The sequence below is a fragment of the Oryzias latipes genome, chromosome 8 (genome assembly GCF_002234675.1).
Source record: "Oryzias latipes chromosome 8, ASM223467v1".
NCBI classification, from domain to species: domain Eukaryota; kingdom Metazoa; phylum Chordata; class Actinopteri; order Beloniformes; family Adrianichthyidae; genus Oryzias; species Oryzias latipes.
This window is the reverse complement of record NC_019866.2, coordinates 16,204,152-16,492,509: the sequence shown is the minus strand read 5'-3', so window position 1 is coordinate 16,492,509 and position 288,358 is coordinate 16,204,152. Positions and strand designations below refer to the sequence as shown.

At 39.4% G+C, this 288,358-nt stretch overlaps 1 protein-coding gene and 2 long non-coding RNA genes across 4 annotated transcripts; 2 read left to right on the top strand and 1 right to left on the bottom strand.

The window, feature by feature from the left end:
* Positions 1-80,976: 80,976 nt before the first annotated feature.
* On the bottom strand, positions 80,977-277,132 carry grin2a (glutamate ionotropic receptor NMDA type subunit 2A). Its single transcript, XM_004071747.4, has 15 exons — positions 276,436-277,132; positions 267,450-267,920; positions 163,616-163,782; positions 154,829-155,257; positions 135,334-135,448; positions 124,650-124,852; positions 120,433-120,604; positions 118,901-119,054; positions 117,903-118,028; positions 117,551-117,780; positions 112,426-112,586; positions 99,346-99,435; positions 96,971-97,068; positions 89,568-89,806; positions 80,977-87,813 (listed from the first exon to the last, which is right to left on the bottom strand). The coding sequence occupies exons 2-15, from the start codon at positions 267,915-267,917 to the stop codon at positions 85,849-85,851; spliced, it is 4,617 nt and encodes a 1,538-aa protein (XP_004071795.2). The 5' UTR covers positions 267,918-267,920; positions 276,436-277,132; the 3' UTR covers positions 80,977-85,848.
* LOC111947775 lies at positions 102,067-105,919 on the top strand. Of its 2 annotated transcripts, XR_002873701.1 has the most exons (6): positions 102,067-102,641; positions 103,377-103,602; positions 103,731-103,890; positions 104,104-104,184; positions 104,282-104,438; positions 105,449-105,919. It is a non-coding gene; the product is annotated as an uncharacterized LOC111947775 (long non-coding RNA). The 2 variants fall into 2 exon arrangements; XR_002873702.1 differs by lacking the exons at positions 104,104-104,184; positions 104,282-104,438; positions 105,449-105,919 and adding an exon at positions 103,977-104,049 and having other exon boundaries at positions 102,077-102,641.
* On the top strand, positions 190,623-197,195 carry LOC110015500. Its single transcript, XR_002873703.1, has 4 exons — positions 190,623-190,816; positions 191,021-191,067; positions 193,893-193,956; positions 195,482-197,195. It is a non-coding gene; the product is annotated as an uncharacterized LOC110015500 (long non-coding RNA).
* Positions 277,133-288,358: the final 11,226 nt, after the last annotated feature.

Below are 288,358 nucleotides of genomic sequence, written 5' to 3'. Positions count from 1 at the left end.
CCCACATTTTTGGAATAAATGCCCCAAGAACATGTCTGTCTTTAAGCTGGACTGTATGAAACTGATTGACCTGTCCAACTCCATATCCTTATGCAGAGACTGTTTAGCTTAGAGAAGGATCCATGTGAGTCGTTGCTTCATTAAGAAAATAAGAGTGATGTTTCTTGTTGATGTGGGCTGGGCTCTGCTTCAAATACAACCAGTGTGGAATCCTGACCTATAACATTCCAAGTTTCCTAATTGCTCATTCTGGAAAATCCCGGCTCCATCCAACCCCTTGCCTTGGATGGCTTATGAGCAGCATCTGTTTCACTGAGTTTGTTGTCCAGGTGTATGTGGCATGGCCCCCTTGTTTGTGTGTCAGTCGTGCCCATTTTTTTTGTGTGTGATATAATTGCCTGTGACATATTAGGCTGTGGGGAGCTGGCAGGGTCATGATGAGCAACCTCATATGGCATGGAGGTGATGTGACAGATCTCAACACTCACGCAAACACACATGAACACACATGCATGCAGCTGCACACATACAAAGATCTACTGTGTCATAGAACAGTCATAATATCCTGCTTATCTATGCAACTCCTGCACTGCTGCCCCATAAAGTAAAACTATATTTAGAAGCTGTTGATTGTGTTGCACAAACTCTATAAAGTGCACAACAAAGAATATTACTGGAAGACCAAAGTTATCAAAGACCTTCTTTGATTCTGGTTGAGTCTGAATTCCTTGTACACTGTTTAGTGCACTATATAGTGCATTCGCCATTTTATAGTACTGTCCAAATCTACACATCTCAAACTGAGTACCCTAGAATTCTCCCAGAAGTCTCTGTTAATAAACCATCCATTTTTTCATAATCCGAAAAAGATAGGCTATGTCAGAATTCCTTCCCTACTCCCTAACTACTAAAAATAAATAAATAGTGCGGCATTATCTAGTGCCTTGGACTTAAAACGGAATAAGAACACCATGCTCACAATTTTATTTTTAATGGCAAAATTGACATCATTCGAAGAAAAAAAATAATAGATATAAGGGATGTCAAATTATTGCATCAAACATAATTAATAAATTAAAGACAAATTATCATCTTTTAAATTGTGTTAATCTCCATTTTAATCTATAACTACAACACATTCTAAATTATTATGCAAATGTTATTTTTCTATGGTGTTTCTAAATACTCAATGTGACTGACAGTCAGTGATTTTCAAGTCACCAACCATGAAAGTATATATATTTCAAATATTATCAAACAAAACTAAAGATAAAGGTCTTTTCTTTTTAAAACTAAATACCTTCAAATGCACTGTTCCACAATATTACGCACAACATTCCCCATTTTATGGATTCTAAAGGAACTGAAACTGGTCATTTGTTAAATTTGCTGCATTAGTAGGTCATATTTACTGAAATCAAAAGCTATTCTAATCAAAAAAATCTTAAAAGGTCAACTTACATTTTAACATAGGACCCATTATTTTTTAGCATCTTCACAATTCTTGCATCCATTGAACTTGTGAGTATTTTCACAGTTTCTGCATGGCTTTCCTTGCATAATCGCCAAATTGAGATATTTTATTTCTGCAAAGGTCCGAATTACGGTTCCACCGTAAATTAGCCTTTGTGTAAACAGTTAGGATCAATCCCATCAGTATATTGCAATTTTTGCTGATAGGTTATGAGATCTTTGGCCTTTAACTGCTGTTGATATTTCCCAATTTCAAAAGGCATTGGACTGTATTCTGACATTCCCCTCCAGCATTGGCATTCAACATGGCAGGTAGACAGTTACTGATGACGTCATTGCAAACCTTCTAGGTGATGTCATTTCTGCAGTTTGAAGAAGAAAAAAATAAAACTAGTAGTGAGCATTGAGTCTGAATTTCTTTTAGAATCCAGGGCACTAGATAAATCATACTATACAGTTTTTTTATTAGTTAGGCAGTTGAAAGGGAATTTGCACATACCCTCAGTCACTTACTTTCCTGTTTGTTTTTCGATGTCTTCTCTTAGTCAATACTGCAAGACTGCCTTATCATCAGCCTTTTCTCTGTTCTTCCTTGCTGCTTACTGTTGCACTTAAGCTTGCCTGCTCACAAAGATAAAATAAATAAACCACATGAAAATTGTCTTCGTCTGTGCTAGCGAAAAGGAAGATAATTGGAATCAATTTTGTGAAAAATAAAAGGTACTGAAGCGAGCACAGTAAGTGCTAGCTTGTGGTGGGGAAAAAAAACGTTATATGAAACAAAGAGTGGTTGCACCCTCGCTATATGATGATTTCACAGCTTATGGAGTTACTGTTCTTCAGAAGAAGCATTAACCAAGCTTGTGTACTAATTAAATCATTAGAAATCAAACAGTTGGGTTTTGACACCCCTCTTTCTGGAGCACACACTCCAACCTCCTGCTTTGTGCAAAACATTGCTGTTTAATTAGTTTAAAATCAAACAAGACTTAAAACTGGGTGCAGCCGTGTATACAGAGTGGGCCCTTAAAAAGAAACGTAATAGCAGCACCCGAGAGGCAGAGAATTACCACGCTGAAGAAGTATTTCTGCTCTGCAAGGAAAAAGGCTTCGGAAGGAGCGGGGGTATACTGTGTGGATAAGTGTGGCGCCGCAAACATGTGGCTTTGATAAGGGTACTCGACCCTCCCAGTGTGCTATCTGCTGCCCGACAGTTTCTTCTAAGCATGAATTTTGGGACTCTGGAGGAACAGTGTCTGCGGTCTCACTGCATTGGCTGCAGCTTATCCTCAAAGTTGGGTTTCTTTTAGTTGATGGAGATGTGTTGGAGAAAAAAGGAATATATTCAAAGCCTATATGCCTTTCTCAGTACAGCAGGACTACATGCAGCCATACTGTTTTGTTTTAAAATGATTGTGTGTGCTTCTGAAACCTCAAGTACCTCCTCTGCCATCTGTATGTTGTTTGTTTTTTTCAAATTTCGAGCTTTGAGGTGGATATTGAATTGTATGCCAAAGGAAGTGTGGGTTGATTCCTTGCCATCTAAAACAAATTTAAAAAAAATTGGTGTTTTTAAAAAATTGCCAACAGTCAATTATCATCGCCTTGAAATATGTCAATGATTGACATGCATAGTGACCAATCAAACATCCTCTGATACACACGTCACTTCACAGGGTGCAATCTTACGCAGACACATGGAGTATTTCCTCCTTCTAATCTTCAGAAATGTATGAGCATTTAGCGTCAGACTCTTACTGCTACGTTCATACCAGGCATGTCACGTGTGCATTCAAAAAAGCACTAAACACACATTCTTGAATGTGCGTTTAATGGTAACTTATTAACTTAATGGTAGCTTCTCCCACACATGACCCGAGTGTCAAATCTATGAACACAATTTTGGACAAGCCTTGAGCATTGAATTTCAACCACATCAAAAGAGGCAGTGGACAAAAATATGAATCATAAATATTTTCGCCGGGCTTGGCAGTTTTGTTCAGAAGCATTTCCCTTTTCTCACAAAAGTTTGAAATATTCCAGAGCTACCTATATATGTAAGAGAAGAGTGCTACCCATTACACCACCATGCAACCTATCATTTGGTTCCATCTAAAGTGAAAAAAATTAAATCACATTTTGCAAGCTTTTATTTTTTGATTGATCTCACATAAATATCCCTGTTTTTAAAAGGCAGCATTGCCACAAAATGACGTAAATATCCAACTTTTTTTTGTTGGTTCACTGAATTGCACAAGAGTAAAACATTTAAAAATTATTTCATTGTGACTTTTGTGAAAGAACGTGTATTTGCATATCAAAGTTGCTGCTATGATATTTAGCTCTTTTTGATAAAAGTTGCATGAGCTTCAGTTGAATGAGTTGCTTTCTATCCAACCGAACAGCTGATTGGTCAAGTACCCATATTTTCATTTAATTTTTGCCCTTCATTTATGCCTATCTGCACACGTATTAACGTTTCCAAGCATTTTTTTTACTTTTGTTCTCTGAAAGATCTGTTGCTTAATTTAAGAAGCCTTATCATCACATTGCTGCCTTTGATATGGAAAACAGGTCACAACTACAAAAGCCCTTCTTCTCAAAGAAAATGCGCAGGCCCAGAACTGGTAAAACACAAGAAAGCCAAGCAATATGTAACAATTGTCTTCTGTGGAGACAAAGGGTAGGAAAGGTAGGAAAGATTAGGAAAATAGAGGAAACATAGGGCCAGGTGGGACTCTGCTCCCTGAGGAAGAACACAATGAAGATGAATAAAAAAAAAAAGAAAGGGACAATATGTTTTATGGTTTATGAGAACAATCAACAATCATCTTTTTCCTCCAACATACTCCTGATCTTTAATACAAAAATGTCTTATATCAAAGATGAGATGAATAAAAACAAGAAAAATGTACTTCAAACTTTATTCAATCCATTAAGATTAAACCTTTTTTTTCAAGTCCATCCTGTTCACATTCACATAGTTTTACATTCTTACCTGAGCAGATCATGTTCACAGATGTGCCTGTGGCCACTGACCAGCTCAACAGGACCAATGTAGGTCAAGTTCCTTGCTTCAAGGGCAAGTGATGATGCAACAAAGGGGAGCAAATGCTGAAATGAACCAGTCACCCTCCAGTCCATGTTGCTAATCAGTGGGGCAAAAGTGCTATGACCCAACAATAATTTAGTACATGAGGAGGTCAGACGTTTGTTTTTTAGTTATCTTTTGGTATATTTTTGCTTTAAAATCACTGTCCTTTCTGGAACGGTAGATGTTAATGGTATGGGCTGCAGTGGTGACAGTGGTAAAGCACATAAACTTTGTTATTTATCACAGAAAAAAAAAAAGAATCAAAATAGATATGCAAAACAATACTTTTCCAACTTTCTGGTTTATTTTGCCAAATCTTTCAGACTATAAGTCACAGATGCCAAAAAATGCATATAAAGAAAAAAAAAATCATAAAGTGTATAAGTTACATTGATGTATAAGTCACACTTTTAGAACCAACAATCTTCCGGTCACAGGTCAACTGCTCTACCTCTACACCAAAAGGAAAATGAATGATAGTAGAACCAGATTAGTGTAGGAAAACACTGTCGGACAAATGACAGATTTCAAAAGTAGAATGCAATTGCACTCTGACTCCAACTTCTATGGAAACCTAGTGCAGCAAATAAAGAAGAGGTATTTAAAAAAAAATACACCATAAAACTTAGTACTTAGGATTCTGTAACTATTCTCCATCTCCTGATTCGGCTTCTATCTTTCTCACTGTGGAGGCACTGATAGGGACTGTTGTGGTTCACCTCTTCTCGGGACTTGGTTTTTACTCTAACTAATTGAATTCAGCATCAACGCTTCTCTGCACTGCTTACACGGTACACATGCTAAGTACCTCCATTAGAGAGGAAGAGACAGAGAGAGGAAAGGGCAGGCGGTAAAACGAAAGAAAAAAGCTTAAACTGTCTCAAAATGATTTCTTTTTTTTTTACATCTTCCATTATGTATATCTGCTAATTTATGGCAGAAGAGGGAAAAAGTAAAACACTTATCTCCTGCAATATTTCACTCAATAATACATTAGAGACTGTCGCTCAAGGACTTTGCTTTTGTTCATAATGTGGGAAAACACGCAGTTTGGACTCCAAATGTGAAGTGACAAATTATGCATTTTAAAATCATCACACATCTTTAATTGTTTAACTCATACAAAAACAACAAAGTGAAACATTCTGTTTTACACATTAAATTAAAGACACACTCTGATAAAAATTGTGTTTATAAAACGTGATATTTTTCTGATGTTGGAGGACATATTTAAAGAAATTTAAGCTTAGTATTTCTTAATCAAATTTCGGTGAATCTGTAGCAGATGAAAAATTTCAGTTTAAAGAACATCCTATTTGTTATGTAGAGCCACAAGCTTCCTGCTCCTCTCCATTCTGATGCATCCATTTGTAGACGACAAGATCCATGTGCGTCTTTGTTTTCCTTGTCTGAGCTGGCACCTGGCTCTAAACTGTACGGCTACATTGCTCCAAAATGACTAGACATTTTTGTTGCATCGCTAATGTTAGGTGTAAACAGATAGCTCTCAGTAATGGGAAATGTGGTAGGGTTGCCAAGGGTCCAGCCCACAACTCAGAAGTAAATTTCGAATGAACTCCCACTGCTCTGCAGAAAATATGTTTTAGAAAACTACACAGGTTTTTGGATTTTGGCTAAAAACTGCAATTAAAGTTTTTTTTCCGTGTTTTGTGGTTAAAAGTCTGGTCTATTTGGTTGACTTTTTATTTTCCAGCTTACAGTCACCTAACAGTCCACTTTCACATCATTTCACGTGCTTGTTTTTTTTTCTTTGTCCTGCCCAACAGCTTAGCAAAAAGATGAGAGCTGAAGGCCTCTTGGGTTGAACATATTTTACTGTTACAACATGGGGTTATGAATCTTCTGACACACAAGGTGTAAAATTGAATAAACCCTTTTTGTAATTTAGACTAAACTTTATTAATATAAATTACATTCGTAACAGATGTTTGTTGGACCAGACGGAAAAGAAAAGGATGGAAGAAGAGAGAGGGATGTTAGAAGGGTTGGGGTATGGGGGGGGGGGGGGGGGGGGGGGTAAGAACCATTGCAGGGTACCCTACCCCGCAACCCCATTACCCTATTAAGTGATTATATGAGGAAGAGGTTAAGTTGGGGACCATTGCACAGGCTTTTCTAAAATCCAGACATACAAGCATTATTCATTTTATGGCCAAATTATTGTAAACAAACAGCAGGTCTCAATCAACTCATTTGATGAAACAATTTATATTTATACGATGCAACCAGATTGATTTTATGTTGCTTTTCTTTACCGCTGCAATCAGCTAAGCCGGCTAAGCGCCGCACCACAAAACACATGAATCGCTTTTTTTTGGTGTGAAACTAAAACAAGAGGAAAGTACTAAAAACTGATTGAATGTTTATTTCTTTGGGAAGTGACCATGGTATACGCGGGTTAATGGCATGTGTGCACTAAGAGAAATTAACGCACTTCGGATGGTTTAGGCAAACGTTAATTTCTCACTTTTTCAACCATTAACCCTTACATAACGTGAAAACTTCCACGTGCGTTACAGCAGAAAACACACGTGATGGCAGCAAAAGATTACCAATCCTTTATTAGAGTCCAATATGTGGAAAAAATTTGAATTTAGCAAAGACGGGACCATACTGAAATGTTTAGTAATAATGTTTAGTAATAATGAGTAAAAATATTTTTCTTTGTATTATTGTTATGTGAAAAAACAATAGTGGGCTGAACTTTGTGAAACTAAAATGTGACTGGATTTGACATTAATTCTTGATTACTGATTTTTTTTGTACACATAATACATTTATGATTGATTGTCTTACAAGGAATCTGGAAAACTTTAACTGCACTGTTCAGTACCCAAGTACACTGACCAAAAATATAAACGCAACACTTTTGTTATTGCTCCCATTTTTTATGGTATGAACTCAAAGATGTGAAACATTTTCCACATGCACAAAATAACCAGTTCTCTGAAATATTGTTCACAAATCTGTCTAAATCTGTGATAGTGAGCACTTCTCCTTTGCCAAGACAATCCATCCCACCTCACAGGTGTGCCATATCAAGATGCTGATTAGACAGCATGATTATTGCACAGGTGTGCCTTAGAATGGCCACAAAAAAAGGCCACTCTGAAATCTTCAGTTGTATCACACAATGCCACAGATGTCGCAAGTTTTGAGGGAGCGTGCAATTGGCATGCTGATATCAGGAATGTCCACCAGAGCTGTTGCCAGGAAATTGAATGTCCATTTCTCCACCATAAGCTGTCTTCAAAGGTGTTTCCGAGAACTTGGCAGCACATCCAACCGGCCTCACAACCGCAGACCACGTGTAACCACACCAGCCCAAGACCTCCACATCCAGCATGTCCACCTCCAAGATCGCCTGAGATCAGCCTCTTGGACAGCTGCTGTCCAAGAGGCTCTCAGGGAAGCTCATCTGCATGCTCGTCGTCCTCATCGAGGTCTCGACCTCACTCCAGTTCATCCTCGTAACCGACTTGAGTGGCCAAATGCTCACATGCGATGGCGTCTGGCACATTGGAAAGGTGTTCTCTTCACGGATGAATCCCGGTTTACACTGTTCAGGGCAGATGGCAGACAGCTTGTGTGGCGTCGTGTGGGTGAGCGGTTTTCTGATGTCAATGTTGTGGATCGAGTAGCCCATGGTGGTGGGTTATGGTATGGGCAGGCATACAGTATGTTATGGGCGACAAACACAGGTGCATTTCATTGATGGCATTTTGAATGCACAGAGATAGCATGGCGAGATCCTGGGGCCCATTTTAGTGCCGTACATCCAACAACATCACTTCATGTTGCAGCATGATAATGCACGACCCCATGTTGCAAGGATCTGTACACAATTCTTGGAAGCTGAAAACATCCCAGTTCTTGCATGGCCAGCAGACTCACCGGACATGTCACCCATTGAGCATGTTTGGGATGCTCTGGATCGGCGTATACGACAGCGTGTTCCAGTTCCTGCCAATATCCAGCAACTTCGCACAGCCATTGAAGAAGAGTGGACCAACATTCCACAGGCCACAATAGACAACCTGATCAACTCTATGCGAAGGAGATGTGTCACACTTCATGAGGCAAATGGTGGTCACACCAGATACTGACTGCTTGTCTGAGTCCCCTGACCCCCTCAATAAAACAAAACTGAAGATTTCAGAGTGGCCTTTTCTTGTGGCCAGTCTAAGGCAGACCTGTGCATTAATCATGCAGTCTGATCAGCATCTTGATATGGCACACCTCCGAGGTAGGATGGATTGTCTTGGCAAAGGAGAAGTGCTCACTATCACAAATTTTGACAGATTTGTGAACAATATTTCAGAGAACTGTTTATTTTGTGTATGTGGAAAATGTTTCACATCTTTGAGTTCATACCATAAAAAATGGGAGCAATAAAAAAAAGTGTTGCGTTTATATTTTTGGTCAGTGTACTTATCCTTGAGTCTCACTGGTTAAGTTTTTGGCTAAAAGTGTCCTGGATTGATATTAGGTCAAAGAATCATTGGTATAATAAGCCATTGACATTCTAAGGTGGTCAAGAACCGCCATTGAGGCCAAAAAAAAAAAAAAGGTAACAGCAAAAAATAAATAGTGGCTGTGTGCAACAAAAGCGATGCAAACTAAAGAAAAACACAAAGGGAGGGAATCGGGGATTGTTTTGCCATCAGCTAGCAACCCAGGGCTGGGGGATCTCGCTCGCTTGTTACACCCCCAGACATAGAGACATAGATCCGCTGTGGGATGAGAAGGCTTTCTGCTCGGGCATTCTCTGCTTGCCGCCTCTCCAAAAATGTTTTCCTGAGCTTGATGCTGCGGCCTCGTCTGGAAGGAGCTTCCAGCTAATGTTTTTAGACTGATCGCTACATGGAGCTGTGTCTGTGTTTATGTCGTTTAAACACCACCTGCGTCTTTCATGCATTGTAGAGATAAGGTTAATTTATTATTACATCGGTAATCACGTCTCCATTCAGGGTTAATGAGATCATTCAAAGATTCTCCCGGTTTTTGTGCTGCACCATTTTTTTGCTGGTGCTCTTTTTTTTTGCTGGAATGGCTGTAACCCAGCCTCCCTGTTGTGTTTTACAGTTTTTCTAAATTGTTAAGGCACAGTTTCTGAAACAAAATGCATGAAAATAGACCAATTTAGCCAAACGCCAAACACAATTTTCAAAATATAGGCTAAATCTATATAGGCTAAAAACTTTTAAGTCAAAAGCTCACTTTCAGGGCAAAATGAAGTCTGTTGTCAAAACTTACACAGCAAACACAACTCACTACACAGACAAACACCAAACAGGATTATTTTTAAATAAAAACTAAACGTACCAAATAATTGACTCTTCAGTCAAAAGCTCACTTTGATGTCGCAATGAATACTCTGTCATCAAAAATAGCAAGTGCACAGCAAACACAACACACTACATAACACAACACTTGACACTGTTCACAAAATGTTTTATAAAAAAATAGTAACACATCATCCCCCCCATTAGTAATAGTATTTAGGTTTTCTTCTTCTTCTCCTTCTACTGTTAGCCCAGGTTCACATTTATTGCACTTTAACATCTTGTCTCTGTGTTGGCTCAAAATATTCTCTGTCATTTTTTTGTTGATTGTTCATATGAAAGATTTTGATTAATACCTTGAAGATGCTGAGTTAAGGGTTGACCTTTTGACCCACTTCCCTCATGGTTGTTCCATAAACCAACATATGGTCAACAACTATGGCCTGGATAGCAATGTTCAACCTAGCCACACAATAGGAAAAAAAAAAAAGATCTTGTGTCCTGATCCAGCCCTGACAAGACACATAATTTCATCACAAGCCATGTCCATGGCCTGCAATAGGTTTTATGGTAGTGTATGGTTGGTTGTCTCTTGTAAACCTTCCAATGCCAAAGAGAAAAAAAATTTACTGGGTTAATGAATGGAGAACAAGGTGGAAGAAAATGGATACAAATAGGGGATTTATGTTGAACAGCTGTCTGATAAACAAACCAAAGTGAAAACTGACATTGTTCTACAACAAAATCACCTCAGCCATTTTCTTAGATCCCCGTCATGGTCATTCCATAAACCAATATACTGTCAATAATTTAAGCCTGGATCTCATCATAAATTCCTGTCCTCTGTCTGTGTGCAGGTCTTGGCTGGGTCAAGGTTTTGGTATGGTCTGGGTTGGTGAAGGTCTTGCTCTGTTATGCATCTTTCAAAAGCCGCTCAGTTGTTCCAGAACTGTCCTTATATTCCAGTGGCAGACCATGTAAATAACTCAACCCTCAGTGACCATTTTACGATGCAGAAACTACCTTTGCTTCGCCTATTGAAAATTCCTGCAGCACAATGAATTCCTTTAAATAAACAGAATAAACAAACCAATGAACAAATCTCACTTTGCAACCACAGCAAACGAAAAACATTGAAAATAAACACATACATTTGGAATATAATTTATTATATTTATCATTTCACTCACCAAAAACTTGGATTATTTCAATACAAAATCCATCCTCCTCTCTTTCCTCAAAACAGCTTGATCACCCTGTTATGTAGATTTAGATAGGAACACCTTTTCCATTGCCATCAAGGCCAGTGCTGAGAGCCGAGTCTGTCCAGTTGTGTTTTTGCATAGCTTTTAATTCGCTTTAGAACCGAAAATGTCCGCTTGACACGGAAGGTCTGAATACTGTGAAGTTGCCTAACCCTGCTAGAAAGCCCAGCTGACACCAGCTCAAAATCTGATTGGTTGAAAGAAATGAATGACTGACATTGTTTTGCATTAGGGGGCCTTCAAAATGGATGGTGAAGGCCTCTTTAGCTCTGACCCTGCCTGGCAACAAAGGACAACTGAAATGCGATTGGTTAAATTTTCCAATGTGAAAATACATGTCTGTCTGGAAGAAGTATAACAATCATAAACACAATAAAAGAAAAATGACAGACCATTTGGAATGATTTAATGAGTGTGCATGGACAAAATATAATTCTTGTTTTTTTTTCCAATGTTTGCACTCTGAAATAAAAAATCTCCACACAATTTGAAAAACTCTACTCCAAGGAACAAAACACTGCCACAAATTTCTACAACATTACACACAATGTCTGCGCCACTCTTTTTTCAAAATGTAACACAGTGATTTGTGAAACTAAACAAACATTTTGACACCTTAAGGCCTGTTCACACTGGGACGAATTTTGCCCGCGATTTTCGCCGACGTTTAACGCCTCCTGACTAAACAAAGGGCACCAATGTGAGTGTGCACACCGACGTGAAAAACGGCAGGCGTCAAAGCGTCACTTTTTAAAAAACGCCGCGGGTTCGTTTTTTTTGGTTTGACGCGACGCGTCGAAATCTATTCGACCAATGAAAACGGCGCTTTTGCACACGTGTCTGGAGCCTCTGAAGTTACAGTAAAACACAACTTGGGGGCGCTCAAACACAAAACTGCCTTGCTGAGCACACATACCAGCGAAGAAGATAGATGCCGAGTTGCATCTACATTGCCGCGAAGAAATAATGACGGACATTCTAAAATATCCCCGAACCAAGCACCAGCTGGAGCAACTGGTGCTTGAAATATTCATGTTTTCTTTGTATGATTCTGACAAGCGCGTAAATACTTGCTCTCTTCTTCTGAGTGAAAAGCGACTTTAAGAAGCGTAAAGTTGCGCAGCGCCACCTTGTGTACAGGAGTTTTTCTGCTTTACATTAAGCGCCATCTAATGTCAGGGAATGAAATTGCATGTTCGCTCGGCTCATCGTCAGCGAAAATCGCCTGGGTGTGAACACAAAAAATGTGGCGAAAAACGCTGGCGAATAACGCCTGGCGAATATTCGTCCCGGTGTGTACGGCCCTTTAGACACAAATAAGGATTGTGAGGTTACTTCCTTGTCATTACAAAACCCCGGATTACCACTGACCACACAAATGAACGAATTGGATGTTCACATCCACAAGCTAGGGAAGCACACGTGGTAATTTGAAAACGCAATCACCTGCTATCACACAAAATGGGGTCCTCCACCACTATGCAAATCTGGGGCCATTTAATGCAAATCCAATACTTGCATTTTTTGACAGATTGCACAAGAATGTCATAGCCTTAGACCAAATGGACCATATATTGTCGTTCCATCGGGCTGCTCTGGTTAAGAATTGGTTCCATGATCACTCTGACGTCCTCCACCTTCCCCCATACTCCCCCTTCCTGAATCCAATTGAAGAGTCTTTTTCAGCTTGGCAGTGGAAGGTATACGACCTGCAACCCTAAGACCGTTTGCCCCTCATTCAGGCCATGGAGCTGGCATGTGATCAAATCGAAGCAGCTTTTGTGCAAGGGTGGATTTGTCAGTGTATAAGGGATAGTTTTGTCATCGAAATGATCCCTTACATAACAATGTCTGGCCCAATATCTAGCACATGCTATTTCCTAAAATTCGTTTTTTACGGTTTGGCTTTTTACTTATCACAGCATTGATCAATTGTCTGCAATAGTGTCTGATCATTGGGGACTGTGTTGGTTAAATGAAAACTAATGCCATTTTCACAAATATGTGTATGTTTTGACTGAAATGTGTCATTTTGCAAACAATCTAGGAATTCTGAAAATTGAGTGTGCTGTTTGGATAATTCTGATTATATTTTGAAAAATGGAACCCGGTTTTTCGAAATTGTGTGTAAACAATTGAAAAAAACTACAACACATGATTCAGATATTTTTTAGGTCTTCAGAGAAGGCCTTGAAGGCCCTGACGACCCATCACTGTTATATTCACTGCAGTTGATTTGCAACAAATGTCTTCAGTTTTGAACAGTTTTGTGTTTATTGTGACTGTCGTGTTGGAGCCGAGTTTGACTTTTGCTACTGTGTGTTAACTTTTTGCGTGTTGTGAATGTCAACTGTGTTTTCAAAGTGAGAACGTATCATGTGCTCTGCAAAGAATAGATTAGAGTTTCGCAAATTGTGTGTTAACTGCAAACAGTGTCTTAGGTTTAGACCAGGGGTCGGCAACCCAAAATGTTGAAAGAGCCAAATTGGACGAAAAAAACAAAAAACAAATATGTCTGGAGCCGCAAAATGTTAAAAGCCCTATTTAAGCCTTATAATGAAGGCAACCAGTGGCGGTTCTACCCTGAATTACTCCCCGGGCGAGGCCCTCCTCTAGCGCCCCCCCCCCCCCCCCCCATAAGATTCACTTTGACCATTTATTGTAACTGAAAATACAGTTAGGAAATATTTAATAAACACAAACAATCTGAAATAAATATTATAAACTACAAATCACACTAATAATACACTAGAATAAATGTAACTGCAGCACTAAGAACAGAAAACACTAACTAAAACCTAACCTTTGCGGCCTTCCTGATGCAAGCTTGTCAATAACGTCATCATATGAAATCTGCTCCCCCCATGAATGATTGATACTAACAACAGCAGGTTAGTGAGTTGCTCCTGAGACATTGGTGATCTCAGGTATGACTTGATCAACTGGAGTTTTGAAAAGCTAACAGCAGCAGCAGCAGCAGCAGCAGCAGCAGCAGCATCAGCAGCAGCAGCATCAGCAGCAGCAGCAGCATCAGCAGCAGCAGCAGCAGCAGCCTTCTACCATCACAGCTTATTTAACATTATGAACTAATATACAACAATAAAACACAACAAAAACTTTGTGTTACAGCAGAGCAGACAGACACACGAATCATAACTAATGTTACAAGTTAAGACAGAGCAAACATTTAAGAATAAATATCTTAAAAAGGACGTTATTTGTAATATTTGGGCCTACTTCAGTTTTGGTCATGATAGACCAAACAAGAGATTTTTCCTCTGCAACGTTGTTGTTGTTGTAGGGCAGGTAGCATTCGAATTTAGAAAACGTGCATCTAGCTATGCGATAATACCCTTTTCTTTGTCTCTTTTCTCCTCTTCTTCTCTTTTCTTTCTAAATTGGGCACCAGCTTTGACCTTTTTTCTCCATATTTCAGATGTTTTTGCATTTAGCATAAATGTCCTGACATAGGTATCAAGTCTGTCGACTAAACCAACTGTCATCTAAGTGAAGAATTTTTTTTGTTTTCCCATTTTTTTTTTGAAATAACCAAAAAAGCATGATTTTTTTATACCTTTTTTATACCCGCAGCCCCCCCCCCCCCTCCCGTTCGTCAAACATTTCCAGCAGGAGCGCGTGCAGCTGCACCCAGGGGCGCTAATTCGCTACATGGCGGCGCAATTTTTATTTTTATTTTTTCATCAAGCACTGAGCCGCGGCCCGCGACCGCTGCCCCCCTGGAAGAAGATCCAGCCAGGTTTGCGCATGCGTTTTGTGCTCCGTGCTCACCTCAGCCTGCACCCTTCACCCCGCGCCCCCTCCCTTCTCCTTCTTCACCCCGCGCCCCCTCCCTTCTCCTTCTCACACACATTTGCGTCTACTCCTCAAAGACAGCAGGGAGCGCAGCTGCGGGGCGGGGGCGCCGCCAGGTTTCAGGCTGTTACAAACTCTGTGATATAAGTAAACCAATAGTGGTGCATAAAGTATTTTACAAGAGCTGAGCCGCTGGCGCCGCCCCTTCGTCATTTTTCCGCCCCGGGCGATCGCCCGTATGGCCCGTGCCTAAAACCGCTACTGAAGGCAACACATGCAATATGTATCTACATTAGCTATATTAGCCTACTATCAAAATGACTAAGTTGCTACAAATACATAATTATTATTGATTAAATGTTTATTTGCCCTGCAGTACATTCTGCGGAGAACGACGCGTCACGTGTCTGCTCTGTTGTGCAAGTTTAACTTCATTATATCAATGAATTATGTTTCATTGCTTTGATAAAATTAAAGAAATGTAATAAAGAAATCCGATTTTTGATGTCAGTTTTATTTTGAGGATTCGAACAAAAACAATAAAATGGAACGTGCGTGACCCATGACAGTCAGCTTGCGCCCGAATGACAGAACAGCTTCAAGCATTTGCGCTGCAATATTTTCCCGCCACTGGAGACTTTAATTCAGCTCGTTTAGGTGGCTTGTCACAGTCATATCCACTAAAAAGTGCAGCTTTTCGAGCCACAGTATTTTCCAGTTGCGGGTAGTTCAGCAGGTCTTTGCTTTTCAGGAATGTTTTCGCGTGTTCAAAACAGACTACAAAGTGACGCAAAACGTCACCCCTGGACAGCCATCGGACTGTGTTGTGTAGCAGGAGATCAACTTCATCAAGCAATGGACGGAACTGACGGTGGTTCGATTTATATCAGCCACCTGCTTAGCTGTCCGCTAAAAGCTTCCTCCGCTCTGAGACTGTTCGGAGTCGTCCGGTGTATGGGCCACGGACAGTTCTCGAGCGCTGCCAGTTGATTGACAGCTCAACTTTTTGACAGCGTGGCTCCCGTATTTCCCGCTACAAGTGACTTACCTGCTGGGTGTTACAATATTTATTCTACACATTCTTTCAGTATTGGAAAACGTTAAGAATGTTTGTGTCTTGTTTTTCCTCCTACAGAAACCATATTAAAACAAAAAATATATTTCTCTCCCCCATCTTTTACATTTTCAAACATTTTTGAAAATGCTCCAGGGAGCCACTAGGGCAGCGCTAAAGAGCCGCATGTGGCTCCGGAGCCGCGGGTTGCCGACCCCTGATTTAGACCAAAGAGGGATGTTTTTGTGAAAACAGTTAAAGCAGCTGATTGACTGTTTTAGAGAATGTCACTTAGTGTTTTAGAAATTGGGAAAAACTGTATGACTCTAGCGCCTTTGTGTTGTTGCAGTAATGTTTGGTATCTAATCTGGGAGCCTTGGGTGTCCAAATAGACCATTTTAGGTGCATGAAAACATTGTTCCTGTTTTTTTTAGCTTTCAAGGTGAGAAAAAGGAGGTCTAACCAACTGCACATCCAATATTTGACTGTCTTTTCAATGCAAAACAATGGAAGGCTTTTTTTTCAACATGGACATGGCTCGTCAAGCCACTTTAAGAAAATGACACCAAATTGTCACACATATTCAAGTTTTTCTGTGTTCATTTCTTTCTTTCTGATTGAAAACAGGACCTAATAAAGCCCAAATAAAAAACACATTCAAAACACTGTGCTTTGATTGATGTTTAACGTGTTTGCAAGAAGCATGTGCACACTTCTGTGCATCCCCCCGCAGGTGTGTTTTGCATGCCTGCAGGGTATACGCAGACTTGTAGACTCATCACTTGTCATGAGTGTCATGAGTGCTTTTATCATTTTGCAAAGAGAGGCCCTTAATGGTGATTTTTGTCTACAGATTTCCAGAGGAGATCTGAAGACATACAGTCAGGACCATAAATATTTGGACAGACTCATTCTTTCAAATTTTGTTTCTGTACATCACCACAGTGAATTTTAAATAAAACAACTGAGATGCCATTGAAGTGCAGACTGAGATTTTATTCCATGGGTTGAACAAAAAGATTGCATAAAAATGTAAAAAACTAAAGCCTTTTTTAAACACAATCCCTTCATTTAATGGGCTTGTATGTAATTGGACATTTGACTTCCATGCTATTGCATGGGTAGGTGTGGGCAACTCCCTTGTTATATCACTATAAGTGAATCACATAAAATGCCTGGAGTTGATTAGAGGACTTGTGCTTGCATTTTAAAGATTTTGCTGTGAACAGACAACATGCGGTCAAAGGAGCTCTCCATGCAGGTCAAAGGAGCTATCATTAAGCAGAGAAAACAGAAAAAAAAACGTGCAAGAAATTGCTACAGTATTAGGAGAAGCAAAATCCATAGTGTGGTACATCCAGAGAAAGAAAGAAAGCACTGGTGAACTCAGCAACGCAAAAAGACCTAGACGTCCACGGAAGACAACAGTGGTGGATGATCGCAGAAATTTCCAAGGTGAAGAGGAACCCGTGCACAACAGCCAACCAAGTGAACAACACTCTCCAGGAGGTAGGCATATCAATATCCAAGTCTACCATGAAAAGAAGACTGCATGAAAGTAGATACAGAGGGTACACTGCAAGATGCAAGCCACTCATAAGCCTTCAGAATAGGAAGGCTAGATTGGACTTTGCTAAAAAGCATCTAAAAAAGCCAGTACAGTTCTGGAAAAACATTCTTTGGACAGATGAAACCAAAATCAGCCTCTTCCAGAACGATGGCAAGATAAAAGTATGGAAAAGGTGTGACGAAGCTCATGATCCAAAGCACACTAAATCATCAGTAAAACACTGTGGAGGCAGTGTGATGGCATGGTCGTGCATGTCTGCTAGTGGCACTGGGACACTAGTGGTTATTGATGACGTGACACAGGACAGAAGCAGCCGAATGAATTCTGAGGTGTTCAGAGACATACTGTCTGCGCAGATCCAGGTGAATGCAGCCAAACTGATAGGGCGGCGTTTCATAATACAGATGGACAATGACCCAAAACATACAGCCAAAGCAAATCAGGAGTTTATTAAAGCAAAGAAGTGGAATATTCTTGAATGGTCAAGTCAGTCACCTGATCTTAACCCAGTTGAGCATGCATTTCACTTTTTGAAGACTAAACTTCAGACAGAAAGGCCCACAAACAAACAGCAACTGAATGCCGCTGCAGTAAAGGCCTGGCAGAGCATTCAGAAGGAGAAAAACCAGCATTTGGTGATGTCCATGAGTTCAAGACTTCAGGCTGTCATTACCAAAAAATGATTTTCAACCAAATATTAGTAATGACCATTTTGTTTTCAGTTATTTCATTTGTCCAATTACTTACGAGCCCATGAAATGAAGGGATTGTGTTTAAAAAATGCTTTAGTTTTTCACATTTTTATGCAATCTTTTCGTTCAACCCATGGAATAAAAGCTGAAAGTCTGCACTTCATTGGAATCTGAGTTGTTTCATTCAGAACTCAATTCGGTAATGTACAGAAACAAAATTAGAAAGAATATGTCTCTGTTCAAATATTTCTGGCCCTGACTGTAAGTAGATTATACTTTTCTTTTTCACTTATAAAGCACATAATGCATATGTACATTGAGGAGCTGAATTGTTTTGAATCTTGTAAGTGAACAAAAAAGGAAATATATTGCTATCCTGCAGTCATTAAACCTTTCTAAATAGAGAAAATATTAAATTAAAGTGGACGCCATCACTACCAAATCGGAGTCCCTGATTGGTCGAAGTTCCATCTAGTTTACCGTTTTTCTCAGTTGTTTACACACACTTTCTGAAAGCATGCCTTATATTCTCAGAACTCCACACACACACTTGGTTTGGTGTCAGACATACTACAGACAATTCATACATACAAGTCGTAAAAATCAGGTAAGTTGGGTAAAATTTGGAGTTTAGTACAATTTAGTTTAGTACAGTGACAGCTTTTGGAAAAAAGCTGTCCACAAGTCTTGTGTCCCTTTTAATTGCCTTTTGTAGAGTCGAAGTGAAGGGTCTTTTGTAGCTCAGAAATCTGTTTTTATCACTTGTTTTGGCTTTAAGCAACAGCCCTCGGCTTAATGTGGGCGAGGAGTCACTCAAAGCTGCCAATGTTAGCAAGAAAGAGGTGAAAGTTTTAGGTTTATGCAAATATAAGATTTTTTAATTAAAATAGGAACATCCGATTGAGTCTTCGACAAAATAAGGTGCACAGTTTTCTTCAGTTTCTGTATGATGATTAAAAAATGTATATTTCCAGAGACATTTACACATTTTTTATAAACTTTTAACATCTAAATATTAATAAATACCATTTTTAGCAGTTTGGACATCTTGAAAGTCTTAAAGCAGACAATCTAACGGGCTCAGAACAAATAAAAACACTGGTGCTTACATCCCTCAAGAACATTTCTTTTTCTAAAAAACAAAAAAGATAACTGCATTGTAAATTTCGTTTGAGATGTTTGATTCTGTAGACGCATGCGCGGGTTTTTATCTAGCACATAACCTCTGTGTGCCGTTCGCTGTTTGTTCCAATCAGGCTCCTCTTTTTTTTTGTTTAAAGTGATTTATCTACTCTTACTTTTTTTCCTTTTTCCCACATCCTCTCATTAGTTAACCTGATTGTCTTTTTCTGTCTCTGTGATTTGACCATTATTTATTTCCCCTCTTCCTTCTCTCCCCCGTCTTTATCACACAGCAGCTGGTTTACTGTTTTCTGCTTATCTAGAGTCGGATGAAGAAAGACAGAGTTGATTAAAGGAAGAAAGTGAGTGGACAATAAAGGTGAGGGGAGGAGAGCAAAGGTGATTGAAAAGGGTAAGCAAGGATGTAAAAAGGATGAGGGGATGATTGAAAAGAACAATAAATAACAAGAAAACAGATGGATAATTTAATGAATTAGAGGAGAGGTAAAGAAGACAGAGGGCAAAAGGGGGAAGCAATAATCTCCAGCAGTTGGTTTTCTTATAAATGGAGCGACAAAACGACAGAATTAGCTCATCCATCCCATGCTGGGTTTTTTTGTTTTTTTATACTATTCCTCTGGTGCTCTGTGTTGTCATTGTGTTTTTTTTTTTGTAATACTTTTTTTTCTGGGATTCTCCTGAGATCACAGCCATGAGAGAATCTCTGACCTGTGTGCTGGAGGCGAATGCAGCTTTGATGAAAGTCAACATTAGTGACTCTTAAAGAGGTTAGCTGAGATGCTCATAGTGTTAGAACTGCAGACTGTCTTCTTCGGTGAAAGGAGGAAAGCTGGAGGACCCTCCAGGTTGGTGTCACCTTATTGCTTTTTTTGTGACATGACTGGTTATGGGTCCTTCCCTTTGATCTGACAAGTTAGTTATCAGACAGTTAGTCGAGTCATGGAACTTCCTGCCTTTATGGTTTTGGAACACAATATACAGTGGTGGACAAAATTGTTGGTTACCCTCAGTAAAAGAAAGAAAGTCCACAATGCTCACTGAAATGACTTGAAACGTTCAAATGTAAAAATAAATAAAGATTTCTTGAAAATTAAATAATCAAAGTCAGCCATTATTTTTGAGTCGTTGATTAACAGAATTATTTAAAAAAACAAAATAATGAAATAGGGCTGGACAAAAATGATGGTACCCATAACTTAATATTTCAACCTTTTGAAGCAATCACTGCAATTAAACGGTTTCTGTATTTGTCAATGAGCCTTCTGCACCTGTCCACAGGTATTTTGGCCCACTCATCATGAGCAAACTGCTCCAGTTGTCTCAGGTTTGACGGGTGTCTTCTCCAAATGTCATTTTTAAGCTCCTTTCACAGATGTTCAATGGGATTCAGATCTGGGCTCATAGAAGGCCACTTTAGAATAGTCCAACGCTTTTCTCTTACCCATTCTTGGGGGTTTTTGGCTGTGTGTTTTCGATCGTTGTCCTGTTGGAAGACCCATGACCTGCGACTGAGTCCAAGCCTTCTGACACTAGGCAGCACATTTCTATCCAGAATGCCTTGATAATCTTGAGATTTCATTTGACATTGCGCAACTTCAAGACACCCTGTGCCAGATGCAGCAAAGCAGCCCCCAAACAGAACTGAGCCTCCTCCATGTTTCACAGTAGGGACAGTGTTCTTTTCGTTGTATGCTTCATTTTTGAGTCTACGAACACAGAGCTGATGTGCCTTACAAAAAAGCTCCAGTTTTGTCTCATCTGTCCAAAGGACATTTTCCCAGAAGCTTTGTGGCTTGTCAACATGCATTTTTTGCAAATTCCAGCCTTGCTTTTTCATGATTTCCTTTCAACAGTGGTGTCCTCCTTTGTCGTCGCCCATGAATTCCACTCTGGCTCAAACAACGACGAATGGTGCGATCTGACACTGATGTACCTTGATCTAGGAGTTCACCTTTAATGTCTTTGGAGGTTGTTCTGGGCTCTTTGGATATAGTGTGAACTATCCGTCTCCTCAATTTGTCATCAATTTTCCTTTTCCGGCCATGTCCAGGGAGGTTGGCTACTGTCCGATGGGTCTTAAACTTCTGAATAATATGTACCACTGTCGTCACCGGAACTTCAAGCTGCTTAGAGATGGTTTTACTGGTTTTACGATGTTTGTCTATAATTTTGTTTTTAATGTCCTGGGACATTTTCTCCTTCCCTTTCTGTTGTCCTTGTTCATTGTGGTAAACACCTTTTCACCAAACAGCAATGTGACTATTTGTCTCCCTGTATCCCTTGTGCTATCCTAGGCAGTTTAACATTGGGAGTTGGGTCCTCTAGACCCACTAGACAGTTCGGTGAACCTTTTTTCTTTAATGATTTGTGATCTTCACTGGTGTCCATGGATTACATTAAATCTTTCCACCTTTATCCACCTTTGTCATGGTAGGAATAACACGTCAATGTAAGGGTGGGGTCATCTAAGATAGCACAAGGGTTAAATAGGCAGACTGACTGATAATGGGTTTGAAAACAGCTGTGAAGTCATTTAAAGGACATACCTACCCCCTTCCACGTATAACCTCATATTAGGGTGAGGGGGTGGGGGACTTAGCCTGCGATGCGCCTTGGGGGGGGGGGGTCTATTTGGCAGTGGTCCCCCCCCTCCCATGGTTGCTGTGTGGAGTGGGCCCCCCCTCTTTCGGTTTTATTTGCACCTTAGACATGTAGGGCCCTTGGTAGGGGGGGTGCTTGGACATCACTGCCAGCAAGCAGCAGATGTCCTCCAAGCACCCTACCCGCCAATTTTAACCGCACCTTAGACATTTAGGGCCCCTTGGTGGGGAGGGTGAGGGGACATCACTGTGAGTAATCAGGAGATGTCCCCTCAGTGCCCTACCCGCCAATTTTAACTGCACCCCCTTAGTACACACACCCCTCCCCCCTCAAAATATACATTCCAACATAAACACACACATGCACACACAGACCCTCTCGAACACACAAACACGCACACACATTTGCAAGGAAGGTGGGACATAAGACCATCTGTCCCCTACCCCTTCCCTGGTGGGGGGTACGGGGCCCTTGGCAACGGCGGCCGTGTCCCCTGGGTGCCGGTTTCCTGGGCGCGGCGGTGCTCTCTCCACACGGGGGGGGGGGAGGGGTTCACATTACACCTGAGCCGGGGGTGTCCGTGTCCCTGGGGGGTGGGTTCTGGTCCTTGCCCCTGGGTGCTGGGCCCCGCCAAATCTCCAACTCCATATGTTGTTTCCCTTTCGGCTTTTCCCATTAGGGGTCGCCACAGCAAACGAGTCGCATGGTAAACTTGGCAATGTTTTACGCCGGATGCCCTTCCTGACGCAACCCTCTCAAAGCAACCAGGCTTGGGACCGGCACAGAAGTAGAAAAGGAAACAGGGAGCAGCCCGGAGTCGAACCCTGGTTTCACGGACGGAAGGCGCCGCAAACCAGCACGAGCTAAACCGGCTAAATCTCCAACTCCATATGATATTTATTTATCTTCATCTTTTTTTTCAAAGGACATTTTGCAGTTCATTTCTTAAGCTGCATCCACACCGAATACGATTTGCGCATTAAATTTGTAACAGAAGCCTCTTTTTTGACCCACCACGAATTTGTTGATGGACCCCTGCCCAAAAATGTGTTCATAAGCTTGATGCTCCATATTAGTGGTGTCTGCTTATATCTCATTTACAATGCATGGAAGACATGGATGATGTTTAGAGATTAGTTTATAAACAGCCGTGGTGCAGTGGTAGGGCGGTCGAGTAATGATCGTAAAAATACAGGTTTGATTCCCACCTTGTCCGCCCATGTGTCGAAGTGTCCTCGGGCAAGACACTGAATCCCACCTTGCCTCTAGTGGAAGGTTGGCGCCAGTGGTCGGCAGCGGAGCCGTAAAAGGGGCTGTGACTGCAAAGCACTTTGGGCCTTCGAAAGAAGGTAAAAAAGCGCTGTATAAGTATACGCCGTTGACCATTTACCATTAGGTTTATTTATTTCAGGAGATCATTCAGAGACTGTCTCAGTACGGTGAGGTTTACTCCTCTGAATAACTGCTGCTGGAGTTTTTCTTGTCTCTGTGACCACTTTGAGGACTTGCTTTCCAGCTTTAATCAGATAGGGGAAAAAATAAAAATATTAGACACAAGTTGAACAAAGTTAACCCTACTATCAGCCAGGAGCAAGAAGCGGTAGAGATGAAGGCATCCATAGTAACATGTTACATAGTAACATGTTACATCGTACAGTAGTGTGAAAAAGTTTGGGCACCCCTGATAAGTTTCAAGATTTTTCTTCATAAATCATTGGTTGTTTGGATCATCAATGTCAGTTAAATACATCAGATAGCAGATGAACACAGTGATATTTGAGAAGTGTAATGAAGTTTATTGGATTTAAAGAAACTGCGCTATAATTACTTAAACAAAAATAGGCAGGTGCGTAAATTTGGGCACCCCAACAGAAACATGCCATCAATATTTAGTAGATCCTCCTTTTGCAGAAAGACAGCCTCCTATCGTTTCCTATAGCTTCCAATAAGGGCCTGGATTCTGGTTAAAGGTATTTTAGACCATTTCTCTTTGTTTAGGGTCATTGTCTTGTTGAAGTATCCAGCCCCGGCGCAACTTCAACTTTGTCACTTTCTTAAACATTGTTTGTAAGAATCTGTTGATACTGACTGTAATCCATGTGATCTTCAACTTCGACAAGATTTCCAGTACCTGCACTGGCCACACAGCCCCAAAGCATTATGGAACCGCCACCAAATTTGACTGTGGGTAGTAAGTGTTTGTCTTGGAATGCTGTGTTCTTTGTTCACCAAGCACACCGCCCCTTGTTATGTCCAAATAACTCCATTTTAGTTTCATCAGTCAACAGTACCTTATTCCAAAATGAAGCTGGCTTATTCAAATTTGCTTTAGCATACCTCAAGCGTGTGGGTTGTGCGCAAGAAAGGCTTCTTCCGCATTACTCTTCCATACAGCATCTCCTTGTGCAAAGCGCGCTGAATAGTTGAACGATGCATTGTGACACCATGTGCAGCCAGATAACGTTGTAGGTATTTGGAGCTGGTCTGTGGCTTGAGTTTGATTGTTCTCACCATCTTTCGCCTCTGCCTATCAGAGATTTCTTTGGGCCAGCCACTCTGGGCCTTTGCTTGAACTGTGCCTGTGGTCTTCCATTTTCTCACTATATTCCTTACAGTTGAAATTGACAGCTGAACTCTCTTAGCAAGCTTTTTGTATCCTGCACCTAAACTATATCGTTGAACAATCTTTGTTTTCAGATCACCTGACAGCTGTTTTGAGGTCCCCATAGTGACATTCTTCAGAGAAGATGCAAAGAGGAGAAAAACTTGCTCTTGGCCACCTTAAATACCTCTTCTCATGATTGGCTTCACATGTGTATGTAGGTCAGGGTCAATGAGGTTATAATACAAATTTTGTGTTCCAATAATTATTGCTAAAGGTAGTCACATCAAAATAAAAATACACACCTGCCTACTTTTGTTTAGGTAATCATTGCAGTTTCTTTAAATCCAATAAACTTTATTTCACTCCTCAAATATCACTGTGTTCGTCTGCTTTCTGATATATTTAACTGAAATTGATGATCCAAACAACCAATGATTTAGGAAAAAAACTCTTGAAAATCATCATGGGTGCCCAAACTTTCTCATACATCTGTATATTAAAGATCTCATAGTATTTTACCAACTAAACAAAAGACTTCAGTCACAAAATACAGTACTGCTTGTGGTTCCTAGAATTTCTGACCTTTAGCCACCAAGCCCCTGTCTTATGGAATAAGCTCCCAAATCATGTAAGAGAGGCCGACACAGTTTCTACATTCACATCCATTCATTCATTCATTCATTCATTCATTTTCTTAACCGTTTTATCCCTTTCGGGGTCACGGGGCTGCTGGAGCCTATCCCGGCCACTTGTGGGCGAAGGCAGGGGGGACACCCTGAACAAGTCGCCAGTTTGTTGCAGGGTAGAATGTCCTCACTCACACACCCATTCACTCCCGCACTCACACCTATGGTCAATTTAGAGTTGCCAATTAACCTATGAAGCATGTTTTTGGATGGTGGGAGGAAGCCAGAGACCCCGGAGAGAACCCACCCATGCACGGGGAGAACATGCAAACTCCACACAGAAAGGTCCCCCACTGATGTTCTGTTTTTCACGTGCCCCAGCCGGGACTTGAACCTTCTTGCTGTGAGGCAAGAGCGCTAACCACTGCGCCACCGTGCAGCCCTTCTACATTCACAGTTAGACTTAAAACATTCCTCTTTTGACAGGCTTATTACAAGTCTAGCTAGTAATCAGAGACTATTTAACTTATTGCTCCTCTTACCTTACTTACTGTAATGAAGTTTGGGGGAATAAGCACAATTTTCAATACATACATATGTACATTTCCATTATACATATTTCTTTGCAGAGGGAAGATGGCTTCATAAACAAAGCCAGGGCGGCCCATTCCCCTTGCTTAGATTAATACTACTGTATTAAGACTGCTATCCTAAAATGTAAATTTTCCATTATTGTCATTTTTATTACCATCTGCTATAAGTACCATAGTGCATGCAATTTAGAGAGAGATTCAGATTTGCTTTGTTGTCATTGTGCATTGTACAATGAGATTTAAGAATCGGCATCAGTGCAAGAACAGCCGGAAAGGAAAAATAAAAAACATCGTAATACAATAAAATCAAATAAACAAACAAACAGTATGTACAAGTGTGCAAATATAAACTGTAAACTGTAATAAAGAGTGCTGAAATAATTTTGCAAAATTGCGGACGAAATTTGTGTGTAAACGTGTCAGAAGTGCAAGAGGTGGTAATGAGGTATAGAGTTGACACTGTGGACTGAGTAAGTAAACAGGAATATGGATTTTATCTGTGCATTTGGGAATTGAGGATTTGAGGATTACCGTAAATTCCGGACTACAAAGCGCACCCGATTACAAGCCGCACCCACCCATTTTCACGTGTATAATTACTTTTATACATACACTAGCCGCGTCAGAGTACAAGCCGCACATGTGTTAGGCGACGTACAGATCACGTCCTGAATCCCAGAGTGAGTGCAATTCATTAGCACACCGTGGGTGGAATTAGCTTTGACTCAGGCTCATGTATTTGAATATGTCAACATCTGTCAAACAGCACGCACCTCTATTCTGTTCACAAGTTCCTCAGTAATGGTGTTTTTATTTCATTTTTTTTTTTTTTTTACTTATTGACAATCTAGGTATCATACATAAAATTACAAACAGTAACCATATAATCAACATTACATCCCTCAGTTATGATGAGGAAATTTAGATCCGCGATTCCCCATTTCCCATGAGTCTTAGGGGCTAAAGGCGGGGCCAACGCCCGGCTCGCCATACTGTTGTGCGTGTTTAAGAATGACCAAGTATCAGCAGTGCATGGAGGGGTGAACGGGAAAAGCTCTCCTTCCGCTTGTGTCGCGGCAGCGTTATGGGAGTAACAGGGCTGGTTAAAAAAAATACACCAGTAAAATAAAGCAGCGGCGACTGAAAAGCGCGCGCCTCAGCGCGATACGCGCGCCTCAGTGCGGCGCGTGCGTCAGAAGTCAGAAGCCTCTGCGCTCCGCGCTCGCCCCGCGCGCTCCTTGTCTCCCCTTCCTATCTACTCCGACACCTCTGGCCAGGGCGGCTTCAAGGAGGAGCACTTTGTCCCCATTGCGCCGGGGGAAGGAGCAAATCGTGTCTGTGCAAAGCAATTGAACTTAATACTGTACGTTTTATGTATGAGGGGCGGATGCGTTGTTACGTGTGGGAGCCATCAGACTGCCATCGGCCCCACAGCTCTATAAGAGCAGCAGGAGAAGATGTCTCCAGCTCACACGGAGGCTGTGAGCTTTTCAAAGCAAAATTCCGCTCAGTCCTTAAAAAACGTAAAAATGATCACGTCGATTTGTGTTTCCAGTCGTGTCCCGACAAAATAAAGGCTGATGTTATTCCGACATATTTACGTGCAGCCAGCCGAGTCACTATGACTCAGAGGTAAATTCACTCCTGAGCATGCGCTGTTCTCTCCGTCATGCAGCTGACCGGCTTTTCCAAACCCGTTGGTGATGGTGGATTTTTTTACGCTGCTTTTAACGATTGCTTTTAACTTGAAAGCTGCATCATACTGTAATGGCGATCACGTGCACGTTGGGTCTAATGGCACCAAAGGATTCTGGGATGCGGCCGGGCATGCGTGTTTCGTTTTGTTGAACCATGACTGAAGTGTCTAAGACCTGAAGTCAAGTCCATGCTGTTTGGCTGCTAAGAGGTGTGTTGAAAAATAAATGCCTTGTGCTTAGTGTTAGATAGAGAATTCGAACCACTCACTGAGTCCTAAAGTACGTGCACGGCGGGCGCCAATTAAATCCATAAATTAGCCGCGTCGCTGAATAAGCCGCAGGGCTGTAAGCGCAGGAAAAAAGTAGCGGCTTATAGTCCGGAAATTACGGTACTATTTACATGTTTGAATTCAATTTCTATAACAATATCAATAAGTTGCTAGTAGGCTGCTAGTATAGTGGAAAGTATGGTGCACCGAGGTTCTGGCCTCTATTCTCATATACTTCTCTGTTTTTCTCCTCTATACTTGATCATTTATTTATCATTTAGTTCTCCATGCCTCGGTTTGGTACAGTGCGATTTATGTGTTGTCCCTCTATCCCACTCTCCTCCGGGGTAGCAGGAGTGATTCCAGCTTCCAGTTGGCACGTTTGAACTCCTGGTCTTGGCTGTGGACCTCGCCTCTGACTCGTCTGTGCAACTGTCCAGACGAGCACCTGGAGGGTCATAGACAGAAGCAGCTGTATCTTAAGATGAGTACAGGTATATCATGCACTTTCCCTGTTGCCAGATATACGACCACCCAAGGAAGGTAATAAAAATTGGATGACCGATTGTCCTGGGTGTGGTAAGTCTACTATAAAGTATTTCTAAGAAGAAAACCTGTTAGAGTCTGCAAAACACTTGAGACGGGGGCAGGGATTTATCTTTAAATGGGAAAATAACTTGAAACATTATGCCACGTTGCCTGTACTTACCCTTCTGTGTTGTACAAGTGTTTGCCACAATTTTTTGCTCGCAGCATGCACTTAAAACAAATGTGCATTAAAATTTTTACCAAACGGGCTCACCAAACGGTCTACTATCTTGATATTTGCTATGCGCCCCACACAGGTTGGTCGACAGATCGCCCACATTCATCTAAGGGCAGTTTTAACAAGGCTTAAGATGTCAGAGAGAGGGAACAAAACAGGTTCCCTTTTTAGGGTTTTGTGGTCCTTAATTTTCTGGGAAGAAGGTTTTTTACAACTACAGGTACATTATATCAGAATTTGATGTATTCCTGAATTATGCTTCTCTGCAACCATTGCATCATTGCTCTTTGGTATTGTTTCTCAAACAATCACAAACCTACTGTATTCTTTAATGTTGAAAGTATAAAATGTCAAGTTTGTTTCCAGTTTAGTATTTGTGGATGCAATAAATTAATGTCAGCTAATTGTTCGTTGGTCAAAACTCATTGCATTCCTTAACAGTCAGCATTTTCTTGTCCAAGCGTTTTAATAGTTTATTTATAACCAGTGAGCCTGCGAGCTTGTGTGTGTATATGTTGTGGACGCTGATTCATCACTGTTAATTACTAAGATGATGAGGGATGGAGATCCTCAGAGAAGGTGTGAATAAGGCCCGAGGATGCAGCTCCACATATCAGTACGGAGGTGTTCCATGGATGCAATGGGCTGTTAAAAAATGTGTGTGTGTTTAAGCATGAGTGTGAAAGGTCCTGTCAAGATTAGATTAGATTAGATTAGATTCAACTTTATTGTCACTGCACATGTAGGTACAAGGCAACGAAATGCAGTTAGCATCTAACCAGAAGTCTAATAAGCAGTAAGTACAGAATAAAGGTCTATAGTATGTAAAATAACTATACAGGTAAATATTATGGACATAATTTACAGATATTAATACTATAAGTACAATATACAGATAGGTGTACTATGAACAAACTATTCAGATGGGCTATGTAAGAGTGTATGAACACTATAGGCAGAACTATGAACATAATTTACAGTATTGCAATGGACAGTAAAGTGCATAGAAAATATTGCAATGTGCAGATGGATTATACAGTGTTCCCGGATGAACAGACAGTAGTGCAAGTAATAACAAGTTACTGTTTTTGCTTGTTGTGAATAGATAAATAATTCAGAGTGTTGAAGAGGGGGGGAGGAGTCTATGGTGGTGTGGGGGGGTGTTTTAGGGGTGTCAGAGGGAAGAGTTCAGCAAGGAGACAGCTTTAGGGAAAAAGCTGTTCCTGAATCTTGTGGTCCTTGTCCGAAGGCTCCTGAAACGCCTCCCGGAGGGGAGGAGGTTAAACAGTCCGTGGTCAGGGTGAGAGGAGTCATTGAGAATGCTGCGAGCTCGACGTAGACAGCGTTTCCTCTGGATGTCCTCAAGAGCAGGAAGTGGTATCTATATCAATTGCAAAAACTGGAGAGACGCTGAGCCTCGCGATGTGTTCGCGCCGCCATCATCATCATGTGCTCATATTGATCTAGTTGGATTTTCACTGTGTCAATAATCTGAAAGACCCACTCTAATCATCTTTTGATCTATATTCAAAGCGTTTCCAGCGATCGTTTAAGGAGAAAACGTTTTTTTGGCAGAAATCCGAAAAACTGTGTTGTTTTTAGTTTCTGCAGAGCTGCAGGTTTTCATTCACCTCTGACACTACATACACACTGGACATATCACATGCTTTCAAGAACCCGCATTTAGCATACAGTTTTCACACTGGACTGTCTCTACCTGATACTAGCACTTGCACCTGTGAAATGTCAAAATGGTCTGAATCTCAATTGCAACATATTAATTTTACTGCCAAAAGAAAAAGTGAATAAAATTGCACAAAGCCAAGCCTTTAATAGTTAAGACATTAAGAGAGTTAAGTCTTTGTTTCATTATTTTCCTCCTTAAAAATTGAGCCTTCCCTCCCAATCTTATTTAATGATAAATCCTCTTCTTGCCAAAGACTCTTGCTTTTTTCTGTCTTGCACCTTCTGCGTTTTTCCAGTCCATACGCTGTTATTTTCTTCCTTCCTACTTCTCCTTTACCTCACAAACGTGACCTGATTTCCAGCAGTATAGCCAGCAACGACATCTGGTATTTGGCTCTCATTCTAAAGAGGCATTACACCACTACTGATGAGTTTAGCATAAAAACAAATGGAGAATTTATTGTAATCCTTGTGCTATCCTAGGCACTTTAACATTGGGAGTGGAGTCATCTAGACCCCAAAACACAGTGCGCTGAAACTTTTTTCTTCAATGATTTGTGATCTTCATTGGTGTCCATGGATTACATGAAACCATCTTCACCTTTATTCACCTTTGCCATTTTTTAATGTAAGGGTGGGGTCATAGGATAGCACAAGGGTTAAAGGAGAAAGGTGAACAAAAAGTGATGGGATACATTTTGGGATGGTGGAGAAAACTTCTGTTTAGATGCGCAAGAATTGCATTTTTAATTTAGAGAGGGAAAGATATGGAGTAATGTTGACGCATGAACTCGGACCTGAATATTCATTCTTTATTTTTTCATCTTTTAACTTATGCTGTCCAACAACTGAGCAAACAAATAAGAGCTGAAGGCCTTTTGTGTTGACAGGTTTTACTGTTACAATAAGGGATTATGCATCTTCGGATAAACCCCTTTTTGTTTTTGTATTGTTTTTGATTTATTTATTGTATTTTATGTTTTAAATTTATATTTTCTTTTTTTACAGAGGGAAGAGAGAGGGGAAAAGTGTGAAAAAGAAAGAATAAAAAGAGGGGGGGGGGGGTTGAAGAAAAAGACAGAGGGGGAGAAAAGAAGGGGATACAAGTGCCAAGCTGCAAATTTAAGTAGGCTATGATTTCAAGCTTCATAACAATTATTCTAGATCTGCTGGAAAGACAAATCTTCCGAGAGTGAAATTCTGACACTAAGGGAAGGGGAATATATCTGTTGCGTCCATCAATACAATGTGGGTTAGGAGTGAAGGATGAAGCAGACAGGGAGCAGTGTGACAAGCACACAGCCGAAGTGTACCATGTGTTCATTGGGGGCACCAGATTCTCCCTAGCCCGTCCGGCCAGACCAGGAGAAAGGGGGTAGAAGAACCCCAGATCTGGTGCAACCCCCTGGTGCAGAGTAACCACCCTACGGGGGCTCCTCCGGCACCTACACTTTCCTCAACAATTGTAATTAAAGTTCATACAGAAGATATTTGAATTCAAAAATGCATCTAGACAATCTATTAGACAGGATGGTTAATCCTGTCTAATAGATTGTATCTGAAAGTCCCAGGGGATCTTTCATTCTCTACCACTTTCAGACCTGTTTACCATTTTGACCTTAGGGTTTCCAGTCTATATTCTGCACACATGTTCCTGTATTTATTCCAGCCACTTGGTTGTGGCGCCCCATGTATGCTTTTCCTGCCAGCATCTCACACCCTGCAGTTATTTGCTGAATTGGGTCTTGTTGATCTGGCCCTGTCTTGCTCTGTTGCTCAGGGCTTGCCCATGTGCTGCCAAGATGAGTGCTTCTGTCTTGTCCTATAGGCAAGCCCTTTCTAGCCATTGGTAGGATTTCTTGAAATCAGCTATTAACTTGCGTGGTCACAACTGTCCTTACAGGCTATTTCGTGGGCAAAAAATGGGAAAACCTGTAGGGTTGTGCAGGTGGCCCGCACACAATTTTAAGATGGTTCTCAGTGAACCTGTAGAACATTGCATGCACACATTTTTATACAGGCATAATGTGAGAACCAGGTCATAGCAAACAATTAGACGACACTTATCCGTAGGGTGAAGTTATTGAGACACAGGTATTGATTTTTTCTTTTTTTATAATCCCCCAAACCCATTGCTGGTGCAAGTAATAAGTAATAAGTGTCTTTCAATAGGAGGGCGAGAAAAACATTTGACGGCAGCTCCTCCTACATGCGGAAGAAGCGTTGGGTTTCTAAACACACTTTTGGACAAGAGTCCACAAGCAATTTTTACTCTGGTTAAAACAAAAGCAGAGGAAACGACTTTAAAACGCAAATCGGGGTCGATGTGAACGAATAATTGATTTAAATGAAGCGCGGGGGGGGGGGGGGGGGTCAATCCAATCCGCAGCACACATCTATGCAGGACCAGAGTCCATATGTAAACCAGATCATCCGGTCCCCTAGTAGCTTTCCGCGAGATCCGGTCTCAGACCGTGTAAAAGGTAAATAAAATAATGAAGCTCAGAGATGTAAGTCTGTCTGGCGTCAGCACCACTGCTTTTCACTACAACTCCCATGATGCATTGAGTTAATGCGACTGCATCTCTTACTGCGCTGTCATGAAGACAACAAATGCAAACATCTTTTCTAACAGTTTTCAAAACTTCTTGATAAAATCAGGTATCAAAACGGGACAAAACGGGTCGAGAAGATGAAAAAAAAAAACTTCCCTCACTTTTGAAAAACGTTTAAATATAAGTAATAACAAAATTAAAAAACTGCATTGGGGAATTGACCAACAGACATATTTAACAAAAATGAAACAATTAATTTAATAAAAAAAAAAACAACATTTTTGTTAAAGTTTCATTTTTGATGTAGACATAAGCAAAACAATTAAGAGTTTCACTTTTTTACATTTATGGTCGCTGGTGTGCCGTGGGATTTTTGTGAGGGAAAAAGTGTACCTTGACTCAAAAAAGGGTTGAAAAACACTGAACTAAGGTATTGGTTAAAGTATGATAGTACATCACATGCATGGCTTTGTCTTCCCATGATGATCCCTCCTCCAGCACAGCTTCCTCTGCTCAAAATTCCCTGAGGCGTTCACTGACCTCATCATTAGTTGAATCTTTGTGCTTGATGTACACATGGATCTTGGATATTTCCTCCTGAATCCTCAGCCTTCTTTTTTGCGGCTAGCATACCATCACAGGGTGCTGTATATGGAATGTTAAAGAGCTTTTGTGTCTTTAAACAAACACACAAATTAACACATATGTATGTCTTTGTGTGTGAGCTTATGTGTGTGTATGAAAGTGGAAGGATTCATAGATTTTATTCAGTTAGCAAGAAATCTGGGTTTGTATCTCGATTGGAATCACACACAACCTGTAAAAAACTCATCTCTAATCAGAAAGCAGTAATTCTAATGACATTTGAACATCTGGGACTTAAAAAGTTTGAAAATCATTCCAAAAAGCTGCTGAAAATTAGAGTCATCTAAGGGGGGGAAATCGTCCTTCTGTATTAATTTCAGAGCAACATTAAGCAAAGATAGTTTTAATTAATTTTTTTTTTTTTTTTGCGTTCAATGTTAACAGTAAATATTGGTGACTTGTACCAGTGTATTTTCATTTTAGGCCACATTGTTTTCTAAAAAAATTCAATTAGGAATGATAAAACGTACTTGAAGTTTTAGGATTGGTAATAAATAAATAATTGACATTTATAATAATAAAAAAAAATTTGAATTGTAACAATTAATTGTACGATGATTTTTTACCCATGGTACCATATTTACCCTACAGCTACATCCAACCGAGAATGTGACACTAATTTAAGAATTAGTTAGACATATATTTCAGAACACGCTTTTTAGGCCATAGTGTTCACGCTGGACTGTCGCTACCCAATACTAGAGCTTTTCCACCTCTTACAGTTGGAAGAGGCTTGGTGCAAAATATCGAGCTGGTGCAAATCTTTTTAATCTTGCTCCAGTCTTTTTTTTCACAGCTCCATTCCGATATATCAAAGACTTGGGGTCATATCTAAATTTCTAGCCAGGCACAAACCACAAATACTCACTTCTCCTCCATGATCAATTTCTTTAAAAGGTTGGCACTTCGATTAATTAAAAATAAATATTTTACTCCCAAATTCGAGTCCCTGATTGGTCAAAGTTTTTTTGAAGAACCTTTAACGTGCATTCAATGGCCGAGCATTCTGTACGTACAGCTCAAAAATAGAAACTTGCCTAGCTAGCCGTAATCATGAGAGATTTAAACGCGGAATCTCAAAACGCGCATTTGTGTTCATTTACAGTCTTTTTATTGGAAGTGGTTGCTTGATTACCGTAAATTCCGGGTTATAGAGCGCACCCGATTACAAGTCGCACCCATCCATTTTCAAGCCGCACACAACCATTTTCATGTATTAAACTTCTTTTTTACATAAATAAGCCGCATCAGTGTACAAGCCGCATGCATTAAGCAACATCTTCAGCCTGACAAAGCATGTCCTGACTCCCCAACTGAGTACAATTTTTAACCACAATGTGGGAGGAGACAGCATTGCGTCAGCTTATGTGTTTGAATACACTCACATCTGCCAAACAGCATGCACCTCAATTCTGTTCACAAGTTCCTCAGTTATGGTTTTTTTATTTATTTATTTATTTTTAGTTTTTTTACTTATTGACAATTGAGGTATCATACATAAAATTACAAACAGTAACCATATAATCAACATTACATCCCTCAGTTATGATGAGGAAATTTACATCCGCGATTCCCCATTTCCCATGAGTCTTGGTGGCTATGAATGAGCAGGGAGCAGCAGTGGATGGAGGGGCGGACGGGAGAGCATCTCTCCTTCCGCTTGTGTCGCGGCAGCATTATGGTAGTAACAGGGCTGGTTAAAAAAACACACCATTAAAATAAAGCAGCGGCGACTGAAAAGCGCGCGCCTCCACGTGGCGCGTGCGTCGGAAGTTTTCTTCCACAACACTTCTGCTCCGCGGACACCTATGCGCTCCGCGCTCGCCAAGCGGGCTCCTAGTCTCCCCTTCCTATCTTCTCCGACACCCCTGGCCAGGGCGGTTCCAGGGAGGAGCGCTTCGTCCCCATTGCGCCGGTGGACGGAGCGAATCGTGTCTGTGCAAAGCAATCGGACTTAATACTGTACGTTTTGTGGATGAGGGGCGGATGCGTTGTTACCCGTGGGAGCCTTCAGACTGCCATCGGTCCCGCAGCTCATTGTGAACGAGCAGCAGGAGAACATGTCTCCAGCTCACCTGTCAGCTTTGGGGCAGGATGAGCTTTTCAAAGCAAAATCCCGCTCAGTCCTTAGAAACCGTTCAAACCATCATGTCGATTTGAGTTTCCAGTCGTGTCCCGACAAAATAAAGGCTGATGTTATTCCCACATATTTACGTGCAGCCAAGCTGCAGATTGCAGCTTTTCCCGCATGTATTCATGTTCATCCAGGCTAAATGTTGTTAGCGCCTGTTAGCCTTCACCTAACCGTACTTCCGTCTTCATTCTGCCACAAAAAAGCACTGACCACACAGATTAAATATAAAATGATGAGCAAACAGGCGTAATAACCATAACATAACAATAATAAACGTTTGTTTAAAAGATCATGTCGTATATTACGGAGCTGCTAATAGATGGGCTAATAAATAGATGGGCTAGTGTCACTATGACTCTGAGGTAAATTCACTCCTGAGCATGCACTGTTCTCTCCGTCACGCAGCTGACCGGCTTTTCCAAACCCGTTGGTGATGGTGGATTTTTTCACGCTGCTTTTAACGATTGCTTTTAACTTGAAAGCTGAATCATATTGTAGTGACGATCACGTGCACGTTGGATCTAATGGCACCAAAAGATTCTGGGATGCGGCTGGGCATGCGTGTTTCTTTTTGTTGAACCATGACTGAAGTGTCTAAGACCTGAAGCCAAGTCCATGCTGTTTGGCTGCTAAGAGGTGTGTTGAAAAACAAATGACTTGTTGCTTGGAGTTGGATTAAGCATCCAACCCGTACTCTGAGACCGAAAGTACGTTCATGGCAACCGCCAAATAAATCCATGAATTAGCCGCGTCACTGAATAAGCCGCAGGGCTGTGAGTGCAGGACAAAAATAGCGGCTTGTAGTCCGGTAATTACGGTACTCCATGCCGAGGGCGGTGTGAATGTAGCTTAACCATGAAGTATTTTACTTAAGTCAGGACCAGTTAACCCTTTAACACTGGTTATGTTATCGGTAAAATCTAAGTGAAACCTTTTTGACGTCCTCTAACTCCTCAACTGCTTATGCAACCAACGTGAACAAGCCGATTCTGATGCGGAGAAAAGCGGCTTTCATAGTGGCTTTGCACATTAAAGTGTTGTATGATGGCGACAAGTCCCCTTTTTCCTTGGCAACAGAATGAGCTGATTATGTAAATACTTTACCATAGTAAAGTGTTGCATATCAGCAATTATGTTAATTGCGTAAACAACTGAAGAGTTACAGTAGTGGAAAGAATGTCAAAACTGAAGCTAAAGCTCCGGTATTAAAGGTTTAAGAACAGTGTTCAGTTTTTTTTACAACAGCAGGGTATATAAATTCACATTAGATTTTTCTGTTAGATGTGTCCTTAGTCTACATGATATACAATATAGTCTGTCCAACCTTCTAACACACAGTGCCAAACTTCATTCACATCTTTTTTCTTCCCCCCTTGGAGGTTTAACAATTATTTGATTGGTTCTGACCTTGCTGGTAACAGAGCTCATTTGTGATTGATTTAAGGAATCCGATGAGTCTCCCATGGGAGTGAAAAAATAATCATATGAAAAGGTCAGTTTTCTGTTTTCTCAAGGATTTTGCTGTGGACTTTGTTTGTTTTGTTTTTTCTAATGAAAGACACACTTCATTAATGAAATGCAAATGGTGCGGCTCAGCAGATCAGAATTGAGTTGAACTTTTAAGCATGGCACAGACGCACACACACTTCACTTCGTCGTTTTCTTAGATGTGAAAGCCATGAATGCAAAGGTTTAAACCGTGAAAGAGTGATTTAGGGAGAATAAAACCTAATTTTCTACATGTTTTGGATATGATGAGGGAAAAAAACGAAGTAATTTCTGGGGGTAAAATCTGAACGCAGGTCTGCGTAGAAATACAGTCAGGTCCATAAATAGTGGGACAATGACACAATTCCAATATTTTGGTTCTATATACCACCACAATGGATTTTAAATGAAACTTTCAAAATGTGCTTTAACTGCAGACTGTCATCTTTACTTTGAGGTTATTTACATCCAGATCAGGTAATCAAGTGGCCACTTCCTTCAGCTCCTCTGGGGGGACCCCGAGATGATCCCAGGCCAGCTGAGAGACCGTAGTCTCTCCAGCGTGGTCATTGACCTCCTGTCTAGGGTGTCCTGATGCCACGTGTATTGATTGACACCCTTGTGCTCGAACATGGTGTTCGTTATGGACAAACTATAACAAGCACAGATGTCCAACAAAAAAAACATTGCTTGGGTTCAGATCAGGTAGGACATTCCTACCAATCACACCCCTCCAAGTGCCCACGTGGACATTGAAGTCCCCCAGGGGCACAATGGGTCCCCTGTTGGAGCACTTTCCAGTACCCATTTGAGAGATACCAAGAAGGCTGGATAATCCAAACTGCTGTTCGGCAGCAGTTTTGAGTACCCACTGCTTGTTCTTCTCATAAGGGGCTTCTGAACCACTCTTTGTCTGACTCGTCACTCAGGATCTGTCTGCCATGGGAGATCCTACTAAGGGCTTGAGCCCCGGATAGATTAGCTCCTCCTCCATCACGTTAAGGTGGTGGTTCACGGAAGAGATTTATATAGATGAGTGAATGAGGAGGATGTCGTTGATGTTAAAAATAAAGACCAAGAATGTTGAACAGATCAAAACCAATTTCATGTACAGACACGTCTGCCAAGACCTTTATTGGACACCTGTGCCAATGACAAATGACGAATGCAAGAAAAACTTGAATGAATTACATACAGTATATGACACATGTATCACGAAAGACCAAAATTTAATACGTGGACCATGTCCAGATTGTAAATAGCGGCAGTGTGACACAGCCTTGACTTTGAACTGGTGCGGACCAGGGGAATCCGACTGTCTAATTAAAACAAAGCATTGAGAGGGCCCGTGGAAGGTGCTGACCTTGGTGCTGACACAATGTGATTTCTGCTCAGTGCTCTGAATGTCAAAGTGAAGAAAATCAATGAAGCGCGGGTTTACGTGTTCTTTGCGTGCTCTTACGTGCTCTATTCATACTTGTCCTGTGGTTTTAACATGGTTCATTTGCAATACATCTGTCAAAATTTCACGTAAAGAACCACAACTTTTCTCACTTTTTCCACATAAATTCTCATATGACTAGTTTTCATGAGGTGACAATGTGCAAATTGTACTTGGTGGCAGTATGAAACAAGCTTTACAATGACTCATTTCAAAATTACATTTAAAGTATGCACCACCTGCGTGCCCTGTGCAGGTTTGCCCGTTTTTTGCCCGCAATCAGCTCATATCCACAGAGCAGTTAGGACTAGATTCTTATGTGTTCACATTGGTGAATGTGTGTGGTTGTCTAGAGCAGTGGTTCTCAAACTTTCTTCAGTGATGTACCCCCTTAGAAATATATTTTTAGTCAAGTACCCCCTGAAACGGGCAAAACATTTTTGGAAGAAAAAAGAGGTACAATGCTGTAAAGTCAGATTTATTCAAGCCAAACAACAGTGAACCTGACAAAAACATTCATATGGCAAACATTGCATGTACAAACAAAAAAAAAAAAAAACAGAAGACGTTGACCACCAGAAGGTATAAAACCAGTCAAAACTCAAATGTGCAAAATGCTGCTAATAATAAATAAAATAAAAAATATACATGAATAACAAAAATCTGTTCACAGAAATAATTCTATAACTTAATTATAAATAAATAATATTTAGTTTACAAAATAAATGAACTTCATAAATAAAGATTTGCTCACAAATAATAATTATTAATTATTATATTATTATAATTATAACTTTAATGCTGTCGTTCAAAACATCGTGCAACACAGGGCTTGAGGTTATTTACATCCAGATCAGGTAATCAAGTGATGTCGGGATTTTCTTTTTTAATCCGTCCTATGAGGCCTTTCGCGCTGCCCGTCATTGATGCAGCCGCATCTGTGCAGACGCTGCTGCAGGATTTCCAGCTGATAGCGTTTCTGGTGAAAAACATGTTAACGACATTAAAAATGTCCTCTCCGGTTGTTTGCCCCCCATTTCTTTGCAGAATAGAATGTGTTCACAGATGTCGTCCGTGTCAATGTATCTTACAAATGCAACAAGTTGCGCATGTCCACTCACATCTGTGGATTCATCCAGCTGCAGTGAAAATGAGTCGCCAGGTTTCCCCACAACTTGTTCGATAATGTCTGTGCCCATGATATTTATTCTGCGGCAAACGGTGGACAGAGGCACGGTTTTTAATGTATCCGCTGATTTTTTGTCCAGCATAGTTTCGGCCAATACCACAGCGGCGGGGAGCAGTAGGTCTTCCGCTATGGTGAACGGTTTTTTGGCTTTAGCAACAAGCAAAGACACCGCGTAAGAAGCCTCCAGGGCTTTGGCTGATGTAGTGGAGACTTTTCGCATTGTGATTTGGGATCACTTGAAATCAGAAAGTTTTTTTCCTGAAGAACTCTGGTGCCTTACCAATGTGACATCCATGTTTTGTAGTGAGATGCCACTGGAGGTGTGCCGGCTTCATGCTAGCGTTGGCTAACTTCTCCCCGCAAAAAAAACACAGTGCCTGGGGTGGGTCAGAGCTCGTGGACGTAAATCCCATTAAAACATATTCTTCCATGTACTTTCTGGACTTCGTCGCCTCTTGTTTTGTTTTCTTTTTCACTTGTCCATCTGTACTTTCAGCAGCATGGCTGCTGCACTTTAACCACGTCTCCATAGTTACAGTGTTATGGTAACGACAGGTCGTTGATGAGTGCGTGACGTCTGGGGGTCGAAAAAACTTGGTGTGGGGGGGGGGGGGGGGGGGTGTTTTATTTCAAAGGATATTGAAACTAAATACTGAATATAAAGTTCAGTGCATAAACACACATTTATATTTTATCGAACTTTTTACAAAATCATTTTTCTCTATTTATTATTAGGATGAACCTACTGATTTAGATAGATATTTTGAAAAGCGTCACCTACCCCCTGCAGTACCTCCACATACCCCCAAGGGTACGCGTACCCCCATTTGAGAACCACTGGTCTAGAGCATGACTATGTTAGATTGCACTAAAATAAACACATTCGGTAAATGCAACAGTCTCATCAGTACAGAAAAGCCACAGAGGGCAGGCTAAAAGGTTTGTGCAAAGGCTCCCAAGGCGCACTACACCATCGGTAGCACAAATGTTGTCCCGTAACATGGTAGAGTAGGTGCAAAAATGGGTCTTCTTGATTGACAATTCAACAGAGTCAGCATCATCTATTTTAAAGAGTCTTTGCATACATTTCTGCACTTCCCTGTTCCGCAAGGTTCCCTTGATAAAGCAATTATTTTGCACCCTCCTGGTTGTGTCTCTGTGTGAAAAGGCGGGCGTAGGTTTCCCCTGTTACCATCTGTTTTTCTTTGGCTGATGATCATCTATCTCCCCATTAACTGTCAGTCACTCTGTTCTCCGTTGACATCTTGGTCTCTATACTGCATACAGCAACTTCCCCACCATACCTGTGCAGATGTTAAGAACATTATAAGACATGCGATCAGATTTATTCATCTATCCGGTTAGGGCGCATTCCGAATCCCTAACTTTGTAAATTTATGGATAGTTACAGTAGGGCAAAAAAGTATTTATCAGTCACCAAGTTGTTTCACTAACAATAGCGTAGCAGATAACTGAAATCTTTCAACTCTGGAAACAATCACCAAAATTGACAATAATACTCCTTGGGGATTATTCTTATTGTAAAAACAAAAAAAAGTTTGCCAAAAAAAAACTGTGGGGTATAAACATTTGAAGTCCTCCTTCAAAGTCTGAACCTGTTTTTTGAGATTAAAAGTTTTGATTGCTGGAAGACCCAGTAACCATTTTGAAAGTTCCTCCACTACATAGATGTTCTGTTCTGTTTTGTGTCCTTTTAAAAGCAGCTCACCTTTTGAAGCATCCGTGAGTTTTCAGTTTTTGCTGATTCGTACAGCACCTTCCATGGCACGTGCAGCCTCTCATGTGTCTCCCTGTAATACATGCAGTTAGGTATTGCTGTGACACCTGCACCAAGTTTTCTTGGTTTAACTGCAGCCTTTCAACTAACTCTTCAGTGTGCTGTAAGTCAGTTTGATCAGGGAAGAGAAAATCCTCCTCTCCAGCAGCCTCCTACAATTAGGTGAACACTTTTGCCAAATTTTTCTTTCTTGTGACATTTTCTACTGTAACTGTTAACCCTTCTCTTGTACTCTTTTTGTGTATTCCTTCAACATGTGCTGTCCCTTCCTCTTTCCCGCGGACGAGTGTTTGTTTTTGTTTTTTTTTACTGTTGTGCTCTGACTTACCCGCGTCATCGCTTTCTCCAGCATTAACTCTGGGTCTAGGATAGCTTAGCATCTCTAATAACGACTACAATCCAGTTCCTGATAAGGTCTTCTCGCAGAGTACTGAACTGATAGTGTTCTGCTTGCACAGCCTTAATAAAGGACTCCACGCTCTCACTTGGCTCTTAATTTCTTCTATTAATTGATAATAAGAATAATTGATACTTTATTTATCCCTAAATGGGGAAATTCTTCTCTGCATTTGACCCATCCCCTGGGGGAGCGCTGAGCTGCAGCCAAGCCATGCTCGGGAGGCAGTAGCATTAAGGGCCTTGCCCAAGGGCCCTCACTGGGTGATTTTAATTGCTCGCCATTGATATGGTAATTGCCCCATTACCATTGTTCATTCCCCTCCGGAAATCGAACCCTGGCTACCCAGCCACTCCAACCGAGCTACCCAGCCGCAGGCACGTTCGTAAATCAAGTCTCTCTTGCTGAAGCAGTGAGTGGTGAAGCTCTCGTGACTCGTAGGATTTTTTCTGTTCGGTGGTGAGGGATAGCACATCACCCACAGCATACATGAAAGCATTTACCTGGAACTCCTGCGACTGTTGGTCCAGTTTTTTTCAGTACCCTATAGTACTCGAACCTCTTTAGCCACCATGGCCATTCATTGGAGTCAGCAAAGTTGGATGTCCCAACTGTGGAGCGGCAACTCCTTCGTCAGTACTCATCTCGTCTTTTGGAACTTTTCAGTTTTTTTTTCTCCACTCACTTCTTACACGATGTTCTGTTAAGGAACCAAGCAGGCACAGGATGACTCAGGGCACAGGACAGTTTCAGTTCAACTCCAGGGCTATGTCCAAATTCCAACCCCAATCCCTAACTACTAAAAATACTATATAGTGCGGTACTATCTAGTGCAGGGGTGTCAAACTCATTTTGGTTCAGGGGCCACATTTAACCCGTCTGATCCCAAGTGGGCCGGACCAGTAACATAGAAGCAAAAAACAGCAATGTTTTTTTTTTTTTTTTTGGTAGCTAATCATTTATTATTACACATTTATTCACAGAGGCCAGTGGATTTCAAAGAAAATGCATTTCACTTAACACTTAAAAAAATTCAAAGAAAATGCATTTCACTTAAAAAAAATGGTTTATTCAATTTTATACAGACTGAATATTTTACATCTGACACTGAAGCAATCCCGATAATAAACTCAAGAGGGGCTACGGAAAAAAAATGAAACACCTGCCTAAAATGTAAATGTGCAAATCAATGAAAAATTAAACTAAATTAAACTTGCAAACATTTGTGAACATAAGAATTAGGAGTTAACCTCCCTATCTCTCCTGAAACATCACCCAGCCATCAATATCAAGATTCAGATCCTGTGCAGAAACACATTTACTGTCATTCAAGTGTGCAAAACAATGAAAGGTCCAAGAGTCTTTTCTTGGTTTGCTGGGCCATATGTTTGACACCCCTGATCTAGTGTCTTGGATTTTAGAAGCCATTCAGACACCATCCTCTCTGCTTTTCTTGGAAGCAGACTCAAACCAATCACTGCTTGCTTCCTTAAAAAATATAGATATATAAAACAAAAATAAATCTAACATGTTTTTGTGTTTCTTTTATATCTGTCTTTAACATCATACACTCCTTCTATCAGTTTCCATCCCCCCCATCCACCATTTATATTCCCTCACAAAAAATGCATTTGGTTTCGGTAAAATATTTATGACTCAGTCACAGAGCAAGAGCCATGAATCATAGATCTTAAAAAATGACAAGGAAACAGGCAAAGGAAAGCGGAGATGAGGAAAAAGAGCAGGGAGGTATATAGGATACTAATTACAGGAGGAATAGGAAAGAAATGGGCAGTTTTTTAAATCTGATGGGGGTGGGGGGTGGGGCAGAATCCTATACTGGGAGCCACTGTTGAAAAGGGCAGGTATAGACATTGGCAGGTAGGTAAACGGTAAAAAAAGCAAGATTTTGGGAGACTGTTATGGAGACAGCAGAGGGAGGTTGGAGATGTGGGTGGAAAAGTCTGATTTAAAATAAGTTGCACAAAACCTTTTACGTTTATAGCTATATGTAAATGTAAAACAGCTAACTTTACTGACAGCAAGCATTTATAAACTGTTTTGACCAAGACAATGTCATTTAAGATGTTTTTTACATAGCATAGCGAACAACTGATATTTTATTAAAATATATATATGTTTTAATATTGAAAGTAAAAGGATTTTTGTACATATAGGAAAACTTAATTTTTTTATAACATAATTTCAAATAGGCAAATGCAGTTCTTAAAATGTGTGAGATCCCTGTGATTTTTCTTGAGGTCTCACTTGAATAAAAATTACGTTTCTGGTGTTTTTATGCTCTTGTGGCATTTTTCTGATGATGGAGGACATAGATAAAGAAAATTATATCATGCTTTATCATGCAGGTCCTATATCATGCTATTTTTTAAGCCTTTCGGAGTAAACTATATCCATATACATGATAATATATTACCATTGGCACACTAAAGAACAATTTCTTTTAATGAAAAATGAGTTATTTTGGCAGCGAATTTTCCAACCCGGAAGTAAGAAGACTGGCCTCTGAGACACCGGCTTTCTCTCTTTTGTGGGTGCCGCCCATTTTATGATGTCAACCTAGAGTCGGCCTTAGCTGCATGTTTCGCCTACGTAAACAAATAACATTCAAACTTTTGGAAAGATGGATGCGCATATTGTCCATATAAAATAAATACACTGGAAACAGTGTATTTAGGGAGGTGCGAAGGGGTGCGACGTTGTAGTTACTCTGTCCATTCACTTCCCGGGTTCCAGTGCGGCATTGGGGCAGTTCCTAAGCGGCCTCTTGGGAGTCAGAATTATCAGAAATTAAGGAGATGTTAAGACTCCAACAAGAATAGATTCTACATATGTCTCAAGACTTTTGCAGCTTCCTTGGCCATCTCTCTGCTGATCTTCTTGGACTTTACGGCTGCTATGCCTTATATGCTGGGGATTTATCCTGCTGTCTCGCTGCTCTTCATCTGGACAACTTCTCCACAGACTATCTGGATTTTACACAAACTCGTAAATACACTCGCTTTTACGGCCAGTGTTAGCCCAGTGCTAGCTCCAGTCTGCCAGAAGAGCATGTTTCTGCAGCCGTACTCCACCTCTGCTCTCTGTTGGAACAACTGCCGCCCGCTTTTGCATGAAACTGTTCCACATCGTCGTCTTCAACACCGCAGGTCTGGACGTTCATTTTCCTACAGTCTGGCATCCCCTAACAGTATCCCATCTCTCTGGTCATGTCGCCATCCACGGATTTTCCCACTACGTCATCACAACAAAAGGCAAAGGAATCTGGCCAATTCAATTTTCAATTCAATTTTATTTGTATAGCCCAAAATCACAACAACAGTCGTCTCGATGGGCTTCGAAGTAAAACATGAACTCAAAAGGATCACGAATACAAAGAGTTCAATAGGAAAATACTAAAATGAACTAACAAACTGTCTAAGCTATACTGGCATCCTTGCCCTTAGACCCCCCCAGTAAGGAAAAACTCCCAAAAAAAACGGATTCCGGAAAAAACGAAGAAACCTCAGGGGTGCCCACATGACGGAGGGATCCTCCCCCAGGACGGACTGGCGATTTACCAGAACTCTTAGAGAAGAATTAACTTATCTAAATCTACAACTACATATATAAAGTCCAACAGACGAGCTTCATCCAGCTGTGGTTGTGGGGACAGTCAAAGGCGCGAGTCGAGCCGGAGACAGGAACCACAGCCAGGTGTAGGAGCAGGAGCAGAGACGAGGTACTCGGTCAGGTACAGAGCAGAGACGAGCCAGAGATGAGCCAGAGGCAGGATCCACAGCCAGGTGTAGGAGCGGGAGCAAAGGCGAGGTAGACGGTCAGCAACTGGAGCACGGATGAGCCAACAGGAGTCTGGAAGCACTCCCACTCCCCAGGAGGTGAGGGGAAAAGAGGGACAATACATGAATCGCACTGCACCAAACAGAGGCATGGAGAACTAAATGATGAATAATGATCAAGAATGGAGAAGAGAGGAAGGGTAGAAGTAGAAGAGAAAAGAGGACAGAACCCCGGAGCACCATAGTTACCCCAGCTTCAACTTCTAGCAGCCTTTTAAAACAAATAGTTACTATTAAGTTTAGCCAATCTGCGTCCCATTCCTTACCACTCTCAGGCGATCACAAAGCAGCGTTCTGTTAAACTCTGTCTTCTCAACAGCCGCTCCCTAAACAAAAAAGCTGTCATCTTAAATGAACTTATCACGGACAAATAAATTAATTTTCTCTGTTTAACTGTGACAGGTGGGGAGGGCTGGGGAGCATGAAGGACCCAAAATGCAGAGACGGGAGCACACAGTTCCTGGCCTAGGGATTTATTAACTTAACAAAAGGCGCTGCTAAGCAGGGAAACAAAAACCAAAACTCACTCCTTCAGGATACACTTACATTGAAAATGCCCGCACGGATGGCCGTGGGGAGGGGGGTGGGGGGTGTACCGCTGTAATTTATAAAAAGGACATTAAAATTGCTTGCCAACAACAGACTCCTTTGAACATACAGTCTTTAAACTACCTGGCCCCCGCCACCCTTGTCACTGCTGTAATCTATCGACCTCCCAAACCAAACTTCTCTGATCTGACTGATTTTCTGACCCATTCTCTGCCATATCACCATCCATCCTCCTTATTGGTGACTTCAATTTTCATATTGATGACTCACACTCTAAACCTGCTTCAGATTTCTTGTATTTACTGCAGTGTTTCAACATCATTCAAAATGTCGATTTCCCCACTCACATCTATGGTCACATTTCTCATCTGCACAACTGGCATTTCAGTTTAGAATCTTTCCAGTCAAAATCTTCATATATCCGACCACCTAGCCATAAGAGTTTCCTCTCCCTGCACCCATAATCAAGCGTAAAATAACCTTTCATAACCTCAAATGTGTCTCACCTGATGTCAGCCTCCCTTGCTGCTAAGTCCCCCCCCCATCTAACAATCCTACTGAACATGTAAACTACTACAATAGCACACTCTACTCCCGTCTTGACCAGTTGGCTCCCACTAAAACAAAAAATGTCTCCTTCACCCACACAGCACCCTGGTACACCACTGAACTCCACACCATGAAATCCCACAAACGACAGCTTGAGAGACTGCATCACAAAACTGGACTAACTGTTCATCTCCAGATGTACATTGATTTCACTCACCAGTACAAGAATGCCCTCAATACTGTCCGGTCTTTCTATTTTTCCAACGTCATTCATACCAGCTCCAATAATCCAAAAACTTTGTTTTCCACCATAAACAAAATCCTGAAGCCTAATGATAACTCCTCTTCTTCTTTCACCGTGGCAAAGTGCAACCCCTTTCTGTCCCAATTTCAATACAAAATCGACACAATCTACAGCTCCCTCACTCCCAATACAGAGCCCCTCCAGAAACTTCGGCCCTTTCCTCCAGTCTGCAGCTCTCTGAATTCTCTCCAGTCTCCTCTGTGGAACTCACCAAGCAGCTGATAGCTATCATAGCCTCCACCTGCACTCTGGACCCCATTCCCTCCACCCTTGTTAACGATACCAATCGTAAACAGTTTATCAAGGGAAACAACTGCTCATCCTTCACAGCTCCTCTGTTGCAAGATGTTCCCCAAGGTTCGGTGCTTGGCCCACACCTGTTCATCCTTTACCTCATTCCCCTTGGCAACATCATTCGACAACATGGTTTAAATTTTCTCTGTTATGCTGATGACATACAACTATACATCTCCACCAAATCCATCAGCTCCACCACTTACTTCACACTCATCCGCTGTCTAACAGACATCAAAACATGGCTTGAGCACAGTTTTCTGAAACTCAACTGTGACAAGACAGACATAATCATGATTGGCCCCAAAACCATCACAAAATCGATTTCAAATTTTCAGTTAAATTTCAATAACACCACGCTCCCCTGTCGGACCAAGCATCGAAATTGGGGAGACAGAGCCTTCTCCATTGCTGCTCCAACCCTATGGAACACTCTGCCCCAACATCTCAGAGACTGCGCTGACCTCCCAATTTTTAAAAAAAATCACTTAAAACTCATGTTTTAAAAATTGCTTTTAATCTTTAATCTGTTATTTTATGTTTTTGTTTTTATTTTATTAGCTCTTGTTCTTATTAACTGTTTTGCTCACATTTTGTAAAGCGTCTTTGTGTGCCATTTAAAGCGCTATACGAATAAAATGCATTATTATTATAAGGTTAAATTCACCAAATGTGCCTTTTTTTCAAGGCCAGATGCGCTATCTAAAGCATGTGATTTCAGACCAAGGAGTCTCTACAGACCGTGGTAAGGTGAAGGCATTGGCTAACTGGCAGCCTCCTAACTCCTAATTAACGACAGCTTTCCAGCAGCTGTCGTTAATTGGCTTTGCCAGCTACAAAGTTGGCTGCACCCCTACCAAAGTCCACAAAAGGTCAGAATGTGGTGTAAAGAACCACTGGACTCAAGAGTGCCAGAGGGTGTTTTTCGGGATCATTGTGATGACACAGTGTTGCAAATCTTGCTACCTGTCTTGCTAAAAGAGAAGGTGTTGATGGCAGTCTATCAGCAGAATGGTTATCAGAGTGTAGACAGGACCCTTGACCTGCTGAATCAACGGTGTTATTGGCCTGGTATTTTATCTGAAGCGGCGAACTGATGCAGTCATTGTGAGCAGTGCCAAGTAGCCAAGGTAATAGTGCATAGGGATGGGTACCGGTATTGAACGAGCCCCGGGGCAACATTCTTCAAGACCGCAGTATCGGTAAGATCTGACCTCAACGGTTCTGCTATCGGAACTGGAGGAGTCGCATTTTTTTTTTTTGTGGCCCACAAGATGTAAACTAGAGCTGTGACAGTGTGGGATTTTTGATCACCGCGCTGATGAAGCAGCAGGAGTCGCTGCGTCACGGTTAACCGCAACCCCCCACCCTCCCGCCGCCGAATACAAAATCCCCCGGCGGTTGCGTCGCAAACGAATACAATTCATAATTACAATGCAGTATTCTTTATAAACAAATAACAGTAACAACTAAATACTAACTATATAGGTGCTGTACAATGAGTGTGTATGTGTGTCAGCGCGCTGCGTGTGTAAGAGGAAGAAGCGCGTGCTGCGCGTGAGTGAGAACGCGCACAAGTGTGTTGGGGGAGCGCGTTCAATTTTCAATGTGCCTGTCGCAGCTCCTATATATTCACATAACACGACTCCCAGCTGTCTCCTGCCTTTGTATGCATTTTTCCTCTTGCCGCGTATCAAACAAGTGATCCTTTACATAAAAAAAATAAAGATAAAATTTACCTTTTAAAAACACAATTTAAAAGTCATTGTTTGATCAGATTATTTTGAAAAAGTGACTGAAAATGTTTTTGACAGACAGAGGGAATACAGTCACAACATGTGCATGTCACAGCATGCAACTTGACTGTATGGGAGAACTGAACTGAGTGACCCTCCCCCCTCAGATTCCAAAAAGGAAGTACCAAATGGTACCAAGACACCAAAATCCTACAGACTTCTATTGAGAAATAAACAGCTATTCAATCTATTTGTCAGAATAACCATTTTTGCTCTGATATTTTTAACATGTTCTTGATGATCCTGGCTGAAAAATATTTGACATACTGGGCTCCAATCCAGTTAGACAGTTTTATGTTTTCTGTTGTACAATGATTTTCAAACATAAAAAAAAGCAAATAAGTCATTTTCTTAACCCTATCAGCAGAGAGTTGCTTCCAAAACATTTCTATTATCTAGCATTTTCAGGTCTATCTCTAAACAATAAGTGATCTATGAATGCACTTAGAAAAAGCTGCTGCGGTTATTTTTCATTTTCATAACATGAAAAAAAAACAAAAAACAACAGCTTTCAAATTGGGAATATAAATCACTTGATGGAAAATGTCATGCATTGAAGAGGAAGGTTGGAGAGAAAAAAAATACCATCCAGATGACACATTCAGCATCCCAAACAGCAGAAAGATTGAGCCAGCGTTTTCTGTTTTCAGAGAAAATTTGTTCCCGATAAAAAATTCAGCACAGGAGTAAAGCGTTGGCTAAGTGACAGCGAAAAGTAATCCAGCAGGAGCAAGTAGTTCTCAATGGTTGCAAAAGACCAGCGTAAGGTCTTTTGATGCCGAGAAGGCAGGGAAAGAGGGCTGCAGAGAGGATGCCAGGTGAGACAGGGTTTTTATTGAAGACAGATCAGAAACACAGCTAAGTACTGAGCATATCTATTTCAAGAGGATATGGAAGCATTTGCGTCTAATAATTCAAAAGAAAAGTCAATACCCAAAATGTTTTTTCCTCTTCACAATGTAACTGCATCAATTGACTCAAAAATTAAATGAAAAATCAATCATCATACTCTGACATATTAAAGCGATAATGCATAGAGGGACTTGCATTTTTGTTTTCCACATCCACTATCAAAAAGTGTTGCATAATTCAATCCAGTCAGCAGTTCCAGGGGGGAGGTGGGGGTTGACGTCAGTGCTCACTCTTCCTCTGTCATTACTGCGCGCATTTGCCATAGGTGCAAAAATACAAGTGTGGACCAAGAGGTTGGGAAGTTTTGTCAGAAGCTGGAAAGTTCAGCATGGCAAAATCTGTGCTAGAACTGTTGAGGGAGGCTGCAGCCGTCCTCGAACATAAAAGCCAGTGAAAAACAGCCGGGCACGATCTTCTAAAATATTATTTTTTAAAAATCTATTCAGCCAGTGCTTTATTATCGGCCGAACGGACCCGAAAGAAGGGTTAGGATGTCTGGACATGATTGGAAACACAAGTTCAGATGATTGTTTACACGGTTTTCTCAGGACTGTGCCGAGCAGCATTTCTGCGTTCAACAGCCACTTCCACCAGCTCACACACCTTCCCAAAACCTTCAACAAACACAAATCCCCAATTTGTATTTGTTTTTTTCCATCTTGTTTCCCATTTCTTAACCCAATTAAAGAATGTCCTTTACTTGGAATTGCAAGGTATACGAGTGACAACCATGCACTCGAGAAAATCTGTTGCACATTTATGGACATGGCTTCTTATAACATTTCATTTATGTCTCGTCAAGGCTGGATCCGGCACACAAGATCATTTTTTTCTCCTGTTGTGTGGCTGGGGTGAAGTTTGCCTGTGATGTGGATGAAGTCCTCCGGTCTGACTTGGCACAGAGACAAGATGGGGAAGTGCAATAAATATGTACCGTATTTTCACGACCATAGGGCACACTGTGTTATAGGGCGCGGTCTCAGTTCTGGGTAATTTATTGGTATTTGACACATACAAAGGCGCACCGGGTGTTAAAGCTCGGGCACGTTAACACAACATACCAGTAAAACATGCATGCTAGTGTTGAACCTTTCCTCCAATGACGTTTCTGACCGCAGGGGAGATCCTCTCCAGGGCCGACAGCAGATCTTCCTTCCTTCCCCGTTCAGACCCTCAGAGTCTCCAGAGTGGGTTAATAATAGAACCAGTCTCTGTTTTTTTGGAGGAAAACTTTTTTTTACATTACTGTTCTTCCTAACTGAGTAACACAAACTGAATGCACGCTCACACACTCACTTGGCTGAGTGTCTGCCCCCTCCTTTTGCAAAGGGAGGCGCGCAGCACGCGGGAACTCAGCACACACACATTTCAGCACACACACATACACACAAAAGCAGCAGGAGAAAAACTGAGTTCTCATGCCATCTTCTACAACTCCTCTGCTGAATTCCCACAGATGGAGATTAGGTGCACCGCCCCATAGGGCGCCATCTACAGTTTGGAGAAAATTTAAAACTTTTAAGTGCGCCTTATAGTTGTGAAAACACAGTACTTGCGTGTGTGTGTAAGTTTTGACAACACAGTCCTCATTTTGACCATAAAGTGAGTTTTTGACTTAAGAGTCAATATACTAAACTCTTAGTCAATATTTTGAAATTTATGTTTGGTGCTTTGTTAAATTGGTCTAATGTTTCAGATTTTTTTTTTTTTAGCAATTGGGAAAAACTGCAGATGTTTAAGCGTCTGTCACCAAGCCTGGTCTCCTGCCTTTTGGATCCTCCAAGCGATAAACTAAATGCAAGTTTTTCAGCAAATTCGGCCGCTGGCTATGCAGCGACATTTGTAATTGGGAGGCGGCAGTTATATATATATTTTTTTGCAAATATCTTTTTATTGTTTTTAAACACAAGAACAAAGTTATAAGCATTGAAACAGCATATATTTAACAATAAACCAAAGAAAATGAAAAATTAGTACAAGAAGGTACGTAGAGTTGTCAGGTTGAAATTATCCTCCTATCCAGGATACTGATCACAGAGTTAACAATTTGTCATGACCTTTTCTTGTTTTGTACATAAACCATTTTTCCCAGTCCTTCAGAAATTTGTCTTCTATTGTTTGGATTTCTTCCACAATATACATCCATTGCTTGTGTGTTGGGGCAGTTATATTTTTACACACCGCGCAGTGGCAGCAGAGGTTTTATGAAAAAGTTAACATTTTACGGCGAGTAGGCAATTTTTTTACATCAGTCTGTGGCTGCCCTGGCACATTTGGTTACGTGGTCGCAGTCCAGTGGCAGGCGGGTGGCATTCATATGAAGGTAAAAATGCTCCAAAAAGAACGCACTTGTAGATTTGATGTGAGAACTTGTAATATAGAATGTGAAATCTTGCACACCAAAAATGTGCATCTGTGTGTAAAAATCTTCTGCTGTGAACTGACAAATATCCATTTGCATGTGTTCATTCAGAGTTACAACTTCAAATCTGTGATTACAACTGCTCAAATGTGCTTCTGCGTGTGCTCGAATCTGCTAGCGCAAATCACAAGTGCGCTACAACTGCGCTCTGAATTCTGACACATGCCTTGCAAGAAACTTGTGTCAAAACTGATCTGTGTCTGAAAATGGAACGGTGGGGGGGGGGGGGGTAAATTTAGAAAGGTCTTCACAGATTCGTACTTCCTGCTTCAAAAACTCTTATGATAAAAGTTCAAATGTGACAGCAAGTCATTCAATCATTTTGTATTAACACAGAGAGTGAACTAAAAATGCATTGCAGAAGATTTTTACACACAGATGCAGATTTTCGATGCACAAGTATTCACATTCTATATTACAAGTTCTCAAATCAGATCTACAAGTGCATTCTCTTTGGAGCATTTTTACCTTCATACATTCAATATATAATATTTCAATATTTATTAATTTTTATAAATTTCACCTGGGAGCATGATCCCCCTTGACACATTTAGTCTGGTGCACTCGTGGTGGATGGATGCACTTTCTAAATGAATCCTTTGCATGGATTTTTTAAACTATAAAGAAAACTATTGAGCTACACTGACAACTGCAAAACCTTAGTTAGTCGCAACTGCCTTTACGAGTGGATACGGGCTGTCCGCGGGCAAAAGATGGGCAAACTTGTATGGGGCATACAGATGGCCCGCACAAAATTTTAAGATCATTGAGCCCATAAAGCCAAAATATTTGTGTATATTTTTTTCTAAAGACACACTGCAGGCGACAGATCATAGCGAATTCTTATACAACATGTAAGGGGGAAGTAGGTGAGATGCAGACAGGTCTTTGTATTTTTAAACTCCCTTCTTTAAACCCAGAGGTGCGGTTTCACCGAATTTTCCAAAGATCAAAGTTGTTGCTATTGCTGTTGTACTGAGACAATTTTTGGTTGGCATATGAAGAGCCTCAGAACCACCACGTCTGACTCTCCATGTCTTCTCTGAAATGCCTTTAATCCCACAGCTGTCTTTGGAAGGCCCAATCAAAAAGTCATCCCATCCGGGTCATTCTGTTTTTGAACTTTTTGCCTTGAGGCAGATGCTTTGGAAGACTAAAAGCTTCAACTAATGGACTTAAAAGCAGCTTTTATGTACAAACCATAACATCACTAAATAAATAAAAATATCGGAAATGCCTTGGGCAACATTTTTCTGACCATATAAATCATGCAAGACATGTGAAATGTGTATTTATGTAATTTCTTTAACTCATTAGCTGATTTACTTATTCTTTAATTTTAATAAAATGGCTTCAAATTACATTCTATCATTCACAATATAAGGTGAAATTATTCCATAAATATTGTAATGAATTATAATACAAAACCTATTTAAAAATCACTAATGATAGACTAATATCCCTATAAAGTGACCTATTTGCTGCTTTCTAAACAGTGATATTTAGACAAAATCATAACATAACATATTCATTGATAAAACCTCAAACAACACAAGGTAAATTTTAACTGTGATACATTACTTCGGTAATAAGTTACTTCAAATATTAGCACTCTCTCAGCTAAAAAATGTCAAAGTAAAAAAAAAGTATGCAAGAGCAATTTACTGACAAAAGGGCACAGCGTAATTAAAAGTGGCTTCGCCCTTTAAGCTGTGAGAGTCCTGCCAAGTTCAGCCCCTTCCAGTTGAACTGTAAAAGTTTTGCGCAGAGTAAGCACCCTAAGGATGATCAATATGTTAAATCATTTTACTTTTTTTCTTTCTGAGAAGATTAAGCCAAGGTAACTGCTTGCATGCACTTAGCAATATTGTACATCTGGGATTCAGTCTGGACAAGACAAAATTTAAGCAAGATCCATTCAAGCTCACAGGAAGGGCTTTTAAAAATTAGTGATTTATGTTGTTTAACTTAGAATGATGATGAACTACAGGACAGAAAACATGGACCAAGGTTTATTCAACGGGTTTTTAAGGAAAGTTTGGATCATACTAATGCGATCAGGATCTCAGAAATGCTTGTTTCAAATAAGATACAAATGGTTATTTAAGGTCAAATGTAATTAATTGAGCCATGGCTTTTTATACCTTCAAAAGTTACTGATCATTAGACTTAAATAGGACCTTTGTTTTAGGCATCAAAGATGATGTTGGAAGTGGGCCAGAAGGAGATCAAATGTCCATTAAAATCTGAATAATAATAATAAAAACTATACTGGCTGAGTTTCTCAAGAATAAAAATTGATTCCTTTTCTTCTGAACAATGCAATTACAATTACAATAAGGCTCATGTTCTGCTAAGATCTAAAATAAAAGGTATTCTTTCTTTTATAAGGAAATAACATTGTAGAAACCTGTATTAAAATTATGCCAGATGTGATCTTTTTTACCTTTTTTTATTACTGCAAAACAAAACAGTGTTTTATCGCATCAGGCAGACGAGTAAGTAGTGTTAGTAGCATGAGTAAGATCAGTGTGTGGACTGCCCACATCCAATTTTTGTCTGCCCACATCCTTGACTTGAACTTCCCCTCTGTTCCTTTTTTCCTTCTATTTTGTATGGATTGTCTACACTACCCTGAGCAGGCACTATCCAACAAATCTTCTGCAAGACTTTTCCATAAGAAAAGGTTAAACAATATCATTGCACAGACACAGACATCCTGGGGCATACTTGACCATATACACACATCCAAGCGACAGTCCAAAGGTGACATCACTGTGAGGCAGGCCTGACTCGGGGCACTGTGGGAATGCTACGTAACATCGCTTTCCAAGCATGGATAAGCCCTTTCAAGTGCACTGCAACTTCATGACTAGAAATCATTCTGTGGATTCATTTGTCTGGGGAATTGTCATAAAATGTATTGCCCAGATAGCATTCATGACTTCTAGATTAGAAAACAAATGCACATTTCCCTGAACACTTAAATCTTAAGTATAACTCATAAATTGTCGAGTTAGGAACTCTTTTGGGAAAATGAAGGCCTGCACAGACAGAACGTATTAAAGACTATAAAATAATTTAACGTTTTGCTGCTTTTAATGACATTTTATGTCAAAATTATTAGAATAGAAGTAAACTGCAATCATGAAAGATTTAAGGACAAATTAGAAACTTGTTTCACATTGCTGAAAATCTATCCTCTTCTTGAAGTTTGAAGAAGAAAATGAGGGTGCGTCTGCTGTAAGAGCTTTAAGATGTGGGAAGAGTCAATAGCAGCAACGGCTGCGTATTGAGAAGACTAAAAACACTGTTCTGTCCAGTGGAGCAGCTACAATTCTCCATTACTTTAAGTTAAATAAAAAAAAAAACTGTTTAAAGTCCAACTCCAAACATCTATTGATCTATTGTAAAATCATCCCCAGTGATCTTTTAATTGTAATTATGCAGTTTTTTCCAAAACAAAAAAAACAAAAAAACACCTGTGTCGTTCTTTAGAACATAGTTTCTGCAAAGCGGCAGTTGTTCATTAGAAATTCACCAAAAAGACCATTTTCATTGTAGTGGGTCTTTAAAGATAGAACATTATATTCACTGCAATTACGGAAAGCAATTGGGTTCACTGAAACTGGAAATTGGAAACTTTGCAAAGACTTACACTTCATCTGTTATAATTATTTTTTCTTTTTGTCATTTTGTGTTGATGTGCTGATGTAGGAAGCAAATATAATAGGACAATTTTTTTCTGTTTGACACCTTTTGTTCTTTATATTGAAATATCTTGTATGCATGGCTAAGTTGGCATGAGATAAATAAAAAATAGGTAAGATTAATATTTATTACATTTCTTAATAGTTATTGGAGCAGTCTGAAAACTTGTTAGACAGAAATAAAGCAGCTAAGTTGGAAAATGATTAGCAAGAGCAACACAAGACGTTCGTACCACTAATTTACACTGGTCTGTCGGCGGTGCATCTCTGTTACGCTGCTTAGGGCAGTGTTTTTCAACCTTTTTTGAGCCACGGCACACTTTAACCCTGACAAAAATCCCTAGGCACACCAGCATCCAAAAAAAAAAAAGCAGAAATTCCTGTATTGATCGACAGCCCCCCCCACAATCTCACGTGGATTTTTGTGATAATTGTGGCAGAAAAAGCAGGAAGTTGCGGCTGTTTTTTTCTAAGAGATGTTAGAACTGAGCGACTTTATCAGCAGAATTAAGAACAAGGAAGTGAAGACTTTAACCACTTCTGATTGGTCAGACTGATGACATGTGATTAAGCCTTCAAGAATGATTGGTGGAGACAGTTAAAGGGGCGGGACATTTCCTTACACAGTTATAGCTGCAGCTAAATCGCGGTACCGTGATTCTTATCAAAATGTCTTTAATAGAATTAAATAAACATAAAGAAAAAGTAATTTTAAGATCTTTTATATTCCTAACTACTCAGTGTTTTATCAGGGCCTGTTTGGATGAACAAAGAGCTGATATCCTGGAGATGGAAAATATTGTTAGATCAGTTAATGAGGGCAATTTCTCCACGGCGCACTTGACCATCTCCCACGGCACACTAGTGTGCCACGGCACACTGGTTGAAAAACACTGGCTTAGGGAATCCATCTCCCGACAGTCACTTGGTTTACATGGTTTCCATAGTATTTCCGGTCTGTACGCCCTGACTCCCTGAGGAGGGGTTTGTCTTCATATGGATCTAAAACTTTGTTAATCGGGCCCCATGCCCTCTCCTTTCTTACCGAGTCCTTGTAAAATGCTTGTTTTGTGTCATAAATTGTGTTTTTTGAAATTCCGAAATTAAATTTGACAGCGTTATTCATTTGTTATTGTGTGGCCACAAGACCTTTAATAATAAAATAAAATTGTATAAAGTTTTATTCTGAAAGTACAAAGGAAGTTTTTATTTTGAATACAAGATCTGTTTTCGGTTCCCCAGCTTTTTGTCGTAACATTGACACGTCAACGGGATAGAAATAGAACGCCTGTGTAAAGCTTGCGTTGCTGTGTGGAGAGATGGATGTCAGACGCGATGTAAACTATGGTGTCAATTCAGCGCCTAATGTATTGCGCATCAAAACCGTAAACCCGCTAATCAAAACCCCAAATTCACAAATCAAAATGCATAAATTGAGAACCAAAACCCATAATTTGCAATCAAAAGATACAGTCCAAAGCACAACCATATTTCTCAGCTGCAGATTTGTTTTCTCACCATTCTGAAATCGTCGTTTTGAGTTGCGCTTTTATTCTAAAATTGTCTTTTTGAGTTGCGCATTCATTTTTTGCGGTTTTGGTTGTAAAACCTGTCGACACGTAAAATCAGTAACACGTCAGTCAAGGGGAGGAGAGGCGAAACATCTTCGACATCCAGTAGCTCATTGGCGACCGAATAACTCTGAGTCTTATGTCAACATACCAGTTTCAAAAGGTGAGTTTTTCATGTTTTTCAAATCTTTCATCACATTAAACGATCATACGTGTACTTTATGTAACAGCAGGATGCCAGTACAGTCAGATGAGCTCCACCAGTAGCTGCTAGTGAAAAAAGATGTTAGAAAGTAAGATGTTGCATGAAAAACTATCGCCATTAATTGTAAACAATATTCTCCTGTGCTAGCTAGCTAGCTCAATGGAAGCGGGGTTTCCGGATCAATTCGTGACTTTTACGGATTAAACAAAGTCAATTTTTTACGACAGTGCCAGGATCAGTCTTGTCATACCTGGGCATAATTGCCAGTGAATTGTCACTAAGATTAATTAAATATTTTCAAGAAGTGCTTTCAAGTGTTTTCAAGAAGTGTTTTCGAGTGTTTCGAGTTTCAGGTAGGTCTAGCCTGCTCAGCAGTGGTTTTTGGTTTTTAGTTTGTTTTGAGTATTAAAGATCAGTTTAAATCTGGAACCACCTGCCTCCTCCTCCTCCAAGTACTCCCGCCGTGACATTATGGACCAGCCTAACCCAAAATAGAGGAACATGTGGCCCACGGAAGCGTTCTTATAGGAGGCAGGGTGGACCAGGTTTCAGTGGTCCCCTGATTGTTCCCAGTTCCCCTCCTCGTAATTCAACGGGAGTCGTCTGGCCGTGAGAGGGGGCAGTCGTCACCACCGCCGCCCTCATCGTAAGTCCTCTCCTGTTCCCGTGGTGGAGCCAGACGCTCTCCGGCAACAATCCTTCCTGGACCCACTGGACCAGGACATATGGCTAAGACACGGCTGGCAGAGAGACTTGCAGGTGGTCGTACAGACAAGCAGGACTTTGTGGAAGGAATTGTACAAGTTACAGTTCAGTATCTCTTTGATGCAATTGAATGTTTAGAAGCCAATGACTACTACCACAAAGTGAACAATAATCTGGTGCTGGCTGGAGGTCCTCCTCAAGAACAAGTCCTTGATGGCCAGCAGGTGTGGGGAGGGTATGAATGAGCAGCAGGTGTTATGCCCCAAGAGGAGACACGCCCAACAGAACCACAACAGTACTCTGTTCTTCTGGGAGATCTTGACCAAGGCGCATCTTTTTCTTCTTTTTAGAAAAGTTGATAGCTACCATGACGTGTAATGTGTCATTGTCTACATCATAACTGTGGCAAAGGGCTTGTTCTCATCCTCGCTCGTTTGGTTGGGTAAAATCATTGCCTTGGGCACCTTCTTTACATCCATTTCTCTTTCTATGTTTTGACCAGATATTACCCAAGGCTTGAGGTGGAACCTGCCAGCTTTAAGGATGTTCTCCACATTTGTTGTGATTGTGTATAACTCACTCAGATCATTGTGGGAGGTTAGTATATCATCTACATAGGTGTCCTCTTGAAGGATACGTCGTTCTTCTTCAAAATGATTGAACATAGGGAGGTTAGCTGTTTCTGTCATGGCCAGCTGAGCAATATAACCTGCTGGTTTGTCACCAATGTTGACCCGTGTAACTGCATATGCCTTGATTTTTTTTTTCCTTAGCCACGCCAGAGGAAATGATGCAAGTGTTTTTCTCTTTCTTCAAACCAGACTGACTTATAAATCTTTTCTATATCACCAAGAGCAGCAAACTTCCCGCTTCTGAATCGAAGAAGTACACCACGGATTGGATTCAACACATCCGGGCCTTTCATTAGTAGGTCATTCAAACTTAAACCTCTAAATTTCTGATTGCTGTTCCATACAAGCCTCACTGGAGTTTTTACAGAATGTGGATTTGGAGCAATCAGGTGACTTTTGCCACACAGGACAAGACCAGGAAAGGCTTTCATCATTTAATTTGACTGCAGCTCTTCGGGCAAACGTTTCATGAACTTGGTCTCTGTAGGTAGCTTTCCATTTTGGCTCTTTAGGCTACATTCACACATTGGAACGTAGCCTTGCACATTGGAAAAATCAGATTTTTTTGCTAGCCTGTTCACATTTCCAATTTAATGTGAACTTTTGTGATCTCCTGTGTGACCGTGAAATGACCCAGAAGTGACCCGCATGCGCAGAAGAGTACTTAACGGTGAACGACGTCACTCGTTGTTTGTGGAAGTAGCTAACGTTAACAATGGATGTCAACAACAGTGTTGTCAACAGCAGAGCTCTTTTTGCATTATTAAATTTATCTTCACATAGGAGCCAGCACAATTACAATCTTCTCATTTTACCCACTGTTGTGGAATGGGGATGTGAATGTGCTGGGGCCACGCACGTGTGTGTGTAAGAGCGAGGAGAGAGCGCGTGCAGCGCAGTACAGAATAAGATGGGCTTTTTGACATGTGGGTTTTCAATGTGAGTTCTTCAAACAGTTCAGGGTGGGTGCCAGCAACAGTCTACCCTAAAGGGCCATCCCATAGTACTATGTCACCAATTGAATCCTTTGGGGGTCGAGCCTGCCTTCTTTATGACTGATGAGTAAGTCTATCCTTCTAGGTCTTTTGAGTTCATCCAGTTTGACCTTTGGAAAAAAAAATTAAAGTTGTCTTGCTCAGACATGTTGTTCTGTGTCTGCAATAGTTTGAAGTCCATAACACATGAGCTGGTGGGATTTGAAGGCATCTTGTGATGTACAAATTCTGACTTTTAACTAGTATCTTTTTGTTTCTACCGCGATATTTATTCCACTAACTCTATGTACAACAAGGGTAACATTTTCACTCCTCTGATTTAATCGTTGTGCTGCTGCATGGGTGATGTGATTGGTATGAGATGCTAGATCAATAAGTGTACCAATTCTGTCCATTGTTTGTTATCACTCTCAAAATCATCATGATGACTGGCACATCTTCCAGGCATCTATCATCTTGTAAACTTGCTTTGTTTGTTGTAGTATTCATTGTTTCGGATACAACGTTGCAGAAGGCATTTTTACATTGTTGAGTGAGGCTTGGAAAAATGTTACATTCCGGTTTCCCACACAGAAATTCAGAGATAGACAAGAAGCTTTGGCCATGCACTTCTGAACACCTACTGCAAGCTCCAACTCTATTTACTGCCTTTTCCCAGTCTGTGGAATTCATAAACTTGAACTTCTTGCATAGATAAAGTTTTAGAGCATGTCTTGGATCACCCCACAATTGGGCATACTGTTGGCCACTCTTGTTCTGGCTTGTCTCGACTCTGGTTTGATGTCGTCCCCTTGAAGTTGTTCCAATTGTTCCTAAATGTTCTCTTGTCCTTTCAAGAACCGTAACAAAGAAATTAAAGCAATTTTGAGATGTTTCATCATTGTATTTATCAGCAACGTACAATATCCACTCCTTTTTCAAGTCTGGTAACTTGCTTTCAATGGCCTTTGTCATCAGGGGATTTTTCAATGCTCCAGTGTCACCAAGATCTTAAAAGTCAGTCAAGGATTTTTCAACAGTCTGGATCAAGTTAATCATCTCCCTTGGCTCTTCGCCCCTGATGGGTGACTATTTTTGAACCTCTTTCACGATTTCCATGGCAATGGTTGCACGGTTGCCAAAACAGTTCTTTAGAACACGGAAGATGTCATCTTGGGGGTATTCCAGAAAGCAGGTTATGCTAGCTCCCACGGTAAGTTTGAGGCTAAGGAAGTTGATTACCTCAACTTTCGGTTCCAGAAATGGAGGTATGTTTCAGGATATGTCAAGTTGCCATAGCAACTCATGCTCTGAATATATCCTGGTCTGGAGCAGGTTTAGTTCGAAGCTCAGTTTGTTTTCAGAGAGGTGAAGCAGCATGGCGTGTCCATTTGAAGATGATGTAGCGGATGAATAAGCTCAAATAATACTTTTTCCACCATGAGAGGGTGAAAAGACCACATATGGATGTTGGAAAGATAAACTTTTTGACTTTGATCTAACTTGATTATTTGCTTCAGTTAAGATAAATTGTTTTTTTTGTCAAGTCAGCTTAAAAATAACACGTAGTTTTCAGACAGTTATTTTACTTTAATTCAAAGTAATTCAATTAAGTATGTGTAACTTAGGTGCTGCTGTTAGATCGTCACCGCATGGGATTGTGGGATACCATTCCCTTTGCCTGTCTGGACGGATTTGGGTTCAAGCGTGGGTTTTTGACCAAATGTGTTTAGTTGTTTAGCTGTTTTACTGTGTTTTGCCAAGTTATTTTGTCATACTATGCTTACATCTCTGCACCATGAGTGAGAGTAAAGGAGAGGATGATGAGTTTATATAGCACCCCTACCATTTCTCACTGTAATGACAACGATGGAAAATTCTTTAATTAATTTATGCACGCCGCACATTTTTTCCCCTTCCTTTTTATTGTTATAAAAATGAGTATATCTGCCGGCTCAAACTTAGACATATGAGAGTTCAAGAAATATGATTAATAAAGATGGAAAAAGTACTAATTGAATTGGAGTAATATGACATTTAGTTAGATAACTACGTAAATTTGAGTTGTATAAACAATTATTGAGCTTTATAGACGTAAGAAATTAGGTTGAATAAATTTAACTCAATTACTTGTTACCAATAGAAGTAATTCATTTAAGTTGGCAAAATTGGATAAGTTATATACATATGCGTCACAAGGAAAATGGAAACAAGATCAGAAACTCGTGGGTTTACTTTGTCTGTTCTTCTGCTACAAGCAGAAACTCTTTCTTTTGATGATGCAGCCGTGTTACTTTTTGATGGACGTATAATCTTCATTCGCCGTCATTAAAATCTCAGACTCCATCTCACTGAAGTATAGCGCTTTTTTTTTTCACCACACGTGTCATGGTGACTCCAGATAATAAATAATAAATACATAATAAATTAATAAAGAACAATTCTTAAAGAATTGTTCTTTATTAAGAACAATTCATAAACAATTCATAAAGAACAATTCTTTCATCTATGCTGTCAAGTAGCTGAAACTTACAAATCTCCTCCCAATCTTTCCACCAACAATAAAAGTCCAGTTTGTTTCCTGAAAACTTTGGCAAAGACATAGGCGTCAACTTGATAAGCAGTGTTGTAAATGACAGAGCTTGAGTGACTGTTTTTCCCAGGTCAGCTCTTTTGGTCAGGAGTTGACCTTGGGTCTTTATTGCATTCAGCTTCTGCAAGCCATACTGCTCCAATATCATTGGTGTCTATCAATTTATTAGCATCTGAAATCAATTTGAAGTAGAAATCTTACAATTTTTCCGCTGTCAATTTAGTCTTGGTAAATTTTCTTTTTGCTGTGGTTCTGATCACTTTTAGTTGCTCTATAGAGAATGACTGCCATTTTAAGTAGAGCTGAAGGCAGGACTGGAGTTTAGGTGCAAACTGCTTGCATGGTGAAGTGTTGGTTTTTCACTGTCAAGTGCTCCAGACCCCTGCACTTGAAAGGGGTTCTACCTTGCTTTTAGAAAGATGAAGCAGGATTCCACTCAGATTGTCTTTTCTTTTCTCTTTTATTTTTGAAGTCATGTGAACAACCAGGTGAAAAAACTAGGGATGGCCCGTTTGACACGGCGCTTCGGCGCACGGTTCACCTTCATGAAACAGAGTGTTTCGGCACAATGTTTCGGGGCGTGTGTCAACTAGCGCAGATCACGTGGTGGATGACGTATGGGGCGCCAAATGCTTCGTTTGGTCGAACCACGCTTCAGATGTCACTTGTGTTTTGACCAGTTGGGGGCGCTATTCTCTAGAAATGCGAAATGAATACTGAACGTTTCCAGACCAGTTCCATTGTTTCCCCTGTATTGGAATCAGCGTCAGTTCATTGCACTTTACCATGGCTCCTATTAAAAACGTTCTGTGATGCAGGATCATTTCAACTCAGTTTTTCCTAATAAAACACTACATCATGAATGTTGTGTATAAAAAAAAAAAAAAAAAAAACTGCAATGAATCTATAATGGCATGCTGTTTTCTAGTGATTAGAAATAGCTCAGTGGAATAGTTAATGGCATAAACAATCAGAGGTTCTAGGTTCAAGTGTGGCATTATACATATTCTTTCTGCGTGTATTTTTTTTCTTCATGGGATATGCATTTTGCTGTGTCAAGCACTTCTCACATAAAGCGTCACATGTGTGGTTTTACATTTTTTTTAAAATCATCATTAACAAAAAAATTTCTGTTTTACGTTTTGTCATCATTATTTCCACATTGAAGCGTTACAAGGAGCTTTGTTGAAACATATGTCGATATACATCCAGTCCGCCACCAGATGCCGCTGTTCTGTGTGGTTTTGAACCCCTGAATGGGTGGTTCATTTTTCCGGCACAATTACATGAACCCCAATGAGGCTTCATAGGCCTCTATTCCCATCCCTAGAAAAAAAACTTTAAACATGATTACCATGACAATAACCACAATTAATACAATTTTTAAAGCATCAACATAAAGAGCAAATTATTCTAGTCAAACAATTCTTCACTACCACAGCCAAAATACATGTCTGACTCTTACCAGCTGCATCTTCACAGGCAAGCTGTTTTCTCACAGAACAATACAAAGCTTCTGCTTCTCTTTCTGGTCCAATGTTTCTAAGCACTTTTATATGCTCCTACTGCCTACATTCAGTTGCTTTGCTTGTTATCTCAATTGCTCTCACCTGGTGTGTTAAGTGCCCGTGGAACAGATCCGCAAAACCAAACAGGTCCCTCAATTTAACAATCCCACCATCCTTAGAAACTTTCAATCTTTCTCCAATCGGCCCTTCATTTCAAAAGTACTTGAGAAAATAGTCGCCCCTTAACTTCATCAGCATTCCGACACATAATAGTCTTTTTGAAATCTTTCAAGCGGGTTTCCATCCCACCCACCCACAGCACTGCAACTGCTCTCCTGAAAATCACTAACAGCCTACTCCGGGGTGCTGACTCTGGACTTATCACCATTCTCATCCTCCTTGATCTGAGTGTGGCCTTTGACACTATGTCACATTCAATTCTCCTCAAAAGGCTTTCCTCTATTGGCAATAATCCCCCCTCCCCCACCCCTTTTGGTTCCATTCTTATTTCTAAGGCCGCACTCTGTTCATGCAGCTGAAATCTTTGAATTGTCATTCTTCACCTCTCCGTTTTGGTGTTCCCCAAGACTCTGTCCTTGGTCCTCTTTTACTTATCACTTACCTCCTTCCACTTGGTAACAGTTTCTGCAAATTCAATATTAACTTTCATTAATATGCAGATGACACCCAGCTCTATCTCTCCAGTAAATCCAATTCCTCTCTCCCACCCTCCTCCCTCACCTCCTGTTTACTTGAAATCAAAAACTCGTTCACTCAAAACTTTCTTAAACTCAATAGGGATAAAACAGAACTATTAATTGTTGCCTCTAAATCCACTCTTTCAAAAGTTCCAAACTCCACGCTCTCCACTGATTCTGCTTCGGTTTCCTCCACAGGTAAAGAGTCAGGGTGTCACACTTTATAGTTCACTCTCATTCGAACCCCACAGCCACAACATTACTCGGTCCACCTGTTTTCATCTGCGAAATATAAATTTTCTTCGTCCCTCTCTTACTGTCCATTTTGGTTCATAGTCTGGTTACTTCACACCATGATTTCTGTATGCAATTAAATTCAGAATGCAATTCTGAATTTAATTTCTGGTTCCGGGTTCCAGCAGCTTTCACAACAATCTTCAAGGGACTTAAAGTTGGATTCAATGATCGTCAAGCTACTTAAAAGTTGATTATCTCCAAAAAAGAGAGCCTACCATGGCCCGAAGATAAAACCAAGCAACAAGTGACAACGATGATATTAAAAAAATCCTCAATAACGTCCAAGCTAAGCTAACTCCTCTTATTCCTTGAGGAAGAATCCCGAAGACGAACAAGATAACCGGATTGACATGCTGGAGAAAAGAGTGGAAAACATGGAACAACAAGCAAGGATAAATAATCAAATCAAATTTTATTTACAAAGCACTTTTCATATAAAAGCACAACACAAAGTGCTTTACATTCAAACACAACAAAATAAATAATATAAAAACAAGCATGAAAATTAAAATAATCAAGCACAAAAATGAAAAAATAGGGCCGCCTCCCCGTATCTACACACGGTCCCTCACTCCTTTCACACCTCCCAACCCCAACTGATGGGGAAAGACAATGACAAATAGGCTGAGCACAAAAACAAGATGTTGTAAACACTAATAATTGGAACCTCCCTCTCTGTGAACAGCTGCATAACCAGCCAACTGCAGCATCACAGGCTGGGACAGCTCCACCACGTGTAAGTGGTGAGGCAAGTTCCCATCTAGAGCAGCCGCGGCTGAACAGCAGCCGACCCAGAGGGAGAGGTCCCAACTAAGGAAGCACCGGAAGTAAAAATTAAAATAAAAATGAGAATGAAAAAGTAAAAATATGGATAAAAGAAACAAACAATAAATCATTGAATAAGGTAAATTAAAATAATGCATTAAAAATCTAGTCTATGTTTATAAAACAAGATCAAATGGGTAATTAAATACCAATAAATGAATAACTAACTAACTAAATAAATAAAAAGTAGTAAAAAAAATAATGTTATTCTCCCTGGATTACCTCGAGCAAAGCTAACTGCAGCTGGAGCTAGCATTGCTAGTATTACTAGCCTTGCTAGCATTTCTTCAGAAGCTGGGACCCTCGTGGGTGAGACTCTGAAACACAACAAGTGGAATTATTTCTCACGTCTATAGGGATTTCCCTGGATCTAAATGGAGACCTGCCACCGGCTTCCCAGGAGAAAGGAGACGGATAAACCAGCGATCCTCATCAGGTTTGTAAATCAAAAACACAAGCTAGCACTGACGAATCAAAGGAAAAATTGGAAAGGATTGGCTGTTTATCAGAATGACCATCTGACCAGAAGGAATTTCTGAAATCGCCAAGAGAACTGTTCTTAGCCCATGATCTGTCAGGAACTGGTGGTGTAGGACTCTGACAAAAAGGAAACCAAAAACATGACCAATAACAACATAAAACCAAATTAAACCACAAAATCTTTATATTTTCTATATGTTGAGAACCTCAGAAGTTTTGAAGGACAACAGTGAAGACAAAACATATATGAAGATAAGAGGTACAAAATGCAGAATGGGTGGAAAGCAAAAGTAGAATAGAGCAAGTGTGTGTGTTGGGCAGTCAGGATCGCATCTGAATAGCTGTCCTAGATACCCAAATAAATCCCAAACAATTCTATGTTGCAATTTCTTAAGTCAGCAAGGATGAGGTTCACATGCACAGATGCATTTTGTGCACATGATTACATTCATTTCATCATCTGCTAGTCTCCTATCACTCCCCTCTGCTCCGCCATCACTGACTCAAATGTGGTTAGGTGGAACCGAGTACTAGGATCCACCCATCACAAGGCAAACACACACACAAACCCCTTCCACACTCAGTAAAAGCAACATTATAGAGTTAAAGATTTCCACTGTGTGCCTCATGTTTATGCTGTTCATTTCTGTGCGCCTTTCTGTGGCAGACTGACCCACAGCAGGCACGCTTCTCTTTGTGTTATTTAGCCACCACGATTCTCCCTGGGCTAGCATTTTACACATATTTATACACATAGACTCACCCACACAGTCAATTAGCACCTTTAGTCTCCCTATGGCATCCAGCAATCAAGCTGCACATTTTTAATCAGCCGTGAGTGCTCACACTGCCGCACACCTGGAGTGTTCATATCCCACAGACATGCACAGAGACAGATTGAGAAACTTAAAATCATATGAGCAAATTTAGCGAGCGGATGATTTGCCTGTGTCATTATACCCACTCAACTGTTAGCCTCCAGCCCTGGCATGTTGTTGAACCATCGTTTGAGTGAGCAGTGCTTTTGGATGAAGTGGGGTGTTAATACTGATATGGTCATTTACTCAAGGACATGTTAGGAGTTAAATTTTGAACGGCATTATAAATTAAACTCTTAACTGGAAAATGTTCAAACACCTTAACAGACCTAAAGACATCAGTTGTATCACATTTTTCATTCATAGTTTTCATGAAATGTCTGGTCTTGAGAACCAGAAGAAATGATTGATTGTCTTAAATTACTGCAGCATAAAAGTTTTCCTTATGGAATCATGTGATCATTCAGAGAATCTCCCAGTACAGTCAGCTTCTCTTCTGCTGCATTTAAAAAACGGCCACTTCTGCGGTCTTTTCTATCTCTGCCTGACCGAATTTGACAAATTGCTGTCCTGCATTAACCCAAAAGGAAAAAAAAAAGTATAAAATTAGGGGACCTTTTAAGTATTGTTTCAATGAAAACAACTAAATATCATAAGGTTCAACAAGCCCGAGCAGGCTGCCTCTTCAATGCCGCAGCGGCTCTCTGTCTGGCTGCCAGCTCGCCTCCCGGGACCCGGCATAGCAAGCCCCATGGGCTGGAGTGTTTGCTGTATCCCGAAAGGATAATGCGAAGCAAATTAAAGTTTACAGCATATTTCATTGTAGAACTTTTAAAACATATTGAAATAATTGATGAAACCAGCTTGCCTTATTGCTTTATGCTGCTGTAAAACCAAACCTCCACAATCCATTGTCAAGTTTGAAACAAGAGTCAGAAGTACCAAATGCTGCACTCAGATTACCACTAGAGGGTGGTTTCGGAAGAGAGTTATTTCCCATTGATCCTCTGGAAAAAATTGCAGCATTTTAATGGGCTGAAATGAAGGGAGCTAACAAAAAATGTCACTGCATCACATTCACACTGAAAATAATCTGAATAATGTATGGTTATGAATACATAAGATTTTTTCTTTTCTTTTTTTTTTAAAGGAAGCATTAAAGGTCATTTACTTTTGGAAAGTGGTGAATGAAAAATTTTAAAGAAAAAAAATAATTAAGGAAGCTCCACAGGGATGAGGCAGCAATTATGCACACTAACATTTTGTTCTGTATTATCACTGCTTTCAAAACACCCAAGAAATTAATTTTCTTGCAGGCACATTGTAGACAGCACAATGATTAATGGGGACCTTTAACGATTTACAGCAGTAAAAGGTCAATTTCTGGATACAAAAGAGCCACAAAGAATTATGTTCCAACGGCAAAAACTGATAATTCAAAAGAACCCGTTCATCCCTTTTTTCCATCCTAATGAAAGAAGCATTAATTTAGCTCGTCTTATAGACAGAGCTGAGCTGGAGTTGGCCTTTCTCAAAGTCTTTTTTGAAAGTGGATGTACACAAACAGATGCTAGCCTACTTTGGACTTAGCAACATGCTTGGTTGTTTTTGCCTCTGGGTTTTTCTTCATCCCAAACAGAGAGACAGAGGGAGAGAGAGAGAGAGATGGGGGGGGGGGGGTGATGTTGTTTTTACTTTTTTCTTTTTTCTTTTTACATTATGAATCACATCAGTGGGAGATTTGGCTTTTGAAGAACAAAAATCATTTTAGATCATTTATTCTCACCTTGATATTCATTGACTGTTATTGTTATTGACTGTTGCATACAAGATTGGTAGTAACATATATTGTGAATTTGCTTACAGGACTAATGCTTCCAATATGGCCAACATGCAGTGGTATCAGACTGTTTTACTGTGTTAGTAACAAGGTTGGGAGTTAACATAGCCACAGTAAGGTTTGTTTCATCTGGATCAGTTTGTTTCTTTACGTGCTGCATAAGAAGGTTGGAAGCTGCAGTTATTGTAAATACGCTAATGCAGCTAACATGGCTAAAGTGTAAGATGTTGCAAAGTTTTAGAGTTCTAAAACTAACAATGTTAGGGATTGGTTTCATAAATCTACATTTTGAAAAGCAGATAGTCTAAATAGAAATAAGATAGAATAAATCTTCCTGTTGTACTTTTACACACACACACACATATATATATATATATATATATATATATATATATATATATATATATATATATATATATATATATATATATATATATATATATATATTCCTTTGCAGAAAGATTCTTTAAAAAAATACATTCATTTGAATTTCTATAATTACTAACTTTTGACTTTAATTCACTTTAGCATTCCTCAGTATTTATGGTTCATACTTAATGCCTGCAGCTCTTTGTAACCATTTATTTCACCAGTGCAGAAACAACATAAAGCTAAATTAACCATTAAATTAATTTTCTCCCCCACAGGGAATGCAATTTGTCTCGCTTTCTTTTTCTTCTGCACCTTTTTATGGTGCAACTTATTTTCAACAAGCAACAACTATATTTAGCCATCGACCTAAACTTAGTTTATTTGGTTTATTTAGCACACAAAAAACCTGTTTGTCTTTCATTTTTTGTAATATTACATTTATTTAGCTTAATTTGACCACATTCCTCATTGAAATTGAATAGTTACAAGCTTTGTATTAAAAATTTGGGTGTTGCTGGGAGTTTCCAAATCTTGGCAAATCCTTACAAATATAAAGACAATTAGGTTTTTGACTGGAACTCTACGAAGAGGGATGTTTTAACTTCCTTTATTCAAAAACTGTAGCTTTTCCTACAATGTTGGAAAGAAGACCCCATTCCAATTTTAAGGCTGTGTCAAAGCATGGGATTCCAGACCTTTCATACATTTAAATACCTGGAAAGATTTGATGTTCCTGTTTCCAAGTTTCTCATCATTCAGTTAGATACAAATGCCCCCAGCCCCCTTTAAAAACACAACACCCACACAACATATCTACTCCATGTTATTAAAACACAAATCTCCAAGTCAGCTTTCTCCATCTCCTCTGCGAGGTTCTTTCATATCAAATCAGAGTCTCTGCAATATATTAAAGCTGCAACAATCTGCCGGTGCACAATCACACAGGCGCTGCAAAATTATTTTATGTAAGAGAGAGCAAAGAGCCAATTAACTTTATTACTGATATTGAACTAGGGAATGCTGGGATGGCAGGTTATTTAAGAAAAACGCACACATCCGCATGAGCTCTAATTTAACATTTGAAGCATCCCCTTTTTTTGGAAACAATTATGCATTTACAATGTACCTGCACGCATTTGGTTCATTTTTAAGGTGAGTCAGCAAACGGTAGACCAAACACTGACTAACACATTTACATTAGCTTTAAATAAAATATGATTTAAACTGAACGGTGTTAATTACAAATCATTTCACAACGTGAGTTTATTGACATCGATGACATTCATATTCCCAGAATGGTGACAAGGGTTTTCTGTCAGGATCTGGTGGTGAAGGACCCAAGATGCAGGAGACCAGGCTTGGTGACAGAAAATAGAACATATAATAAACAAACTGCAATGTGACAAAACAATGGGAGCAACAAAAAGGTGTCAACTTGAGTCAGAACACAGACTCATATTCACCTCCGTTTATTGCTGGAGGCAGAAAGGCCGCAGAAAAGGCCTGAAATGTGCTCCATCGAGGTCGATTGCAGCCAGCACAGGGTCAGTTCGCCAGGAGCCGTGGAGGGGTTGCTTTCAATAACCAATGTGCCACAAAGCTCCCTCCACAGCGGTACTACGACTGTACCATTGACCTCCTGCCCAGAGCTATCCCCACCCCAAGGTCTCTGTAACACCCCCTCTGTGTTCAGGCATTTGTCAATGACGTCTTCCGGGACATGCGCTTCGGACAGCGCTTCACCCAGGTGTCCATCCCCCATCACCCGAATCCAGCAAAGCAATTTATCGTTGAGGTGGATGCCTCCAACAGAGGGGTCAGAGCAGTACTCTCTCAACGCCATGGTCAGCCAGCCAAGATGTTCCCGTGCGCCTACTTCTCCTGAAAACTCAACAACGCAGAGCAGAACTATGACGTAGGCGACCGAGAACTCCTGGCAGTGAAGGAGGCGTTCACTGAGTGGAGGCATTGGCTCAAAGGGTCGGCTCAACCCTTCCTGGTCCTAACCAACCAAAAGAACCATGAGTACATTAAATCCCCCAAGCTGTTGAACTCACGACAGGCATGTTTGTCTCGAACTGAAAGGCTGTTGCACTGTCACGTTTTTATGAAACCACGATATAAGGATCAGTCGCACCAGAACCCACTATCATAACCAGCTGACAGGGTGTACGTCCCTCTGTCCCATTGGAAATGGGTTCTCCACCTTTACATGATTTGCCTGCAGCCGGACACCCAGGTATGGCCAGCACAAATCCCTTACTGCAAACTCTTTCTGGTGGCCTACTCTAAAGGCAGATGTAGCCCAGTACGTGATCCAATGTGCATCCTGCCAAATGGCTAAGTTGGTTCAACAACTTTCGGGCCAGCCTCCTGCAACCACTGTCCATACCACAGCGCCCCTTGTCACACATTGCTGCGAACTTCATTGCTGATCTACCCCGTTCGACAGGTAACACCACCATCCTCTTTCCACCTGAAACCTCCTGCTAAGCCTTCCCTGCAAGAAACTGAGTCACAGGTATATGAGTACATGCTCTGTGTCACCCATACCTGGGTGTCTGGCTGCCGGCAAGTCATGCACAAGGTGGAGAACCCATTTCGATGGAATGATGGGACATACACCCTATCAGGCGGGCAATATGGTGGGGGAGCCACAGTAGAATTGAGTTGAGACAACTCAGTCATTGTGTTCCACCGAGCGGAGGACGGGTGTGACTGATCCTTCCGCAGAGGTGTCGTAGAGACGAGACACCGCATCGGCCTTTCCGTTCTTGGAACCAGGGTGATAAGTGATCTGCAACTGAAAGTGTGAAAAGAACAGGGACAAACGTGCCTGCCGTGCCAACCGCTTTGCAGACTTGATATATTCTAGGTTCTTATGGTCAGTTAAAACCGGTCGAGGCCTGACACGAGTTCTCCCAGTGGCGGCGCTTGGAGCCTGGTGTCTGGGCTTGATGGGTGGCTCCCTGGGGTGTGGGGCGGGTCTCCCTTGGGGGGCCCTGGCTTGTGCCTTTGGTTGGGATTGGGGAATGATCAGAACTCCTGGGTGGTGGTGGGATGCTTGTCTAGGGCTGGAAGTGCTCTCCTGGGTAGGGCCCCGCGCTGGGCCCTCCGGACGCGGCAGGGGGGCTACTCTTCCAGTCGGGTTGGAGCTTGCCCTCTTTGTCCCCCTGTTACTCCCTGCTCTCTAACATTGGGAGCCCCTTTGGCGATCCTGCCAGCCCTCGCCTGGGTGGCAGATGTGATTGCCCGGCGGTCGTTTTTTTCCTATCTGCTATACCGTGCGGGTGTTGGGGGGTCCTGGCTACGACTACTGCTTTGGCGGGGGCCTTGGTGTGGGATGACTCAGAACCCTCCCTCTTTCTTTTTACATTCCATCAATCACCCCAGAAGAACATAAACACTCACTCAAGCACAGGTTGTATCTCATCTTTTCACAAATAGTTTGTGTGACTGAATGAAATGTTTGACATGTGTTAGTCTGAATGCATAAGTCTGCGTGTGCGAACTGTAGTTGTGTCATGTCAATGTTGACATGTTTGTATGTGAGCATTATTGGAGCCAACAGGTATGTTTGTAACATTTGAGGGTGTGTGTGTGGACAGGCCCCACCCCTTTTAGATTTATTATAAATCTAAACCTGACAGTAATACTTATAAACTTCCAGCAAACTGTTGCTTCATGATGCTTTATAATTTGACCCCCCACTTGTATAATTAACACCCTCCTGTCCTCCTCTTGTCTAACTTCCCTCTTTCTTCCTCCTCTTCTTCTCCATCCAACCCAAATAAAAATGGTTACGTATATTTAATAAAGTTTAGCCTAAGGAGGGGTTTATTCAAATATAAACTTCGTGTTCAGAAGATTCATAACCCCATGTTGAACAGCAAAATATGTCAAACACAAGAGGCCTTTAGCTCTTATCTGTTTCCTCAGCTGTTGGACAGGACAAGTTTAAATAAATAAATAAATCAATATAATGGCTAGAGGAAGAACAAGGAGAATTAATGGAAAACAGTCAGTGAGGCCCTTTTAACAGGGCCGGTGGCAGGCAGTAGCTAGGGGTTGCTATAGCAACTGCAAGATTTGGCAAAGCAACCTCAAAGTATATTAAAGCCTAAATATGCGTTCACACCAAACACAATCCGTGCATCAGGGACAACCAGTTTCAAATTTAAGTCAATAGTACATACATGATCTGAGGTCCTGTGTGAGATTTGAGTGTCAGGGGCTGCTTGTCAGACTGGCAGCTGCGCGGCCAGGGTTCAAATAACTGAAATTTGCTAATGTCACCTCATCACATCCATTGACTGTAAAATATTGTCTATGGTCGCATCAACCAATCAAGGACTCATCATGGGACATGATGACGTGTTCAGTGACTCGATAAACTTGTCGGATCAACTACGCCAACCCTGGGAGGCTGGCAGGCATGCAGAGACAGAGGAGCAGCTGCAGCATTGGGGAGGCAGCCTCTTATATTTTTCTTATTTTGACCGGGACAATTCTGAAAAAGAAGGTCTTTTAAGTTTATTCATGTTTTTTTTCACCTCTCAGGTTAATGCTGGACAGTAAGTTTTCAAACTTGGTCACAGAGAGATGGAAACACAGCAGAAGCTGCTGTCATTCATATGCAGGTCCTGCAGCAGGAGTGAACCAGGAGAGTCTTTGAATAATCTTATGAACCCAGACATGGGACATGATTCCCAATGCTTTTTGTAAAGTATTTTGAAATACTCCATATTACCAAAAGTATTCGCCCTCCCAATCAAATGATCAGAATCAGGTGTCTTAGTCACTTGACCTGCCCACAGGTGTTTAAAATCAAGCACTCACACATGCACACTGTTTTTACATACATTTGTGAAAGAATGGGCCACTCTCATGAGCTCCGTGAATTCCAGCATGGAACTGTCAGAGGATGCCACCTGTGCAACAAATTCAGTCGTGAAATTTCCCCACTCCTAAATATCCCACAATCAACTGTCAGCTCTATCATAACAAAATGGAAGAGTTTGGGTACAACTGCAACTCAGCCTTGAAGTGGTAGGTCACCTAAACTGACAGAGGGGTATGTGGATGCTTAAGCGCATAGTGCAAAGACTTTCTTCACAGTAAATTGCTACAGAGCTCCAAACTTCATGTGACCTTCAGATTAGCCCAAGTACAGTATGCAGAAAGCTCCATGGAATGGGTTTCCATGGCCGAGCAGCTGCATCCAAGCCACACATCACCAAATGCAATGCAAAGCGTTGGATGCAGTGGTGTATAGCACGGCGCCACTGGACTCTGGAGTAGTGGATACACGTTCTCTGGAGTAATGAATCATGCCTTTCCATCTGCTACTCTGATGGACAATTCTGGGGTTTGGAGGTTGCCAGGAGAGTGGTACATTTCGGACTGCATGGAGCCAAGTGGGAAATTTGTAGGAGGAATTATGGTGTTGGGTTGTTTTTCGGGACAAGGGCTTGGCCCCTTAGTTCTAGTGAAATGAACTCTAAATGCTTCAAATTAACAAAACTATTTGGACAATTCCAAGCTTCAAACCTTGTGGGAACAGTTTGGAGCAGGCCTCTTCCTCTTCCAACATGGCCAGTGCACAGAGCAAAGTCCATAAAGACATGTGTGACAGAGTCTGGTGGGGATGAACTTGACTGGCCTGAATGAAGTCCTGACCTGAGCCCGATAGTCTCTGCTCTAATTCATCCCAAAAGTGTTCTGAGAGCCAGGCCTTTTCATGTGTGTGGTGTGTGATCTCACTAACACACTTTTGGAAGAATGGTCAAAAATTCTATAAACACGCACGTCAACCTTGTGGATAGCCTTCCCAGAATAGTTGAAGCTGTAATAGCTGCGAAAGGTGGACCGACATCCTATTGAACTTTATGGGTTAGCAATGGAATAGCATTTCAGTTCATATGTGAGTCAAGGCAGCAGAGGAAATACTTTTGGTAATGTAGTGTAACTAATTCTGATTTCTAAAGATATACACAGACACCGCTCCATGTACGTCTTTCTGAAGAACTGTTATCTATAAGCCAAAATGAATCCTACATTCATGGAGGGCTGAATAGAAAATATCACAGAGGAAAAAGAAATAAAAGAAAACATTTTATATGACAAAACCATGACATATATTAAAATAACCCTCACATACACACATTCGAAACATGAGGTTTTAGAATAAACTAAATTTAACTTATTAGTTAATGTAGAACCTGCACCCTTGTTATGTTTTCACTTTAAAACATGTAAAAGATACTTTTTCCATTTTGAGGCATGAATTAAAAAGAAGTTGAGATTAACAATGAATTATTCAAAGATAAGTCTATGTATGAGTCCTTTAGGTCGATCCTACAGATGCTGTTGTCCAAAGTAAGATAGATCTATAGCTGGAATTTGGGACAGAGCCAGTCCAATTTTTTTTCCCAGAAATATACATCATACGCACTCACACACGAAGAAAAGATACAGTCATATTACTGGTACAAAACTTTAAAGCCAAATAATAATTAAAATATAAGCATTTATCTCCACCACAGTTGTTGTAAATATATAATTTATTAAAACGGGAAAAACCCATTGGTTTTACCCCAAAATGTATTTGCAATGTTGAATTATTTATTTATTTATTTTTTATTTATCTATCTTTGCACCCTGCCATTTTATAATAAATATAATTTTAAAGAGCAATTTAAATATGTACTGGAAAAAATCATGTTCAGGGAACCAGCAAAACCACCAGTTTACATTATTTTCAAGCACTGACTGACAAAAACTGGTCATTGAATAACTGTTGACGGTCAAATCATGAAGTCAAACAATGAAGCTTTGATCATTCTAAAAATCACTTTTTCATTTCTCTGCCCCTATATCTGCTTTAAAAAAACATTTCCAAGACTGCATTGCTGTATAATTGTGTTTGTAGTGTCAAATCCTCCACAAAAATATCTTTTAGATTCATTTTGAAAATGTAAACAGCGGCTTTTTGTAATTAATCAGTAAAACTGGAGTTCATGGACAAAAACCTGAAGGCTCGCCAATTGTTTGTCTCTCTGAATCAAATGAGAGGTTTTGAGAAGCAATTGAAAAAATAAGGAAAAATGACCAAGTAAACAAGCTCCCTTTTCTCTCCCTTCTCCATTTTTTTTACTTGCCCTTCTGCTGAAGAATAATGATCTGCCACAGCTTTTTTGGCACGCTTACTGACACAACAGCACACACACAAACAAACATTGATTGTCTTTGTCTCGTGCACACACACTCGTTCAGACGCCTCTCCTGGACCTCAACCTGGACCACACTGAGGTCTGTTGATCTGTCAAATGATACCACCATTGCAATTACCACACGTCCACTGTATCTCTTCTTGCCTTAGAAGCTCCTTCTCCTGAATGTTTTCCCATTCTTCCTCTTCCCTTTTCTTTGAATTTCCACAGACTGTCGTTATTAAGTTCTTGTTCTTGCTCTTACAACCTATCGCCCATCACAAACACTCAAGATTTCTTTATGAGTACATTTCTTCTTTGACAATGATGGATCCCCGCTGACCTTGCTGGGTGTAGTACAGTTCCTTACCCAATTTTAGCTATCTGAAGAATCTCCTTAGGGGTTTTCTTTTCTTGGGCGTGCTATAAATGTGATGCTTTTGTAAGATTAAACTTTTCCCGTCGTATTTGTAAAAGATTTGAGTAATTTCTCACCGAATCAGTTGGAGTCTAATAATTGTCCAACAGAAAACCTTTACCTTCAAGCCACAATGATTGCCAAAATTATTCAAACCCAACATATTTGATAACCACATGTAGCTAAAATCAACATATAGAAATCCAACATTACCTTTTGAATTGTTGTTTGACAGGAAAAAGGCCTAGACCAAAAGAAGATTCATGAATGTTGGTCATAGAGGACATGAGGATGGTTGATGTGAAAAAAGAAGATGCAAAGGATTCTCTGTTGAATCTCCTAAAGGGAGCAGTTGGAAGACAGAAATAAGACATAATCATTCAACAAAATAATAATGAAGATGGGTCTGGACAAAAATGGTGGAACTCATCCATCCAGCTTCTGAACCCAATAAATCCCTTTTAGGTTTCAGGAGGTTGCAAGCCGCTATTCTGTCCTTTTTTAAAATTTTGCATTAAAAAAGAAAACACACAAAAAATGCAAAACATTTCACTTCAGGAAGTGAAATAGGGGGCAGTTTAAAGATACAAATTACCTTGAAGCATGACTTTGGACTGTAGGAAGAAGCCGGCCTTCCTGGAGAAAACCGCATGCATGCAGAGAACATACAAAACTACACACAGAAAAGATCCAGCAACTATTTTTATTCTTTGGTATGATCTGATTTTGCATTCAAACTCTCAAGTCTCTATATCATGATGGACCCTCTTCCACCTGGGACATCCAGGTAGTCACATTATCATTTCTTTCTGGGGTGTCATCTTTTTTGACTAAATATTTTTTATAAATCCATCAAGAGACACATTTCTCATTTTTAATGGTTATCTTTTAGAGCCTTTTCATTTACTAATAATTCTATGAGTTTTCACCTGTTTAAGTATTAATAGTAAATGGCGTATACTTTTATATCACTTCTCTATTCTGCTTTAAGGCTTTGAAGTCATGGCCCTATTCACGCACACACATACACATTCACACACTAATGACGGCTCTGCCACCATACATGATGGGAATCTCAACCACCAGGAACAATGTGAGGTTCAGTGTTTTACCCAAAGAAACTTTAGCAAATGGACAAGGAAGGTGGGGACCAAACCTGTGATCCTCCGATAAGAGTTTTTCCTGGTTTTTCAGAGAAACCAAATGTGCTGCTTCTGTACTTTTTTGTATGTCTAATCCTAGTAGTGACATATTTAACCTTTGTGCTGTCTTAGATGACCCCACCCTTACATTGATGTGTTCTCCCTACCATGACAAAGGTGGATAAAGGTGGAAAGATTTAATGTAATCCATGAACACTAGTGAAGATCACAAATCATTGAAGAAAAAAGGGTCAGAGCACTGTCTAGTGGGTCTAGATGACCCAACTCCCAACGTTAAAGTGCCTAGCATAGCACAAGGATTACACTCACTCAGTGTTTAGTAGGGGTGTAACGATGAAATATTCCTTACATAAGAACATTTTCCTGTCATGGATCAGTGAGAAACCTTCCAAAGCAAACTAGCATAAACTTGTCTTTGACCCTTTTAACTCTGAAATACTTGACCTGTCTGCTCCACTTTACAAAAGGAATGATTGATTAAAATATGGACCCCTTGCATCTGCTTTACCATTCTCAATAAACAGTGTAATTATTTACTCACATTTTTAAGGATTTTTATTTACTTATTTATTTTCTTTATCTTCCAAGTTGGTATCTTTAAAAAAACATTGTAAGCAAGAATTTTGTTTTGGATTGGACAAGAACTACTGTAACTTAGGATCAGTGTTGTGCTGAGCTGTGTTTGCTGAAAATATGTTGAAAAGACAATAAAAAAAAGTTTGCACTAATGCACTGACAAAAGCAATTTCTTTTAAGCAAAGTGAGAAAACAACCTGTAGATTTGAACAGGACAGCCAGTCTTGTGAATGGTGAAATTTTATTCTAGTCGCTTTACAGAGAGAGAGAGAGAGAGAGAGCAAGAGAACGATAGAAAGAAAAAGAGAGAGATAAACAGTGCCACTGTACAGAAGAGCTCTTGTGAAATTCACACAAAAAATATTATTTTTACTCTTTATAATTCTCCATGATGATGTATTCCAGTATGAATTTACAAGCGATGTTTACAGGTGTAATTTCTAAATATATTCAAAATAGTTACTTAAAAGTCTCTGAAGAAACATTTTTTTTTCTTTTCTGTTTTTTCTTTTCAGTATTTTTTTTCTAAAAAGCTCTATTGTTACAGCAAACAATAATAATAAGTTGTATCTTTGGAGGGACTCAGAGTAGAGGGTTTTCTTTTTGTTGTCTTCTGTATGCTTGAAGTCCTGACTACACGCAGGGAGGGAAGCAGAGCTGGTGATAGTTATTTTCATCCGTCACTTGGAGGAAGAGCAAGGATGTTGGACCCACCCACCTCCACCACCACCACTAACCTGCCCTCCACTGAGCAGAAAAGTTACCCAGCGAGGAAGCATTGGTCAGAAACTCGCCTTCTTCCCTCCAAAAAAAGCAGCAGCATCTTCATTGTGTTATAAAAAACAAAACAAAACAAAAAAATTGTTTTTCTTTTTGTTGTTCTCTCAGATATGTATATACTCACACCTGGTTACAAAGCATTAGTGATCATATCATAATCAAAACAAACAAACAAAGAGAAACTGAAAAACTGTTACATCTGGGGTTGCATGCCATCACCTCATAGTTCAATAATATATCATTGAATGTATTTAAAATACTTTTTTAAAATAATAATATTAAAAAAAGGTGTCATCACAAGGTCTGGGAGTGTTCGAATAAAAAACACCTGTAGTTTACATGACAATTCTGTAAAGGTGGAACATACTATACACATTGGCATGATGGAAATGCAATGGCGCCATATATATATATATATATATATATATATATATATATATATATATATATATATATATATATATATATATATATATATAATTATTCTTATTTTTTACATGTGCATATTGTTGAATTGAATGCAAGCAGTTTGTAAAATTTGACATTATGACAATAAATAAGCAAAAAAAGATGCAAAATTTGGGGGGAAATTTGTTTTTTTTCTGAAAGTCCCAAAAGTACAAAATAGTGGTATGATTATCATTAAAAAATTTTGAACATGGAGAATGAATTGGAACAGAGTGGCTTCAGCAGGGGATCGCCATTAAAACCATGAAGAAAAAGAGAGGCACCTATTGCAGTGTTCTGTTCAATGGTGGCTTTTTCTAATTTTTGATGTTCAATTGACTCTATAATGATGAAGTAAAGCCGTTCCACATAAAACGCACTCCGCGAGAGTGTGTGCGAGATGTTTCTCTCGCAGAGAAAAACATCTAAGCACCATCCCTTCCTTTCCTCCTGCTTATAACCTTCTTTGACTTCATGGGTTTGAAGCAGAACTGGAAGACTTCGGATTGGTAAACATTTCGGGGAGAAAAGCTCGATTTTGCTTTAGTCTCTAAAAACAACAAAATAAAAGTGTCATTTTTTATTAAAAACATTTGGCACACACGTTTTGTTACTTCTGCCTCCATGCAAAATCATCCTGAGGTATTTTATCTGATAAAAATGTGGTTTTGCCAGTCCAATCGGCAGACCCAAGATGGTTTCATGCTCTTATTTTTTTAAGTGTACAGCTCTATGCTACAAAAATTAGCATTATGTTGGCACAAGTGGAGATGGAGGTGTTTGCATGTGCAATGTTTTTAAGTGCAGTCAAGAAGAACAACAATGTGAATAAATCAACCAAAAAATAAATAAATCATTTTGCACCACTTTAACAAAGCAAATATTTCTTACAAATGGTTTATACATGATGAACAAGGAACACAGCTGTTTAATCTGGATTTTAGTTGGCTTGTTATCCCACTAAAACAATGCTGCAAGGTCCAGGAGCCACCTGTCTCGGATAGCTATTCATGAGCCTGGCTGATTGGACTGAACAAGATACCTATACCCAGTCTTAGAAAAAAAAAAAGTAACAACTATGTTTGTCCATATGCCCAAAATGCATCCAAATGGGATGGTAGCAAGTTTTATATGGAAAAGTAAGCCTGTGAAATGTTTTGAACAATTTCTAAAGTTTTTAACTTTAAACTTTATACCTAAAAATTGTGCAACTGGAACCTGGCTGTGTGCTGACTTACTAAAGCCTTGGTCACATCCACCCCCATATGGGTGCTACTGGTTTTTGGGCTGTGGCCACACCTTAAGGGGAGCCAGGTGTGTCTTGCAGTTCCCTTGAGGCTTATATGTCCACGTCAAAGACGATGATGATCAGCTTTCACTGTTTCGCACAGTTGGTTTGGCAGAGAGTTTTACGCCAGATAGCTACCCTGTTTCGCCTTCCTGACACAACGCTGTATTTTACCCGGGCTGGGGACAGACACAGGGAGATTCAGACTTGGGCCCTGTGGGTACACAGTTAGGCAGTAGTGTGAAGGGTCTTGCCCAAGGATCTACATCGGATGAAGCTCATTGTGCCCGGGGGAAGCAAACCCTGGTATGCCGTGTGCCAGTCCTACATTTAACCAAGTGCTGTCCAGCTGCTGTGCAACCACCTCACGTGGTGTCATGAAAATGGAACAGACGAATGTGGTGCGCGTCGTACCTGTATAGGGAAGTATTCATAAGGCTAATGTAAGTTACACACACTTATGAAGTGTAGGTGATGCTGTCTTCCGGTTCCCCTTAGGAGCCCACGCATGGGAGAGTACTGGGTGCGCACATGATACATAAGTACCTGTATGACACGCAAACAGCACTCTGATTGTCGAATTTCCTAATTTCTAACAGTCAGGCTGCATGCACAGAGTGCGTACAGTACGTACTACGTACTGGGAATAGGACTTAACAGGTTCCTTGCGCAGTCTGCAGGGCTTGTGTCAAAAAAATTGAAAAATCTGTACAACACACCTACGTCTCATCTATATTACCCTTACACGGGGTAAAATGTTATAAAAGTGTTCGCTAAAACCTGTCACTTGCAAAATGAAATAATCTGCAATCGTAAAATTTGGTAAGAGTCCAATTGTGTGCCCTGTGCAAGTTTGGCCATTTTTCGCCCACAGACAACCACCTATAATGGAAGTTGTGATTAACTCTTAAAGTGTTTCCTGTGTCTAAAACAAACTCAATAAAAAAAACAGATGGAGTGTGTCTTTTGTGGAATCCCCGTTGTTAAATGCTTTTTACGTATTATGATAGCCAAGAAAGTTGCAAAAGCACAAGGTGCTTTTACGCATTTTGTGAAACATAATCCAAGTTTATCCAGATTGACTAGTACAGGATTCGATTGAGAAACTTTGTTTTCAAACGGCACAGCGTTGCCTACATTCTTTTACTTTAGTATGGGTTACAAAAGCTTAAAGCTCTAGTGTCTTAGTGACTGGAACAAGATCTCAGTAGTGGGCCAAGAAGCATTTTTAGTGGGACTTCACAAGCTTAATGCCGATCATAGTCAATGGGACTATGGGTCAAATACATTTTTCTCATCCTTTTTTTGTATCGGGTATACACATAGTGTTGTAGTTGAAAAAACTATGAGTTTAGATGTCTCACACAAGTTTGCAATGATATGTACTCAAAGTATTTAGGCTTGCTATTCTAAATGTTTTGCAAGACTTATGATTTCTGAAAGGAGAGACGTGTCAGAAAAGGACATTCTGTGTGCAAACCTGTTGTCCAACACTTATATAAATGGAGCCTGTTTTCGCTGCCTAGAAGTAAATCTTGTACTGTTTGTAAACACGTTTGTTTCCCTTCTAAATGGTGCCACATTTGTAAGGAACATACATTTGTGGGATGAGCAGCAGCAGCTTGCATCCATGAAAAATGCATTAAATCTATTTTTTTTTATTATTGCTTTGGAATATGTCCTATTTTTAGCTTCAATGCAAACATGAACGCAGTCAGTAAGGGTTTGTCTCAATAATTGACATTCCATGTTTAAATGATCTAGAAAAGGCCCTTTGGGACTGCTGGGATTGTGCAAAGTCAATCTGATGCTTCACATCACCAAGTTGCTGCATTGTTTGGAGTTACCCCCAGCATCCATCCATCCATCCATCCCATTCTTAACCATCTGTATCCCTTTCTAGGTCACTGGGCTGCCGTGACCCCAGCAAACCCAAAGCGAAGGTTGGGCGGAGGTAGACCTATTACTGTTACTGTTGGGCAAAGGTGGGGTACACCTTGGACAGGTCGCCAGTCTGTCACAGGGCACACAATCACTTCCACACACTCACACACAGGGACACTTTAGAGTAACCAATTAACCTACAAAGCATTCGGTAGCAGTATTTGGACTGATACCAAATAGTTTTTGGAAGGGCCCAGAGAAAACCTACACATGAAAAGAGAGAATGTGCAAACTCCACACAGAACTCCCCTGCTGGGATTCGAACCAGGGCCTTCTCACTGTGAGGCAAACGTGCTTAACCACAGTTCCACCATGCAAACCCTGTATCATTTACAAATTGAAAATAAGGTTCCATCCAACAGGGGGTATCAGAGACAGGCTGTGAAGATGATCATCCCAAGTTTCTTTACCCTGTCAAGATTTATGCATTGCAGGTTGTCTTCTACTGATTTACAGGGGCAACTGTACGCATATACCTTACAAATGTGGCATTATTTGACAGGGTATTAAACAGCCTTTCCATGAGAGCAAGATTTATTGCTAGAAAGCATAATAACAATAAATAACCCACCAAACATTTTGAGCATGTGGACTTGAGATGGTTTCAAATTAAACTGTCCCTGAATCATACCATACAAAAATTTACCATATTTAAATGATTGCAACTCAGATAAGTAGCAGTGGTGCAATATGATGCTTATAGTCTTATTCTGAAAAATCAGAATTATTTGTTTTGTATTAAGTTTGATCACATTATGACAGCATGGGCTGTGAACCAGCATAGCTGTCATACAACCTCTCATGAGATTGAGTTGGAAAACAGTACATTAGAGTTTTAAATATAATCAAATTTTACCCATATTTCCCCCAAAAAAGTTACACCAGTCTAGTCAACAATTGTTAGACCATCGTCATGTGAAAAAAGAAAGAAAAAGGTTAACATTTGTATACTTTAATACCCTGTTTCTCAGTCAAATGGGGGCTGAAGTCAAATAAAAATCAGTGCACACTTTTTATCTAATCTCAGCTTTGCTCTCCCCTCCTCCATTGTCATCATGTCAATTTTATATGTATCTATGGTGGTATTTGTTTGTATTTCTCTTCTTTGACATTGAAAAAAAAACATGCAAAAAAAAAAGTTTTTGTATGGTATTTTTTCATAACCAACCTTTTTTCAAATGTAAATGTGAAAGGAAGAGTGGAAGGGGGAGTTCAAAACTAATAGCTATTCTGCTACCAAATAAGCAAACACTAAAATCTTACATATTGGAATTCGGAAGTCAGAATCCCTTATAAATCTTATAGCTCAGTAGAATAAAAAAAGCAGTACTTTGCAATCATTTTTCTATGTGCAGCGCAAATGAAATGCCTGTCGATGGTCTCAAGTTTCTCTGCTTTCTAGGAGTCATTTGTCTGAAACCTGTAAACATTACTCATTTAAAGAACGTGCATTTTTCATCTTATCATCGATGTTTTTCGTTACATATCGCACATCACTAAAAAAAGCCCTGGTTGACTTCACATCCCTGCCAAAAGCAAATGGTTGATCCACTCTGTCATTTATACTTTTCTTCTCCCATCAGTCTTTCATCAACAGGTGTAAAGATGTTGCTTGGTAACAAGCAGATTAAAGAAGCCAACCGTAACACCGACTTCATGAGAAGCCTACCAATCTGGTGTTGTGAAAAACATTTTTCCACCTGAACTGCTGAACCCTGATCTCAGCAGTTGCAGTGAATAAAGAAAGGGAAGAAAGGGGCGTGTGATAAAAGGATTTCTCTCATCTTTCCTGTCCTGTCTTCAACAGCATTCTTGTAAATGCCTTTATTCTTCAAACTTATTGATTCTTCTTCCTGTTTGGTGAAACCCAGTTATCAATGCCCATCCATCGTTTTACACCAGGTTGTCAAATGGTAGTGTGTTGGCCAAGTGGCGTGCTTGGTAGTACATTGGAAAGAATAAGCAAAGATGATGTTATTTTCTGGAAAGATAGAAGTAGTAATACCATCAGACCCAAGTGGGCTTAAGTTCCAGTTGAATACAATGTCCAAGAGAAGAAACATCTAGTTTAGCTACTTACATATTTCCAGGGAAAGAAATATGTAGTTTAGCTATGGCATCCCTTAGTGGACAACATGGTTGATAAATTATAATACAAACCCATAGAGGAGTAGGAAGGAGAGAAAACATTTTTTTTCATATTTTAACTAAACATCTGACTCCAGACTGGGAATTTTCTTATACACCCGTCTATTGCTGAACTGGGCTGAGTTTAGGACGCCACGTGAGGCTGGGTATGCACTTGTCTTGTTGGCTGAGTAAGGCATCACATGCTCTTTATTGTACATGTCATTAGCTATTCGCCCGTCCCTTGAGCAGTATGAGGAGGTGGACTTAACTGAAGAGCGAAGATTGTTCGCATCGTTGCGCGTTTTGATGGGGGCTGCTCCTAATGCTCCACCAGGGGAACCCACAGCCAGCTGTTTGTAAATATCAGAGGAGCTTCGTCCGTGTACCAGTCTGCTGCTGCTATCATCCCTCAGCGAATGGCTGAGGAACGGGTTGTCCGAAGCGTGGACCGGGTACAGGGACTTGCTCCTCTTGCTTTCTTCTAGGTTGTGGTTGAAGAGCATAGATTTAGACCCAGTGCCGAACAGTCTGCCGGAGTAGGGACGCATGCCAAAAAGGTTTGCGTATTGCGAATCAGATGTAGATTCCAAGAAGCGGTCCTTCTCCTTAAGGCTGACGCTGCGTGCTGGTCGGCCCAGATCCACGTCCTTTGGCTTTTCAAGCATAATATTGTCAAAAGAATGCTGACGACTTAGCCTCAAACGATTCCGCTTTTGGACGTGAGGTCCGTCTGTTTGTGGCCAGTAGAGGCCAAACATATCGTCTGGCTGCTGCTGCTCTCGATGGTGCATGGTTGGACTAACCAAAGGGTCTGCAAGGAGCTGATCCTCACTGATGTCATACAGATTGGCTGTATGAAGACATGCCTCGCAGCGGTTATAGGGTGAGCGGGTGCCAGAGGCTGACGAAGATCCGGCAGAGACATAAGGACCTCCCTGCTGATAGCTAGAAGATACTTTGGACAAACATGAGCGGCAGTGTGTCTGTTTGTATCGATCAATGGTTTCATGGGGGGATAAGGAAAGGTTTTTCTCTTTCAGGCTGTAGTGTTTAGAGTAAGTTGAGTCCGGCATGAGATCTGTGTCTGCATGATGTAAAGGCGAGGAGTTTAGATGAATGATGGGCTGCTCACACTTTCTGTAGTTGTCACTGTGGTCGGAGTAAATTTCCGGATAATCCATGTCATCTGCAGGAAGACCGTGACTCTCTCGGTAGTGAACGGGGTCAGAATGGAGGCTCAGCTCTCGATCAGAGTCAACGGTGTAGATTTTCTCTCCTCCTCCTCCTCTCCCACTTTGGTTGGTTCCGCTGCTGACCTGCTTAGTTTTTAAGTAGGACAGCTCTACCTCACTGCAGTCCCTTGGGTATTTTGACGTCACCGATCTTTTTTTTAAGTTGTCCTTGGGTTTCAGGTGCTTGTTGTTTTCTGGGTCCTTGTAGGAGGCGGCCCTGCTGGAGCAGTCAGAGATGTCCGAGTGGGCTGTGTCCTCAGGAAGGTAGCGCTGTGTCTTCATTGATATTCGCGGGTCTGGCATGAGCATGTCAGGCATCGGGGCGGGCCCTGGTGGGACAGAACGAAGCGTATCCACAGACTTCTTCCACAGTGTACGTGTTGGCTTGGCGTTTGTCTGCACTGCGTCCGCACTCACCGCTACTTCCACTGTATTTGGATTGGCATCGTTCAGGGTGAGAGGATGTTGGCCACCCTGGAAAATGTAGTTGTTAAGGTGGTCCTTGTGTCGATTGGCGAAATAAGACTGCAAGTCACCGCTATCCCCATAGATCATGTCTTTAGGGGCATAGCTGCGGTTATCAGCATAGATGAAGTTGCCCTTCTCTGCCATCATGTCCATGATCATGGGGCCAGCTGAGTGCATGAATTCACGTTTGGGTGAGTTCATGCGGGACCCACCTAGATTAGACATGTTGGTCATCTGTTTGGCAGACTTAATGAGCTTGAGCATTTTGTCCTGAGGGCTGAAGTCAAGGTCTGTCTTTTTCTTCATGTCAATATGGACTCCATGGATGCAGCTCCATATCCCCTATACAAGACATATGAATGAACACAAACAAAAAAAATGAGAAAAAGGAAAAACAACGAGACAATCATTGTGGTTATTTTCTTATTTTCATCTGTAGGTTTATGTCAAAATTATTTTTGGCAAGTAAGGGAATAGGCCATAGAGAAACCCCATTAATTAACACATTGAAGGCATTCTAAAACAAAAGAAAATAAGTAGAAGTTGCATTTACTTTCATGTTTGAGCAATTTAGATGAATATATATTATTATTATTGACACCATCTTGCAGTTTAGGATTAAAAAATCGGATTTTAAAAGTAAAGGAATGCAAAAAAAAAAAAAAAGGAAAAAATAGCACATTAATTCATCAGGCTGCCACTATTGTAAACTCAAAAAGTATTTTATGCAATAACAATACCAGGAACTATTATGTAATTGTCAAAATACAAGACGAACAGATTATATGCTGTGTGTCTCTCCCTTTCCCGGCCTGTGACGCCGAGACATAATCTATTTGAAGTTCTTTTGTTTTTGTGGTTACTGCAGGCTGTAACAAAAGCCGTATAGCTCACACTAACAACTCTCAATAGCAGCAAAAGAAACGTTTTTTCCTTTACTTCTTTAATTTTCTTTACCTTTATTTAACCAGGTAAGAACATTGTTTTTATTTACAATAATGACCTGGGAAGTAGAGAAGTCAATTTAGTCACTGACTTAACATCGAAGCTTAACACCTTGATGCGCAAATCATGTTTGGAGTAAACACACTTCAACTCAGCCGGAGATTGTACTGATGTTGTTGGTCATAAACAACATTCAAATCACTCATCATCATTTGAAGGAGAAGGTTGGTGTGGCCACAGCTCTGCAGGCGGCTGTAGTTGAGTGATCTTCGGTTGTTGTCAATTTCATCAGTGACCAGATGAGGGGATCAGCCAGTCTACATGGTTATAGAATGATGCAAGAGATGCTGGAAGGACTGCGTATCATGCGGGACTTGGTTTTTTATCATGCGATAAAAACTATTTTTCTCCTGATTACGAGATAGAAGTTGTTATCATGAGAAAACACACAAAAAAGAAATCACAAGTAGGGTCAGCCGTTTTCGGCTTCTATACCTTGGAATTGTGCATTCTAACATTTTCTCTAAGACCTCAATCTTTTCTTTAAAAACATTTTTTTCAGTATACAGTCAGTGCTTTTATGCCTTCATGTCCATGTATTCTGTTCTTCCAAAAAGAATAGACAGCTGACCTTTTAGCAGAATTGGAGAATAAATTGGTTAAGTGTGGGCCACTGTGGTTTCACCCAAAACACGCTGCAATGTCCAAGGCAGCCTTTTAATGCCACCCTTCTCCTGCCTATACGCCCCACTTTTTCTTGAGTCTATGGCAGAAGCTCTATGCACAAACTCCAATGCTTTCTTCTGCTACTGCTAATCGAAAATTGAACTGAGACGGCCCTGTCTGACTTCAGTGGAGCTGAAGTAGCCAATAGCTTAGCTGCAGTGCTTCAATGCACCTTAGAACTTTGATCATGACCACTGCTAACCCACAGGAGTCTCCCAAGGCTTACAACCCAACTGCTTCTTCCTTACATCTTTACATGCTTAATTGTTTATTGCGTTGGATCCCTTGTGGCTCTTTGAGGATGAACCTTATGCAGTCTGTAGGTCATGTACTGCTTTTGTCTAGATGTTAATTAAAAAAAAAATAATAATAACTCAAATACTTATAATTATATATTAATACCAAAAAGAAAAACTAGATCTTACCCTACTAATGGAGAAAAGAAGACCTGGTTTTCCAGAACAGACTCCGGTGAAGCAGTATCTAAGCCTCCAGTAAAAGAGATGCTCAGAGATAAAGGTGATCAGGGACAGTCCCATGGCTGTAGCCAGCATGTAAAAAACCCCCGCCATGTTGTCAACGTCCAGCTGACTTGACATCACCTCATTTTTTTCATTGTGGCAAATTCCAGTGAGCCACTGTGCTTCTAGTTCCTCCATTTCACCTGAAAAAAAATAGCAGACAAACTTAGATTCAGCACTGAATGATACTTAAAGAATGTACACTAAAGAAATGTTTATGCCCTTACAAAATAGCTGTATTCAATGTGTTGTCATAGTATGACTGTTCAATGGACTGCATTTGTTGGGTATACCAATATCAAAGAACATGTTTGGCTTGTTTTCACACTCTTGAAAGGGTAAAAACTAAAACTTTAAAAGAAAAAGTATTTCATGCTACATGGCTACTACATATAAATACTTCACCTTGATTGATTTGATTGATTTCAAGCATTAGTTGTAGTCAATACAATCGAAGAAATCCCACAGATTTAACAAACTCATCACGGAAATGATGAAATGTAAAGACAAAAAAAAAAAAAAACAAGTCACATTTTCTTAAATAAATATAGTGATCATTAACAAAAGTCATGTAGAGCTTGATTTATTGCTTGAAAAGGAGTGGGAAGAAGCAAACCTATATAATCCCACCCCTACTGACTACATTAACTTTATACCTTTAATTAGTTTTCGTAATCCAGTTCTGATCAGATCAAAATTAAAAATTGAATGCAACTTTCAGTATTACAGTGATATCCGGCCATATTTTGTCAGTGCCAGGCGCCAGCAACTGTTTGTGTTAACAATGCACCAGCGGATCGATCCATCCACCCAGAAAGTGGTGGAAAGCAGTCCAGAGAGAGGTAGAAGAAATGCCACCCTACTCATTAGTAGAAAAATGGTCCATGTTTGTCAGGATTGGTTGATTTTACGAGGATAACAAAACAAAAATAGCTAAGTTAACTCAGAGTTAAGGAAGGCTAACTGGCAGCCGGCTGTTGCTGTTGTAAAAGTGATCAGATTAAATAAATAAATAAATGTCAGTAGGATCAGAATACCCAACTTTCCTTCTTTTATTGAATTTTCTTTCTTTGTTTGTTTCTTTTTAACAATTGCTACGGTCAGCCACCAGTTAGCCTTCTGTAGCTCCAAGTAAACACTCTTAAACTTTATTTTCCATCCATTATCTTAACCCACTTTATACCTTTCGGAGTCACAGTGCTGCCGGAGCCTGTCCCAGCTACTGTTGGGCTAAAGCAGGGTAGACAGGGTAGCCACTATCCTGGATAAAACATCCAAGATGCATGAATACTTAAGCTCAATACCCCAACTGACTCAGTGAATGTTTCAGGCAATGGACAGCAGAGGATGTGGTGCTGAAGGACAGATTCTCATGGGAGGTCAAACCCCTGCATGGGATGTACCACTGAATCATAACTAAAGTGGCTGATATTAGGAAATCCTACCAATGGCGAGAAAGGGCTGCCCTAAAGGACAGCACTGAAGCACTCATCCTGGCAGCTCAGGAACAAGCCCTGAGCGCCAGAGCGATAGAGACTGAGGTCCACCACCACACCAGACAAGACCCAAGGTGTAGGCTGTGTAAAGAGGCGCCTGAAACAATCCAGCACATAACTGCAGGGTGTAAGATGCCGGCAGGGAAAGCATACATGGAGCGCCACAATCAAGTGGCTAAAAAATTATATAGGAGCATGTGTGCAGAAAATGAACTGGAAAGTCAAAATGGGAAACAGCTCCAAAAGTTGTAAAGAACGAGAGAAAGGATGGTAATGGCGAACCAACCAATCATTGTAGTGGCGGATAAATAAGAGAGGAAAGTCATTGTGGTGGATGTGGAAGTATCATGTGATGGCAACATCAGGAAGAAGGAACATGAAAACAGGATTAATACCAGGGACTCAGAGAAAAACAGGAAAAAGAATGGAAAGTGAAGATGACAGTGGTGCTTGTGGTAATGTGAGCACTCGGGGCAGTAACCCCCAAGCTGGAGGAGTGGCTACAACAGATCCCTGTTGTCAGAATGAGTTCCTAGCGTAAATTACAAAAAACATGGGCTTTAAAATAAAAAAATATTATGCAATAACCAGAATGACATAACATGCGGAGCTAGCAGTGATCAACTTAACAATTTCATTTGATACGAACAAAATGCACATCCATATTTGCAAAAGTTTGGATGTTTGTTTTTATGGGCAAAATGCTGACATGCTGCTGAGGCCAGCTTATGGTTCACATAATGAAATGAGTTGAAAGTTGGTGCCTCAGAGATTGAGTCGACTTGCTTCCGGGTAGGAAAGTGAGCTGCGAAAAGAACTCATATTTCATTAAAAAATGACTACAAATGGATTACAAATTCTTTCTTTTCTTCTGTTGTGTTTGATAGCAGTTTACGCCCCAAGGTCTGAGGATACAGCGCCACTTACAGACACTTTATGAACTTAGTTAACACAGACACATGATTATTAGCAAAAGCGGCTGCCGCAGCCCGGAACATGTCCTCAGAGTAACATGCGCTCACTTCTCTTTTTTTCTTGTTGCAAACATATAATGATGACTCCAAGCCGTGTGGCTGCCATTTTTCACGGATCATTTGGATTTTCATTGTGATGACAACAATTTACGATTGTACAGTGTTGCATTTAGGCAATGTTCTTTTATTTTTTGTTGTTGAGGAAAGTATAAATTCATGAGATCACAAAGTTATCAGTTGTGTAACCCTTGTGCGATCCTAGGCACTTTAACATTGGGAGTTGGGTCATGTGTTTTTCAACACCCTGGTGTGCCATGGGAGATGGTCCAGTGTGCCGTTGGAAATTGCCCTCATTAACTGATCTAACAATATTTTCCATATCAGCTCTTTGTTCATCCAAACAGTTCCTGATAAAACACTGAGAAATTAGGAATATGAAAGATCATAAAACACTTTATCTTTGTGTTTATTTGATTCTATTAAAGATATTTTTATAAGAATGACGGTACCGCGACTTAGCTGCAACTAAAGCCGTTTTCTGAAAAGTCCCGCCCCTTTAACTGTCTCCACCAATCATTCTTGGGGGATTAATCACATGTCATCAGTCTGACCAATCAGAAGTGGTTAAAGTCTTCACTTCCTTGTCCCGATTTAGCTCATAAAGTCTCTCAGTTTCCCCAAAAATACCAGCTAAAGCTCGTCTTTAGTGGTGTAGCTTTCCATAGAATCCGGTGTCAGACCGTGGAACAAGTGAACAAAACAATGAAGCGCAGAGACGCTTGTCTTTCTGCGTTTGGCGGATTTTTGCACTACATCTCCCATGATGCATTGTGTTAAAGAGACAACTTCTCTGCGCACAACGTCTCTCCTCTTAACGTCTGGAAACAACAACGAACACACATCAAACAGTTTCTAAATATTCTAACTTAACTTTTATTACATCTTTTAGAAAAAACAGCTGCAACTTCCAGCTTTTTCTGCCACAATTGTCACAAAAATGCATGTGAGATTGCGGAGGGGCTGTAGATCGACAATACAGACTATGAGTTTCTCTTTTTTCTTTTTTTTTGGATGCTGGTGTGCCGCGGGATTTTTGTCAAGGTTAAAGTGTGCCGTGGCTCAAAAAAGGTTGAAAAACACTGATCTAGACCCCCTAGACAGTGCGCTGAACCTTTTTTCTTCAATGATTTGTGAACCTCACTGGTGTCCATGGATTACATGAAATCTTTCCACCTTTATCCACCTTTGTCATGGTAGGGAGAACACGTCAATGTAAGGGTGGGGTCATCTAAGATAGCACAAGGGTTAAAAGGAGCTCTCGGGAAATGCTACCAGCAGTTGATCTTTTTAAAACATTTGTTTGTTATAATTTTTTGATAATAAATTATAAGGTTTACAATCTTGAAACAACAAACGTATAAAAATATACAAGTTACAGGAGTAAATAAAAATCCAGTTAATTAACTGTCACAATGTTGGCCACATAGAGGAAATAGCATATTATTTGCGCATGTGCAGACAGATCAGGTAGCCGGTACAGATCGGTTTGCGACATGGCGCTTTCAGCTTCCTACTGGACATGGATTGTCCGAAATGCCAGGGAAATTTAGCTTAAACAATGAGTGGCTTTTCAAGGAGAGGTATGAACTGTGGGAACTAAAAGACGCTAAAATGAATTTTGCACCAAAAATTTGTGCAAAACACAGACTTGCTCCAAGTCCTTCGACATAAGCAGCATAAATGAACCACGTGAAAGGTAATAGACAGTGACAGCTGCCGAACGCTGCAGAAGTCAGACGTCAGAGAACCTTTTAAAACAGGTAATGATCATCTTACTTTGAAAGCGTGTTGCATTCAATGAAACAAAAAAAACACACCCACAGGTGACCTTCATTTAAATCTGTTCTTTGGTTTTCATTCTAATATTTTCAAGAACTACGAAAGCAAGAACTCCAAACATGCTGGGCACTAACTTTATCTGATCATGAAAGCTATAAGATGAGCTGCCATTAAAAGTTGAAAAGCCACAAAGTGCTCATGTCATAAGCATGATACCTTTTGTTTATGTGCTCATCATGATATTCCCAGTCTGTTGTGTTCTTCCTAATTACTTTATCTACTAACATTACAGAGCAAAGCGTTAAATGATAAATTTGATCGTTCTTTTAGAAGTATTAGTCTTTCTTTTCTTTTGTTTGTAAGAGTGCTGTCTGAATGTCACCAGCCACCAGGCTTAAAATTCCCATCCTTGTCGGCAGATAGGTCAAAGGGACTGCTTCTGACGTGTTACTAAGCGAAAGGTAGAGAGCAACAAAGCCCTTATCTTTTCCCATTCGTCTGTCTGTCTGCATACCCTTTCCCGTGTTTCCCCTCCCTCCGTAGCTTCCTCTGTGACATTTGGTGCGCGGCTAATCCAATCTATGTCATTCAGGGCCGGATAACTAAAGCGTCTATGTGAGAAAGACAAATATCATGGTGGTTCTCCGTCGCATGTCTTGGAGGCCAAGACATCTTTAAATGTAGCTGGAAAGCATTTGTCTTGTGCAACATTTCTAAATATATCAAAGGCTAGAGTTCAGTGCACGTCTCCTCATCTTTGGAATTGGGAAGTCTTTCTGTCTGTTGTTTCTCTCAGTGTCTATTTGCAAAGATTCACTGCTGTTAGAGGTCAAGTTTTCTTCTGTACAGTCTAGCAAGTGAAAAGGGCAGCTACAAAAAGACTAAAAAGTTCCATTGACATTGCTAAAATCAAACAGTGAATCAAAATTTCAAATAAAAATAGGACGTTAAATTGTGCTCTGATGCATTTTTGTGATTTTTTTAAGGCCATCATCTATTCCTATTTATCAGTCTCAAGAGTGCCCCTATTTCCAAAAAACCAGGGTTGCAACAAAACTAGTCTACATCCACCGCCCTGCTTGTTTTCCAATTACCTCTACCCTAATATGTTGCTAATTGTCTAGGTCAGGTGTGGTCAATCTGTCAGAACCTGGTTCCACTAGATCCAGCAGTTCCACTAGATCCAGCAGCTGATTTAGTCCATATGTTGCGTTGTGTTGACACATCCACAAAAAAAAGAGCAATCATAGTGTTTACATTCTAATTGATTAATCCATAAAATCTATCAAATAAAATGATCTGATTGCTCTTTAAGCGTTTTGTGGGTTGTTTGTTTCTGGTTATTTTTTAATATTTTTTTATTTTAAACCAAATGTTTTTTGTAATTTACGCTAGGATCAGAAGAAAAGAGAGGGTGGTTGATGTTCATTGCCTATAAAAGGCAGGTCGTGAGTCTATTGTGACAAGAGACCTGCAAGAGGAAATCAGCAATATGTTAGCTGCAAGTCCAACGCATCAGTTTATCTCAATACGATTAGAAAGAATAAAGAGATTTTTACAGAAGGGCCTTTGCTTTATTTGGAAAAATGAAAGCGAGTTGATTTTATTGTATTACATCAACATTGACTTGGAAACATACTGAAAAGAAAAGAATGTATGGTAATAAAAACTCTTGTGAAAATGCAAACACATCTTCCATTAACTCATAAACATGCTGCACTAATAAAGCGTTCCTTGGAGAGGATTTGAAAATGGGTTTACAACTGGATAATGACCGCAAACATTTATTAGAGTTTCTATTACCAGTGCGACAGCAAAACCACAGGAAGAAATGGTAAAATAATGCAACAGAGACTAATTTCTCAATTTCTAATTTCTCAGAGGCCAGCTATAAAAGATGCAGAGAAGCAGGACTAAGAGCTGCTATGGAATTTGGTTTAATCCATTTTTCCTTTTTCAGGGTTTTGTTGTGATGAATTCCTTTGTCAAATAGCGCTATAGAGGTTAAATATTCAACAAATATATATACGTATAAAGCTTTTTTGTTTTTCACTTGATTTGAATGACAGCAAAAAGCAGTCTACTTTGTATGTTGTAAACTTAAAATGTTCTGATTTAGTCTGAAGAAGTATTCATTTTGTATACTTCCTACACTACTCCTACATGGTCTATACCAGGCATGTCTAAAGTCTAGCCAAATTTCCAATGGCCCATAGGCTCCTTTTATAAAATACATAATATTCGGCCCCCAGCACTTTCCTTAAAATTGTGTGTACAATTTCTTGAGACATCTTATCTATGACAAGCTAACAGGGAATGAGCCGTGCGAAAGTGGCCTATAGTATACTTGCTATACTCATACTTATAAGTATAAAGTGGTGTACTACTATTTGCTAAGGAAATGTTTAAAATGTTTAAAAGTTTCATTGAAGTCTGTTTACAGTAGAAAAAAAGTTACTTTTTGTTTTAGTTATTTAGTTATTTTCTAGTCTCGTCTAGTCTTTTTCAAGGATTAGATTGATACAATTATAGTCTTGCTGTGGTTCATTTATTGCACCTCCTTATGGGCTCGTCCTGGTTGAGGTAATCACCGCATCAGACACACCTGAAATAGGAAGTTGATATCCAGAAACAAATTCATATTACACTGGACAAGATTAGTTACATTCGGCATAACTGCAAAACTGGTCATCCTTTACTTAACCACTCAATACCAGTGAATAAGAATCTACAAAAAATGGTCGTGTTGTAAAGACATTTTTTTTTTACTATAGAAAATTGTGTGTAAAAATTTTAGTGGCTGCTGTAATAAATAAATAAAAAATTGCCATTCAGATCAATCTCTGGGCATGTAAACATAAATGTGGCTCTGCAGAAAATCTATTCGAAACTCATACACATTTCCACATGTTGCTCTGCACCAACGAAGTATGAGAATGCGTGTTTGAAACGTATGCGCACGGTTGTGTTTTAGTCTCAGCCTGAATGTGGACCCTACCATCTCCGATGATGGCAAGGATGGCCAGATCCACCTGTCGCTTCCAGTAGGAACCCTTTTGCAGAGCGATGCCATAACCAGTGGTGGCAAAGATGTACCTGCAGATGAGAGTGTCCACAAACACAAAAGTACACATATGTTAACGTTTAGGGGCACATTTTTTTAACCTTTGCTTTTTTTGTCAATGCTGTCACTATGTTTAAACATTTCTTTCAAGCAGATGCCTTGGGGGTGATATTGCACATGAATGTTACCCACTGCAATAACCCCTGACGATGGAAATCAAAATGTCTGTATTAAAAACAGAAAAAAAACCTGTTTGTAGACAACTCCATAATTTGTCATTAACTAATACATTTAATCTTCTCTTCTTTTTGTACATCACAACAATCAAGTAACATTTTATTTCTATAATTTTGCCTTTCCTTTCCATTAGCTGTCCAAACAGCTTAAAACAGTTTACTTTGAGCAACCTAATATACCTAATATATAAAAACTGTCACGGTCGACCTCGATCGGAAGATTGCAGGTTCGATTCCCGCCTTACCCGGACATGAGTTGAAGTGTTCTTGAAGCCCACCTTGCCTCTGGTGGGAAGTTTTGGCAGCGGAGCCACCATCAGTGTGTGAATGTGTGTGTGAATGAGTCTGTGACTGTAAAGCACTTTGGGCCTTCGAGGAAGGTAGAAAGGCGCTAGACAAGTATACGCCATTTACCATTTTACTACAGTGTTCATTCAAGTTGCTTTGTAAACAAATAGTCCTTTTCCTTTATTATTGTTCCCGCAATGTAGTAAATTTAACTTTTATTCTTGGTATGTCTTTATATCTTTTCATTTTAAACACATATAAGCTTTAAACTTTTCTAATCTCTTTTTTTGTTTGTTCTTAACTTGTTTTTTTAGCCCATATGCTTATTTCATACTTCCTGGAGAAGCATGAGCATCCATCCTGCCTACTTAGTGCAAAAGAATGTATGATGTCGACTTTGCAAATTAAAAGTAAAATAAATTATAGTTAGAAAAATGTAAAAAGCAAAGGAAGCAAAAGTGTGTATATTCTATATCGCTCTTTCTAACTAAGGTATTCATTAATTTAATGTAATTTATTAGTTATTTCACTTGTGTCATGTTGTTACCAAATTTGGGTTGTTTGTGGTTTTGCCTTTCATTTTCTTTTTGTGTCTTCACTTCAGAAAATACAAATGATTTAATTGATTCTATGAACCTAAGCTGTTGTTATTTATTTATTTTAATTTCCATACAATTACAAAAAGGAGAGATCTAGTGCTTTGAAAGTAAAATTAAACAGAAAGAAAAACAAAAATTAGAAATAACATAAAGTACAGACCACAAGTTTGGACACACCTTCTCATTCCAAGAGCATTTTTTTATTTTCATTGTCGAATATAAATATATTTTTTTATATATAAAAAGGTACTGTATCTAAACATATACAGTACACATCTGCTATATAGCATATAGATATGCTTGTGTTTTACATCAAAGCATTCAGTATAGAAAACCCCAACACTGGCAGTTTAGATTTGTATTTCAACAATGTTCATTGATTTAATTTTTGTAATAATTTTTTTCTAACATACTTTGTTACACTATAGTCCCTTGTTTTTTATTATAAAATGCACCACTGTTATCTTATTTAAATAATTCTGCGTTTGTTGTTCTTTTGATACAGTTAACATAAAAGTATTGCATGACAGATGTAACTTAAAATTCTAGGAGGGTAAAAACAAAGGGTTTTAATTTTTAGGTACAACTAACAATAACAATTGAAATATGTCTTTTTTTTCTAATAACCTTAAAGATACTGTTGATCAATGACAGCTTTTAGATTTTCTTACAGTTGCAACTCTGTCAATAACTATTTTGAGCCTAATGATCTCATAAATCAGGCCTATGTCAAAACATATCTTCCTTCCTCTTCTTTAGATTGTATTAGACTTCTTGCATAATGCATAAGAGAGAATTCAATTTTGTTTTGTCAGTTCTGTCAAAAGAACCAAATAGTTCCTGTTTTGAAAGATTGTCAGAATATTTTCCAATTATAGTTTTATTATAAGACGGTCTTTGTAGATTTTTGCCTGCCATCCTTTTAAGATGAAAAAAAAACAAAACAGTTTGGTTTATGTTTGTAAAACACCAAATACCATAAATGCTGTAAATAGACTTCAGAAAACCACAAGTAAACCTAAAATTAACTTACCTCATGAATGTGAAATGTGGTCTTTAATTTTCCATTTTAGCTTCATGCTTTTACATTAGCTTTGAAAGTTGAAGATTAATAAAAAACTAACAACATTATATAACATTATATTGCTTTGAAGAGAAAAAGGACAACATTTTTAGCTGATGTTACCCGCTGCCAATGGTCACCAGTTTACATCCTTCATCTCTGCCCGCCATGTAATTCAACACTGCAGCATCATAGATGAAGGCATCCAGTTTGCTGCAAAGAAAAGCAGAGTTAGAAACAACAAACACACAATCTCCTTTTCTGCCGTGTAAGAATTGCATATAATAGAATCATAAAAGACCCTATTAGGATGATATGTCATTCAAATTGATGGTAAAGTGGTAAATCCCGTCTAATAGGATTCCAACCTGAAGGTAAAGCTATGTGTAAGAATGTGCTAAACTTGGGTTACTGAGTGCACATTTAGCCCATGTTGTTCGCACTGTACAAGTAGGGAGGGGCTTTATTTTCATTTTCTGATTTTTACTAGCGCGTGTCCGTCGCCTACAGTTGGAAGAGGAATGTTGAGGCAGAGCAAATCTTGCTTTTTCTTGCACAACTCTATTCCGAGATATGAAAGACTTGGTGTCAAAACATTTTGGAAATATTAACTTCTACTTCATGATCAATTTTTAAACGGTTGGCACGTGAATCAAAAAGGACACTTCCCATACGTCACTACCAAATTTGAGTCCCTGATTGGTCAAAGTTCAACTGATTTAACTTTCAACACACGTTCAATGGCTGCGCGATTTGTACATATCCCGAAAACGGTCTTAAAAATGTGTGTAGTGATTCATGAAGGCAAGAGCTTTGAAGTCCAAAAGATGCATTTACATCTGTTTACATAAACTTTTCATTAAAAGTGGTCGCTTGAACGCGTTGCATTTAGCAGTGTGAACATAACTTAAAGGCTACATTAAGTGCAGCATGCTTCAGCTATGAAAAGATCTTACAATAATCTGACCTTTGACCTGCACAAACATTTGGTTTCAGCTCTGCAGTCCCAGACTGGCATTTTTAGTGTAACTGACACCACTGGCCACATCTTCCTCTGTATTGCAGCATTATCACAAGCTCCCCAAAACACTCAGCGCTCCTGCTAATAGTCCGGTGACTGCCTGGCCTTTACTGAATGTGAGATCCAGCCCTCTAATGGAGGCTCCCAGCACATAGCATACCTTTGTAATTAGCTACGGACACACATACGGGACCATACAAGCTTTTTTCAGCAGAAATAACATTTTTTCCACTCCTTTCATACCTTGATCCAGTGGTTTTTGTGTTTAGTGTGGCAGTCATAGATGGTGCTTTGGAAGAAAAAGCAACTCTCCCTCAATGGCTGAGGGAGCAAAGATAGACATTCTTTATTTATCTATCCATTTTTTGTAGCAGATTAACCCCGTTTAGGGTCGCAGAGCCTATCCAAGCTGTCATCTGGTGTGATGCAAGGTACAACACAGACAGGTCAGCACTCAATCAGAGCACCAACAAACAGAATAAATACAACCGCGTATACTCACTCCTGCAGTACAGTTCAGAATGACTAGTCCAAAAAAAAAAAGACCTGAAAGAATGAAAAGAAGAAGCAACCAATAGACAGAAAGGCTCCAGAGGATATTTGAACAATTTAGCTTTGAGGCTACAGTGTTGACCACAAAATACTGTTTAACCCCTCTGCTAAACATTTTTTTTATTTAACAAATACATGTTTCTATTTTAGCTAGCTACTAGTGTCTGTGTCTTTCATTAAACACAAACTACTTGCAGATTTTTTTTGTGCTAGAAAAGAATATCTATTTTTTAAATTGTAATGGTTGGTTATAGATGAGGTCTCAATAACAGTACATAGACCCTACGGTAAAGTTCAGATTTTAAACAAATTAAAAGAATAATGCACTATAGTGCACTAAAGTCAACAATTATTTCATTCCAAGAGTTTTAGTAAGAAATGTTACTTTCTTCATTCTATGGATTTATAAACATTTTAAATTGTTTTGTGTGGTGATTCTATAACCTACCCCCTTTGGTTACTCCATTTTCTTTTACATTTTTATGAATGGCTCCAGAGTTCACTTATGACCCATAGCAAAGCAAAACTGAAGATGAGATCTCGTTTCTGTCACATTTACGTCTCCTAGACATAAATGAGAACTGTTTGAGACTAAACTGCTTTTCTCATTCTTCTCAAACATTTCTCCTGAGAAATAAGTCTCACAGTGAGCACTGTTTGAGATCTCAAAATTCTCTCACAACTGTCTCTTCTCCAGATCTCAATTGAGAGAAAAATTAGCCATATTATGTTGCGCTCAAGTATGTCTCAATTTGATATCCTTACTTCAAATTCCTATCTCAGTTATGTCTCAGTGAAAGACATCAATGGTTCTGTCTCTCGTTGCTCAATAATTTAGATCTTGTTTTAGCCTTTTTTTTATTGTCTCAGCAAAAAGAAAAATTAGAGTAGTACAAGCCCTAAAATGAGTCTCATGATGACACCATTACAGTTCATCTCTAGAAAATAATATTTTTTATTTTATTTATGTTCAACTTAAAAAAGTTGTTTATTGCTTACATATTTATATAACTTAATTACAATTTCAAGAAAAAAAAGTTAAATCATTAAGACGGTCATGTCCTCAAAAGACATATTTTTGAAACTTTTTAAAAAACATGAAATTTCAAGACAACGTTGCAGTGTCGATTTAATAAACTTTTTTTTTGACTGCTTAGATAAACATAAATGAACAAGAATGTATGTTGGGTTAATGATGCTAGGTTTAGTTAAACACAAACACACGCATGCACTGGCACACATGCATACACACACAAGTGCATATACGCACACTTATATGTTGGTGGGTATAAAACATTTAACACATTGATGTCTGAACTAAATAAAGGAAATTTGGGATCATATTTGGATCACCTTAAAGTGAACAAAAAATAGATTTTACATTTGAAACAAACAAATAAAATACACAAATAAAAATAATCAAATTAATAAATCAACTATAGGGCGGTACAGATTTATGGGGTTCAGTTTGAGTTAATTTATCTTTGTCTTTAAAAATCACCCTTCATGCAGCCTTACAAGCTGAAAATATTTTCTGTTTTCTTGATTTTAGTCTGCATCATATTGAACAAACAGAAGCCTGGAGTAACCCGATTTGAATTTTAAACTGTATCACAGCCTCACTTGACACAGATTTCTGATTGGCTGATCACGGTGGGAGGGAAAACTCTGTGGTTGACGTCACCAACGGGCCGGAATCTGCAAGCGGGAGAAGTGCAGAGAACGAGAGACTTTTGACGACCGTTTGTCGTATTTTTTCTGCGTTTTAACAATCCGTGTGATGAATCTCCAACATTTTTTTTGCTTGTCTGGAAAAGATTCAAGTAAAATCTTTGAAGTTTGCACGGTAAGTTTGCGATTTCTTACCTCCAACTCTGAACTCTGTTGAATGCTAAAGGTGTTTTAAGCTAGCTCCGCCAGTAATGCAGACGTCTGGGCTACTCGCGGTGGCTTTGGCTGTATAAGTAATTATTACTTTTTACAAAGGTTTACTTGTGCTTTTTGTAATAAAAAATAGAGGCATTGAAGAGTTATTTGCAGTGCAGAGTTTACAGAATGAGCCTCGATATTTTTCCAAACGCGTGAGTGCTAAGTAACTGTTGGAAGACATTTTGCTCTTCAGTTAAGGGTCTGCAGGGTTCGTCCCATTCACAGTGTGACGACACCACAGACCATTATTCCAAACTTCAAAATGTGCAGTTTCACTGTATGTTCAATTTTTACGCTGTAAAAAGCTTTTATCTTGTTTAAAAGATCATCTTGCAGACGTTTGGCCTGGCATGCCATCTTTTGAAACTGGTTATGCACATGTGTTTAAAGTAAAGTCATCATTAACTGCTCACATGTCTAGAAAGCATAATCTGAAAATGTAAGTATGCATATTAGGGAAACATGTTCTCAGCCCTCTGTCAGTGGTGGAGATGTTTAGAGAGCACAGATGTAGCTAAGCCAACAAATGTCAACACTGATATGTACGAGGATTTTAGTGAATCATAAATCATATTTAAAAACCTTTCCAGATCTTACTTTGTGCTGTATAAAATGTGTGTACATGATGTTTTTTTCCCCTCTCTGATTAAAGGTGATCTAAATACACGTGAAAATGAGTGAATCAGAACCCATGTTCCTCCACACTGCCATTATGGAGGTCCTACCAGAGCCACAAAAGACATTCTGGAAGAACACTTGCAGTCCATTGGAATAAATGGAGTTGTATGAGGATCTACGATTCATAGAAGAGGCTGACTTGCTGCCAGCTTTGAGACCTGTTCAAGCCCGGAAACGTCTTGCTCTTTGGAAATTGAAATGTGAGTCTCAAACATTACAAATGAGTTTTTGTAATGCACAGAAGTGGATATGAATATGAATGGGTAACACACTGACAGTACAGTGTAAACTTAATACACTTATACTGTTTGTTTGTTTTTTGTTGCAGACCAAACGCCAGAGAACAGCACATCATCATCTGTTGAGACCTCACCAACACAATCATCATCACTTTTGTTATAGTCACCGAGGAGTTCGTCATCCACATCTTCCAGAAGCCGAGGACTGTACATACATTGACTGGGAGGACAGCTTTGAAATTCCATGGAGTAAGTTTTCTGAGGAATTTGTGCAGTCTTTGGAAAGAGACCTGGCCCAAGACTAAGGAAAGAAATGGTTTGCACTCTTGTTGCAGAAATGATGAAAGCAAGACGTTTTTCCAAACTCTAAAAGGCTGCAGATGATGCGGGGAGAGCAGAGTGGCTGCTCAGAAGAGATGAGATGTTAAAGAGATGCTCTTTCTTCTGCTCTGCTACTTTGAGGAGGATGCCATGTTCTTGTAGAAGATGCAGACGAGGTCCTGCTGCAGCAGGTGTCGTTGACTCCAACTGTTATTGTATGTGGTAAGTAAAGTTTCCAGTGTTAAATTATTCTAAAGGTTTTGTCTTTGTACACTGTACATGAGTGACATGTTTACTTCATCCATTGTTCTGTCTTTAGGACAGTCTTTCTTTTCCCCAAGGAGGTTCATGCTGAGTTGGGACCGCTCCATCGTACACAACAACATTGCAGCACTGTGCCTGATGTTCAGAAGCTACTTCTGCTTTAACCGTCATTATCCAACTGAGCTGGCTTCAACCCTGGAGTTTCTGCAAAGGTACATATTTATGAGTGCTGTCATGCGATTCATTTTTGGGTGTGGTTAGTTAATCATGACCTGCAGTTAATTATTCTTATTAATCTTGTATTAATCTAACTCGGGGCTGCCCATCCCTGGTCCTTGAGATCTACCAGCCTGCCTGATTTCCAGCTGATTACCTGGACCAGGTGTGTTCATTCAATCAGTATGTGGAGACATCTGTTGAGCTGATCAACAGCTAGCAGGGCTTGGGGATCTGGAAAACAGTCAGGGTGATGGATCCCAAGGACCAGGAATGAGCAGCCCTGGCTAACCTAAAATTTAGCTTTGAAAATCCTTATTTTGGGGTAATTTGATTTAAATAGTAAGATTGTGTCACATTAAAAGAAATAAAATACAATTTAAAGGGTGGCTTTATGAAGTTTTCTAAGTATAACAGACTTTTTTCCAATCTTTACTTTTGTACCACTAAGGGATAATTCTTCAGTCTCAAACAGAACAAAGACCTAAGCCAAAGTGCTCTCATTTAAAAAACTAATGGAAATATTCTGAACAATCCAAAAAATATTGACCACAAAATTCTTAATGATACCATAATATATATTCGTTGAAATATCTTATTCCACAGTTTGCCGTCTGACACGATCAGCCCTCAGCGTCCCAATTAAGACATGGGTATTATTTTTCCCTTGTTAAGAGCCAACCATGCAAAATGTGACTTGATCATTTCTTAAATGTTTGATCTGGACTGTATCATGAAAAATGAAATGAAACAGATTTGAACCTTATTTGTTAAATAGTTAATGCCCATAGTATGCTGCATTTCAATTCTTTTAACTGAAACAGATGTCCTCTCAAGCGACGTGTGGCTGCTTTTAGGGATGACAGAAACGTAATCTTATGGTAGCATTATGCAGCTGCTTTTATAAAACTACAGTTTGCTTCTAGCTTGAAGTGTTATCTTTGTTTGTTATGTGCGGTCTATTATCAATTTGTTCATGCCAGATTTTAATGTTCTTGTCTTACAGCTTATGTCCTGAGATGTGCCACTCTACCTGGTTGGGAACAAATTGAAGAGGCCAAGCTCAAGAAAGCCGTTGTCAACAAATGTAGGGCAGAGCAGGTTCTAAGGCCACTGCTATGATCTACAGTATGCGGACTGGTTTCTCTTCCATCTTTTTTCTTATTTTTTATCTTAATTTGGTTCTCAAATTGGTCCATGGATTTGGTAGGCTGCAAGTTTAGGAGAATGTTTTTATCAGGTACTTTTTTATGTGGTTACATAATCTTGTTTTTTTCCTTGTACCTCAGCAGTGATGTCAGTGTGTTTGTTGTTTAAAATATGGAAGTTTTCTTTACCATCATGTCAGCCACATTGAGTACGCCACAGTTCATGTACTTAATGCATTTAATATTTTAAAAAGTGTTTAATACTGCTACCACAATTCAAATGCTGTACTGATGATGGTGCTGCCCAAATAAATTGTAAAGCATTTACATTTCTAGTATTGTTTTTACTGTTACTGTATATCAGTGGTCTCCCATCCTGGTCCTTGAAGGTCACTGTTATGGATGTTTTAGCTGTTTTCCTGCTCCAACAGATCTGCTGCAGTGGTTGAATTGCCTCCTCAAGTTCTGCAGGAGGTGGTTAATCACCTGTTGATTCACATCTGGGGAGCAAAGAAACATCTAAACCCTACTGGATGGTGGCCCTTGAGGACCAGGATTGGCTACCACTGCTATAAAAATAACTTCTCTTTTCTTTCTCAAATACATCTCAAATATCATTCTCATTAACGGCTTTGGTAAGACATTTAAGAGAAATGATTAAGACATGAAAGAGACATCAGACAGACAACGATGAGATCTCTTTTAGGACTCATTCTTCTCAGATTTGTCTCATGAACGTCTTAGGTTCGTCTCTCCCACTTCTTAATTATTGCTCTAACAGTTGTCTCAACTCAACCTCATTTGTCTCAGTGATGTCTTTTCTCATTATAGCTTAACTCTTGCTCCTAAGGGACCCTTAGGAGCAAGAGTTAAGAAGCAAATGATCACAGAATGATACGAATATGAGACGCTCAAACTGATCTCAAGAGACGAGATCAAGCAACATATGAGCAACAGATTTTTCCTATGGGGAGTGACCTACAAGCATTTTTGTCAGGGGTTCCAGAGTTCACTTGTTTTGTCTGTACCAAAGTTCAGCTGAGCTGAAAGTTTATCAAACTATAGCTAAATGCCCAAATTCCCTAACTACATGCCACTACTTTCTTTTTTTTAAAAGAGCAAATATGACGTCACCCATTTTCCAAAGTAAAAACCTAAAAAAATATGAACATTTAACAAAGACTATTTATAATCTACTGTGTCCTGTTGATGAAAACTTGACTGACAGATCGGACAAAATTTGCTGTTTCATCTACTGCAGTTCCTGATCTGTCACCTTCTCTGTTACACACAGAAAATGTTACAAACAATTTTTTTTTGAATGACAAATCATTGAAACGCAATGCATTGTAGTTTGTATTCACCAAAGTGGTGATCATTTATGCACATTAGTTTTTTAGGAGACTTCTGGGTAATTTTCAGGGACCTTGATTTTGGAATAGTAGATTCGGACATTCCAAAATAATGGAGAACACCCTACATAGTGCACTAAGTTGGCGAGAAGGAATTCAGACACAACCTAAGATTATCAGAGAAAATAAGCCCTTGTTTGAACAAAACTACAAAATGCAAGTAAGCAGGCAATGTATGCTTACATATATTTTTTGACTCTAAATCTCAAGATAATGACTTATTAACTGGATATCACAAGAAATCAAAATACACTTTTCCTTATTTGGAGATCAAGAGAAAAACATCACTTTGTTGGAATTGTGAACCAAAATGACAAACAAAGGATCAACACCAATAAACGCACTTGTATGTTAACTCTCCACCAACAGCTGTCTCACCTGACATAGACATACCAACCAAACCACAAATAAAATAGCTCTAAAAATGTCACACGAGATCTGATGATCTGAACTCAGTGCACTTGTAATCGCCCGCTTCTCAAAACTGTTAAAAAGGTGCTGCTCTTTATTTTAACAGGAACACATAAAAACAACAAGGCCACACACAAAATGCAAAGATCCTCTGTGGTGACAGGCATCGCACTCCAACATTATTTATTTTAGTCATGATCAAAACTGAGGTGGAAATTGTGCAAGTGTTGTTTAGAGATTTAAGGAAGAAAAGTAGAAACATTTGGAGATCTCCAACAAAAACACATTTGTATCTGTTTTCTCACGATGCCCAGAAAATGAGGTCAGCTCCATTAGCTACCGATTACACCCAGAATTACATAAAAAATACTTCTCCTGACTCTTAAATCCATCCTCAACCTTGGCCCCTCATACCTGTCGGATCTTGTTCATGTCGCCACACCCACCCGTACCCTCAGATCCTCCTCCCTTTATCTGGCTGTCTCCACTGCTGGCGAGCAGAGCATTCGGCTTCCCTGCCCCCCAGCTCTGGAATTCACTACCCCCTGACCTCCGAAACATTGGCTGTCTCTCACAATTCACCAAGAAACTAAAAACTCATCTTTTCCAACTTGCATATTTCCCCCATAACTTGTCATTACTGGCCTGTTTTCTTAATGCATATTTTACTGGACATTTTATGCTTTTATTTTTATTTTCACTATTATGTATGGCGACCTTGGATTCCTAGAAAGGTGCCGAACAAATAAAATGTATTATTATTATTTCTATTATTTATCTCGTAAAAACAGTCGTTACTATTTTGTATATAATGATATCTAAAGATAAATTGAGATAAGAAACGATAATTTTATTTGGTTATCTCAAGATAATGAGCTAAAATAAAATTAAAATAAACTGACATGACAGTTTTGTCTTTTATACAAAATAGCTCAAGGCAAAGGTGACATAATTGTGATATGATTGTCCTAACTTGGATTTTAAAAATAATCAAAAATGTCCAAATCAAGAAAATTTTAGTTTGTGCAGAAAACAGGGAGGAAGTACTCATCACTCCGGTAGTAAAAAGATGTACAAGAACTAATACTGAAAAGTAACTAATGTTTTACTTCCTATGTTTGATGTTCAGAACTAAATTTGTTATCAAGTTTCTGATAAACTCCTAAAAACAATGGAGTTGTTTTCAAGATTTGCTCTCCCGAGTTTGTTTAGATAAAAATAAATTGGAGGCACCTGCATTTCAGTTTTTGTTGACATTCAAAGTTTCTAGCTGTGAGAACTTGTAACATTTGTGAAGGAAAAGCAGAGCACCTTCCTGATGTCTGCAGAAAACAGAAGCAATGCACAAGAAAGCACAACTATCAACATCAGTCTTTTTTATGCTTGGCCCCTAAAGAGTAAAAAAAAAAAAAACACACACATTCTAATAAAAAATAAAAAAATCGTTTTTTTTTTTAACGTAGTATTTATCTTTTAAGTAGTTGATGAGAACTATTTACAATAATGAGACCTTGATGAAGAAAGTTCCCCTGCATGAACCGCCACCTTTAACCCTTGTGCTATCTTGGATGACCCCACCCTTACTTTGAAATGTCATTCCTACCATGACAAAGGTGGATAAAGGTGGAAAGATTTCATGTAATCCATGGACACCAGTGAGGTTCACAAACCATTGAAGAAAAAAGGTTCAGCGCACTGTCTAGTGGGTCTAGATGACCCAACTCCCAATGGTAAAGTGCCTAGGATAGCACAAGGGTTACGAGGTAAGGTGAGGTTGAGAGCTTGATTGGTTCCAAGGGTTAGGGCCCCAGGTAGAGTCTCCCAAGGCAGGCAGGTTGTAGCTAACAATTCATACTAATGATTCAAGATTCAAGCACACTTTATGGATTCCTTAGAATCAAGATCTGCTAGTTTGCTTAGTGTTTCATTTTGGTGACATCCCCAGGATCGGGGTTCGCAGATGAGCACCTGGTGGATGAGATTCCTCCCACAAGAGCTGCTTGCACTCGGCTTGAAAAAGCTACATAGGAACCACCACTTACAGAATGGACCACAAGGGCTCAGTGCTGTGTGATCTGGATGACAGTCAAAAGCCAATCCCTGGAGATGGAATCTAACCATCGGGACATGAAATGTCACCCTACTGAGTGGGAAGTTGACCGAATGTTTCTGGGAGGCTGAGTGGTACAGGCAAAGACTGAGTGGCCATGGCCAAACAGCAGAATAGAGTGCCTGGCCCTCCTGGAGGCTTTAGGAGGGGTAATAGAAAGTACTCCGATTGAGGACTCCATTGTTCTGCCCATGTGGGCAATGACAGTGACAGCCGTAAGGGTGTAATTGGAATGATTGGCCTTGGTCTGGACATAAGTGGTGCTTTGTTAGTGGACATGTGGCCCTGTCAAAGTTTGCTTATAATGAACACCATGTTCGAGCACAAGTGTATCCATCAGTTTGTGTTACACCAGGGGACCCTAGGTAGGAGGTTAATGATTTATTTTGTAGTTGTGTCTTCAGATGTTGTCCTTGTCGTGCATCCTGGACTCTTTAGGGAAGAAGGGGCAGAGCTTGTAACAATTATCACCTGATGATGAGTTGGATTCGATGTTAGAGGAAAAGGGGGGTCAGATTCAACTGGCCCAAACGTACTGAGAATATTTTTTGAAGCATCTGTCAAAGGCTTTAAGTCCCACATCCAGGACCAGCACCGAGGAAGGTAGAAGACATTGAGTCTGTATGTTTTCCACCTCCATTGTTAATCCAGCTGCTTGAAGCTGCAACGGTAAGGTTGCTGGTGCTTCTCTGAGCGGTAATCCACAAACATCGAATGGTCATCGTATGTTTGGGGTGCTGTCATGCTGAAGGAGTCCTATCAAGCCTTGTTGGGTTGTGGAACTAACTCCCATGGTAGAAGACAGGTACCTAAATTCTTGAGCTCACTGACGTGCGGTTGACACCTTCATCTTTCAAGAGAAGATATTGCTCCCTTCTGGGTGAGATTTCCCCCAACAAATTTAGACTTTCCATGTCTAAAAATCGTCCAGACCTGATTCTTTCAAATATACCCTAATGAATGGGTGCATGATTTAAGATCGACCTGCGACTTGAGATAGTCTGCTTTCCTGGAGGAAATACGCCCAAATATTAAAATTAAGGCAAAAAAATTGACCTACCATAATTTTTTTAATTGTTTTTAGTTTAGATAACTGTTTGTGAAACAACATTTTATCTAACATTATCAAATTTAACTAACATTTAATATAATTAAACGCATGTAATGATAGTAATGATTATATTGTCTCTTCTAAATAAAAACCTCTCAGAATACCATGCTAGATGTCTTCATCCACCCAACAGCCTACTTTAATTCTGTCAGGATTTTTTAATTCCCTATTGGCTTTTTGAGTTGATTGTGGGAGAGGTTATTTGGCAAAAAAATAAGTTTCTAACAAAAAAAAATAGTTTAGCCAAAGACTCTACCAGCCTGTTTTTTTGTTATTGCTTCTTCTACCAGCAGCTGTTACTAAAATGCATGAAAGTGACTAAATAACCATCTAATTGTATTTTATGATTTCATGACACACTGTGATTCAGCAGTAATCCCATTTATAGGAGGGATTTAGTACACATTCAGCAAAGTGTCTATTCTGGTTTTTGTTCGCGTAATCAACCTTGTTGCCTGGCTACAAAGTAAAAAAAAAAAAAAAAATGGGGGAGCATTTTGAATAATATTAAAACAATGACATCCTGCCGATTTTGCTGCACACAGCAGGTAATAATCTGTTTATTTTCTAATAAAAAATATCTGCTACTTTGATTTTAAGGCAACTTAAATATTCAAATCAATTTGGGCTCTTTTTTTCATCCACAAAATTTTGGTTCTTATAGCTTTAACAGATTTTGAGCTTAAAGCCTGTCAGCTTTCCATGTGATCAGAGCTAATCCAGCCATCAAGCCTTTAACATCTGAATGTAGCAGTGTTGCTAATACCACAAAGCTGAGATATTGGAGAGGATGCATACATGTCACAGATTTTTAAAGCAAAGTGCCACTTTAGATGCAGAATATGGTTCAAATAGTAGTTATTTGAAGACTTTAAACTTAGTGGTGAGTTTACCAATCACATTTGCGGTAAGTAGGAATGACGCGGACCCAGCATTGTTATTGATTTCATTCAGAATTTAACGTAAAGCATTAAAATCTTTGGTGTAAAACAACCATAACAAGATATATGACACACAGTTGTGATACTCCTTAAAATACATTTTTGGAACATTTAGTTTAGTAGAGCTTTGCATGTTTTTAATACATTTATTCTACATTGTTTTGAACTCGTCCTTGCTTTCTTTGTGCATTTATACATTTGTATTTTGTCTCAACACATTCAATTGTTGTTGTAAAACATAAAAACTATGTAATTTCAATAACTTTTGGACTTTTACAGAAAAAAAATACAAAATTAACTACTTAGTTTAGAGTTTGTTGGACACTTTCAGGTTCATTTTGGACTTATTATGTAATATGATGAAAAATATGTCATAAAATATGAGCTGGGGTTGGACTAAAAAGATGAATATCAAGTATTGCCACTAAAAACAGATTTCAAGATCAAATAATTTAGCAAATTGTTCTTTCATCATTCGTTATACCTGCTATTTAACCTATATTTCTCCAAGTTGGACTTTCCCCCTCTTGGTCTTCACCCCCATGTGATTAAGATTTCCTTTCAGCTTTTTTTTTCTTTATTATAACCGTTTGACATGCTTTTGTTTTTAATAATCCAAAACTGTCAGAAATTACATTTTGATTCATCCTTTGTAAGCTATGTCCAACGATCTGACTGTCACACACATGTCAACACTAGCAGCTTTAAAAGAGCTAATTCTGATAACCAACAACAGATTTAAGAACATAGGAAATATGATACACATTTGTTTTAAAGCTAAATCATTTCACATGATTTAGTGTTAGAGTGCACTCACAACCAGACACTCACACAACACAAGTCTATTTACCCTGTTTTTAGGCTGACCAGAGCGTCCACCACTCCAGTTTGATGATACTTCACCATGTACTGGTGCATGGCGGGGTAGTTCTTTCTGATGTTCCTCTCAGTAGATCCGTTTGGGACTGTCCCAAAGCGGAAGGGGGGTGAGTATGCATGTGGATTCTGAAACTGTTGGGGCATGAAGAACAGTAGTGAGTAGAAAAAATAATGAGAATGGAACAGAAAATAACTGTGAAAGAAGGAGCAACACTGACTTCCCGATTGAAGTAGCATTAAAAATGGTTCACTAAGTAGCAGTAAGGTACCTCATACTTTACAACAGATATTTACCCTCAATTTGAAGGAAATTAATCCATAAATCTAAAACATAAATTGAACTTAAAACATAGTTGCGACTTTTTTTTTAACTGCAGCAACTTTAAGATAAGCTATTGGAGCAGGAATTATCGTGGCTTCTGGCACCAGACTTACCCTCCAATGGATCCTTATTAAAGGATTTAAAGTATACTCATTCCACATACATGGCCTTTAAAAGAGTCTTTTATGGTTTTTTGTCATTATCTCCCTGAGTCGGGAGTGGCTAATTTGCGCGTCTGCTGCTTTCTTTGGATGTGGTACCCATTTCTCAGGCTACTGCTCCAAAATTGAACCCTGATTCCTCGTTACCCGTTGGCACCATGGTAGGGACAGAAGATGCCATCAAACGTTGATAAGGCAGACATTTAAAAGAGAGAGGTAGCGATGATCTCCAGATTTTGTAAAGTCACCAGAGTAGCCGGGGGCGCCCCCAAGAAAAGGTTTTGGGTCTGATAAATGCAACGCTCGTTTGCATGCGTGTAGCTCAAGAAATGTCACAGTGACCCAAGTAACATTTACTCCGCCAGGGCCATGACCAACTCCGGTTGGGCCGATCCGAGGACCTCACTAAACCATCTTGTGAACTGTCTTGTGAATCTGACTACAGGGTTTTTCTTTTACAGCTCTATTCTGATACTCTGACTTGGTGTCAGGGAACAAAATGAAATTCTTAATTTCTCCTCAGTTATCCATTTTCAACAGGTTGGCACTTCCATGAATTAAAAGGAACACAACCCATATGTCACTACCAAATCTGAGTCCTTGATTGGTCAATGTTTGACCTGGTTTAACTGGCAATGTGTGCTCAACACGAAACTCTGTTTATGTGCATTTACATAGAGTTTTCATTGAAAGTAGCCGCTTGAATGTGCGTTGCTAAGGGCTGTGTGAATGTAGCTTTAGAAGTTGGCCGCTGACCGCATGGGGCCGCGTAATTAGTCAACATTCCAGAGTCTTGTTTCTCATTGTAATTAATCAGATAAATTGCTCCACCGACTAAAAATCGCCATGACCACCACACAAGAGGTATCAGTCTATCAGGATTTACTGTGTTTTGCTTTACATGTGATGACTGAATCATTAGCACTAAACTGGGCATGTTTCACTACTTTCTGGCTTGTTACCTGACATCAGGCCTCCATGATGTCACATCCTGTCAAGATGGCAGCAATGGTAGAGCTTGATAGATTGGCTTTATAGTGACGTAATACAAATTCTACACTTTGGTCTAAATTTTTTCATTTAGTTCATTTCATATATACTTTTTATTTACTTTTTTCAAAACCCATATTTTAAAAAAGTTTCTGATAGTTTATATAATCCAACGTCTCCAGATCAAGCACTTTGAGCCAAAACATTTTATTTTCAACTTACCATATCTCCTTCAGCGTATGGTCTGTTTTGCTTTTACATATTCATTTACCACAGATCCGACTCAACATCCAGGCAGTGCACATTAGTGTGTCATTAGCATTTTGAAAGACTCATCCTCGTTTGTTTATTTACCAAAGCCTGTGCTGGTTATGCGACCAGCACTCAACATAAACGCACCAACATATGTAAATATTTCTAGTATTTTACATGATGCGCTTTGCTATAACATGTGCATCTCCGTTGTATAATCAAGTCAGATTGAGAATGTGTTGCCTAATCAGACTCCACCATGCATGTGTGTACAAACGTCCGCAGTGATGTCATGCAGCGTTTGTCACCATAATGAGCAACAGCCCTTGGGAAGCAGCTTTTCCCTCCTTCCCTCGTTTTCCCTCCTTCTTTGTGCCTGTCCCGAGGTTGAGCAGAAGCTTTAAGGTCATAAGAGGGTAAATATGGCAGGGGTGGAGAATCTTCTGGCCCACTGGGGAAATGCAGATGGGGTGTGTGGTGGGGAGAGCTCTTCTCTTGCTGAATAATTACCAATGAAACACTTAAGAGCTGCAGCAGTACCTGCAATAAGAGGCTCACTGCTGAGAGGATGGGGGAAAAAACCCAACAGCCGACACGAAAGAGGTTTTTGTCCCAGGTGGGGAAATGCTCTGCCATCGGTTTGTTCGGCAAATTTAACTGGGACAGATTTTAAGGGTTAAAGAAAGGACATTATTCTGCCATTAAATATAAAAAAAGAAAAGAAAAAATACTGGTAGTATATTTACTGTGGAAAATTACACATAAGCTTTTAATCATACAAAAATACTTCTATATTTTCCACATTTTATGGCGCACTGATCTATAATACGCATTAAGTGAGAGCCATAAGTCTATCAATCAGACTGTATTAACTGCATTAACTCTAGAACTTGTTTGTAACACGTTACACGTTAGCCACGTTAGAAGTGTTAGTAAGACACTTTTAACGTAGTAAGACGTCAAAACAAAAAACGCTGTTGAAAGAAAAAAACATCCCTGTGATTACGCTAACTCCCAACATGTCAAGAAAATGCAGTTGGACACCTCTACACGTCAGCCTCCTTAGTGTATTCACAATAACACCCAAACTTGCTTGCAACTCATTAAAAAAATTGACTGGTACCATTAAAACAAACGTTACTGTGACTACGCTAATGCCCAATCTTGTTAATAACAGGGGAAAAAATACAGTCCAATAACGCTACAAGTTAGCCACGTAAGCGTATTCACAAACACTGGTAAAAAAAAAACTCATAAAAAACACTTGTAAAAGAAAATACAGCCTGACATTTTGTCAGAGCGCCGTGTACCTCGCAAACTCCCTTCAAGGTCAGGAAACACAACAAGAATTTCAAATAATGGGCTCCGAATTATAAGTTGTTTCTTCAAAAATTATGTAAAATACAGTAATTTTAACCTTATCACCTAAGTTCAAAAAGCGAGAATTACATTGCGAAATTGTTTTAAACCAAAATAAAAAAAATTGGCATGTAACAATCAATCAATTAACATTCAACATATATAAGTTAAAGCAATACATTTAATTTCCCTGTTAGCAGATGTTTGATGTTTCAATGCAAATCATTGCTACAAATACATTTGATGATGATAGGGAGTTTTTTTTCGTTTTTTTTTTGCGTTTTTAGTTTTTTAAATTATAGATTTCTAAGTAAACAAATATATTTCTTTAGAAACAAAAATGTTTCTTAAGGTAAAAAATTAATGTCTTAAAAAGGGTGCATAGCAAATTACAAAAATAATAATATTAGCACAAATTACTGCAAATTATGAACAATTATTTTGTTTTCTACCTAAAAATTATCTTGTTTACTTGGATTTACTGAATTAAGTTGGAATTGAACTCTAAACTAGTTTAAATAGTTTTCTGGGATTTTCTGAAATCGTCCCCTAACAAAACTCACTAAAGCCCCATTACAAATCATCTTTGATCTATTTTCAAAGCATTCCCAGTGGTCTTTTAATTATAATTATGTTATTTTTAGCCAAAATATAAAAATCTGTTTTGTTTTCTAAGACATAGTTTCTGCAGTGGCAGGAGTTCATTAGAAATTAGCCTGAGTTCTGGACGGGACAGTTGACGCAGAGTAACCCCACCCACAGTCCCCTTTGCTGAGAGCTCTTTGTTTACACTCTCTCCCTCTAGCTTACATCCTGTCACAACTCCAAGCTAACATTACTGGTGCAACAAAATTGGCGAGCAATGTCGGAGTTATCCAGCTGTTTTAAGCCAGATGCCAGATCAAATGAGGAAAACGAAGACATACTGCACATGGATAGTAGTCCACAGGAGAATGCATTTTCATCCTTTCCGTGTATTTTCTAAATCACAACTACAATCTTTATCAAACTGCATGTTTCATCTGCTCCTGATTCAAAATAAGAAATATTGAGAAATACAATTTTAGGCTTAATTTCTTTTTATATCTCCTCCATCATAAAAAAAAAAACACATTTTGATAGGAGTGGGCCATTCAAAAAAAGATAATTCTGCAATAGAATATTTTGACAAACAAATTTGCATCTAACATCATTATGGTGAAAACTTAAAACACATAAAACATGGTGCTACGTTACTATTACAGCTTGATTCACATTTTGATGACTAACCTAACACATTTTAGTTATTTTTTTATACGTTTCTTTTTAGTTTTTATTTTCTGAAACGGAATAAGTTAAAGCACATTAAAAAATATTAACCATTTTGACCTGATGTCCTGTCTCTGCCACAACATCTGTTTGAATGGCCAGTTACCCTTTCTGCAGTGATTTTCTTTTTTTTTTCGTTTGCACCCTTCGTCTTTCCGGCTCTTTTCCCTTCTCCCCCCTCATTTGTCTCTTTACCTCAGCTGTCTGCTTGGCCCGTGGCTGTCTGCTTGCTGTCTAGTGCCATCTTGTACATCTTGGCCTTTTGCTAGTCCTCAGTCACCCTTCTGCCAGTTAATGTTTCTCTTCCTCCCTTTGTCCCTCCCTGTGTCCTTCTGGATGTTGTCAAAACACTGAATTTCCATCTCTTCCCACTGGAATCTCTCTGTACATCTGTATTTCCATCTCTTACTACTCTCCACTCTTTCTTCTGTTTTTTCTTCCCTAGATTTATAAATGAGGCCTTTTTAGATGTTTTAAGCTGCTTCTCTATCACCAGCTTGTTGACATTTATACTGCACAAACAAATGGAATCTTAAAGAGATGGCTTTCTCAGTTAGAAGAACAACTTGGGAAAGACTGCATCTTTTTGAGATAGCCATATTGCTTGATATATCATAGTTAAGATACATTTTTTTTCATAAATATTTGCTTCTTTTTTTATGAATCAGAAATTCTGATGAAGTTAACCAATCACAGCTGTTTACCTTGTTGTCTGAAAGCCCAGTGACTTGGTCGACAAACTCCTCCTGAATCATGAAGGCAGCCAGGTTAGCAGTGTAGGAAGCCAGGAAGATGACAGCAAAGAAAGCCCACACCGACACAATGAACTTGCTGGTCGTTCCTTTTGGGTTTTGGACCGGCACAGAGTTGTTAAAGACCAGACCCCACAGTAGCCACACGGCTTTCCCCATAGTGAAAGAAGGCCCATGTGGATCTGAAACACAGAACACACAAAAAAGGAAAAAACAGTCGTAAAATATGAAAAACAAATAATAATCACATCTTATTGGATCTTTAATATCCAAAAAGATGCTGCATAAGTAGCATCCTGCTCACCTTTTCCTTGTGCCAGGTTTCTGTTAAAGCCAAGGGGACTGATGTACTCAAACATGAAGACAGCCATTGCAGTCACCAGTAGGAGCATCACAAACATCATCACCCACACTGATGCGCTGAATGGCTCTAAAAGACAGAAAGAGAAATAGGGACACTTAGTACCATAACTTTACAGTACTATTCACGTCTCCGAAACATATAGAAAAATGAAAAAGTCATGGCAATATAAATATATATATATATTTTTTTTTTTTTGAAAAGGACCATAAACTTCTATTTAAGCCCTGACAGAAGCCACCCGCATACACTTACATTTGACGGTATTTGCAAGTGTGGGAAGCTCCGGTGTCAGCAGTCCTGTCCTCCCTCTCAGCTGCAGAGACGAAACTCTACTCTAATGTACGGGGGAGTCCTGCTGGCACAGGGCTGCATAGTATGTGTTTGTGTGTGAACGTTCACGTTGGCATGCAGCCATTACAAGCTTCTCCTGCTAGGATTTTGTAATTGCCATTTTATCAAGACTAACTGTGCTGCATACGTCAGCATGTGTACCTGCAGATGACTCTTTGTATCTACGTGTTCTGCCTTTTACTTCTTTTAGCTTCATGCAGTGCAACGTGTATTACATGCCTGCACAAGCCTAAGGAGATGAGCTGTCATCTAATGCTTGATAAAACTTGGATGAATGGTCAGTAACTTTGCATTAATTGGTATTGCTTGAGTAGACATAAAGTGGGCCTCCACTGTCAAACCTTAAATCCTGTACTTAAGTAGCACAGGTATGAAGCACGGTGGCATTAAAATGTTCAAGTAAAATCCCTCAGGTAAAGGAATACTGAAGCTAGTGAAAACTATACAATAGAACTAAATTATGCTTTCAGCTCTGGATTTCAGGGGTCAAACAAGAATCAAATTGCACTTTACATGGACACAAATGTTCTACTGTACCGTGTCTCCAGATTCAACAACTAGGCAATCGGTGTTTGGTTCTCGCTTACCTAAGAAAGCTGATGGCGAGACAGTTCCATTGCTACGTGAGACCATGACACTGATCCCAGTTTCTACGAACGGGACGGAGAAATCGATGACCTCAGAACGCTCCTCATTGATCGTCAGAGATCCGACGGCCATGACGGCTTTCTTATAGACCACCTTTTCAGAGGCGGAGGAGAAAGAGGAATACAAGGTTTGAGGGGGGATGAAGATGGGTGGAGGATTAGGGATAAGGTAAGAAATAGAGAAAAGAAAATGAAGAGAAAAGGTTTATTCATTGTTTTATTCAAAGCTACACACAAACAATGTAGATATAACATGGAGATGCTGAATCAACCAACAAACCAACTTAAACAACTTACCAGCCAACCAATCAACCAACCATCTAATCAATCAACAAAACAAGTCAACCAACTCTACCACCTAACCAGCCAATGATCATGGTTGCCATTAATTGAAGGAGCGCAACAATAACTGAGCGAGTGTATTCAGGAATTGAGTGAGCGAACCATTCACCTGTGCAAGCGCAATGCTAACCAAGCACGCTTCCTGTACTTTGAGTGGTGTAGAGGCTCTGTCTCGGGCTATCTAAAGTGAACATGTATATTTATATACATATATATTTTATTATAGTTGTAAGATGCGGGGTCGCTCAGTTAGCATTGCGCTTGCGCAGTTGTAAGGTTCGCTCACTCAGTTCCTGAATACACTCGCTCAGTTATTTTTGCGCTCCTTCAATGAATGGCAGCCATGCAACACCATACATTCAACAATTAACCAGCTCTACTATCAAACCAGCCAGTAATCCATTCAACCAGCTCAACCACCTAACCAGCCAACTATATTACAAAACCGTTCCATCAATCAGTCACCAACCAACTCAACTACATAACCAGCCAGCCAACCAACCAAACAAGCACTCTTTGACTGAGTGTGCTTTAAATCAGCATTTTAAAGAAAGAAAAGTAAATTAATTTGTAAATATTGTAGTGTTTTTTGTGTTGTTTACATGTGTAAAGCATGAGTTAATCCATTAATTTAAGACAATAAACCTACTATGAAAAAAAGACAAGATAACCATTCTAGTGAAAATTTACTTAATCTAACTAAATGTTGTTCATGCAAGAACAAAAAAACTGAACGTGATATTTTCCCATGGTTTACTAACCCTGCCAGATGCAGCATTTGCATGATTGCTATCTCTCATAATGAAAGCATTGATCTCAGCCAGATTCTTAATGTATTCATTGTGCATATTGAGCCTGTGTTGAATAGGAACAAGGCCAGATGCAGCTCGGTTCAGTAAAGAATGTCTGACATTAAAGAATATAGGCAGCTATAAAGTTTGCAGCCTTAACAATGAACTTTGGGACCTTCAAGTTGAAACTGGTAAATAAAGATTTATGCAAAACAGTTTTTTCTGCAGGAGCAGTTCAGGTTTGTTCTCTTTTTCCAATTTCAAATTGGGGTTTCAGCATGACAAATGAAAAAAGCCTTCAATTTTTCCCTTCCTGAGTGTTAAAAACTTATAACTTACCTCTCCCACCATCCCATTCCAGACATTGTTGATCTTTTTGCCATGCTTCCCATTGGTAACTAGGTACAGGTCATAGGTAAACTTAACGTATTTTGCAATCTTCTTCAGTATATCAATGCAGAATCCTTTGCAGCACTTTTTGATATATGTCCCTCCAGCCTCTGTTGTGTTGCTACAACAGAAAAAAATAAAAGGAAGAGTGCATTAGTAGGAGTTAGGATGATCACTGGTTGACACAAAAAAACAGACAAATTTGCTTGATTTGAGGAATTTGCCCTCTATTTGACCAAATTGACCTCTGCTTCTGTCCAACTTTGTGTATTCGCTTGACTGCTCCAATGAGAACATTTTGCACTACGGCTTTTTTTAACCTCAAAGTTTAGGTTATTCTGCCCAATAATGACTTGAAATACAAATGTTTACTTTTAGTATCGCTCTGAGTCTCCAGAGAAGGACGATTTGACAGCAAGGCATCTGCAATCCCTGTGCCATCTGCGTTTAGGGGGGTTGAGATAGCGCTTTGTCACACAAGCACACGCTCAATATGTGTGAGCACACTAAAGTGTATCGACTTTCAACCACCTGGGACTCTCATTTAACTTGTAAATGTGTGCTAATTAGAAGACAATAACCTCGTCCTTTGTCCAACAAACTGGACACAAACTTGAAAAAGAACGAATTAAAGACAAAAAGAAAGGTCAGCTAGAAATTGTTGCACTTCTTCTTCAAATAAATTAAGAGAGGAATCACCCTTTTGAGCAGTTCTTCATTGCAAAATGATTGGCCGCAATTTAACCCGAGTGGAGCCTCCAGGTTTTCTTGACTTATCTGACACCAATCTGTCAGAAAATGTCCCACAATGTGCAGTTCCTTTTTATGCCTTGTAATTTAAAATAGTCTGACAGAAAGAAAGCCAGAGTGATAAGGTGTTATACTAACTCAGCAGAGCAATAATCCTTTATTCAAGTTTCAGCCTAAGAAAATAATGTGTGAAGAACAGATGGATCACCTAATTGTCGACTATAAAAATGTTTTTATGAGTTTATTCCTGCTTAAGTCTCGGTCCCCCTGTGCCGGTCCCCAGCCCGGATAAAACACAGAGTTGTGTCGGGTATAGCATAGGGCAGGGGTGTCAAACTCATTTCCACTGAGGGCCACATCAGCATAGTGGTTGTCTTCAAAGGGCCAGATAAAAATTATACATCTAACTAAATGTAATGAATAATAAACATACCTACTTCTTAATGTTAAATCACTCATTTATTTATTTAATTATTATATCTTTTTAAAGTGACAATTGCAATTGCATAGAAAACACATGTTTGGTAGTTACTCTAGCATAAATCCTTTTAAAATTGATTCTGTCAGGTTAGGTTATATGGACAGTGTTTAAGTCCTAATGTATAGTTGCCCAATCTGATATTTTCAAGTCAGATTCCCCCCTAGATATGAATAAATACACACCATTTTTTATTTTAAGAAATATGCTCTCGCGGGCCACATAAAATAACATGGCGGGCCTTGAGTTTGACACATGTGGCATAGGGTGTAAAACTCTCTGCCAAACCAACACTGAAAATCAGTGAAAGTTGATTCTCATGGCAACCAATGAAGGGATACGCCGAAAGGTGAAAAACATTCCTGCAAAAGAAAATTCGTAAAACAGAACAAAAAAATTAACTTTCCTTTTATATTATGTCTGGGTCCAAACTGGCCCATTTTGAAGTATGAAAGTAGGTCAATTTTGCACCAAACACAATTTAAGGGTTACATCCAATTTTCAATTGCTTCAGTTAGATTGTAAATCTACGTACACACTGGGCATGTTATGCGCATTTAAGAAGAAGCTAAATAGGCATTCTTGAATATGCTTTTAGCATATGGTGTTCACAATGGCCTGTTTCTACCTGATATTAGTTCATGTTGGAATAGGCTTGGTGCAAAAAAAAAAAAGCAAGACAAATATCGTGGATCTTGCTCCAGGCTTTTTCTTTCACTCTATTCCAATATATGAAAGACTTGGTGTTATGTAATTCTGGTGAACGAACCTCAAAAATTTAATTCCCCTTCATTTTTCTCCTCATTCACATCACTATCAAAGCTGATTCCTTGGTCAACTTTCAACTGGTTTACCTTTAAATTTGCGTTTAATTGTTTGTAGTAAAGGCCAAAAAAAGATTTAGAAACTTGCATAGCTACAAGTGAATGCGAGAGTTTTAAGCATGGAAGCCTGTAACGCCCAATTGCGTACGTTAACTTAGACTTTTTACTGGAAGTGGTCATTTGAACGAGCATTTCCGAGCCCGGTGTGAATGTAGCATAACAGATTCCAATATTTAAATTAGAATGTTTTAAATTTAATTCAAAACACAACATACCCTCTTAGATGTGAGTTTAGACAGTAAGAGCATGTGATGTCATGGAGACTGCTTGTGAAGTTGCCAAGCAAAGTTGTTACAGAAAACACTACAAGGCCTGAGGGGTCTCCAGAGAGGGCAGTGCAACTTCTGTGAATGATTTTGTGTTAATGTGAGTATGGCTTGTTTTTAGGCCCGGCCCGGATGAGGGAAGCTGTTGTTCTGCATGCATGGATACTCCTCCGACCCCAATCCAGCCCCTGCACTATTCCCTTATCCCTGCCTGTTTCATCCCCTCCATCCATCTCTGTTTCTGCAAATGGACACCACGGATGCTTGAGTGGGAATTGCGCTGTGGGAGGGGGAAACAAAGCTGAACGCAATGGCCTGTGAGTGGACATGTGGCAACAGAGTGTATAAGAGCTTGCAAATGTGTGTTTGTCTTCCTCCTTGGAGATGCTTTATCCTCCGCCCTACTTCACAGTGATTCTGGACGATAATCTATTACAGCCTTTCCCCTGAAACTCTACTAGAGCTTAATCAGCGTTATTTTTGTATGCTCTCCCGCTTATTTGTGTGTACGTTCCTCTGCACACATAAAAAGGGAATAAGTGACACTTGGTTGGGGCAGTGATGGTCACGCCAGTCATTCTCTTCCATCCACCAACGTGAGTTCCTCACTGAAGAGAAAGATTATTCTATTATCTACACAACGCTTATATACTTTAACACAGCACCACCAAACCCCATTAGCATCTAACAGAAATCCGCCAAGTAAGTGTGCATCAGGAGCAAGCAAGACCTCTTTAGGCACAGGAGGGGAAAAAAAGTAATTTGTTCCATTAGCAGTCAGCTCCATTTTCACGGGGAGCAATGGGGCTGATGCAGGTTGAATACCACATCACTCTTTTCACTCGAAATCACAAGAGAAAGTAGCTTTGCAACTGTGTCCTAAATAAAAGAAAATGGACAAAAAAAAACCTTTAACAATTTTTCATTTTATCTGTTGCCAAATAAATTGCTTTACTATCTTTCTTAGAGACATAAAACAGTGTCTTTTCCGTTGGCATATTAAAAAAATTCCCAAATTTTATGTTTGCAGCACCTCATCTGAATGGAAACTCTTAGACAAAGTGACATTCTGGAGCAGCTGAAATAATCTGGTAGGGCAGGCATGCTTTAACTGCACATGTTACAAGAGAGGGAGACAGGATTGGTGCAGAAAGGGTGCAATTTACAATAATTAATTAACGAAAGAGTCATCTGTGGTGATCCCTATAACTGGAAGAAGCTGAAAGGCTAAGGAAAAAGCTTAAAATAGCATGAGCTCTCTGAAGTAATCTTTTGATCTATTCTTAAAGTGTTCCCAGTGGTCTTTAAATATGATTATGCAGTTCTTAGACTAAATTTAAAAAAAATGTCGTTTAGCTAGGATATAGTTTCTGCAGAGCGGTAGGAGTTAATTTGAAATTTGCTACTGAGTTGTGGGTAGGACTGTTGGTCCAGAGCATCCCTTTCTACTCTTTCCCTACCAGTTGTTGAGAGCTTGGAGCAAGAAGCTTGTGGCCCACATCTCAATAAAAAAAATTTAAAACAGCATTGTTTTGATCCGCTCCAGACTCACAGCAATTTGAAAATTTGCAATTTGAAAAAAGAATTTTTTTTAAATCTTTAAATTTAGTCGAGCTAATATTACCCTATGTCTTTCCAATGGGTCCAATTTGAGATTGAAAAGGCTAAATATAGGCTAAACACCTTAATTTCTATAAATTACATATATTATCAGTCTTTATTTTGTTGATAATTTTAATAAACTCTTTAACATTTCGGCCAAAAGAAGTCAAGAAATAGTTGGCTTACTCTTTGATATGCTTCCTGCAGGGCACAGAGTTTCTCATGCAGGTACCGGTGAGTCTTTCCACATCCTCCACAATGACAAAAGGTTTCTCCTCTAAGGTGACAATGGACAGGTGGTTGTCATCGAGCTCAGCATCCCCGAAGGAGTTGAAACGCGGCCACACTGGGTACTTCACTGTCAGGCTGCCATTGTCCAGCTTCCCCATCTGGTGAAGGAAGGAGAAAGCCAAAAAGAAGATTATTGAGAAGGTAACAACAACAATGTTGTTATAAATTAACTACTGGCATTACTATAACCAAACATTTGCAGCTTCACTCTGATCTTATTGTGTATTTTAATTCCTTCACTACTTACTACATAATGCACTATATAGTGCGTTTGCCGTTTTGTAGAGTTGTCCAAATCTACAATTCTAAAATCAAGTGCCCTAGAAACTTCCCAGAAGTCAATGAGAAAAACCAGTGTGCATCAATGCTCACTAAATTGGTGAATATAGACCACAGTGCATTGTAAAAGTGTATTTTAATTACGTTTTTTAACAAACAGACTTTGTGATATCGTAGACATGTTATTTGCCATAAAAATTTAATAGTTAGGAAGTAGGGTGGGAATTTGGACAGAGCCAGCTTTCTGCTGCAGTTTAGTTATTACCAACACTATTTTTGTACCATCTATGTTTTTAAATGTTTATAAAAATAAACCACAAAAGTAATTATTTTAACTTTTTTCTCTTGTTTTTGACTCAGTGCTAGCATGATGAAATGCAGCCTGTTTTAGCTAACGCTAGCTTGTTTACTGTTGTATTTCCCAGGGTGCACTTAAGTTCTACAGTGCAGTACAGCCTAATGAATTCTACAGTTCATTTATTGTTCATGAAGAAAAAAACCAGGATTATGTAACCTCACAGTATTCCACATAAACAGCACAACACTTTGGGGAGCTTTAGCCATATCTGCATTATTGCAGCTTATGAGGGTTTCAGAATGACAAGAGGTTCATTTCTGCAAAACAGTAGGTTGAAAACCCCTTAAAATAAAGAGCTTGTAGGTGCGTCCTTATTTTTTCACAAGGATCACAAATTTTAAAAATATACAATTTGTTGCTTACCCATATACATAGATTTAAAGCATAAGATTGCAACATGAGCACATACACAGTAGTACCATGAAGACAAAGGTATTTAAAAGAGAAGGAGCAGTCTGGCACTACAGCAGAGGTGTAACTGTAAATAATTTAGAAATTGTTCATAGCTGTGATGTCACATATTTCCGTATGGATGCTCAAGACTCATCCACTCCTGTGTGTAAATGTGTGGACATGTGTGGAAGCCTGTTTATTTTATTTTTTTGTCAGACAGCGGATGTTAGACAAGAAGAGGGGAAACAGCAACTGGCACAACAACACTGCTGAACTTTTAATTGTTATTAAAACAGAATCCGGCAAATGGCGAGCTGTCATTCATTCCCGACCTCTTCTGTCTTTCCCCATCCCCACTATATATTGTCTATGGAAGGACATGGCTCACATTGACAGTCACACTGCAGTGAAGAAATCCTGCAACTTCTTTCCAGTTGCAAAAAAATAAATAAAGGTGGAGACATTTTTTTGTTTTTTTGTGTTACTGGTGCAAACAAGAATTAAGCTGTGTTCACACGAACGTGATTTGCGCAGCAGTGGTGGCCATAAGTCAAGGTAATGCAAGGCAATTTGAGCTTTGGGCGCAGTGGTCTAGTGGCATTTTGTTAAATTGTGTCAACATTGTGAAAATGTTGACACAATTTAACAAAATGCCGCTGTTTTTACCAAGTTGAATAACTAAACTTTGGCAAAGAATTTGTGTGGCATCAATCAATTAGGAACTAAGCTTTGGCCCATAACGTGTTGATCATATATTCGGCTGGTGGAGTCCAAAACCAACATAGAGGAGAATCTGATCGTTCTACTCCCCAACTTTATCATATTTTTTAAGTAGGTCACACTATATTAATCATCCTTTGGTAAGACGATTCTTCTGAGGGTATATAGGGGGCGCTCCTTGCAAGATTGGCTGTCGCGGGCAGACAAAGAAAAATACATAATATGAAGAAAAATGGCAGAGGGCAAAAACAAGGAGAATAGCAAGAGCAGCAAGTTAAAAGACGCGCCGGCAGCACTGAAGCTGCATCACCTGGAGTTGTGTGAGAAAGCTGTGGCTGTTGCTGGCCTGAAACCGAGTGCATTAGAGCCTCTCAAGAAAAACATGAACATATAAACATACATCACATGCAGCTTTTCCACGTACCTTTTGTTCACATAGATGCTTACTTTTAGATGCACTTTATCATGTATTTTATCCCTGGTAATTTAATTTGAAAGCAGTTTATGTCATAAATAACTTAAAGGAAAGTTCCTAGCTTTTTTTTTTTTTCTGGGAGAATTTTATTTTTGTTTACACCACATTTGTACGGAGCCCGTGTCCTGACATTCAAAAACTAAAATATATCTCGTTCCCACAGATTAATATCTTGTTCCCACAAATTAACATCTTGTTCTTATTAGATAAAATTCCGTTCCCACAAGATTATTTTCCGTTTCTTCGAAATACTATTTAGTTCCTTCGAAATAATTAATTCGTGCGAACGAAATTAGTTTTTTCGAAGGAACGGAATAATTAATCCCGTCATAAGTCATTCATAAACATGGATATGCTCTCCGTCCGGCCGCAAAAGCCGCTTTCAGCGATAACGTCCGTGTCTGTGTGACCCACATTCGTTCAAGAAAGGAAAAAGAAAAGCAAGAATGATCAATTTATTATTCCCTCAATGAAAATCAGAAAAATATCATAAGATTAGGCTGGCTGCTTCGCCTACCGGACCTAGCTCTTAGCTCCAAACATGCAATATCCTGTCATGCATCACGCATACCCAAGATGCATTTGACCAGCCAATCATTGGTCTTGTTGTTATACTTCAGTTACAGGGACATGGTGATTGGTCGAAATGCATCTTGGGTATGCGTGATGCATGACGGGATATTGCTCACATCCATATTTGTAATGCTAGGAGCTGAGAGCTAGGTCCGGTAGGCGAAGCAGCCAGCCTAATCTTATGATATTTTTCTGATTTTCATCAAGACAAAAATAGATAGGTCATTATTGCTTTTATTTTTACCCCTATTGAATGCTCACAGAGACACGGAAGTAGCGGCAGAAAGCGGCTTTTGCAGCAAGATGGACGGAGAGCATACAACCAGGATGTGAATGAACGTGATTACCGATGCTTTTGTGCTTTTTAAAATAAATAAATCTGATCTCTAAACATCCTCTGTGTCTTCAATGCAATGTAATGAGACACACACAGACAGAAATGTGAAGGTATCTGCTGTAAATCCAACAATTACTCACATCGGTGTATATCAGGGGTCGGGAACCTATGGCTCGCGAGCCATATATGGCTCTTTTGATGGTCACATGTGGCTCGCAGACAAATCCTTAATTATACTTTTTTTTTTTCATTAGACCAGTCCTTCTCGGGCGCGATGCAATGCCAGAGGCGCGCAGTAGTAGCGGTGCTTGGAGAAAAAAATATCAGTTTACTGTTATCTATTATTTCACAGAGTTTGTACCACCCGGAAACCTTTGAATTGCCTCCCTGAGGAAGAGCGCGCAGTTTTGGGGACGGGATGTGTGAGGAAGAAAGCAGAGGGGGTGGGGGGGACCGGCAGCAGGTGAATCGCGCAGAGATGGTAAAAACGTAAACCTGCTGCCCGTCACTCCTGCAGTGTGGGTGTGTGTGTTTGGTTCCATGTCTGTCTCACATCTAAAGAACATTCAGACCTACGATCACGTTTAAAGTCTCACCTGCATGAAGCAGAAACTCACCACGTATCAACCAGACTAGACCATCAGCAAAACCACCACGAGAAATACTCATCATTTATTAGCAACAGCATAACAATGTTATTAAAAAGAATCCACAGACTTATTGGACTTTAAAAATGTTGAAATTACATCAAATGCACACATTCATTTGTATATTTAGTTTTAAACATATTGTCGCGGACTGAGTTTAACTTGGCTGTTGGGCCGCGTTAAAAGTTCTGGAGTTCATGGAACGCATCGTTCAAGCAGAGATCTGATTGGCCCTCAGTTCTGTCGCTCAGCCTGTTGTTAGGGAGTTTGGACCAATGGGGTTCAGCCATGGGCCGAATAAGGAAATGGGAGGGCTGGAGCAGGACGGGGGAATATAAAGTTGGGAGAAGCGCTCTCGTCTCGGCGGGAGAGATTCAGGAGTTGCTGAATTAATTTTACGGCGTTTGTTGCGGTCTACAGTAACCAGAATAAAGAACCCTAAAAGAGGTTAAGTCTCCGTGCCTTAGTGTGGGAAAGGGACACTACATTATTGTATGGCTCTTTCGAAATTACATTTAAAAATATGTGGCGTTTATGGCTCTCCTGGCCAAAAAGGTTCCCGACCCCTGGTGTATATGAATAACAGGATAAATGATCGGCTAGTTAGCATGTAGCCTACTAGCCTTCGAATGTAAAGCGAACTTCTAAAGAGTTTGTTGACCTCCTAGGCACTTTAACATTGGGAGTCGAGATATATTTTAGTTTTTTAATGTCAGGACACGGGCTCAGAACATTTGCACTAAATGTTGTGATTTATTTTTAACAAAGACACTATGATTTGTTCACAGAATTAACATCTGATTTACAGCTATTTTTTTAAATAATGCGATAGCTATGACTTTGTTTGTCAAAAGTTAATACCGATGTTTCTGGCAGCTACTTGACTTAATCATTTTTTATCCTGTTTACAGCAATTTTGTACTAAATAATGGGACTGCTGTTCATGTTCACTTTTGTTTAAACTGAATTTTACAGATATTTCCAAATGAAAATTGTAATTGTTTGTCAAAGACAGAGCATCACTGATTCCAGCAATGTTACACAAAAGTCTGTTATTCATTACACCAAATAGGACACAAGTTGTTCATTATCATTGTGTTTAAAAACTAAAAAATAAATGGGGAAATGTTTTCCAAAAAACAGTTTTTCAAGTTTTTCTTTCTTAAAGTTCGATATATCGTGAGTTCTTAGAGACGATATATATCGATTATCACATCATCGCCATATCGTGATAGTTTCCTTATCATGAGCAATGTATCGCAAATCGTATCGTAAGGTACCCAGTGATTCCCAGCCCTAATTCAGACGCAGCTCCTGCAGTAAATTATGGATTTCACCATAATGGGAGAGTCTCTGAATGATCTCATGAACTCAGACATTAACGACACAGACTCTGCAATATGAAAAAAACTTGATCTCTCAACATCAAGAGCAGTGACTTTGCTGCGCCTCATCCTATAGAAAAAATATAGGCATTTCAATCTGGCACCCCACTCATCCTGAAGTCATGAGCCCTACATTGCAGCCTAGTCACATTCAGACCCTCCTGCATTGTTGCATGCTTGGATAAGTCATTAACAGGCATGCAGAGAAGAATAAGTGAAATTAGCATTTTAATTGTTTTGCTTTGAGTGGTTTTCTACCCTCTGACTGGGATTAGAGTGTCTTTGCTGCTTTTCGACAGGACCGTCAACAGCTCATTCTGCTGCAGCCCCTAAAACAAGTGCGTGTGTTTTTGTGAAGGAAATGAAGCAGGACATTATACTGAGGAGGCATGTGCACAGCTTCACGTGTGTCACCTTCACTCCCCAAGGATTGACCACATTTGGGTATTTTTCTTTAGCCCCAGCTGTTGAGAACTTTTCCGAATGAGCGAGTGCGAGATCTTCTTGGTGTTTTCATTCGAGGTTTTTGACCTGGTAATTTTCTTGTTGCATTCCAAATGCAGTAATATTCTCTGGTTTATTTTCCTTTTTTTGTTGCACAGAAGAAAACTATTTTAGATATCAAAAAATGAAGCAAATGCCTAAATATTCTCAAAACCACCGTTATACAAGTGATGCAGAAAATCTTTTCTACATTTATATAGTGTATATAGTACTTGTTAAATGGCATATACTTGTACAGTGCTTTTCTACCTACCTCAAAGGCCCAAAGTGCTTTACAGTCAGTCCCATTCTACCATTCACATTCACACACTGATGCCAACCTTCCACCAGTGGCAAGGTGGGGTTCAGTGTTTTACACATAGTAGGAAGGTAGGAATTGAACCTGCAATCTTCTGATCATATATATTTTTTTTGTTTGTTGCTGATTAAATTATAGCTAGGACAAACTGGAGCTATTTGCTAGGAATAAACTAATATAATAATCTCTGCTTAGACAATTCAATCAAATTTTACCCCACCATTCTTCATTATCATCCATGAAGACTGTAATATTAGTTAGAAAAAGATGGGTAAAATTTTACTTTAAAGATTTTACACAAAGTAAGAGGACAAGTTAAAAGTGGTGAAACAGGAGGAAGAGGAGGAGGGAGGAAGAAGCTGATTTCAGCAACTCTTGTTCTGCTGCTCTCCTCTTCTCTCTTTTCTGTTGCAGTATTTTCAATCCTCTGATTGCAAAATAAAATGAATTTAATAAAAAAAAAACATAACAACCCAGTGTTATGATACACAATGTCAGATTTTAGCAAAATAACAGATAAAGTTTATACATCAGCACAAAAAAAAAACTTTTCTCTAGGCTTTTACATTAAGCTACATCTCAGTTATGGCAGGTTTGCTTGGAGTTATACTTAAAGGCAAATTGCATTATGGGAGAATGAGTTTTTAATAGCATGGAGAAATGCATTCAGTCATAAAACAGTATCTGTCACTCCTGTCAGACAGAATTATGAGCAGAACGTGGATTCTGCTTTTGCTGTGCCACAGCCTCTCCTTGCTCTGTTTATGCCTACATGTGTCAGGCTGCATGTGTATGCCAAAGTTTGACTGTTTAAAAAAACCATTCAGTCACTGATTTAGCTTTTTGTTTCTTGGAGAAAAAAATTCCTTATTTAAACACTATATGGTAACATCTTGATCGAAAATACATGTGTGCGTTTTAGCTTGTGGTTTTAGAATTCTGAGTCCACACACACACACACACACGTCAGCGTCTGTGTGGGTGTGCCCCTCCATATTGCGATTATTCAAGCATAAATCTCTTGCTGTCTATAATAAGTATTAGGTGAACCGCCGATTAACACCACGGCTCCTCCAAAAGCAATTTACACACTCTGTCAGTTCTGCAGGAATAAAACATACCTTCCTGCCTCTGAACTGTAAATACATGTACATTCTCCTCATTAGAAAGTAAGTAAAAGACAAAGTGGGCGTTTGTAGACGTTGCAGCGGATCCGCTCTGGATACATGGAACTTTGCACAAACAGTATGCATGCAAGAATGATATACGCTGAACAGATGTTTGCTTGTATGCATTTATGTATGTGTGTGAGAGCTGATTTGGATCTATAGTGGCTAAGTGTAAACATGCATGTTTTTTCTTTCTTGTACCCCTGTCCCCCATGTCTACCATCCTACTGTCCCTATTTTCTGTCTTCCGTCCGATCCAAAAAGAAATGGATGTAAAGATAATAAGAAAATCAAGTTTAGTCTCAAATACAAAAGGGGTTTATACAAATGTACCCCTCCTGTGTCCAAAGCCACATAACCCCCTATTGTAACAGTAAAATCTGTCCTACACAAGAGGCCCTCAGCTCCTATCTGCTTCTGAAATGTTCTACACGTATAATATTTTTAAGTCCCAACCTTGTTTGTAACTTGTTAAAAAACAGAATTATATCTCTAAAAAAACATTACTTGGATTGTTTTAACAACCAACCTTGTTAGTAACACGTAAAAACAGCAAAGTCTGACACCGCAGCAGGTTAGCCACGTTAGTGTCGTTAGAATACCTGTAACTCCCAACCTTGTTTGCAACATGGTAAAAACAAACAAAACAAACGTTACTGGGATTCGGCTAACTCCCAACCTTATTAGAAAAACACAGCCTGATACCACTACAAGTTAGCTGCTTTAGCATTTTTACAAGCACCCAGACTTGTACAAAACTCATAAAGCAAATTAGAGGGAAATTTCAACAGAGCACAGTGTAACCAAAATTAATTGGTAAGGCAACTAATAAAGAACCCCTGTAGTTTTTTGGAGAAAAAATAAAATAAAAATGTAAGACTTTAAGTCTTACCATATTTTTTGCACTTTTAAGTGCAAAAAATGTGGTCAAAACCAGAATTACCTTAGCTTTCATGCAGATCATTTTCCTGGACACATGCATACCTTTATGTCTTTGCTCAATAATCCATGTTAAAAGCAGTTCTTCCAATTCGTCACTCACTTTCTTTGCATCTCCAGCAGGAAATCGGTTTGCCTGTTGTGCAGCCGTCTTTTCAATATCATCCATCTGCTTGCGCCATTCTCAGAATTTTTAGGACTCACCCCAAATGTGCAGATTTCTCACCAGAATGTTTCTTTTTTATTGTAACTACTGGAAGATGTACAGTTATAAAACAAATGTTAAATGACCTAGTGATATGTGAATATTCAGGGACTAATTAACTGCATTTCAAATGTAATATTTGTGGATTTTTTTTAAATTATCTTTATTAATAACATACTTCATTATAAATAATAAAAACTAATAACAAATTCAATTGTGTAATACTTACAGCCAACAATACATGCATATCATTTAATCTTTTTTTTCCATTGAGTCATATGCAGACGTATTTGTGTATCCATCTTTTATTTTTTAATTGATTAAGATAATTTGTATTGGGTTTTGACAAGAAGATACAAAGAATTGACAACTTCCAACTAAAAATCCTGTTTTCCTTTGTGTAAATGCTCCAATTTCTAATAACTGTGTAAATCCCTGCTGAAAAAAAACCCACAATTCCAGCTGCTCAACACCTGTAGTAAACAAAACAAAGACAAATCATTTCACATTCTCCTGGCTTCCCTTTGTCCTTTCAACAAGTGGTCTCGGTTTCATCTTTTGATGCCTTTGTTTCTTTATCTGAAAATCATTAGCTTTTTTTATCTCATCCAATCTGCCTCAGCCATCATCTCAGCATAGTTCCACGTTATGCTATTCTAAGTATTTCTTTGCATCTCGTAGCCCAAAAGGGACACATTACGTATTTTGAGTGTGGATTTTTTTTTTTTTTATCATCCTGGCAGTCCCCTAAACTGTCTGCCACCTGATTTCTGGCGCATGGGTGGGACAGTTAAGATGCAGAGACGCTACCAATTATGTTTCCACTTTGGCTTCTGCTTGGCGTCTCTCTTGTTCTCTGACTCCTGTGCACCGCAGTATGGATCAATTTCATGCCCCCTGTACTACATCTCTTCACAACACCAACAAAGAATTGTGTAAATGTAAGCGCGAAATTTATAAAAAAAAAGTTTCCCCCTCAAATACTGGCTGGAAGCAATGCGGATTGCGGCAAAGTCAGCTGCATCCAGTACAAGACATGCTAGGATGTGAACGAAATAATAACTAGACTGATTGCAGCAAAACTCTCTTGAATGCAGTCCATCAATAACCGGTGTTGAAGGGTAAAATTACATGAACACAAACACACACAAGGGTGCGGTGACCCCTCTCTACTCCAATATTAGAGGGCTTGGGTTTTTTGATTGTGCTTTGAAGAACTATCAGAGAGCAAAGCATCACGGAGCACAGATTATCTCTCATGAGAAAAAGACACGAGAAGAAGTGGAAAACATACAAATTTAAGATAAGAACAAAAATACGTTTTCACCTATTTTTAAAGATGTAAGGTTTTCATTAAGGGCATAAAAGACTAAAGAGAAAACATTTTTTTAAGTCTGAAAAATTGAGTAATACAAGAGCTAATGTTTTCATCAGATGATTTAGCCTAATCTACAAATGAAGACAATGTGGGTTTGAGGTTCATGCCAATGACCACATAACACTGTCAACCTGGAATTAAAACAATTTATGAACCTGTATGGGGGTTGATCTGTTTGTGCAGTTGGGCACACGTCACAAATGAAACTACCTGCTCTTTTTTTACCTGTGAAAAGCAGGTAGAAAACTCACGTTCATGCCTGGTGTGTTCGTAGTATAACAGTTACGTTTTTTTCCTGTTTTAGGCTTTATTAAAATTTTTTCATGCAATTCTCAATACTTTTGGATAGGGTTAGGATAAATTGTATTATTTCTGCTTCCGGCCGATGATGTCAGGCACCATTTTGTTTGCAGACAGGTTCCTTTCCATTTTTCGCCCATAGACAGCCCTTATCCACCCCGTTTCCACCTCCAACAGCAGTTCTGACTAAGGCATGAAATACACTTAAAGCCACAGTAGTTTGAGCTAGTTTTACTGGCTGGAGTTTGGAGGGCTGTGTTGCATCTGTTACTGTATATTAGCTTAGTTTTCTTAAAATAATACTACTTGTGCATCTAAGACTAATTAACCAAATTCAAAGACTCAAAAGAGGATTAATTTGAGGACAAAAACCCCCTTTCAATTGAAGGGTTTGGGTTAGTCCATACTACTGCTCTGCAAAAAAGCGACTTTTTATGAACAAACAATTTTTGTTTATAAAAAGTGTTAAGATATATTTGGTTTGTATGTCCCTTAAAAGATCAGTCGAATTAACACACACCTGAAGAGTCCCAAGACCCAACATGTATACACTGCTAAAAGTTCTGGGACACAAAAAGAGGTTTTTGCTGAAATTTAAATGCAAATGTTTGAATCCTACCTTCTCCCACTCTCTTTCCTTGTTGAGAACGATGACCACCAGCTTTGGGTTTTCTTGGTAGCCGTCCTCCGTGAAGGACAAGTCTTTGCCATCCCACGTGACATTCATCATGTACCTGTAAACAAAAGGTTCAGAGAATGAGTGAGGAGAACAAACTTGAAAAATTCAGAGAAAGAAAGGAGACGTTGACTGTATATGAGAAATGAACTGAGTGACTCTACCACCATTTGGCATTCCAAAGAAGTACCTGCTGGCTCCAAGAAACCAAAATCCCATAAACTTCTATTGAGAAAAAAACAGTTATTTCTCAGTCTTTATATTTGTCAGAATAACATCCTTGCTCTACGACCTTTATTAACATGTTCTTGCTAGTCACAACTTTTTTTCCTATTTTTACTTAGTTCAATTTATAATCTGGCCAATCATATGCCTCAACAAAAATATGTGGTGCGCGCTGGCCCTTCTGTTCAACGTTCAAAACGTTTGACAGATTTTCTTGAGCCCACTTTCAGTGGAAGGTGTGACGACTTCCAACAAGCTCACTCATGACTGGCGAGAGTGGTTGCCATAGAATTGATGACTCAGATCAATTCATATCAACTCAAACTCAGTGGTCTAGTGGAAGAATGTCCACCTTGAGACAGGAAGATCGTGGATTCAAACCTATGGTGGAGTCACACAAAAGACTCAATGCCTCCCTGCTTGACACTCAGCATGAAGTGGTTGGATTGTGGGGTTAACCACCAAATGGTTCCCAAGCATGGCTGTTTCACAAATGAAACACATTTTTGAATGGCTCATTAACATGAACAATGGAAATCGAGTCGCGTTTGGCAGAGAACCATTCTTTATTTCTTTGCTTTTTTCCCTCCCTTCCCGAAGTTTTATACGTTCACATAGATGCTCACAGACGCTCATTCTTTTAACAAATGTCACATGAGTTGTGAACACTTGATTCAGGCGAGTACCTCCATGAAAAAAGGAGAAAGCCTCAAGGCCTGTTCACACCGGGACGAATTTCGTCGGCGAAAATCGCCGGCGAAATTCGTGACTAACGAACCAGATTAACGCCTCGTGACTAAACAAAGGGCACCAATGCGAGTGTGCACACCGACGCGAAAAAACGCCACGCGCCAAAGCGTCAAAAAAAAAAAACGCCTCGGGTTCGTTTTTTTTTTTCGACGCCTCGCGTCGAAATCTATTCGACCAATGAGAATGGCGCTTTTGCACACGTATCTGGAGCTTCTGAAGTTACAGTAAAACACAACTTGGGGGCGCTCAAATACAAAACTGCCTTGCTGAGCACACATACCAGCGAAGAAGATAGACGCCAAATAGCGTCTACACTGCCGCAAAGAAATAATGACGGACATTCTAAAATATCCCCTTACCAAGTACCAGTTGGAGCTACTGATGCTTGAAATATTCAGGTTTTCTTTGTATTATTCTGACAAGCGCGTAAATACTTGCTCTCTTCTTCTGAGTGAAAAGCGACTTTAAGAATCGTAAAGTTGCGCAGCGCCACCTTGTGTACAGGAGTATTTCTGTTTACATTAAGCGTCATCTAATGTCAGGGAATGAAATTGCATGTTCGCTCGGCTCATCGTCAGCGAAAATCGCCTGGGTGTGAACACAAAAAACGTGGCGAAAAACGCTGGCGAATAACGCCTGGCGAATATTCGTCCCGGTGTGTACGGGCCTTCAGAGTCACAGCGAGCGAGGCGGAGCTGGGGAGGCATTCAGTCTCATTCTGGAGTTGGAGTCATGTGTGTAAGTTGTTCTGAGCTTCAAACTAGCCTGATTTGTTTCTTATAGTGTATAAAATATTGGTTTGTCAGTTACATTTTGTGACCGTATTAGAGTTTTTTTTTCAAAAGGTGATCTTATAAATAAAATACATTTGTTTCTAACTACTCCTGACATGACAATAAATTAAGAGGCCGTGTGTGCTTTATCAACCCTGCAAAATGCAAATATCAGATGACTGAGTAAAACGATGAACAAATCTATTGTCAGAAATGTTTAATATTCATCAGGGCTTAGTCTCTGTTCAGAAGGAAATTTCCCTAAATGAGAGATTTCCTGTATATAAAGGTCAAGTAAATGTATTGCTTTAGGATGATCTTTTTATTTACACTGAATTTTATTTTGAAAGGAACTTGAACGTGCTGATTTCAGATTAAAATAAATCAAATTTGTTATATAGCTTATTGAAAAATACAACACTTTTATAGTTTAATTATTGTCACCATTTAAAGTTAGATTATAACTAAATGGCCTAATGACTACAAAAAAAGTGTATTTTTATAAAAAAGAGTAGTGAGATTTCGCGGCTCTCACTCGGTCTTGTCAGTGAGAAACTGGACCAAATGGTTCTTTTGGAGGTTGCAGACCCCTGGTTTAGCTGCTGCATTAATAACATTTTTCAAAGTACACATACACACAGACACTGTATATCCTGGCAATGGAATTTTGCAATGAATCTATATAAGACTTTAACATGTTGACCACATGACAAATGAAGCTTTAATAGATAAATGAAAAATAATTCAATGTCAATTTTTGGTGGGAAATCTGAATTTGAAATATTCTGCTCCAGATCTAAAACCATCAATCCTCCCTGTAATTATTTCCAGGATTAAATGAATAAACGCGCATGGCTTCTTGGAAGTAAATAAATGTAAAAAGACTGTTGTCTTTTAAAATGGCTCTTTGAAATGAACTGACCTAAATATTTTGACTCCCCTATAAAGAGCTATAAATCCCGTCACTAGTGGCTGTCTGTAGCTCACAGCTCCTTCAGGGGATGGGTCGAAAGCGGAGAACATATTTCACACACTTTAGTTTGTGACGACTAATGGGACTTTAACTGTGTCAATCACTGCTTACTGACGATGTCTGGCTCCAAAGAATTGCGAAAAATAGTGACTGAATTAATTTCATTTTGTTGGAGTTGAAAGTAAGCCGTTTTTCATGGGTGACATCACACTTGTTCACTCTAGTTCTCTTTTACAGTTAATGGTTGAATGGCATCAGCATGAGAAAAGCCCAACCCACAAAAATCACAGTTGTCAAACAACAAATATTCTTATCTTTTCATATATGTATATATATAGTTTTATAGTAACACTTGAAAAACATGTAATAGAGCAGTAGTCCCCAACCCCTGAGCCGTGGACTAGTATCGGTCTATGTGCCACTTGGTACCTGCACACAAATGGAAAAAAAATGCTTACACTAACATATTATTTCCATTTAGTTTAATTTCTGATACTGACGGAAGTTTCATTTTGGAAAACTACCGGATTCTCTTCACTAGCTCGGTTTTTCTTGAAGCATCACGTGACTTTAAGCAGCTGCTCCGACTCCTAAGTTAGTAGGCTAAAGCTAAAAAGCTAATAAAAACCAATCAATTACACATATTTGGAACGTTTCTTTGGAGAGACAAGACTTAGGGAGGAAACTGAGGAAGAGCCTTTGACTTCAACGAAACATAAAGCTGCTAATTCCAGACAAAACCAGGAGTGGATTCATGTTTATAATTATATTTAGAAAATACCAGTTTACTGCGATTATTTATTTTATTTTGCTTTATTTATCCATCACACCTTAAATGTCAGACGCAGCAAAAGTTTCCGTCCAGTTGTTACTTTGATGTTCAAGGGTAAATCTTCGTCACAAAGTTAAAACCAGCCACAAATATTTTATAGAGAATGAAGATACAATCAAAAAAAGGTTGATGATTTGTGAAAGTTGTTTCTGTTTTGTTTAAACATTTAGGAATTTTCCAACAGCAAGGGTGAATTAGAAAAAAATGTCTGACATTAAACCAGTCCGAGACCTGAAAAAGTTTGGAGACCACCGTAAAAGAGGATTAATTCCTGTCAAAATAAAGACCCCAAACAGTTGGTTGTGACGCATTATACATATAATCAATTTTTAAAAACAGAAAACCTTTATTAAAGGTTTAAATGAACAACAGAGGTGGGTACCCCTATAGTATTGTCCACAGCCTTCACCTTGAATGATATATGGCAAATAGTTGAAGTTGCAATTGAAAAATACCAGTTTACAGAGTTTACACTTTCAATTAGGAATGTCCACGATCCAATCCTGGACCAACCAAATTTATCTTGATCTCACCTGACCAAAGAATGTGCTTCCAACATCCATCAGGCTGGAGCGGCTATGGGACCAATTTCAGACCTGCCAGTTTCACGTCCCAAACCAGCCCACTTTTTATTGGTTTGGAGAAGAGTGGATACATTTGAAATAAAAACATTTGTCACCACTTTGCAACTATTATTTGCAGGATTGGATTTAATAAAGTGAGCAGCTTTCCAAAACGTTGATAAATAGTGTTACACAATTTAGTTTGAAAGCTTCTAAATTTAGAAAAACCTTTTTTGTAAAATCCTGACAATTTGACAAAAAAATTACTTTTGTTATCTAACTATCCATTTAACAGTTTTATAATCTAATATGGCATACAAAAAATATTATTATTATTTTATTTGCACTTGTAGAACACATTGCAAAAACAGGTATTCAAAAAAACAAACAATATGGGCTTATATTAGAGCCTCCACCTGATTAAAGAACGTAAAAATTGACATAAAATTCAATTACACCATGTTATACACTCACAATTGTACACTTAACATAAAAGTATAAATGTACATTTCATAATACAATTATTTTACTATCAGGGATTGTAAAAAGTGTCCAATATGCCATTCACTGCTAGATGGGAAAAATGGCTCTACATTTGAAATGTGGCTCCACATGAAAATTACCATTTCAACGGGTATCATAGTGATGAATCTCGGCATTAGTTTTAAAATAAAATATGAAATGTTTCTATTAAAAACAGTTTTTATCAAACACAACTTTCTTTTTGAAAATCCTCTTGTTGGTATTTTTCTGATGATGGTTAAGGATACATTATACATATATATATATATATATATATATATATATATATATATATATATATATATATATATATATATATATATATATATATATGTATGTATATTAAAAAAAAACGCCCCTCTCACCCTCCGCGGGTGGTTTCTCCTCCAAGCTCGGGTCCTCTACCAGAGGCCTGGGAGCTTGAGGGTCCTGCGCAGTATCTTAGCTGTTCCTAGCACTGCGCTTTTCTGGACTGAGAGGTCTGAGGTCTTTCCAGGTATCCATTGTAGCCACTCCTCCAGCTTGGGGGTTACTGCCCCGAGTGCTCCAATTACCACAGGCACCAATGTCACCTTCACTTTCCAGGCTTTCTCCAGTTCTTCTCTGAGTCCCTGGTATTTCTCCAGTTTCTCATGTTCCTTCTTCCTGATGTTCCCATCGCTTGGCACTGCCACATCCACCACAACGGCTTTCCTCTGTTCTTTATTCACCACTACAATGTCTGGTTGGTTCGCCATTACCATCCTATCAGTCTGGATCTGGAAGTCCCACAGGATCTTTGCCCTCTCATTCTCTACCACCTTCAGAGGTGTTTCCCATTTTGACCTTGGGGTTTCCAGTCCATATTCTGCACACATGTTCCTGTATATTTTTCCAGCCACTTGATTGTGGCGCTCCATGTATGCTTTACCTGCCAGCATCTTACAACCTGCAGTTATGTGCTGGATTGTTTCAGGCGCCTCTTTGCACAGCCTACACCTTGGGTCTTGTCTGGTGTGGTAGATCTGAGCCTCTATCGATCCGGTGCTCAGGGCTTGTTCCTGAGCTGCCAGGATGAGCGCTTCAGTGCTCTCCTGTAGGCCAGCCCTTTTTTAGCCATTGGTAGGACTTCTTGATATCAGCCACTTCAGTTATGGTCCGGTGATACATCGAAACAACTTGAAACCAAAAGCTGTACCAAGCATTGAAACTCAAAATAAACAAAAACACTTTTCAAAGTTTCTGTTTTACATTTCAAAACTCAAATTTTCACTTTCAATTTCTTTAATTTTAAAATTTTTTCAGTTTCAAATTAGAAACCTACAATTTCAACTTTCTGGCATGTGGGGGCAAGGATTAATTGATAGAACCAATCAGAAGGTTGAGGGTGGGAGCTTCAGGCTGGATGCATTCGCTGACAGTTGAAACTTTGATTATTACAACCAGAAAAGTAATTTCGCAGCAGATAGGGGCCAAAAGTTGAAACTGAAGATTTCCTGATATGAAAGTAACAAAAAATTGAAAGTGCCTATTTTTAGTTTTTAAACTTTGAAACAAAAAAATTGGAAACTGAAAACATCAAGGTTATATTCAGCTTTCAGAAAATCCTAGTGGCTAGTGAATAGTGGCTTCGTACTGATATGCAATGTACTAATGCAAAGTGTTGCATTTAAGCCCAAAGTAGCTTTTCTCCACTTCAGAATCCACTGGAATGATGGTAATTGCGTCAAAAAATTAAAAGAACAGACAAAAAACACTGAAGCTAAAGCTCTGGTATAAAAAAGTTAAGATCCTCAGGATTGGAGACAGCCTCCTTGTGCGTACCCAAAGGAAGAAGCTGATGACACACTGTAGAACCAGGTAACATGAAGGGTAAACAATCAATTGACCCAAAATAACCTCCAATGTCATAAAACACATTTCAGAAAATCCTCATTCATTTTTTCAAAGTCTGTTTTTGTTTTTATTTATGTTGCTTTTTCAAAACCTTTGGCCCTGATTTGGCACCAACGATGACAAGCTTCCTGCTTCCACCATTGGAATTACGTTAGCTGCATGAACAGTCAAAGAGTTACAGTACATTTATGGGCATTCAAAGAGTGGGTCATTTCCTGCCGCCGGGGACGGTTCCTGTGTTAGAGGGTTAAGCCATCACGCACGTTCTCCACAGTAGAGCCAATAGCTTCTGCTTCCACAGATCTCTCAAAAGTTGAAAGATCAACCACACCAAAGGAACAGCTACACATCAGAGAAACCGTGTTCAATGGGTCAAGTGATACCACTTGACCACTTTTAATGTCTTTTGGCTGATTTAGATTTTTAAAACAATTGTTGTTAATATGCAGCTCTGATCAGTGCTACACTGCCAAAACACAAAATATCATTAAGTATTATTTTTTACCATTGGCACAAGAAAAAAACTACCTTAAAAAAAGCCCTACTTATTTTAGGAAATCTTACCAAGACAAATTCTTCTACATCCATCGGCAGGTTTTTACACTCATAACAAGTAAAAACATCTTGTATTCAATATTTTTTAACTTGTTTAAAAAGGACATTTTTTCGAGTGTAATAGACAGTTATCTACTTTAGCAACTCTAGAGCTTCAAATAGATTATTTATGGTCCTTTCTTAGTTTAGTGCTGCCTTGAATTTAATAAAATTCTAGGTGGAGTCCATGCAATCTTTCTTAAAAGGTTTAGGTGACTTTAGACTGCAGATTTTGTTGCCACAGTTGGTAAAGATTAGCAAAATAAAGTGTTTTTCTCAATTAGATTTTCCTTCGGAGCAGTTTAAGTCACTATAATTTAGAGGTGATGCAGAATCAGAGCTACATTTGGCCTTTTCATACATATCCCACATGCACAAGCCATAATGGTTGACCCATATGGCAGGTCACATTAGCTAAGATGGAGGGCACTGTGAAGATATTCTTGGGTTCTCGCGGCCTCTGCATTAATCAGGACTGTCCTTTCTCACTCTGTCTCCTTCTGTTTGCGGTCATGTACGACATGGCGGCGACGGCTCCTCTTTTCTTCATGGCCCATTCAGAGCCCGGGCGACAGGGCAAACTTCTAAGTGGAGCAGGAGCCCACGTGACACTGCTGACTGCAGCAGGTGAGGCATTTCAGGTTGCATAGGACATTGTACTGAGTCTTGCTGCAGTATTAAACAGGTCAAGAGAACCACAACTGTTTTTGTGATACTTTGGTTTATGCACAAAAACTATTTTTTTTTTAATTTAAAACATTTTTTATACAAGTGGACAAAACCACAGAAAGGTACTTGTGTCCACTCAAATTGACAAAATGTAATCTTATTAAATGATTGAAAATCCACCAATAAAAGTCAAACATCGGGTTTATTCTTGCTCAAAATTCAAAAAGAAAATAACAAAACAATTCTGGGCAAAAACATTGGTCCTTTGAAGAAGTAAGTAAATGTTTATTACTAGGCACCTTTCCCAGATAAAAATCAAAGTGCTTCACAAAAGTAAAAACACATAAAGTTACAACCAGTCAGACACATACTTCAGACAAACAATAAATAAAAGACTGTAAAAGCAAGGTAAAACAAAATGAAAATTAAAACAAAATTAGATTTCCTAAAGGCTCTTATAAAAAAATGTCTCGACCTCGTTTTTAAACCTTGTGCTATCCTAGGCACTTTGACATTGGGAGTTGGGTCATCTAGACCCACTAGACCAGTGTTTTTCAACCTTTTTTGAGCCACGGCACACTTTAACCTTGACAAAAATCCCGCGGCACACCAGCATCCCAAAAAAAAAAAAAAAAAAGCAGAAACTCATAGTCTGTATTGATCTACAGCCCCCCCCCCCCCCCCCCGGCAATCTGACGTGCATTTTTGTGACAATTGTGGCAGAAAAAGCAGGAAGTTGCAGATGTTTTTTCTAAAAGATGTGATAAAAGTTAAGTTACATACAAACTGTATGTTCGTTGTGTTTTCAAGACGTGTAACAAGGACGACTCATTGTACGCTGAGGCGCTGTCCCTTTCAAGCCAATGCATCATGGGAGATGTAGTGCGAAAACTGTGAAAAAACGGCAGAAAGACTAGCGTCTCTGAGCTTCATGGTTTTGTTCACTTGTTCCACGGTCTGATACCGGATTCCGTGGAAAGCTACACCGCTAAAGACGAGCTTTAGCTGGTGTTTTTGTTGGAACTGAGAGAGTTATGAGCTAAATTGGAACAAGGAAGTGAAGACTTCAAACACTTCTGATTGGTCAGACTGATGACATGTGATTAAGCCTTCAAGAATGATTGGTGGAGTCGTGGAGACAGTAAAAGCTGCGGGACTTTTCAGAAAACAGTTATAGCTGCAGCTAAATCGCGTTACCGTCATTCTTATCAAAATGTCTTTAATAGAATCAAATAAACACAAAGAAAAAAGTATTTTATGATCTTTTATATTCCTAACTACTCAGTGTTTTATCAGGACCTGTTTGGATGAACAAAGAGCTGATTTCCTGGAGATGGTAATTGTTTTGAGATCAGTGAATGAGGGCAATTTTCCACGGCACACTTGACCATCTCCCACGGCACACTAGTGTGCCGCGGCACACTGGTTGAAAAACACTGCACTAGACAGTGCACTGAACCTTTTTTCTTCAATGATTTGTGATCTTCACTGGTGTCCATGGATTACATGAAATCTTTCCACCTTTATCCACCTTTGTCATGGTAGGGAGAACACGTCAATGTAAGGGTGGGGTTATCTAATATAGCACAAGGGTTAAATCACTCAACTCTCAGCGGAGTTGATCTGTTGTACAGACAAAGGAATATCATTCCAAAGACGAAGAGCAACAGCTTAGAAAAGCAAAGTCTTCTCTGGTTTTATAGCGGGTTTTTGGAATTTGTAATAGATTTTGGTTTCAAGACCTCAGGGACCGGACTCAAGAGTAGGGGGTTTTAAGGTCACCAATGTACTTGGGAGTTTGTCCATGCCAGGCTCTGAAAACTAGATGTAAAATTTAAAACCCAATTCTAAATTTAACAGGGAGCCAATGTAAAAAAGACAGTAAAGGAGTGATAAGCACATTAATTGACTCCTGTTAAAAGCCTTGGTGCAGAATTTTGAAAAAATTGCAGATGTTTTAAAGAGCTTTTGTTAAAACAGGTCAAATGTGAATTACAATAAGCTAAAAGTGAAAAAATAAAAGCATTAATAATCCTCTCCAGATCAGGTAGGTATAAGATGTTTTTTACTTTTGCCACATTCCTTAGATAATACATATAATTTTTGACAATTTGTTCAGTGTCCTTCAAAAGACAGATTTTCCAAACAACACACCAAGGTTTCTGACACTCGACAAGACAGAGGAGCTCAGAGAACCAAGGTGCAAAGGCAGGGGCTAGAAAACTGGAAGGTGGAGGGGGAAGACAAAGATTATTATTATGTTGGACTCTTGTTTGTATTTTTTGAAATATGTTAAACTTGTTTTGAAGTATAAGTTCAGTTTGTTTGTTAAAGCTCTAAATTACTAGTAATTACTTCTTTAGTTAATATTTAGGTTTTGAATGTTTTGTATTTGTGATTCCCTCCCTATTGTGTCAGTGGTCTGACCAGCCAGTATAAAATCTCCCTAATGTTTCCTGTTGGTGGGTCAGTTTTGGTTCTGTTGGTTTGAGCTTTTGTTATTGATTCTCTCAATTACATTTTTGTCTAGTTGACCCCAATTTAATTTAGGCCCATGCCATTTTTGTTTTGGGTAAAATAAAAACCCCTTATTTGAAGTTATTACTATTTGAACCCCTTATTTTTTGTCCTGTGGCTCAATCTCTACCTAGCGGACCCTGACAGGTAACCACAATAAAAGACTTTTCTTAAGACTTTGAAAAAAGGAAAATTATAGACAGGCATGTTCAAGGTAAAAGGTTGTACAATCTTTCCGAAGTAGCATGATGTTTCTATGACAACAGTTATATAGTTTTTTTTTAGATGTTGAACTCTTTCACACTGGAGATGTTGCAGACGACACCTAGATAATGCACACTTTGACTTACTGTAAATCTTCAACTGTTTACACCATCAACGTGAATCAGTGCATTCTGATGCGGAGAAAAGCAGCTTTTGATATTGGCTTCGTACTGATATGTACTAAAGTAAAGTGTTGCATTTAAGCCCAAAGTAGCTTTTCTCCACTTCAGAATCCACTGGAATTACGGTAATTGCGTCAAACCCGGAACTTCCGGTTCCGGGTTATACAGCAGGACGCGTGGCGTGCCTCTCTGCGAATACAACTATCTTCAAATTACTTAAAAAGTAGATTTTTCTCCAAAAAAGAGAGCTGACCATGCCCCCGAAGAAACCCCAGGAATACGAAGAGCTCAAAAAGTCTCTTGACATTATTCAAGAAACGCTGAAAAGTTTTATGGATCAAGTGTCGGATAAGCTAACACCACTCTGGGATATGATGGAAGAGTTCCGAAGATTTCGGGCTCAAAACGAGCAGCGAGAAAACCGGGTCGAGATTCTGGAGAAAAGACTGGACGATGTGGAACAGCAAGTAAGGATGAATAATGTCATTCTCACTGGAGTACCAATCAAGCCTCGAGCGAAGCTGAATGCAGCTGGAGCTAGTACTGCTAATACTAGCACTAGCGTAGCTAGCAGTTCTAATACGGAGATGGGTGCAGCGTCGCTGGAACAGCAAATACATTCATTTCTCACATCTAAAGGGATTTCCCTGGATCTCAATACCATCGAGACCTGCCACCTGCTCCCCAGGAGAAAGGAGACGGATAAACCAGCGATCCTCATCAGGTTTGTGAATCACAAACACAAGCTAGCTCTGATGAATCAACGCAAAAATCTCAGAGGATCTGCTGTTTATCTGAACGACCATCTGACCAGAAGGAATGCTGAAATCTCAAAACATGCACGGCTTCTCAGGAAGCGTAAGCAGATTGAGAACACTTGGGTTAAAGGCTGCAGGATTTACGTCAAACCACTCGGTCCAGAGGACCGGGCCAAGGTTCTGGTCGTGAACACCATGAAGGACTTTGAGAAGTGCTTGATTACGGTTGTCTGAAACAACGTGGAGTAATAAATCAAAGAGCCAAATAATTTCAAGAAATATGACACCTGGAATCATCACTTTATCTGTATGTCTGACGTCACCTGAATAACAGCAGAGTTCTGACCTGCAGACAACTTGACCTCAACTTTCACCGCAGCTGATATCAGCTGAAGAAGGATATGGACCTGAATCTAATATCTGCAGACATAACATGGAAGAAAACTATTAACTGTTTAAACCAAGAAAATCGGCTGTTATCAGTAAAAGAAGAAATGCCAACCTTGGACAATTCGACAGTTTATGGACCCTTTTTATTTTTCCCCTACAGCATTACTTTATTATATAAAAAAATAAAATAAAAATACAAAAAAAATATAAAAAGAGTAAAACAAATGATTAATCACTTTTGAAAATTGTTAAATTGATTGACTTTTGATGATATTACTTCACTAGCTCCTAAAATTGATAAATTGATTCAAAAATCTTTCCTAATGTAGCATAATTTTGCACATGTTTTTAACTTTTGATACTTGATGAAATTTTGCCATGAAAATTCCTGTAACAGTGTTGTGTCTATTTTACTAAAATAGTATTATGTTTTAAAGCATATGAATGACTTTTAAAAGTAACATAATTTGCATATATTTCAGATGCTGCATTTGCCATGTTGATTTCCAAAATAGTTATTTTTGACGTAGTACTTAAGTAATTCATCTTTGGCATCTGCTTTATTGATACCTTATGTTTGTTAATTCTGTCTGATAAAACCTAGGAACCGGATATTGATAAATCATGTAATAAAATGGTTATAGTATAACGGGGTGGGATTATATAAGTTTGCTTCCTTCCACTCCCTTTCAAGCAATATTTATTAATTATGTCTAATTATCCTAAGTTTGATTAAAATAAATAAATAAATAAATTTATACTGTATTCATCCCTCAATGGGGAAATTCTTCTCCGCATTTGACCCATCCCCTGGGGGAGCGGTGAGCTGCAGCTGAACCGCGCTCGGGAGGCAGTAGTGTTAAGGGCCTTGCCTAAGGACCCCCACTGGGTGATGTTAACTGCTGGATTCCTGCATGGTATCTTGTCACCTTACCAACCGAGCCACCCAGCCACATTTAGATTAGTTACTGTATGAATGTATAACTGATGATTATATTGCTTTTGTGTATTATTTCTATTTGATTGCTTGAAATAAACCATTTCAAATCAAATCAAAAAATCAAAAATCAAATCAAAAAAATAAAAGAACAGACAAAAAACACTGAAGCTAAAGCTCTGGTATAAAAAAGTTAAGATCCTCAGGATTGGAGACAGCCTCCTTGTGCGTACCCAAAGGAAGAAGCTGATGACACACTGTAACATAAAACAAAGTGCCATTCAAGCGACCAAAGAGGACACCACTTTTAAACACAAACAATGAAAAAAAAACACCAGACTGCAATTTGCCACAATCCGTGTTGACAAACCACAACGCTTCTGGGTGAACTCCCTTTTGGACTGATAGAAGTTTTGGCGCAGCGCACCATCGTCATGTTCCCAGACAAATCGGAAGTGAGCCAAGTTAAGAACACTTTTCCCCATATTAACCTTGGTAGAATTATGGTCTGGGCTGCTTTGCTGCATCTGGCAGAGGGTGTGTTGAGTCTGTGGATGTATATCATTTTTATGGCCACTTTACCTGTTGACATGTGCAGAAATTATTTCACTGCAGTGATTTTATGAAATAACTTATTAAAAAACTATATTAACCCATTGGTAACACATAATTGACCTCTATGGATTTGTCAATTGTTTGTTTTTAATATATATTTATATCTATTATTATGGTGATTTTTTTTAAAGAGACCAATTTTCATTGATTTTCAAGGGGTAATTCTATTCAATTACATTATTTACATGAAACATATACAGAATTTCAACATATCAAAATTATTCTGAATATCATACGGATAAAATACACATAGATACAAGACTTAATTGCTAATCCTATTACTTTTGTGCTTGAGTTGAGATCCTGTGCTTGAGTTTAGTACCAGCTTTTCCTTTATTTAACACTGGAACCAAACAGAGCTATGTCTCTTACGTTGGGCATATGAGCAGGGGCAGTTGTTCAGTTGAAAATCAAATTTCTGGGCAGTTAAACGTAGGAGGAGTTTACCCCCGTAATTATTTTTAATTTGGTTTATTTATTTTTTACCATTTATTTATAGTTACAGTGTTTTTGTTTTCCAGTCAGCTATTATTATTAATATTTTGTGTGTATGTGTGTATAGCACACTGTTATTTGTTTTGTTTTTATTAATTGCTGTAGGGGAAACCCAAGGGGGCTACCACCATGGGAGGGTCCCTTGACTGTTTAAGTTGTGATGTTTTGAAATGTCACTTGAAACCGTTCAATAAAAAAAATAGATAAAAATAAAAAATAAAATAAAAAACACTAAAATCCTTAGGTCTAGGGTTTGCATTCTTTAGATTACGCAAATCAGCTGATTTTGTCATGAAAGAAAAGCAGCTTTGTGTCGTAATCCAAAACTTTATGTTAATAATCTGTTGCATTTTGGTGCAAAGAATGAAGAGAATATGAAAAGAATTTTTTTAACGCATCACAATCAGCTGATTCACATTGATCATGCAATTAGTTAGAGTTATCCCACGTGACATAACCCAAATCAAATCCAGCTACTTTAATATTTTCCGACTAAAGTAGTCTACAGCGCTTCACATAGAAACATTTTCCAATTTTAAAAACCAACAACACAAAAAAGAAAAATATATAAAATGTTTAATGTTTCCAAAGCGAGAAGACTGATTGATGGTGTGGATGAGGGTGATAAGAAACACTTGCACTCCCTTTAGGATGTGGCCTCTCCTGTCTACGACCCTCAATGGGTTTGGACAACCAAAACCCAACCAAACCAAAACCCCGTTGAACACCCCGTACAGGTTCATGTGACCTTACAGCATGTTGAAGACTGTGTGTTATTTAGGTGTCACTGGTGACATCTCCAATGTTAAAGGGTTAAACTGTATTTTGGGTTATCAAAGCCAGAATCCTTACAGTAATTTTAGACGACTTTTCTACCAAACAACATATTACTATGATTTTAATCCTGAGATAGATTAAACTATTTCTCTAATGTCTTTTCTCTGCATTTTATCGTCTAGATCATTATCACTCGGTTCCATTTGCATGGTTCCACCATAAAAATATAAGCAACTAGTGTCTCAGATAATAGGATGTAGACAGAACAGGAAGATTATGTGTGTGTGTGTTTGGGTAAATGCCCATTGAACAGGTGGACTGATAGGGTGTTGCTAGGATACAGACACGGACCAAAGTGTGTAAGCTGCAAAATGACAATATTCAACGCCGGGCGAGTGTCCCTGCAGAGACACACTCAAACTGTTTTGCACACCTCAACAGTTCTTCTGGCTCCATTCTCTTTAGGTTAGAGTCAGGGCCCACAGTGCACAGCTCACTGCCTATTTTTTTTTTTTTTATTGTCCAGCCTTCCTTTTGTCTGTAGCCTAACTATTCATCAGGGGGGAAGGAGGAGGACGCAGAAGGAGGAGAGCCGAGCAGAGATGGAGCACCCATAGAAATGAGAAGGAGTATAAAGATGAATGAGGCTGAAGGGGAGACGTGGAATAAAAGTATGAGGAGAAAAGATAGAGGGCCCTAAGCCAAAAATACCATTGGTGCTATTTTTTTAACCCTTCCATCTAATGTGGAGGAAATAATACAAATTGTGTGGATATTAAGAGAGAAAGAGATAAGATTCTATTAATACTACTAATAATAATAATGATTGATGTACGTCTTCACCAAATTTCTTCAAAAGCCTAGTAAGATAAATTCTTTCAAGCTGCATGAATTTGTCATTCACATTTATCCCTGTTAAGACAAGGACTAGTTAAGGCCCTGATATGCACTGTCAGAGATACTTGTGTGCATGCTTACAAAAGCTGCGTGCCTACGAGGGACAAAGAAAGAAGTCTGAAACAAAGATGGAGGCTACTGCTTATGCTGATTTAGGATTTTTTAAGAGGACCCAGGGGTTAGTCATTATTTGAAATGACAAGCAGCCTCAGGTGGTATTTGTTAAGTAAAGCATGAAGGGTGAGTGTACAGAGAACCATAGATGCTAACTTCTCATTGCCTCTTGCTTAACCCCTTTTGCACGGCTGTGTAAAGTTAGTTTGAGGAGTTGTTTGTTTCAAATTTGGATAGTAGGCTAATTCTAACACCGTATTTTATACACAATTAGGCGCAACAAAATATAAGGCACATTAAGCGAGAAAAAAGAGTCAGAGATAAGTCTGTCAATCAGACTTTAATCACATTAACACAAAACCTTGTTAGAAAACACGCTACACGTTAGCCACAATAGAAGCGTTAGCGTTTTTACAATACCTGTAACTCCCAACCTTGTTTGTAACACGTAAAAAACACAGACAGATACAGCTGAAACAAACATTACACGCTAACTCCCAACTTTGTCAGTAACATGTAAAATGCTATACATCAGCTGCCTTAGCGTATTCGTGATAATGTAAAGCGGTAGCCTAAGTGAGACAGCAGGAGGTGCCATCGTGCGGTATGAGCTCCCTGGTTTGAGGCTTGTTCCCTATTTTACCCTCATGGGACACCGTATTTGGTGGTTTGCTTTTTTACTCTGTGCAACGCAGTGTTTGGTTACGATTTGGATGGTAAGCACTGTGAATTGCACCCTCTGCATCATAGTTAAATAACTTTAAGCAATTATAACGATGTTTATTGTTACAATGTTTATGCAAAAAAAATGTTTATTGAGATGTTTAGTTGGAACCTGAAAAGGTTTTGGGAGTTTGTTTCATTGTTTAATATGAGCGTGCCAGCTTTAACATTGGCTAGGCTTTCATTTGCTTATTGTTTGCTATATAGTTATTTATGCATTTTATTTCTATGCTTAGTAGCTGCTAGAACACAGGAATTAGTTCTCTTTTTTGTTTTGTTTAATGTGTTTATTTTAAATTTGCATCTACGGTTTTGCAGCACAACCAGAATTAATTCATATATAAGGCATCTGGATTATAAGCCACTGTTATCATTCAAAAAAATGAAGGCTTTTATGTGCGCCCTATAGTGCGGAAAGTACAGTACATTCAGGCCAAAGAAGCGCTAGCTTTGGGTAAATCTTTTTTTCAACCATCTAACTTTCTCTTATGAAATATTTTAGCCCAGTATTTTTATTTTCCATCATGTTTGTAAAGCCAACTTGGCAATTCTATTACTTCCAAGCTTTTAGACTTTTTATTTTGTTTGTTTTTCAAGAATTTTGAAGATTCCAAAACCTTTAAATGTCACTATCCAGTACCACTCCCATATACCTGTACCTTTTTGGTCTTCCTGGACTTCTGCACCATTCTCTTCTCTAATAAAGCTAATGATTATCACCTCCTGTTCCTCAATTCTCTACCTTTTCCTGTTCGTAGTAGATTTCTGTGTTTGTTTCTGTCAGTTTATCTACCTTCACACCACTGGATTCACCACTGCAAGGCAAACTATGAGAGCAGTCCTACACACCTATTTGTATGAAAGTGTAACCTCCAAATATCAGCACCAGAAAAAAACAAAACAAAACAGAAATTACCTGTCAGACAAAGTTACCACCATCACTCTATTCCCCCGCACACACTCGCACACTGATAAAGAAGTGCTAAAGTCCTTTAAGGCACAGTTTTCACCACAGCAAGGTGAGGAGTGCACTGTAAATCTGTCATGACAGAATATTCTCTAAAAGGATTGGGGGGGGGGGGGGGTCTGACATCCATGTGCATTCTGTGTCGAGCACTTGCTGCCGTGGCAGTGGCCAGAGCTCTTAGTTGATCATTTGTCCCCAGTTTGTTTTTGATTTTAATTTTCTTCTCCTCTGCAAAACATGGTCTTCTCGGATATGTCACTGTGGATTTATTATCAAAGCCGTCTGGAGGGAAGTCGGTGAAATAAAACTTCAGTTAAAGCTCACAGTGCACGGAATGAGACAATCTTTTCCTCGATTTCTTCTTTGTTCAAATTTGATGTCACCAAAAAATCAAGTTTTACTCCATTCTAATCTATTTCTGAAGTGCAAAACCCGTCTTTTGATTACATCAACATCAAATTACAACTGTCAGATTATCGAAGGCAACAGTGGGAAGCATGTACTGTACATTTGCGTGTACGTACCACCTCTCTGTGGGTTAGCATGCATGCGCCGGGAAGGCGCAGCTGACTGGCTCACTGCCCTGCCCTAACATCGGCCAATCACGTTTCTAATGTGCTGGCCCTGGAGTCCCATTGGCTGAGCCCTCTCACCCACAACATAGCCATCTGTGGGCAATCATCACCTCAATAACCAACGGCAGCAGTAGAGCGTGCTGTGGACATCGTCAGCTGGCTCCTAATATTTGCTTACTCCCCCCAAACGATAGCTGGGTGTGAAAATGAGAAGGATTTCGATGTTGAAAATGATTGAACCCTCCAGATGAAAACTAAGAGCGCCTTGACTCATGGTCATTATATTAACCAAAAGTAAAATGATTCTTTGTTGCTCGCACAACACAAACATTACACATGTGATAAGAGCATATTAGGAATGTGTGTATTTAATAAAAAAAAAAAACCTCCGTTGCTAAGGGAATCCAAAACTTCACTTTTTCTGATTCTTCTAAAAATTACATAAACTTGTTTTTAACCCCCCAGGCTACCAAAAAAAAGTTGTAATGAAGATACACAGAAAAGCCACTATTTTCTGACCAGGGTGGGAAGGCCAAAAGGGGGCATGAGGGCATGTAGCGGTCACTACACTGAGGGTGGGTCAAATGGAGGCGGCGAGGGCGGGGCGCCATACCTGCAAGCCATACAACAATGTTTGCTTTAAATTTATAAAGCAACTTCTTAAAACTCTGTGATCAATCTTCAAAGGCAAAATAGACCTCCAACTTTTGGCACATTTGGCAATTTTAGGATGAGTATTTCTCCTCTTTTGTGTCCAAAAATACCAATCGAACATTTCTTCACAAATATTCAAAGTGAAGCGAAACATACTGACATAACTGGTATCTTTCAAACTAGAAAAATATATTGATATACCTTTTTTTAGGCGATACAAGGAACAAAATCTTCATATCCAAGGCTGCAGTTTTAAGTGACTACTGAGAGAATATATTGTGGATTTCATATTTGTAATGACACCATCAAGTTCTGTCAATTGAACAAGAAAATATTAATTCCACACAAAATCGTTACCAATAAAAACAATATTGGGATGTAAACACGGTTTGTGCGTGTCTGTTCCCCCCATTTGCCAGATGGAAAGCAGACAGAGCTGGCAAGACCTGCAACATCTCCCACTGGCTGCTGCGGCACGAATCCATAACGGGAAGGAGAGCGCAGGAGAGGCGATGAGAGATGAAGGACAAAATGAGAGGGAAAGCAGAAAGACTAATCAAGGAGCTCCTTTGTTTGGGAGAGCACTCGTTTGCAGTGGCCCCATGCTATTATCCCAGTCTGAGTCTGTTTTTTTGCCTCTCAGTGTGCTGCCTTAAAAACTCCCTCATGCGTTTCTTTTTCTTTTTTATCTCAAACACAATCACTCCACCAAGCTTCCATTCAAAATCCAGTGGTGTCTTACCCATAAGTGAACGCAGTTTGTAAATTTTCTTAGTTATATATACAAACATAAAGCGGTGCACTCGAAAAACTTTGAAAAATATTGTTATCTTTACGGAAAATAAATGGTTTCTTACTTATGGAGTGCACTTGGAGGCAACTTGGTGGTCTTCTCCATTTGCCCGTAGCACGATGTCTTGGCTTCAGGGATGTCCCCATACTCTTCCAACATGGCTGCTGCTGCTGACGTTATGATTCCAAGACCATCACGAACTCGAGCCTCCAACGGGTAGTCCCAGTCGTCGTATGACACCGAGATCATTCCAGATGGAAATGCTTCTGGGGTTATTTCCGGGTTCCCTGTAGTGAGCGACGGGACGATCCAGATGTAACCAAATCCAGTTAAGCCCAGGGAGCGAGCCTCGTCCAGGATGTAGACCGCCTCATCTTTGGAGCAGTAGAGCAGAACCACCGGAGACTGGACTTTCTTAAGCATGATCTGGGACCGACTGTCCTCCTCCACTGCATCCAGAGTGATGATGTTCTGCAGATCCCAACCCACAAAACTAAAGCAGGAAGAGACAGAAATATTGAGATATAACGTAAATTAGTTACCGTTGAGGGTGGTTTGAATACATTTATGATCGCTGAACCATTTCTATAGACATTCTTACATTAAATGGTGTAACTCATAGCATTCCTAATCCTGTAGACTGCGCTACAAATGCTAAGAACTAGTTTACACACTACAATACAGTAGGTAGTATGTTTTGTTTTTCTTAGTTTACCATCCACCAATAAATGGAAAGAAGGGCTTGCCACCACTAATGGTGCTGTCTCAACCTCATAATGGTTAATATCATGTGTTTGTATCCATGGTCTGTCTTGTAGAGGACATTTAACTCTTCAACAATGGAGATAGCATCAGCAAGATCTAATTAACATAAAAACGTTCTCTGATATACTGTAAATCTTCGACCGTTAATGGGATCACTGTAAATCAATTGATTCTGACGACTTTTTATATTGGCTTTGCACTGTTATGCAACACTTCACTAAATTTAAGTGCTGCATACCAATGCAAAGCTGCTTTTCTCCACTTCACAATCCCCTGTAAACACATTGTTTGAGTGAGTGGTTGAAGAGTTACAATATTCCAAAGAATGTCAACACTGGAACTAAAACTCCTCTGCTAAAGACTCACTCTAATGAAAATTGGTGTTTTGGGTGTTTTTATGTGTTTTTGTAGCATTTCTTTCTCATGATGGAGGACATATTTAAAGAAAATTGAGATTAAAATAGCATTTCTGAGTGTTTCTTTATTTAAATTGTTATGAATCATCAGTAGACAAACAAAGGCTGTTTGGAAAAGATCCTATTTTTTGATGTTAAAAGTATGCTGGGCGGGCCACAAGCTCCCAGTACGTCTTTGTTTTCCTCAACTGAGCTGGAATCTGGTTCAGAGATGTACAGCTGGATAGCTTCAATATTACTCACCATTTTTGTTGCACTGGTAATGTTATGTTGGGGTTGATAGGAACAACAAAGGGATGGATGATAAGAAATGAAGGCAGGCTGACTTTACACCAAGAGTCCCACCCACAATTCTGAGATTTTTGATGAACTCCTGCCGCTCTGCAGAAACTATGTCCTAGACAATGATAGTTGTTTTTTTTTTAAATTTGGCTATAAATGGCATAATCAAAATGAAAGACGACTGGGAACAGTTACAGTAGATCAAAAGATGATCGGAGCTGGTCTTTAAATGGTTAGAGCAAATTATTTTGTGTATTACTCCAAATAAGTCCACATGTAGTAAAATAAACATATTATTACATACAAAAGACATTTTTATTTACGAACAACCTTTAAACAGAGTACATGACCTTTTGATTGACAGATGACAGTTGAATCGAGAACTCTGAAAAAACTTGTGGAGGGTGTATTTGTTCCACTCTATCAAATTTCTTGAGTTTCATTGACAAAATAGAGCAATACCTGTATAGCTGAAAAAACTGCTTTAAATCCACCCAAGACAAATTATTGGGTGACATCACAAACCACTATCTAATACTAGATTAAGCCAACTCTTTAAGTGGATCATATGGAGGTTTCCTGTCTGAGAACAGAATGTACCAACTACACCTAAAAAGGTGTCACTGTTTTATCGTCGGGAAAAACCAAAAATGTTGAAGGTGGACCTTTCTTTTACATGACATACCAAAAGAAAAGGAAAAGAATAAACAAGCTACGTCTGTTGTCAATGCGCAAATTCAGCAACACATGATAAAACAACGCGTCTGTAACATTTGCCACCAAGGAGGAAAAAAAAATGTTTTACTCCCCTTTATCATCAAAACCACACAGCTGAAGACTCCGTTTTACTAATTGAGAAAGAATAACAAGTTAGAACTAACATAACATAAAACAAGTCCTTATATTTAGATGGCATTTTTATGGCAGTTCTGGTGCCATTTAGCTCAAGAAGATAGACAAGGAAAGTAATAAGTGCTCATTAAAAAAAAGTCAATATATTCTTGTCATACATTGAGACTGGCTGCCCTTTTTCCCACAATGCTCTGAGTGATACTATATCAGGATCCCAGGACAGGGAGCTAAAGAGCAGCATGACTAAAGGTAGTAGCACTTTTCTTGGCAATTAAACACCATCATATGTCATAAACTGCCACAGACTGGCGTCAGGAGTTAGCAGTTAGCAAGAGGCAGGAGAGTGCAGGACCAACGTGAGTATTACAAAGTGTGACAGACATCAGGGAGATAGAGGGGAGCTGTAACCTTCATGTCGGGAATCCAGCAAACGACAAGCAGGGTAACGTGAGACTTGGGACTTGCCGTCATCTTCTTGTTGTCCAAGGGTATGACGGGTCTACATGTCTCAAAAGCCCAAGGCCAATAGTAGCCTAACGATGGCATGTAGCCTCTCACAATTGAGGAAGGAGACTCCATAACAACGACACTATTAATGGCCAGATGTAATTGTGTTTGGATAAAATACTTTGAGATTCAGCTTCCACTGAATGTTGATATTCAAATTAGTACTCCCTGATAACCAAATCAGTACATGACCTGTGTAATCAGTACTGTAGTTTGGCTCATATGCACTCCTAGATTTCAATCTTTGAGGAAAGCTACACAGTTGGAATGCTAAACTCCCGTCCAGACGTGTATTTTTGGTCAGATTAGAGCACCGGCACAGACACAAGGTGCAGAAAAAGCTAGTAAATTAAAGCAATTCCAATCGTCTGGACAAAGTATGTTGTGTCATTTAACCATAATGAACGAAAACATTAATGTGCCTCGGTTCAAATTCACTACACTCTACAAAGCACTTTAATTATTTCCTCAGGCACCTGCAGACTAACCAGTGGTTTTGAGCAAAAGTGTAATAAACACAGAAAAGACCTGCAGTGATGTTATAATGGAAAAAAAGAAAGTGGTTTGCAGTCTAGCATCTGAAAATGTGATTGTTTTCGTATTTTCCCAGTTTATTGAATGTATTGAAAATCTATTGGTGAATCAATCAATATAACTGATGGGAGCTAATTTGTGTTCCGGTTTCAGTAAAGGTTTGACAAAAGTTCACAGTTGCACAGTTTACACCAGAAATCCGCTGATTGTAATCAAGAAGGCCCACTTAATTCATCTAAGTTCCTTAAGATACCTACACACTGGCCGCGTGTGGCGAGTTCAAGAACGTGCTATACGCTGTTTCATGAAGAAGCATCCAGCTGATGACACAAGACAAGCAAGGAGATGCAGACAGGGGCTTTTTCTTTTTATGTTTTTTAACTGATTGCTGGCGTTTTTCCACCACCTACATTTGATAGAGGCTTGATGTTTCCAGAGTGGTGGGCAACTAAGGCAGAGGGAAAAACCGGCATGACTTGGAGAAGCAAATCAATAACTGAGAGGATGGTGGTGTTACCTCTTGAATGAGGTAGATTAGTGATAAAATCCACCGCTATGTGTGACCAGGGCCGTTGTGGTATAGGCAGTTGATGCAGGAGGCTGGCCTGAAGCTGTCGAGGCAACTTAGCCATTTGGCAGGATCCTCATTGTGGTCACGTACTCGGCTACGTACTGGGCTACGTCAGCCTAAGTGGCATTGAGTTCAGACAACTTATGTCCCACTGAACAGGAGCTAGGATCAGTGATGATGCCACAAGGGATTCTGGTGCAACAGGTTCTTTAGACGAGACAGTGCATCAGCCTTTCTGTTCTTGGACCCTGGGCAAAAAGTGATCAGGAAGTGAAAGCATGAAAAAAACAGGGACCACCGTGCCTACCGTGGGTTCAACCGTTTAGCGTACTTCATGTACTCCAGGTTCTTGTGGTTCAACCAGAGAGGGTTGAACCTACCCTTCGAGGAATGCCTCCACTCGGAAAACGCCTCCTTCATGGCAAGCATTTCCTGGTTGCCCACGTCATAGTTCTGTTCCACTTTGTTATGATTCCAGGAAAAGTAGGAGCACTGGAACATCTTGGCTGGCTGACCATTACGCTCTGAGAGCACAGTTCTGACTCCTGTGTTGGAATGCACACACCTCCACAATGAATCGCATGGTCGGATCCAGGTGATGGAGGATGGGCGCCTGGGTAAAGCGCTGTTTCAGCGTCCAGAATGCTTCAACGGGCGCTGGAGTCCAGAGCAGTCGCTCGGGAGCGTACTTCAGGGGAGAGGTGAGAGTAACTGTGCTGAAGTAACGAATGAAACACCGGTAGAAGTTGGCCAACCCGAGAAACTGCTGATGTCCTTTACTGTGTACCCGCAGTGTGGTCTTCCATTTATCCCCTGCTCGAATGCGGATGAGGTTGTAGGCACTCCTCAAATCCAGTTTCGTGAAGAAGTGAGTTGTGCAAAGCTGCTCCAGAGCTGCAGGAACCAGAGACAAGGGATAAACGTACTTAAGAGTCGCATCATTAAGGCTGCAGTAGTCGATACACGGCCTCAGACCGCCATCTATCTTTTTGATAAAGAAAAGCCGGCTGAGGCTGGAAATGTTGAAGGTTGGAGGAAGACCTTTGCTAACTCCTCTCAGATTTAGGCCAGCATGGCCTCCAACTCATGCTGAGAGAGCGTGAACACCCGTCCTCAGATGGGCATAGTTCCCGGCAGAATGGTACAGTCGTACGGCAGGTGTGGAGGGAGCTGTGTGGCATGCTGCTTGTTGAAGGTCCTCGTATTGAGCTGGTAACCCCTCTACCTCCCCTGTCACGCTGATCTCTGCGAGGGTGGTGGCTGCAATCGGCCTTGATGAAGAACAGTTTTCAAACTTTACTGCGACCTGAAGGCAGTGGAGGTGAATATGAGTCCGATCAGTTTATAGTCGGATCGTGCCTCTCCAGGATGACGGACCATCGAAGGGATCGATGGCAAAGTGGCGGAGAAACTAATGATGGTGATCCGATGAGATGACTACGATGTCCTGAGTCAGGAACCGGATCTGGCCCGACCCCAGGGGCCTTCCGTCGAAGGCGGTGACAGCCACCCGGGTGTCGCAATAGAGCAAAGGGACATCATGAGGATGAGCAAAAGCCAGGTCAATGAAATACCCCGCCATCCCAGATACAATCATAGCCTTTGTTTCCACTACGCGGTAATCAAAGCATAGGGAAATTGGAGTAAAGTTGAGAATGGGTTCACTCAGTAATTTTGCAGAGCATCGTGGGAGGCGATTGGTACAAGTGTTGCGAACACGGCCAGGCTGACCGCAGTAGAGGCAGGGGTTCTCCCAGAAACGCCTCGAGAATTTAGACTGGCTGAGACTACATTCTCTCCCTTTAGTTTACAGCCCCTCACACAACATTACAGGTGTAACAAAAATGGTGAGCAATATTGGAGCCATCCAGCTGTACAATTTTGAGCCAGATGCCAGCTCAGATGAGGAAAACAAAGACGTACATGGATTTATTTATCTACAAGTTGTTGCATCAGAATGGAGTAGTAGCTTCGACGTCACACCTTTCCAAGAATTTTTTTGTCTGCTCCTGATTTACAACTGTTTGAATGAAGAAATACTCAGAAATACAACTCTAAGCTTAATTTTCTTAATATTTTTCTTCTATCATGAGAAAACGGCTACAAGAACATGTGTAAAAAACACCAAAAATAAAATTTTGGGTCTTTGGAGTGGCTTTTTTAAAAGAAATTTAAGGTTTAAAAATGTCTTCTTAGTTAACAGGGTTCGTACACTTTTTTTTCAGCACTTTTACAAAACTTTTCCATTATCTTTCATAGAATTTCCCAAACAAAAATGAACACATTTCAGCCAGACTATTGTAGTGGGCACCGCAAAATCAAACCAAGACACATATTAATAAATCCAAGTATGTCTGCCTTGCCAATAAAATTGAAGCCACGTATCAACTGTAAATATACTTTATTCAATTGAAAAAAAAAAAAACATGGATGATATTTGTTTTATATCAATAATGTATTGGATTTATCTGTGCTTTTCCAGATGCTCAAAGCGCTTACAATGTGTCCATTATTCATTTACACTGGGTGATGGTAACTACTAATGTAGCCACAGCTGCCCTGGGGCAGAGGCATGGTTGCCAGTTTGTGCCTACGGCCCCTCTGATCATCACCGGGACATTCATACACATTCACACACCAGTGGAGCCACACTGGAGGCAGCCGACACAACAGTTGGCTGGGGGAAGCAGGGATCGAACCGCCGGCCCTTCAGTCATTGGACAACCTGCTCAACTGCCTGAGCCACTGCCGCTTTTTTTGATATTTTTTGTAATATTTTTAAGAAATCACTGATTCTTGAGAGTCAGGACAAAAGACCTTTAGAAAAACCGAATCTTTTCAAAGTACTGTTCATACTATTCAAATAAATGTTTTGATTTTCATCATATTTATTGTCTTATAAATTTTTAACCCTAATTTTTAATTTGATGTAAATGTTAAAGACATAATGTTTTTCAATGCTGTGACCTAATGCCAAGGAGAAGAGCAATAGCATAGGGCGCCTAATCAGCAGTCTTACATTGGAGCAAATATATCTTAAAAAAAAGTCATTATCTGGACAAAACATAACACCAGTATTCACAATTCCTTTAGATCTAACATAGTGAGTGAGTCAATACATTATAAGTCAATTATTATTATCCATAAAAAAAGACTTTTTATGTGGGACATGTTTTTTCCCAACTCTCAAGAATAGGTGAACTACAAAAGTAAAGAACAATAAACTTCCTAACCTCATCTGCTCATGAAAACTATAAGATGAGCTGCAAATAATAGTTGAAAAGCCACGAAGTGTCTGTGTCAAGGAGATGATCCGTTCTGTTAATGCGCCCGTCACCATATCGCCAGTCAGTTCCTCCTACTTACTTTATCCACTAAAACTACAGAACAAAACATTGGATGTAGTTCTATTGACCAGTATGGACTGTTTGTTCTTGTCTGTGGTGATGGAGAAAACGAGTCACAGCCGGAGTTTGCCTTGATGTGAAGAATGCATGTGAAGCTGCAGCGGCAGGCAGGGGTTGTCATTAAAGGACAGACAACAGTTTCTCAGTAACTCATCCTGTGTAATATCAAATACATCACAATAACTCATTATTGTTAACCCTTGTGCTATCCAATGGGGTCAAGATGACCATTGACATGTTATTCCTACAAAGGTGGATAAAGGTGAAGAGGATATCATGGAAACCAGTGAAGATCACAAATCAAATTTCAGCGCACTGTCTTGTGGGGTCTAGATGACCCAACTCCCAACGTTAAAGTGCTTAGGATATCACAAGGGTTTTAAACAAACGCTACAGAAATCACTGTTGTAGTCCTAAAAAAATATATTAAAGCGAATTCTGAAAGAAATGTGTTAAAAAAATCAGAAAATATTATAGCATAGTTGACGAAATTGACCACACCCAAAACGTTTGCGTCCAGCAGGTCACCCACAGACTTTACTGCTTTGTTTCCAATGTTGTTGCTGGGATTAACTCACAAACAAAATAAATATACAGTTCATACTGGGAAATATTTATTGCCTCCCCAATGTTTTGCTCTGTAATGTTAGTGGATAAAGTAAGTATGAAGAACGGCTTGGCGATATGGTGAAGAGCACATAAACAAAACAGATAATATCTATGACACAGACACTTTGTGGCTTGTCAACTTTTAATTGCAGCTCATCTTAATAATTGAATGCAATATGCTTTCACAGTAACGCCCTCATTGCCTGTTTTAAAAAGTTCTCTGACTAAAGCGCTATGCAAATAAAATGTATTATATTAAATCTGTCTTCTATGTTTTTATTAATTATTTTATTATATTAGCTCTGTTCTTATTAACTGTTTTTGCTCATGTGTTGTAAAGCGTCTTTGTGTGCCATTTAAAGCGCTATACAAATACAATTTATTATTATTATTATTATTTGACTGCCTGACTTCTGCAGCGTTTGGCAGCTGTCGCTGCTCACCAGCCCCGCTTCTCTCATGCTGCTTATGTCGAAAGACTTGGAGCAAAGTCTGCATTTTGCACATTTCTGGTGCAAAATGCATTTCAGGGTCTTTCAGTAGGCACAGTTGATACCTCTCCTTAAGAAGTCACTTGTTAACATTTTGTAGCATTTCACGATAGTAAGGTGAAAGCGCCATGCGTTCAACTGACGACAGCTCAAACTGCTTTACGGCAACATTAATTCCCATCCCCGATCGCGTGAGGTTGAAGTCTTAGCACAATTTAAATAAGAATCTCATGTTAAACTATTTTTTAACAATTTTTTTGCATCTAAAATATAAAATTATCATGTTTTTTCCAAACCTTTACAGATGATGTCGATTTTTACAAACTTTTCAAGGACCTAGAAATTGTATTTTCAATTTCCAAACCTTTTCTAGGTTTTTCATGACTGTACAAACCAAAGACTGAGAAATTTTCCCACCTGTTGTCCACTGTGGTTTTTAGGATGTTTATGAACTCCTGATAGCCGGGAAACTTTGATGTGACAATTGAGAAGATGTGCCAGTCATACTCCTCCATGATGTTCAGCATCAGCAAAGCCTCCTGCTGGATGGAAGCACCAAACTGGAAGAAAGTCGACTTTACATCCTGAAGACAAAAGCAGGAGAGACAAAGAGGGGAGAAGTGAAAAATTAAGAAAGATATTATTATTATTATTGGGTCACAGTTGAAAACCTTTAATTCCATTTTGATACATCTTTAGGCACAGTCACACTCACTCCTTCTCCTTCAGCTCATCTAATAAATTTCAGTTGCAGTAAAATGCATGCACAAGAGCCCCAGAACAATTCAATTAGGAATAAATTGGATCGGAGAGGTACAGACAGGCTGCAGAACTCTTGTTCTGGATTCCACTCCATAAAACCTGAGAATCATTTAACACCTAACTCGGATGTGAGCTCGGATGGTGCAGACAAGCACTTTCATTTATCATTTAAAATGATTTAATGTCATGTCATTAGTTGAAATGGGACAAAATCTACCAGGATGAACTACAGATCAGATTAGCACACCAAAAAAAAAAAAAAAATGGAAATATTAACGCTAATAAATCTGTTTGTCTGCTGGGACCGGTTTTAGCTAATGCAGATACATTAGTAGAAAATGTTTGATGGTGTGTGAAACACGTCTGCAGCGACTCTCTACAGTGTCACTAAAGTGGAAAAAAAGAGCCGTCATGTGTTTGTATGATAAGCCATTTAATGCTTATTTTCTTAGATATTTTAACTAGCTTGCTAGTTCAACTGCAAACTTATTCATTTTTCAGTGGATTTCTAAAATCAAACAACAAACTGCAACTAAACTAAAAGCACAATTATCTAACACAATACAATTTTACTCCAACCCCTTTAATTTAATTAATTTTCTAATATTAATTTCATTAATATATAGAGTTTCTCTTTATATATAGATAAAACAATTTAACCAAAAATCTTTACTGACCAGTTTGCTGTTTCTCACCAAGATTGAAAATGTTTTACTTGCATTTTGGTTGTAATCCATTGATATTTTTAAAAACATGTTGATCACACACCATTCAGAAAGATTTACCACGCTATGGCCACCCCACTGAGATCTACGGCCAATCCCGGTGACCCCGGTAAAAATGTCCCAAGCACGTCGTCACACTCTAAATCTCAGGAGCAGGCCTGCCATGCCACTAGGTGGTAAAAAGCCACATAAATTACATCGGGATGCCTGATTGGTGACTTACAAACTGTGGCCTTCTTGGCAGGAATGTCCTGTTCTTACTGGGCCTGTATGGGTTTTCTATATGGTTTATGGGGGATTTGTATTAGTTTTCAACTTTTAGCAAACAGAACCTTCTGTGCTGAATCAGTGAAACTGTTGGGTCACTTTTCCTAAACTTTGGTTGCATCACGGTATTAGTTGATTAGAACTTACCATAAACATGTAAACTTGTTTAGGCATCCTTTCAGGGAAACCTATTCCTCATCAAAACAGATATGATCTTTTACCCACGGAACTATAAATTATTACATTTATACAGTTTTTCTAAAAAGATCACAAACCTTTTGCCTTAGTCACATGAACCTGTACGGTGGTTGACTCTTATGGGTACTGGGGTTTTTTGGGTTGTCCAGTTGCCCGTGGAAAGTTGTAGATAGGAGTGGCTGCATCTTAAGGGGAGTGAATGTGTGTCTTGTATATTCCTTTATACTCATATGGCCACCTTAAGGGATGTCATGAAAATGGGATAAACCATGGCCGTGTGTGTGGTAAATGTATCGTAAAGTATTTGTAAGGATAATGTAAGTAACACAAACTTAAAACACATGGGCAATGCTTTTGTACAGTGCCCTAACAGCACACTCTGGCTCTTAGTAAGGCGTGTGCACTGACTCTTTACTGGCCACTCTCAAATTCTGCACGCATGGGGTGTGCGGGTGATACCTAAGTGCCCCTTGGATGTCCACACAAACTAAACTCTGACTGTCTAATTTCCTTATTGCTAACACTGCATCCAGTCCAGCTCTGATGGGCGGCTGCATCTTTACGTAACTCAAAAAGTGCGACGTCGGAGCGAGGCTAAATAAATTGCGGGTTATCGCGTGAACCTACGTTAGTTTGGCGACTCAAGAGGTCGGCAGCAGAGCCTGCTGCAGCCGTCCGTCACCAATGTGAGCCATTAGACCGCTCCGGTGGCTGTTCCAGAGCTGGACTGGCTGCAGTGTGGGACCCTCGCACAGTTTTTTTAGAGGGTTGGAAAAATGAAAAATCCGTAACTTCCTGCGTCTCATCTACTTCATCCCCAATTACCCCAACATGTTTTTTCAGTGTCCACTCTGACCCATAGAAAAATATGTGCATGAACATTTTTACTCTATGGGCTCACAGTGGTCAATGATCCCATTTTTTTTCCGCGACCACCTGCATACCCCGTACAGATTTGCCCCCTTTTACAATACAGCCCGTATCCACCCACTAGGGCAGTAATGACTAAGGCATGACTGTGATGGACTGCATTGATACAACACCAAGACACAATGAAACAAACAAAATTAAAGTGTAAAAACAACATCAAAAAACAAGGGCACGCCTGGTAGCTTTCATTGTAGTGAGAAAAATACGTTGTGTGAGCTGCCAATCAAATGATTTATTGATAAGTCACAGTACATCCACAACAGGTTCTATGGCAATTTACTGGCCTGTAGGTATTTGCATTCATAATAGCAATGAATAAATAGGTTAGCAATTATTTTGAAAGGAAAATTGCAGCTCAATGATGTTATATTCATAATTCCATTACATGCTTCCATTTAGCTGATGCTTCAATATCATTTGGCTTTTACCCTTTTAACACTTTTACTTTTTTTAAGGGGGGGGGGGGGGGCATGTGACAAAGGTCAGACAAAGTTGATGCTGATAAAAAAGCTTTAACTTCAGCTGTGAGTTCAGAAGCTCCATAAGTAAAGGAGGAGTGATTTTTTTTTTTACCCTGAGCTTGCTCTCATTATTTCAGATGTAATAAATCATCATTAAGGAGACTTTGAAACTTTAAGGAGGAAGCTTTGCCTCTTGCTCTGCTTTTAACTCTTAATAGTTGCATGCAATTCGCTTTACCTTTTTGTTGTTTTAAATTTTTTTAATCACATGAAAAGCTTCATTGCTCATTGTCTGGCAGGTTTAGGGAGGGACGAGTATATACAGCGAGATCAGCTTTTCCTGTCTTAAAAATCTTTGTAAATTAATTTCCAAGTATGTTATCTGGGAGATTTATTCAGTTTTCTATGGGGCTAAGTGTTCTCCTTAGGCTCCCTCTCGCCGTGCAGCTTTGCGTGTGCGTGAGCGCTCTGATGTGGTCGACGCTGAAGCGATGTTCGAGCATGGTGGGACATGAGGGAGGTCATGCTATAAGACTTGTCATTCCCTGTCTTCGTCACAGCAGCTGCAGATACTCCCACACTTCGCTGCAACACACCAAGAACTGTTCACAAGGCCACTCGCGAAAATATGCAGAATGAGGTCAAACATTTCCTTGTGGCTGTTTATGGAACTCTGCAATTTAGAAGTGCTTCCTGATTTTTTTTTTTTTGACATCAAACTCTCAGATATTGATTACGGTAAAAGAATGTGTTTAGAAAATGTGTTTATATATTATATATATATTATATATATATATATATATATATATATATATATATATATATATATATATATATATATATATATATATATATATATATATATATATAATATATAAACACATTTTCTAAACACATTCTTTTAATCAATACCCAAAAAAAATATGAAAGCATATTTTTTAGGTAAAAGTTATATTTATTTCATAAACAGGGGCATCACTTCGAAATTTGTTTTATTTAAGTGTTTCTTTATATTTGTTGTTTAAAGTTAACATTAAATGAATTTTAAATTAAAAGACATATTTATTTAGATAATTGTTATAATTTATCCATAAACAGGGGCAGACTTTCAAAGTTTTCTTATTTGTTTAAGCTAACCTTATTAAGCAAAGATTGGCTTAACACACAAATGTGTCTTAAAATCACAAAATAAAAAATGTAAACTTATAATTTCTTTTAGATTTTCTTTTCTTTTTAGACAACAGGCAAAGTTTGTCAGTTTGATTAGAATATTATGAATTGGTTTACATTATTGGGTAAAAAAGAATCACTTTAATTCTGAACTACATTTATCCCGCAAGTGCTGTCTATGTGCATCATTTTAACTTTAAAAAACTTTTCTTTTCTCTCTAAAGAAAGTTTCTTTTACTTTACTTTCCAAACGATAAAAGTGTCTACATCTTGTTCTCCCTAAAAGGGGAAAACATTGAATCCATCCCAGGAGAGGAAAGATACAGAATAAAACCTTGGCTCTGATCTTACAGTAATAAGCCATGGCTTCAGAACGATTGGTTTAGTGAATGACAATCGATTGTCTTTGCGCTATGCAGTTTTCTTCTGGAAAACTTTGATTTCTGGTCTTCTTGCCAGTGTTGCTTCGTCCACAGGCCTGAACATTCCAGCAGACTCAGCATTTTTGCAGCTTAAGCACTGCACTCTGTGACAGCAGCCACACCCACTGGAACATTATAATCTTCTGGACTGCAAAGGTTTGGAGTAATGCACAAGATGGAGATGAAACTGGATTAAGGTTCAGTTACATTAAATAACCTTTGTTTCCAGCATTTCCGGATGTTTTTCTAACAAAAGAAATGTAAGAAATCCGCTCTGATAAACATATTTCAGGCTTACATACATTTTTTTTTGGTACAAACTGGACTGAGTTTAATAAATTATTTTTTTCTTGTTTCGTAAATCTTCTGAAATCATAATTTGATGTTATCCTTAAGTGACTGAATTTATTTGGGAATGATGGGCAGAAAGACAACAATGAGTTATGAGCTGCGATGTCAGACAAAAACAATCATGCATTTCACTCTTTGTACGTAGGACATGTTTTCTTTTCATTCACACTTTTAGTCAAAGATGTTTACATATGAAAGCCACATTCTTTGTCTACCCCCCACACCTCCATCATTCTTTGCGAAATGTCCCACGCTGTTGCGTAACTCGCGCACACACACACACACACACCTGCCCCACGAGGCAGGACAGCACGTCTGCACGGAGATCGAGGAGGGGGTTTAAAAATAGCAGTGCTCATATCCTCTGCCTCTGAAAACGTCATGAACTGTCTGATCTGATAACACACTAAACACACACACACAAATAAACACTCACAAATGAGACAGATGAGCCTGTCAGGAGGTGTTAGTTGACTTTTGGTAGAAAAGCAGCAAGTTTATGGCAAAACCTGTCTATAATATCCTGTCACTGCCATGGATTTGCTGTCTGCGGCAGCTTCGCTGACTCCATTGAGAGGAGGAGGAAGAGAAATGACAAAGATTCCTCTGTGGCCAGTTTCTAAATATAAAACAGCAAAGCACCAAAATAGCAGCAGAAAAACAAAAGACTAAGCAATAACTGTGAGAACAAACGGAAAGGAAACACGAGCACAGATGAGAGGCGTCACTATTACCATCGTTTAGGTGTCACAATACAAAATGTCTTTTACAAGAGGGTTCCTTCATATAAGCTCATCAGTCCTTCATAAAACGTTATTATACGACAGTTCAACTGCTTATATGAATTTTTTGGATGACTTTTTAAAAATGTCTGAAAGGTGGGAGCAGAGATGAAAGACAAAATATCATTGGTGAATGAACTGCAAAAGTACTGCTAGTATATATGTATGTATGAAATGTATGACAGTAGGGGTGTCCAATTTCAGGTCTCGAGGGCCGGAGTCCTACATGTATTTTATTGGCCAAACACACCTGATCCAGGCAATCAACGGCAGATAAGGCAGGATTTCTAAAAAACAAACAAAGGGAGGCCGGACTCCGATGCTTTGATTTGGACACCCCTGATGCAGAGAAACATGTCTATCTATTTATCTATCTGTCTGTCTGTCTGTCTGTCTGTCTATATTAATAGCGGAATTAGCTATTAATGGGACAATTGCCATGACAAGACCCTACTCAGCTCTGGCAATTGAGCAGGTCGTCCAATGATCGAAGGGTCAGCGGTTCGATTCTCGCTCTCCACAGTCAACTGTCTTTGCGTCCTTGGGCAAGACGGTTCTTTTTCCTTGCCTCCAGTATTGCTCCACGGATGTGTGGATGCGTATGAATGTCCCGGTGATGGTCAAAAACGTAATTATACAATTAGGTCTCCATTTATTTGTGTAAATAAGAATATTATATAAACACAAACCTTTTTTTGCTACAAAAAAAGATCTGCTGAGTTTATTGTGTGCTAAGAGATGATAAAGTAATCTTAAAGAGATATGCATACATTCCAAATATAAGCCGTATTTGCAGAACTAAAGCCTATTCAGAGAACTAAATAACACAGATGTGAAAAATCAAGTCCGCTCAGTCGCATAATCTCTCAGAATAAATATCATTACTCTGAAAGAGTTGGTGCAGTAATGTCTTTTACTTAAAGCAAATGTCTTCTGCGAAAGTTGATTTAAGCTTCACAAGATTGCTGTGTTTTAGAAGCAATAAAGCGACCTCTAATCTGCGCTCTAGAGGAGAAAAATAAGTGATTTTAAATTGTCTTGTTTTTTATTTTATTTTGCAGAAAGAAACGTACTTTAGTTCCTTTGTTTGTGTTGAATAATGATTATTGGGAGAAGTAGGCTTTAGCTGCTGCAGACGCAGCAGCACTCCGAGACAAAGAGTTCATTAAAAGGAAGGGCTGCCTTTGACGTCAAGCAAGAATATTTTTGGCACAGAAGCAGTCAAATTTAACAGATAAGAGACAGAGGGCGGAAGAGACCTATTCAGAGTTGATACACACCGCAACTGTGTTTTTGTGTGTGTATCTGGATGTGTGTTTGTAATAATACTATAAGGACCCCTTGTTCCTCACTGTTTGTTGTAATATTTGCTCGGAATTCCCTTGAATTTTTGCCAGTTCTCCTTCTGTATTTATCTTTTTGTCACTTCCTGTTTTTATAAGGTCAGCTTTAATCAATGACTTTGGGCCCAAACTTTGATTCAAATGGGGAAAAAAGGCTTAAGTTAGGTGATTTTACGATGAACACAGTGAAAAACCAGATGAACACATTTAAAAAAGGAAGTAATACAAATGTACTTTTAAAGTCCCACTCCAGTCATCTTTTGATCCATTGTAAAGCGTTCCCAGTGGTCTTTTCATTATGATGATGCCGTTTTTAACCAAAATCAAAAAACCTGGGTCAATTTCTAGGGCACAGTTTCTGCAGAGCAGCAGAGTTTCATGAGAAATCCGCCTCTGAATTTTGGTTGGGATCTAGTGCAACCCCCTCCCCATCGTCCCCTTGCATCTGAATGGGGCAGAACAGGGAGCTTGTGGCCGGCACCAGCATGTTTTCTACTTCACTAATACAATCTTTTTTAAACAGCATTTTTTCCTCTGCTCCTAGTTCACAATGATTTGAATAAAGAATAAATATATATATGAATAAAGATACACTCAGAAATGCAATTTTGAACTTAAATTTCTTTATAAATATCCTCCATCATGATAAAAATGTCACCAAAACATATTAAAAACATCAACAACATTTTCAATGGAGCAGGACTTTAAATAACAGTTCATATAGACCATTAATTTAGTCTTTCGTTTGTTTTATGCTTGAATTTATTATACTTTTGTGACTCCTTATAAATCCATTAACAGTCTCTGCGGACATGAAGGGTTTAAGAATCCATCTCAATCTTTTTTCTTTCCTTCTGCAGCTCTTGATATTATCTGTGATGCATTTCAAGCTTTTCAAGTTCTCTTTGAAATGCGATGGTTTTAACATGCAAAGGACCGCTGTCACAAAAGACAGATATAAAGCTTTCCTCTGTGACTACTTTTGCATTTTCTACCATCAGCTTTGTTTTCTTTAAAACTTTCCTATTCGTTCACTTTGTTCTTCCTCTTTTGCCTTAGTTATCCCCTTAAAGATCACATCAATGAAAATCCTGTTTTTGCTGTTCTTATGGCCTTTTTATCATGATGTATATTGACAATAAAGCTTAAAATTGCATTTATAAATATATTTCATTAGTCAAATTACGAAACAAATGCTGTTTGAAAAATATTAAAATTCTGACGTAGAAAATACAGGGCGACACGCTCCATGCTCCGCCCCATTCTGCCACAGACCACTGTATACAAATCTGGATGAATTTTTACACGAACAAGTTGATGCAAGATACTGTGTGTGTGCACACACACAAAGACATGCTTCAAGGGGTAACCCTACACTCTACACTGTGTTGTGCACATTTAGCCCGTACACTCCTCAGAGGTAGGCCACACTTCGGGAAGCCTTTTGTGTCTGTGTGTGTGTGTGTTTGTGAGTGTGTGTCTGCCCCAGGGGGCTATGTATCATGCTGAGCTCATTGCAAAAGACACAAACAGCATAATATAAACTTCAGCTCAAGCAGAGTGAAAGAACACCGACTACATCAGAGAAAAAAACACACACAAAAAAACAAAGAGATCAAAAAAATCCTCAAAGGCCATATTTACACAGAAACAAAACACCTGGATCGACACTTAGAAGAAAAGGGCAGCATGTAGCGCTGAAACAACCTTTCCTAAAAACATTAGAATTCATTGGATTCAGCTTTTAGACACAAACGCAACATAAAACTGCATTTTTTAGGCATAAAAATGCATCTAAATTCAAAATCAAACCAAAAAAAATACTGGTTTTTAAGTAAGTGCATGTTTAAAATCCCCTCATTTAAGGTGGAATTGTGGCCCTCAGTTCCGAAAGTTTCCCCCCTGCAGAAATATGAGGGTCATCACTAACTTAGCTGGCAGTATGAGTGATGGATCACTGTTTCCTCTGAAAGACCTGGAGACCTACTTTGGAAAAGGATATGGAAAAAAAGAATAAAAGAGGGAGGGCAAAGATGGGTGGGATGAATGGCAGGAAGATAGATGAGAGGGCGGGAATGAGGTGGGAATGGATGAGCAAAATAGAAGTAGAAGGAAAAAGACAGGGAGATCTGTGCCGAATGTCCACATTATTGTTCTTTCTGGTCAGTCCTGATAGTCCAGTTAGTCCAAAAGTTGAATGCAGGAAATTCAAATTATGGGGATAAAGGAGGCAGCAAAGCTGCAGGAACAAAAAATAACCCCAGTTCTCTGCTTCTGTTTCTGCTGAGCTGCACACAAATACATCCTCAATGTGGAAGAACACAACTTTCTCTCACAAAAAGCAGTGTAAGAGTGGTGTCCTGAACCCCAATGTAATCACTAAGCTTTCCCATTTCTATGTGATTGACTGCCAGCAAAGCCTACGGCACAATTGGCTGCGCTTCATAAGCTGAGCATACGGACGGCATCCCTGGGAGGAGTCCATCAGATGATATCTGTTAAACGTTGCAGACACACACTAACACACATACAAACCCACAGGTTTTGAGGGGAACTCCCTAATGCCTAATGTACCTTTCGTGATCCCAGATGGATCGCTTAAATGTTGCTCAATAGCAACGGTGAAGGGGCGAATGAAAAAAGACGAGATAAGTAATTCATAGAAAATCAGCTGGTAGTGATTGGAGGGAGGTCAGACATGGAAAGGGAACTGAAATCTGTATCATGAAACCCAAATGAGGAAAACAATAAGTCAAGGGATTAGGAAAACAGGAAAGTTTAGGATTCAATGACCTGCGTGTTCTTACTTCCCAAGCATAGCGTGCTATTAATCACTTCAAAACTTCAAAAATGTCAGTGGGTTTTAAAACGGGAACACTTTATATATTATTTCCTTCTGGTTGTGCTTAGTGATGTTGAAGTACTTTTGAGAGGCGCTCTGTCAAAATGTTGGGTTTTATTGTAAATATGCTAACGCGACTAACATGTAGCGTGTCAGACTGTTTTTTTTTAGTTTACGTGTTACTTACAAGGTTGGAAGTAAGCATATTTGCAGAGACATTTGTTTTAGCGATATCAATCTGTTTTTTTTTTTTTACGTGTTGCAAGCAAGGCGGGGAGTTGGAGTTATTGTGAAGACACTAACACGGCTAACGTATCTTTGTCAGACAGTGTTTGTTTTTGTTTTGTTTTTAACAGCAAATTAAAAGTTTGGAAGATAGCTTAGTCACAGTAACATATGTTTTAGCTGTATTAGTCTGTGTTTTCTTTTACAACTTGTAAACAAGGTTGGAAGTATTGTAAATGCGCTAGCACGGCTAAAATGTACATGTCAGACTGTGTTTTTTTTATGTTACTAACAAGGTTGGGAGTTAGTATAGTTGCAGTAACATTTGTTTCAGTGGAATCACTGTTATTTGTATGTGTTGCAAACAAAGTTGGGAGTTACAGGTATTGTAAAAACGCTAACGCAGCTAATGTGTTGCAGTGTTTGGGTTGTGTCCGAATTCCCACCCTAACCTCTAACTACTAAAAAACGATATAGTGCTGCACTATGTAGTGCCGGGAATTTTAAAAGCAATTTGGACACCATGCTCACAATTTATTTATTTTTATGGCGGATATGACGTCATCGTTTTCACAAAGGTAAAATCTAATTTAAATGAACGTTTTGCAACAATTATTTATGAATCCACTGTCTTCTGAATGTAAAAACGTTGATGGTTTATCAAAAAAATACATTTAAATACATTTTTCTGGTAAAAAAAAGGTCAAGACGCAATGCATTGTGGTCTATATTTGCCAATCTAGCGAGCATCGATGCACACTGCTTTTTCGCAGAGACTTCTAGGAAATGTCCAATAATGCATTGCTCTTGAATGATTTATCATTTGAAAAAAGTATGTACATTTATTTTTTATTAATAATCCCCGTTTTCATCATTAGAACACAGTAAACTCATAAATAGTTTTCGTAAAGTTTTCATATTTTTTGGGTTTTCACTTCAGCAAATGGGTGACATCATATTTGGCGTTATAACAAAATAGTGAGCATGAGTCCAAATTACATTAAAATCCTGGGCCCACACCAATTAGTCTTTTAGCAGTTAGAGAGAAGTGAAAAGTGTTTCATTCAAGCTTTTTTACTAGACTGTGTGCCTTCAGGCTCATTACTGGTGGAACAATATGTTAGCACATTTTTAAAGGACATTAAAAACCAGAGATAAATGTGCAGTTTGGGAGTATTTCACATAGGATTTCTTCCTTTTCTCATCTATGTTTTAGTTTATAGACAAAGGAAGTGGGTGGGCAGCGTTTTCCTAGGGTGACCTTTAACAACCCCCCCCCCCCACACACACACACACTCACACAACTAGAAAGTGTTGCAGTAACCATTTTGACCACTAGGCTATGGTTCCTCTTAAAGTCCCTCTCTGGTGAAAACCATGTCTTTTGAGTTTTTAACATGTACTTGTGGCATATTTCTTATGAAAGAGAACAAATTTAATAAAAAATTGTTTCCTTATTGCATTTCTGAGTATTTCTCCTTTTTGAGCGCTGTCACTCAAAAGCCACTCGGTTTAAATTAATGAGTGTTTTTTATGTCACAATGGCCCAATTGCGCATGAGCACAACATAAGCTCACTGATCTGCCCCATCCAGCGTGCACACACTCAGGTACAAGAAAAGAGAAGACTGAACATTGCTGTGTTGCCCACACGTATTTTAAGTGCGTCCAAGGCTGGATTCTGTTGTTGGCCGCACGTATTTAAAATTAAGTTTAAAGTTAAAGTCCAAAATGTGTTCTACGTGATTTGTGTTCTCGCTCTGACAGAATTTGAATGCTTGCTGTCCTGCATTAACTACAGTGGGTAAAAATAAACACAAAAAATAAAATCAGGGGACCTTTTTTATTATTGCCTCAAGGAAAATAGGAAAAGTTCCGGAGGCCCGAGCAGACTGGCTCACCATCCTGCAGTGGGTCTCTGCCTGGCAGCCAGCTCGCCTCCCGGGAGCCGGCTTAGTGAACAGGATCGCTCCAGCTTCAGTGGCCCTGAGACAGACTGTCCAGGGGGTGCCCGCCTTCAAACGGGTACCAAATCACGCAGCTGCCCGACCTTTGCGCCTTACGCGTCACTCAAATCGCGCCGCTGGACCTCAGATCACGTCTGTACCATTGACTTAATATTGAAACTGGCGGCCTCTACCGCAAATCGCATTTGGTGTGAACGCAGCTTTACCATAACCCCTAATCCTTAAACCTTCCTCTGGGTCCATGCAACCAAGAAAAAAGTTCCGCACTAGGCCCTACTATTTTCAGGTATTTGGAAAATTATTTGTGAATAGTCACTTTCTTTCTGGCATTTCATTTCATTCCTGTGCGAGGTAATTCAACGATTTTCACCGTTTCTGAGACTGTTACCGGTGTCATTTGTGCTCCCCTTTGTGTCATGCTCTTTAACCATGCAAGACTCAACTTGCAAAGAAAGGGGGGGGGGGGGTCGAGGGCGGAGCTATTTAGCTCAACACCAAAGGTCACTCCCATGTAGAGGGGAGGCTTCATATCAACACAAAATATGGCTATTTAAGACATTTAGGTTCTGGGATTTTGGTTAGAAACTTTATAATCATGATTAAAACATCACTGGGAACGTTTTTATAAGAAAAGAAATACTGTCATAGGGGGACTTTAAAGCTTCAGATACAGAATGCAGACTGAAAGTCTGCTTTATTTTGTTCCTTTTTTTGAGATTTAAGGTGTTTAGTTTGTGTTTTTTAACACAAGTTTTCACCAATTTGATATTCATATTTTGCATTCCTTGCCCACTTTTTTATACATTATTGATATTTATTAATTTATAAGTTGTTGTTTCTGACATTTAGGTCCCAGAAATCGTTGGATGAGGAACATCACTGAGATGAGCTAACTGGTGGTATCAGGATAGTTTGAGGCTTTTCGTCTGGTCTTGACCTCAGAGGACAAACATTTTTAACACTTTGGTCATCAACATGTTTCTGCACTGTGTCATCATGATGTACAAGCAAAATGCGATTTGTTTTGGCAACTCAAAAGAAATGTTTCTCCCGCTGCCTGAGTGATAGCAGAGTTAGAAACTGGGCTCGTGGACATCCTGTTCAAGCATTTTGCATCATTTTAGGGTCTTTTCAATGAATGCGTGGGCAGAGAAATAAAGTCTGAGTTCCAAAGTTTGATGAAAATATTGAAAAGGGGATATAAATTATGCTACAGAGAAGCTGACAGTGCTAAACTCCATCGCCTTCACGCAATGGTACCTCATTCAAGGTCAACGGACAGTAATACCATCGGACTTGAGTCGTGAGCTGAGGGGTGCATCTGTGGATCACTGCTCCCCCAACAGAAGGGCAGAGACTCATCTAGGTCACAAACATGTTTGTACAGCAGCCGTGTTTCCGAACAGACAGACACTGATGCTTCCTGTAAATCCTAACTCAGGAATTTGGCTTTTTACTGGTGATGCTGTAGTTTGGAAGAGTAAACACGGGTTTTCAAACCCTGTGAAGGGAGGAGATTAAAGTGGCTTACCTACTTCACAGCACAAACATTTTTACCTTTTATCACACACACACAAAAAAACGTGTTCACACATTTTTTTTAAATATAGCTTGATAAATAACTAAATATAATGTAAAAAGACTTCAATGAAAATTAAATTAGGCTTTTTTGGGAATTGGTTCATTCTAATGGACATATAGGATAAAAATGTAAAGATACACTTAGAAAAAAAATTGTTTTAAGATGATGGTGGATACATATTGAGAAAATTACGCTCAAAATTGCATTTCTGTGTATTTTTTTATTGACATCATTGTGAATCAGAAGCAGATGCCGTTTGAAAAAGATGGTATTTGTTCTGTATTTTCCTCATGCATGCTGGATGAGGAAAAATGGAATATATTGCTCAGCGCTTTTGTTGCACTGGTTATGTTAGGGTTGGGAGAGTGTGTAAAGAGATGGATAACGGGAAGTGGGGACAGGCTTACTCTGTTGCACAACTCAGAGGTAAATCTCTACTGAACTGCTGCAGAACCTATGTCATAGAAAACAACAGTTTTTTATGTATTTTTTTATTTTGCCTAAAAACAGCATAATCATAATTAAAGGACCTCTGGGAACGATTTTGAAATAGATCAAAAGATGATCATTGTGGGATTTTAACAATTAATGACTGTGTTGCAAAAATACAAAAGTTTACATATCAACTACTTTATGGTCATTTATGTTTTTAAATCATTACGCAATGCATTGTTATCATTAAATTATGCATTTTAACTAATGCCCATATGTGCCGAACACACTAAAGATGCATATTACTGACAAACACTGAATTTTCTTTTGTTTTTGAACAAACATACAAACACACTTGTTTTTTTCCCTGCTATAGTTTGCTAGTTTACTTGTTTGACCCCTGAGGACTCCTCTCCTTTCAATTATATAATTTCCTTATATCTGTTTTTACCTTTCTATTTATTTCTCACCATTTCTTTTCTATATGCTTCTGTAGCATTTTGTTGATGTCTTTGATAAGATCTAGCCTGATGAATGTCTTCTCATCTCCTCCCAGTGGACTGCGACATTATTATCGAACATGCATGAATATGCAAACAAATTTATTTTGCACATGGGAACGCGAGAAAGACGACAGATGTTGTGGACGCAAAAAGAGAGAAAGCAGCAGAAAGGAGAGGCGGATAGGGCACAGTGGTGGGGGGAGATAACAGTTGCCCCAATTTACAAATGATTGAGTCACATATTGGCTAATCAGGCAAAGGGGAAATATTGCACTTGTCTGCCTCTTACTTTGTTTTTACCTTCATTTCATTTCACTATTGTTGGAATTGTTTTTACCAACACATATGTTTTCTATTTCCTCTACTTGTATCTGTAAATACATAAGATATTACAATGTTTAATTCAATTACAGTCAAAAAAAGGTATCATCAGCCAGTCCTGATGCATGATGTTGTTGTTTCCCTTTTGGCTTTTCCCATCAGGGGTCGCCACAGCGAACGAGTCACATGGTAAACTTGGCAATGTTTTATGCCGGATGCCCTTCCTGACGCAACCCTCTCAAAGCAACCGGGCTTGGGACCGGCACAGAAGTAGAGAAGGGAACAGGGAGCAGCCCGGAGTCGAACCCTGGTTTCACGGACGGAAGGCACCGCAAACCAGCACAAGCTAAACCGGCTCCCTCTAGTCCTGATGCATGATGGGTAACTCTAAATGAAAACGTGTTTAAATACTTAATATATCTGTCCGTTTCTGTTCACTTCCAGTGCAGGAAATTGCCAAGACAAATCTTCAATATTATCTTTTGGTTATATGGCAAGTCTTGGACAATTGGAGGGGTAAAAGGGGTAGAGCTCTACCAATAACCACCCAATGGTGAATTGAATTCATAAGCTGTATTTCTAGAAGCTGTGGTAGAGCTGTCAAGCCCTGTGCTGCATGTTATTTGGAAGTGGAGAGAATTCCTTAGAGGATCTCCTAGGTCGCACCGGTCCACACACCTTCCGCCGAGAAAGCAGAAGCTGAAGACACAAGAGAGCCAGTCCATCACCCAAAAGTATCCTTGGTGAAAAAATGGATGAGGTCCACCGCAACCTACATTCACACGTTCATACCTCCCTTGGCAACACACATTCAAGTGACCACTTAGTGATGCTGTCTACATGTACGCGCGTATACACCTGTTTCGGGCTTTCGCATTCAAAACACTCGTCACGCATCAGTTTGGAAGTTTTCAAAACATGATGGGGGTTAAAAGTTAAAACAGTTAAACTTTGACCAATCAGGGACAAGGATTTGGTAGTGGCATATACAGTAGGTAGTGTCCATTTTTGATTCTTTGAAAGTTGATCATGAAGGTGAAATTAATATTTACGGTGTGTGCCCAGTCTTTGGTATATTGGAATAGAGCTTTGAAAAAGGAAGCCTTGAGCAAGATTGATGAGATCCACACCGCTTTGACATTTTGCACCTGTAGGTGGCTGACATGTGGTAGTTAACAGTAGAAAAGGACAAACATGAAGACGCCGCTCCTTGCTTGTTCAGTGTGAACACCATTTGAAAGGGCGTTCAAGAAAGCCCATTCTTGACAGGCATTCACATGCCTGTTGTGAACATAGCGTTGGAGGAGCAAGTCGTCTCTTTTGGATGCCACCTGGAGTCCTTGCGGGGGAGGTATTCCAAGCATGTTGCACACGGAGGAGAAAATCCAGAACACTCCGCGAGGGACTACATCTCCCTGTTGACCTCGGGGTCACCCTCAACATAACAAGAGAAATGCAACTCTAGATCTGTAGAAGATGCATCATGGATGAATGGCACCTAAATACAAGCAATGATTAAATTATAAAAAGGATTAGTAAGCATTATTAAAAACATGTGGACTGAACTGCATTAATGAAATCTTGAATTACTTAAATCAAATTGGATTATAACAGCCGTAGTAAATGTATATTTTGCTTGGTTTGATGGATTGTTGGTTTTTTTTTGTTGCGTTTTAAATCCTGCGAAATGGGATTAAAATGACAGGAATCTGCCAATCATGTTCCTGAAAGCTGTAAGAAATGAGACCCATACACAAAAAGCCAAAAAGAAATTCAGCTTTAACAGAAATGGAACTAGTGAAATTGTTGTTCCACTGAAGTCCCACCATATTTTGAAGAAAAAAGTGACAATAAGAGAATTTAGAAAAGAACATTTGTGTTCACTGGTGAACACAAATGTTCATGGATCATGGATCTGAAAAATCCTCCAAAAAATGTTGTAAGTTTACGGTTTTGGTTCTTTTTAAGTTTAGCGTTTAGAAACATTTCAAATAAACAGCAAACTGATATTGGAGGCTGATTACAAGATGTAAGGAGAAGCTGCGGCTTCTTGGGATGTTGTTTTCACAATGCCATAACGTATCAGGGAGAACTAATGCTGCAGAATTTCTGTGCCTGGAGACACAGCGAGACTACTGACAGCTTCTGTTTGGATCACCAAGTACACTGAAAAGAAGTCTAATACCAAATCCAAGAGGAGAACTCAAAAAATATAGTTACATCCTCCCTTTTGTTCCCTTTCCTTTGTTATTCGAACAGCAGACTCATTTTCCCTCTGTAGTACAGTCTTTATTGTTATTACAGCTTCTTTGCTTCATTCAGTTGGAGACATAATGAAAACTGGCAGGACACATTACTTAGCACCCTTTCTGGATTTCTCCTTATTAAAAAAATATATATAAATTCAGTTTTATCTTCTTATAATTTTTGCTAGTGTTTTACTTTTGTGTCACCCCAGCTCCTGTGACATAGATTTCATACCACCTTTCCCACTCAGTCTGGTTTCTCGCAGAGAAACGGCTACAACTTTTTGTTTTTTATTGTTTTTCCCTTTGTGTATTTAATCATTGTAAAAGTGACTTTAAGAAGGATAATTTTTTTTTTTTTTGTCGTGCAGCAATTTGTTTTTGCAACAACTAAAAAATAAAAATTAACTCTTTACCAACATTTTTTAAACTGAAGGTCTTTTTATGCTTCCAAATCACATGCTCAAATAAGTAATAGTTACAGGTTTGTTTGCAAGCGAGTCAAAGCCCCTTGCCTCTGTGTACACCTGGGTTTACTTTTTTAATCATCATTCATTCACACATGAGTTCACGAGGCCTCTCAACGCAATGACCACCCAAGGAAGTAAATAATGGCGTAGACCAATCAGCCTAGTGTGAAACTACACATGCAAGGACAGGCATTGAAGACTTGGTCACCGTTTACTTAAAGTTAAGGAATACCCGCATACCAAAAACCAAATTTTGTTAGAAGTCTTTTGTGTTTTTATACATACCGGTCGGGGTGTTGGAAAAAATCGTTTCGGCAGTTCATTTGGGGATACTTGTATCGATTCAAAAATGCTGTCAGGACGATATTTCTTTAATTATTTCTGAGTGTCCTTCAGTGTCAGACTCTAGTTTTCCACTTCACCCTCCGACCGCTAGTTGGCAGCAAATCACACAGAGCCTCTTTGAGCAGCTCTACCCTCCACAAAAAAACAGGAAGACCCCAGCTAGAGGTAGCTTTTTTCATTGTTAAGAGACATGAACTACTTAGTTTTTACTTGGGATGGGTACCAAACCGGAATTCTGTGCCATCTCTCTCCCAGTAACATATAAAAACGCAGATTCCAGTGCTTTTAAGAGGCTCAGATAAGAACGAGTGAAGCACTGCAGCTTCACAGCTAATGCCTGATTGATCAGACTGATGTGTACAGGAAAGGCCAACATCGTGGCAATGACAGTTACTAGTTTACTTTGGCGTGTGAGAAAGCGTGGCTGCAACGGTGCAGAGCAGATTGATGTAAATAAAGCATCCTTCACCCTATCATGCTGCCTCATCATTACACTATTCCTGGAAAGAATTAGTGTTTTATTCCCCCCTTTACTGTTGAAGTACGATTCAGGCTCCTGAACCGTTTAAAAGTACTGGAGAAGCTACATTAAGCAATTGTAAAAATAAACAGCGCTTTATTTCCTAAATCATACTTTTAGAACCTTATTGGTTAAGACACATTCATTCTATTTTTGTTCTTATAATGAAAAACTTTTTGTTGTGGAAATTTAGACAATGTTGACAGTTCTCTTTCTATATTTTAAGTTACCAAAATAAAAGCACTATGAATTTGCTTGAGTAAAAGCAACTTCTATATGAGATACAGTTGCTGATCATTAAATAAACTGAATTTGACAATTTTATTAGAATGTAAGACGTATTGAAATTCAGGCCTTTTTTAAAAAAAAAAAGAAAGAAAATATGTTCAATATGTGTGTACAATATCGGGATATGTATCGTATTGTGGGGCGCATATCGGGATACGAATCATATCACCGGACTCTTGCTAATAACCACACCTACATACCGGGCTCAGAAACTAGTGTTAAAGTGGCTACTTCAAATGAAAAGTATGTAAACCTGAGTATATGCGTTTTTCAGGCTTTTGCGTTCAAAACTCTTGTGTTCACGCGTCACTACGCAAGTATTTAATTCGGTTTTTGCCTCTATACAAAACTGGCAGGACAAAATAAATCAATTTTACCTTTTTGACACCAAGTCTTTTATTTATCGTAATAGAGCTGTGAAAGGAAAAGCCTGGAGGAGATTGATGAGATTTTCACCGCTTCAACAATTTTCACCAAGCCTCTTCAATTGCGAGTACATGGGCTAGTATCGACAGTCCAGTGTAAACACTGTACACACGTTCAGCTAGTTCTTCTTACCCACAGCATCACTAATCTGGGGCTCATTTGACTATGCATCCTTTTTGCCGTCTTTACCTCACACATGTGCTGCTGATTAATTGCCCCATTAATCTCCCTTGATCTCCCCGCGTTTGGCAGTACCTTTTGTTTGGGTTTCATGCAGAAAGTCATTAAAGTTTGTTGCCCCGTTATTGACGGCCGAGCTGTCTGAGGCACACTTCGCCTTTCGCCTGGACGGGTAATGGATGGATGGAAGTCATTAAAGTTTATTTTTATCCTTCACCTCCAGCACTATTCTCCTTGCTCAATCTTACTGCTACAGTAAGTTATCCTACAAGTAGCTTGTCCGTGAAGATTTTATTTTTGAACCTTTGACAACAGCAGCATGACTCTCCTGGGAGTTGTGTGTATATCTTGTGTAACATTTCAAAGGTAACATATCATCAAATTAACAACAGAGGTTTGTCTCTGTAGTCAAACCAACCAGTGCATTTTCCAGCCCAATAGCTTGGCAGGGGACCAGAGCCGTCCCTCCTGATCTGAAGGGCTTTGAATAAATCAGGAGTTTTACTTTGACGAGTCCACCATTGGGACCTGATGGCCGATTGGAATTCTCCCAAGCAGAGATGGCTCATCTCTTAATCTGTCGCTCCTGTATCCTATTAAAGTATCACCTTCTTTCATACCATACATTCAAAGGATGAGAACAGCTTTTAGTAAGCTCCCACTTCCTTTTAACCTTCTCTCCACCTTGTTAACCACCGTTTTCCCCTCCTATTGCCTCTGTTCTTCATTTCTCCGCTCGCCGTTCTCCTCGCTGCTTCCCTTTTGTTTCTAACCCTTGCAGCTAAAAAAAAAGGCTCAAATTGATTTCAACTGAGAAAGAGAAAATAAGTTATGGCTTCTATTGTCTGCTTTATGTTCATCTGACCAACCCAGACACTTTGGGTAATGTACTCAAGCGCCGTAAAATTCAGCTTCTTTTGAGTTAGATCCTTTTTATGTGAAAATGATGAATCCATAAATCAGAAGTTTCTCCATTGCTCAGCAGTTTGCCTTTTTTTTTATAACTTGTGGCCAGAAGAAAATCAAAAAGAGACTAATTAAAAAAATACTGAATCTTAAAAAAAAGGAATCATTTCTGTCTAAAGAAGTACAAAAAAAATCTCATTTTGTTGTTGAAGGCAGAGAACATTTTGGAACACCTGAAAGAATGTCTCTTAACCCTTTTGCACCCAAGATGTTGTGGGCGACACCTAAATAACACACTCTTTCACGTAGTGTAGCTCTTCAACTATTTATGTGAGCACCATAATCAGCTGATTTTGACTTGGAGAAAAAGCTACTTCTTAAAGCTGCTTTTCTCCTTGACAGAATCAGCTGATTGGATAAACACTTCTCTACTGTAAAGTGTTGCATATCAAGGCTTCTCTTCTGCACTTCAGAATCCGCTGGAACTACATTAATTGCGTAAATGGTTGAAGAAAACGTGAGTAAAAAAAGGTTAAAACTGCAGGTAAACTCCGGTAATAGAGGATTAAGGCTTGAGCTACCTCTGTTGCATATAAACTGTGGAGGTGAACAGGGTTTCCATAATATTTTCTATGATCTTTTTATTATGCATTTAGTGGATTTTAAATATGCATGAATATTGTATTGCAGAAACATGCTTGATTCCTGCCCACAGTAGCAGATAATATGTGCCGAGGTCGCCAGTTTTTTTACTTTTGGTCTCTGTTTTCTTTCTGTACTGGAGTGTTTATGGAGCCACGACACCTGCAATGCAGACTAGACAAAAACACACCAGTCTAATGACGCATTTTGTATGTTTTCATCTTCCCTTACTGTATAACACAAAAGCCTTTTTGCCTTGAGGACAGAGAGAATGGACAGCCACGAAGCCTAACAGGTCGTGTTTTTCCACCTATCCCCTTTTGTAAAAGGTTTGAAAATTCATGCAAACACTTGTTTGTCGTTTTGTTTCCCAACTGCACATTTCAATTTTGGACGTCCTGAACCATCTGAATCTGCAAAGGCCGGACAAGACAGCAACAAAACAACTTTCAATCAAAAATGTTTTTTGTCCAGAATAATTCAGATGTGGAGCTTTTAGCCATCAGACTTCGCCCACTAAACATCCTGGTGCCTTCATCTTCATCGCCGGGGATTTTAATCATGCCTGTCTATCCTTCACTCTCCCTACATTCAATCAGTATGTCCAGTGTACAACAAGGGACTAACTTTGGACTTACTGTATGCTAATGCGACCAATGCATACACATCCACTGGACAACGGGCGGCCGTGGTGCAGCGGTAGGGCGGTCGACCCATGATCATAAGATTGCAGGTTCGACTCCGGCCTTGCACGCCCATGAGTCGAAGTGTCCTTGGGCAAGACACTGAACCCCGCCTTGCCTCTGGTGGTAGGCGGGCGCCTGTGTTTGGCAGCGGAGCCACCACCAGTGTCTGAATGTGTGTGTGACTGTGTGTGTGACTGGGTGAATGGGTCTGTGACTGTAAAGCGCTTTGTCCTTGTAGGAAGAAAGGCGCTATATAAGTATACGCCATTTACCATCCACTGGACAAGCCTACAACCTCATCCCCCTCTCCCTATTATACACCCTGATGGTTAAACAGCAACCAATAACTGTGAAGACTGTTAGAAAATGGTCGGATGGTGCTATGGACTGTCTATGTGATGCCCTGGAAGCCACAGAGTGGTCGGTTCTGTATGAACCTCATGGTGACGACCTGGATGGACTAACAGACTGTTTCTGATTACATCAAGTTCTGCACGGGCAACTCTATCCCCTCCAAGAGGGTACAATGTTACCCAAATGACAAACCCTGGGTTACTAGTGACCTGAATGCCCTTTTAAATTAGAAGAAAAGGGCCTTCATGGCTGGGGACAGCGCAGAGCTCATTAGAGTCCAAGGAGCTGAAGCACAGTCTGAAGGAGTGTAAAGATGCCTATGGGAGGAAGCTGGAGGAGAGACTGGAGAGGAACCAGACCAGGGAGGTGTGGAGTGGGATGAGAACAATCACTGGTTTTCACAGGAAGGGAAGATGTGCAGCTGAAGGAAATGTGAGTGAGCTAATGAGCTGAACCAGTTCTTCAACAGGTTTGATACCAGCTTCTCCTACCCCAGCTGCCCCCCCCAGCTGTCGCTCCTCTGAGTGACAGCTGGACTTCTTCCTATATTCCAGGGCCATTAGCACCTCAGCAATCCCCACCCCTTCCCCATAGTTAACATCACACACTGACGCTACAAGGGCCCCCACCCCCCAAACTGGACAGTTTATTGCATCCATTCAGGTGAGGAGAGAGCTGGAGAGGCTCGACCAGTGAAAGGCTGTTGGACCGGATGGCATCAGTCCTCGGGTACTTAAGAACCTGTACAGCCTGAGCCTTCACTTTCAGAAGAAGTCTTTCCTGCCATCAGCCATCAGACTCTACAGCTCAACTGGTAGCCATGTGTGTACATGTCTATAAGAGTTTTTCTTCCCTGTATATTTCGCATTTATTTTATGGTGCTGCTACTACAACTGAATTTCCCTACGGAGATCAAAAAAGTTGACCTTAATCTTAACAAGTTTTTTTTGGACCATTTTCAGCAATTTATTTGTTTTTATCACCTTATACTGGAAATAACTTGGAAACTAAAATCTTCCAAAACTTTTGACAGGTATTTTATGTGATAAAGCAGAAGAATGTGCTTTCATAAGGAAAAATAAATTACTGAGGTTATTAGTTGATTTTCCAAACAAGTAACTGAGTTAGTTGAAAGCTTTGACATAAGTATCCTAAAGGTTTTAAATGGCTCATTTTCCACTTTTCTTTGGACGTTCAGGTGATGAGGATTAAAATATGTTTTCAGGTGAACACTCCTCTGTGAGAACAACAGCTTACCTCATCATTGCCCAGTCTCAGTCCAAAAAGGATCAAAGCACCTTGTATATGTGCCTGTTTTATTGCGCGAGTAGGCTGTTCAGTGAGGATTTGTTGTTCCCTCATTTGATGTTTCTGTGTTGAATGCAGAGAATGTGACAGAGTGTGGGAGGTGCTGTTGGTCTGTCTCTGTCAGTGTTTTTATTTCTGCCTCTGACTCTTCATGCAGCAACCAGACTGACACCATTATGTCTTCTCTCCCTCCCTCCGCCCCAGTAAGCCAATTCACCTTCATCACTGCCGTTGAGCAGCTTTGGAGCCGCGACTTGGGCTGTGGAGCGGCACATTCTAGTGTTTCTGGTTAGACAAGACTTAAACTCCCCCCCCCCAACTCTTTAGCCTCTTCGGTTACTCATCACTTCTTCAATTTTTGCCAGTGTAATCTTTTAACGCAACCTGGATTTGAACGTTTGGAAAAGCTACAAAAAAAAGGGGAGGAAACAAAAATCTAAAAAAATTAATTATACTGTAATCTTCCACAATATAGGGGAAATGAATGGTCTACTCTTGAACCTATGTCATATATGAGGCGCACCGAACAATAAAATACATCAAAATTAAAGTCCCATTAGCTGTCACCAGCATTGGTAGAAACGGCATTTAAGTATAACAGTGGTAGTAATGGCGTTACAAGGTAAGTAACAAAGTAATCTAATTAATTGCTTTTGTCCCCGCTGCAACACCTTTATAGTTACTTGGCATAAATCGTGGCGGATTACTTCACAGTTCATTGATGTGGTTTAATAAGCCTGGAGCACTTCTTTTTTTTTTTCCTTCGAGGGGTTCACAGCAAGACTTTCTTCTGTGTGACGCGGGGAGAAGGGTGGGAGTCCCATTCAAGATCACGATTGGCTAGGGAGTTGAGTGGGCGGGGGCATGCTGACACTTTCCAAAATGTGCGCGTGCTGCGCAGCCAGTGTGGGTACCAAAACTGTTCCACCTGCAATAAGTGTTTGGGGGCCTGACACTTCTGGACAGGAAATATCGACACGGTTTGACCTAAATTGAAACTAAAGGAACAAATTCACGTTGTGTCCCGATACAAAGACGTTACCGATGTTATTTTATAGCCGTTCAAATCTAACATTAACACATGCTGTTATACATTCACAATGTACATTGATGTACATTGATGACGAGAACACAAAAACTAATATGCAGCTTAAAACGTCATTTCACAGAATACCTGAAATTATTGTTGATATTAAAAACCTTTACTTTTATTTTTATGCAAAGTTTGTTTTCCTGCTCATTTAAAGTTATATTTGTCTGGGACTATTCTAACTCTTAACCTTATTAGTAACATGTAAAAATAAAAGTCTGTCCAACACCGCTACATGTTAGCTGCGTTAGCGTGTTCACAGTAACTCCTAACCTTGTTTGCAACATGTAAAAAAACAAACGTATGCAGCTAAAGCAAACATTACCTTGACAATGCTTATTTAGAACCGTGTTTGTAACACGTAAAAAAACACAGTCCAACACCACTACATGTTAATCCAGTGTTACGCATTTACAATATTACCCAACGTTGTTTGCAACTCGTAAAAAGACAAAAACAGACTTTCTGACAGAGTGCCCTGTACCTCTCAAAATCACATTGACATTGGTAAGCATAACGAGAATTAATCCAAATATAAAAAGCACTCTGATTTACGGGAAGCACTGTCGTTTTCTGAAGAAAAAAAATTAAGTCTTTGAAGTGAAGCCTAAAATGTGGAAAAATTGGTAATTTAAAAACACCTTAAAGAAATTTACCGCATGCTGCTTTAAATAATTATCTGCGTTAGCATCTTCACAGTAACACCCGACCTTATTTGCTACACGTAAAAAAAACAACAGACTGATACTACTAAGTTACTGTGACTACGCAAATTCCCAACCTTGTTATTAACACGTAAAAAAACACAGTTCGACACCGCTACATGTTAGTGTATCCACAACAACACCCAAGCAAACATTTTGAACTTGAAACTGCTGGGGGGAAAAATCATTTTAAAGATTTCTTTTTGCAGCTGAGGTTGACTCAGCTGAGGAGTGGGGAAGCAAAAGTGATGTTCCGCTCCTTTATTTTTTGTTTTCGCTGAGCAATTAAAATCATAGTTGGTTGGAAAATTCTTTTATCTCTGAAGCCGATCATTTATATCCTGGTTCAAGACACAAATTTAATGGGATCATTATGAATTGTGCAAGCCTCCATTCCTGTTACCGTCATCTCTTTCTCCCAGCAGTCCACAGGCCTCTCCACCATCTCTTTACAGCATTTTGGTCTGCATATAGAACTCTGCTTGTGTGTGTGTGTGCGTGTGTGTGTGCATGAGAGGGCCTTGTCAGATTCACTTGCGGCTCAGTGGCAATCGATAAGTTTTTGGGCAATGGCTCAGCATCATTATGGAGGGATACCAAGGGATACAGAGAATCCCTCAGGACACTGTGTGTGTGGGTGTGTGTGTGTGTGTGTGTGTGTGTGTGTGTGTGTGTGTGTGTGTGTGAGTAGACTAGCTATAGAGATATATGGTAAATCTGCCTTTCTCTGCCCCCAATAACACTGACTGCTGCACGATATGAGGAACCTCGCGAATAAGTGATCAATATTGCAACGACAATATGACTTGAACAAATAGCAAACATCATTTCCATTTCACTGCAACAGTTTATTTAAATAAGAGTCAACATAAATCATCCTTCGAATAACCCTAATTTATATAAGAGATGAGGATCTAGCATAAAGGGCTCCATCCGATGGGTCAACAACGTGAAGGCGTCCATCTGATTGGTCAAATGCATAAAGAGATTTATTTGATTTGTTAAATACTTCAAGCTGCTATAAGATTGTGGCTCTCTCGAGGAAAAGTTTTGTCACGCCTCTTAAAGCTCAGAGAAGAAATCCCGTTTTTTTTTGGAGGAGGAAAATATGTATGACATTGCCAACAAGTTTAATGATGGTCTTTCTCAGCGATATTTTTGTAAAGCTGAATGATTCAAATCTTTAGCTTGAAGGCAGAGACACACTTCCCTCACCTGGCAGACAAGAACAGCGCATTCACTCATAAACTGGAGATGTGGAGCAGGTGACTTGATCAAGGAAACACTGATTTCTTTGAGAATCTGAGTGAACTTGGTGAAAAAAAATCCATGTCTCAAAGAGCGCATGTCTTCCCTGCGAGGATTTTTTCTAAAAGATTTCACAGACAACAGTGCTCAATAGATCTATTAACGCAGCAGCACCAGCTGAGCGTGACTTGAGAGTTGCGGTAACAAACCTGCAACCCCGTTTTGAAAAGATGTGTAGCACAAATATGGCACACTGCAGCCATTAACACAACATTTTGTTTCTTTTTGCACATAGCTTCAATGTTATTGATCTAAGAAAGTGATTGATTTTTTTTTATTTAAGTTTTTTTCTAGTTTCTAGCATTAGGAATGTTGAGGATTTTGATATGGTACTAAAGTTGAACATATTTGGCCTATTTTGTCAGTGTTTTTTCGCGGTGGGGGAATGAACGTTTTTCCTCCTCCAAAGGAGGGAACGAGAGATAAAGTTTCAGAACCATGGTATAGTATGTCTTTCAATTATTTTTCTGATTACTTTATGTCCCTGAAACCGTAGTTCCCAACCTTTTTTGGGCAATGTACTGGTTGAATGTCAGACAATATTTTTACAGACAGCTTAAACGCAGAAGTTGCTGTGTAATTTTTTTGAGCTTCCTGTTTCCAGAACATCTAAATCTCAACTAAATGCTTGTAAACAGAATATAGTTTAAAAAAAAAACTTGTCTTTAAGGGTGCCCAAGGCGTACGTTCTTGTTTTTTTTGTTGGAATTTTGGAATTGTTTTCAAACAGATAACGCTAAAACAAACATTACCCTGACAACGCTAGTAACATAAAAAAAAGAACATTAGCTCGGAAAAAGCTGCTGTCGGTATTTATTGATTTTTTTTGTCTCTTTACCAGCTTCCTTGAATTCTGCTGTGAGGTAAAGACTGCAAGCCAAAAAAAGAGACTTCCATGCTAAAAATGTTTTCAGTGGTTCTTTTCAAGCTAAATTATGCTTGTTTGTGATTATCCAGCTTATGGTAAATGTGAAAAATATAACATGACCTCAACCACAAAGTAAATGTATCATTCATTCATTCATCATTCATTCATTCATCTTATAAACCCGTTTTGTCCCTTTCAGGGTCACGGGGCTGCTTCGTGGGCAAAGGCAGCGGACATCCTAGACAGGTTGCCAGTCTGTCGCAGGGCCACAATCACACACCCATGCACAATCACATTCACGTCTATGGACAATTTTGAGTAACCAATTAACCTATGTAGCATGTTTTTGGACGGTGGGAGGATTTATCATTGTTATATATTTTTTATGGATTTATTATTTTAATGAAGGCATTTAAAATGTCAAAATCAAATCAGATGTAAACCTTTTACGCCCTAAAATCTAAAAATAAACCAGGATTAGGGTTGCATCAAAGATGAAGTTTCCCCCAGTTAAGATTTGGATATGACACGTCTCTCCTCTCCAAAACCCCTCCCACCTTCTCTGTTCTCTCTCCTTAATCCTGCATCATCTCATCCTGTCCATCTTTAACCTTCCTCTCATCATTTCACTTAGTCTCCTGGAATAGTTTGCTCCTTCCTTTTTCACACTCCTGTTTTGCTCATGCGTCCATTTTCTTCGTCTTTTGTGGCATTTATGGCTACATTTAAAACAATGTTTTGGGTCCCAAAGGGATTTAGAAAAACACATTTTTAAAAATGTCTTTGAAAAGATGCAAACACCAAAGATGTTTGTTTCTCTGCAACACGGCTCTGGTTTTTCTTCCAAATTGGGTTTGCCAAATTCTGAAAAACTGAGAAAAAAAACTCATTAAAGCAGATGATGATACAGTGAAAAAGCCACGCTACATATGTTTAACCTACAAGCATCCACCTTGTTTTAAATCAATTCTGCTTATTTTGCATAACTATGTTGTAAAACTCTTGTTTTCATAATTTAAAAGCAGCTGTTTAAATTTGCTTTAAATTAAACACCAGTGTTAGCTCAAACAAACAAGGAAATATAGCCCATTTACAGCTATTTTTTTATCAGTGTTGTCAGATTGTGTTTACGATATAGACTCACTTGCTACTATATTAGACACAGCTGCCCAACTGCTCCTTAATGCAAATTTCTAATCAGCTAATCACATGGCAGCAACTTCGGCATGCAGACATGGTAAAGACGATCTGCTGCAGTTCAAACCGACCATCAGAATGGGGAAGAAAAGAGGTTTAAGTGACTTTGGTTGTTGTCAGAGTGTTTCAAAAACGCCTGATCTACTGGGATTTTCAACAACATGAAAGCATGGATCCATCATGCCTTGTATCAACGGTTCAGGCTGCTGGTGGTGGTGTAATGGTGGAGGGGATATTTTCTTGGCACACGTTGGGTCCCTTAGTACTAATTGAGCATGGTTACAACACCACAGCCTACATGAGTATTGTTGCTGACCATGTTCATCCCTTAATGACCACAGTGCACCCATCGTCTGACGGCTACTTCCAGCAGGATGACGCCATGTCATAAAGCTGGAATCATCTCAGACTAGTTTCTTGAACATGAAAATGAGTTCTCTGGACTCACATGGGCTCCACAGTCACCAGATCTCCAACCAACAAGCACTTTAGGAATTTGGTGGAATGGGAAATTGGCATCATGCATGTGCAGCTGACAAAATCAGCGGCAATCATGCTGTCGTGTCAATATGACGAATGTTTTCACTACCTTGTTGAATCTATGCCACCGAGGATCTGAAGGCAAAAGGAGGTCCAACCCTGTGCTAGCAAGGTGTATCTAACAAATTTTCCGTTGAGTATACACTCATTTTGGATTTTTAAAGTGTGATAAGTCACAAGGGCCCACGCAAAGCAGAGTGTTTAATCACACCTACCCTAAACTTTTAGGGTCAGCATCTCTTAAGCCATTATAACAGTGAATAAAGAATTATAAAGACAAGACGTCTCAGTAGAGCCCCTCTGAAGGTGCGCTCTGCTCGTCATCAACCAGGTAACAAATGTAACAAAAATGCATGTTGCTGTCTTTTGTGGAGTAAGATTGGAAATAGATATTAGTTACAAAAGTGTGTTTTGGGGGTCACGATTGAAGTTTGAACCTGAAACGTCGATGTCATGTATCCAGTATCTGCAAAACCTGTTTTTTTTTTGTTGTCGTTCTTGTTGACAACTTAAAATGTTGCCGGTTTTCTCACCTGAATCTTTTAGAAGAAAGTAATGGCTCCACATCATTTTACAAATCCCTCCCTTTGTCTTTTTATCTTCTATTCCAGCTAAGAAAATGCTGCTGACCGTGCAGCAATCGATCTATTTATTCATATAGAATAGTTAGTAGCAGTGCAACAAATTTGGAAAAAAGTAGGACTGCAATGTGAACTGCATAAAGACCTCCAGATCAGGGAGTGATTATGGCAGTTCTTCCACATGAATGTCTGTTTTCTTTCTCCCTTCCTGCCACAGCCAAAAACTTTGCTTTTTCCTATAAAGAAATCTGACAACTGAACTTGTTTAGGTGCTGCTTCAGGGACACAACTTTCTGTACTGAAAGTCAGTTTTTTTTTTTTTCTGAAGCACTGCAGTATTACTGATACAGCTGCATAGGCAGAAGCCAAAGTTCTGCCCTTCAATCTGGGATGGAATGAGCCATTATTTCCATCTGAAAGTCTTTCTCTGCAGTGAGAGTTTTCTTTTTTTTTTGTGGAATGCATTCAAGACAGTTGCCAGTTATAGTTCATGACAGTGAAATGAGAAAAAGGTTGTATCAGCATTGCTTGAACAACATGGATGGCCATGTCTGGGCAAAAAAAGGAACAACATATCACAAACACCTCGGTCGGAAAACTGTCAGGTGCTCTGGGGTCGGCCGATGATTGCAGCTTGTTTTACAGGACCTGTACATCCTGCAACAACTGGATTTTTTAGGAACTGTGCCAAAAAAAAGCCAAAGTGTTGCAATAAATAAAATGTGTTGTTTTTTTTGTTTTTTTTATCTAAAGGAAGACAGCCAGAAAAATCTTTGGAAACTGAATGAAGAAGCACAGACAAATATGACCATAACAGGTAATTAGGATGAATGTGGTAATTATGAGTAAATGCCACATTGTTTGTGATTCGCAGAGAGAAATGTTCCATCAGTAGCCTCAAAAAAGGTCCTGCAGATTTCAATTGGTAATAGAATAAGTCTAAAATTAACTAAAGATTATGAAAACGATACCAAACACTATCTACTATACTATAGTATTCGATTACTCTGGTATTCACAATTAGTTCCAAACAATTCAAGTACATGTACTTGCGAAGTCCAAGAAAGCTGATTTGCGATCTTTATGAATCTAGTAGACTTTAGTAAAATACACTTCAGACAATGTTATTATTGCTCTAAAATGCAGATTTTAAATACATAAACTAAACAAATCAAATGCGGTACTGTCACCAGAAATAAAAAAAATCTTCAAAGTAAAGTGTTTGTGATGCTTCTCCTTCGCAAAGTATAATTGATTTACCGGTACTTCATTATTTACTTTTGATAGATTTAAAATTTTAAACCGCATTGATTTGGATGAAAGAAAAGAGAGTGAATTTCAGTTTACCTAAATAGGTTCTGGAAAATTTTGTTTGAAAAATATTTTTAAAAATAGACTACATAGAGAAGAATAAAAAAAGAGAATAAAAAATATAGTGAATATAAATTTAAGAATATTATAAAATCTTGTGATTAATTTCCTCTAAAGAAGAAATGTGTCATTTTGTAAAACATGTCTGTTGGAAACACTTGTCATTGTACATTAAAGGACTAAATGTTTTCTACTTGTTACCATTCTATGTAGGTGTCGCTGTGTCATTTACTATCTTCTTGGCATCTTCATACTAGAAATGTAGTCAGCAAAACTTTAAGGATAGAAAAACTGTTGGGAACATTTGCAGGATTTGTTTTTAAATGATAGAAAGCAAAATTGACTTTTGTTTGTTGTATACTGCTGAAGTTAACCAGGAAGTTGACTAAAACTTGAGTTTGACATTGTTTAAAGTGATAAAAACCATTTCATTCTTTTTAAATCTTTATATTTTTGATCTGTTTGTTGATTATAAACTCCTGTTTTAATTAAAATTAGTGATTAAATACACAGTATTTCAATTTTCTTTTTTCCAGTAAAAAAAAAACATATAGCAGCAGTTCAGACATATTTAGATTAAATAGTTAGAAACGTGGATCGATTTGTGACCCAAATAATACTTAGTAATGATCCACACATCCACAGTTATTGCACGTTTAAAATCTAAAGTTGATGCTATGATTTATGCATGACATGTGCAAACCCGGAAGCATTTCATATTTACACTTAGCTTTATTTACTCTAATGTATATGAATGTGGTTACAGTTATTGTTGGTTTTGGATGTATCTGGGAGAAAACTGGTACTTTCTTCATTCAAACATCTTTTTTATTGATATTTTTTTATGTGTAGCTAAGCTAAAAACACAACTATGACTGATCGGCTAGATGGACAAATCTTATTTCATGCTTGTTACCCACACACACATGCTCATGCCTAAATGTGAAGACACACTGTCATCTTTTCATCAGCTGCAACGGCTAATTTGGCTTAGGAAGCCTGAAGGAAGAGGAGCGGGGGAGAGAAGGAGGGAGGGGATGAAGAAGAGTCGGAAAGAGGGAGGCCTTCATTATGAAAAGTGTGGATGTTGGAGATAAAGGTTAGTGTTATTGAATCTTGATGCCCCTCTACATCACACCTCTGTGGAGGAAACGGATGGAGATGAAATGGATAAGGAGGGACAAGGATGGAATTGGTAGAGGCGGATGAGATAGGGAAGGAAGGAGGAGATAAACATGGTGTTTGTGTCTTAGGTGTGAGCGTGTCGTGTTTGTGTTTTTTTTTGCTTCAGAACTGAGGACAACAAGCCTGCACGCACTTAATCTCAGTTGGCCCCAATAAGCCCAGTTACTCAAAAACTCCCTGCTTTTCATTTTCCCATCATGTCCTCTTTTTTTCCCCACGCAATTATACTTTTTTTTTTACATTAAACATAAATCTTCTTTTCTTGAGCTCCAGGTCTTTCTCCTGCTATTCTAAGTCTCATTCGTCAGTAGAAAAAGAATCCTTTATAAAAACACTTATCTCCCATATGCAGCAAATGGAGTTTGGGACACAGACCCTTTATGCGTCTGACATTTTTTTTCTCTGCTCTCTTCTCTGACAAACACTTTTCTTTTTAAGGTTTCTAAAAGTGTATCCCCTCATTTTGTCTGCTGGCCTCCGTTCTTTTTCCCCCCTTGTGTATCCATATTTAAAGCCGAAGAATCCATCTATTATCAAACAGAATTCTATGTTTTCTTTATGTTTTACTTTGAAAATCAGCCCCACTTCTGACTTTAACCTAAATAAACAAAGAATGTAATGTTAAGATTTTATTTTGAAGGTTTGGAGTTGTATTTTTAGCACAGTATTTACCACAAAGTCAAGGCCTTTGCCGTATTTTCTACACTGTTAGGCACACTGTCAATGAACAGCCATCCAGTCAGAGATAATTCTGTCAGTCAGACTGCATTAATGGCGTTCAAAGAAATTCTAGGACTTGTTCATAATATGTTACACGTTAGCCGCTTTGGCATATTCACAGTATCTCTAATACCTTGTTTGTAACATATAAAAAATACTATTACAGCTAAAACAAACAATACTGTGACCATGCTAACTCCCAACCTTGTTAGTATGCTGTTAAAAAACACAGACTAACAACACTACACATTTGCTCTGTTTGAAGTGTTAGCCATCTTAGCCACATTAGCGTATTTACAATACCTCGCGTAACACCCAAACTTGTATGCAACAAGTAACAAAATCAGACTGATACAGCTAAAACAAACATTACTGATACTATAGCTAATTCCCAACATTGTTAGTAACACGTAAAAAAAACACATTCCAACACCGCTACACATTAGCCAAGTTAGTCACAATACCCTTAACGCCCAACCTTGTTAGCAACTTGTACAAAAACAGACTGATACTGCCAAAACAATTGTTGTGATTCTGCTAACTTCCAACCTTGTTGTAACACGTAAATAAAACACCGCTTCACATCAGCCGTGTTAGCATATTCACAATACCTCTAACTCTCTACTCTTTGTGTGCAAAATGTAAAAAGTCCATTATACATCTAATGGACGGTTTTGCTCACCGTGGTGTCATTTGCTGCGGTTACATGCGCAAAATATCTTGATCGGATCAATGGTCGGATTAAAATCCAACCGTGTACATGGGATCAGAAAAACCTTTTCCGATTAGAACGAGCATTCACATGGTCACACTTTTGGTCGGAATAAATCATTTGGGCATGCGCAGTAGTGTTGAAAATACCGGAAGAGGACCACTGCAAACAAAATGAGCTGCCACATACATTTATGCAGCACCTCGGTAATATACGAGACGATCTTCTAAACATAATTTTATTACTGTTATGAATATTATGATGCGCCTGTTCACTCATCATTTTATTTTTAATACTTGTGGTTAGTGTTTTTTTGTGGAAAAACGGAGCTGGAAGAAGCCAGGGTTATGAGATGCGCTAACAACATTTAGCCTTTGATGAACATAAAATCCATGTGGGAAATGCTGCAATCTGCATCTTGGCTGCATGTAAACATGTGGGAATAACATCAGCCTTTATTTGTTGGGACATGACTAGAAACAAAAATCCACGTTGATTGTTTGAACGGTTTCTAAGGACTGAGCAACATTTCTGCTTTGAAAAGCTCACACACACCGCTCCAAAGCCGCTGTGTGTGCTGAAAGTCCGAGCTCTGCTCGGACACACGGTTCTCCTGAGTCCGGCAGCCGCGGGACGGGTCGCAGTCCGAATTCTCCCACACATAACAAAACTACAAAACGCACATGTAACAAAGCATCCTCCCTTCCCCTCAAACACAGAGTTATAAATCTGACTGCTCTGCTCAGAGACACAGTTCCACCGGTCCACCAGCACCCGAGCCCGCACCGCGCAGGTTACGGACGTCACGGGGTTCACTTTTCCTAGGTGTGTGCAAATTTTGGGGACTTTTCGCGGGGGTCAAATTTTTGCTGAGACACACGGAAAGAAAAAAGAAATGTGACAAAGAAAAACCATTGCAGAAATATTATAGAAGTGTTTAGAGTTAGGGTTTTGTGTCTCTGAGTGTATTTTTTTGCTATACACTGATGCAAACACTTTTTTTCAAAATGGCGGCTTTTCTGTTGGTTCTGTCTTATGCACCAGTAAGTTTCAAAGAAATCGGCCAAGACAAACGTTTGCATTTCCCTAGCAACAAAGGTTTTTTACCAGCCACGCCCACATTCCTTATAAGTTGATATCCCATGTTAGATCATTTTGTTCAGCTCTCACCAACATTTTCACAGTATTCCTTAAAAAAATCTGTGAATAACAGGAAACCGCCTCTTTTGCCAGATCGCCACACGCACGCCGTTCGAAATGCACAACTAATAGAAATATTTATTCCACAGTAGCTTCCTGATGATGCTCAAGAAGTTAGGAGACGATCACTGAAAATATTCATTCCTTTGTATGTGCCTGTCACTTGTGTATTGGTTTCATTAGGGGATTTTAACATGTTTTCTCAGAAGCCCCATTTTTCTGAGGGTTTTGCCCGGTAGGATGTCATCGCTTGGGGCGGGGGGTGTTATTCACTATGCCCAAAATAGAAGTTCACCTAGTACTGGGTGCGTTTGAATTTTGGTGAATTTTCAAGTATGTGGAGAGGGTCAAATTCTTACCTGAAGAAAATATATTAGCTGAGTCAGCAGAATTTTTTGCGACAAATTTTTGTTTTCCATGCCCACAACTCACCACAGGTATGCCCTTCAAAATGTACAACTTCTGTTTTCAAGATTTTTTCCTACAATACTTCCTCAGTCATGCTCGAGAAGTTAAACAGATGAATAAAAAGGACGAGTTTATGTTTTTAGCTGGTAATAAAGGTTTTTTTCTATTTTCATTCAAGACAGCGCCCTCTTCCTGAGGTCAAAGGTCAACAAAACTCCTGTAGTGGTTGTAGACTTAAGCTAGCAGAATTTGTTTCAAATTTTGTTAAGATCACTCGAACAAACTTTTTTTTTTTTTTCCCATTTTTTTGGACAATTTGAAAATCTGCAAATTTCAGTAGATTGTGTGGCAATCTGATAATAATTTCAAAACTTCCTTTGGATATTACATACATGTGTGTTTGGGTTTTGTACTTCGAAACATTATTTTTTCGGCTGCATGAGCGATTATAGGCGCATTCTTTTTTTTTTAACACTGTGATGTCATCATCTTGGGGGGGTTGTGCGGTTACAAGGTGTGTGCAAAATTTGGCAAGTTTTCGTGTAGGGTCAAATTTAGGTGAAGAAAACAATAATTAAGGGTCATAATTAATCCATATATTAATCCATATATAAGGCACACTGTCATTTTTTGAAAAAAATGAAGACTTTTAAGCACACCTTTTTGTGTGGAAAATATGGTAATTTAAAAGCAACCTAAAGAAAATTTACTGTGGCCTTCTGGTTTTAATAAATAATACACTGATGCAAACAAAAGTGTTTTAAAACTCTTTAAGGCTCTTATGTTAAAATAAAATCCAGAAAAACATCTTTAAACCAGAAAGTAAAACGCAGTTTTCACACATCCGACTTTGTCAACCAAAATGACAAACCCATCGCCACGGTGGCAGGAAAAGAGCCGTTTTTGCAGCAAAAGCATCAACCGTGAGCCACCATGGATGGAACTTGTGCTCTCATTGGTTTGCTGAGTGTTATCAAGCTGCGTGCAGCAACACAGAGGTTTTAATTGGGCAGCAATCACTTTTTGTTGGAACCCCTGGGGCGCTGCTCCCAAACTCTGATTGAAATAACATTCTCCATTTTTGACTTTGCTTTGTTCCACTGTGGAGCAACAGTGTTGCTTTAAAAGTAAAAGTTCAATTAATAGGCAGATCCCAAGAGATTTATTAAGGAAAATCGAACACCTTCTGCTTTGGGAAACTAAGGAGAGTCAGACTTTAAGCTCGGCACCGATTGACAAGTGTAAACCCTGAATATTTACCACCAGGGTTTCCTCCCTGTCTGACACCACTGGCTTTAATTTTAAGTTTAAAAGCTAGCTTTAAAGATGGCGACTGAAAGGAAAACAAGTTATCTTCTTTAAAAAGTCACGACACTGGAGTGTTTTAAGAAAATATTTGTAAGTAGGTTGGGATGTGCACCATGGGGCAGATGACAAAGCCTGGAGACTGTTGGTTTTAAAAGTCATTCTTCAAGCTTCTAACCTTTTCCTCCCAAGAAAAGAAAACTGAAATATTAGAAATGAGTGGAAAAAATATCAGCTTGTCTATCAGCTGCTCCATTGTTAGCTTTAGGCAGCTTCTCACCTGAACCATGTTAAGCGTATTCAGACTGGACACATTTGTTTTACTAAAAGTGAACCAGAGTTTGTTTTGCCTGATGATCCGTAAATAAATTTTATTCTGAATACACCCAAGCAGACCCTGGTCAGGGACCAGGAACCGTTCCCCGACCCATCTTTCGAGGCGGCCTCAATAAGTTTCCAAACGGACTGAGCTTCAGTTCTCTCTGAGATACAATCCATCCTCAGAGCTGAACAACTGAACCACAACGGCCACCGGCTACGGTGGTCATGTGATCTAAACACAGTCAGAATATAGCAATAGGACTTCCATAATTTCTCCCTTTGAGGCTTGTATAACCACTTTGAGGGACATCAAGAAAGTGAAACTTTGAGGGACATCAAGAAAGTGAAACCTACGATTGTTGTGTGTATAGTAAGGGTATCGTGAAGTATTTGTAAGGATGATGTACGTTACATGCACTTTGGACGAATGGGTGTTGCTGGCGTGAGGGGAATAGTCATTAGTAAGTTCTGAAAAATCTGAATATCTGAAATATTTGGTGTAGTTTGTGCCTGGTGAAAAATGATTACTTATTTATCTATTTATACACATTCACAGACAGATCAAAACCCATTGATCGGCGAATCACTAAAATCATAGAATTTTCATGTAAAATATATCAAATAAATAAAACATCATTTCATCATTTCAAATTTTCACAAACCTTTGATTTGTTTCATATACAAATGAAAGAGAGGCAATAAGTAATTACGTACATAAGTAATTCGAGTCCCTGGTTGGTCAAAGTTCAGCATGGGGTTACCGAGTGGTCTAAAACTCTACTATTTTATGTGGGTCACCTGCACATGCACATACAGGTATGCCCATTTTTTTCTAACTTGCATTCAACCCTTATGAGCAGTAGTGACTAAGACTTCAAGTGTCATCAATTGTGCAATAAATTTGCAGTCTTTACTGATATGACATGTTTTTACATTTTCAATAAATTGTAATTTATGTTGCTTATTTGTAAAAATTGCAATAAAAAAGGCAAAACAGTGGATGTTTCAGTTGTTTGGGCAAAAAGGTCCACTGACATAAAGTACAATTTCCTTTTGCTTTGCGATAAAATATTACTCATACTCCTTTGAGTGCCTACAACAGTTATATAAAGGAAATCCTTGTCTCTGCTGTCTTACAGGCAAACACTCATTTGGGCAAAAAGCTTTTACCTGGTTGTTACTGTCAATCCAGGCCAAAACTAGGTTAGTGCTCTCAGTAAAGCACAACTAGATGAGTGCTTAACTCCAGGGAATGTTTCTGTAGTTTAGGATCATCAAAGGACCAAAGCTTTTTATGTGTTGAAATGTCAAGAGAGACTGATGTCGAAGTTGTGCCCGATTGAAGGTAAGAATGCTAATAGAATACAGAGACCTGGACAACCTTTTAACTTTTGGAGATGTGACAAGACCTAAATAATACACAGTCTTTGCTCTAGCGTAAATCTTCGACCGTTTACGGGATCAGCGTGAATCAGCTGATTCAGACGCATAGAAAAGCAGCTTTTCATATAGGCTTTGCTGACCTAAAGTGTTGCATAAAGCCTCTTTACTCTACTCTCTTTACGTCACTTGCACTCAAGAATTACGGTACACAAGACAATGTCAAACACTGGTGCTAAAGCTCCGGTGTTAAAGGGTGTTACGGCCCTAGGCCGTGTGGGTGTGCCCCCCCCACACCCCCATACATTGTAGAAAAAAGTTTGTGTAGATGTTTAGAAGCTGAACTAGCTTGTTTATCCCACTGTTGATACCAATGTAACAAATCCTTAACTGATTCCTATTGTTTCATCAAGACGGTGAACTAAACTGAGAGGAAAAACTTTCTAACTCCAGTTTTTATGATTTTGCTCATCCAGGATGGACTGCCTCATTTACAGCAACCGCAGCAGGACACAGGTCTAACAGGAACCGTACGCCTTGTTCCAACATTCTAATGCAGTTGAAAAGAATTTCTGACGAAAAAAGGCAGCAAAGGTTAAAAAATATGGAATCGCCTCGCAGATCATAATCAGTCATGAACCTAGTGCAGCATGCTCTTTTAGAAATTACAGTGTCTTCTTCTTTTCCTTTCTGCTTTTTCCCTTTAGGAGCTGCCACAGCAAATCAGCTTGAACCCTGGCCTCGACTGATCCGGTGTGGATGTCATGGATCTGATTAACATATTTGGTTTGCCAAAGATTTTACATCGAATTCCCATCCTGACTCAACCCTCTGTATTTATCCAGGATCGGGACCGGCACACCAAACTCTGTCTTGGGCCCCCTGGTGGCTACATTTCAAGAGACACTAAAGTGGAGTGTCTTAAAACTGCTGGCTGTAGATGATTTAAAAAAAAAAAAAAGGATAAAAGACAATAAAAGTTTCAAAAACCAGTTCAAGTACTGACTGCTGGTTTAGGACGGTGCAGGGCTGATCTATGCAAATCCTTATTAAAGCTAAAGTCTGAAAACAGTGTGGAAAATGTCCACTGCAGTAGATCTCTGGCAGCATATGTTATGCATGGATTGCGTTGTCTTATTCATATCTGCTCTGATTCTGTTATCTCTTCACCAGCTTTCTGCAAAAACTAGCTCCACCACAGCTCTTTTCTGAAGCTCATTCTCATTTAACAAATTTATTTTTACATATCTTTGCCTGCACATGACCAGAGGCAGATGGTCAGTGACATTGTTTAAACATAAAAAAAAGAAAGTCATCATTAGTGTGCTATTTTCTGTATTTACATCATGAGATGAGTGTGGTCAGATTTCATTATCATGGATCCTGTTCTGCTGAGCGCAGAGACAGATGCTGCCAACACGCGGTCAGCTCTGCAGCGCTAGCCTCCGCTTTCTGGCATGGACATATGTGGGTTGCCGGGGGCTGCGGCTGTCACAGGCTATAGCTTTTTGTGCAGCGGACTGATGTGAGTGGACGGGCTTGATGTGATTGGTTTGTAAGAACGGGGTGAGGTTTGCGCATGCATGTGGCATCTGCGTGCGGATGGGGGGGGGGGGGGGGTAAGGAGGGGAAGGAAGGAAGGCGGCTGCTGCCTCAACATCTGCAGACACACAGAGGAACTCCGTGTACCGAGCTCTCACACCTATGACCGTGTGAGAGGACATGTGGATGCACTACTGCAGACTGAAAGCAGAGAAGAAAAGACAGATGACAGAAGGCATAACAGTGATGTGACTACGAAGCTGAAGTGAGCAGACGCAGGAGAAGAAAACGCATGAGAATGAGGAAAAGAAGGGAAAGGAAAGGAGATGGGATGGAGGAGGGGTTGGATGAGAGGTTAGCTGGATAAGTGGGGCAGTGCTGCAGCGTGACACATCAGCATTCTGAGCACAGCGGCAGAGAGCAGCGCAACAAACGCAGTTGCACCCATAATCCTTCCCCCCCTCTTCCTCTTCATTCAGCTGAAAAAAAAAGAAAACAAGTTATCTCACGCCACCAAAAAATGTCACAGGCGGAGAAGATCCTGATTAAAAAAAAGAGGGAACCTCTGGGTCACGTCATCTGAGTCCACAGACGCGCAGATCCAGCTCGATGCGATGACAGATCAGTTTGAAACAGAGCACACACAGTGGTGCCGCAGATCCAGGGTGTTCCCTCAAGCAGCCTCTCAGACCACACTGAGAGGACAGTTGGTGCAACGCCACCTCTATTATCTGTGAGATTATCTGTGAGATAATAGAGGTGGCTAAGTACAAATGAGTTATGTGTCCTGATGATCTTGCTATTATTCCATTGTATGATTTCCACCCATAAGTCCAAAGTCACCATTTTTGTTGGTGAGCAGGGCCAACCTCCCGCTGGGTTTTCAGAAATAAGCCATCATCATCATCTGGAGTTGATTACCTGGGTTAGGTGTGTCACATGTAGGATACTGGCACCTCAAGACCTGTGGTGTCCACCATGCCGGGTGGCTTTTCCACTCTAAAAATGCATCCAGGTCAGCTCAGTTGGCTGCAATATTTCCGAAGCATGCAGGACAAACCAAGTCCCATCATGGTACAGATCCTCTAAGTGTCAAAAAAAAAATCACAAAAAACACACACACAAAACACACAATTTAAAGTTCTCCGTTATCAGAGATTCAATCTGGAGTTGATTCCAAAACCTGGAAATCTTTTTAAAACCTGAGGGTAAAATACAATGTTTGAAAGCCTTTTCCGGTGTTCAGATCAGGGTCAGCTTTGGGAGAATATTAGCAGTACTGTACGCTACATAAGGCAATGCCAACAAAAGATGCTCTTTGGGATCGGAAATGACATCACTATGACTGAAGAGTGAGAAATGAAAAAAAAAAATAAAGTTGAAAGTATGAACAGCTGTTAAAAAGAAATAATAATATTCATTAAGTTTCAAATTCACAATTTTATTTTTGAAATTTTCAATATTTCCTATATTTTCAAGTTTAAAACTGTTTTTATTTTTATTTTGGTAATGTACAGTAAAGTTTTCCATTTACTTGAAACTGACTTTACTTTAAAGCGGTAAGTGAATTAGAAGTTGCATCCTTAATAAAATCTTTTTATTATTTGTTAATGATGAAAATAATGCATGTTAAATAATTAAAATTGTCATATTTATATATTTTTTTAATAAATTCTGCCTATACTGTTCTATCAGGATGTTTATTATCTTTACAAACCAAATAGTTGTATCTGAAAATCTTTAAATCAATTTGCAGTTTGCGTCATCAGCAATCATTTCATTCATGCTGAACCATGGAGATCCCGATGAAATCTGGATGCAGCTGAAAGTTTCAATCTAACTGCAGTAGCTGTGTGCAGCCAGCCCCACAAACAAATCCACTTCATCTGTGAGTGATAGAGAGCCTCTAGTGGTCAGAGGCCGTAAACAAACTTCTGCAGACAAAACGTCCTGCAGCCTCCACACACACAGTTTTATGATTCATTTATGGTCCAGCATTAATGTTAATGAGTGCATGAGAAACAGAGATTTTCCCAGACTTTTTATGGCTGTCAGATCCCGGCAGTGCAGACGGAGAATCCAGATCAACAGTGACAGATGCACACAAGCTTGTGATGGCTGGCATCTGTGCTGCTGAGGTTAACTGCGGTGAAACTGCAGTGCTACCTGCCCACTGCAAAAGCGTCCCTGACTTTATGACCTCTGTTTCATCAGAGGGTAGGGGTTGAAGAAAATGTCGTCTTAGAGGTAAAAACTGTTCCTGACTTGAGAAAAAAAGCATCACTAAGAACTTCAATGTCCCCTTAGATAGAAAAGGAAGCCATAGCATCCGCAAGCTCAGGCATCAGACCATTCAAAGAGCCATTCTATTTATCTCAAGCTATTTGAAATAGTGCAGTTTTAGTCAAAAAAAAGAAAAAAAAAGAACAATGTCGTTTTCTAGGACATAGTTTGCTGGAGTTTTTTAGAAATTCACCTGAGTTGTAGGAGGGACTCTTGGCGCAAAATGGCGAGCAATATTGGAGCTATCCAGCTGTACAGTTTTGAACTATATCCCAGTTGAGACAAGGAAAACAAAGACATATATAATTATAGTCTGCAAGTGGCTGCATTGGAAAAGGGCGGAGCAGGGAGCCTGTGCCCCGCCCAGGGTATTTTCTACATCCCAAATACGATCTTTTTCAAATGTAATTTTTATCGTCTGCTCCTGATTTACAACGATTTGCATCAATAAATACTCCAAAATGCAATTTTAAGCTTCCTTTTCTATTTATATGTCTTCCATCATAAGAAAAACACGACAAAAAACATGTTGAGAACACCAAAAACACAATTTATATCAGAGTGGGTCTTTTTAAATCGTTGCAATCCTTCGGTTCTGATCTGACTTTTTACATAAAAATTCCTGCACGTCCCTTTTCATGCGTGGCAAAAGCCCAACAAAGCCTCTCAGCACCAAAGAAGCTCTCATGGCAGAGGTAATAGGAAAATGAGAGGCTCTAACACCGTCTGTGTGTGTGTGTGTGTGTGTCTGAGAGTGCAGAGTTCAGCGTGTCCAACTGGCGACATTCCCTGCAAATTGCCCACTTTGGTGCTTCTGCCACTCATGGATAGAGGCTTCTTCTAGCAATCCTGGAAGAAATGAAGATGATTTATACGGATGCTTTCCTATCAAGTAGAATGGGAAAAAGAACACGGGGTAAAAAAAAAAAAAGCTGAAGCAGTCTAAATTTGCTTTTCAGTGAAGCAATAAAGGTACAGTGTGTGTGTGTGTTTGCTGACCTACTTACTTACTCTCCTCAAACTGCAACTCCTACAGCACTCGCTCCTTTACCAAAGCTTGATTTACACTAAAATACCTGTGCATGCTATATGCATAATTACAGTACATACATGAGAAAAAAAGGTGCGGCTTGAGAGTCTGGGAGCTTGCACCACACTTGTGCAGTTATGCAACACGCAGCATGCTAAGGCTTTCTGTCATTTTGTGCGTTCAGGGAGGCAAGTTGGAGAAATAAACAAGCAAATAAGCGAAACCAAAGCAGAATCTCACTTTCAGAAAGGTTACGCAACACGCATTTGAAAATGAGGTGAGTTTAAGAAATGGAGGTCAGGATCAGGCAAACTGGATTCGCCACTATGGGGCGCAGGTAGAATATCAGAGGGGGAAGTTTGGGTGTGTTGAGATTTTAAGGTGTCATATCTCTCCAAGTCCCTAAAATGCTTAGAAAACTATTATGTCAGTTTATCCATATTTCTATCTATTTATAAGTTTTATGTTGAATACTCTACCTGTCACTGCCCTCTCATTTACCGGACATGGAACAGGCACAAACAGGACATTGGTTGGCATTTCTCTGTTTTTTTCTCTTTGTTTCTGTCTATTTGTCCATTTGTCTGTCCATCCTTCCATTTTTTTGTCTTTGATTTATTTATTTTGTTTGTGTGTTTTTGTCATTTTTATTTCTTTAGCTAATTTTGGATTTTTGCTCAACATTGGCCCCCTCTTAGCCATGCCTATTTCCAGCCCTGGTCCGAGCTGACACAAATGTGTTCTGGAAGTGGAGAAATATTAATAATTCAATTAAAGAAATGTTTTTAGCAATTTATTTTTAGTCAAACGGGGTTGGGTCTTTTAATAAATCATATTCTCTTTATTTTCTGCATCTAGGTTAAGGATTTTCCACGGGGGACGGACCTTGTTTTAAAAAGAAAAATTATTTTTTCCACACTTGTTTTTATTTCTGTACTGTCTTGAGTGAAAGATGGGTAATGTTTGCCATAGGGAATGCCAGATCCTATCAAAGTATTTGTCATTCAGTGTAAGCAGAACTTCAGATCTTAGGCATGCTCTAGCTTTCAACCCAAACAGGACAAAAATCCATTTTCAAAACTATTTTTTACCCCTATCTGCTCAATAATTGTAGCATCGATTGTTTGTGTGCATTTTTACGATAACAATCCGAAACATTATGCAACGTTCATTTTTTGTTGTTCTTTTTTATGCAAAGATAAAAAAGAGCATCCTTATTCTGCTCCAATCCTCCAGCATGTTCTATGGTGAGAGCATATTTAATGAAGATGCATGCTGAGACCTACATTCGCCCATCAAAACACCCTCTTTCCATCACATCTCCCTTTAGCTGTTATCTCTTTGTCCGACTCTTATCTGAAAAGCAGATGGTGGGTCAAGTGAGGGAATGGGGAAAGAAAAGGTTGAAGGGGAGGAAGGCTGCTGTGGGACAGCAGGTAAAAAAAAGGGGTCACAAATGCAAAGAGTCTTTGATGTTGGAGAAACTAAAAAGAAGTGAAGCTGAGAAAGAAACCAGGACGATCAGATGATGAAGACAGAAAGGAAAAGCTTGAAGGGGAGCAACAAGGAGGCGTGACTACAACAGAGAGTCTGTGTGAAGTTCTATACCCGGGAGCTCGGCATGCAGAGCTGCTGTTTAATTTGCTCCATCTTTGGAACTGCATGATCTTGCTGCAGTGCAAATACGGCATTTCAGCCGTTAATACGGGGAAAGCAATTACGAAAGCCTGAAAAATAGGAAGACGAAAAAGAAAGGAGGGGACGTGACTCCCAACTCATTCAAATAAAAATCGGATGCTTGTCCCGCCCACATTGCAGTTGCATAACGTGCTCCTGTGTGCAAACATCAACTAACGCAGGTGCCACATCCTTTATGATCAGTTATCAGCTTAAATCAGAATTGTTTATATTTTATCACCCCACTTCATATTTCGCATAAATCTAAACAGAATTTTACCTTGGGCTTCTACGACACTGACTTTCTGTTTGGTATTTTTCGTATTTCAAGCTAGCTTTGTAGCCCTGTGGTTGGTTGCTGACTTGATAACCAACTAAGACTTTACCAGATTAACCAAAGGTTTTCCTTTTCGAACCAGATATGTGGTAAAACCAGATACGTTCTCATTGCCATCAGCAACATGCGTTCAAGCAGTCATTTCGGGCTTCCGCGTTCAAGACTCTTGAGTGCACGTGTAGCTACGTAAGATTCTACGACCATTTTAGGGCTCCACGTGCGACCCTTGGTCATCCGTTAATCCAGGTTGAATTTTGACCAATCAGGAACTAAGATTTGGCAGTGATGTAAGGATGGCGTCTCCTATAATGCAAGGAAGTATGAACCATATAAAAATAATCATGGAGGAGAAGTTAATAGTGTGTGCACCGATGGAATTTTATGATACAAAGACTTTCAATATATTGGAATATTGCAGTGAAAGAAAAAGCCTGGAGCATGATTTTAAAGATTTGCACTGCCTCAAGATTTCGCACCAAGCCTCATTCATCTGAAGGGGGCAGACATGAGCAAGTTAACAGTTGAGAGCAGAAATTTTTAATAATTATTCATAAAAAAATGACAACACAGGATTTGTTTTTGAGTTTCTATTTTGACTAAATGAAACCTGCCTGCTTCCTTCCAAATTTGAGATAAATCAGAATTTGGAGTTCTTCAAAGGACCACTGGAGGCAGATGGGAGCAAATCCTCATGGAATCCTATATTTAAAAGCCCCTTTTTACACAAAAATAGACATATGTATACAGATGTTTTTTATTATTTATTATGACAATGGGGGGTGGGGGTGGGGGGACTGTTGAGTTCAAGCAATTTAAATTGAATCCCATGGGGATTAACTTGCTTGTATAAAAAGCCACTAGTGGTCACTTGGCAAACCTTATCTAAAATTAAGTACTACTTTAAATTTTAAATGTGCTTCACATCAGAAGTCAAAAGCTTGTCCCTTGATTGACACTGATAAGATCAACAAAGATTAAATAGCAGGGGTGATTGCCCGTTTAGTTGGTTTAAGCGAGCTCTTTGAAAGCTAGTTTTTAAACTCCCATGCATCCCTTTTGTTTTGGTACGACCTTATCAAATTAAAGTAAACCAGTGCAACATGAAAAGTAATTTAAACATTCACAGTAGTGTTGCCATGGCATTAAAGATTCAGTGTTCAATTATTAATCAATAAAACTCAGTTTTAAGGTCAAACACTAATTAATTACAAGTTTCATAAAAATCTACCAATAGTACTTTTGTCATAATAATACTATCGCGTTACAAAGTTGAAAAATGCTTTTTTAAGGCTCTAAGTGAGAAAATTAGAGTTGGAAAGTTTTACATTAAATAAACATAGAAGAAACGGGGACTGATCAGTAGTGTACACCAATCTCATTTCATTTTCTCTTTTTCTAATGAGTTTCAGTCTGAAAGTTAAAGGTGCTTCCATTACAGAACATGGAACTCAAAGATCATTCTACATGTGGGAAAATTGATTTTATTCTAATACTCCATCTTGACATAAAAATTTATTTTTCTTCAATCCATTGTTTTAATATAGATTCCAAAAATGAGTTTGTGACATTTTATTTATTTATTTGATTTGTTTATTGCCAGAAATTCAATTTAATATACTTAATTTTCACAAAGAAACAGAACAAAACAATCAGCAACTTAAAACTTTTTTTTTTTATGTAAAAACTGCCCGTAAAGAAAATTGTATCCTTTTTAACCTATGTCCTTCCGATTTTCTTTTTACTTTTATATCAGCCATGCTTTGTCCTCTTTGTATTTGTCTGCTGGGTCAGCTGGGCCTGCCAGACAGCTAGTGTGGCTTGTCAATAAAGAACACCTATTGATTTCCCTCCCATTGATTTCTACATCATTGGGAATTGCCAGGCAAGTTGCTCAGGGATTTCCTGACGATACAGAAAGACCCGTACATCTGTCATTCGCTGATCTTTCTCCCAGGTTGTCCCGCCTCATCCGCTTCTTACTGCCAACATTGTAATCTGGCTGCCAGTGTCGACACACAAATGGAGCGGATGGATGTATTTGGTTGTAGGAGGGAAGGAGATGATGTTTGAGACGCCGTCCGGTGAATAAAAAGGGAAACACCTGTTATACAACCACTATGCAGACATTTAATCTGCACTTTTAAAGTCTGCGACCAGTGTTTATTAGTCAGCAGGAGTTGATCCAAACGTTCAAATTTGACCCGTTTATTCACTTTAAAAAGGGTAAATTTTGACCCGAACACAATATAAGGGTTTATGTAAGCAAAAACAATACAATTGCCCAAAAAAGTCTGCAATATCACTTAAAAAAACAACAACAATTAATTTAATTTTTACAAAAATAAAGCATCTCAGTTAATACTCCTCTAGTACCTTCTTTGTTTGGGGGGTACGCCCCATCTAGCGTAATTCCCTGAGTAATTCTGTGGCCAGCCAAGAGTTAAAAGCTTATTTAGCGAGACAAAAAGTGCAGCGAGCCAATGGAGGAATCAATGGAGCTAATGCGATTTAATAAGAAGCTCTCTTTACTCCTGCGATTCTCGTGAAGCCTTGATAGATATGTCGTGCCGCAGCTTCGGCAATTTAATTTGGAACACTTTCAAGGCCTTGCAGTGGCTTCAGCAACACGGGGGAGGGGGGCAAAGATGGAGAGCGCTTCAAGAATAACAGAAGAAAGACAGAGAATGGTACACGGAGATCGGAGGAGTTTGTAAAACATGGAAGACAGCACAAGTACACAATGCGGTTATTTGTCATCTGGACAAATCAATGGTGACGCACTTCAGAAGACGCTTTGTATTCAAACAATAATAACTGATTCATTATCCCTTCACAACTCCAATTTATGTGCCATTTTACTGACCTGTAGATAACTAATTGGAAGTAATTCAAAATCAATTCTACAATCAAACGTAATAACGGTAGCAATGCATCAGCCATCGCATGCAGATTCAATTATGCCTTCCACGTCGCCTCTGCGTGTGACAGTCACGCCATGAAGACTATCAGCTTCTCGTCTTGAGTCACTCGCATGTCCTCGATTTTCGTTTAGCTGAGCTCGTCCAGCCGTCCATGTGTTCTTGACTGTGAATTAGATGAAGAAATTGTTTTTTTGATGCTTAAGCCAACAGTTTTTCACTAAAAAACAAGTCACAAGTCACTGAAAGTCACAAATAGGATTTTTCTTTCCAACAGCCTTTTTTTGTCTGCTCTTGCTTCACAACTATTTGAATAAAGAATAACTCAGTAATGCCGTTTTAAGCTTAACTTTCTTTATATAAGTCCTATATTATGAGAAAAATGCCACAAGAACCAAAAACATGATTTTCATTAGAGAGGAGATCATCTTGCATTTTTGAGATTGGACTCCAAAAGATTTAATGTCTAAACCAAATGTCAGATGAATGTTGGGTTTGAGAGCCCTACAATGCCAGTTGTGCTCTTTGTGAATGATCTGACACTTTCAGTTTCCAAAAGCTACAATCCTCAGCTTTGGTTTGAGTGGTTTACAGATGAATAATAAGAACCATTAAAATCTAATCATTGTAGACTTAAGCCATGGTCCTCAGCCACAAAACACAAAATTGCCCCTTTAAGGTTGGAAATGCATAACTTTCCAATCTGTGAATGAGTGGGCAGAAGGGTAGGGTAGATCCATCAATTCATCCATCCATCCCTCTATTTTCCAAACCCAGTTAATCCTTTTCCAGGTCATTAGGTTGCTGTATCCTATCCCAGCTACTGCTGGGCTAAGGCAGGGTGCAGTTTTAGGATTTATTTTAGATTTTGGCTTTTCATTTAAAAAGTAAGATTCCCAAAACTAATTTTGGAATTTGGTTTTCCTTCACAGGGTGGCTGGTATTTCCCATAGTAATTTTGTGCTAACGTTTTCTCTCTTGATTAGAACCACTAGTCCTTCAGAGGAGCCTTTTAACCCTCGTGCTATCTTGTGGGGTCCAGATGACCCCACCCTTACATTGACATGTTATCGCTACCATGATAAAGGTGGAGAGGATTTCCATAATAATTGACATATTAGAAATGAGCACAGAAGGAACCCGTGTGTTTAAACAGATTTACCACGGCTTAAATTTAGCCAACCACAATCAAGAAATGGTACACACAGTTTTTAGAAAAGGCTGGAAGCTGCTTATTATTGATTTAATGACAGTAACTTTTAGGCCGATGGAAATTTGAATGCAGGCCGCATTTGGACAACGGGCCAGACTTTTGACATGCCTAGTCTGAAACATGCTTCATAGGTTAATTGTTCATTCTGAATTGGTGTCAATGTGACCACGTGTGGGCCTACATTGGATTGGCAAACCTGTCCAACAGTGGCTGGGATAGGCCCCAGCAACCCCATAACCTCTAAAGGGATTCAGCGGGTTCAGAAAATAAATGAATGATAAATTAAATAAAGTCTAAAAGTGAATGAATTTATCTGAACTATATTGGATTGCTCATCAGCCATCCTGGTTCACAGAATCCAGTTCAGCCGTTCTGCTTCGTGTTCGGAATCCTGTTTGTTCTATTCGGGTACTCCACCCTCAAGAAAGATTCCAATGATGAAAATGCATTCCTTCACAAACAGACTCCTGCTGTGTAATACATGTGTTAATGAGTAGCTGCAGGCCCGAGTCGCTGGTAGTTATTCGGAGTTCATGTGTGAAAACAACTTCTGAGAGTTGAACAAGTGCTAAGAAGAGAGAAGACTTTGATAATTTTAGACAGAGAGGAAGGTCTATTGTGGCTTTTTCCCCACAAACTGCAGTTTGTGAATGAATATGTATATTTCTCCATTTGTCTCTTTACTTTTAAGTCCAGGTGAAGACTCATCTCTACGTCAGATAGAGGCTGTGCGTGCAAACATGTGCCAGAGAATGGAAATCTGTGTCTGCGTTCTGATTACAATGTCTGCGGTAAATTATTCAACAATGGAGATATTGTAATAATGGTAGAGTCAGCACAAAAAAAAACATATCGCTTATGTCTGCCAAGAGCTGTGTGTGTGTGCGTCTGTGCATCTGCGTGCAGCTGTCGATGTGAGTCTGATATATGTGGGGGGTGGATGACTGCAGGAAGAACAAACAGAGGAGGGAATGAATCCTAAAACCAGGAAGACAAAGTTATGAATAAAACCTTTGGAACAGGAAATGTGTAAACAGCACATATTTAGCCGGTGCTTATGTCATTTTTAGAAATGTGATTGTTTATGGGTAAATGTGTCAAATAAAAACATGTGAAATAGAATTTGATTGGACTCCTAAAGCTGTGGAAAAAAACAGTCCCCGTTTAACTGAACAGCTTTTATGGATTGAGATGCTTTTAGCTTTAAATAATGAAGAAAGGGATCAGGGAGCTGCCCACTTTAGTTGTGATGTCACAACTACAATCTTTTTCAAACTGGATTTTTTTGTCTGTTCCCGATTCACAGCACTTTGATTAAAAAAATACTCAGAAATGCAAGTTTTGGCTTAATTTTCTGTATAAATGCCCTCTATCATGAGAAAAAAGCCACAAAAATATGTTGAAAACACACACACAAAAAACATTTTTATCAGAGTAATTATTTAAAGCAATCGGCTGCTGGATGTTTTCTATTATTGTTAAGTTTTGCTTTTTCAGTCTTTTGTTTCTCTTGGTAACTTTTCTTTGGTCTGTAGCAGCTATCAAACCTATAATGAGCTCAATTTCCATAAGTTTTTTCCAGCTTTGTAATTCTTTGTAAAGTGTGTTTGTCAAACTAAAGTCATTCTTGTATTTTGTGTCAATATTCGTGTTCCTGAGTTGCTCCAAAGACAGAAACCTTCTTTGTCAGCAGGCCAGCATTAATTCTTTTGGCAAATATTTCCCCCCTCATAACAAAACGTTTCCAAAATGTATAATGAATAGTATACCATGGTCCGGGTGAATACTCGATTCTGATTGGCTGCTGGGTGTGCATTAAAAAGTGATAACGCACAAAGATAACCGCACGCCCCAAAAAGAAGTTCCGGTCACCCATCTTAAATCTCCTATATTATTGCGCCGGCTTCTTTAAAACAACCTTTAGCCTCATCATATGGACAAAAACAACGGGTGAGGAGAACTTTCTCTCTGAACTGATGCTTTATTCATCCCATCGGGACGATCAGCATATATATCGTTTTATGTCACCGAATCTTGACTTCAGCGGTGGTGTGGCGCCTTGTTGGTATAAGCAGGTTAATGGCTTTCGAAGAATGAATTATCACTTTTTAACGCACTTCACGGAAGCAACAGTCCTCCGCTTCGCGTCGGACGGTTCAGGCTTCCACGGCGTGCGTTAAAAAGTGATAATTCATACTTCGTCAGTCATTAACCCTTAAATGTTTGGAAGCACCCTAACAGATATAAAACCAGGGGTGAAGCTACAGGGGACCACCAACCCCCCCCCCCTTTTTGAGTCAGTACACGTATCATTATTGATAAAGATACAGAAATCATAAATACAAGCTTTTCTAAGCATTCCAAATGCTTAAAAAATAACATGTAAATTAAAACTCCTTGAAATACACATTTTTGATCCTTTCACTTGTAATGTCCCTCTCCAGCTCCGTCATAAAAAGTTTCTAGTTCTGTCACTGCATTTCAGTTGAACTTGCAGTTGCTGCTGGCATTCAAAGGAAATGGTGCAAAACCGGTGCTGCATCACCTCTGCATGATGGGAAGGCAAGGGTGGGGGGGGGGGGTTGTGCGGCATGGAAACCCCCCAGAATGAGCCCAAAAATGTGTGTGTGTGTGTGGGGGGGGTGCTAAATAAGGGAGGGGGAAACACCTCCACCCACCCAACCCCCCAAAAAAACACAAAAAAAACAAATAAACAGTGACAAAGAGGGACCAGAGTGTTAATTTAAGTAGAAGAGAAAATAGATGCAGACACAGCAGGAGAGTGGGAGTGGGAGCCAAATAAAGCAGAAAATATGTATCAAGCTGTTCCAACATCAGACAGAAGGGAAGTAAACAATTAAAACCTAGAGATGCAGAACAGGTAATATTTGATTTTTTGAAGTTACCGGGAGTTAATGCATCCTCCTGTTTTATCGGGTTTTTTTATCAGGAGATGAATTCTCTTGTCTTTCCACGGGATCGCAGCAGCGAGACTGGCACAGATGTGCAGGGGAAAGGTATGTCTCCAGCTGCGGTTCTAATGGCGTGTGAGCGCAGCAGATGGAGCCACTCTCTCAGCGGGCCCTGCACTCCATCTCTCATGAGCAAGTGCTGATGAACGCCCAACAAACCCCCAGAATTACCTCTGGAATGACTCCGGGGCCGCACAGGAGCTCATAACTCAGCCCCCACCACATGCCACGGGGTTCTTCGGCAAATCCCGTTGCCTGGATCCTACAGATCATTGGTGCCAGGCGAACTCGACTTTGTAAAGAAAACTGCACGGCACATAAAACGAAGGACATAGATTTTGACTTCCTTAACCCTTGTGCTATCCTATGACTCCACCCTTACATTGACGTTTTATCTCTACCATGACAAAGGTGGATAAAGGTGAAGAGGATTTCATGTGATCCATGGACACCAGTGAAGATCAAAAATCATTGAAGAAAAAAGTTCAGTGCCCTGTCTTGTCGGGTCTAGATGACCCAACTCCCAATGTTAAAGTGCCTAGGATAGCACAAGGGTTAAAGGTCGACTTATAGAAATTGGGTTTTTGGTGTTTTAAACATGTTCTTTTGTCATTTTTCTGATAATGGAGGGCATACAAATCAATGTGAATCAGGAGCAGACAAAAAAAAATGCAGTTTGCAACGAAGAAAATATATTGGTTGGGCCATAAACTCCCCTCTCCGAGCTCGGAGCAATGGGGAGGGGATGAGTATTTCTTTAACCGTTCGTATCATATTTGATTCAGGCATTTCTGAAACCCCTATCTCATTGTATGATTCAAACTTTCCTTAAAAACTCACTGTATAGAACTTCGTCATTGAAATTACTGTGGAGATCCCAGCCAGCAAGGCCAAGTGGGCCCCATATGGTTTAAAAGTGGGCAGAAAATGTGGGCCCCAGATGGGTTTGTCGCAGGATCCATGGTGGCCCCACCTGTGTTAGCCTGCATTGGCCTAAGTGGACACTCAGTGACCTGACTTGCTACGCTAGCCAGCTGCCATGTGGACAGCACTGAAAACTGATATCTGTCATTCTTGCATATATTTATCTAATCAACCCATTGGCTGTTTAATATTGTATATGTATATGTACTGTACATTGTATATTGCATTGGGTTTCATGTTGTATACTTACATTTTATTCAATAAAGTTTATTTAAATAAAAAATCTTGGTCCATGTTTTACTGCCCTGTAGTTCAGATTCATTCCTCTAGGGGCAGTAGAAGGACTTTTCCTGATCATTTCAAAATAGCTGCTTCCATGAAGTCTCTAAAACCCTTTTGGTCGAAAAAGTTTAGCTACTTTTCTAAACTTTATGGTGAGAATAACTGATCAGTCGTTTCTATCAATGACTAATTGCTGGAGTAACCCCTATTTCTATCCTAGGGACTTTAACATTGAGAGTTGGGTCATCTAGACCCACTAGACAGTGCTCTGAACCTTTTTTCTTCAATGATTTGTGAACCTCACATGGATTACATGAAATCTTTCCACCTTTATCCACCTTTGTCATGGTAGGGAGAACACGTCAAGATAAGATAGCATAAGGGTGAAAGAATGCAAAATGTGTTCATATTTTTGGGGGAATTTCACCAAAGATTCTAAAAAAACATATTTTCCAGAAATTTGAATTTTCTGTAAACTTTATCACTGTAGTGGGCTTTAATGTGAACACTTTTAAAATAGATCAAAATAAGATCTTTAAAAACTTTACATGAAACTTGGGACATGTTTTTTATTAAACAAGAATTAAAATACAGCACTTAATCAACAAAACAAATAGGATCATTTTTGTGTATTTGGGTTTTAATCTTTAAATTTATTGTCAAATTCTTTAACTCGCTCTGAAAACGTATGACTGTCAACGGGAAGTGATGGTGTTATATTAAGAAAAAACAATAACCTTTTTTGTGAAATATTGACAGTTTTAATTCAATTAAGCTGCTGAATGACTTGGATACTGGATTTAATCGTGGTCAGTTTATTCAAACATTCAGTGGTAAACAATGACAGAGGTCTGTTTTACTCACATTTGTTTGTTGGGCTAATTTGGGATAAGAAACACAATCTATCAAACTTCAAGTAATGTGGACCCATTTGGCAAAAAACACATACTGGGCATAATTATGAATTAGTGAGTCGGCCTCTAATTACAATAATTAACTGAAACTTTATTAATATAGCTGAATATAGCTGGACAGACATGGTTTCATAAAGAATGGTCCTGGTTTGAATCCCTGCTGGGACCTTTCTGTGTGGATTTTGCATGTTCTCCGTGTGCATGTGTGATTTTTCTCCACTGTTTAAAAAAATGCTTTACAGATTGATTGATGCCCCTTGGTGAGGAACTTCTTTGTGTGTAGTTTTTTGGTCTTGCAACGATGTGGAAACTTGTCCAGGATGTACCCGCCTTCCCCTAACTGTAGCTAGGACAGGCTCCAGCAGCCCTATGACCAGGAAAGGGACAAGGGGGGTCAAGAAAATGGATGGATGGTATTAATGGCCTTTATGTGTGCATCCATGTGTTGTTTCTGCTGACCTGCTTTTTTTTTTTTATCTGAGGCACAAAAAAAATTAGAAGGACCAGGGGTGGAGTTATGGGGGGCATTACTTGCCCTTCAATTTAAAATATTACAATATTTGTATCATTATTGACAAAGATTAAAAGATGAACAATACAAGCTTATTTTAGCATTCAAAAAATGACAAGGAACTTATTTAACAACTTATCTAACATGAAATCATGGTCTCCTGTACTGTGGACCCTCAGCATCCTAGCCATTGCCAAAATCCATGCTGTTTCCTTACTATGACGAGAGAAAATCCTACTTTTTGAAAACTTATTAGTTACCATTCATCAGTAATAAAACTACTTGAAATAGTGACCCTTCCAAAGTATGTTGCCCCCATATAAATGTTTTAGCTCCACCACTGAAAAGGACCAACATATTTCCATCATTTTTTTTGGTACAGTATGTTCATGTCTGTCGGTGCAAAACAAAAAAAAAAGTCTCCAAACAGCGAAAAACATCCCTGTTTAACCACTGAACCTTCAAGAAAAATGTCAGTGACTCCAAATCCGATAATCATTTCTCCTAAATTCCCATTTCTCCCTTTTGTTAAGACACCACACGAAAGGTAGTAGCAGCTCCATGAGATTTACAACAAGTTGCATCACAGCCTAAGTGGCGTTGCGGAAAGTGGTCTGCAGTAACCCAAGAAAAATGCACCACAGTGTTACAGTAGAGCTGCTTTATGGACTATTTTTAAAAAAGGGAATGAAAGAAGTAATAAAAAGGATACATTAAAAAAAAGCAGCATGTTGGTCCCAAAGTCCCTGATTTTAGCTACATATGAAAAAAAATGAAGCTTGAGAAAAGGGGAGGATTGGGGGAAAGCCACACAAATTCAGGTGGAGAATTAAAAAAGGGAGGTGTGGAAGAACAGAAGAGGTGAGGAGTGAGCAGAGGAGAGAGGTGAGTGAAGTCTTTTGTTTCCCTTCAGAAGCCCATGAGGGTAAGGCATGTGAAGCAGAGAGAATGAGACAAAGAGATCCACTGCACTGCACCAACGCTCTTGTCTCACATTAGGAGTCTTTTCTCCAAACCTTTATTGAGACTTTTTTCCTACACAATCCCAGACGCTCATATGATACACGCAAGCATGAGAAAGGAGAGTGCCCCCCCAAATAAATAAAAAACAGCCCACATTTGGAACTGGCATGGATCAATTATGGATAGATTTCGAAGGGAGTCTGTATGTGTTTATGAATTATAGAGGCGTGCACATCACACCGCAGCGGCGTGGCAAATCACAGTGCATGTTTGGAAAGGGCACTGAATTTAACAAGTGGTACAGGGAGGGGGCAGCGTGCATGTGGTTCCTGGTGCAACATAGAGGTGTTTCCTGTGGCTGCAGCCCAGGAAGCTGCTACCTGCAATTACGTTGCAGGTTGCATGTTAGTTCATCCCTTGATCCATTGCTGTACACAGGAGGGAAGCTTTTAAAATGATGGCATCTGGCAGATTCGCTTCCTAATCCTCAAGAACAAACAGTGTGGGGGAACCGGAGATGGTGCAACACGACAAGAAAATCCAGTCTGAAAAAAGTCAGTTTTTCTGTTTGAGGTGCAAAAACATGCTGGATCTCTGCAGCTATAAGTTCTAACCTACAATCTCTGTTTGCAGCATAAGATGGCACTTTTCCCCTCCACTCATTGGCTGGTGGGCAAACTCTCTCATACATACAAAATGGGCGCAGCCAAGTTATCCAGCTCAACATTAAAGCTAAATAAATAAAAAAAAGGTTCATCTCGCCTTCTTCTTTAAATTGGCTGCACCTGTAGTGTAGAAAACCATTTCATTCGACTCAGCATCCGCCAAGTAAGCCTTACTCTGGTGTGGTTGTACAAGAGTAAGAGATATGATTGTAAATTATACATCAGGCAGTTCCAGGCAGAGAGAAACCCAGTAGATTAAAGAAAAAAATCTAATATGCTGATGATTCCTCTGATACCCTTTTTCCGCACTATAGGACGCAAAAAATGTCAATCTGTTATTTACAAGTTCCAAACAAGTTTGAATATTATTGTGATAACGCTAATGTGCAGATGTGTTAGACTCTTCTTTTTATGGGTTACTAAAAAAGGTGGAAGTTAGCATTGTCAGATTAATGTTTGTTTTAGTCCTATCACTGTTTTTTTACTAGTAGCAAACAGGTTTGGCTGTTATTGTAAAGAGGCTTACGTGGCTAATGCTGACTGTTGTTTTTTGCGTGTTGCTAACAAGGTTGAAAGTTAGCATAGTCGCAGTAATGTTTCTTTTTAGCAGTATCTGTAACCCTTGTGCTATCCTAGCCACTTTAACATTGGGAGTGGGGTCATCTAGACCCACTAGACAGTGCTCTGAACCTTTTTTCTTCAATGATTTGTGATCTTCACTGGTGGCCATGGATTACTTTAAATCTTTTCACTTTAATCCACCTTTTTCATGGTAGGAATAACACGTCAATGTAAGGGTAGGGTCATCTAAGATAGCACAAGGGTTAAGCAGTGTTTTTAAACAAGCGGCAAACAAGTTTGATTGTTATTGTGAACATGATTATGGAGCTAACATGTAGCAGTGATGGATTTCTTTAACGTCTTTCCAACAAAGTTGGGAGTTAGCGTAGTCACAGTTATGTTTGTTTTAGCTGCATCGGTCTGTTTTTGTATGTGTTGCAAACCAGGTTGGGTGTTATAGTTAATGTATATACACTAACATAGCTAATGTGGTTATTGTGTAGCGTGTTATGAACAAGTTTTAGAATTATTCCGAACACAGTTAATAAAGTCTGACCGACCGACAAATTTATTTTGGACTTTTTTTTTTGCTCTCACAGTTTGGTATGCCTTTTATATGACCATTCATTGACAGTACCCCCCCCCCCCCCCCCCAAAAAAAAGTATGGGAAATACAAAACTCCTTTATCTGTGGTTCTGACAACTACCAAAATGAATATAAGTAGTTTGTTTTCTTTTTTTCAGTAAGGGGGAGTATTTTCTACAACAGTAAACTTTTTAAAAAACATTCTGCATCATCGCTATAATTGGCCCAGCATGGCCCACAATTAGGTTGAGCCCATTATGTGGCTCATAGCAAGGATTTATGACACGCTACTGGAATCGATTTTCATGCATCACACAGTGCCAAGCAAAGAGGTACATAATACGGACATATCATGCAAATTAGGAACACACCGCAGGTCGGCCAGGCGACAGAGACCCCGACTGTACGAGTGCATATTTGCAATCAAAGCCTCGAGATTGGTTTTGCTAAAAAAGTGCGAAAGAGGTTGAGGAGATAAAAAAAGAAGAGTTCTATGAGAAAGAGGAGGAAAAAATGGAGGGGTTCTGGTGCTTGACGGTATATTTAACTGATAGCGGTAAAGGCGGACGTGTCACGGCTATAAACATAACAAATCGAGGAGGGAGATGGGGAAGGAGGGAAAAAAAGAAAAAAAAGAGCCACTGGCACACTGCTGTGACAACAGAAGACAAGCCAAGGGCTCACTTCCTTTTTAATAAGAGTGTTTATTGAACATTAAAATGAAACTGCTTTGCTTGAATGTGGCGAGTCAGATTGAAAGCAGCATTTCTCACATGTTTAGATGGAACACTGGATCTCCTGTATATCCAAAGGAGTCAGGTTATTTACTCTAAAAGAGCAGGAACAGGTCCCTTTAACTCCAGTAAGTGATTCATGGCTCCCACCACAGCACTGTCAGCTCCACATAAGAGCAAAATGCCCTCCAATCACAAGAAATACTGCAGACAAGCAAAAGAAACTGTGGGAACACTAGCGCTGTGTGAAGCAAAAAAAAAAAAAAAAGAAACTGTTGCTGTGAGAGACTGCTATCAACATATTAGAGACTCAAGGAAATTGTGTAGTTCTAAGCTGTGAAAGATAAGGTGGATCTTCCTACAGCCTTCCTCACAATACCGCAGAGACACCCGGCGTCTGTGACACAGTGCACGGGGCAGGGGGGGGCTCTTAAAGGAGCCCGGCCACCATTAGAGACCGGCATCTAAAGTAAAGATCACCTGTTGGACCCGGCGTCTACTGGAGAGGGGCGTCTATTAGAGACCGGCCGCTATTGGAAGATATACGATAATTGCAGTCTGTGCCCAGACTAAATTATATGACACTAGAATAGAGATGTAAAAAAAAAAGTATTGAGAAAGATTCATGAGATTTGCACTGCTTTGACATTTCGTACCAAACCTCCTACAACTGTAGGTGGTGGACATGTGCTACTATCAGGTAGTGACAGACCGGTGTGAACACCATATGCCAAAGAAATCATACAAAAACTCACGTTCAGGTGTTCTTGAATGCACATCACATAGCAGAAATCATTATTTCCTTGACGCAAAAAAGGGTTACAAAAATGCCTCCAAAGGTTCTAAATGTGATTAAAAGCACTAACTGTATATTACTTGACTGTTGAAGCTTATGTAAGGGTGCATATTTGTTTTTGAACCTCTCTACTACTTTATGACTTTATTTGAAATCAAATGAATGTTTCACTTTACCATTAACCTTGTTTTTTATCCAGCCTTAGCTTCATTTTCACCTCATTTTGAGGAGTAAAACTTTTGATTAGAAGGATGTTGTGTTTGTTTGCACATACCTATTCATAATACATCAGTAGCTGATTTTGTATCTCAAGAATTCTTTTATGTCCTCTGGGTGGAGTAGATCTAATGGCATTTTTTATTCAGTGGGACATAAAAGGGAGGGACTAATGAAATATGTATATTGTTTTCAGCCAATAGTTAATTCATTGAGTTACAGTGTTTGTCGTGCGCACAAATCTACAAATCAAAATGGCAAACATGTCATAACATGACATTCAATCCCGGGAAGCAAACGCAAAAATGCTGAGTGGAAAAAAACAGGAAAGCCATAAATGGGAAATTCTAACGGAATTTCAGCTATTTTTTGTCCCTGCTCTCCTTTCCACGCAGTTTTTCTCGTTGCCGCCATAGTGCAATGATCCTTTTAGAACTCCATCCTCATGTCTCTCACCTCTGTTAAATGCTTTTTTCCATTTTTTTTTATTTCTGACTGAAAACAGCTGCCTCTTTCCTCTGTGCTTGCCACAAAAACCTCCAAAATCCTTTGCTGCTAATTGTGCTGTTGTCTCTTTCACACTCCTGCTGATGGAAATTGAAAAGTCCCCACATTGTTGTTCCCATGACTCAACAGCGTTCGTCCCCGCATGCACTGACTCACACTCACGCCATCCTGCTGCTGGCTTCACACCCCTGCTGACATCACAGCCTTTTTTTTTAATTTTTTTTTCTGTTTTCGGTGAATCCATTAACACCAGCACACACAAACGGGAAGAACACAGGAAGAACACTGATAATAAACTCAGTCAGACAGTTAGATACTGTTTAAATACAGATGAGAGCATTTTCAGGCCTTTTTGCCAGGAAACAGAATTAGAAATTTAACAAAAGTGACTTAAGGCAGCAGAAAAGTACACAAAGAAGAGCATAGATTCTGATCTATTTGTATTTTGTTGACTGGAATAACAAGATTTGATCACATATTTGGGCAGCAGATTAGCTCAGGCGATAGAGCAGGTCGTCTAACAACAGAAGGGTTGGCAGATCGATCCCTGCTCTCCCCTGCCAGCTGTCGCCCCCCAAGCACGGCTAGTCTGCAGCTCACCGCTCCCCCCAGGGGATGGGTTAAAGTGCGGAGAACAATTTCCGCATTGCGGGATAAATAAAAGTAAATATTTATATATTCCAGAATATCTTGCTGATGGGGTGGGTTCTTTTGGGAGTGTCCCATACATGGCCTGGTCTAAAATCATTTAGTCCATAATATAACCAAAGGAAATGTTATTTTCTAGGGATAGCCTTCATTAACCAAACTTTTCAGTTTAGCCACGCATCAGAGTGGTTTGTCTTTAAAGTGTTCCCAGTTGTCTTTTAATGACGATTATACAGTTTTTATCCCAAATCAACAAACCTGTGCGGTTTTCTAGGACGTTTTCTGCAGAGCAGCATAATAAGGGCGGGACAATTGGCAAGGAGCCCCCTTTCCCTCCCTCATTGCTGAGAGCTTTCTGTTTACCCGCTTAAAGCCCTTCTCACCAACCTAACATTTCCTATGGCATACATGGATCTGGTTGTCTACAAGTTGATTGGGGAGCTTTCCCCCGCCCATTCCACATTCCAAATTCGCTCTTTTTCAAACAGCATTTTTTCATCTGCTCCTGATTCACAAAGAGTTGAAAAAACTCATTGGGAATTATCAAAGTGACTCTTAAAGACTCTCCTTTTCATTGATGATGCCATTCTTTTAGCCTCCTTAAGACACAACATTCTAACCCCTTTGAAATAATTTCAAAGAGGTAAGAGTAAAGCAATCACTTCAACAACAGAGTAAACAGCTTGCAGCCAGTAGAAGGTGGAATGCCTTCTCTGAGTTAGGAGCAAGTCCCTTCCTTGGGTGGAGGAGTTAAATTATCTGCAGTTTTGTTCACCGGAGGGAAGGACAGAGCGTGAGACTGACAGCCAGACGGATTAGGAGCTATGCAGACTTTGCCCTGATGTGTGGTGATGAGAAAGCCGAAGCTCCTGCTCTCACCTGTTAATGAATGAAGATCCCAGACACAGGCAGGGGGGGGGGGGGGGGCATCACTGAAGCTGAACAATCCAGAGAGGAATGAATATGTCACCTGGATGACCTCTTGTTGAGACATTGCATCTCTTATTAATCTTTTTTGGTTGTCTTGGTAACATTTTGTTCTTGGTAATGTTTTGCTACCATTGACTATTTGAGAACTGGACTGAGTAACCCCTCCTCCCTCGTGTTCCAAACAGGATGTATACCTGCTGGGTCCAAGAGGCCAAAATCCCATAGACTTCTAAAAAGAAATAAACAGCTATGACTCAATCATTATATTTGTCAGACTAACCATTTTTGCTCTGATACCTTTTTTTAACATGTTGATGATCCTAATTTGTTTTCATTATGTTTTTTATTCAGTGTAAGTTATTAAAGTTATAAACTGACCAATCAGATGCCACAATAAAAGTATGCGGTCTCACGTCCAACATTTGAAAAGTTCCTGTTTTCAAGTGGTAGGGGCGTGGCCTTACAACAAGCTCACTCCTGATTAGCAAGTTTAGTGGTTGCCATAAAAAGGTTGACTCAGACCAACTTGGACTGCTTACTAATGATGTCTGGTTCCAATATGGTGGCATCCATATTGCAAAAGAAGGCGTCTGAATTGACCTAATTTCACTGAAGCCCGAAGTTAGTCATTTCCTTTAGATGACAACACACTCACTAGGTCCAGTTCTCATATACAGTCAATGGTTGCTACAGATTTCTTTACCTTTTCTAGTAATAATACTAATCCTAAGGTCGTCTGTGGCCATTGCTGCAGTGATCAGCCATGCTCCTGCTCTGCAACGTGCCAGGGAGGCTTACTCCCCCTTTCCTGGGCTCATTTTAACAAAAGATGAAAGCGGTGAAAATGATGAGATGAAACAGAAGGAGAGAAAAGATTAGCACAAATAGAAAGCCCTTTACTTTCTCGTGTCTCTCAGGTCCTGCAGCTAACACTTCTCCAAACAAAGAGCTTCTCCAGTGTGCCCTCCCGTAATATCTCCCTCTTCAAATGGACCCAGTACAGGATGTGTGTACAGCCAGGGTGTTTCTAAATATGTAACCCACCCCCACCCCACCACCACCACCCCACCTTACCCCCCTGCTAGTTTATTTGACTGTCTCTCTTTCTTCTTCAGTCTCCGTGGGGTTAGAGGCTTTAATGGGCTCTTGGAGAGCTGTTGATTTAGCTTTAAGAGTGTTTAAGCTGGAGACCAGAAGGGTAGGACTGCTGACTCTGATACACCGTAAATCCACCATATGCCAATACATAAGATGACACCACGACCTTTAGCCGGGACGCTCTAATGAATAAATTAAGCAGCAGTCATCTCTGCATTGTTGCAAAGAAAAAGAAAAAAACTTGGATGGGTTTACATAAAAGAGGGGTACAAGTTAGAAACTAGATTAAGTTGGCTTTTTTTTATGTGTGCTATTATGGTGTCATGTGAATCCATCCAGTTTTCTTTGTTATTGTAAAGATTCAAAAGCTCATTGCATGTACAGCAGCTGTGAATGCCTCTTTGGGGCCATTAACCTTGGTGAAGGACCCTGCATGCACTCAAACACACAGAATGCAGTATTTACCCTTTTTTCAAAACAGCTTTTTTTTCTATATAACAAATTCCAAACACTTTTTTATTGTAATAGTTGTGTTTTTTGATGATGAAGGACATTTACAAAGAAAATTAGCTTAAAATTGCATTCCTGAGTATTTCCTTATTTGAATCCTTATGAATCAGGAGCATACAAAAAATGCCCTTTGAAAAAGATTGTATTTGTGACTTAGAAAATATGCTGGGTGGACCTCAAGCCTCAGCAATGGGGAGGGGTCGGGGTCGGGGTTGCTCAGTCTCACCCACAACCTAAAGGTGAAATTCTATGCCGTTCTACAGAAACTATGTCCTAGAAAACAACACAGATTTTTTTTTTTTATTTTGGCTAAAAACGGCATAATCGTACTTTGAAAATAGATCTAAAGATGATAAGTGAGGAAGCTTAAAACTTTTCTTTTCTTTTTTGATGGATAATGCAAAATCGTTTTTCAAGACTATTTGTATTTTTTTATTTGGTATTTTTTTCTATCAAAGTGCAGAACAAACTCCAAAAGTGGTACATTCCACATTTGCAGGAATGCAGCAAATTCTTTTTCACTCTTTTCTAACCATCTATCAAACTCTACAGCTTTATTCTGAAATCCTCACTTCAATATCCAACGTCTACAATAAAACACTTTCTCATTGAGGTCCCCAAAGTACATGTAAACACTAAATTCATTAAAGAACTTGTTCTTTTAGATAGTAAAGGGTAATGTTTAACTACCCTTGCTGCTGCAACTGAAGGCTGAGCCTAAATCAGCACCACGGACAGCTCTTTGGGCTGCAGCAAGATGAGAAGGGAAGTTTTACATGATGAATGACTTAAAAAACGAAAACAATGATGACGTACACACAAAAGTGCAGGAATTTTATCTTCAATATTAACAAAATCCCTTTTCTTTTTTTTACTTGCACCCTGTGGGTGTGAGCACCAGCTTTTATAATTGCATTTTTTGGTCATTTTTCTCTGCTAGGATTTAAAACCTAAACAAAGCTTCTTCTTGAAGTATTTAAGTTGATTGTTTGAGAGTTTTTTTCTATTTCTCCTTGGTAAATGAATGTTAAAAATGTAAACACAAAGGGTTTAGATAGAACAGCAAATCACAATTCTTTGGGGGGAAAAAAGTATTGGGTCAAGGCATTTTTTTGGCACAAATATGAGGGATTTGGGGGATTTTTTTCTGTCTAATTCTTTTCTTAGAATTGATAGTCCTAAACAAAAAAGGTTGTTTAAGCTGGGGTCACCTACAACAAAACATGCTCAGCAACAACATGGTGCAGACTTTAAAACCGTGACCTATGCTCCTAATGTGAAAGGAACTTTGGAAGACAACACATTTAAAAAATGTTATCCGTCACCTCTGCCCCCCTGAGGCCGTTGGGTTTGTTGGCCTGAGAAGCGTCGCGGTCCAACACTTCAGATGGATGGCTCCACTTCATCTTGTAATGGTTTCTCCATCCAACAGAGATTAGAATCATGTGCATCATCCTTTTCAATGAGTTAAGCCCACTTTTCATCTCCGCATGAAAACAAGCCTAAATATAGAAGGCCTTTTCAAAAAGGCTCCAAAACTGTCTGAGATTTTCAATTACAGTCTGATAATAGGAAGAAAAAAAAGAAAACAGTAATTATGTAATTTATCACTCTCTTCTGTTGGAGTCTATTTATGCTGCTTCTTTTTCACTGGATCCCTCTGGCTTTCTGAACCTTTTCTCATGTTTCCTTCTGCTCATCAGCTGCTTTGATTTCATGCTGCTCTGGTTGCATGAATTACACTTCTGTTTGTATCTGAACAACAGTGTAAAAATCAAAAACAGGATCTAAAGCCAAAAAAACATGTGACCTGCTGCTCTTATTGTGTGAAGGAGCCTAAAGTTACAATGTGTGATGTAACAGGACCTGTTTTCTTTTTGCTATGTTTGAGTCTATGTTAGTCTCTGATAGTTTTATTCAGTGTTTCACACTGACTGAAAGGGGTATAGTGGACTTGTGTACAGTATATGTGTTGTCAGGTGAGTTCATTGGCTGGATATGATCTGCTCTGCCCACTGACTGACTGACTAATGGCACGTGGAAGGCGGTGCTTTCTCATAAAGAACGGAAAAATTGCACTTGTAAATTTTTTTTTCCAACTTAATTATGGCCCGCTGCAGTCATTCTTTTTTTTTTTTTTTTAGATTTTGTCTTGGAGCTACTGGACAAAGCATATGATGCACCCATATATGGATTAACTGAGAGGTTCCATAAAGTGGGAGGTTAAAATAATGACTATGTAGATGAACAGTAGGCACTACCCTTTGGTGGGTTTTTAAATGCTCCATGGTCCTCGCTATGCTGGCTAAAAATGATGTCTGAGATGGCTAGAAACAGTCAAAAAGGGACAAACGAGATATTCGAAGCTAATGGTTTGACCGCCATATGTAAATCAATCTTAATTATCGTTTCTGCAATCAATTTGAATTACCTGATTCTGAAGCAGAGAAGAGCGGCTCTTCACGTCAGCTTTTCGTATCGGGTAATGTGGTGTAGCATAATGGCGAAAATGTGCTTTTCTCTGAAGCCGAATCATCTGATTTAAGTTGGCTGCACAAGCACTTCACTACCAAAGGCCTGTTCACACCGGGACGAATTTCGTGCGCGATATTTACGTTTAACGCCTCGTGACTAAACAAAGGGTACCAAGGTGAGTGTGCACACCGACGCGAAAAACGCTACACGTAGAAGCGTCATTTTTTCTTAAAACACCTCGGGTTCGTTTTTTTGGTTTGATGCATCGCGTCAGAAACTATACGACCAATGAGAATGGCGCTTTTGCACACTTGTCTGGAGCTTCTGAAGTTACAGTAAAACACAACTTGGGGGCCCTCAAACACAAAACTGTCTTGCTGAGCACACATACGTAACGGCGAAGAAGATATGCGCCAAGTAGCGTCTACTTTGCCGCGAAGAAATAAGACGGACATTCTAAAATATCCCCGAAAACGCTCATGATGATTTTCAGCTCTTGTACCAGTCGATAAAACTCCCCATGTTCTTCTCTTTTCGTAACTATGGGATGTACCCAAAATCGGCGTCTTTTCCGTCGTCTTTCATCATTCAACAGAACAATAATTTCTTCATCGCTGGAACTGGAGCTGGGTCTATGGTGCTTGAAATATTCATGTTTTCTTTGAATGATTCTGACAAGCGCGTAAATACTTGCTCTCTTCTTCTGAGTGAAAGGCGAGTTTAAGAAGCGTAAAGTTGTGCAGCGCCACTGTGGCAGTTTCCCCTGACTGAAACTCCACACAGGAACTCAAACATACAGACACATCGTATACTCAGGGACTAAGCTAATGCTGGTTGGGTGGGTGCACACATTCAACCATTTAAAACATCTTAGAAAGTTCCTGATAGCAACACACACTGATATACACACTGTTAACTCCTTTTATTCCTTTATTATTTTGGGTGTATTATGTTTATGTATTTTTGTATGTCTTGCTGACTTGTGTCTTACCTTTTTCAGTTTCACTTCCTGGGTCAAAGGACCCGATCTCTGGGTTTGGTAGGCTTTTGTAGGGCCTGACCAAAAATCAGCAATTAACCTCAACTGAAACCACCTGGCCCAAGTGTGAATTTTGGTTCATGAGAGGGAGGAGTTTGGGTTTCAGAGCATGTATGGACATTGCTGCTGGTTACCTACTGTAAAATAAAAATAACAGCCATTTTCAGCATTCACAAAAACCTTGTGGAGTGGCTTTTATTGGTCTTGCCTTGGACCTGTCGGTCTCACTCCGGACAGGAGCGTGACAGCCACCTTGTGTACAGGAGTATTTCTGTTTTACATTAAGCGCCATCTAATGTAAGGGAATGAATTTGCATGTTCACTCGGCTCATCGTCAGCGAAAATCGCTTGGGTCTGAACACAAAAAACGTGTGGAAAAACACTGGCGAATAACGTGCTGCGATATTCGTCCCGGTGTGTACTGGCCTTAAGACTGCTTTTTGCCGCTTCAGATGTAGCTGGATTTATACGTGAAGGGTTAAAGAGTTATGGTATTCAAAATAATGCAAACACTGGAAATAAAGCTCCGGTGTTAAAGGGTTAACTACAGAGGTATATTAAAAATATTAAAGAGAAGATTGTTGCAGTTGCTTTTGGTAACAAACCACCCAGTGGTTGTCCTATGAACTTACCTGACTGCAGTCACTTTCAAGCCTGCTTCAAACCGGAAGTTAAGTTCCCAGTTGTAACACAACTGCAGGGACGATGGACATATGCTGCTAATGTTTCCATCACTGACTCGTGAGTTGGAGAACCAAGTTCTAGTATCTAATCGTAAAGAACAAAGCTAGTAGCTAATTGTAAAGAAACACTTGGGGCATGTATAGAATCAAGGTTCAGACATTCAGATGAGTCTGGATCACACAGTTTAGATTTGTCTACAGCACATGTTCACATATGACTCTGAAGTATTCTTTCTGCAAAAAAACAACAACATTTAAATGTACAATTAGTAAGATGTTTACAGAAGTTATTGTTAAATAATTGATTCCTATCTTATTTTAGATCATTTTCTTCTTAAGAAGAAAAAAAAAACTTAAATGGATTTTTCTTGACTGCTTCTTTTTTTCAGACCCTTCAGGATTTTAGAATTCTGTTAAATATTTGAAAGTTTTAGATGTTTTAAAGTGGAATTCCTTCAGCTACAGTTTATCTATCAATATTAATGGTGTGTCAAGGTAATGGAAACATCTTCAAAAAAAGTTTGGGCATATGGAAACCTCTAATAACAGCTATGTAATTCAGTATTTTCCCGTACTATAAGGCGCAATTAAAAGCCATAGTTTTCTTCTAAAATGATAATCCGGAGCACCTTATTAATGGATTCATTCTAGTTGTGTTACTGATGCTGAAGCGATTTTGAGAGGTAAACACCACTCTGTTAAAATGATTGGTTGGTTACTTTTGTGAATAAACTAACGTAGCTAACATGTAGCACTATCGGACTATTTTTTCATGTCATTGACAAGGTTGGGAGTAAGCGTAGTCACAATAAACTTTGTTTTAGCAGTATTAGTCTGTGTTGTAATGTGTTGAGCATTACACCTATTGTGAATAAGCTAACTTGGTTAACGTGTAGCATGTCAGCCTGTTTTTTTTTTTTTACTTTTTTTTTTTATGTTTTACCAACAAGACTGGGAGTTAGCGTAGTCTCAGTAGCATTTGTTTTAGCAGTTTTAATCTGGTTCAGTATTGTTGATTCGCTAACATGGCTAACATTTCTAACATTGCTAACATGTACCGTGTTGAAAAAAAGTTGTAGAATTAGTCTGAAATAAAGTCTTACTGACTGACAGACTTATCTCTGACTTTTTTCTCGCTTAATGCACTTTATAATCCACGATTGTGTTGAAAATACTAAACTCAATTGATAGATTTACTTTTAAGTGTTTTGCTGAACACAAAAAAAGTTTGACAAATTTATTGCACTGAAATGATACAAGCTTGGGTTTATAGAGTTTCGTTTTTACTGCGGAAACTGCATTGGTGTTTTTGGTGTGACAAATTTCTTGCAAAGCAGAAATCTGCTTCAGTATATCCCAGAGACAAAAAGACAATTTCCCATCATTCACTCTTTGATCTGCCTTCACCTGATTTTGCAAACTGTTTTTTTCTTTTTCTTTTTTTAACTTTCTGATCTGGATTCGTCTCGGTCTCCGTCTCTGCCCTGACTGAAAAAAAAACAGCCGCAGTAACCGGGGGAAACATTGGATGACGTCAGCTTCACACAGGCTTAGTCAGAGAAAGCAAGAAACCCAAATCCGAACATGCAGCAGCGCAGGAGAGACGTGTGGGGCGGCGGCTGTGGTGGATTTGAAATCCCGGCTATTTATAAGATGTTTCTCCTTTCATTTAGCCACTCACACACCACACCCGCTGACGCACACCCGCTCACACGCTCTCTACTCTGTCAAGTAATTGTGTTGGAAGTAACGACTCAGCAGAATGGTCTAAGCTGGTGTGCAGTCATATAGAGGTTGACAAACTCTCCCTCTCATACACACACAGACCACCACTGCAGCATCTTTAGTCTAATTACTAAGTTTCTCCAAGTCCTGTTTCCACAGCTGAGTTAGCATTTTGTTTTGTCTGGAAACAACACATTAAGTAAAGGCATTACAATTTTTGTCATGGTCCTTTCATTATTAAATTAGGTGGTGAATCCAGCTGTTGCCTCAACTTCTCATCTGTTTGTCTCCATGTGTTTCTGAGGAATTGCTTTGAAGTTCCAACTGCATCCCACATGTTCAAAACCCACACTTTAGATTGATCGGCCATGTTAATTTGACCAAAGGTCACGATGTGAATGGCTGTTTGTCATGTTTGTGTCTGTGTGACCCTGACTGCTGACCTGACTTAATGTGGCCCACCTCTCACCCGCTGACAGCTGAGCTCCGGCCCCGACACGACCCTGAAGCAGCCGAGCAGGGCCCTGGAAACAGATTGATAACTGGAGGCATGGTTTGGTTTGTGTCACGTTTGGCTACGTTTGTGTTATCCAAAAGAGGTGGGGCTTCTCGGCTGAATGATCTTCTGATTTGGTGGTTTACATGTGGAGGTTTAATGTACCAATATTGAGCTTACTTACCTTTTATATCTGAGTTTATTCAAGCACAAACTGTAACATTTTTTTTTAATATGCATTAAACAGCTTCCAGAGCTTGAACCTGCATGAGGGAGGCAGACAGCATTCAAACGGGTCAAAAAAGATGACTCAAAATGAGGAATGTGGAATGTAAAAACGAGGTAAATATGTTTTCTTTTTTATTCTGACAGAAACTTAAAACAAAATGCACCAGAGGGTGGGGATGCGGTCAAAACTGTCCCCAATTATCTTTACTTCAAAGAAGGAAACTTTATGGTCACACGAGAACTTTCTCAGAGTGAATCTGGTACATTTTTCAAAATAAAACCTATATCCGCTATGTTTTTAATGTGGCGTAAACATTACGTCATTTCCGCTGACGCTGGCTCACAAAGTGTGTGGTAGAGCGTCATATCTGTCCTTTAACACCATGGAAGATGACAGGTCGATGAGAGGATGGGGAGGTCCAGAACCCCCCCATCATTTTTAGAAGGATAACAACGAAAAGGACAGAGGCTGGGCTGCTGCAGGACTGCAGCCATCAGTGGCCAATGTGAGTCATCTGCTGTAGCTAGACCGCTCCAGTGCCTGAACTGTGAGGCTAGGGTTAAAATTCCACTCCAATCATCTTTGAAACAGTTTTCGCAGCATTCCCAGTAGTCTTTTACTTATGATTGTGTCATTTTGTTTAAATCAAAAATCAAAATACCTGTGTTGTTTTCTAAGGGCACAGTTTCTGCAGGGCTGCAGTAAAAATTTGCCTCTGAGTTGTGGGCCAGACCATTGGCACAGAGCAAGTTCGCCTCCACTTCCCATCACCCATCTGTTTACAGAATCTCCCACTAGCTTACAGCCCCTCACAAACCCCAATGTAGCATTTACAGTGCAACAAAAATGGCAAGCAAGATTGAAGCTATACAGCTGTACAGTTTTGAGCCAGAGACCAGCTTAAACCAGGAAAATGAAACTACGAGTAGAAGCATTGGAATGGGCGGAGCAGGGAGTTTTACCCCACCCAGCCTATTTCTTGAGCTTAATTTTGTTTCTATGTGTCCTCCATCATGGGAAAATGGCACAAGAACATGTTAAAAACACCAAAAGCCCCTTTTTATTTATCGGGGTGGGTCTTTACAGACTTGAAAGACAGCTTGAAAATGCATGAAACAGTTAAAAAGGCACTGATCAGCACTTCAAATGGGTTCAAGTAGTGAAACAGTATCTCCAAAATGAGGACGGACTGATTATCTCCTGCAGTGAATCTGCAAAAACACACACATTTATTCTAAACACACACCAAAAGATTACATGCACATTAAATATGCGGGAAGGGAGAGATAACAAGAAGAGGGTAAGCGGGTTAATAACTTTCTCCAACAACAGGCAGGAAAGGTTGCTCTTGTTTTTGTTCAAGTACACACACACACACGTTCAAAGGTCAGTCTGACTAAATTGCACATGATAGATTGATGAGCCAACTGACAGGTCGCATCTTGCTGCGTTGTTGCCTCTTTATGTCATACATGGCTGTGTGTCACAAAGGGAAAAAGATAGAAAGATGCTGTGACAGGAAGTCGCAGAGGAGAGGACATTGGGGGGATTGAGGGGGAGAGTGTTACCGTGCAAGTCAGGAGGGCATCTCTTTGTCTTTCTAACGGGGCTGTTACCTCTGGGTGTGTGAGGGGGCAACTGCACGCAATACCACATGTGCAAGAACGCAGGCAATCACTTAAGGAGGACATTATAGATAATAGGATTTGTACAGAGATCAGTTTGACTGATTTTAAGGTCACAATTTTGTACTTTATTAGAAAAACTGTAAAAATGTATCGTGATTTAATTTTTTACGTTTATTTTTAAAAGCCCTCATTAAAATTATATTTTTCATTTCCTAAAATTCAATTTTTAAAATTAGAATTCCTTATTATGACTTAACTTCTTCTGTCTTTCCATTTTGACCACCGCTCCTTTTTACTGAAGTTCCTGTTTGCTCATTTTAAGTTAATGTGACCCTTTTTTTTTTTTTTTTTTTTTTGAGTAAAAGTGTCATGCTAACGTCCACGTGGAGCAGCGAAAACTTGATTGGATGTCTGGAAAATGGCGCCTATTGTGTTGGAGCTACACCTTCATTATCATGCAACGCTCTATTTGTCGACCATTACCCAACTTGAAATGCAATTATATCCATCCTTGAAAATATTTCAATAGTTTTCTGTCCCCTTGAAGCAAATTACCTTTCACTCCTTTACTGCAGCGCATCGCTCTCCTATCTCTCTCCTAGCTTATTCAATCAGAGTTTACTGTCAGAAGAGATGTGTAAAGAGAAGTTGGGGTGAAATGCAACGTGAAGACTTCCATGATTACCCAGCAGATAAATATTTGAAAATACTACTTAAAGTATACATTTAAATGTGCTCATTGGTTTTTCCAAGGGAAACATTTTCAAGGCATTTGGGTTCTTCCCTCCTCAAGATCTTGGTCTTTATGCCTTAGTCATAAAATCCCCGGGGGTGGACCGTATGGGTGCTGTGGGTTTTTGGGTTGTCCAGGCCCAAAGAGTGTTGTAGAGAGGTGCGGCAGGTGTGTCTTGTCGTTCCCTTGATGCTTGTGCGGCTACCTTAACTAAGGAACATCATGAAAATACTTCATCCTTACTTACCTCGTATATGTGTGTAAATGTGTTTACCACAACCTGTTGCCCGCAGCATGCTTGTTGCAAAAAAAAAAGCGCATAACTATTTTTTCCTCACCCAAAATGAAGCATGTTGAGGTTGATATGCATTTTGTTGTACAAGCACCAAATTTAGCATTGATGTACCTTTGGATCCCCTAGTTCAGAAAAGCATGTTAGCCACTAGAAAAGTCCAAAATGGCAGCCATTTGTAAAGATGGAAGCCATAGACTCAATTGTTACAAAAATATTCAACGGTCAAATCCTAATTCTTCCCCTCTTCCTTTTGTCAGCACTTCAATAAAGTGTGATTGAAAAAATAAAAACCCCAGAGAAGAGGATCAATTACTCGCTGTACAAGACCGTAGCAATGTTTTCATATTAAAATGATGAAGTACCCAGAGTGCTGCACAGTAAGCAGATGCTAAAGGAGGAAAGAAAACTCCAAAGAGAACCAAAAAGGCGTAGAGAACCTCAGAGATCAGAGCAAAGACAGGAAAATGATGGATGGCATTTGAGAACGCCGTTTACCAATTTGTTAGGAAGGGTGTGATGGCGCTCGAAGACGTCCTTATCAGTCAGTTGGATCATTTTCGCCAACCCACGCTACAGAGACACTCTGCGGACCTTTAATTTCTGCTCAGCAGGACAGGGCGCAGGAAGTGCAATAAAGAAAGGACTGAGAGAATTAAAAGAGTTTTCCTCTGAAGAATGGAGGGGTGAGAAGGGAAAGCCTCACAGCACAGAGCCACTTCAATAGCCCTTTCCTCCCTTCCTCAGCCCATCGCTGTCACTCAATTAAATTCCAATCAATGGGAAAGCCTCATTATCCTCACAGCCTGCAATGTTGTGGAATTGATCTTTGTTCTGTGGAACAAACATACAATGTAATACTAGAAAGCGCCGGTCAGGAGGACCAGCGCTCATGGACGCCGGATGTGGACATGGAGGAGTCACTTGGACTGTGGCAGGGCAATCACATAAATGATCTAAAAAAATGCTTACAGATAAGATGTGCAGAAATTTCAGATCTTAAAAGTCTTTCAATCTTACAGACGAAAGCTTAGTTAAGCCAAATTTAACAAATTACACCTTAAATTCAATCAATCACTATAAGCCAGCTGCTTTCTTTACAGCTTTTTAAGTAAATAACTTTAAAAAAAATAACGTTCTAAAAAAGGAAATGGCTTTAACTTTTGTGTAACCTTGCGGGTCATAAATGACCCACTAACATTTTTAGTAGGTGAAAAAAAATCCTTAAACAATCCGTTTCCAATTTAAGATTTGACTTTTTTTGAAGAGACTCCATCATTGGTAAAAGTGATACTTGTTGTTTTTTTTGTTTCCATGTTGGCTGTCCACTTCTAGAGTATTAAGATCGGCTTGTGGGTTATTTTGACCCTTAAACAATAAAACATTTGAACACCAAAAACAGTTCAAAGCACACATACACACTCTCTCTCTCTTCAGTTCACAGGTACACACACCTTCACACACATATACACACACTCACGTCTCCAAAACTAGATTAATTAAAAATTTGGGGTTAATTTATACTTGACCTGAAACTTCAATTAGTTATTTTTACAGCGGTCCAGACACCTACACTACACAACTTCACTTGAGGCTGCAGATGGGTTGGTCAAAAAACAAAAAAGGCCAGATCTACTAGTCGTAAAACTCAATGAAGCTGTTTTATTGTTGGTTTTGGTAGGGTGGGTCATTTTTGACCCATAGGACAAGGGGGAGTAAAGAGAATATTAAGATCACACAGGAATTAAATAGCAAATTTAGAGGAGGATTTTTATGACCACAGTTATGAAGCTAAATTTTTAGTGTTTTCATCAGTTTTGTTGTCTTCCCTCTCTTATTTAAAAATATACAGCAATGCACAATAAATACAAACCATGTGTTAAATATTTTTATTATTAGCAATGTGTAAACCTTAAAATCTTGAAGTGAAAATAAAACAAAAAACTCAATTACCGGTAAGTTTTAGATAAGTTTTCATACAAATAAACCCAAACATTTCAATTAAATTAGTTTGGTAGAAGTTTATTGCAGTAAATATAATATTAATAACTTTTAAAAGCTCACTTTTTTGCTCTTATAGAAGGCAAACGTGAAGTTGTGTTGTTTTGTAATGATAAAGCTACTTAAAAAAGTACTTCAGTTTTTCACAGCTTCTGACGCAAAGAAAGACATTTTATTGAAATCCAAAAGAGAACAACAAATAAAGAAAAATCAAGGTGCTGCTTTAAGTCTAGAAAATTCTAGCCTTGACCACAGGAGACCTATTTGGAGGAACTAAGAGATAATGCAGACAAAACCAAGTCTCAGTTTTGAAAATGATCAGAAAAACGACCATGAAAAAGGAAAAAAAGATAAAAAATAAATCTCTTCAATTGAAGTACTCTAATTGAGAGCACAAAGCAACTGCTTTGGTTTAATTGCAATTATAAGGTTTTTCTTTTAAATTGTAGGTGTTTTCGCCACAGTTATGTGTACTATTGTGTGTTTTTTGTGGACATTTCTAACTTTGTCAACTAACTTAAAAGTTCACAGTTTTCTTTATGGGAAAAAAGGAGAAATCCTTGTGTTTCTATAGATTAATTCCATTTGTTTGCTGTAGTTTTACATTTGGTGTCACCAAAAATCAGAGTAAAGTGGATATGTGCCCCCCCCATAAAAAAAGCATGCATGAAGTACAACAGATGGCTGAGGGGGGCCAGGCAGAAGGATGTGGATCATTTCAGACAGACACAAAGACAGAGGTCTGCAGGTGGAGGTCTGTTCCGGAAAACGCCTGTCGACAGACAGGTGATGGGGCACAGGGACACAAGCGCCTGACAGTTCAGACTTACAGACCACATTCCAAAGCTCTTAGGTTTGCGACAAATCATATTTTGAGAGGAATTTTACTTTCTCAAAAAAGACAGCATGCAGAAAAATGGGGAATTTTGACTCATTCATAAATGTGAAAATTCAGATGTCAGTAGCAAACATCCTCACACTGGAAAACTGGTCTATTTTGACCTAAATACAATATAAGGGTAAATGTGATTACAAACAATTATATTATTAAGCATATAGATGTGTGTCAAGTGATTGTCTGTGAATCCTTTAACCCCACTTCTCATATTTAGATGAATTTGCTTTTACATTTCTGTAAACTTCCCCCTTTGCCTGACACTTGTCAACCGCTGCATACCCATGGACCCCCGCCATCCCATCTTTGTCAATGTGTAAAGACATTCCAAAAAACTGCAGGAGCCCAGCAAAAAAAAAGAAAGATCTTAACTATTTTTATTTTTTTTTAGAAACACCGAGTCCGGTGTTGGAGTTCCTAGACTTAGTTTTCTTATGCATATATGCAACACTTACAAAAACCAATCTGCTTTGAATCACTATGGGCACCTGCTCCATCAGTCAGCCTCACTCTAAGGGAAACAAGCAGAGGGGTGTTGTCTTTTTTATACCATTCATTTGAATCTTTTTTTATTATGCAATTTTGAGACATAACTTTGTTTTTTTTTAAACATTTTTCCCGTTTTTTACAGCCAAAAATCTATATGCTGCTCTTAATTTCTTAAAATATAACTGTGCAAGATCCAACTTTGCCTTTTTTTTTTAAATTCAAACTTTTTTTCATAATAAGCAATGTAGAATTTAGATTTGAAGAAAAAGCTCAATTACTGTAAATAACACAAATCTGGACCAAAATGAAGAACAGTGTGATGAATCTAAATAAAATCAAATCCCAGTGAAAAACATCCTTCATGAGGTCTATTTTCAAATGTATGTCGTATATAAGGCGCACCGAACTATAAGCTGCATTAAGTCCTCTTCACCTTTATCCACCTTTGTCCTGGTAAGGATAACACGTCAATGTGAGGGTGGGGTCATCTGGACCCCACAAGATAGTACATGGGTTAAGCTCCCCTGTTTCTGTGTTGCAGTGAGGTTTTCTGTTTGGGACTTTTGCCCTTCACGTCTCACTTAGGGCCTGTGTATGTTTTTGGAGTTTTCTTCCCACTTGGAGTGGTTCCTTTTGTTAGTTAAATGATTCCCCTCACTCCACTTCACCTCTTTGTTCCTGCATTTGGGTTGTCCTGATACCCCTGTAACACATGTTTGTAACACAGGATGTCCTATCCATGTTAAAAACCTTGTTAGCATTTTCACAATACGTGTAACTCCCGACCTTTTTTGCAACACCTTTAAAAACAGACTGAAAATGCTTAAACAAGCGTTACTTTGAGTACGCCAACTCCCAACCTCGTTTGTAATGCATAACAAAAAATACTGATACACATAATATATATTTATATGTATTGACCATACCTGTAACTCCCTACATTGTTAGTAACAGGAAAAAAAGAGGTCAACACTGACACAGCCACCTTTTGGATTTTGCTTTTAGTTGATCTTATTTGCTTAGTTTTAATTCATAATATTTTATGTATTTAATTTCCTTTTATGCATTTAATCATATTCTGAATTTTATTTTTTTATACTCATATTATGTCTTTAATTTTAGTATCTTATCATGATTTTAACCCCAGTGTTTCTAATGGGGATCTTTTTATCAGTATTCATTGTGTGTGGGTTCGTATGTTTTAATGGAGGTGAATGGGAAGGGTGAAGGGCGGGTTGGGTTTTTTTGTAATGTTGTGTCCTTTTTCTTTTTTCTTTTTTTTAAAATGTTAAGGCGCTACGAGTTGCGCAATGTATGAGAACCGCTTTTTTTTTTAATAATAAAGTTTGATTTAATTGGATTTTAGATGTGTTGGCGTATTCACAAAAATAACCAACCTTGTTTGCAACTTGTGAAAAATAAAAAATGAAACGCTAAAAAATTAAATGTGACTATCTGTACCACCAAACCTTGTTAGTACACATAAAATTGAAGAAAAACAGTCCAACACTGCTGCACGTTATCCATATTGGACTACTCACAATACCTGTAAATCCCAACCTTGTTTGTAACACGTAAAAAAAAAACACTGATACAGCTAAAACAAATGTTACTGGTACTACGCTAACTCCCAACATGTTTGGAAACGCATAAAAAAAATACACAAACACATTCCAACACCGTTGTCAGTTGCGTTAGCGTATTTAAAATAACCACCAACCTTGTTTACTACAGCACAAACAACATTAATCTACATAATATGAGACTAACATAAATAGTGTTTTTCTGGAAAAAAAAAGTAAGGCTTTTTAGTTTGCATTATGATGTGGAAAATACAGTATCTATGCAAATGCAAGCCCTGGGTTTAAGATATGAATTTGAGTATCAAACCTTCCACTGTATATTTGTCTGTATTGAAGTGTTTGTTGTTTGATTTTTTTATCAGTATTTAGAGGATGTGAAATAAAATGAGTTGTTCATTAAAAGTTATTTACTTAGTAGCTGCTGAGCAACCGACCACTTTGCTGTGTGCGGATGGGCAAACTGGACCAAAATAGATGCGTAGGTGGTGAAGATGTGCCAGCTGAATCTACAGGAGACGTGTGACGGCCACTGATGTGTCTCAAGTGAGCTCCCCGAAAGGTCTGCAGATAAATACGGAGCTGAACGATCAGATCCCTAAATCCAAATGGATCTTTTTTCAAGGAGGAATTCTGAAGCAGGTTTTTCTTTTCATTATTTCAATACTTTAATAAGTGCTGCTGAAGTTCAGACCTTAATGCAAAACGACAGCAGTTTGTGGAAATTGCTTCAAACAGCTGCTGCACTCCGCGGATGGAAAAAATCCAACAATTGGGAAGCATGGATAAAATATTGAGCAGATTTTGATTTGATATTTGAGTTGGGATTATGTGCTCATAAAGCAAAAATAATGCTGTAAGACTGTTCATGACAAAAATGCATGTATAAGTAATGGGAATTGAAATAAAATGTGCAGGATGTTACCTCCTTTATCCAAGGCTAGCTCCAAGTGTTCTGTGGAGCTGCACAACCTCTTCAATATTTAAAACTTTCAGTTCTCTTTTCACTAGTGCACAATCTTCAGGTAAAATAAAAAACACTTTGAGAAAATGTTTCATGACAGAAAAGGGCCCTTATGCTGCTCAAACGTTGCCTAATGTGTTTATATGCTCCCTTTTCTTTAATCTAGGGGGAACATACGAGGATTATTCAAGTCAAAATTTACCACTGAGGGAAGATACGTATATTTTTTAACGCACAAATCCTTACAAACACACACCAGCATCCACTGAGCAGAATGCTAAATGGCCTTTCTCTGCAGCGACAGGACTGCAAAGCCATCACTTATGTGTGTGCTTGGAAACAGAAATATATTACAGTCAGAGTGCTGCAGAGGGACCCTGGTTAAATGAGGGAGTTTTTAATCTTCATCAATAGCTAAAAGTGTACTTAACACTTTGTGTTTATGTGCCAGATCAGCTGTACAGGAAGTGTTACTTACAAACAGCCAAACAGACCTTTTGACCTCCGCTGTGAGGACGTTGACGCACATTTTCACCTATAAGTTCAGTCAGTATGTGTTGTTTTTTGTTTGTCGTTGATGGACTCATCTGTGTGTGTGTTTTTGCAGTTCTTTCTTTCTGTGAAGGCATGCTTTTCAGTGGGTGTGCATCTCGTCAAGGTTGAGCTAAACTAACGCCTCAAACGCACAAAGAATTACAACAACAACAACAAAATCGCTCTCACATTGCGCTCCCACACGCTGCGGTTGGCGAACAAAAGCAACAAGCGCAAAAAAGGCCAAACATCATCTTCGTTGTGACTCCTCCTCAGCCCTCTGAAAGGAGCCATTGAAAAGTTTGTGGTTTTGACTAATTCAAAGCTTTTCATAAAAAAAAAAAAAAAAAAATTAAAAAAACTTGGTGTCTTTCTGTTCTATCAGGAGCTTTGGCGTTTCAGCTCGGAAAGCCAGGGTCAGCCAGGCGAGGTGTGGGCTTCATTGCAGAGAGAGGAGGATAAAGAATCACTTCTCTCAAGGACTTGCTTACCTGAGCCAACACAAAGTGCTTCACTTGGACCGGAGGAGAGGACAGTTTTTGAGAACAAAAACTTGGTTTACGGGTAAAGTTACTGGAGCCAAGAGGATGACACGTCCCCAAAACACACAATTAACCCAATATAAACTAACATCTTCCAAACCCTCTTGAGTCTCTTCTTTGTGATCAAATCTGCAAAGAAAAATAAAAAAATTGCACCCCTTTTGTTCGAATAATGAAAAGAAAAAGGCATTATTATTAAGCAAAGACTCTCAAATAAAATATGTGGCTCAAGCCGACACGGATTAAAAAGATTTACCACATAAAATAGTAGGAGATTTGACATTTTCCAGCTACTTTCATCAAGCCAATTTCACCCCTGAACAATCTCTTCAACACTGGGGACATTTTCAGGAGTTAAATTAGCTGTCATAACTTTCACTTAATATTTCGGAGTAATTTTGGAAAACACTGGTGTTAAAGAACACCGTGTACTATTGTGAAGAGATCAAGGAGACGCTTTAAAAGCAGTTTACTGAAGGATTAGATGCCTAAAGTCCCACTCTGATCTCTTTCAAAAGTCTTTTAATTATGATAATGCTATTTTTAGGCAAGAAACTATGACATAGTTTCTGCAGAGCAGTAGTAGAAATTCACCTTGAGTTGTGGGAGGAATCCTCTTCCCTTCCCTGTTGCTAAGAGCTCGAAGCAGAGAGCCTGTGGCCCACCCAGCGTGATTTCTATGTAACAAATGCAATCTTTTTTAAATGGCAATGTTTTCGTCTACAATCTAAATAAAGACATACCATATTTTTTGCACAATAAGACCTATTTATAAGGCCCAAGTCTGACTGAATGATAGATTTATCTCTGGCTTTTTTGTCTTGCTTAAGTAAGGGATAATGGCCAACGAAGTGTGCATTATCAGAAATTTACCAACATTGGTGTTTTTGTATTTAGTGTATTTATCTAATAATAAATTCACCTTTATTAGTGAAAATACACGTATTTATTTACACAGTGTGCTTTTCACGAAGTATGTTAATTTCTGATAATGCACACTTCGAAGACCATTATCCCGCTAATACCATGGTCTTACAAAAGAAAGAAATATTAAATCAGTGCTTCTAACTTTATTCTTGTTATTTTTTTCATTCCAGATTACTTTTTCACAAAAAGAGGACTATTTGTGACATGGTCTGCAGAATTATAACTGTAACATGACTACGTGCTCAGCTGGCACTGACCTCGACTGCAGCGGCAAAGGAAAGTGTCATGATAGGTTAAATAAAGCATCGGTTCAGAGAGAAAGTTCACCTCTTATTGCTGGTTTTTGTCCAGATGATGAAGCAAAAGTTTGTTTTAAAGAAGCCAGCGCAGTGATATAAAACATTTAAGCTATGTAACCAGAACTTCTTCTTTTTTTAGGTGTGCATTATCACTGTGGATTATCACTTTTTTATCCACACCCTGCAGCAAATCAGAATCGCGTATTTACCTTAACCATGGTATTATCCGCCTTATAGTTTGGTGCGTCTTTTACATGACAAAATAGACCAGTCATTGATGGTCCGCATTATAAGCCGGTGTGCCATATAGAACAGAAAATACAATACTCAGAAATGCAACTTTGAGTGGGGGTTTGACGATAACCGCATCACTGTGGTGATGAGGTCATCATTCTGCATATGGTGTGTGATTGTAACTATAATAAACACATTAAACACTTTCCTCTTTGCTGATGATTTACTTTCTCTGCTAGTCCTGTGTTCAGACTTCAAGGGTTTCTGAGGGAAACCTTTTCTTATTGTTGTCCTTCATTCCCTGCACACGGCTCTAACACCCTCTTGCGCTGTGCGCCGCCCTCTTACACACATGCGCATGTGCGGTTTCAGCAGAACATACACATTAATCATTCTACAATAGAAGTTTCCGTCTCGTGAGGAAATACAACAAATTTACTTTGTAGTAATTATTAATTTCCATGGTACTCATTTCCATTACAAGCTGTGTGCGTTCTTGAGTGCGCGACACGGGCGACCGCTGCAGGATTTTGTGTGTGTGTGTGGGGGGGTGTCACTGTTCTCCTTCACTCTGTAACACCAAACATGAACGCGCACTGTTAGAGTGTGATGAATATCACTACATGTTTTGTTTGGGAACTATCTTCTGCAGCGCAAAGTTACATGTCTGTATAAACAAAGGCAAAGCCTCCTGCCCCGCGTTCTTCATGGGTGTCAGGCTTCATGGCTATCGGAAAGGTGACAAAGTGTCTGCAGTCTCGCACAGGTGAAGCCTCGCGTGCAGTTTGAGAGCGGTCCGCTGCAGAAGAATCAACACGCACCCCAACACACTTGTGTGCCTTCCTTCCTCCTAGTCCTACACATGCAGCCCGCTGACACACACACACATATTCATTCTACAACACCTATGTAGTTAGTTCATTAGTTTTATAGGTAGTAGTTAGTAGTTACTGTTATCTGTTAGTAAAGAATACTGTGTTGGAATAGTAATCATTCGCGATGCGGCCGCCAGGGGATTTTGTGTTTGGCAGGTGGGGGGGGTTAACCACGACACCGCGCCCCCTGCAGGTTCATCACTGCGGTGATCAAAAATCCCACACCGTCACAGCTCTAATTTTGAGCCTAAATTTCTCTATAAATCTCCTCCGTCATTAGAAAATTGTTAAAAACACCAAACATACGATCTTCATCGGAGTGGGCCTTTATAGAACTTCGTGTACTATTGCGTAATGATCAAGCAGACACCTAAAAAGCAGTTTCCTGAAGGATGGGATCCTTAAATAGCAGCGCAACATCGCTCTCCATAGGATTTATCTCCACAATCTTGTGTCACTCTCCATTAAAAATGTGACCGCAACCCCTTTAACCTGCTGTTAAGCAACAAGGAGGTGAGGCCACACCATTTTTGTCACAAAAGCTTTGGACTCCACCATCTCCCTGTGTCTCTTTTCTACTGCGTTATCTCTTCTCTGAGCATCAGCAGGTAAAAAGCCCATTTCTCCGGTCCCTCTGGGGAGCACTGACCTAACTGTTGGTGCTCCCCTGAGAACCTGGCTAACTCTGCAGACCCATTTGTCAACGCTGACCCTGAAACCAACAACCCGCCCATATTCCTTTTCCAGCCCTTTCTCCAGTCTTCTGCTTATTTTTAAACCTTCAACACATCTCTGCGCAGTGAGGCAGAACGGTCGTAGACAGTGAGCAACAGTGCTTCCTTCTTTTGCTGCAGGACACAGCCATTTCGTAGGAAACAAATTTAAATTTGAATAAGATTAATTTCTAAAATGGCGGCTTGAAACTACACTCATCAATTAACTTCATGTGAAAGATGTGGCCTGCGGCGAAAAACGAGGAATTATCACCTGACTTTGCGTTTCCTTGCAGCTTAATGGAGCATTTTAGCATCCCTCAGCTCTTTATTTCAGATTAAATTGGTCATGCGTCGGTTTACCCTCGCATCTTCCGCACTCAGTATCCAGCTGCATCCGCCATATGTGCTCGGTTCAAACTCTCCACTGTCTGCTCATCATCCAACAGCCGATAGATGCAGTCAGCGGCCTCTTCTTCAGTTAGTATAAGTTATCAATCAATAACTTCATTAGACATACTGAAGGTCAAATGGGACTTTATTACATAAGCAATTTGTGAAACAACACAAACAGGAAATAAGAAAATTCAAATTAAAGTCTAACACTAAAATAACTTTTTTTTTTTTTTTTGGTGACAAAAAAATAAAGAAAGAAAAGATCAAACTAAAACTTGTTAAGAAATCAAGTGAAACGGCTTGCAGTTGATAGGTACTACATTTTTCAAAATGAGTGGCTGACCTGGAGATGGTAGCATAACATTTGAGAATTGAGCTCACTTTTAGGAATGCTTTTGAAAGACGTACTCTTGCATTTTGGGGTAAACTGCACTTGGGAGAAAGATGACAATCCCATGCCAACATAAAGTGCATTGCAGTCATTTAGAGTGGTGGGGAAGGAATTGGATCACTGCATAAAAATGCTGCAGAGAAAGCTTGACTTTGGCCAACTTTTTTCCTGTTAAAATTCCTGTTTCCAGTGGACCCAAAGTTCACAGGAGACATGGCACGGAGGAGGTTGAATGACAAGGTTTATGCAGCCAATCAAGATGCAGAAAAAAGTGCGATGTTAAAAAAGACAAAAAATGAACAAAAAAGCGCCCAAAAATCCACAAAAAGATGAATAGCGAGGGAACGCTGTAGACCTAAGAAGAGGCTTCAATTTTGGGATGGTAGCCTAGAAAATTACTGAGCCAAAAGTAGAAAGGAAACAGATTTTCTCTAAACCTTAAACCTTATTTTTCTTACAAATAGATGAAGGTCGACTAACTTGAGAAATAACAGAGTTGGCACACAGTAATAACAGTACTCAGAGAGGGCACTTAATAGGACATGCACTGACTTTTCTCAGCAAAATCCTTATCGTTAATTGCCCTGCTATCACTTTAATTTCAGAGCGCTGTTTTAAAAAGCCTCGCTGAGGCTCTGCTCGCTCATTTGGGTTCATCTCCTCCGTCTCCTCCGTCCAAAAGCTGTTGGGCTCACCAAAGTCAGCGGAGTCATCCGCACCACGTCGCTAACATGATGAGACAGGACACTTTAAGGACTAATGCGTTCAAGAACCAAGAGTTTCACAAAGTGACCCGCAAAAATTAAAAATAGCTTTGTCCCTTCCAAACGCTCATATGCTGCGCCGTTTTTACCACAGGCGCCACAAAATGTAAAAGATGGGTTTGTAGCCACTTAAAAAGCCTCACAAATCATGTTCTTGTCATCCTGACTTTCATGAAACTGTGTTCTTGACATTTTAATACACCTCAGAAAACATGGTTCATATCTAAATACACAAAAATGCCACTCTTAATCTCTCTGACTTAAAGGAAGCTCGGCAGCTGGCCCAGGGAATGACACACAGCTTTCTAGCTTTTCTAACTTGTGTAGAACTCCTTGTTTCTAGATTCGTATATCTTATTACTGTATTTTCTGTACTACTTTTTTTTCTTTACAAAAAATGATAGTGCACCTTATAACTCGCAGCGCCTCTTTATGGATTTATTTTAGTTGTTGGGTGTTTTAGTGAATACCTGCGCTAACACGGCTAACATGTAGCGGTGTTGGACTGTTTTTTTAATTTTTTTAATCAAGTTAAGTGTTTCATGTTAGTTGGGTGTTAATGTAAATGTGCTAATGCGGCTAACGTGTTGCGTTGTTGGACCTTTTTTGTTTTCAAGCTACAAACAAGGCTGGGAGTTGGTTGCAATAATGTTTGTTTTAACAGTATCAGTTTTTTACGTGCTGCAGTATGGGAGTTCCAGGTTTTTGTAATTAGGTTTTGTGGCTAACATGTAGCGGTGTCAGAATGTGTTTTTTTACTTTTTACTAACAAGGTTGGAGGTTGCCATAGTCCCAGTAATGTCTGGTTTTAGTTCTAGAGTTCCGGAGTCCGCAGCTAATAAAGTCTGACTGACAGACTTATCTCTGACCCTTTTGTATCGCATAACCCTTGTGATATCCAAGGTACTTAATCATTGGGAGTGGGGTCATCTGGACCCCGCTGAACCCTTTTTCTTCAACGATTTGTGATCTTCACTGTTGTCCATGGGTTACATGAAATCCCCTTTACCTTTATCCACCTTTGTCCTTGTAGGGAGAACATGTCAATGTAAGGGTGGGGTCATCTGGACCCCATAAGATAGCACAAGGGTTAATGTGCCTTATAGTTCAAGGCGCCCCATAGTGTGGAAAATACAGTAAGCGATGTAAAGATTATTTGCTGCATGAACAAACATTTTCACTACCTTCTAGTGCTTTTTTTTAACTTAAAATCAGTGATTTTTTCCTCTTTAAGGCCCGTGCACACCGGGACGAATTTCGCGCGCGATATTCGCCGACGTTTAACGCCTCGTGACTAAACAAAGGGCACCAATGTGAGTGTGCACACCGACGCGAAAAAACGCCACGCGTAAAAGCGTCACTTTTTAAAAAACGCCTCGGGTTCGTTTTTTTGGTTTGACGCGCCCGGTCAAAAACTACACGACCAATGATAATGGCGCTTTTGCACACGTGTCTGGAGCTTCTGAAGTTACAGTAAAACACAACTTGGGGGCGCTCAAACACAAAACTGTCTTGCTGAGCACACATACGTCACGGCGAAGAAGATATACGCCAAGTAGCGTCTGCACTGCCACGAAGAAATAAGACGAAGAAGATGCACTCACTGACGGACATTTTAAAATATCCCCAAAAACGCTCATGATACATTTTCAGCTCTTGTACCAGTCGATAAAACTCCCCATCTTCTTCTCTTCTCGTAACTATGGGATGTACCCAAATCGACGTCTTTTCCGGCGTCTTTCATCATTCAACAGAACAATAATTTCTTCATCACTGGAACTGGAGCTAGAGCTACTGGTGCTGGAAATATTCATGTTTTCTTTGTATGATTCTGACAAGTAGTAAATACTTGCTCTCTTCTTCTGAGTGAAAAGCGACTTTAAGAAGCGTAAAGTTGCGCAGCGCCACCTTGTGTACAGGGGGTATTTCTGTTTTACATTAAGCGCCATCTAATGTCAGGGAATTAAATTGCATGTTCGCTTGGCTCATCGCCAGCGAAAATCGCCTGGGTGTGAACACAAAAAACGTGGCGAATAACGCCTGGCGAATAACGCCTGGCGAATATTTGTCACGGTGTGTACGGTCCTTGTGGCTACCACCTTTTTCAGTGTTGGTGAGTTGATAGTTTGACCCATCTAAAGCTTGTACAGTTTTTGTCAGAAACCAAGACTTTTTTTTTAATACATGCAATGCAGTAATTCTGTTTTCTGAAGTTTAAAGTGCTGGAGGTATGGCATGCGAGCCAGTAACAAAAAGGGGACTGCACCGGGGAGAGGAGAAAAACGGAAACATGAATAATGCCGTTTTCCTCAGAGCCCCCCCACAGTGCTCACAGCTTGTTCCCTGCTTTACACTCTGGGATGTTCTTACAAGTCCTTCCCTTTTTTTTTTTTTTTCCTCCTCTCCCCTTCCACGCATCCTTCCATCCATCCTTGCGCCTGTCTGGCCTGCTACTTCAGAACAATTAAGGTTGACTTCATGCTTCACGGAGCTTTCCATCATAATGGAGAGAGGAGCGGAACAAGGGAGCGGCTCGTCAAAGGGATATTTAATTCATGTCACTCTCACTGCATGCCTCTCTACGTTCCCTGTCTTTTAGCACAGCTCACTGCTCCAAACATGGTGCCATGCTCTGCGAGGCTCCACCGAAGGAAAGACTTGAAACGCTTTAATGGAGCCGTGCCGCAATTAAAGCTTTACTGTACGCAGGATGCAGTGCACAAGCAACGAGAAGCAGGTCAACCTCAGTTGCACGTAATTTTTCTTTTCTTTTTTTGTTTTTTTTGTTTGCAGCAGAGCTTGCAAGGATTATACAGTATGTGGAGGGGTTGAACACGGCGAGCTTTAAGTGAAATGGAGGGCAGGCTTTAAAGATGCTGCATCAAACCCTCAAGAAAACACAGACTTGAGTGGCTTTGCTAAGTGCAGTGTTGGATGTGATGCCTCCACACAAGTCTGCACATGAAGGAAAAGAAAATTCAGCGCCGGGGCGCAGTTGTTGCCAATTCCTTTCGATACAGCTTTGATGCAGGGAAAATCTCTCGTTAAAATCTTCAAAAGCCTAACAACAGACGCGATGGGAAAGGAGGGAGAGAGGCGAGGACTGATGGATTTTCAAGATTAGATGAGAACCGCTGATGAGAGGAAAAGATGAGGTGAAAGAAGCTCTGCGACAACCTGCTCGGACGGAAAGAGCAAGGCTGGGGTTTCTTCTCAAACAGATCTCTGCGTAGATGAAAATAGGGCATCCAGCAGCTTGTCAGGACACCGTGATGAAAAACCCACACCTAAAAATACGCCTTCGCTTGTCTTATTTTTAACCATATTTGCTACTCTGCCGCGACCTAATTATCTTTTTTCCCCCCTGCTTTTCACAACATTTCATCAGCCTCTCTATAGTTGTCTTTGCTATTTCAGATAATGCAGGAACTCTGGGAGGTCCTTTTTCTCCACTGCTTTTCAAAATAAATCAAAGTTAAGTTGAAGTAAGTGACCAAGCTGAAGTGTTTTCTGACCTCCCACTGCAGTACACTTTTTTGCAGTGTAATTTTAAAAAAAAAGCAAAGAGGGACATAAGAAGATTGTGCTGCAACACTGATTGATCTCCCAAACGGTGCAGAATAATTAAATCACCCTCGTATATCAGATTGTAACTAAGCTGTATTGACCTGTATTTACAGCCTATGAAGCAACATCAACTAATAGGCCAAAATAAACAGAAATAAAAATAAATGAAGATAATATTAACCTAAATATAATATACATTATATATAGGACAGCTCATATTGGCCTGCCAAACTTTTAAAAGGGGATTTTTGTTTAGTTATTAGTGTTAAAGTAAAAACAGAATATATTAGGAGTGTAACAGTTAAATGATTTATCAATGAATCGGTTTATTTTCCTAGGATTGAACCAGATCGATCTGTTTGAAGCAGAATCTAATCGGATTAACCCTGTTCTATTAAAAAAATCGTTACGATAATTCGATAATCAAATTGATATTGGAACCTGACATTTGGATTGAAGCATTCTACTATTACTATAACATAAAAACAACCAAGTGCATCACAGTGAACAACACATGTGATGGCAGCAAAAAATGGTTAAGCCACCATTCCAGTCCAACCTGTGGAAACACTTTGAATATGCACAGATATGTGACCACACAGTGCAGTAGAATGTTCTAATAAAAAATCTTTTGTAATATTTTGATATGGAAAAATAACAGTGGGTTGAACTTTATAAGACTAAAATGTAAATGAATTTGCCATTAATTTTGTTTACTTGTTTGTACACATATGTATTGTACAATTGATTATCTTGCAAGAAATAAAAGGAATCTGGAAAACTTCAACTGCACTGTTCAGGACCCGGTCTCAAAGTCACACTAATTGAATTTTTGGCAAAAGATGTCCTGGATCGATCTTAGGTCATTAAATCAGATCGAATTGGATCGTTCAAAATGAACAAAAACAAAACAACAAACATACAGGTCAAGCAACGTCAATGACTGTCCTATTGTAACCTTTGTGCTATCCTAGGCACTTTAACGTTGGGAGTGGGGTCATCTAGACCCACTAGACAGTGCTCTGAACCTTTTTTCTTTAATGATTTGTGATCTTCACTGGTGTCCATGGATTACATGAAATTTTTCCACCTTTATCCACCTTTGTCACGGTAGGAATAACACGTCAATATAAGGATGGGGTCATCTAAGATGGCACAAGGGTTAAAACTCATGTCATGGTGTACGGTGCACTTAACTACAGGCTCCCCTTGAGAGAGACAAAAGTGAGACATAAGTCTGTCAGTCAGATAGACTTTATTCAGTGCATTCACAGTATCTCGAACTAGAACTTGTAGAAGTTACTAGTAACTAGAACTTGTTTGTAGCCACGTTGAAAGTATTAGCCACGTTAGTGTATTCACAATACTTGTAACTCCCAAGTTTTTTTGCAACACAAAAAAAACAGACCAATTTTGCTAAAACAAACGTTACTGTGGCTAAGTCTGATTTCCCTCCCTAATCCCTACCTACTAAAAAACGATATGGTGCGGGACAATGCAGTGCCCTGGATTTCAAAAGCATTCAGACACCATGCTCATTATGCTTTTTTTTTAAAACAGCTAATATGACATCATCAATTTCACAAAGTTAAAATTTAATTGATATCAGCGTTTTGCGACAATCATTTATGAATCTACTGTCTTCTGAAGATAAAAACATTGAAGGTTTATTAAAAAATACATTAAAATACTTTTTTTTTTGGCAGAAATTGTTCAGACGCAATGCATTGTGGTCTATACTCACCAAGTCACCAATTAAGTGAGCATCGATCCACACTGGTTTTTCGCAAAGACTTCTGGGAAATTTCTAGGGCACTCGATTTTGGAATTGTAGATTCGGACAGCACTACAAAATGGCCCTATAATATAGGCTGGAGCAAGGCGTCAACCTAATCGAACCCAGCTGGAAATTTAGTACTGCCAGCTGCCCTGATGACTACAAACCAATGCATTGTGGGACATGGTGTCCTGACGGTTCTTGTAGTTAAAGTGATCAATTAAAATCAATTAAAATACCTATTGATAAAAGAAATAGGCTACATACATTACAAAGCATTTAAATAATTATAAAAGATATAATAACACAGATCATGCTAAAGGGGGAGAGGCATTAAAATTCATTTGAAAGTTAAAGACAACCGGGTGTGCTTACTGACGTGCTTCGACGTCAGTAAGCACACCCAGAAACTATCCATATACAGTATAAGGCGCTTCGGGTTACAAAGCAAACTTTTGTTTTTGGAAAAAATTCAAGGCTTTCAAGGCTGCCTTATAGTGGAGAAACTACAGGGACCAAAACACCCAAATCTTCAGCAAGAAACCAAAACTTTTGATTTTTTTTTACCTTGTTGGTTGACCTTGTTTTATTTAACATTTGTAAACTTTAAAAAGATAGAAAAGCTCTTCCTTACTCAGTGAGATCAGTTGCTGACAAAAGCAAAAAAAGGGAACTTCCTGTACTTTCTTTGAATTGCAAAACTCTGTGGGGTCAAAATCAAATCTACCGTTTAGGTTAAAACATCGTTTTCTGTCTTTTGCATCGGCTGCCACCAAAATAAAGAGTCAACCATAAAGTGATGGACTTATATGAAGTTTGTTCCTTAGCCTTAACTTGGTATGAATGCAGATGAAGGTCTAAAGAAGAAAAACACAGTCTGAGAGCAATTTGAGGTTGGGTTTATTCTCAACCAGGCTTTTGTTATGCAGTCTGCTTTGTTTTGGAAGTTTGAACACTTTTTAAAACTCTAATGTAGACCAAACACATTTTCTAATAAACTCCTGTGCATGTCAGTGTTCATGCACATGGACTTTAGAATGGAAGTAAAACAAATCCAACCAGTTAAACTTTATTACCACCTTCACAAGCTGTCAGTTTACTGTCTTTATCTGATTGCCAGGATGGATGAAACCAAGTGTCATGGCTTTGTTGCAATAAAAAAAATATTTATGTGAACAAATAAGCTATCACACCAGCGTGCCTGAGGGAAAAGCTGGTTCGTCTGTCTGTCAGAAGCACGAGTGTCAGGAGAAGGTAATATTATACCCTGCAAAACATCAACCTATCACCTCTCACTCACTGCTTTAGGTCTTTATTCCCACCGTGTTTGTTTTATAAAAATATATCCAGTTAAAAGGAAATGGTCATTTAACATCGCAAAACCATTAACAAAGCATTAAATTAGCATCTAAACAGTTTAACTATTTTGTTTTTTATTTTTTTGTCTTTGTTTTTTGCAGGCTTAAAGGTATTTAGGCTTATTTTATAAAACAAATACGGTCAATTTGTTTTTAATTTGACAGTTTTTTTTTTCTCTTTCAGACATCAAGGGAACATGTAATTTCTTGTTTTGGATATTTTATTATATTTTATATAATTATATATAGATTCACTGCTGAAAAACACCATAGAAGCTCTTATTAAACAGATTCATCACAGCTAAATGTGCGCAAAAAACAGGGCTAACAAAACCACCTTTCATCCATGTTTTTTTTTTTAACGGTGTTGTTTGTATCTCATTATAAAAAAATTTAAATGGTGAAAAATGTGCTAAATAAAAAAAAATCCATTGTATTGCAAAACAGCGCTTGCTAATTTTTCTCGTAGCAAGCCTAATATGTTAGCAATGCATACACAAACAATCCTAGCAAATCTTTCATGTTTTCAACTGATGAACACTGAATAGTAGGTAATCTTCTTTTTCCTTTAATTAAACATTTTATATTATATATATTTGCTGTTGTAGAGATATGTGGACAAGTCACATGACTTGAATAGGACTCAAGTCATGACTTTAGACTCAACTTGACAAAATGTACAGGAAAATGTACAAGGTTTTGCTACTTAGACTTTAACACCAGTAACTTGTGACTTCACTTTGATATGGGCCTTTTGACCCAAAAAGACTTGCTACTTTCCAAATGCCAGCATACCCCAGTATGTTGACTTACAGTAGATCAGTCTCTCTTTGTGTTTTTCTGTAACATTTGAGGTAGCACAGACAAAGGTAAGTATTGAAAGCTGATGCTGCCTTATTGGCCAAGTAACTGTTAGCTGCAGTTAAATCAGTTAGACTGTAAACTCACTTTAGTGTTCCACTGACAACATGGTAAGTAAACTGCGTTTTGTTATATGGAGATAGTTTAGGATATTTGACTTGAACTTGAGGATATAGATCTGAGACTTGCTTGTGACTTGCAAAACAATGACATGGTCTTAGCTCACTTTTTTGATTGAATTACAAAACAAATTCCCAATACTTAGGTGCTTATACATCAAGGACAGCTGGACAGCGGTGGGAGAAGAATAAATAAGAAAGAATAAACTCACTGTCCTGACTAACAGCTCTATTTCCTCCAGTCCCATATATTCATCTAAATCGATTTCCTTTTGAGAAGTGAAAGGCCATTCCTCATTCGCATGACAGCTGCATCTTGAACTGGAATAATACACTCACAGACATGAAGGAGAGCCACGTATACCCACACAATTAGGTTCCTTTTTCTGTGTGTTTGTGGTCACATACACACTTATGTACACAAACACTCCAAGCTAAGTGTAAAAAGCCACGGGATCAGACAATTGTCACCATGGGAATCTGATTGAAGACAGAGATTTAGTCGTAATAGGACACCTGATGACACCCCAGCGATGCCATTACAGCCGGCTTTCTCACTCTTCAGCTAATTAAAGAGGCACAAATTACTTTAGTACTGAAAGTATTGATAACGCCTGCCCACATAAACACCATTTGTGCCCAATTTTGACACATAAACTCAGTTATATGCGAACAAGTGTGAGATAGAGGTCTGATCAGGCTGAAGATGCTCTTCTCTATTGACGGCAGGATTTAAGTCAAACAAAAGCAAACACCTCCACACAGTAATTGGCCAGAATCATCCATGCTATCGTAGAAATGTTATCCACTCTGTCGGTTTCCCTCCCCGCCTCTCAGTCTGATCTGACTCGAGCAACAAACGGCACAGAGCTGTGGTGCATGCGAGTAATTGGACCGCCTGGGGGAGACAACAGGGAGGGTTGAATCATGTCATCTGATCAAAGCATCATAGCCACAAATCTATTATGCTGCCAATTGCATGAGGTGAGTGTGGTTAGCTGATAAAAGGCGAGAAACAAACAAATTAATTGTAAAAATTTCAGACTAAACTTCTAAACATAAGAAGCGGTAGTCGTAGGGACTGATCAAGCATTTGGGTTATTGATCTGTAAATTACGCAACTACTGCCACAGACTGAACATACCATATGTTGGCATTTAATTAGCTGAATGGAAACATTGAGTTATGATGGTTGGCAAATGTGGGTCCCTTAAACAATAGGAGCAGGACTTTGAAAGCCACTATGACCAGTCAGTCACAGATTGGGATGTAATAACTGAGACGTGCTTTCACGACAAATACGGTTTATGTACAAGTTAACATCGCACAGTTCAATGGTTGAAACAAGTCGTTGAATTTTGTGTGCAAATATCAGGAATTTTATGATTATATAGTGTGGATTGTTCGCTGGCATTATTGTCTTATATATGGATTACTGTCCTGTGTGGAGACTTCATGAACTCATTGATGAATTTGTATGAATATATAGCAATGGGGTTTTAGATGTTTTTGTTCTCAAAACAGATTGCAGTTAGGTACAATTTTCACGTTGCCACTGCTTCTTTGAACAGAGGAGTAGATAAAACCAAGCTCCAAACTTCTGTTCTGAATTTGATACTTTAACTCCAGCACTGCCTTTTTTTTCCATGTACCGTAATGTATCGGTGCAAAGCAGATATAAAAAGCTGCAATTCTTTGCGTCACTGATTTCTGTTGATCGTGTAAACGGTCGATGAGTTACGCTACATCAAAGAGCAGGTGTAATTTTGGTGTCACCTGCAACATCTCTGGTGTTAAAGGGTTAAATGAGTAAAACCTCCAACCCAATGAAAACGAAACATTTTGCTGTAGAGACACCACTGAGTTACTGTACCTCTAAAAGAAGGCTTCAAATTACTAAATACAAAAACATGAGCTGTGGAGCAGCTTTCCAATTGTAATGATCCCTCTAAAAGAATATAATGATAGGAATCTGATTTTCTGATTAGGAACTGACTTGTTTGCATCCAGAGAAGCATCTACCTTTATTAAATATACAGCTTTAATTTTGTCCCTGACGTAGTGCCTTTGAACTGCAGCCTGAGAGCTACAGGTGGCGGTGGCTGTTTAATGACTCATTTAGAAGTCTCAGGCTTACCCTTCAATTAGAAGTGGAGAATAAGAAGGCTTTGCTCTGCACCAGACACAAAATCCATTCATTTGTTGCAGAATAATTAATTAATCGGCCTGTGCAGATGATGTGTCAGTTTTTAAATTGCTCTGGGGTTGAATTGCTAAGATCGTCTGGGAATGTGTGAAATGGCCACATAGGAAAAATAAAGGCATCAAATCATCAAATCATGCTAATGATTTATTTCTTTAAATTGAAACAACAATAAGTAAATCCTGTGTTTGCAGGGGGAGAGCTACAGGGGGGGCAATGGGGCCAGCTGCCCCCTCTGCAAAAAGCTTTGCCCCTCCCAATTTTTAAGTCCATTATTATTGACAAAGATAAAGAAGCCATCAATACAAGACTCTAAGCTTTACCTCTGCTAAAAGAACAGCTGTTTCAATATTATTGTCAAAAAAGAATAATAAAACTGTTTGAATTACAAATCTTTGATTCTTTCATTTGAAACAGCCTTCAATACCCTTGCCACCCCTCCAGAGTATTCTGCCTCCCTCCTGTCCCCCCATATAAAATATTGTAGCTCCACCACTCCACCTTGAACATCTCATTCAAACAGGCAATTACTTTAAAATATGCTGTGTGCAACCTACTGCAGCAGGAAGCATCAGATGATGATGATGCAAGACATTTTGGAAGGAACTTTGTGAAGAAACTTTAGAAAACTCGACCCAGACTGTTCGAGCAGCCACTAACGACCTTTGAGCAAGTTGATTGGCACCAAAGTGACTCAATGGCAATGAGAAAGGTGGCTCAGTCTTTCTAAATTACACCCAGCAAGTAAACAAAACAAAAATGTCAACCTTTTAAATCAAAAACACTTGCAGACAAACAACTTCTTAACATTTATCAAACATGCAAATGAAAGAAGGGCTTCAAAGTACGCAGAAATGTTGCAAACAGGATCCATTCTGCTTAAAATGCTTATGTGGCAGCAAGGAAAGATCATTCGATGCCTGTTAAATAATAATGTATTCCTTTCAATGTAGACAAATGTGCATTATTCAGCGAAGGCTGAAAGATGCAGGAAAGAACAAACACAGGAAGATATCGCAACATTCATCTAATAAACACCATAGAATTAAAGAGGTGGATGAAGAAGAGGATTGACAGAGGGGCAGGATGTGGCAAAGGAGTCTGCATACTTTTTTGAACAATACAGCACTTGGAGTTTGCACTGGCAGTTGCCATGGAAATGGTGCAACTTGATGTGCAAGCAGAATTTGTTTTTAGCCTTAACTTAACCAGGTAAGTAGATCAAGAACTAAATCACAGTTACAATATTGACCTGGACCAATGAAGCATGTTTTTGGAGCATTAGAATAATTCTGAGTGTCTGGAGAAAATCCACATATTACACTGGAGAACATGCAAATTCCACACAGAAATAACCCAATTGGAACTTGGACCATGCAGGATTTTCTCAAGAGTGGTGACCACTCCCCCATCAAGTAGAACTGAGGTCAGACTCCTAAATCAATTCATTTCAATTCAAAGGTTCACTATTTAAATCAACTTAAGATTCAAATTTAAAACAAATAGCTTTGAAATGTGAGTGAATAATAGATTTTTGCACAAAGACTGTAAATATCTAAAAAAGGTTAAGTAAAACACAATAGGGGTGGAATTTTAAAATTGCTTTTCCCAATTACCTTTCAAGCAATTAACCAAACTGTAGTTGACAAAATAAATATTTGATGGATTTAATGTATCATGTACTGTAAGTTAGTGCAAATAAAAAAGCTATGTTCACATCTGGCATTGGACGCATATTCAAGAATGCGTCCAATGCCAGATGCATGTTCTTGAACGCTCATGGTGTTCACACTGGACAAGCAGTGAGGGGTTTCTTCTTATGCTATTGTTTACTAGCACATGAACGCCAACTACAGTTGGTATGAAATATGAAAGTGGTTCAGATCTTATGAATTTTGTTCCAGACTTTTTCTTTCACAGCTCCATTCCAATATATGAACTATTCGGGGTCAAACCACAATTATACATTTATTCTACATGATCAAACTTCCAGTTGGTGGGCACTTCTGTAAATTAATGGGGTGCCATTTCCACATCCATACCTTTTGTGCATAGAGCCTGAAATAATCGTAGGAACCTGCATAGCTAAACGTAAATGCACACATTTCTGAATGTGGAAACCAGAAGCACACTTTTACTTAAACTTTTCATTGGGAGTGGCTGCTTGGACATATGTTGCAGAAGGCAGTGTGTAGGTAAATCACGTGTAATATACAAGGGCATCATTTATATGTGTATTTGTGTGTGTGTGTATATATAAAACACAAATGCAACAGCAGTACCAGAACAGGTCAGAGAGGAGGCTGTTCCACACTCCCAACCATAACTTGAAAACACAGCCCCAATAATTACCGTTATGCTGAGCAAGGCAGCAACTGACCTGAAACACAAAATCATGTCTAGAATGAACACCAGGCACCCCCGACTACCACAGTTAAGTGGAGTACCACCTGAAGGTTTTCTGGAAACGCTGAATGAAGCATTGAGGGCAATTCCTACCACAACAATCACAGAAATCAATAAACTGGTTTACACTTCAGCACCAGGGATCCTTGAAATACTTGACTATAAAAATAGCCATGGGAGAAAACAATTCCCACCATGGAAGCAATGGTTGGAAGCCAATATCAAGGCAGCTCGTAGGAAAGTGAGTCAGCTGACAGAGGTGCAATGAAAAAGCAATTGCCTAAGAGATACAGCCAGATGCCCATACTTGAAGCACTCGAAACTGCCAAAGGCTAAAGGCTCTTGCCCTTGAGCAGTCGCCTAAAGAAGTACACAAAAGACAACAACAGTGGTTACGTGGACAAATGTAATCGGAATTAAACTCCTGATCGGAATAAAAATGCATCATGTTAACACACCGTTCGTAATACTCTGACCCGATCACACTTATTCGGATCAAAATTTCCTTCCGATCAATATGGGTGGGTTATGCCGATTGTTGAACCAGTCGTGGTGCATGTAAACAATTTATTCCGATTGTGGGTCACTACTCCTCTGGCTTTTACCTGATGCGTAGAAGGTGGGACCAAAGGAAGAGAGACCATGGATGATAAGACACTAAAGCTTCTCACCATAAATGGAGGGTTCCATCCCAAATCCAGCACCCTGAGACTGTATGCTAGCGGCAAGGAAGGAGGCCAATGACCAGTGAGTGTGGAAGCCACTATCCAGGATTAAACAGCCAAGATGCATTAATACATCAGGCTCAGCACTGAAGCACTCATCCTGGGATCTTAGGAACAAGCCCTGAGCACCAGAGCCATGGAGGCTCAGATCTAATATGCCAGACAAGAAGGTGGAGACTGTGAAAAGAGGTTCCTGAAACAATCCAGCACATAACTGCAGGGTGTAAGATGCTTGCAGGGAAAGCATACACAGAGTGCCACAATCAAGTGGTTAGAATAATATACAGAAACGTGTGTAGAATATGGACTGGAAACCCCAAAGTCAAAATGGGAAACACCTCCGAAAGTGGTAGAGAATGAAAGGGCAAAGATCCTGTGGGACTTCCAGATCCAGAGTGATAGGATGGTAATAGTGAATCAACCAGACATTGTAGTGGTGGATAAAGAACAGAGGAAAGCCGTTGTGGTGGATGTGGCAGTGCCAAGCGATGGGAACATCAGGAAGAAGGAACATGAGAAACTGGGGAAATACCGGGGACTCAAAGAAGAACTGGAGAAAGCATGGAAAGTGAAGGTGACAGTGGTGTCTGTGGTAATTGGAGCACTCGGGGCAGTAACCCCCAAGCTGAAGGAGTGGCTACAACAGATACCTGGAAAGACCTCAGACCCCTCAGTCCAGAAAAGCGCAGTGCTAGGAACAGCTAAGATACCCTCAAGTATCTTAGCTAAGGACCCTCAAGCTCCCAGGCCTCTGGTAGAGGACCCGAGCTTGTGTGAGCAACCACCCGCGGAAGGTGAGAGGGGTGTTTGTTTGTTTTTTGTATTCATTTGTTTTCTCTTTTTTTAAATTGCTTGAAATAAAATAAACAAATTCAGATTCAGTTTTTATTAATTCAATTATTCCCAATTCCATTGAGATCAATCACTTGGACTCCAAGTGTAAAGGACACCGTGCATAAAATGGAGTGGAGTTTTAGTGTAGTGCATTTAAAGTCCACTGCAGCATATAAACAAAGAGGAATCTTGAACACAACAGTTCAAACACTCATCTGAGGCAAGACATGAACAACATGCTGAGTCATTGGGGGCAAGCTTCTCCTCATATTTCACATGTGGAATATGAAAAATTTGAATAGAACAAGACTGTGACTCCGCCATTACAAACCTTTAAATCGAAGTTGAAGGAACGCACTGTACAAAAGGGGGGGGGGGGGGATGCATTATGGGAAATTCCTGATTGTTTATAACACAACCAAGAAGTATTTTGTTTGACAGACACTTTTTGCTTAAATGCTTCCCCCGCTGTGAAGGAAGGAGTAGTAAGGAAGCAGAAAATCCAGTCTCTGTTACCCCAACAATCAGATTTTTTTCTGATTTAAGAAGTGTTTGGTTTTCAGATAAGTGGTTCCATAAGTGCTAGCTTTGTTTGACACAGCAGAAAACACATTGGAGTGAGATTACTGTCAAGCATGTATGCCCCCTGAAATGAAAGGAGCAGTCGGTAATCTTCTTCCACTTGAGATCGCCCCCATCCTGGTCAAGATTAGGGATTATCCCTGACCCTTCATCCCTCCACTCACCCTCCACACCTCCTCTATTCTCCCTTTTCTACCCTCATCTTCAAATACGTATCCCTCATTACAACATACAGGATCAATATACCATTACTATGGTAACTGTGAGGAATTTGTAAATTACTCTTGAAGATAGACAAAATACAATATGAATCCATGAAAGAACACCAGTTGGATGAGATGCTGGACCAATCAAAATCTAAGGATTTCCTATGAAATAACAGAGATTTGAAAAACATATATCATCAAGTAAGTAGCCTAACTGAGGCTTGAGCAGTGAGGAGAGATACCAAACATGTTGATGTAAAAAATCATTAGTAGCAAGGCAAATTCAACCCTGTATCATTTCTACTTTGGAGTTATGCCAAGGTTCTTTCTAAGAATCAAACTTAACACAATGTAATGACTCATCAAAGTGTTGTAGGTAGGGGTGTACAATTCGGATCTATGACGATTCATATCATGAATTGCAGATGATGATACGATTTATTGTCGAAATTGGTTCATTTTAACCGTTGTGCTATCATATGACCCCACCCTTACATTGATATGTTCTCCCTACCACGACAAAGGTGGATAAAGGTAGAGAGGATTTCATGTAATCCATGGCCACCAGTGAAATTAACAAATCATTGAAGAAAAAAGGTTCAGCGCACTGTCTAGTGGGTCTAGATGACCCAACTCCCAATGTTAAAGTGCCTAGGATAGCACAAGGGATACACAATCAAATTCTGTACGATTCACTGACCTTTGGAAATGATTTTATAATGTTAAGGTCAATTCAATTAACAACTTGCCTCAGACACATCAATCTGGTTGGATTGTAGGAACAGAAATCGATTAAGTCAATTATTCGTTACACCCCTAGTTGTAGGTAATATCTGTGGTGGTTGTGTGGCAAATGGATTGATGAAATTTTGTTCTTATTCTTTTAGCAGTTTTTCCATCGTCCTCTAAAACTTTTTGCTTTTTATTCTTATTTTTATTACTTCAACAATAGAGAGGGAGAGTGAAACTCAAAATGTCCAAGTGAGACCGGACAGATGAGAGAGGAGTCAGTCAGCAGCAGACAAGGTGTCTGCGGGTCGCTGACAAACAGTGCTCCAGAGAGCTCCACGTTCAGATGGGTGTCAGTCGGAGAGAGCCCCAGCTGTGAGAGGTTGTATGTGTTCCAACTGTGTCAAAGCGTGCAATATGTTCACAGGCAAAAGTATCACAGGGAGCAATGAATGCACTCATCCCTGGCCAGGGTTACCAGATTGTAAACTGTACAAGAAGCGCACAACGATGATGGAGATATAGGATCTGTTTTTTTTTTTCTACCTTACAGTCCAGAGAGGTAAAGTAACATCCTAGATTGCCTGCTTTTTTAATTTTTTTTGTAATAATAATATTTTAATCAACATTAATACATGTATTAAAATGATTTGAAAAAACACGTTGAATCCTTCATTAGAGTTTTGAACTGAGCAGTTACACTTATAAATAGGAATATTTAAATGAATAAAAAATGATCAAGTTATTTTGTTCTTTAAAAACTCCTATTGCAGTCTAAGCTTTATGGAAAGTTTGTCCTATTTTTGGGATCAAACCCTGCTTTTTGTTTTTGCCTGTTCCTGTTTTGTTGCAATGTAATACTTTAGTTATCTAAATCTTTTATTGTTAGTTTTAGCAAATATTAAAAAAAAAAATATTTTAGTAAAGTTAATCTTTGCTTGCCAATTAAGGATTTTCTTCAAATAATTTAGTCAGATCCTCTGGTTGCTTTTTTTTGTTCCAGGTAGGATTTTTTGCATTGCTACCTTTAGTAACACTTTTTAATGTAACACTACTAGTTTTACTTCATTGTCTTTTTGAATGATTCAGCAACGTTCAGCTTTTTTAAAATCCTTTTTAGCTTTTCCCTAAATATTTTTAGCATTTATTAGTTGATTTCATTGTCTTTGCAAGCTTTTGCTTTCATTTTCTTTGTTTGTTTTTAAGTCATTTTAACAAATTAAGTATTTGCCTACACAATTCTGGCAGTTATGTAAGGGATGATGGCCAACATTATCTGAAATTCATGGAAGCCTGAACCATCCTCCACTTAGTATTTTATTTTTATTATTTTATCAGGTTAATTGTTTTTTCAAAAAGTAGAGTATTTGATATGTGATGCGGCACATTGTCATGGTTACAGACCTTTCCTGCAGAGGCAAAGGAAAGCAATATATATATACGTTGTTTGTCACGATAGGTTAAATCAGTTCAGAGAGAAAGTTCACCTTTTACCGCTTGTTTTTGTCCAGATGGTAAAGTAAACGTTTGTTTCAAAGAAGCCAGTGCAGTGATATGCAACATTTGGGGGGTGTGAGCGGAACTTTTTTTTTAGGTGAAGGGGAGACCGGGGACAGTTGTTACAATTTTTACACTTCTGTCTCTAACTTAAAGCTTTTTTAACTAGGAGTTTTTAAACTTCAACACAATCTAGCATCATAAGTCTGCTAATAAGTGATGTAGAGTTTGCCTCTATAACACTGCATGGCTTAGATCCAATAAACAAAATGAAATGTTACAAAAGACCCCAGAGTCTGGGTCAGTTGTAACATGCTGTATGGTTAAATGTAACACTAAGAAATAAGGATCATGAAAGTGACTAAAGTGGTTTAAAACTTTTTATATGCGCTTTTAGACTAAACTGTTCATAGCCAAAAAAAAAGAGGTGTGCACTACCAATAACTAGTGTTTATCAAACACAAAGATTAAAAAAGTAAAAATAATTTTCAAATATATTCTAGCCTATGAAGTCTTAAATAGGTGAACATGTGGGCATGTGTGAGGGTGGTTGTATGTTTCTAGTCAGTGTCAGATAGACAGTGGTGACTGTTGAATGGCACTCCTGAGCAGTTCCTTGGTTGCTGGATGGAGCGAAAGCTTGCTGAGCAGTTGGAGCAGTAGCCTCTGAGGGGCAATTGTGGCACAAGCTTGGTTAGTATCTGAAGTAGTGATTTGAAAAGCTTGACCTGGGCGATCTGTTAGTTGTGAAGGTGCAAAATCCCATTTCTTAAATGTGGCTGGATTAAATGGCCAAATGCCACAACACTGGAATATAGCTTGTATATTGTTTGCAGTTGCTGCCGCTGCAGGTCCTGTCTTTATCATGGTACAGTAGGTATGTAATATATTGATATGGTCTTTCCAGATTTCATTGTCATCCATGAATCACCCACTATGTTGCTATCTTTTAGAGTAGCCCATAGACACTTTAATCGAGCAGTTGAAGCTTGATCCCTGTTCTTTTAACTTAGTCCTTGCTTTATAGAATCAAAAGTGTAACTGGTAAATGCCATACAGTTTTGCCATTGATTAATTACAACCAAAAAAAAGAATACTTTAATTAAAATCCACTCATAAATGTTGTAAACTTTTAATAGGGTCAATTGAAACATTTCCCAAACTGTTAAGACTGCCCCATGAAGGTGTGTTACAACTGCCCTAAAGTGCATTATTGAGGAAGAAGCTCACAATACGGCTAAAAGCCAAAACATTACAACACCCAACTTGACTGAAAGAAAGCTAAAAATTCATATAATTAACATAATACATGTTTGATAAGTTCAACTATAAAGCAAGCTGTGTAATTACAAAAAAGTTTTAAATTAAAAACGTACTTTCTCACCTCAAAAATACTTTTAAATGTAGCTTTGTTTGCTGGAAGACAGTTATTTTTCCTTTGCAGGCTAGGGACTAAATTTAGCATGCACAGTGTGAATTTGATGACTTACTCACACTTACTTACTTACAACTGTCCCCGGTCTCCCCAACTTTGTAACTGTCCATGATCACTTTTTAATCCACACCCAGCAGCCAATCAGAATAGAGTATTTATCTGGACCATGGTATAAATCAATTTTTATTAAATATTAATAAGCTAAGGTTACTTTTATTCAATTCTTTTTAGTCAATAATGTTAAACTTTGGCTACGTTAGCAACTAGCCTTACACTAGTCATTTTAGAAATGCATGGCCTTTTTTCCTTTAGGAGAGTTATGTGTTACTTTGATACTTTGTACTTTTTTCATTGATGACATTATTCTGTTTTTTAAAGAATATCACAGCTAATTTGACATGAGGGATTGACCTAACCCGTTTAGCATGCTAACAAGGCCTTTTGGAGCTTTTATTTTAACGTTTGTTTTGCTAATTAACTGTTTAATGTTTAACTTACATCAATCACCATTCCTCATTTATCATTAGCAGTGCTTTTTGAATGACAATAAGCTTTCTGGCTTTCTGCTTTCACTCGCTTCAACTATTTTAGCAAATAGCAATTAGCATGGCTGCTTGCCTTCAAACTTTCAATATTTTACGTATTCAGAACTTAAATGGGGTGCTCTCAGCACTCGCACTTTGTGGCTTTTAAATTATTTTTGGGTGATTAATAAACCATATGTTCATGGTCTTTATGAGCCACACATTGCTTTCCTGTTGAGAAGGATCCATGGTGAGTTTTAGCGTTACAAGTTCTGCACCTGGATGACATTCTCTTAAAATAGAGGCTGCCCTTTCTAATCCCTAGAGGCATTACTTAATTCAAGACATCTATAATATGACATAACATCTTCCTACTTCCCCAGATACATTTTACTGACCTACTTCTCACTTTCATCTCTTTCATTTCAGACAAATGTTTTTTTTTTTTTTTTACTTTTGGTGTCTCTTTTAAATTGCAACATTTTGACTACAGTTGAAAATTTTCCTTAATATGTGAGTAAGCTCTCTTTGATCTTCTGAGCAAATAACCCATAGAAGCATATTTCCATTGTGAATATGATGAATTGCAGAAGCTCAGCTCTGACACACACACACACCCACACACACACACACACACAGCGGTACAATCATGCACCATTAATTTATTTCCATTCAAGGTTTTAAGTGATTGGCATGCAAGGAGCCATTGCCTATTCAAACGAGGTAACCAATCAAACTTCTTCCACAATGAATGAGAATTTTACATAAAGCAGATCACTGGACCAAGCAGTGCATATCACAAAACCCACTCTCCTTATAGTTCCTTCCCTTTGCCAACATATTTTTGTTCGTTTTGTACTCCATTTGTTTCATGTGTATGCACAACTCCAACACTTTTCTGTACTTACCCCATCCTCCTACCCTCTTGTTCCTCTGCATTGCATCTGTCTGCAGTATCTGTGTGTTCTTTAATTATCTCAACTTTAGTTGCATTCCTCACAGCAAAGCAAATTGATAATTTACAATTAACATGTATTTTATGTATCAACCATGATGCTACACATCCATACCTTGCAATGCCATCCATCTGAATCTCTGCACTCATTCTTTCATCATTTGTCTTCCTAGAAATCTCCACACACACATTCAACCCGTCCGACGTACCTTGTCTGCCATGATCATGGACGAGCCCCCATGAATGCCCAGAATGGGTATGAGTGTCTGCGAGGAAATAAAATCCAAAATCTGGGCAATGGCTTCTTGGTCAGTGCCATCCCCAAAAACCACGCCGTGGATCTTTGTCCCCGACATCAGGTCGCACATGTGGTTGATGATACTTTTCGGGTCGGTTTCGTTGACCAGCAGAGTGACCACGTTGACGTCGATGGGGTCCTCCTTGCTCCACAGAGCCCGGATGTCCCGGTCGGAGATGTACCGTGTGCGGCCCAGGATCACCGCAATGTTCAGCACCGGCACCTTTTCCGAGCCAGTTCGCTTTTGAGCCATGGCAGGGTCACCCGTCCAGGTCAACACCACCAAGAGGGCCAAGGAGAGCAGCGCACCACTGTTACTCTTTCTGCTCCTCCTCTTGCTCCGTATGCTGCGAGCAAACATGATTAAGAACCACTTCATCCCCTGCATGGAAAGAGTGACAAAAAAAACAGGTGACGACAGATGTTAACGTGAAGGAGGCACAAGAAGTGTGGAGCTCTAAAGTGCTCGAGAAACAACTTCTTAATACTTTAACGTTAAAGAACTTCTTGAGAAGAAATTTGGGTAAACACAAACTTTGCAAAAAGGAGGATAACCTTGGGAGCAATTTGCAGAGGCTGAGATAAAAAAAAGACAGCCAATAAGTCTGTATTTTCTGGTCACGACTGCTCGGGAAAGATGACTCAGAACATTTGAGCAGCAAACACAAATTTATTTAGAGTAATCTCTTGACTTGCAGTCTTTACTTAGGAGTAGTGTAAAGGTACGCTTTAAAGTGGATTCTGTGTCTGAACGTAGATAACTGTGAGTGACAGGAGCATGTTGGCGTCTTCAGAGGAAGCGTTTAGCGACATCTGACCTAGTAAGTACAGCTCTGAGGTGGGAATGTGTCTAATGTTCACATGTCTCTCACAAGGGACTGTCACTGTTGTTCTCAAATACAACTACTACACTATCAATTACTACAAACATGACCCAAGCATAAAAAAACAAATATAATTTGCACTGACAGGTAAAACTAAGTATTAGGGCCACCAAGACAGAAAAACATAAATTAATATTTGAAAAAATTTGGTATGAGAAAAAAGCCAGAAATTTACTAGACTGTAATTTTGAGAAAGAAAAGTAAACATTTTACAAAACTGTAGTTGGACAGTTATGAGAAAAAAGTCTGAATTTTATGAAAATAAACTTGTAAAAGTCGGAATTTTGCAAAGAAAGAAAATATGCTTTTTCGATAATAAAGCTGGTTGTTAGCATCCATCTACATTATGTGCCGACTAAATCCATCAATACAGCTAATTTTGGTGATGCTTTAGTTTATCAAAGGAATTCATGTGCCTTAATGCAATTGGACCTCTGCAACAATCCTTCCAACAATGTAAACGGTTGAAATCAATTCCTTTTAGGTCAAAAATCTTTTTCTGAAGAGGCGCCTAGTTTCCTGCAAATTCTTTTCGGTGTCGTTATACATTTATTCAGAGTTGACTTACTAAAAGACTTAATATTTCCTTAGGTCTATCGTTCTGAAACACGGTAATGGTTCTTTTTTTAGATGTTGTTTCTATTTTTCTTTGTAAAAAGACTTAAGTTTACTAAGTGTTTAACTTTAATCTCTTAAATTCTCAATTTGTTTTTTTATGAAATTATAACTATTCTCGTAAAATTTAAACTATTTTTCTCATAATTCTATGACTTAATTCTATTGAAGTTTTGAAAAACTAAAAAGATAATGAGAAAAAGGTTTTTCTCATAGATTTATGACTATTCTTGTAAAATTGTGCCTTTTCAGCATACATTTCCGACCAAATTCTCAAACATTTTTTACTTTTTTCCCTCATGTTACCACTTTATTCTCAAAAAATTCTTGACTTTTTTCCCATAATTGTACAACTTTGTTTCTAGTGTCTTTTTTTTTCTCATGTTACAACTTTAATCTTATAATTTTTAGTCTCATAATGTTATGACTTTATTTTTGTAAAATTTATGAAATTTTTCCCATTATGTTACGACTATACTCTTGTAAAATCCCAACTTTGCCCTAATACTTCATTGTAGATAGGTCTTTGTTTTCTTTAAAAATTGAAACATCTCCATGCACCCCCGTGGTTCTTACCAAGCAACTTGGCTAACTTTAGTCCCAGAAATAGTCCCCTGACTCATTTCTTCTGCACTCATTACATGTCCTTTCTGGACTTGACGGTTCATTAGGCACTCAATGTTTGATCGAGACATCAGATATCGCCATGACCGATTAGTTTGCAGGGTGGGCGCCAAAGGGGGAGATGGCACAGCACAAACGCATGCCCTTGAAATCCACAGAGATGATCTAATGTATGTAGTGACGACACACAGCTGTTCCACACAAACAGATGGATCAGTTTTATGTCCAAGGGGGTGTGTTTTTGCAAAATATTAATTGCATTAAAGCCTAAAAAAATACAACGACGAAACGAAACATATGCAGCTTTTTAGAAGTGGATGAGGTGCATGATGTGTGCAAAAGAGCGAACAGGGAAATTATATTGTTGTCTTTGGAGACCTAGCCCTCAGAGCACAGAAACCCTCATCGTCATGTGTGCCAAGATATGTGAGCAGGTGTGCTGAACAGCAGAGCACGTGTGTGATCACGAAGGCAGAAGCATATGGTCACATGATGAACCCAAATGTGTCATTGATGTCGTGGATTTGCTGACAGAACCACATGTTTTTGCATCGGCACAAAGCCCATCGACGCATGCTGAGCTTTATCACGCAACTGTTTGAAAAAGTCCACCTTAAAAAGCAAACAGGACAAACAGGGAAAAGCATGCAACACTGCTGCAATGCAGAGTCTGGCTGCATGCAGGAAGAGGCATGCTTTATTTTCTTGAATCAGTACTTTTTTTTAGTTTTTCATAAGATTCAAACCCAGGTTTTTTTAATTTAGCTAAGAAATCATTTTTAAAAAAAAATTCTATTTGCCTAAAAAGGATTTCATCAATCAAATTTTCAAAATATCAAGAAAAAAAATCTTCTTTAAATGTTTAAAATGGTTATAATAATTTCTGGGAGCAGGAATTTGTCCCTACTCAAAGTTCTGAAATAAACTTGTGACTGAAGTGAGGGGCATTATATGAGATGAATAATGCATGAAGGGTCACTTTGTCGTCTCTCTTCTTTTTTATTTTATTTTTTTTGAATAGGCAGGGGACTGCTTGTCTCCCCCTGCTCAAGCCTCAGAAACTGACTGAAGGATGAATCATCCAAATCTCAGACTACTCTCTGCAAAGACAGCACTAATGCCTGAGGGATTCTCACTGTTTTTGACAGGAAGTCATCATGTTCTTTAACCAACAAGCTCCAAGATTATGCAGAGGCTTGCGCTGACGGCTTGTGAATTAATTTAATTGTGGAAAAATGTCTTTTGGTTGCGTTGCAGGCATTGACGACATGATGTCAGGGGGATAATCATACTTCTCTCAGAGGGGTTTTCTCGAGCTCTCATGTTGAGGGAGGAGCCGTGATAACGTATTCTCCAGTTTAAAGTTAAGCCAACCTCACATCTGCTCCATCAAAGTCGACTCATTGAGTAAAAATAATAATAGTAGTGTTGTTTTTTTTTATATTTATTATGAACTGGCCACATCAGTGTCTTTATGCAAACCCACCTACGATGATGACAATACTTTAGTACTGTAAAGTGTTACATATCAGCACATAACTGCTTTTCTCAGCTCCAGAATCAGCTGGCATTACGTTAATTCTATATAACACTTTAAGAGTTCTAGTAATTCAAAGAACATCAACACTTGAGCTAAAGCTCCTGTGTTAAAAGTTTTTTTTTTTTTTTAAAAAGAAAGTAAATCCAAAAAGACTTCCATTGGGAACTTTAAAATAAAAGATCTGTTTGAGACGACTTTAAAACCTGATAGAATGACGTTGTTTGCCTAAACGTTTGAAGAGTTATGGTGGCAGAGAGAATGTCAGCACTTGAGCTAAAGCTCCTGTGTTAAAGGGTGAAACTTGAGTTTAAATTTTTTTGTTAAAACTATTGTTGAAGTCACTAATGCCCACATCTAACATTCAAAGTAAAATGTTCGTTTTTTATTTATTTCGTTTATTGGGGATGAAACTTAAGAGTGCAAGGTGATTAAGCCCACCTTTAAATTCTTGCCTGTGGACCTCAGAGATTGGGGCAGCACCCCTGCATGTATGGACAGTCTCAGGATTTTAAACTTCACTTAAGTGACAATTTTCTTTTAATTTTTTTTTCTTCCATTATAAAGCAACAATCGAGCTTCTTTTTCAGCTGAGATATTTTAGGGAGTAAAGAAAATAGAAAGATAAAAGAAAAAAAGTAGGGAGAGATATGATTAATAAAAGAGTATTTCCAGGCTGAAACATACTGCCCAGTTTGTCGTCACAGAAAGGCTACCATTTTCTGGCAGCACAACAGTAAACGATGTTTGGCAGGCGCATCCATACTACTGGCAAATTTTCACACATGAACACACTAGACAACAAAAAAATAAATAAATCAAATATTCTTTGGGCGTGCACAATCTCAGCTCTTATGTAACTGGAGTATCAGCTGCATAGGGATCCATCGTTTTCCTTTTTTTCAGCAACAACCCTTCGCCGTCATAAAAGAGACATTTCACACGCTTCAAACTTTTACATGCATCAATAATTCACTTGTATTATCTTCATGTGACTCTCTCAAATGATTGTGTTTACCGCTTCATCCCCATTTGTTCTTCCCACTCTTCATAGATTGCATTAAAATTCGATAACCTCAGTGTACGAACTTTATGGATATGATTTATTCACACCGTCACGGTCAGAAACGGTTGATATTGAGGATAATGAGTCCTCTGGCTGCACCGCAGTTCAAGTGGATGGTGCATGCACCCCGGGTTTGTAGGTCTTTCATAATGCTGCCCACACTGCCTCTTTCAGGTCTCCACATCCATTCGTCACTCTGTCACCCATTTACTTATCTGTCCATCATTTCTTCTCATCCATCATACTGTTTGCATCCCTCCATCCTTCACCCACTGTCAACCATTTTCCTCATTCCTGCACTGACTAAGAAAACATTTTTCTGTTTGAAATCCTGCTCTCATGCATTCGTTTTCATGACTGAGGAGTTTTAGTCAGTGATCTGTCACAAATCAGAAATAATCGAATGACCGAAGCTCTGGTTTAGCTATTTTCTGTTAGTGGGTCGCTACAATAAGATAAATTGAATGATGATTTTGACATTAAATTTTGTGGCACAGCTGGGGGGGGGCTGCACTCTTTCAGATGGCATACATAAAGTGACGTCACACATTTATAAAAATAAACCTTTTTTTTTTTCATGATCATCTTGACTAGAGGTAAAGTCAAACCCATATTTTCTTTTTATTTCCTCAAATAACTTAAATATGTCTAGCAGCTGCTGGAACCCGGCCCACAAGACTGTGATTCGTCCACTACCTGTCAATCAAAATACCATGATCCCATTCAAGGGCAATTTTTGACTGAAATATGACTTAAAAATGAGATTTTCAAAGTAAAGTTCTTAATTTCAAATGTACCGAAGTATGTTAATTTTTGGTTATTTTACTTATTTTGCTGGGTCGGCTGTTGTGCAGGGGTAGAGCAGTCAACTTTTGATCGCAGGTTTGGCTACTGCCTGGGACAAAGGGACCTTGAGCAAGACACTGAATCCCACATCGCTAGTATATGAATGTGTTTGTGAATAAGAATGTGACTATAAAGTGCTTTGACTCTTCAAGGAAGGTAGAAAAGCTCAAAATAAGTACCGTATTTTTCGGAGTACAAGCTGTGCTTTTTTGCATAGTTCGGCAGGAGGTGCTACTTATACGTGATTTTTTCAAAAGTAAATAGCAACAACCACTAGAGGGCACTGTAGGTGTGTCTCAGTATTTGCTACTGACAGCAACGCAGAAGAAGAAGCGCTGCTCAGTCTTACGCCAAGCACGGCAGAATTGTTGCACTTTTCTCCCAAAAGTGTGACTTATTTGTGATTTTTTTTCTTCTTTATTATGGATTTTTGACTGCTGTGACTTAAACTCCGAGGTGACTTTTACTGTGAAAAATACACTATTTAGCATTAATTTTACAGTAAAAAGGGGTTTGACTTGTTTACATAACACGGTACAGGGTAACTTGGCTCCAGTCTCTTCAGTCAAAATGTTGCCTCTTGAGTCCAACTATCTATATTAGCTGTTCCATTTGATGAAAACTCACTATTAGTGATCAATAATGCAATGACTATATAACTTGCGCTACATGAACAAATGGCAAACCAAAAAACATTCAATACATTGTTGCAATTTCACTGCAACAGTTTTATCTAAACAAAAGTCATTATAACTTAAATTTTACTCCAAATATCCGTTGTCAACATAGGAGGCAAAGATTTCACATAAGAGGGTCTATCCGATTGGTAGAATGCGCAAAGGGCTCTGTTTGATTGTTCAAAACTTCAAGCTTCTATGTGATTCCTTAATCATGTTTATTAACATTTCAGGTAACCATTATTGGAATTTACGCCATCTTTCGAGATACACGTATTGCACAGGGTGGTATTGCAATAACGATAAATTTGTATTTATCTACTCTATAAATGAATATATATGTATATATGTATCTACTGTATAAATAAAAAAATGTGAGTGTTATGTTACAAATTTAGCATTTAAATTAGGATCTTTGAAAACCTTTTTCTATACAATACATTTGCTGACTCGCCCATTTCTCATTAGACTCTCTTGGATATTGATTTCTGGGTTCACCACTGCAGCAAGACTCTTGAAGCTTTCAGCCTTTTATTTTACTTTTCCCAATGTCTCCGTTCTTCGTGTCTGTGATCTTACAGAAATCTCGTCCCCCTTCCTCTCAGCTAATTTGATTCACCAAGTTTGTATCCATACTGTCCCTTTTCAATTTCCAATAGTTTCATTCGGAAATAAGATATAGTCATTTGTGGAGCAAAGAGGAAAAGAAATGTGATGAATACTAATGCAATAGAGCAGATATACGTAGGCTTGCCTTTTCAAAATACATAACATGACAGATTTTTAAGTATCAAAAGTTGTAAAAAAAAAAAAAAAAGGAATGAAAAAATAAACAGCAAAAATGCTCTCTCTTGTAATAAATTTGTCCCAAAAAAAGTTCCTCCTAAGATTTCACAAAACAAAAGCCATTTTACTTCCAATAAATGTAATCTTTTTGACTGTTTAGATGTGTAACAAAAATTGATTGAATAATTTGGGTTTTTTTTTAAGTAGAAGGCATGCTTAAAATCAATTCAGTTCAATACTATTTAAATATTTACAACAATAGTCAATAAAATCAGGGGAACAGATGTCAACATTTCTGACGGACATGGAGTCTTTAACTGGGAGCTTAAGACAAAAATACACTTCAGCATCATCTGCAAAAGTTTGACTTCATTTATCTGATGACAACCTCTCCCCGACCAAAAGAAAATCCCAAAGTCTTCCTGGGCTACCTGACATCCTTGTTCTTTCCTGTCACCAAATTCTCCCAACCACCCTCTCCCAGCCTCTCAGTCTGTCTCTCAGGCCCCAGCCATCTGCTCCATGTGCCCTGACATGTGCATGAGCGCCCATGAGAAGCCCAGTGGAAGTAATCGTCTGTTACCACTCAGGCTTTAACGTGTTGTCTGCCCACTGCACACACCTCAACCTTGCAACAAACCCTCTGCGTGTGTGTGTGTGTAGGTGTGTGTGTGTGGGGGGGGGGGGATGGAATGGAAAGACGTGAGGTCACTTGCACCCCTCCATTAAGTGGATGTGGACTCTTTGTGCACCTGATACTTACTGCAGAAAGCACGTCGATTAAAATATGACATTTATATGACTATATTTTTAAATAAACTTGACGAAATCCTTCAGAAATCCACTGTGTTTATTTTAATACAAATTCCATCATAGAAAATAAGTCATTTTGTGTTATTTTTTTCTTCTTTGTTTTTCCACACATCATTTGTTAAAAACAAACCTAAAAAAAAAACAATTTAAAAAGCATTTCCAGATCTTTGCTTCTAAAATCTTTCTTTGGATGCTTGTTATGAACCCCAAACGTCTTTTCTGTTGGAAAACTCAAACCCTAAAGTGATTCTTTTTTTAATGGACATTTATGCGAATACACTTTTGCATTTTCATTTTCTTTACATTTATTGTCAGATTTTTGCTTTATCTTTGTATGTATCTGTCTATCTCTGGAGCAGAAGTAGTGTTTTTTCCTCTTTTTTAAAGGCACTTAGGTGTCATGTATAAGTGGAGCTGCGCCTCGACAACGTGACTGAATATGGAGAAAAGGAGAAAAAAAAGAAGTTTTTTGTATGGGGGGGGGGGGTCATTTATCTGGATCTCCCCCATGACGTTTAACGAAGCAAGACAAGACTACTGCGACCCCCACCGGCTCGACAGGGGGCTGCCTCCTCCGCTTAAGACGCACAAAAAATGTCATTACTTTGCCCTTTTGAGTTTTTCTAATTGACTGTAATTGTTTTAATTTTGGTTTTTTCAACAACAAGAAAACAAAACAAAACAAAAAAAGAGTAAAAATAACATGAAAGAGTGGCGGGGGAAATCGGTGCGTAATTTTGGATAAAATTCTGGAAGTTGTGCCAAACAAAAGCCCGCAATACGTTGTCCCCCTGAGCGTACAGGTATCCTCTGGTTGGTCTTCCAAAGAGAGATGAATAATTTCTCATTTTTGGAGAAGTGTGAATCTTTTTTTTTTTAGTGTGCGCTCCGCTGGGCTTGTTTGGTACATTTTGCGCAAATCATTCCTAACGCGTTTAAGCCTAAGTTAATCAAGTTTAATGAGCTGTTTTCTGAACAAAAAATAAAATATAATAATTCCAGGAATAATAAACGCACAAAAGACAGAAGCAGCCGCGTAAAATACTTACAGCATCTCCCTTTCACAAAGCTCCAAAAAGGTGGCGCGGGAAGGCATTGCAACAGTCCACTTTCTCCTCGGATGAAGCGCGCAGCCTCTGATGGTGAGACACTCACAAACAGCAGGGGGGGGGGGGGGTGACACGTATAATCTCTGGTAATGAATAATTCCCTGCGTGCCCCAAAAATAAAAAAAAGATGAATGAAATCCTTGGTTTTAGCACTTCACCCGCGTGCAGCTGCGAATAAAATCACCGCCGCTGTAATCCAATTTTGTCTGCGTGCGTGCTCCTCTGCCGCTGCCGCCACTGCTGCTTCTTCTCCACTGCAATCTCAGCTGAGCCCCCCGCGCGCGTCGTCGGGGCTCAACTTTGCCTCGGCGGGATCCGAGAGCCTTAGTATAACGTTTTTGTTTTTTTAACCCCCTCCTCCAAGTCCCGAGAGAGGACGCGGGGATGGAAGGAAAGCGCCGGGACGCGCACACTTGAGACGCACGCGGGCGCGTTGGTCACTTCGGCGATAGTGACTCCCGCAGAGCGCGAGTGGGACTCCAGTCTCGGTTCCCCGCTCCCACACCACACCGCGCGTGTAGAGAAAGAAAGTGTGTGGAGCGCGCGCGCGCACCGCTGCTGCTGTATGGAACTGCGCGCTTCTTCTGCAGAGGCAGAGGCAGCTGGATAGACGGACTATAGCGGTCCGTCGGTCCGTCCCCCCCTTCTCCCCTCCTGCGCTAAAGCTTCATCAGCAAGTCGCATGCTTTTTTTTTGGGGGGGGGGGGGGGGGCTGCAGGAATTGGGGGTGTTTTGAAGGGGGAATTGGGTAATTTTAACTCCTCTATCTATTCCTTGATGTTTTTTATTTTTATTTTTGGCACGTCCCCCCTCCCTACACAATAAAAGAGCCTCAAAAAAAGCCTCTCCAGTCAGGTTTTCTGCATAAAAGACAACAGCAAGAGGAGATAAGGGGCGCCACAAAATGAAATGCAGAATGACTGTTGGCTGCCCCCTCCCTCTGTAGAACATGAGTAAACTTGAGAGAGGAGGTTCTGTTAACTCCAAACTCGTGCTGCTGTGAAAATATTTCAAGCCTTCCTCTAACCTACTTGCAGATTTCCTTGTTTCCAGCTCTGGGTCACTGCTCAGGTGGCACCACTGAGACATTTTGGGATCAAGCTTTTTTTTTTTTTTTGCTCCATTTTGTCTGCAAGCTGTTAGAAACTGGATCAGAAGAGTTTTTCTTGAGTTTCAGAAGCTTTTATGTCAAACAACTCCAGGGTTGAAGGGTTTTCATGAAGCTTTTGTGCGAGCAAAACAGCAAAAAATCTCTACCTCTCAAGCTAAGTTCACACTGTTCTCGGCCATGTGGCCTTCATCGGCCACTTCCCGTTAAAAGTCTATGTATTTGAGTGTAAATGCGAATTTCTGGCTTCCTCGTTTAAAACTAACAGCCTCACAACTTTTACAATTCTATTCAGGCTCTATGTACAAATGTTTGGCCATTGGACGTGTGTTGAAAGTTAAACCAGTTAAACTTGGACCAGTCAGGGACTCGGATTTGGTAGTGACATATGCATGGCGTCCTTTTTAATTACCAGAAGTGCCAACCACTTGAAAATTGATCATGGAGGAGAAATCAATATTTGCGGTTGGCGCCCGGCCAGAATTTTATGACATCAAGTCTTTCATATATCAGAATGGAGCTGTGAAGGAAAAAGCCTGGAGCAAGATTCACGAGATTTGCAACCTTTAACAGTTCGCACCAAGTCTCTCCAAACTGCTAGTAAACAGTAGTAAAAGAAGAAGCCCCAGTGACCCTCCTGTGAAACAGGAATTATGGCCAAGGGGGATGAACGATGATCATCCTCAGGGACAAGGAACATGAAGTGTGGCCCCGGTGACCCTCCCCAGGAACAGACACATGAAGAAAAGCGGCCCAGCAACAGCCTCCAGGACATAACCATGAAGAGTAGCGGCTCCTGTGACCCACAGAACAAGAAACATAAACGATGGTCCTGACAATCCTGGACCCGGCAGAAATTCATCTGCCGGGTCCAGGATGGTCAGGGGTTTGCAGGAGACTGGAAACAAAAACATGTCATTAGTAAATTGGAGACAAATCAGATGACCTGACCAGGAAGAACTGAAAACCATGCACTTCTATACACTGAGGACAATTGACAAAAATGAAAACAGCTATGATGATTAACATGAACCTGGAGTGACTGACAGGAGAACAGCTCAGAACATGAACCAAAACACCACTGCAAAACCATACTAAACCACACAATTCTGACAGATATCATGTGTTTGAAAAAGTTTTGTTTAATGAGAGAATTCCCACCCTAACCCCTACATAGTGCACTATGTAGTGCGTTCGCCATTTTGTAGTGCTCTTCGAATCTACAATTTCCAAATCCAGTGCCCTGGATATTTCCCAGAAGTCTCTGCGAAGAACCAGTGTGCATCGATGCTCACTAGATCGGTGAATACAGACCATATTACCAAAAAAATGTATTTAATTATTTTCCAATAAACCATCAACATTTTTATCTTCAGAAGACAGTGCACTCATAAATAATCGTTGGAAAATGCTCATTTAAATTAGATTTTAACTTCGTGAAATCGATCCGCCTTTAAAAAAAATAAAATAAAACTAGTGAGCATGGTGTCTCAATTGCTTTTAAAATTCACGGCACTACATAGTGCCGCACTATATGGTTTTTTAGAAGTTAGGGGTTAGGGTGGGAATTTGGACACAACCTAAAATACAATATTCAGATCGAGAACTGTGACTAAATTCAGTACTTGTGCCCTAAAACATTTTAGTAATGTTTTTGTAACTGAACACTTTCAAAGCTTCCAAACAACACACTTGGGTGCAGCATCGACTGCCTGGTGTGAGCCGGATTGATTTTTGAGCCAAAAAAAAAAAGTGATGATAAATTATTTATATTTCTTTTAAAAGACTATATATATTCCAAAGGAACTTAGATTTCAGTCCAATGATTAGCTAAAATAACAAGTTTCATTTAAAAAAGGTGTGGAAACCGTTTATTTCAGTTTCAAATTGGAGGGTCACCATTTAGTTTTATAATATTACAACTAAATAGCTATACGTTTATCTTCAAACCTGCTTCAGACAGGAAGTCAGTGTGTTTCCTAGACTGGTTTGCAATCAACCAATGTAGTGTGAAAATGAACCACAAAAGATAAAAGCACAAAAATGTTCTTTCTACACTAAATTCTAGCTTCAAAGTGGAGAGTTTTGATAGAAATAGGATATTCACAGACAAAGTTTTATATTGGATGGTAATATCCAGCTGTTGCATGGTACTGATGTGTGAAATGTGTTTCTTTTTATTCCTTTAAAGCCACAGATCTCTCCATTTTGGAGTATAAAGCTGCTAGGGAAGAAAAGGAAGAGAGCAATAGAGAACAAAGGCTTCAAAAGTTGTCATTTGACTGAGCAATGCACAGTCAAATGACTTGAGATGTGCAAAAATAGGCTAGTTGCAGATTCATTTCTTTTTCCTGCTGCAGGATCAATAAATTCACACATTTACCAAACTGCTATCAGAATAGCTGCTCTGCAACTTCCAAATCCACTTTTGGGACTTTTTCTTTTGTCGAGTGATGATTTTTGAAGCAGATACCCTTCTCCTTATAAAGGCTGAACAAGCACATTTCAGTGGAGCAGCCGTCTTGTTACTGAAGAAGGAAAAGGCCTTGCTAATCTTACAAGGAGCAGCTTCACACAGCAACAAATACTGCAGCAAACCTAGAGAGAGGCGGTAATAAAAATGTCACAGAAGGCCATAGTGACATTAAAAATACCGTAAGGTACCGACAGGTCACCAGAAACTCATTACTATACATCATATACATTATAGTGGCCCTGCTGAAAGTTCTGAGGATAAAAACAATGCAGCCAGTGACAAACTGTACTGGACGGCCCTGTAATCGGAGTATTGATCAGCCTGCAGCAGTCTGAGGAGGTTCTTTTTTGTTTTAAAGAATTGAAAATGTTGCACAATTTTACAGAACTTTCTAGATGGAGAATGTGTCTCCTTAAAAAGAAAAAATGCTAATCCTTTCTGCTGAAATGCCACGAAAACTGATTGCCAAAGCGGACTGCTAACTCTAATAACAAATTCAGTGGTTTGAGCTAATCAGAGAATCTACAATCTCCTCTTTCAATATTGATTTTACACAAAAAGTGATCGGTTGGCCCATATTTGACCAATGACCTGCATGTACAGTATGCAGTCAGTTCCCACAACCCCCAGGCTGCGGATCGGTACCGGTCCGTGGGACAGTTGTTACCGAACTCCAGGGGGGAAAAAAATGTGGATTTCTGGATTTCTCGCCACCACATCCGACTTATTCTTGACACACTCAAATTGCTCGGTCACGCCAATCCATCCGCTACTTTCTTGAAGCAGCTGCAACGACTGCTAAATTGAAACCCCCAAACTAGCAAAGTTGACAAAAAACAAGATTCTTTATGCAGAAAAGTCCCAGAGAGGAAACATAAGAAGAACCTTCCACTTCAAAATAAAAGAAATTAGCATTTATCAGTCAAAAACCAGGAGTCTTTACTCCAAATATGGATTTATTGCAACAGTTGTTCCCAGAGTCTATAATAATCTAAAACCTGCTGTCTAATTTTACAAGGATGCTGCTAATAAAGTTGCTCATATCGTGGATTCACATTTTGAATTCAGTGTATGTTTTCATGTATTTATCCATCCCACCTAAAGAAATCGGCTGAACCCCAAGTTGGCATGCAAATTTCCAGCTTCAAATTTTGGGTTAAGGGAAAATCGAAATCGAATTTTCACACAAAAAGTTGAGCTGCTCTTATTTTTACATCATTTCCAGGTAAACATGAGAAACATGCATCCATTGACAACACTATGATATGGAAGCAGCCTACAATGGAGCACCATGGAAGCCACACAACAAAAAAGGAGGATGTTGAAAAGAGGGCCTCTTTTATAGGTTATTGGCTCCACCCCCTACCAAACCAACCCAATTATTTATCAAAATCCAACATATCATATCAAACAAAATAACATTCTCGTTCATTTTACTTGTAACAAATGCGTTATAAATAAACAAAAGTATGTCTTCAATTTAACAACAATCTTTGAACAAAAATGCAAAATTAAAAAAAAGCATTTTGAATTTAAAACAGGCCTGTCAAAGGAAACCAAAACAATAAGTGGGCCCATTGGACTTCCTGGATACAGGAAGTGCTCCTAAGAAACCAGGAAGCACACAAATAAAACACTAAGAACAACCTAAATCAGGTGACTACAAAAAAACTAAACAAAGTGAATTGGAATAGCTGTTGGAACCTTACAGCTGAACAGTGTGTGCACCCACAGACACTGTAAAAACAAATTCACTTTATTAACCCTTGTGCTATCTTAGGCACTTTAACATTGGGAGTTGGGTCATCTAAACCCACTAAACAGTGCGCTGAACCTTTTTTCTTCAATGATTTGTGATCTTTACTGGTGTCCAGGTGTCCACGTTGTGTCCAACGTCAATTTAGACATGAAATCTTTCCACCTTTATCCACCTTTGTCATGGTAGGGAGAACACTTCAATGTACGGGTGGGGTCATCTAAGATAGCACAAGGGTTAAGCTCTCTCACTCTGACAGACGTGTGCTCTGTCACAACATTCATTATGAAAATAGCTCAAAAAGTGAGAAAACTTGTGTTTAGTAGATTACTGTCTTTGTTGTGACCATCCTCCCCTGTGAAACTATTAAAAAACATGTTTGTTTTGCTTTTATTTGTGCCATATTTGTAGGGAACATTTATGTAAATTAAGCTGGAGAGCTGAGTTTAGGAAGAGCATCTATGAACATTTTGTCAAATCTTCCCTTTTGTTTGACCCTCATGCTGGGGGTCTGGTGTACCTTGAGGTGCTGCACCTGTGAGTATGGATCCTGCTGCAGTATATGTCTGTTAAAAAAGTTGGGTTCCAGCAAACTCGTCTGACCCCAGCAGCTTCCATGCATGGACTTACAGCTGGCGAGGTTTGAAACCATTAAAATCAATCAGAGCAGCCCCACTGGAACCGCCACGGCCCCAAAGGGGGCCAAATTCAGCCGACCGCATCACAGTGCCAGCAATCCGCCGATTTCCTACTTTTTTCCTGCATGCAACGCCAATTTAGACATGATAACAAGCATTCAAGGAGCTGACAATCTTGTTGTACCCACTCCGATGAAAAAAGTTTTTTTTAAGGTGTTTTCAACATTTTGTCATATTTTTCTAATGATGGAGGACATATATGAAGAAAATTACGAGTCAGGATGAGTCAAAAACATTTGAAATTGATTTTTGTTATTTAGAAAAGGAAATGGGCGGGTCACAAGTGGGAGTGCGCGCAAACAGAGAGCTCTCAGTTATGGGGAGGGGAAGGGACTGTTGCTCCACGTCAACAGTCCCCCCCACAATTCAGAGGCAAATTTCTGATTAACTACTGATGCTGTGCAGAAACTATGTCCTACAAAATGACACAGGTTCTTTGATTTTGGCTAAAAATGCCATCATCATAATTAAAAGACCAATGGGAACAGTAGTGGTCAGTAGATCAAAAGATGGTCGGAGTATCTGAGGCTTTTGTTAGGCACGGATCAATGGTTACTAGAATCTGTAAAAGGAAAAAGAATGAACTTGATGCTGATGGTCCATAAAACCAAAGATCATGGTTGTTTGGAGAGAATCCTAAAACCATCTATGAACCTAAGGTGACCTTTCCACATAACAGGAGACTTCAGAGACGACCAGCAAAGTGGATGTCCTCATCTCATCACCCTGGGATGACTGGGAGAAATTTGCAGTCACTGTTTGCAGGACAATATGGTGACCAACACAACTGTTGGGAAGAGTGGGATGCAGTCCCAAAGCAATGTGACCAGGCTGGTGGCCAGCATGGGAAGGAGGCGCTGCCAGGCTGTTGTGGTTGTGTTAGGCTCTTCCACATGCTATATTGAAGCTTCTGATCGTCTATGAATGAATGGATTGCCCATAAGTCTCGTTTCTTCAAAGTTCAATCCAACAAGAGCCAAGAAAAAGTTAGGGACAGTATAAGCTGCTCAGTGTTGACAGGGAAGATCTGAAGACTTTCATGCTCATCTCACCAATCCATGTCCTTTCAAATGTGTCACTTTTTAGAGGAAAAATAAATTAACTTTCAAGCAGTGTAAGATTTCTTTTTTTAAAAAGGAGCATTTTTACACCAGAGAAATAACCTACACAATTTATGTGATTATGCTTCAATTTATATAAAGGCGATCTATGATAAAATTCACAACACTTCCTTCCTTTTTACTGTGCAGAGCATGTCCTTTGTTTTGCTTTATTTAATCTAAGTTGTGTTTCTTGGCTCTTGTGAAATTCCTCCTTTCAAAGTTTTCTCCTGTCAGTCACACCAGGTTCATGTTATCAATTGTCCAAAATCTTCTTAAATTAGGCTGGTGATCTTTTTTACCAAAAACTTTTGAATGTTCACCATAAGCCTAGTCTTCTGCATTTTGAGTCCTACATCACTGGTCCCTTACAGAATGACCTGACTGCTGCACTTACCAGAACCTGTAAAACCTTGGCAAGAACCTAGCCACTGCAGACCACTCTATGTCATGTCATGCACTGGGACCTCTAGTCTTCATGCGTCTTGTACCTGAGGATGGTCACTGGGACCTCTCCTCTTCATGTGTCTTGTACCTGAGGATGGTCACTGGGACCTCTCCTCTTCATGCGTCTTGTACCTGAGGATGGTCACTGGGACCTCTCCTCTTCATGTGTCTTGTACCTGAGGATGGTCACTGGGACCTCTCCTCTTCATGTGTCTTGTACCTGAGGATGGTCACTGGGACCTCTCCTCTTCATGTGTCTTGTACCTGAGGATGGTCACTGGGACCTCTCCTCTTCATGTGTCTTGTACCTGAGGATGGTCACTGGGACCTCTCCTCTTCATGCGTCTTGTACCTGAGGATGGTCACTGGGACCTCTCCTCTTCATGTGTCTTGTACCTGAGGATGGTCACTGGGACCTCTCCTCTTCATGTGTCTTGTACCTGAGGATGGTCACTGGGACCTCTCCTCTTCATGTGTCTTGTACCTGAGGATGGTCACTGGGACCTCTCCTCTTCATGTGTCTTGTACCTGAGGATGGTCACTGGGACCTCTCCTCTTCATGTGTCTTGTACCTGAGGATGGTCACTGGGACCTCTCCTCTTCATGTGTCTTGTACCTGAGGATGGTCACTGGGAGCTCTCTTCTTCATGTTGTGGCGATCTGACAGTTTGCACATTGCCCTGATAAAAATCACCTGTGCACGTCAGAGAGGAGAGGCGTGCCCTTTAATCAGAGTGCCATCAGCTGTGGAAAAAGGGGACATAAAAAGACAGACGCAGAGGATCTGGGAGGTGAGGAGTCAGAGAGAGGAGGAAGCTGAAAGAGGTTCTAACGCTCGACCTTGCATGCTTCCACAACCTGAAAGACTGACATCTTCTCAGAGGAAACCTGATCAAATGCAGCAGAACTTTTTTCCAGACAGTTTACTGCACCGGGCCTCATCCTGCACTACCATTATCCACATGACATCTGCTTAAAACCTGGATTAAGGTTGGAACACAACAAAACCCGACCAAGAAACCACAATTCTTCATAGAAAACATGGAACTGCTCCTGTAAAACAAAGACGGTTGGAAAACCTGGACCGGATCCCCTCCACAAAGGACTGGATACAGGAAACACCTTCCCAGGAACCCGGAACGGATTTCTAAGGAGTACTGGACTGAACAGGAAAACAAGAGGTACTCTGAAGAACTAGGCTGTGTGGCCTTGCTTTCTAACTGCATTTCAGCAACAACCTCCTACAGTAACAGAGACAATAAAAGACTTTAAACAAACTTTGGACTTTTGTTTGTGTAAAGAGCAGAGGGGGTGGATAACATCCTTTGTGACAGTGGATTTTTTTTTTGTATCTTATGTCAGGAGAGAGACCTGACTGGCACCTCAGAGAAAAGTCATCCACAAACTGTCACAATGTGTCTTGTACCTGAGGATGGTCACTGGGACCTCTCCTCTTCATGTGTCTTGTACCTGAGGATGGTCACTGGGACCTCTCCTCTTCATGTGTCTTGTACCTGAGGATGGTCACTGGGACCTCTCCTCTTCATGCGTCTTGTACCTGAGGATGGTCACTGGGACCTCTCCTCTTCATGTGTATTGTTCCTGAGGATGGTCACTGGGACCTCTCCTCTTCATGTGTCTTGTTCCTGAGGATGGTCACTGGGACCTCTCCTCTTCATGTGTCTTGTACCTGAGGATGGTCACTGGGACCTCTCCTCTTCATGTGTCTTGTACCTGAGGATGGTCACTGGGACCTCTCCTCTTCATGCGTCTTGTACCTGAGGATGGTCACTGGGACCTCTCCTCTTCATGTGTATTGTTCCTGAGGATGGTCACTGGGACCTCTCCTCTTCATGTGTCTTGTTCCTGAGGATGGTCACTGGGACCTCTCCTCTTCATGTGTCTTGTACCTGAGGATGGTCACTGGGACCTCTCCTCTTCATGTGTCTTGTACCTGAGGATGGTCACTGGGACCTCTCCTCTTCATGTGTCTTGTACCTGAGGATGGTCACTGGGACTGCTCCTCTACACATTCCCTGCTGCTATGGAGAGTTGCCAAGGAAGCTCTGTCATGTTTCCTGTTTGCGAAGAGGGTCAACAAGACCGTTCCTCTCCTTGTTTTGTTTCTGAGAAGGGGTTCACATTCTTCCAGCTCCCCTCCTACCAATTATTTTGTGTTGGGCCATCTGGAATCTGCCCCTATTGGGGAGAAGTACTTTGAGAACTATTTTATTTCCTTTTTTTCAAGATCTGTCAGTCACCCAAGCATTTTCAGGTCATCCATGTAATCATGGTGAGTTCCACCATGGTTATTTCTTTCTTGTTTCATAGTTTGTTCATGTTTAAATATTTATAAAACCTCTTACTTTCTGCCACAAGCACAGTTCTGGACCATCACATCCTGACATTTAAGGGTCATGTCATCCCTAATAAGCATTTTACAAATTATTTTCGCAATAAATAGGACGTCTTATTCGATGAGGGTAAATAAGTAAAGCTACGTTCACGCCACCTTCAACTATTCAAGTTCAAGTGACCACTTTCAATGAAATGTCTATGTAAACCACATAAATGCACGTTGAGTTCAAGCGTTGCTACACAAGTTTCTATGCTCATTTTCAGGCACTATGCACAAACACTTGGCCATTCATAAAGCGTTGCAAGTTAAACCAGGTTGAACTTTGACCAATCAGGGACACAGATTTGGTAGTGACATATAGATGGCGTCCCTTTTAACACCCTTTTAATTGCCTTTTGCTACCCGATCTGAAACGGTTACCTGATCAATCTGCGTACGCGGAAATATTACCCAAATTCCGCTATAGTGGTTTACCGTCAGAGTATGTCTTCAGATGTTCATAACAATTATAACCTCTTAAAATGTTTATGACAATGAAAGTGTTTATAATATTGGAAAAGTTTACTTTGATGTAAAAAAAAAAAAAAAAGGCGAAAGATAAAGAAATGTTAAGACTCAGGACTGCGCAATCCTGCAAAGGACCACAAACGGACTACAAATGTTTTTATTCTTCTTCTCTTTTGTTTGACAGCAGTTTAAGTCCCAAGGTAACAGGATACAGCACCACTTAATGACACTTTCTTAACTCTGTTAACATTGACGTGTTATTAAAGGCGAAAGCGGCTGCAGAAGCCCGTGACATCTCTTCAGAGTAACATGCGCTCACTTCACCTGTTTTCTTGTTGCCAACATAAGAAAATTTAAAAACAATCAAACAGAGAGAATGACTCCAAGCCGTGTGGCTGTCATTCTATCAAGTATCATTGAGATTTTCATTGTCTGTGATGACAACAATTTATGATTATACAGTGTTGGATTTAGGGGTCGTTCTTTTTTTTTTCTTTTTCGGCACAGTAAGCCAGTCGAGGGAAGCTGAACAAAACATTAATTCTTGAGATCACTGAGTTATCCGCTGTTAAAAAGGCCGGACTGCCGTAAAGGAGGCAGTGCTGTCGGGAATTGTTACCGGCAGCTGATCATTTTTTTATTTTGATTTTTTGATAACGAATTACAAGGCCTATAATCTTGAAACAAAAAACGCATAAAAAATATACAAGTACAGAGGAAGTTAAGTAATATTTAAGCATGCGCAGACCGATCGGGTAGCCGTTCCAGATCGGGAAGAGACACTGCCAATCATTTGATAATTAATCATAGGGGACAAATTAATATTCGCAGTTTGTACCCGGCCAGAAGGATATGACACCAATCTTTTACATATCGGAATAGAGCTTTGAAAGAAAAAGCCTGAAGGAAGATACACGAGATTTGCACCACTTTGACGTTTTACGCCAAGCCTCTTCCAGCTATAGGTGGCGCTAATAAACAGTAGAAAAAGAAAAAGAAGAAGACCTTCCCTGCTTGAACGCGCATCTCATGCACCGTGTAAACGTAACACAACACCACAAAATAGGTATTCCCAGGGAGCAGTATTGTTATCTTGTGACTTAGAAGAACGTCTCTAATGCGCCACTTTTTTGGCTTTCAACAAAACAATTTAAAAAACACCTGAATCCAGGTCACCGCTGACTATGGAGTACTTTCGTCTTTTGACCGGGTTTCACAGCATCGCTCTACTCAAGTGCAAAACCATCAATCATGCCCTGCTGAAGCCACAGAGAAAATGTCATATGCCCTCCTAATGCCTTCATTCTGGACGCTTTCCAGACCGTCTGGCGGAACCCTCCCGCTCATGGATACCGGGGGGAAGGAAGAAAAAAAAAAGAGTCCAGTGAAAAGTCCAGTATTTAGAAACATAT

Bases quoted from the DNA above. Each gene is read 5' to 3' on its own strand.
- grin2a (XM_004071747.4), bottom strand. From the start codon at position 267,917: ATGAAGTGGTTCTTAATCATGTTTGCTCGCAGCATACGGAGCAAGAGG. The intron at 124,853-135,333 runs GTAGGATTCAAA...TTCCTTCACCAG, and splicing joins AGGAAAGAGAGTGGGAGAAG to ATGGGGAAGCTGGACAATGG. The intron at 119,055-120,432 runs GTAAGTTATAAG...GCCTCTGAAAAG, and splicing joins GGAATGGGATGGTGGGAGAG to GTGGTCTATAAGAAAGCCGT.